Genomic DNA, 266,619 nt, shown 5'->3' with positions numbered 1-266,619 from the left:
CGAAGAGGCGCAGAGCCAGCCCGCACCGTCAGATCCCACCGTCGGCCCGCAGCTGCAGCGGTCGCTCATGTACACCCGCCTGTCGCTGCTCGACGCAGCCGTCACCTGGGAGCTCTCCGACTCGCTGTCCTGCCTGTACACCGTCCTGAACCGCCTCAAGCTCATCAAGGCGCCGCCCCGGCCGTACGGCACCGACGAGCTCCGGTACGAGATCCGGATGAGGCCGTTCGCGCCGGTGGGCCTCCCCGTGCTGCCCACCTTTGAAGAGTTCACGACTGGCACGCTGCAGCCGGACACGGACATGGAGGAGCTGTTTGAGTACGCGGAGAGGGCGGTCGAGGGCGCCAAGAGGGGCTTCGAGGCGCTGAGCAAGATGACGGCCGAGGAGTCCTTCTCGGTCGGCTCTCACCAGCGGTGGGCCGAGGCGGCCAAGAACGGGCTCAAGTCGTGCATTGCGACCAAGATTGCTATTGCGGCGGTGCAGAAGGCTGTGTCCAAGGCCGCGGATCCGGAGGATTTGAAGATCAAGGTCGAGGTTCCTGAGCCGCAGAAGGCGTACCATCCGTTCTGGCTTGTCCCAAAGATCGTGCCGCTGGCATGAGAGATGTAGTCGTACCTAATTATCAAGGAGAACTAATATGTGTTCAAGTATTCGCACGAGAGAGATGGAAAGCCAGGAAGAAAGTCGAATCAGATCCTAGATTCTTCATTCATGACGTACATACATACATTAACTTCAAGCTGCCCTTTGAAACTTCTTTCCAAGGCCCATTCTAAATCCTCAGGGATATCGTCCGCCTCTTGTAAAAGTTCACCTTGCCTGTGGTGATGGTACACTAATGGTACAGCATAGAGAGAGAGGAAAAGGAAAAGAAAGGTTAGTGCCCCTATCTACCGGTTCCTCGAACAGCGTTCGTAGTTCGATACGGTCTGTCGGAAGAGGGTGAAATTACAGTGTAGTGGTAAAACAAGCACCACTGGCGCGGTAGGAGAGTGACTGTACTCTACGCCTTGTTGCGGCCCATCCTGAGTCTCACAGTCTGCTCGTAGAGAACGTCCTTGAAGGCGAAGAGGAAGGCAGCCGTGAGGACGCTCTGGGTAACCTTGGGGCCAATGCCTGTTGTATTCTCGTCAGTTGCCCATTGCTCCTGAAGAAGCGACAGGTATGGGTTACAGATCCATCGACTCACCCTTGTATAGACCGGCATAGCCTTCGTCCCTAACCACACGCCTTAGGGCCTGGGACATGCCCTCCTTCTTCTCGTTATGGGCAGCGACGTGCATCTGGCTCTTGGCGGTGATGTAAGGATACGTCACGCTGGTCGCAAACAGCTTGCCCAGGGCCCCCAGGACAAACGCTATGGTGGGCGTCACCTTCCTCTTCTTCTCCACAGCATTCTTCATCTGCTCGAAGAGCGTATACTGGAGAATGGGGTTGATGACCAGCACCAGCGCCGGGATGACTCCCGCGAACAGGGCCCGCGGCCCCTCCTTCTTCAGCAAGGACATGAGCGTCCCCAGCGTGGTAGGGGCCTTGGCGCGTCTTCCGTCGGCGCCGCCGCCGCCGGCCTCGAGGTCGGGCTCCTGGCGGCGCGTGGTGACGCGCGTGTTGACGACCCAGATGGGGTTCGTGATGATGACGGTGGCCGAGCCGGCAATGGCGCCGGCGATCATGGCCTCGACGGTGGTGAGCTTCTTGCTGGCGCGGCCGGCGCGGGTGGCGGCCTTTTCGAAGAAGGCCCGCGTCCACTCGTACCAGTAGTAGTAGATGAAGTTGGTGACGCTGATGCCGAAGAGGGCCGAGTTGATGCCCGAGTACAGGCCCGAGAAGCCCTCGCGCGCGATGATCTTCTGCACGGCCTCGGTGAACTTGCTCTCGGCCTTTTTGGACTCGACCTGGGCTCTGGTGGAGAGGGTGATGAGAGGGTAGCTATTCCGGGGGGGTTAGCAACAAGACGGCGGGCTGCGGTGACGCGAACAAGGTATAGAGAAAGATCGTACGTCAGGATCATGGAGAGGATGCCGCCGCCAGCCCCGGCAAGGGCGTGGGCGACATTGTCGTTTTGCGGAAGAGGAGATTTGGCAGACATGGCGTTGGAAGTCGTCGGGAGATCGGGGTTGAGCGGGCTTGGTTACTTGTCGGTCAGTTGTTGTTGATAGTGCGAAGCCCTCCTGCGGATTGAGTGACGTCCGGCGATGAGGAACCAGGATGAAGGAAAAGCTCGGAGCTCAGTGATATATCGGCGAGAGAACCATGAAGCTTAATCGGAAGTTCAGTGGTTCATTTGATGCAAAAACCCCCTGGCAGGATGCAAGCCGAGGTATCGTCTGGATAAAAGTTGAAGCCGACGTTTTGGCTTACTGTCGCGGCACTCGATGGCGCTCTAGCGCGGCAGAAGTGCGCTGGAATGAAGTCATGCCTCCCCCGTGGGAACCCGCTAGTGCGCTGGAGTTTGGGGGGATTGCATGTGACTCTGGCGGGGTGTTTCGGGGCATTTGGGGGAAAGGCAAAGATGCTGGTGAGAACCTGAAGTCTAAGTGGCTGATGCCGAGGTTGGTGCTGGATTGGGGATGGCGGGAGTCACTCGGACGCAAGCGCTGGGTTTAAGATGAGCCGCGGGATGGTGGTGTTGTTAGTAAAAGCTGCCTTGATATTAGACCAGAGATAAATCTGGGGAAGTGAATGAAAGTCGGAGGCATGTCACTGAGCTGGTAGCCTTTATTGACTCCATTCTGAGGGCATGGATCACTTGCGCACCCACGATCTTGCATAGATACGGCTCCGGAGTAACGATACTGCGATTCAGACGCAGCTTGGAGGAATCGAGCTCAAGGCCCCAAAGAGAGCGAAGCTAAGCCGTTGTGGGCAGTGCCCGGAAGGCCAGGCTGGATGAATGTAGCTTTGCACGTCACGGTTGGTGACGAATACATGCCTCGAAAAGAAACCCTTCGCACGCACCTCACGCTGAGGCTAGTAGTAGCCCTGTGATGAGAGCAGTACATGCGACTGTACAGTGTTGAATCCGTAGATCGATCTGGAATGAGACAGTCGGCCGGCTCGCCTGCAGATGCCCCGGCGCAGAAAGCCCGGACTCCAGCCCGCGTCTGCCTCGTTCAACCTCCGCTGGCACAGCATCGCAGACCCCAACACGCCTAGTGTTGATATTATGAGCTCGCCCGACCCGCTGAACGAACCCACTATAATATCGTTTCCTACTACTACTACTGCCGCTGCTGCTAACAACAGCCTTGCGCCCGATCCCAAGACCCAGCCCGCGTCGCGTCGCGTGTCGCACAGCCAACCGAATCATCGCCTCCTCTCGCCAGCCTCGCCCCGGAAACAGACGCTCAACGTGCAAGCGGGTGAACCAGCATCGCCGCAGCGGTCACTGGCTTTGGTCCAGACGGAGGGCCACGGCGACGGCGGCCCGAGCGACACCATGGCCTCGACCCCGAACGGCGCGAGGAGGAAGCTGTTCAAGTCGCCGGTCTCGTCGCCTTCTACCGTGCGGCGCAGGGCCGGCGAAACAGTCACGACGACGGTCCCGCTGCGGGAGACTGGCGAGGACGAGCTCACAACCGCCACCACCCCCAGCAGGAGACGGGGCCGCCCTCGAATGTCTAATGGAACGCCCAACCCGGTAGCGGGCATCAAGAGGAGAGCGGGATCACCGATCAGCCGGAACCCACGCCGTATACGCACCGACAAGTTTGGAGGAGGAGGAAGCACTATACAGCTACATCCTGATGACGGCAAAGAAAATTTTCATGCCACGCCGGCAACCTCAAAGAAGCGAGGGCGTCCGCCCAAAACCCAGGCCTCTCAGCCGTCTAGTGAATTGGGGGCTGCGAAACGAGGTCGGAGACGACAGGCAATGGCGCCCGACGAGCTGGTTGGAATAGCAGAAGAAGCAACAGCAGAAAGAAGCCAAGTCCAGAGCGGTCGCCGGACAAGCGAAAGCGACGCCGTGGATTTAATACCGCCTCCATCATCGAGACAAGGTCCTGACAATGACGACAACGAGGCGACACCCAGGGCCGCAGGGCAATCTTCGACTCGTCAGCGGCCCTCCAAAAGCAACCATGACAGCCGTGCTCCCGAAGCAAGCGATCACTCCACCGTGGACGAGCACATCGATGACTTTAGTTCTCAGACCAACGATACGATCGCTCAGGGAGAGGACTTTAGCATGATCTTCATGAATGGAATCCCCTCGCTACAGGGCAGTCGCAACGGTAACAGTTCATTCCAGCCTGTTGGAGATGATGACGAGGTTGGCGAAGAAACGCAGCTTTTCATCAATAACACACTGGAATCACTAAGAAGGGAAGTTGCGCAAACCAGCGATCCAGTAGAGATTACAGAGCAGATCGAAATCCCTGAGGAGCCCGAGATCGAAGACCAGCCGGAGCCGGAACCCGTTTTTGTTCCTATCATCCGAGAATCCGCAAGAAACGCGCGTCTGAGCCTCAGTCCGTGGTGGTCCCGTAAACCTAAGAAGATGGGGACCTCGCCACTGAGGCATCAGACTCTGCGGTCAGCTGCAAAGAGGTCGGGGAGACTGTTCAGGTTTGATCAACATGAGAGGGAGGACGAGCCGACGCCCACTAGAGCTGGTAAACAGCCGTCATCCGCACAGTCCAGAAGGGAGCGCTCAAACTACCAAGATTCCTTTTCCGATATTCCTCGAAATTATCTCGATGCCGCGGCGCCTAAGCCCTTGAACTTTGCTGCCACTCAGAGTGACCGAAGAGTTGACTTGGGGGAGTACGGATTGCAACGAGAGGACGAACATGCCGAAGAAGAGCAAATTCAGGAGCATCATGCGGAAGAGCATCCTGAAGAAGAACATGCCGAGGAGGAACATGTCAAGGAGGAACATGTCGAGGAAGAACACATCGAGGAACACATTGAGGAGGAACACGTTGAGGAGGAACACGTTGAGGAGGAACACGTTGAGGAGGAACACGTTGAGGAGGAACACATCGAGGAGGAACCAGCCCAGTATACCGAAACGCATGCGGATGATGACATTGAAGAAGCTGCCGACAAGGCCCCGGAACAAGGTTTTTTTGCTACGCAAAGGTACAATAGAGCCTTCTTGGCACCGGGGAGGTTTGCAGTGCCTGACACGAGTTCTCCAGTACGGCATATCGAAGACGAAGAGAGTGATCATGAAGAGCATGGGCACGAAGAGCATGGGCACGAAGAGCATGGGCACGAAGAGCATGGGCACGAAGAGCATGGGCACGAAGAGCATGGGCACGAAGAGAGTGAGCACGAAGAGCATGGCCTCGAAGAGCATGGGCACGAAGTGTATACGCATGAAGAGCATGGGAAACATGGAGACTACGGTGGCCATGAAGATCATCCGGAATTTGATGATCACTATCAGGAGGGGCAAGAGGAGCACGAGGAGCACAGAGATTTTTTAGAGCATGAAGAGCCGGGGCAAGAAGAGGAGCTCGAGGAGGAGCAGGAACAGGAACAGGATATGGAGCTGGTGCACGATGAGGGAGAGAGAGAGGAAGACTCGGCACACCACGAGGGGCAAGAGGAAGAAATGGAAGAGTATGACGAGGAGGTAGAAGCGGAAGCCCACAAACAGCAAGAATGGGAGGAGGAAGAGGAAGAGGAAGAGCACGAAGAGCACGAGGAGCATGAAGAGGCTTTGGAAGGATATACCGAGCAGCAGGGGAGCGAAGAGCAACACGAATTCGAGGAACACGGGGTACACGAGGAATATGCGGAACACGAAGGCTTTGGGGAGCATGAAGAGCTCCAAGTACGTGGAGGAGGACTCAACCAACACGATGAGCATGACGAGTTCGAGGAACATGAGGAGATGGAAGACGATGAGGAACAAGAAGAGGCCGAGCATTATGAACATCATAATGAGGGACATGATGAAGAACAGGAAGAGGTCGAGCACCATGAACATCATGAGGAACATGAGCAAGAAGAGGTCGAGCAATATGCACATCATAATGAGGAACATGAGGAGATGCAAGACGATGAGGAGCAAGAAGAGGTTGAGCGATATGAGCATCATGAGGAACAAGGGGAGATGCAAGACGCTGAGCATGACGAGTTCGAGGAACATGAGGAGATGCAAGAAGATGAGGAGCAAGAGGTTGAGCACTATGAACATCATGAGGAACATGGCGAGCAGGAAGAGGTCGACCGACATGAGCATCACGAGGAACATGACGAGCTTGAGGGAAATGGACAGCACGAGCGCTACGAGCAGCGTGAGGAACGCAAGATCCATCCCTACGAAGCTTCAAGTCGTTGGAGAACAAATTTTCCTGCTCTCCGCCAGCCCGAGAACAAGGAGAACCATGTCGACAGAGAAATGCGCTCTGATTACCAACAACAACCTGAACAGTTGGAGCCTACACCTGAGCGTGAGGTGCAGCCAGTCGAGGCCACACCACCTCATCAGATGTCATCGCCACTTCAGGATCCTCAATCTGTCCCTCCTCAGGACCACGTGCAGTACCCGATCCTACGACCAGTCCTTTCCTCCATCATGCGAGCTGGCCGAGTTCTGCAAACCGTCACTTCTGACCCTCCCTCGCCAAGGGAACGAGAAAAGCAGCTGAGGAGTCCGTTCAGGAGCTCTGCAAGCAAAGAGCCGTCCCACAGCGCCACAGAAGGCAGCCAGCCGCCTCCGAGCAAAAGTCCACCGCAGGCGTTCCGCTTTGGCCGTGACCAGTCGACTGCTAACGGCGTGACTGCGGACCAGAGGAGAAATGCTAGATCCGGGCTTTTCGGTACGGGTTTCAGTAGCGCGCGTCCGATACTCGGTAGTGCACGTCCGACACTTGATGCGAGTGCAAGAGAGGCCCTGAACAGGAAACGGCCTCCATCGAGAGAGTCAGTAGCCAGCTCTCTGGGCAACACGCCACCGAGTGGCGGTACCACGAATCTGTTCGCAACGGAGCGTCCCATAAACTCTGGTTTTAGAGGCAATAACCCATTAACACAACCATCGCGCTTCTCGGGTATTGGGAGCAGTCACCAACCTCTTCCCCTCGTCCAGGTTGATGGTGCTGGAGAAGAGCCAGACAGGGCTGAGGAGGAGGATGATGATGACCGAGGTCAAGTTCAAGATGAAGAGCAAGCTCAAGGAGAGGAGGAGCATCAGGGGCATCAGGAGCAACGGAAGCAACAGCAGGGGAAGCAGCAGGAAGAACACAACGAAGAGGAGGAAGATGACGAAGATGACGACGATGACGATGACATTGATCTTTGGGAATACGAAGCACAGCGGGAAGTACCGCCTCGCCCAGTATTACAGCAGCCGCTGATGCCTTTGACACAAGATCGCAACACTGGCCCGAGCCTCACAAGCTCCTGGAGGGACGCACAAAAGGTACCTACGGCCGTTACTTCGAGTGCTCTGCCAAATACGTCACGCACCAAGCAGACGGTCGATGAGGGGCAGTCTGACATGGACGCTGAGGATGAGGAGCCTCCTCTGTTGTCTCAAGAGCAGGCCGAGCACGCGCCGGCGACTGCGTCCAAATCCAAGCGATTTGACCTGTCGTCTTTTTTCTCTTCGCCGGCTACGATTCCAGGATTGCTGGCCGGAAAGTTCAAATCCATCAAACCGAAGGCCTCTGCTGAGCGGATCAACCAGCAAGCAGCAGTCCAACAAGAGGAGCCTTCCACAATACCCACGACGTCATTGTTTCCCAGACTCACGGGAAAGCTTGATCGCACAGCTCCTCCATCTTCGTCTATCCCATCCGATCCACCGGAGGATGAGCAAGTAGATGAAGGTGCCTCATCTCCCGCTACCCCTGAGAGACGCGGTCTTCTCACAATTGCTCAGAAGCAGAACTTTGCCCCACGGCCGCGACAGGCTAACGACTCCTCTTTCTTTCAGACCTCGTCATCTCAGTTGAGTACGAGTCCGACGAGGATGCAGTTGACTCATGAAGACATTCAGAGATGGCAGCTCGAAACGTCCAATGTTGTTGATGACTCGCCCAGCTTGAAGCCTCTACTAAGGCCTCTGCCGCCAAGGCATGCCTCACCGAAGAAGTCAAATCTCCGCTCTCCCCTGAAGCCTCACACGCCAGGACGAGTGGTTGAGTTTACGGGCAGCGTGCTGTCACCCGAGGAGCAAGCTCGGCTCCGCGAACAGCGCCTCCGGGCAAATGGTGAGGTGTTCCGGGACAATATCAGCACCGCCGCTGCGGTGCCGAACCATGTCCAGCCGCGGGCAGGTAAGGGCAGCATACCCAAGCCGCAGCCGCAGCAACAGAAACAAAACCCCCTCCCGGCGCTCGCCCCAAGAATCATCAAGCCCGCAGGCGTGACGAAGAAACCACCGGTCAGGAAGCATCGCAGACGAGAACCCCCCTCCCAGACGGTCTGGACCCGTCAGCACTGGATCTTCCTCGACACGCTCCTGCAGATGCGGCGGCAGCGGCCCTTTAGCGAAAGGTACCCTCCCGTGTCGCAGAGGTACCTGGGCAAGGTCGTCACTAGCATGGGCGAGTCCCTGGTGCTGGAGAAGTGGCACCTCGAGTGCGTCGACGCGTTCAAGTCCCAGATCAAGGGCTGGGACGAAGGGGAGCTGGCCAAGAGGCTGTTTGCGCTGATTCTGGGAGAGGCCCAGCGGAGAAGGAGTTCGCTGGGGCAGTCTCCTGGCGTCATGTTTCATTGACTGACTGAGACTGCCGACCATTTCTAACGCCCACTTTTCTTGCTGTTTCTTGTTTTACGATTGTTTGGTTGTGATGGCAGGAGAAGGTTTTTTTCCTTGTACGAAGTGTACGAACTACTGCTTTTTGACATAGCATTTCATCGGTGTTTGGAGAAGTCAGGATTTCTTTCGAAACAACCACACACTGCCCTTATCTAACTATTGCATGAGTTGGCGTTGGACAAAAAAAAGGGGGAGGGAAGGGGCTTTTCGGTTTGCTTTTGTCTATTTACTGGTTTTATGGTTCGGTTGGCTTTGGTTTTGTGGCTCAGGGTATCTTCTTTTGCTTTGGTTGCTTGGCTTCTGCTCTGATTACCACACAACACACTGTAGGGGGGACCAAAAACAAAGATACCACTTGCGTAGGTTTGGAATTTGTTCGCTCTTGGTCCTGGTTCAGGGAAAAGGGGGGGTCTACTTGGATGTATTACCGGAGCCGGTTTTCTTGTATGTACCTACGGATTGGCATTTTCTGTAACCTCTCTCTACAAAGAGGATGAGTTCTTATGAGGGAATGAAGCAAGGATATATTCCAGGTCGCAAACATGAAAGGACCTTTTCTTGAAACCAAGCGTACGATGCGTTGCTTTAGTAGGACGACGATTTCTTTTTTCTGAATAATCGAGCGCCTCATCTAACGAGACTTAACATATTACAATAAGAAGCCATCATGCCCAACCCCCCGGTGCTCCCTCCGTTCGTGTATTTTTTTTTTTTTCTTACTCCAGCAAAGAGGCCTGGTTCGTGTACAGCACATCCACCACGTTACTCAGCTTCTCAATCGTCGCCAGAGCAGCGTCATACGACTCGTCCCGCTGTGTCTCGTCGTAGATGATCAAACAGCCAGCGCCCTGGTCCAAGACGCCGATAATGACCTTGTCGAGGATCATCTGCGACAGTTTCCTCTCGACCTGCTGCGTGTCAAGACCCACCATCTTGGCGATGTGGTCAATCTCCACCCGCGAGAAGGGCTCAATGACCTTGATGAGGTTCTGCTCCAGCAGGGCGTCGTAGAGCCGGCGCAGGTGGTTGCGGATAAAGGTGTCGCTGCCGAGCTCGTACCGGTAGGCCGACAGGGCCCTCTCGTACTCCTCCAGGGATCGGTTGGCGTGGGCGCGCGCAATGGCCTTCATGGCCTCGAGGTTCTTTCCGGCGTACTTGACGGCCTGCTTGGAGGCCATGAGCTGGTTGACGTCGTCGACCAGATTCAGCATGATCTTGCAGAGGAGCATATACTGCAGCGCAGCCTGGGCCTTGGCAGACTCTTCCTGGGTGTGGTATCCGTCCAACGCCTCGATAAAGTACGAGAATGCCGTGTTGAAGTCCTTATCTTCAGCATGCAGCATCCCGCTCTGCATGTCGAGGTTGGCCTGCAGCAGCGGCGGGGTGTAGACGCTGGCAGCGCTTGTCCTGGCGCTCGTCAGGGCGGCACGAGCCTTGGCAATGTTGCCCAGGGCGTGGTAGACTCGAGATTCGAGGAGCTGGACCTCGACGAGGCGGAGTTTGTCGTCGAGGCGCTTGAGCTCGCGGAGGAGGCCATTGATGAGCGTCAGGGCGTCGTAGTAGGTCTGTTTGGACATGTAGAGGGTGACGAGGCGGACCTGGAGGTCCTGGCGCTGGAAGGCACGGCGCTCTGAGGTGGCCCATTCTATGCAGTCCTTGGTAACGGCAACTTCGACGTCGGTGCTGTTGGGGATGTCTTTGAAGAGGTCCAGAAGCTGGCGGACTGGAGATTGCACAAAAGGCGTCAGTCAGCGATCAGCAATCGTTGGTTTTTTTAGTGAGAACATACCCAGCTTGGCGGATTTGGCCTTGGCAAAGGTTGAGAATACCGTCCGGCTCTCTTGCACCAAGGTGACGAGCTCTTGAGTCTTCCTGTTGCAGAGTGTGTTAGCTCAGCAGATGCAACGGACAGCCGTGGCCATGCATGGGCGAAAAGCTGACTTCTCATCGCGATAGAGTTCCCCCAAGCTTATCAGAGCAGCCTCGTACTCGCGCGTGGCCGCGTCTGAGGTGGCCGTGGGGGCCTTTGATATGATTTCCTTGAACGCAGCCTCTGCCTTTCTCGGGTCCGTCTTGACGAGTTCTTGGGCTTCTTTGACCCGGCTCGAGTCGCCGGCGGCCATGATGGAGGAGGAGGGGGTTCGAGAAGCTTCTTGGGCGAAGTTTGGAGGGGGTTGACGGTGACGGCGGTTGTTGCTTCTTGTCGCTTTGATGGTCGAATCAAAGATGCTCGCGTGCGGCGTCGAGGGTCGATATTGCTGGGTGGATGGTGTTGAAGCTGGAGAGGATCGAGTTGGACAACCGGAGCTTCACCTTGTCCCTCCAGGTAGCCACAGCGCGACGTAGCCCAGCAGTTCAAGGCCCACAAGTACCGATACTTTGTCAGCAGCCAGCATCTTGCCTGCGTCATGAGTAGCCTGTACTGGTGCTCATCCCAAGCTCCGGTGCCGCCACACGGACCGTCAATGATCCGCCCGGCTGTTGTTGGTGGGCTGAACCGGCGCAGGCCGGAGAAGTTGATGGACGGAATCAATTTTCATGGTCCCCTCTTACATACACAAGTCAAGCTCCAGCGACAGCATCACCCACGACCAGCCTTTTCTTTTCCCCCCTTTACCACACCCATAGCGTCGCCCAATTGGCTGCCATCCTCACATCTCGAACAGCCTCGTTCCTCTCATCATCCTACCCATCATGCTTCGACAAGCCCTCGCCACCTCCTCCAGGGCCCTGCGCTCAACGCCGACCATCGCTGCCAGCCGCGCTTTTCTGCGGCCTCAAATTCAGAATGCCGCCCCCGCCATCTCAATAAGATCCTTCCAGCCCATCGCCAGCCGGTGGTACAGCGAGAACAAGGAGGCTACAGAGACCAAGGAGGCCCCTGCGGCCGACCAGAAAACTGAAGAAAAGACTGAGTCGTCCTCAGAGGGAGACAAGAACGGCGAGCCCGATGCCGTTGCTCAGCTGAAGAAGGATCTCGAGGCCAAGGACAAGGAGGCCCGTGACTGGAAGGTTTGTTTTTTCTTAGCTCACACTCCATATCTGTAGAGATTGTTGCTAATTTCATCTTCGACAGGACAAATGCCTCCGCACCGTCGCCGACTTCCGCAACCTCCAGGAGCGCACCGCCCGCGAGGTCAAGGCCGCCCGCGACTTCGCCATTCAAAAGTTCGCAAAGGACCTCGTCGACAGCGTCGACAACCTCGACCGCGCCCTCTCCACCGTGCCCGCCGACAAGCTCAAGGCCGAGGAGAAGAGCGAGGACCTCAAGGAGCTGGCCAACCTCTACGAGGGCCTCAAGATGACCGAGGGCATCCTCATCCAGACGCTCGCCAAGCACGGCCTCGAGCGCCTCGAGCCCGAGGGCGCCAAGTTCGACCCCAACGAGCACGAGGCCACCTTCATGGCGCCGCAGCCCGGCAAGGAGGACAACACCGTCTTCTTCGTGCAGCAGAAGGGGTTCAAGCTCAATGGCCGTGTTTTGCGTGCCGCCAAGGTTGGCGTTGTGAAGAACTCCTAAGGGCTTTTCCCTTTCTTTCTATTTCTTCTCAACTCCATGCTCTTACAACAATCGAGAAAGAAAACCAAGATGATCTAAATGAAAAGATGAAGGGGAAAAAAAACACTACTATACCAAAAGATGAGTGGATACAATGGTCCGACATAATCATACAAACACACCTCTTTACATGTACTACTACGGGATTTGATGATGGCTTGGCGTTTGGTCACAAAAAGTGTATAATGCTCCCCTCATGACAACGGTTTTGAAAAGAAAAAATATGGTTTCATAGTGGTACGGGAGACCTTGAGGGAGCGGGGTGGAAGGGCAAGGCAACACGGAAAGTTGGACACACGAGTGTGAAAGATGAAGACCAAAGAGTTCTTCTTGTATGAGATATACACATACATGTACATACCACTTTACGTCCTCCGAGCGGCATGCATAGGACGCCGCTCTTTTGAAATCAACCGCCTCCAAGGGTGTCGATGTACATTCCATCATCCTCACAAGAATATGCACATAACTATTCTATGTGATTTTGTCTCGCGAGAATAATATCTACGGCGTTCACTCTCCAAAACAAGAATTCGCCCATTAGTCACCCGTGGTAAGGTTAGTAGTCGTGAGCCTCGATGTTGCAGTCATAAGCAAGCTGTATCGCGCCAGTTCCTGGCTTTTCCTTCTTCCTTTTTACATGTTTGACAGCCGCCTGTTAACACCAATAACACTCCAACCTTGAGGATCCTGCCACTATCCATGCCAGATCATAAGCTCGAGTGTGTTGCGCAACAGTTCATTCCAGCGGTGTTTTAGTTCTTTGCCTTTCCCTTCGCGCTTGGTGCCTTGGCCTTGGCTCGGCCTTTTGGTTTCGAGTCCGTAGTGTCGTCATCATCTGCGGTGCTGGTCTTTGACGTCTTCTTCGCTGCCTTCTTGACCTTTGGTTGTTTGATATACTTGTCCTTCTTTAGATCGATTTCGTCGTCCTCGTCAACATCCGGTGCGTCCAGCACCTCGGCGTCGTCTTCCTCCTCAATGGCTTCTTCCAAGTCGGGTATCTCTTTCGTTTGTTTCTTCGGCGCGAACACATTGCTGGCCTTCATGAAAGGCAGTGGGTGATTCATGGAATTGTATCTGTTCTCAGTTAGTACGGTCTGGTGGAAGGAAGAAAAGTCACGGGAAATGCAAAGTTACTCACGTTCGAGTGAATGCAGCCTTCGTTTTGGTCTCAATCTTGACACGCTCCTCATCCATGGGACCGAGTCCCAGCTCTTGAATGGCGTCAAAGTCTTCTCGGGTGAGGTAGTAGCTGTCCATCAAGTCGATGACTTCTTCCACAGCTTCATTCCCTTCTCTCTGCAGCCGATCCACCGTCTGCAACCATAGCAGAGGCAAGTACTCCTGTCGAATCTCGTTATGGTCTCCAGATGACTTGAGCCTCATATGGGAGTGGATTTCTCGAATGTATCGGCCCAATTTTCCAGCTTTGCTGTTATTTCCGAGCCAAGAAGTAAAGTTGGATCCCAGCAACTGGCCGGCAACGAAGCTGGCAGGCCTTACGGTACTGAAGACAGCATGTGTAGGCATCAGGCTCCAGTGCTGCTGCGGTCCGTGAATCATGCGGTCCACAAGGTCGCCGTCGCTAATGCTCTCTGCCGCCTGGTCAAAGAGCTCGAGAGCTTTCAAAGTAGCTTCCCGACCAGTATATCCCGAGCCACTGAGAGCCATGGGCCTCGTCTGGAGGTAGTTCTCCTGGATCATGAGGTAGCTGAATTCGTGATCATTGAAGTAAAGTTCAATCTTATCATTGAGCGTCGCTTTGCTTGCAGGCGCAAAGAGCCCGCCACCAAGCATCTTCTGGCAAATATCCCATGGTTTGAGCACAACATGCTTCTCCCACGCTTTTGACATGGCCTTGGTTTGGTCAAAGTTCATGGTTGCCTGATCAAGCTTCGCTGTCGAGATCATGTTAATGATTTGGCGGATATCCTTATTGCTGCCCTCAATGAGGGCATCAACAACTGGCGGAGGCATCTTCAAGCCCTCTCGATGGCAGATCGTCATGATGCGAGAGCGGACTTGGTCGACTGTTGGACGGTTGAATCTTATATCAAACGCAACGTGGTCGAATGGCTTCATCTTGGGTAGTCTTCGCTCGTTGCAAATCAGGATCAATGGCACCTCCGTCTTCCTGCAGAACTTGGCCAGGGCGCCAACTCCTCCGCGATCGCCAGCCGACATACCATCGACTTCGTCCATGATGAGCACAATCTTCTTCTTGGTGGAGTCCACAGACTTCCCGTCTCCTGAAAAGAATCCCAGCAGGGAGGTGTTGTTCATAACGTCGCTGAGACCGGCCTCAACCAACTTCTTGCTTCGTGTATCACTTGCATTACTTTCCAGGACATCGTAACCTTCGAGTTTGGCTGCCAAGTGCGCCGCTGTGGTTTTGCCAATGCCGGGGGGTCCAGATATGATGATGGCTCGCTCACCTCCCATGCCATCAGCGCCACGTTTCTGAAAGTTGTACTTTTTCGACTTTGGCCAGTTATGAAGCCATTTCTGAATCTTTTCCACCTGTGCCTTGTTTCCACATATGTGATTCAGCTGTGTTGGCGCATACTTGGAAGTGAGAAGCATCGTAGGTGCGGCTGTAGGCTGGATAGGTGCACTGCTGGATTGCCCTCGGGATGCAGCCAACCTCTTGGCTTCTTTCTCTGCCTCTCGCCTCTTTGCTTTCTCTTCCGCCTCCATCTCAGCAACCTGCTGCTTCACCTTCTCTTCCTCCGCCTTCTTCTTCTCTTGTGCCTTCTGAGCGCCCTTACCCGTCCCGCCAAATGCTGGGAGCTTGCGAATCAAGTCAAAGAGGCCATGCTCATCAATGGTCTTGATGCCGTTCGCCTTGATTTTGGCCAGCTTGGACGGTCCAGCATCGTCTCCGAGCACGACGAAACTTGTTTTACTACTCGGCTGACCCGTCACTTTGCCGCCATATCGCTTGACTAAGGCCTGGGCTTCATCGCGACCGATGGTTTGCAGCACGCCGGTGAAAACGAAGGTCAATCCGCTGAGACACTCTTCCTCGCCCTCTGGAAGTTCGCCAGTTGGCTGTGAGGGTTGCACCGAGGCGTTGCCACCACCCGCGGCAGATTTTCTCCAGTCAAAGCCTGCTTTGCCATCCTTGGGCGGAGGTGTGGGCGCTCGTACAGTAGCCACGCTATCGAGAATGTTCTGGATGGCTTCGTCCTCGGGTTGGTCTGCTTTCTTGGCTCTTGGCGCGCGTGGTTTGCTTGCTGCTGCAGGTTTCTTCCTAGGCAGCTCTTCCTCTTCTTCGTCGGATTCCTGCTCAGGCGACTTCCTCTTCTTGCCGGCCGGTGTGGTCTTCACTTTCTCTTCAGCTTTCTTTCCAGAAGCGGCGGGCCGTCCCCGCGAGGCAAGTCGTTTGGGTTGCGGAATGACCTTGTCTTCGGACTCTTCTTCCTCGTAGTCATCGTTTTTGCGCTTATTTCGGCCTTTGGCGTCAGCGGCGAAGATATCGTCCGCATCCTCATCACCGTCGTCCATATAAACGTCATCGTCGTCATCGTCGTCAACAGGGGCGGCCCCGTAGGATGTTCTAGCCCTCTTGGATCGAGGAGCTACATCCTCATCGTCATCCTCTGGTGCAGCCGGCTTTGCCGCGGTCTTCTTGGCCCGGGGGCTGGGCCTGACGGGGACTTCAGCCTCTATGATGGCTTTCTTGTCGCCTTTTTTGGGAGTTTGGGATGCTTTGGCAGCTTTAGAATCTTTTGAAGAGGCGAAATAGTCGTCGGCAGATATGGCCACGCCTTTTGGTTCCGTCTCCCTAACATAGGGGTTAAAACAATCCATGAGAGGGAGCCAATGCATATTGCGCAGTTTGTGAGTACCTTTTCTTTGCTGGTGGTTTCGGTGCGGGCTTCTTTACTCTGCAGCACGGGTTAGAGGCGGGACGTGAACCAAGCAGTAACAGGAAGCAGGGGTGTGGCAGGTCCTTACTCTACCACTTCGTCATCGTCGCTATCTTCGATGACCTTTCGCCCTTCTATACACTAGTAAGCATCAATTGAGTACGAGAAGTCCTAAAAACACTCACTGCCTCGCTTGGCTTTGGCCGGCGGTTCTGGCTTTGCAGCCGCAGGCTTTGGGGGTGCACCGCCCTTTGGCGTGAAGAATGATCGAATATCCGGCATTGTATCGCTGTCTTCGGCTAGATGAAGGTAGATGTTGAAAGGATATAAGATCAAAAGAAAAAGCAAATAGAAGAATCTGCTTAAATCTCTCTTCGAAGCCCCCTGTCGCCGCAATTCAGAGCTGCTGCCTGAGCAATCGCGGGTCTGGCGTGCAAAAACGAAGATGCAGCCTGGAAGCCGTTCAGTGACGTGCACCAAGATGATCCCACCTGCAGCAAGCACAACGCGAAGCTGACGCGAGGTGCGTGACCTGGGCTTAATTGCTGTCGAGCCGAGTGCTGAGGTAAGCAAGCGTCGCTCGGGGCCTGAGATCTCAGGCCCCACCTTGCGCCGACGCCATGCATGGTGGGATTCTTTTCAAGATATCGCAGCAGTCGTGCGACTTCGACAGACAGGCCTCGACAAGCCGCCAAACCGACGCCATGAGGCCCAATGGCACTTCCGCACTGCTGAGTGCCTTCCAGGGGCTGAGAATCTCCGCCTGCACCCCGTTGCGACAGCTGAGAGCCCCGGCTCAGCGCCCGTCCAAGGTCCTGGGCGCCGCTCAACTCCTCCAGAATGGCAGAGCCTTTTCCACGAGCCCGGCCATGATGGGCACATGGCTGGAGCCCAGTCTGAACCGGAAAAAGAAGATGGCCAAGGGACGGCCGCGAGTAGCGACGGGAGGATCGACCAAGGGCACAACGGTGATCTGGGGCGACTACGGACTGCGAATGAAGGACCACCACCGACGAATCAGCGCCAAGTCGCTCAAGATGGCCGAGGATACGATCAAAGTGCGACTTCGAGGAGAGAAATACCGACTGTACAAGAGGAAGAACTGCAACGTTGGCGTCTACGTCAGCGGTAACGAGGTGCGGAGTGCTACATAAGGTACTGGGCTGTTTGAGAAGGCAATGGCAAGCTAAATGTTAAGACAGATGCGAATGGGTAAAGGAAAGGGTTCTTTTGACCACTGGGCTACGAGAATGGCCGTCAGTCAGGTCCTGTTCGAGATCAAGGGCCGAATCCACGAGCAGATTGTTCGAGACGCTTTCCGGTTGGCTGGCAACAAGCTGCCTGGTACGGATTCCTGTCATCTTTCCTTTCTGTGCCCGCTGCTAACTGAGCTCTAGGTCAGTGGGAGTTTGTGAAGAAGGGGGACCCTCCCGTTGTTGGGATCACGAAGCTGGACGGTGTCACGTTGGAGGACCTCAAGAGGCCAAGAAGGCAGCTGGCCCCTCAAGAGCTTGTTGAGGCAGCGTCATCTACGACGGGGGCTGCAGCTGAAAGTGCATCTGCGCCGTCCGGATCTTCATGAGCTGCAAGGGGAACGCCATGTAACATAAGATTTCTGTATATAAAGTAAAAGCCACCTGATGAAAATTAAGAACCACTGCATTTAACGAAACTACAAGCATGTGCGATACTCTCCCCTAAGAGTTATCGGCACTGCGATTCGAAACCATGCATATGATATGCAAAAGACAACAATCTTCAGATGAAGAAACAAAGAAAACCACAAGAGAAAATTTTAATGCTCAGAAGTATGAGCATACATGCGCATTTTAGAAGCAGTAGACTGACAAGCCGTGATCCCGGATTTTCACGGCTGCAGGGAACAGCAACAGGCACCAAAATCTACCCCACTCTCGACCTGTTCATTGTACAGCACTTTACGCGACGACGCGTCTTCCAACGTCCAAAATCCTGGAGCTTTCAGTTCAACCACCACACCAATTCATCCGTCGTCGCAATGGCCCTTATCGTCGACAAGCATCGCCCGAGGTCCCTCGAGGCTCTGTCGTATCACTCTGAGCTGTCGGAAAGGCTCCAATCCCTCGTACGATGCGACTCTTGACCTCCAATCCGCACCATGCTGCAGCAGCTAACACCCTCCCGTCACAGGCCCAGAGCGGTGACTTCCCGCACCTCCTCGTCTTCGGTCCCTCAGGGGCCGGCAAGAAAACAAGAATAGTGGCAACGCTGAAGGAGCTGTACGGCCCCGGCGTGGAGAAGATCAAGATCGACGCCCGAGTCTTCCAGACGTCGAGCAACCGAAAGCTCGAGTTCAACATTGTCGCCTCCAACTATCACATGGAGATCACGCCGTCCGACGTAGGGCAGTACGATCGAGTCGTCGTGCAGGACCTGTTGAAAGAGGTGGCGCAGACACAGCAGGTGGACCAGTCGGCGAAGCAGCGATTCAAGGTAGTGGTCATCAACGAGGCCGACCACCTGACCAGAGATGCCCAGGCGGCCCTTCGCCGCACCATGGAAAAGTACTCACCGAACTTGCGTCTGATTCTCTTGGCGAATTCGACGGCCAATATCATTGCGCCGATTCGATCGAGAACACTGCTCGTCAGAGTGGCCGCTCCCACGCATGCCGAGATCTGCGACGTCCTCGCGCAGTCGGCAAAGAGGGAGAACTGGGAAGTTCCCCAGGGGCTTCACCAGCGGATAGCTGAGGAGAGCGGGAGGAATTTGCGCCGTGCCCTATTGATGCTCGAGGCTGTTCACGCGCAAAAGTAAGTGCCCATCGAGCCAGTCGATTGTTCCATCACCCCGTTGCTAACGAACCTTGTGCCCGCAGTGAGAAAGTAACAGACAGCACGCCGATCCCGCCCGCGGACTGGGAAGCACTGATTAGCCAGATCGCCAAGGAGATCGTGGAGGAGCACACGCCCGCGCGGATCCTGCAGGTGCGCGCCAAGCTGTACGATCTGTTGACGCATTGCATCCCGCCGACGACGATTATCAAGACGCTCACATTCAAGCTGCTAAATCACATTGACGACGGGCTCAAGGCAGAAGTCATAAAGTGGTCTGCCTTTTACGAGCACCGGATCAAGACGGGCACCAAGGTCATCTTTCACCTGGAAGCATTTGTGGCGAAGTTTATGCGCGTCTTGGAGATGTACCTGATGAGCATGGACATGTAATTCTAGCGACTGGTCACGGCGGCGTCTGGAGTATTGAAGAGAAAAATGTCAATGTCAATGTCAAGGGAAACTTCTATGCAGTTTGCTGGTTCATTGCTTTCGAGCTGCGCATGTGTGAAGTGAGCCGTGGTGAGCGGCGTGGCCGGCGCCGGGCACTAATCGCTACTCGGCTGGCCTTTGGTAGTAGGTGAAGCATGATATCTCAGTCTACTAATGGGCGAATATACAGACCTATGGCTCTTGGAATAACACCCAAGACGAATCGATTCCTAGGTAGGTAGGTCGCATACTCAAGGTGCCTTAATATATCGCGCGTACTACTAGTAGGGGTTGCATTGATACAGAGAACTCGCAGCGTCTTTCGGTGAAAGGGGCAATGTAACTTGACATGAGTTGGAACAGACCAACATGAGGTCGCAACGAGTGGTTTCCGTTACGAGAAACCATTCCGGCACGGCTGAAGTAATTGGTTGTACCAAAGAAATAATTCGTGTACGCATGCCGTGCTGCCCCAAATGGACGGAGTAACATGGAGGTAAGGCAGTGCGGGCTTGTGCTCACTTCTTTTCCGGTTCATTGATGAGATACACCAGATTCACCCATCCATGGCTTCAAACCACGGGGGCAAGGATATGAGATACCTAGTCTAATCTACTAGATAGAGTCTGTTGTCGATCTATCTATTGATATTCAACCGGTAGCCTCTGCCAGGCTGCAGGTGATATATACTAGTACGGGCAGTCGGGCATTATATCGCCGACCCTCTCTCCACATACTGCAAAGAGGGTAAACAGTCTCTCAAGAGTTTCAGACTCAATGTCTCGTAATCAAATTGAATGCTACCCCGTAGGCAAAATATCGATTTAATAACGCATAGCTTAGCTCGTACCAGTCGGTTGGTTGGGTTATTATGTACGAAAAGGCTACGTTGGGGGCATGGCGGCGGCCCTTTCTTACCACTCTAAGATTCTGTAGGGTAACGGTTCGCTGCAACCTTGAGAGAACTGGATGGACGGAAGTGGAGGGTTAGAAGAGGCCTGAGAGGCTAAAAGAGGGGCAGACCGCATGGCCGACGGCAAAGTTCCTGAAAGCAGAGTAGCATCAAGAAGTAAGTAAGGTAAGGTACCTTAGGCAGGATGTCTGGGCCAACAGCGCAACAGCAGCCCGTTCCCCTATTTGCCGACTTGCAATTGGGCCATGAGGGCTTCTGACGAGGTATACTTATAATAACGGCGTTGATAGGCAATTCGCATCTCTCTCTGTGTCATCCATATCCAGCTTCCCTCCTTTCCAGTGCTTCAACGAACGGATAACTCGGTACGTGGCAGCAAGGACAGGAGTCAACGGCCAAGCAACACGGCGAGGAGGTGGAGTGCTGTATCCATTTCCAGAGCCGGGATGCAGGGCCGCAAGTCTTTTGATTAAAATGACGAGAAAGATCAACCCCCGGCCAGCAGCACGGAATGGTTCGCACAAAGCACACACTCGTTATGAATCCATACCTAGCTTCAGATTGGTGTTAGATGGGGGGCATCGCTTACTACGAACTTGGCATGTACCCTTTGTATCCTGTCAGGGATTCATGCAGCTCCACGGTGCATGGGTTGCATCGAGCGCAGGCAACTTCACAGAGGCTCCACGCCCCGATAGAGGGTTTGCGTCTTGACGGAGCTGCAGATTCTCCTGCGCTGGAATCTCTTCTCTTTTTGTGTGTATAGTGGCGGCCATAATACCGAGGAAGATGCGGATGAAACTTGAGCCTAAAGCACGAGAACGACCGGAAAGACGAGCCAGAGTCCCGAGGATGTTGAGCGTCTTGATTGTCTCGGTGCATCGCGGGCCCTTCGGGCGACGGGCGCCATTGGATGTTTGCTTGCCTTGTCCAGCGGGGTGCGGGTGCGGCTCCGGCAACATGGGAAATTGGCAAGACACACGAGACAAAGAGGGAAAACACCAAAGAACCAAGCGTCCCAACGGTGAAGCTGGGTTCCATATGACTCGTGGGGCGTGAGATACGAGTACCGACGCTGCTTCAAGATTGGGATTTTCTGGCGCGTCTCGGGGCAACGGAGCACTTGCTACCCCACCCGGCCCATCGGGAGCAGCGCCGCTGGTAGGGCGAACCGCGAGGGAAAAGGTGCTTCCCTTGAGCTCTGGTGCTTGACCCGTTGCAGCAAGGAGAGGCGTGGCGCGGGCTTGTGATGGTTTTCCCCAAACGGCGCATACGGGGAGAGCAGGAGGGAGGGCAGGACAAGCCGCTAGGGAATTCTGGATTCTGGGGGGATCTGCTGAGAAGCCTGGGGAAAGTCGGGGAGTGAGGAGAAGCGGCGGTAGGCCGGTGGCGATGGTGAGGGTGACGGCTGATGATGATGAGGATGGCGTCAAGACGGTCCGGGGGAGCGAAGCTGAGAGACGAGGACAGAGACGCCTCCTTTCTGCCATGCAAACGGCCGGCCTCACGTCCCATCTCGAAGCTTGTTGAGCAAGCCGCCCCATCCCTACCATTTGATCCCTACTACCTTACTACCTGGCAGTACTACCTTACAGCAACCCGGCCATGTGTACTGGCCCTACGGAGTACCAGCTTGCGAGACGAGGCCCGGCACCAGCATTCCCGTCATCACGATCCACTCTTGCAAAGACGTGCTGGTGGTGGTGGTATCGCTACTGCTCCATAAGGGTAGCTTGACATCGCTTCTTTAGCAGCAGAGCTATCCCCGGAGGGCACTCAAGCCCATCTCGCTCCCCTTGTCTGGCAGAAGGGTCGCCTCCACCGTTTGATCTTATAAAGGCATCAGGGCCCCCCTCCGCTCGTCTGGCCGCCCTTCACCTCATCTCTTTCTTCTGCTTGCCGCTTCTTCCAATCTCGCTCTATTCAAGAAGCCAGACACTCGAGGATCAACGAGCGTCTGTCTGTCTGTCCTGCCTTGGCCTGGATCGACCACCAGCTGCACCTCCATTCTTCGAGACTCGAGCTCGACTGCCTTGAGCGACTGCTGCCGCTGCTATCCTGAGGCGCCGCATCGCATCGCGACAGCTTCGCCTGGTGTCTTTGTTGGGGGAAAAGCCTGTCCACCGCAACGTAGCACCTGCCCTCGATAGCTCTGCAAGCTCTGCTGCGAGACCTACCCCGCACTCCGCCGCTGTCTTGAGCGCATCCTTCGGCTCTGCCCCTCCAAACCGCTTCTACTCGCTTCTTTCGCACACAATCACAACCTCACCAACACGCGCAGCCATGGCCGACCAACCTGTGGTTTTGGAGGCCCACGAGGTCGAGACCTTCCGTAAGGACACCCAATTGCTCGATTCCGCGCAGCCGATGCTAACCCGTTCGCGTCCAACAGAGCCTCCTGAGAAGATGTTCGCAAGTACGTTGTGCCCGCCCGCTAGCAGGGCCTCCTCGAAATCTCCGAACGCAGAGAAACCCCCCCTACCCGTTTTAGCCGCTTCTTGGATAAGATCCAGCTGACATCTTTTTCTCTTCTTCGCCCATTCGACAGAGCACCCCAGCAGACCCCACATTGCCAGTAAGTCGAGCCGTCCAGTTTTCTTCAGCGCGCCCAAAGCAGCTGCGCCGTCTCAGCACCGGTCTCGGCGCACGTTTCGCGGGGGCACCCGGACGCCCGGAATGGCGTCAACCCAACGGCGCGTTATTTCCGCCTGTCCGGTCGGCGCTGCTGCAGCTTGTCGCGGTCACGCAATTTGGAATGTCGAAATGATGATTACTGACTGCGCGCTTAAACTGCAGACCTCGAGGAGTACCAGAAGCTCTACAAGGAGTCCATCACCGAGCCCAACAAGTTCTGGGGCCGCACAGCCCGCGAGCTGCTGACCTGGACCCGCGACTTTGAGACCGTCTCTGCCGGCAGCCTCGCTGACGGCGACGTCAAGTGGTTCGTCGAGGGCCAGCTCAACGCCTGCTACAACGCCGTCGACCGCCATGCTTACAAGGACCCCAACCGCGTCGCTATCATCTACGAGGCCGACGAGGTCAACGATGGCCGCAACGTCACCTACGGCGAGCTTCTCCGCGACGTGTCCAAGGTCGCTTGGGTCCTCAAGCAGGCCGGCATCAAGAAGGGTGACACCGTCGCCATCTACATGCCCATGATCCCCGAGGCCGTCGTCGCCATCCTGGCCTGCGTCCGTATCGGCGCCGTCCACTCCGTCGTCTTCGCCGGCTTCTCCGCCGATGCCCTCCGGGACCGTGTCCTCGATGCCAAGTCCAGGTTCGTCATCACCTCCGACGAGGGCAAGCGAGGCGGCAAGTTCATCGGCACCAAGAAGATTGTCGATGATGCCCTGAAGCAGTGCCCCGACGTCAGCCACGTTCTCGTCTACCGCCGCACCGGCGCCGACATCAACATGGTCCCGGGCCGTGATCTGTGGTGGCACGAAGAGGTCGAGAAGTGGCCCAGCTACATTGCCCCTGAGCCCATGAATTCTGAGGACCCCCTTTTCCTCCTCTACACTTCTGGCTCGACCGGAAAGCCAAAGGGTGTCATGCACACCACCGCCGGCTATCTGCTTGGCGCCGCCCTGACCGGCAAGTACGTCTTCGATATCCACGATGGCGACCGTTACTTCTGCGGTGGTGACGTCGGCTGGATCACTGGCCACACATACGTCGTCTACTCCCCCCTGCTTCTGGGTGTCTCCACAGTCGTTTTCGAGGGCACGCCCGCCTACCCCAACTTCTCCAGATACTGGGACATTATCGAGAAGCACAACATCACCCAGTTCTACGTCGCCCCCACTGCCCTGCGACTGCTGAAGCGAGCTGGTGATGAGCACGTCCGCGGCAACTTCAAGTACCTGCGAACACTCGGTTCGGTCGGTGAGCCTATTGCCGCCGAGGTCTGGAAGTGGTACTATGAGGTCGTCGGCAAGGAGAGCGCTCACGTTGTCGATGTACGTTTTACCTCCCACTCTCTTCGCATCTGAAATGAAACTGACATGGCGTTATAGACCTACTGGCAAACCGAGACCGGCTCCAACGTCATCACCCCTCTTGCGGGCATTACCCCCATGAAGCCTGGCAGTGCTTCATTGCCCTTCTTTGGCATTGAGCCCGCCATCATTGACCCCGTCTCGGGTGAGGAGCTTCACGGCAACAATGTCGAGGGCGTCCTTGCTTTCAAGCAGTCATGGCCAAGCATTGCCCGTACCGTCTACGGTAGCCACAAGCGATACCTGGACACCTACCTGCATGTGTACAAGGGCTACTACGTAAGAAACTTCCCCATCCTTGCAAAATCTGGTATGAATAAATGAAATGGCCGCTTACCTAACATGGACATGCAGTTCACCGGTGATGGTGCCGCCCGTGACCACGAGGGATTCTACTGGATCCGCGGCCGTGTTGACGATGTCGTCAACGTCAGCGGTCACCGTCTGTCAACGGCCGAGATTGAGGCTGCCCTGATCGAGCACCACTCCGTTGCCGAGGCTGCCGTCGTTGGTGTCTCGGACGAGCTGACCGGCCAGGCCGTCAACGCCTTCGTTGCCCTCAAGGATGGCAACGACGCCAGCGATGCGCTGCGCAAGGAGCTCGTCCTGCAGGTCCGCAAGAGCATCGGTCCCTTCGCCGCCCCCAAGGCTGTCTTTATCATCGGAGATCTCCCCAAGACGCGAAGTGGCAAGATTATGCGCCGCATTCTGAGAAAGGTGCTGGCTGGCGAGGAGGATCAGCTGGGTGATGTCTCAACGGTACGTTTCTCTGCCTTGTTGTCTTTTGTAAGGCTCCATGCATCTAACTGTTCTGTTTAGCTGTCGGATCCGTCGGTCGTCGACAAGATCATTGCCACCGTCCACGAGACCAGGGGAAAATAAGTTAAAGTCGTTCAGCAGGTTTGGGTTTTTTTGCATATAGCTTGTCAGTCAGTACAATTGGGTCAGGGTTGAGGATGGCGGCCATGAAAACAAATGTCCGTCGGAGGATTAAAACTACCGTAATTCTGAAGGGGAGGCTGATTCCTCTTTCTTTCTTGGATGAGATATGATGTGCCATGTAGCAATTGATATCGAAGACGACAAATTAGGCCCCTTTACTCCGTACGTGACACTTGAATCCAGATGCTCTTGTGATGTGTTATGAGTTGGCTGACAGGATGGTGATTCAGCTCAAGGGGTGCTGACTATGAGAGAGGCCAAGGCCGATGAGTTCCACACGCTGATGAATCCAAGAGGAGAGGACGCGCGTACGCGATACTCGCTGCTTGTAGTAAGGTGAGACGTCAAGCTTGCAAATAAGGTTCGGTACATGGTAGGAGTTGAGCTTCTTCAATGCGACGCCATGGCTTTTGCCGAGGTGGCTTACCGAGGCTGATTTGGGCACGTTTGAATGTTGCGTGAGTTGAACTCGCCGGTTTGGGTATGGAGGTGGAGGAGGTGGAGGTTGATGTTTGGAGAGAGAGAGAGCCAAGACTTGGCGATGCGAGCACAGCCTTGATCGGATTTGGATCCACGCGCCGATGATTCCGGAGGGGAGCCCATTCGATGCCTTTCTTGATCCCGTCGTAGGCAGAGAAGTTTTAGATGCGCATTTTGCATCGATATATCCGGGCCAAATCAGTGGTCCGGCTGAGTTGCTTGAGTGATTACCATGTAGAACTCTGCGCCAAGACCGGAAGTCGTCGTCATTGAGGCGCATGTTTCTGGGTTGTCATTGTTTGGTTGGATCGGGGGTTGGGAGAGAAGATGCATGTCCCCCATCTTACTATTTTGCCTGCTTGGGATAGATAGCATTTCCCGGATTGGATTTGAGATGGGATATTGGAACGTGATTCCGAGGGGCAGCTTCATGCAGGTGCCGGTTTACTGGGAGTTGCTTCGTGCAGTGCAGTGCAGTGCATGCAGTACAGTTGTGGAGTGACATGGAGGGTTACTCTGTACGGGGGGTGGTTTAAGCTTGCGTTCGGGTTGTTGGATGGATGTATATCTCAAGTACAGCTCGTGTTATTTTTCCTCACAAAACTCGAGATTTTCTTTTAATCCCCTGTTTGATTGGATTGGCGATGCGTTGATTCTTACTAGCGTTGCTGTCATGATTTTGTGGCGGTCAAAGAAGCTTCCTCTTATTCTTTCTTGGCCGAGAGTGGCTCAGCTGTCTTTTCTTTTTGAGAGTGGGAGATTGCTTGTGCACTGACGTTATCACCTGAGACGAGATGAGTTTATTTTACCACGTTTAACCTTGAATTCTTATTTGGTGGGCGATATGGGGCGGGGTTGAGTCGTCACTTGTGGTTCAAGTGTATGTAACTGTATCTATGTAGATCAACGCAAAACGCCTCTAGAGATCGGGGGCTCTGCACAGAGTAAATCGATTTTGACTGAGATGATAGAAGGCATCGATAAGAGTGCTATCGCATCTTGCCTGTGTGGGATTTGTGTCTCGGTCTGCTAGACAATTGATGTATGTATGTCTGATACGATACAACCCATACGATACGAAACAAGGCGCCAAGGGTATTACTAACATGCACTCTCTATTCTTGGGTCAGCAGGGGGGGTTGGTGAGATGGGGGATGATGGGGATTGGGACGGATTTTCCTGACGATGAGAAAAGCAAGTGACACGAGCCCGGCGGATGGCCTGCAGGGGGGTTTCAGGCAGGGTCACTTTTGGGTTGTTGTACGGACGTCAGTAGGTAGGCAATAAGGCATGCATAACAAGGGCTTGAGTAGTTAGTAGTGGAGGCTGAAAGATGGATGGGAGGCCTGTGATGCCCCAACTGGAGTCGGCGCCGGGATGACAGTCACACCAGACGCCGTGCATCTTTCACGGAAACGGAGAAAGAATTGGATGGGAGTCAAGCGTCCACACTCGCAGCAGACGCCCGTTGCATAGCCACCGCGAACAACAAGAACTCCCGAGCATCGTGCAAAGCCAAAAAAGATCTGGGCACCTCAGACCCAATCTGCGCGGGCCCTGCTGTCATCGTCCACTAAAGCGCCCCAATCTAGCGCTCTCCCAGAGCTAGTGGACCCCCTAAAAGAGCTCTGCCAAGCTGCCGAGTCCACCTAAACAGACGGAACTGAAACCCGTCACCAAATGAATCCGAGTGTCAACGGGCACCTCAGCTTGGTTCTCTTTTCCCCATCTTTCGGACTCTTCTCTTTCTTCTTCTTCTAAGCAACCTGCGTCGCCCTTTTTTGCTTGTCCTCGTGCTTTGTCACTTTTTTTTTTTGTCTCTCTCTGTCCCGATCTCTCCGCTTCTCCACTCCCCGGGATCGCCTCTTAGCCTGCTCGGCTTTTCTTCTTCTCATTCTTCCTTCGCTGCGTCTCTAAACTCCGATTCTTCTGCGCCACGCTGACGGACGCAAGCCCTCTCTTCGCTTCTTGGCCTTTTGACTCCCAAACGAGGGGTTCTTTGAATTTAAAGTTAATAAGAGAGGATTCAAGCCCGGTCTCGGTCCAGGTCCAGGTCCATCTCGCCCACGTTCCAGATGGCCGTATCTGTGAAATAATACAGCTGTTTCCCCCCTCCTCGTGCTTCTGGTCTGCGGAGTACGGAGTACCTTACCATATATTAACGCTGCCGCCTCTTTGATACTCGCCTGAGGTGGGCTGTTTGTTTACCTACATTCTCTGGCCCCCCGCAACGATGGTTGCGCTTCGGTCTCTTGTGGCCGCCTTTGCTAGCACTGCCTTGTTGGCCCAGTCCGCGATCGGTATTGTTTTGCCTCCCTTTGACTGTGCCTGTGACTGATTGTCTGTCTGTGTTCCCCTTTTTGCTGACGGTGCATTCCTTTGACGTCGGCTGTATTAGCCCATTCGTTGAAGAGAAGTCCCTTGAACTACGTCTCTGTCATTGACAATGTCAAGATCCACACGCCCTCAGGCCGAGTTCACTCGCATTCGGCCTTCGACCTCACATTCTCTCTTCATGAGGGACAGGACAGGATCCGACTATCGCTGCACCCGAACCACGACATCCTCCACGACGACTTGGAGGTGACGTATCTCGACTCAGAAGGAAAGGTCAAGTCGGTAGAGAAGGTCGAGCGCGGGTATCACAAGGTCTATCGAGGCGATGCCTACGTCGAGCGACCTGGCGAGGATGGCTGGTCCCTGGGTGGCTGGGCGAGGATTACGGTGCACCGTGACGGCAAGCATCCGGTGTTTGACGGCTCTTTTCGCATTGACGGCGACGACCACCACATCCACACCGGCTCCAAGTACATCACCACCAAGCACGAGGACGACCCCCTGCCTCCTGACTGGGCGGAGAAGGACCACGATGAAGTCATGGTTGTATGGCGCGATTCTGATGTCCGAGGCTCGCTAGACCGTGGAGAACTTAAGCGCACCGTCTCGAAGCCGTCGGAGTGCATGTCGGACTCACTAAACTTCAACAACCAGTTTGACCTGGAGCTCAAGCGATCAACTGGGCTCCGAGGAATCGACCCCAGAAGTCTCTTTGGTCGCCAGTCCATCGACGGAGGCTCAGGGGGTAGCGGCCAGGATCTCATTGCGAGCATTGGACAAACGGCCGGATGCCCTACGACGAAGAAGGTGGCCTTGGTTGGCATTGCTACCGACTGTACCTATTGGAATGGCTTCAACTCGTCCGAAGAACTTAGGAAGCAAGTCATCGGCATGGTGAACCAAGCCTCCCAAGTGTACGAGAGCGCCTTCAAGATTTCACTGGGCATCAGAAACCTGACCGTCCTCGACCGTGGGTGCCCGGGTGCCCCCTCCGCCGCCACTCCCTGGAACGTACCCTGCTCGGACAACACCACCATTAGCGATCGACTCAACCTCTTCTCCGCCTGGCGCGGCAGGTCTCTCGACAACAACGCCTACTGGAGTCTGCTGACTACGTGTCCCACAGACGCGGCCGTTGGGCTGGCATGGAGGAGCCAGGTCTGCCGTCAGGGGTCGGGAACGAGCTCGGACGGCCAAGGCAACAACGAGACCGTCGCCGGCGCCAACGTCGTTGTGCGGACATCGACAGATTGGCAGGTGTTTGCCCACGAGTCGGGACACACCTTCGGAGCCGTTCACGACTGCACAAGTTCTACTTGCCCCGTTGACCCCTCCTCACAGGCTTGCTGTCCGCTTTCCTCTAGCACTTGCGATGCGGGGGGCCGATTCATCATGAACCCTTCGACGGGCACCGGCATCACCCAGTTTTCCGCCTGCAGCGTCGGCAACATTTGTTCCAGCCTCAAGGCGGCAGCGCTGTCGAGCTGCTTGACCGACAACAAGAACGTGCCCACCATCACCGGTAGCCAGTGCGGCAACGGCATTGTCGAAGAAGGAGAGCAGTGCGACTGCGGCGGCACCCAGGGCTGCGGGAACAACACGTGCTGCGACGCCAAAACTTGCAAGTTCAAGAGCAATGCCGTGTGCGACCCGTCCAACGAAGACTGCTGCAACGACCAGTGCCAGTTCGCATCCTCTTCGACGGTATGCCGTCCCAGCACCGGCGAGTGCGACCTTCAGGAGACGTGCCCCGGCGATGCAGCCAGGTGTCCCGACGACCAGCACAAGGCCGACGGCGACGACTGCGGCAGCGGCGACGGCCTCAAGTGCGCTTCGGGTCAGTGCACGTCGCGCGACAGGCAGTGTCAGGTGGCCGTTGGCACCTCAGCCGATAACAGCTCGACGACGGCATGCCCGGACACCAAAGACAGCTGCACTGTTTCCTGCTCCAACGGGGCCTCGGCCTTTGGGCAGCGCCAATGCCTCTTGTTTGGCCAGAACTTCATCGACGGCACTCCCTGCGGCTCCGGCGGCCACTGCTCCAACGGAGAATGCGAGGGCACGTCCACGGCCGGGGAGATCCGGGACTGGATCACCAGCCACAAGGACATTGTCATCCCCATCGCCGTCGTCGTCGGCATCCTGCTCATCATCGTGGTGGTGAGCTTCATCATCAGCTGCTGCCGCCGGGCAAGACGGCGCGCGGCGCCCAAGTCGTCGCCCTCGATGGCGGCGGCGTGGACGCAGTGGGGAAGCAACAACAACAACCAGAACCGCTCGGCAGCGCCTCAATACGGCATGAACGATCTCCAGTACGATCCGCCGCCGCCGGCGTACGGGCAGCAGCAGCCTCCTGAATATGGACAGCCTCCTCCTCCTGCTCCTCCTCCTGATCAGCAGTGGAGGCCCAGGATGGAGCGGTACGCGTGAGAGCGTGAGAGAAGAGCGAATGGACCTCTTTTTTGCCATACTTGTTGTTTCTTTGGTTCTTCGTTTGTGCTTGGCAGTCGTGTGTCTGCCTGTGTGTTTCTCATTATCCGGTTCACTTTTGGATAACTCGGAGAGGGACTTGTGAAAAAGGGTTATATATGTTTGGACAGATCATCCCCCTTTTGGCGTTTTCGGTTGGGGCACCATTTAATGACTTATGAAGGAGGGGTTATCATCAATGTCTAGGATATATATAGCTGGACAGACATATCCATCTTTAGACTAGAATTTCAGTTGTGTCCATTTTGTCCACTCATTATATGTCCATATCGTACCCAGTATACCCAGTAACAAGAGATGAATCAGAGTAAGCAATCGCCGTGAAGGGCAGAAGTCATTCTGTGAAACCCAATTTGGCTGCTAGTCATCCATACTTCCGTCCCAGTCGTCACAAAAGGAATTAAGAAAAGCCAGACGTAGTTTCTATGCCATCAAGTTTCAGAAAAAAGGGGGAAAAAACGAACCCAAGAGGAGAAGGAATCATCATCGAAAGAAGAACAAAAGAAAGGGAAAGAGGAGAGAGAGAGAACAAGGAAAAAAATCAAAAATCTCTCGGGATGCTCGCGCCCCTGCGCACCTTGAGCTGCCTGTCCTTAGCCGCCGCAAGGGCAGCCTTGTAGTGCAGATTGTTGCGCCAGTCGGCCTCGTCGTCGAAGCCGCACATCATTCTCGTGAAGCGCACTCTCTGGCCTGCGACGCTCTGCTTTCGAGCAATCCAGTCCGATGTCAGCAAACGGTTGATTCTCTCCCAGATGATTGGTTTCCCTCTTCACCTCCCAAGAGACGAATGACGGGACCTCTCGCGCAAAGGAGGAGTGAAGGAGTGGAAATGGGGGAATGGTGGAGGGAAGAGGGGAAGGGAATGAAACGTACGTCGTTTGTGGTATTCGCATACATCATCAGCTGCTCCGGCCGATCCAGCACGGCGAGCGCATAGGCCCTCCGCTCGCGCGTCTCAAAGGGCTCCGATCTGTAGGTGAAGCTGGATGAATTAGTCTTATCGTCGTCGGATTCCTCTTCTTCCTCGTCTTCTTCTTCGTCATCATCATCATCATCACTTTCATCATCTTCATCAAGTTCATCATAGCTTTTAAACAAGCAACGTATGGCATAAAAACGTCAGAACATAACGCGCAAAACAAGAAGTCAAGCTGAAAATCGACAAGACACGAAATGAAAGTTGCTGGAAAGAATGCATGGAGACGGCAAGGTCAGGGCAGGGCAAAGAATGAACATACCCTTCGAGCTGCTCATCCTCCTCCTCCTCCTCCTCATCTTCTTCTTCATCTTCCTCATCATCATCTTCATCATCATCGTCCGTCACGTCATCCTCATGCTTCCTATGCGTATTCTTCCCCCTCGCCTGCCGATCGCGCATCCCCGCCGACACAATCGTCGGGAACGTCTTCTTCTTCAAGGGCAGCGCCTTCTTTTTGCGGCGCTGCTGAGGATTCTGGGCGTTGAGCTGCTGCTGCTGCTGCTGCTGAACCTGTTGAAGTTGTTGCTGCTCATGCTGCTGCTGGAGCTGTTGTTGGTATTGGAGGTTGATGTTTGCTTGTTGAGCAGACATGTTTGTGTTTTCCTTCCTTTCTTTTCCTTTTGTTATTTTGCTTGTTCCTCCCCTTAAAATTGACTTTGCCTTGTGTTCAATGCGCGCTTTCTTGTGACGTCATTCGAGTCGCGCTTCAATATGTCTGATGATCGGGTTTTTGAATCTCTCAAGAGCTGCGTGCTGAGGGTTCAAGTCGTCGTTTGAGCTGAGGATGAATGAGGGAGGATGAATGAGGCTTAGCAGCTTCACGTCTGCCGGGCCTTAGCGTCGATTTGCTTTTAGCTTCGAGTCAGCGGAGCCTCGACGGACCCCCGCCTTTTCTACTGTACCTGTACCTGCACCTGTACCCAACCTGGCAGCATCAAAATGCATCTCAGGCATATTTCAGTTGAACAGCAAGAGAAACATGTCGTAGGACTGGGACTTTGTCCCTTTACATGTTGATAGTACTCTGCAGATTTATTGTACACGAAGCAGCCGCACTACCCCCGACCTCTTCAAACACATGCAAGCAGACAAAGAGGATGGCCTTCGCTGGCTCCCTGCTCTTCGCTGCCTTGAACACAAAGGAGAGAATGGAGCTAAATGGAGCATAAGAAGAAAACAAAAATGATAAAGAAACAAGGGAAAAAATAAGAAAAAGAAAAATCCACTCGTACTCCGTACGTCCGTTTTATCCCTGCCCTTACATTCGAGTGTATCCGCATAGTCAAGATGATTAGCATAGTTCAGTCAGCTCCCCTCCTGCTGTCCAGATATATCGTGGTTCGTAACCAGAAAAAGAAAGCCCAACGAGGAATGCCGGTATACAAAAGGATCGAGGCCATGGGCACTTGGCCCAAGCCATGCGTTCGACCGCACCGCACCTCCTCCCATCCGTCTAACCATCTTATAGCTCAATGAAAGAATAAGAGAGAGGCTGGGGAGACAGCAAATAGAGAAAAATCAAATAGAATGTGTGGGCAGAAGCCACAGCCGGGATGAGCTGAGCCAAATCACGGCGCTCATGACGCTCGCCGATGCCGTTTCGTTTAGGAGTCTGTTTCTCCTCGCTTTCTCGTTGTGTCCTCGAGGCGGGAGCAAGACCCGCGAAGAGCCGCCCGGTCCATCCCACGTCAGCGAGCATTTGCCCATCGGACATGTTTGCGTCTTTTCATCCTCAGCGCCAGCGACCTCTATGCCCTGAAGCTGATAATGGCAAGCTGTCGAAAGTTGATTAGTACTTTGTCCACAAGTCGTTCCCTAGTTCAGAAACACTTACTCGACTGTTAGCGCCATAGGCCAGCTTCTGGCCAGTATTATCCCAGCACAAGCAGTGCTCGTCCTCCTCCTCAGAATCTTGATTGCCTCTAAAGTTCTCAAACTCATCCCTAGAAGGCCTCCATACGGCCCGCGGCAAAGAATGGCTGTCAACCTTCCATATCGTGACGCTTCTGGGAGTGGCTCCGGCAATAAAGGCTCCGTCGGGGGTAAAGGCGAGCCGCACAACTGGCAGATCCATTGTGAAGAAGCACTTTGGTTTGCTCTCCGGTCTTCTGGCGTTCCATATCAGAATGGCGCCGTCCTCTCCTCCGGTGGCGATCAACCGCTCGTCGTCGTCGGCCAACTCGCCCGAAGGCAATGGCTGCCAAGCCATCGTTGTGATTGAACCTTGATGGGCTGATATTGACCGGCGCTGCCCTGATTCGTCCCATAGCTGCACGCACATTAGCATTGATATCCCTTCACCCCTACGCTGATTAGGCAACTTACGTCCAAGACGCCCTTGTCGCTCGATGTAGCGACGAGCTGGGACCGTGGGTCGAACAAGACCTGGGCAAAGTGATCGTCCTCCTTCGTCTCGAACTTACGAGTCCTCTGGATCGCCGTCTCGCCCACGGTCAGGCATTCAAACGTGCCGCCGCCGCAAATCAAGAACTCCGCGTCGCCGGTCCATGTTGCATCCAGACCGGTATCGAGGCTGTGACCCGGGAGGCGGTAGCGAAGAGACTTGTTTGTGGCAATCGAGTGCACCGTCACCAGCGTGTCGGTCTTGTTCTCTGGTGAGATGGCGAGCAGCGCCGTGTTACTGGGATTCCACAACAGCCGCACAACGGGCGGCTCCGACACGTCTAGCGCCTGGACAATCTCACCGCCTGCAGACCATAGGTGAATGGCGGCGCGAGCTCCGCCGCAGTCGCTGGCCACGGCAATGGACGAGCCGTCCGACATCCAGGCCAGCGCCGTCACCGTCGTCGTCTTGGGCGCCTCGGGATCCAGCAAGGCGTGGGCGTGGGGAGACACGTGATGGTCGCCTTGGTCAGTTGCCGTGGCACGCGAAATGGTCCAAACGCGGGCTAGCGCATCGGTCCCAGCAGCCGCCAGTATTGATGGGTCTGTCGGGTTCCACTCGCACTGCAGCAGGATGGGAGCGTTCTCAGAGCCAGAGCCGGCTGAGGGCGAGGGCGCTGTTTCCGTGGCGCAGTCGTCCATGAGGCGGATGAAGGTGGTGCCGGCAAACAGCTGCTCGACCTTGTCGACCTGCGTGCCTTGCTCGGGGCCCTCCGTCCGCACAATCGCCGGCACCTGCTCGCCCTCGAGCGGCGACGGGTAGGCGTGGTTGTCGTTGAGGCTCTGGTCGTCGTCCTGATGGTGGTCGTCCGGCTGGTCCACATCCATTGGGGTGCTGACGGTGGCTGCATCGGATTTGCTCTCGCAGCGGTTATCGAGCCGTGGGCGCTTGGAGGGCGACCCGTTGGGCAGTGAATTGTGATTCCGTTTTCGCGACAGCTCCGCCTCGTCGTCCTCCTCTCCCGGCGCATCCTCATCGTTCTCGACATCCTCCTCCATCTTGGCCGGTGGTTGCACCTCCAGCGGTCCAAAGATGCCGTTGTGCAGCGACTCGTCTTGTGCAGCCGCATCCTCAGGCATCTGCTGCCGAATCGGATGGTTAGTCAAGGGGGGCAAAAAAAGGGAATTCGGGAGCAGCGATGCGCGATTGGCGCACACGCAGCCCGCAGCCCAATCGCGACATGAGAGGAAAAAATGAAAAAAAGAGGCTCGGCAAGCCTCAGTCAAAAGGCATAATGATTCAATGCGTACCTGACGGCGTGCATATTCACGCTCGAGAGCATAGTAGATGAGGCCGCTGTTGACAACGGACACTAGAGCACGGCCCTTGACATGGCGCGCAAACTCGAAGTCCCGTTGCGGCTCTTTGACGTGCCATTCCTTCTGGAACTTGGCGGCTGTTTCTCTGTAATCTGGAGATAAATGGAAAAATGATTCCACAGGTTAGACTCTAGACTGGCCTGGTCCTACGGGGATGAAAACAGAGGAAATGGAGAGGGAATAGAGATTGGGGGAGGGAGAAAAGCCGCGGTTCCACGTACTGCCTTCTAGCAAATACCTGCGCAAAAAGGGTCAGCAAAAAAGCGTCTTTGGGACCGGAAAAACCGCCAGGGCAAACGGGGGAGACTGGAGGCAAGGATTGGGCTGCAGCAGGCGTTCCTGAAGCGGTGCAGGGCACGGAAAACGGTTTAAAAACATGAGAAAAAGACGGAGTGAGAGGCGAGGGCGCAAGGCTGGCTGGCGGAGTAGCATTCGAGGGCGTGACGACGAACCTCCAGATGAGAAAGTTGACTCGGTCTGAGTCGAGAAATTCCTTGAGCACCATGGCTCCGGCGGTCCAAGATCGAGGGGGAGCGCGCCAGCAGGTGGCGGCAGTGTCACGGCTGGTCGTCGCAGGCGAGTCTGCAGCAGTCTGGCAGCGTGTGAGGCGTGATGGCGAGCCGCCAGGGCAGAGGCGGGATGACAGGCTGGTGGTGAGAGGGAATGCGTGAGTGAAGATTCAAGAGAAGATGGAATCGAATTCGGCAGAGACAACCTGGTTCAAGGTGCTAGTCCCAAGTACCAAGTACCTCCCGCCCAAGCGTGTCTCCAGGTCTGTCTCTCGGTACATCCAGGCTGGCCCTTGCCATGCCGCGCATGGGTGCGTACACGGTACTTGCAGCCACAACCCCCAGTACGTGGCTGCCCGCCACCGCCCGCGCCACCGCTAAGTATCCGTCGCGTACCGCATACATGCACCCGCCCTCCATTGCACCGGCCCTTCAGCCTGGACGGTCCAGAAAAGGCGAGGCGCCGAAAGAGAACCTTAGCTTGACCATCAGGCCCAGCCGATGGACTTGCGCTATAGCCGGCGCCAGACACTGACTGATCAAATCAGCTAAAGGGCTGGCGCCGATACTTTTCGTACCGTGCCACTGCCCGCAGGCGTCCTGTGCCCAATGACAGGCCGGCTGAGGTCGCACCCAAGGCGTTCCCAAAACCTGAGGTAATGCTGGACGGGGTCCTTTTTCGAGATCTTCCCCCCAAATCTGCCTCCCTAAGGTGCTTGTCCTGGTACTTCGTACGTACTTTGTGAGCTACATTAGGTAAGGTACCTTACACCTCCACGGCCGCCTTAGCCTTGCCATGGGGGCCCAAATGCACACAAACGAGCCTCTGCAGCATGACACTCTTGCGCGTCGGCAGCCCCCAATCGGGCCTGGCAGAGGGCGGGTGCTGCACAGCGCAGCAGAGCGGTCGATTCCACTGATCAAGGTGCCTCCTATGTACTAACCTGAAGGTAGTCGCAGAGGTTCACTGCAAGCCGCTGGGGCTGCCCTTCAGTGCAAAGAGGCGTTCGGCTTGTCACCGCGGCGCGTCCGGGCCCTTGAAGCCAGTTGTCCGATGGCCAAAGGCAAAGATTGTGACCGTAACCTAAAAGGCAAAGGGCTCCCCCATTTCAAGGTACGGAGCAGTACCGAGCTGACGCCACGGCTTCTGCCACATAACAGGTACTGCTGCGTACTCGGCACTACTGCACTATCGCTGCACTTGGTCGAACACGAAAGCGGACTGGCCTGGCGCTAGATTGAGCATTCAAATCGCTGTGGAACGAGATAGCATGGCGGTAGGGCAACGGGAGAAACGGGGGACTGGAGGAGAACCCTAGTACTGTAGTCGTTGAAGTTGAGGCCTTGGCCAAGGTTGCCGAGGGAATCGCGAGTTTGTACCTTAGTTACCGTGGTAATACCAGCAGGCGCTACCTCATAGGCAGTCGAAGCATTGATCCTTCACGGGGTCCTTGGGTTCCGACAGACGGGGAGACGGACGAGGAAACCAGCAATAAGAGACGGCAGATGAACTCGCACGTTTCGCCGCCGTGGAACGAACTGGCTTGCGGGGACGAGTGAGGTCGTTTCTGCGTGCCACGATCTGACGAGTGCGTGCATTAACAGCTTATCAGCGAGAATGATTTGTGTACAAAAACAAGGTAATCTACGGTGATGATGAACTAGGTTGGTACCACGTACGGCAGGCCTCACATTGGCACTGTCACGTAATCGGGCTCGACAGCGTGGCAGCGCCGCGTGCCAACCTCAAAGGGCGAATAAGGGCTCGAATCTGGAAGAGAGGCAGAAGGGAGGAGGTCATACTTGTAACAACCTTGAAAAGCACCGGTTCCTAGCGTCAGTGGCGCCAACCGCCGGTTCCCTCATCAATCACTCAATCTCACCTTGTCCCTGCTTCTGCAGTGGCTGCTCTGCTCGCAATTCTCGTGATGCCCACAGCATCATGGCCTTCCCTTGCCTACAGTACGAGGTACGAGCCGTGTCTCTCACCCCTGTCTCTGCGACAGAATGTTCTCCGAAGCCCAGAATCTGGGCACAACGCCTCAGCAAAACAAGAGCCGCGCGGAGTGGTTGATTTCCCGTCGAACCCGCTGCACCCAGATTCGGCCAAACCGCTGGGTCATATCGTTACGGACTCGGCTAAGAAAAAGCGATGCCGGAAGCCCATGCAAAGGGGGGAAATCGAAGGCTTGTGCACAACTGGAAGCTCAAGCTGGGCTTGTCAAGCCCAAGGTACGAAGTACGGAGTACATACGATACAGGTAAAGGGTGAATGTGAGAGTCCCCCCGGAATTACTAAGGCGCTACCGAGACAGGCACTGGCCCCAGGGTTGTGCCTCGTAGCGCAGCCCCAAAAGCCTCACTTCATGCGGTGGCGAACAGCCAAAGTCGGTCGGTCATTGTCTGCAGCAAGCTCCGGCTGGCTCCATCACCCCAATCGAGATTCCGATCGACCAAAGAAGCACGTTGCTTTGTTCGTTTCCCGGCTTCGATGCCTCGCTTCATCCCGTTCGTTTCCGCCTGCGTCTGTTCCTCTTCTTTCTCAGCAGCATCTCGGACGTCTGCTGCCGCCACGACGTTGGAAACGACAACCCCGGAGCGCCCCAGCAGGGCTGCACAAACAAGCTGCGTCGCTGCATGCTCAGGAATCTGAGACGGATTGCAGATCGGCTGGGCACTACTCCGGAAATGGAGACATGGCCTCGTTACTCTCCATGTAACCAAGTGGTAGTGCCTGGACATCCCGCGCCCCGCAGGCGTTGTCCTTGGTCGCCGCCCAGGTTCGTGCTCTGGCGCTCTCGAGACGGCCACGGGATCTTGTCAATTGAGCTCATGGGACGAGTTCGTCACGAAAAAGTTCGCTGTCGGGGTTTGTGCTGCTCTATCCAATGGCTTCGCTTACATACCTACCAACTCGTACCAGCGCCTTGTATGATCCACGATCCCTTTGTCCCCCGACGCCTCGATTGCCCAGCCTCTGAATACGGTGGCCCTGAATTTCAAGATTCAAAGGCTTACTCGTATGTGCAGCGCACTGACGTCCCCCCGTCCCTCCTCCCTTTGGATTTCTTTCAACCTCTCTCGAGCTGGCAGCACAGGAAAAGCTTGTCGTAGAGGCCAAGGATCTCGTCTCGTTTCCTCGCAGCAGCCTCCCGGGTCAAAGCAACGTCTTGGAGGGTGAGGTGACTTTACCTATCGTCAGACTACGTGGCACTGGTCACAGGCGATAAAGGGGGCGGGCGGCGACGTCGTGGGCGGTCCGTCTGGAGGGTGGCGCCGCCAGCTTGCCTTGTTCCCCTTCATGCCTGTGAAATGCATCCATCTGCACAGGGGTTGGGGTGACGGCTGCGATGTGCGTGCCGGGGACCAGGGGGTGCGATGAGATGGATGGCTGCCCAGGGCTTATTATAGCCCGGGAGACGGTGGATGAGACGAGGTGGAATGATGGAGCCAAGCCCGGCCAGTCAACCAGCGTGCATTCGGGGCATCTGGATGCAACTTTGAACACACCAGACGCAGGGATGGAGTACAGATGCTACTCCAGTGTCACCAACTTCAAGAGCCGCTGCTCCAGGGCGGGCAAAGGAGAAGGAAGCAGGCGCTGAATTTCGCTTCGCTGGACCTGAGAGGCGTTGTCACGGCAGAGCAGAGACTGCATCCGCATCCACATCCACACCCACGCATCATCCACGCATCCACACATCCACAGCCCCCCAAAAGAAAGAATCCATCCATTCAAGGGACTCCAAAGGCCAGGATCTTTGATGATGCGCCCCTCAAGCTCGCCCCACCAACACCCGCGCCAAAGGACCGGCTGGCAAGGGTCACAGACGAGGAACGTACCGACGATTACGCGACCAACCAACTGCAGCGAAGACCTGGAGCCGTGAGCTGCTGTTCTGTCTCTTTGTCCCCGAGCAAAGGGACAAGAATCGTGAGGCAGGCTAAAGTCGTGGTTTCGAAGGTGCATGTACGTCAAGTGCACCAGGCTCTCCATACGGATGGAGCACATGCACCTCGTAAGGTACTGTACACTGCACAGGAGCTTGCATTGGCCGACAAGCGCTCCGTACGACAGCCTCCCCTACATACCTCCGCAGTCCCTTGGGACCTTGGAGCCGTGAACGGGCCAAGCACGACCAATCCGTGCTGACTCTCTTGGTCAACATGTGCCCAGCTTGGAGAGGGTACTAGTATCCAAGCGTCTCCCTTTGTCTTCGGCGATCGACTTCCGAGTATCACCAAGGGCTTGTGCAAACAATCAGGACGATGCAAGATCGGCTATTCCGACGCTGTCTCCTCTCATCTTTCGCCAAGTTTTGGTTCGGGACGGGTTCTCCGCCTGTCTCTGGTGGCCCCCCGTGTTTCGTGACACAAGCACGAACGAAGGCAGTACGAAGTCCACACATGCAGCGTGTAACGTGCCTGTACCCGTAATACTGCATCACAGACAAGAGCTTCGATTCGCACAAGGTCTTCCATCCATCCCCATAAGTACGGGTTTTTGCACCTGCGGAACCCCACATGATGCTCTGTTCAGTTGCAGGCTGCCGGATGAAAGCTGATGGACCCGATAGGAGATGAGCCCGGTGGGTGCCGTTGCCGAGGTTTTGCCACCGTTTGGAGCCGGGCGGTTGTCTCAGAGACTTGCTGAGTCATCGGCGCGGAATGAGTGAGAGCATGAGCATCAGAGACAACCTGGTGAGGATGATGGAGGCACAAAGCACTTCTTACACGCACTGGAAACGTGGGCTGCATCTGCCGAATCAAGCTGCATCTTTTTCGCACTCTTTATGGGATTTTGCCTCGCCTCGCTGGGACATTTCATCGACCAAACTCACCCCAATCTTGCATTCATACAAGATCCACGGAGCTTCAGATGCCACTTTCGCGCCAGCCACACACGACAGGTAGGAGGTGCACCTACACTTCATGAGATGATCGTATAGAAGCGATGATCCGCCCTGGGAGCACAAGGAGTACTAAGGACTGTAATTATGCAACAAAAGAAGAATCGAAGATCTCATATTCACCTCAGCGTACGAGTGATTCCAGCTCAAACATTTTGCAACAGGAGAACCTGTGACCAAGTACTTCCATGTATCGTCGTCGGTTGATGCCTGAGGCCGAAGCTTCACTAGCCAGTCGGGAGCTCCCGATGGATTCGATCCCTTCACAGATGGCCAGCATCCCTAGCATGGAAGCTGTTGCTTTGGCCACGAGCTGCGACAAAGAGACGATCCGAGCACACGCCCAGCGCTGCAAAGAGGACAGCAAGCCCGAGCCTCCCTCTGCGCGTCCTTGCCGGCGTGCAAGCCTTCAGCTTCGCCTTGCCAAAAACCACCCCGCGCTTCAGATGACTCCCACCTGACAGAAAATCCCCACGTTAAACGACTGACGACGACATCATCCCGCATCCCGCAGCGAAGCCCGCAAATCCCGCCGCCATGCCCCCGCGAATAAACATCCCGCCAGTCACACGAGCCCTGCTCGGCACCCTGCTCTTCCAGTCTGTCCTGAGCGCCGCGATCAGGTATCGCCAGTGGTCTGAGGATACGGACATTGTGATTCCGTACCTGACGCTCATTCCTCAGCTGTCCATCACCTACCCGTGGACGTTTCTGACGGCTTCCCTGGTCGAGGGCAACATCTTTACGTTTGCCTTGGGCGCCGCGACTCTGTACCATGGCGGCAGGTATCTGGAGAGGGCTTGGTCGTCGGCGGACCTGGCCAAATACATTGCCATTGTCTCTTTGATCCCGAATGTCCTGACGTTCTTTACCATGGTCTTCTTCTTCACCTTGACGAGGAACCCTGACTGGAGGTGAGCATAGCACTTGGATGATGTTTATACACACGCTGCCAGGCGAGCACTGCCAGAGCACTACTAACCATTTGCATCTTCCACTCGCAGTCTTACGGTCATCGGCGGCACCATTCCCTTCCAGATCGCCTTCCTCGTCGCCTTCAGCCAGCTCATCCCGGCGCATACGGTCACGCTCTTCCGAGGCGTCGTCTCCCTCCGAGTCCCAAAGACCCCCCTCATCTACATTGGCATCGTCACCGTGCTGTCGTTTACACCACTGCTGTCGCGCGCTGCTTTCTGGCTGGCCAACTACGGCTTCCTTACGAGCTGGACATATCTGCGATTCTTCAAGGTCGTGTTTCCCGATCTTGATTCGGCTCAGCCCGCGTCGCTGCGAGGCGACGCTAGCGAAACGTTTGCCTTTGCCGAGTTCTTCCCGGGTCCCGTCAAGCCGTTTGTGGCCGCCGTGTCGGACCAGGTGTTCAGCATCCTCGTGGCGATTCGGCTCTGCAAGCCATCGGGGCAGCGAGGTATACCCGCCCGCCATGACAGCATCGCGCAGAGAGGCGCACCGGGAAGCGCCCGTGCCGAGGCAGAGAGGAGGAGGGCCATTGCGCTCAAGGCGCTCGATCAGAGATTGAATGCGGCAACCGCTGCTGCTCGACCATCCGCACCGCCTGCGCCGCCAGCTTCTGCCCAGTCAAGCGGTCCACCTGTACAGACTCAGCCCCAGGCAGGTGCCCAAACGGCTATGAAGTCTGAGCCCGGTCCTATGCTTGGCGAGACCAAATTTGAGCCCGAAGAAGACGATTCATAAAAGGCCGTTCCATGGGAGGTGGTACTTGCTCTCACGCAAAGCTACGAATAGATATGATGTGGTGGGGGATCTCGGTGTTATGGTGAAGGATATGGGGCTCTACGAATCGAACGATTGTAATGATACAAGCGGATTGGATTGATGGATAGTAAGTTGGCGCCTCGGTGTTGTCAGGGATCATGGTTAATTGTCTAGCCAGCACATTGGAGAATGAATGAATCATGCTTTGTCAGCTGTGTCGACGCGAGAACATGTCAGTTTGTGATGGAAGAACCATGAATCAATGGCCTTTGCCTTTGTATTGCGCTCCACCACGGGAAAAGAAGATAAGAAGTGGTGGAGGGAAGAGCCGAGCAGGCTGCTGGTGGCCGTACCTACATATGTGCTATAGGCGTGGTGGAATACCAGAGCCGCCTATAACATGACATGTTCGACTCGACTACGCTGGTGTACTCAAAGAAGGTGAAAATGCTGGATGGCAGCAGCTATATCACAGACATGCAGATGAGACGGGGGAGGGGTGGGCCAGTGGAAACGAGTTGCGTCGTACCCGCGTCGTAGGGGTGATGCAGAAAAACGATGGAAGGATATGACCAAAGGGCGAGGGATGGGATTGCTTTCTTTCTTTCTCATATGCCCTGTAGATGGATGCATAGGTAAGTTGATTGCGCTCAATCTTATACGGAAAATGCTATGAGAGCAGCATACGAGGCGGCCATTGCGGAGAACTCACAATTCAAAGATACAAACTCGAATCATGGGCCCCAAAAAGTTCAAGGGAGGCATCCCGAAATCATGAAAACCTCCGCGACGCCCAAATCTTCAGCTTTGATATCCGAGCCTATGCATACTCTTTCCAAAGTAAGAAAGTTAGTAGAGGAGCACTCCCGATGGATTAGGTACCTAACCTTAAGGTACCTAAGGGAGTGCAAGTTCCTGTATGAAGTGATGTGGCTTTCATTGCTATTTCAGCATCGGGGTTCAATGTGCGTGTGAGGTGGCATCCTTGATGCAAAAGGGTGTGTTGCGTGCGTCTGTGTGTGTGTGTGTGTGTGTGTGTGTGTGTGTTGTTGCAGCGCAGTTACGCTTGTTCAACGATACATTTCAACAGGGAAAGAGTTCCAAGCCAAAATTGAAGTCGTCTCGTCACAACTTCTTTGCTCGTGCGACCCGACGAGTCTTTTGGGTGCAGCGGCTCATGACAGCCGGAGAGAGTGAGTCCATCCATGCGTGCGCATCGGGGACACTTGTTTTTCCTCGTCTCTCTCGAGTTTCTTTTCGTGGTGTTGCTGCCTTCGTTGCCCTTGTCTAACGAACACCCACCCCCCTGGCGCAGCGATCTATGAGAGGTGGAGCTTGCGGCAGAGGCTGCAACCTACAGATGACGCTCTCTTTCTTCCAGGTTCCCTTTTATTTTTTCCCGAGGTTGGATTCTGTGAGGGTGAGGGCCTGCAAGGTTGTTCGGGGGAGGGAGGGAGCCAGGCTGCCTTCTTTTTCAGCTCGACTGAGAGCATCAGCTCAGCGGGAGTATGTAGTAGTAGTTGGAAACCAAGAACTGGAACAAGCCCCAGACACAGTCTCAGATGGACTGATTTGAAAGATGAAGAGCAAGGGAAAAGATGACGCATCGCCCCAATGTTCAGCCCTCCACCCTCCCTCTTCTCCTGGGGTAGCAGCGACAGGCAATCTAAAATTGAGCGCCCGCCAGGACTGTTCACCAGGCAGCTCTTTTCTCTGGGTTGGTGATACAATACTCTGCCCGCCTCGCCGTTCGTCGTCGCCTCGCCATCCAAATCCGCAAAGGGGGGCAAGGGGAGACAGAAGATGGGAGAAGTGAGAAGGGGCGTGCAGACTCGACTTTCGCCGTGACACAATCGTCAAGCCTTTGTGTCGTCCAATGGCGGAACCCAGGCACTTGGTCGCAGCCGGAATCGAGAGAAACAAGCCCAGGCAAAACAACGTTGCCCGTTGCGTGGATTCGCTTTACGTGTACAGCATGTAAGGAGTGCCACAAGTACGGCATGGACAGGATTGGATGACAGAGCACAGAGCAAAGACCTGAGGCTACAGGCAGGTTGCACCCAAGATGTGCTGCGTACTGTCGTACTCCCCGTATATCGCTCCCGTCATCTGCCTTGCCCTGCCTTTTCTCTGGCCAGCAGGAGAAACCTGGCAAGTCGGGAATCTGGCGGCTCGCCTCGGGCGCAGGTCGTCCAGCCAGCTAGCGCGGAACGAGTCTATGCGCATGCGGGCTGTTTCTCTCCTCGATGGATGGGCGGGTGCTGTGCCCGAAACGTGGTCGTTAGCATTGAAGGCTGTCATAATCAGGACGCGACAAAGACGATGCGCAGTCCTCGCATTCACCCACGAGACTTCATCGTCCCAATCTGGTACCCAGGCAGCCAGCGTAATCCGTACTTCGTGACGAAAGCAACCAGTAGTGCGCGAAACATGGAGCAGCTCCGGCCAAACCGCTAGAAGTGCAAGAAGCTTGGGCTGCCTAGACCTAGAATAAGCTGGGTGATGGCGCCGCTGCTTGTTTTCTGCTTGCCGCCCTCGGGACTTCTGGGCCTCTGGGGTTGGAGCCCACACGCATCGCGTCCGCTGCTGATGGGCGAGGCAAGGGGCCGAGCTAGGAGATGAGGAGCCTAAGGCGCAGGAGGCTAGCGGGCCAGAGCTGGGAAGAGCCCCAGATGGCCAGATCCGCCAGCGGCTGGCTGTGGCACGTCAGTGTGTGTGTGTGTGTGTGTGTTGAGCAGCTCAGGAGGTGCCCACTTGGGGCCGACGAGAGAGGAAGAGGAGAAGAGGCTACATTAGCAGAGGCACGAGAATCCACCGCACCAGGAATAGGCACTAAACTTACTAAGGCACCCACTGCGCTAAGTGGCTGTGGAGACTGCTGGCAGAACTTCTTTTTTTCCTTCCCAATGACATGTGCAGCGGGCTGCTGGAAAAGCGGAGCCGATCCAGACGCCGCACGGCAGGGGGTGTGCGCATGGTGGAAACGCAGCGACAAGGCTGGAACCGCTCAGCGTGAGAAAAAGGGAGTTGGCGCACAGAATCCCCCAACGACGTGCGCGTAGCAGCCCTCACGGCAGCATGACGCGCTCCAGGCGGTGCGAGTGCTCACAATGCGTGTGCCTGTCGCTAGTGTCTGTCTGGCATCGCACAGCCAGCACTGCGGCTGGTGTCCGAGCCAGCTTTGGCCATCGACGCACTTCATCGTCAGCAGGCATGCGTCCCCTACAGGGACATGGACATGTGCGTGTATGGAGCGTGTACTGCAGGGCACGCGGCCCACGCACCAACGGCTCATACCATGAATCAATCTGATAGGCGCAAAAGGTATTACGTACAGTATCTGGGAAGTGGTTGTGCCTTTTCGCTCGCTGCTGTGTTTGCTTCGCTAACTCTCTCATGTCGCTTTCTCCGGGACTACTCCACCAACTGAGGGCCAACGCACAGATGCTCCCGACTACCTTACCGATACGTATTCACCAGCCCGACCGAAGGACACATTACACGTAAAAGACGTTGTAGGACGCAGCCTAAAGCAGTGGTAGCAAGCCACTGGCATCAAGCCTCGTTCTGCACGAAGTATCCTGCAGTGAGGCGTCTGCTGCTGGCACGCATCTGCCTGAAGGTACTCGTACGCAGGGCCGCACAGGCAGATGCAGGCCAGCTTGCTTCAACCTGCCGGAGCCGCTCCCAAGAAACAATGGGTTTGCATCGGCCGCCGCGGCTCCAAACGGGGCGCTGATGAGCAGAGCAACAGCAGCAACCTGCGTTAATATCCAGAATTGCTCCGCATCTTCACGTTGGTCTGGCGACAGCCGTCCAGGGCGCCCGCTTATGTAACAAAGGTTGCCTCATGCTTGCAGGGAAAAGGCCGAATGCAAGATACGGACGGGCCTTTACTCCGTACCTTGATCCTGACTCGGAGGCTCTAAGAGAAAGATGACACCACACAGCTCCTCCCGCGCCATCCTTTCAATACCACCTTATTTCCCTTACTAAGGTACTTAGGCGCTGCAGCCCCAGTCACATGACCGGCCTTGCCTTTGCTTCGGTGGCTTTTCCCCTTGATCCTGCTACTGATGGTATCCCCGACATGGAGCCAGACGCCAAGAAATCCCCGGGTTGCCAGCCCTTCTTTTTTTTCCCTCGTCTTCCGTTGACACCCTTTTCTTTTTCTTTTACCGGTTTACTGCCTTGAAGGTACTAGCACCGTTTTTGAAATGCTCTCGTCCGGCACTCCGCAGCCGCCGTCATCTCCCTCCTCAGAGAGTCGTTTTCATCACCGGTTCTGTTCCGGCCATGGGAAATGAGGTGCCACCCGGTGAGAGCAGCTGTTCTGTATGGAGACTCCGTCTGAACATTACAGTATTACGAGTGTTCAACAAAGAGAAGATGCACTCAGGACCCATTTGACCTGATTTACTCCACAGAGGGTTGCGATTCGAATGAGACTGTCTGCCTTTATTGTATCTACTCCTTCGACAACCCTGCGATAAACACAGAGTTGTGGAGTGGCTTGCCAACCAAGTTCTCTCCTTCAGTCAACCGCCGTTGGCTTCCCGCCACCGTCTGTGGGCGTCGCCTCGATAAACTCGTGTGCCACCCTGTCGATTTGAATCGCGTTTTCTCGCATGCCGAATGGGGGATCGCCTCTGTTCCTGTGCAACGGCTGGGTGCGACCTCTTGTTAATACCGCCATCGAACTGCCAAATACCTGGTGCCACAGCACCAGAACTCGGGCCAAAGGTGCTGCTGACAACGCACGCCCGCCAGCCAACAAACGCTTGTCTCCCCCCCGGACACAGACCGGGGCTGAAGTGCCATGACCACTCGTATCGAGAGCTGCCGTCGCCAATGATAACTGAAGATCCCCCCCGAGAGCTAAAAAGGAGCTTTGCTGCCGGTTGGCTTACCCGCTGGATCACCGCGCCATGCTTGTTTTTTGCCTCGATGCGGCCATGGATCCTCAGCGATTGGGACGCGGACCCTTCCGTGGCCCTGCGCCCGCGATACAGCGATGCAGCAATTCTGCTGGAATAAGAGGGCAAGCACATGCACAGCAGCATGTGGTGCTGTAAAAGCAGGAAATATTGTAAATAGGAGCACCTGTACGAAGTAGTTGTCATCGATCGTTAGATGCCAAGGTACGACGTGCTCTGTTCCTGAGGATCCTGTGGTGGTGATCGCTTGCGACCGCTGTCACTCAATCGCTCCGAACGCCACTCAAGGCTTGCAGCCTTCCATTGCACTCCAATACCCGACACTGCTTGTATGTCGACGGCAAAAAACTCGACCGGGCACTTGGCTACTGCTACCCAGAACGAAATTGCGCAACGCTCAGCTCGTGGCCAGAGGCTGCGTCGCCAAGGCCTGACCAAGACGTCTTTGTGCGCCGCAAATCGAGAGTTCGCCGCTAGGAAAGTGAAATGACCCAAGGGCTTCTCTCTCTTCTCGACTGCTTCACCTAATGCATCTTCCAGGCAATATAGGTAGTCAATCGCCTTCTGAGTAAGGTAGAATTTGGGTAGGTAGCTTCGTAATCTCACCAGAGACTGCACAGCACATCATCTGGCAGAACATTCTAAGCCGCCGCCATGGTTCGCCTCGGCCGCCGTTGCCCAAGAAATCCTTCGCCTGGGCACCGGGTCGTTTGAAACACTGCTAGTGCTCTCCCCTCGCAGCGCGGCGACCCGTCATCGCATCTCGAGAGCGTGTGAGTGGGCTGCTCTGCTGGGGAACTCGGGCGCTACAGCGAGCGGTACGTACCCAGGGCACTGACGATGGATCCACTGCCCCCAGCCGCCGCGAGCAGCTCTGGCCAGGCAGGCACGGCGCACGACAGGCAAGGTACCTGCGGTACGTACCGCAATTCGTACCGGCACACCATCTCGCACAGGACCCTGTCCACCCCCCACTTTGTGCCCTCGGCAAGGAAGACACCAAAAGCCGCCAAGCATGCAGAGGCCCCACCGGACCAGGGTGGCCCCGCCCGCTTAACAGCCACCCCGTCCGTGGCTCTAGTGCGTCCTTTCCCTCCCATTTTCATCATTCTCATGGGTAAGGTAAGTTTGTCGGATTCAGCAGCGCAGGTCCTTCCTCCACAAGACCAGCCCTCTCCCCGTCACCCGTTCTCTTTTTTTCTCCCCTCCATCACAGCCTGCAGCCAAAGAAGCCAGCAGCGTCGGGGATCGTGGACCTTGACGTGCCTCAGTGCCATCTCGACACTCCAGCTATCCTTGTGCGTAGAATTACAGCCTCGCCGGCCTTTGCTCATCGCTTGGCGTACTTTTTTTGCCCTTGCGTAGTTTCTTTCTATTCTTCATTCTTCTGCCTGTCGGCCCGAGTGTTGCCGTCACCAGCAGCCCTCTTGTCGGCCTGCGTCTCTCCGCCGTGTTTGCACTCGAGCCATTGGATTGTCGCCGCAACCATCGCCTGTCAATCGACACGACCGTCGCCGGTTGACAGCACTTTCGCGCGATCGCGTCTAGATCGACGTTGTCACTGGCCCGCGCCGCTCAGACCCTTCACCGCCCGCCTTGTCGCGACAGCCCGCTGCCAACCGCATCGCGATGGCGAACCATCACCCATCACCCACAATGATGCAGATGCAGCATCAAGCACCTCCGCCTGTGGCGCCGCCTCAGAATGTCCAGCCAAACCACTTTAACCCATCGCACCAGATTGCGGCCATGAACGAGGCCGTCTGGTTGCAGATTGGTATGCACCCAAATCCCCCCCTTTGATCGCCAGCTCACCTTGGCTCGTCTCCGATACTGACGACGCAAATAGGAAGCTTCTCTGAGCTGCTGCGAGTGCCCGAAGAAGCAATGCACGCCTACGAGCGAGCCCTCCAGGCGAATCCTAACTCGACCGCCGCGATGAGCGCGATTGGAATGCTCCTCAAGGGGCGCGAGGCGTTTGACAAGGCTCTCGAGTTCTTCCGAGCCATCGTCCAGCTCGACCAAAACAACGGTGAAGCATGGGGCAATCTCGGTAAGCCGCGATCACAGCCATTCATTTTCCCGTGATATATGCTCATGCGATGCTCTGCAGGCCACTGTTACTTGATGACCGAAAATCTACAAAAGGCGTACGATGCCTACCAACAGGCTCTCGTCAACCTAAGAGATCCCAAGGTACGTAGGCGACGCGCTGGATAGTCTGCCTCTTCTTGGGTAATCGATTAACCTTGGTGCACGCAGGATCCTATGCTGTGGTACGGGATCGGAATCCTGTATGATAGATACGGGAGCTACGATTATGCCGAGGAAGCCTTCTCCCAAGTCATGACGATCCAACCCGACTTTGAGAAGGCCAATGAAATCTACTTCCGACTGGGCATCATATACAAGCAGCAGTCCAAGTTCCAGCAAAGCTTGGAGGTAAGGCAACACTTTCATCACCCAACACCCCCCACGGCGATTGTTACTGACAGCGTTTTCAGTGCTTCAAATACATCGTCAATTCCCCGCCGGGGCCCCTTACCCAGGAAGACATCTGGTTCCAGATTGGCCACGTGCACGAACAGCAGAAAGACGTAAGCTTTCGCTTGCCTGTCTTCTCTACGTGAATGTGTCGTTTGCTGACGTTGCTTCGCAGTTCGACGGCGCCAAGTCCGCCTACCAGCGGGTGTTGGACCAATCGCCGAATCACGCCAAAGTTCTGCAGCAGTTGGGCTGGCTGTACCACCAACAAAGCCCAGCATATGATTCCCAAGAACGCGGTATCCAGTATCTCGAGAAGTCTGTCGCGGCAGGTGAGTCAACCAACATTGGATCGGTAGCGTAGTGCCAAAGTCGACACAGCTGACACGATTCGCAGACAACCAAGATGCGCAAAGCTGGTATCTTTTGGGTCGTTGCTACATGTCCCAACAGAAATATCCCAAGGCATACGAGGCCTACCAACAGGCTGTGTACCGCGATGGGAAGAATCCTACCTTCTGGTGCTCGATCGGTGTGCTCTATTACCAGATCAACCAGTACCGAGACGCACTGGACGCGTACTCACGGGCTATTCGCCTCAACCCGTACATATCCGAGGTTTGGTATGACTTGGGTACTCTGGTATGTTCAGCTCCCTTTACTCTGTCTTTGCTTCGGAGCAGCGGATCGCTAATACCGTGCGCAGTACGAATCATGCAACAACCAGATTGCCGACGCCCTAGATGCCTACCAAAGGGCAGCAGAACTGGATCCAGGCAACCCGCACATCAAGGCTCGCCTTCAGCTTCTCCGATCTGGCGGCACTAATGGTGGTCCGCCGCCTGCAGCTCCTCAGCCCGCTGATATGCACCCCTCAACGTACCAGACCGGCCCTACAGGTCCTCCTCAATGGGGCGGATCTACGCAGCAGCAATCCGCTGGCCCCCCTGCTGCCACTCAGGCGGCTGGCGAGAGCTGGGCCGGCAGGCTGTCAAACGTGAACCCGCCGCCTCAGCCCCCTAACCCCTACGAGAGCAGGGGCGAGCCTTTCCGTGGTGGTCCAGCACCGCCTCTCCGACAGCCCAGCCCTCCTCCGCAGGAGCCGCCGTCACGCCAGCCATATCCCGAGATCAACAGACCAGGCCCATCCCGTCGTGGCCCTTCGCCGCCGCCGGCTCATCAGTATGCCCAGCCTCTCCCTCCGCCGCCTCCCCAGTCCCAACCTCCGGCCCCCGCGCCGGCTGAGCGACGAGTTCTCAACCCTAACTGGGGCGGTGCGACGCCTTCGGCATCGGCACCTCCCAACAACCCGAATGCTGGCAACCCGCCTCCGAACGGCATGACCCCGTTCCGACCCGCCAGTAGCCCGCGTACCGACGGCCGTCCTCCGATCCATGACAACCGCATGCCATCCCCCAAGTCGGCCTACCCGCAGCACCCGGCTCCCCCTCCCCCTCACTATGCTCACCACCAGGAGTTGCCCCCTCAGAGCGCTCCTGAAAACAACGCGCAACCGCCTCCTCCCCCTCCACCGCCTGCGCCGATTTCTGAGCCACCTGCCCAGCGCATGGAGGATCGACCTTCGTCTGTAGGACCAAAGAGGCATCGGGAATGGGAAGAGGAGCCCGTGGCCAAGAAGCCTGCCAACGAAGAGACGCGTGCCCGGCTTGGTGATATGCAACATCGCAGACCGTCCACCCCTCCACCTGCCCGTGATGCGTATCGCCGCAACTCGTCCGAGGCTCGCCGAACGGAAGAGCAGCGTCGCCCCGAAGAGCCCAGGAGGCCTGACGAGCCGCGCCACAAGGCAGAGAGCTATCACCCATCCGAGGCTGCTCACCACACACAGAACCATAGTGTGAGCTCCAACCACCTGCCACCTATGCAGCCAGGAGCAGGCCCCATGACTGGCGTCGTCCACGAAAAGCCCAACCCTCCTGTTGTCCCAAAGGAAGAGCCTCGGGCTGAGCAGGCTTCGACAGCTCGCCCAGCACCCCCGCCTGCCTCTGAACCCGAACGTGCTGCCAGGAAAATGGACGTGGACGAGGACTATGACGACAGCGGAGAGGACGAGAAAAAGGCAGTGCTCACCAACGGCTCTGGGCCCTCCGCAGCTTCAAGCGACCTGAAAGCCCCGAACTCCTCTGCCAACGTCAATGTGGCATCTGGCCCTGCGCCTAAGTCTGAGTAGGACATCTTTGTGACACAGCAGAGGACATGTTTGTTTTACGGGCGTCTTGGGAGACGGCGGCTTTTCGTCTTGGAGTGACTTGCCCCCACGTTTTTCCTTCTGGTTTTTGTTTTCCCTTTTGCTATATATCATACTTCCATTCCCGGCCTTATTACCTAGTACTTAGCTGCTTTTTTTGTTTTTTCCTATCTTGGGGGCTGACGTGACGGACGGCAAGGGGGAACCGGATCATGGGTTTTGGCTAAAACAAACTGTCGCCAGGGAGCGTTTTCCGTATGATACTTGTAGTCGTCTCGTTCCTTTATCAAAGACTATCCTGATTTTACTCTTGTCTGCCGTTTATTTCTATGTGACTCTTTGCAGATACATTAATCTTGGCCCCTAAACATGGTCCCCCTTCCAAGTTCTTATTGTTCCTGCCGAGGTCGAATAGACTGCTTGAATTTCAGGTCACGTGATCAAGTTGTGGTCAGGTTTGCGCTCAGGCGTTGGCTGCTTTTGATTGGCCGGAAGAGCCCCTTGTCCTAACTAGGCTAGCTTGTGGGCGCACGGGCCGCACAATCTGGGAACCTCAGGTCTCGCTTAAAATTTCGCACACAAACTATTTCCTGAAAGCCCTTTTCACTTTTCTGCTTCGTGCAGGCTTCGTCAATTTTTCATACCAACCTCATCACCACCACAACAGCCCAAAATGAGTGTATGTTGAACATTCCGAGCAAGACGACGACAGTCAATCCCCCGCTTCACGATGCTGACAATTAGAATAGCACCGCAAGTACGAGGCTCCCCGTCACGGCTCCCTGGCTTACCTGCCTCGGAAGCGCGCTGCCCGCCACCGCGGAAAGGTCAAGTCGTAAGTTGAAGAAAAAAATCTGGAGATGGATTCACCCTTGGAGGAGCATATGGGAAGAATGCAGTGCTAATCAATTGGTATCACGACAGCTTCCCCAAGGATGACCCCAAGAAGCCTGTCCACCTGACCGCCGCCATGGGCTACAAGGCTGGTATGACCACGATCGTTCGTGACCTCGACCGACCCGGCGCGAAGGCACACAAGAAGGAAGTTGTGGAGGCTGTTTCGATCATTGATACCCCCCCTGTACGAACAATGCAGCCCGCTTGGCTATGTGCCTATGGCTAACATCTAATTTAGATGATCGTTGTTGGTCTTGTGGGCTACATCGAGACTCCCCGCGGCCTGCGCTCCCTCACCACCGTCTGGGCCGAGCACTTGAGCGACGAGGTCAAGCGACGATTCTACAAGAACTGGTACAAGAGCAAGAAGAAGGCCTTTACCAAGTACGCCAAGAAGCACTCGGACAACAGCGGCGCCTCCATCAACCGCGAGCTCGAGCGCATCAAGAAGTACTGCACCGTCGTCCGCATCCTTGCCCACACCCAGATCCGCAAGACCCCTCTCAAGCAGAAGAAGGCCCACCTCATGGAGATCCAGGTCAACGGCGGCTCCGTCGCCGAGAAGGTCGACTTCGCCAAGGACCTCTTCGAGAAGCCCGTCTCCATCGACACCATCTTCGAGCAGGATGAGGTCATTGACGTTATCGCCGTCACCAAGGGTCACGGATTCAGCGGTGTCACCGCCCGCTGGGGTACCAAGAAGCTCCCCCGTAAGACTCACAAGGGTCTCCGAAAGGTCGCTTGTATCGGTGCCTGGCATCCTTCCCACGTCCAGTGGACTGTTGCCCGTGCCGGTCAGGAGGGTTACCACCACCGTACCTCTGTCAACCACAAGGTTTACAGAATCGGCAAGGGTGATGCTGAGGACAGCGCCTCCACTGACGTCGATGTCACCAAGAAGAAGATCACTCCGTATGTTTACGCCCGCCCCCTCTCACTCACTCATGGCACAGATTTGCTAATTTTTTCGCAGTCTCGGTGGCTTCGTCCGCTATGGTGAGGTGAACAACGACTTCGTCATGGTCAAGGGCTCCATCCCTGGTACCAAGAAGCGTGTCGTGACCCTCCGCAAGTCCATGTGGACTCACACCTCAAGAAAGGCCCTGGAGAAGATCAACCTCAAGTGGATCGACACCTCGTCCGAGTTCGGCCACGGTGCTTTCCAGACCCCTGCGGAGAAGAAGCAGTACCAGGGTACCCTCAAGAAGGATCTGGCCTCCGCCTAAGCGTGCGCGTCGCCTCTCTTTTCCTTTTTGCGCGTCAGGTCATTGCATTGGTGTCGGATATTGGTTTGCCTTGCTTATTTTGGGCTGGGTTTTGGGGCTCTCATAATGGGATGAGCATGAAGAAGAAAAAAAGAAGAACGAATTTCAGCTAGAAATCTGAAATACCACAAAATGAGATTTCCTGTTATGATGATGGGGAATCCCACGCATGTGCAAGCCCAAGTAGCGACGCCAATAGACAAGCTGACCAGTTATATGACTTATGACTTGCCGTGATTCTGCTGTGGGAGAGCTAGGTATGAGGCTATATAGAAACGATGATTACACAATGATCAGGCCACCTCTTCTTCGAACCCATCATTCAGGTTTAACCTAGGGAAAGTAGACAATGACAAAGATGACATAAAGAGAAACATCGCAAAACTACTGTCTCCAGTGTTGGAAGTTGGCCGCGCTGTAGCTCTTTCTTGGATTTCCTGATGCTGCAGGGTAATCGGGTAAGTCTTGCTCAACGGCAAAGTAATCACTGATCCGAGGTCTGCCTATCATCTCAGCTACCATTCGGACGTTCTTATGATTGGCAACATTCTGAGTCGTCCGTCAACACTCCCTTGATCTCGTACCAAATCACATCACGACCACATGTCTACGAACAGACCTCTACGATGGCTGGATCCTCAAGCGAGCAGACAAACCAAACTCACACTCTCAACCCGCTGACCAGTTTCCCACCGTCAACCGTCTAGACCTCACCGAGGTAGCGAGCTAATCCAATGGGTCGGCGAGAAGCAGTGGCTGTACGGGAAATCGTTCACCTCGCCACAAGCTCCGTCCAACAGCGGCAAGATCACTGATACAATGAACGGTCTTTTAACGACACAGGGATATGATGATCTTTCTGAAACGGCGATCTCTGGTGTATGAATGTCCCCAACTTCGGATGCCACTCTGAATGGGACTGTTGAGTCTGTATGATGATCATTGACGGATATTGAATCATTCATCAACGACAGCGGTGATATACAGAGCTCCAGCGCCGTTGACTTGTAACTCATGGGCGACCATTCTACGTCGAATCGTTTGTCACTCAATCTTCGCGTGACTTACCACAGCTCGTCTACATGAGACGTCTCTTGAGGCAATGATTCAACGGTTGGTTGATACACTCCTCGAGAGTTTGAATGGCGGATCAAGAATGATACCCTCCGCCCTGAGCTGGCTTATTTCTGTCGCCGAGAGAAACCCTGCGGCCATCCTTGTTGGGTGTGCAAGAACGGCAGGAGAATACCACGCTGATGACCTGCATTGTGTCTTTGTAAAGGAGTGACTCCAGCAGAAGCGAGGCCAGCGTCGTGGCTCACGGAGTTGTCCAGGACGGAGAAGCGCTGGCCTGTTGTGTCAATTCACCGCACCCGTTGGGGGAATCTCGGCTTGTATTATGCAGAAGTCTTCGTCTCCAAGAAGGATATCAAAGGTCAATAGACTCTTTCAGCGCTGAATCTTTTGAGCAAGAGTGGCGTGGCCAAGGATACAGAGGCGTTGGTGAAGATGAAGCCAAAATGGAAGCTGTTAAAAGAGAACGGAAGCCCCACAGCAGCTGCTGCTCCCCACGTAACTAGCGAAGCGAGGCTAGTAGCTGATGCAATGCTGAAGAATGCGGAGAAGAAGCAAGCCATTGGCCGAGATATGGATATTGGGGTTCCTTGACTGTATGTACGAGTACTTTGCCCAGATCGAGAACCGGGAATGGCGCAGGTTCAAAGAGACAGAATCCGTGCCAGTAGTAGCAGATGCCATCACATTGACAGCTCATTTTTCATCCGCAGTGTGAACCAACTTGGAAACCTTATCTACCTTATGTGTGCTAGGTAGGTACTTCGTGATAATGGGCGGAACACGCGGCACTGTCTTGTCTTGTCTTGTCTTGTCTTGTCGCAGGAGGGGCTGGTATAAAGTAGGGTCTGGCTCCGCGGCACCTCACATCCGTATCGGCGGCACCTCAAAAGGTACATTTTTATATAAGAGGTACAAGATAAGGCACACTTCCTACAGTATTTTAGGTATTCGCACTTACTGTATAAGCAGGTCTCTACCTGACTTTACCACTGCAAGATCGCTACTCTCTATAGTGGCTAGAACACCACACAGCTATAAGTTCGCAACTCTGCTATAGTACATATAGCTAACATACTACACCTACCTAGTAGCTGTAAGCCCCTGTTATTACAGCACTGACACAGCTGCTATAAGGGGTTGCAATCCTATAGCATGCATGCGGCATCCCAGCTACTATAGAAGAGCTGCTTTTTGCAGCAGTGTGGTGTTCTAGCCACTATAGTAGAGCTGCTCTTGCAGCAGTATGGTGTTCCAGCCACTACAGTAGAGTTGCGATCTTACAGCTATGCGATATCACTGCTGTGTAAAGGGAAGTCTTATAGGTGTAGTATGTGTAGGAGCTTTTACGCTGTAAAGAGTACTTCGCCGCACAGTCAATACAGTGTATTGAGGTGCTGCGGAACCGGATGTGAGGTGCCGCGGAGCCAAGCCCATAAAGTACATGTGCCTGGATTCAAGTTGGGACTTCGGCTAATTTTGAGTTTCTGCCCCTGTATCGTGCCGCTAATCAACAATCAACAACTGGATACGTACGTCTTGAGTGAGAGGGACTGCTGCAGTTGAGAAGACGAACCCATACATGAGGTTCATGGAAGCAGTATGCACAACTAAGAGAGAAGCAGGAAATGGAAAAGAGCACTTGGCAACCTACTGTAGTAGATAATGCTTGTGCCCGACCAATCATGGCGGATGATGATCATAGTGTCCCAGCTAGGGGGCTGCAAAAAGGATCAATTTCAGGATCCTTGAGGGGCATCAAACAAGGCACAGGCACAGGCACAGGCACAGGTACTGGTACTGGTACGGGCGATGCAGGTTACCTCCAATTAGTAGCGCAGCAACGCGTCGCCTCACAGCCCAGCCTGACGCTCGCCGTAGCACGACATGCCGCCTCATCCATATTATAGCGCCTTACCTCGCCCAAGCAGCGTCCAAGCCAGCACATCACCCAACCATCGCCTCACCTCACCTTCTTGTCCTACGGCCAGCCATGAGGGGTTTGCCCTGTGGCATCAGGTCGTCTTGTTAGCACCTTGTCCGCTTCACCTCTGTTCATCTCATTTCAGCCTTTCGGCCTCAGCTTCAGCTTCGGTCCAGCGATTCATCGTCACTTGAACGGCTCAGCGGCATCACAGCTACCAACCAACCACTACCTATCCGGCCTACCTTACTGTCTCCAACACTGCCGTCACCGCAGAAACAATGAGAGAGAGAGAGCCTGAGTCTGAGAGCGACTTCTCCTCGTCTGGCAGCGAGTCGCCGCCGCCGCCGCCTCCGCCCAAACCAGAGCCGCACGCTCGCGTCTCTACTTCAGCACCGCATCATGCGCCTCATGAGCATGCGCCGCCTCCCACCAGACGCCAAAGCATCGCAAACCGTCTGTTGGGATCCTTTAACCAGGTCCGCAAAGAGACTAGGGAGAGAGCCAAGAATGAGCCGCCGCCGCCTGCGCCTGCTCCCGCCAAGCGGCGCTCGTCCGTCGCCGAGAAGTCGTCGCCCATGGCGCGCATCCGCTCATGGCTCGACACGTGCAACGGCCAGCATAATCATCACTGCAGCGGCGATGATCCGGATGCCGACACTTGGCGGCCCGTCTATCTCGTCGACTCGGTTGAGCGGTGCTTGGTCAAGGCCAAGCCGACGGATCGCTATCTTGCCCTGAGCTATGTATGGGCGCCCCTGAGCCAGCGTCGCGGCGGTCCTACCGCGGTAGTGCAGCTCCTCAAGTCCAATATCGAGGCCTTCCAGTCGGACCTCCCAGAGGTGGATCTTCCCGAGACCATTCTCGACGCCATGTACCTGGCAAGGAAACTGGGATTCCGCTATCTGTGGGTTGATCAGCTCTGCATTGTGCAAGATGACGAGGTGGACAAGGAGAACCACGTCCGACACATGCCGTACATCTTTGCAAATGCCTATCTCACCATCGCCGCAGCATATGGCGACCTTTACACTGGCCTTCTCCCCATCAGTCCGCGGCGACATCAGCGCGACTCCAAGAACGGCAACGGCAGCGGCAGCACCAAGGACCACGGCGAACTGCTTCGGCAGTCCAAGTGGAACAGCCGTGGCTGGACCCTGCAGGAGCACCTCTACTCGCGCCGCACTGTCTTCTTCTTCCAGGATACCGTGACGTGGGAATGCCATTGCAACCTCTGGCAGAAGAGTTCGATGAACATCATGCCCAAGCTGCGCGCCAGCACTCGACACGACTGTGTCAACCGTCTTTCTTCTGCCATCCTCGGCTACCAGCACCCTCCATGGCCCGACCTGGACGAGTATGCCCGCATTGCGGCCGATTATAGCGCAAGGAGGGTGACCTATGTTGAGGACACCTTGAGAGCTTTCGCCGGTATTACGTCTATGCTCTCGCGTACATTTTCGGATGGCTTCATGTACGGCATGCCGCTCATGTTTCTCGACATTGCTCTTCTCTGGCGTCCTCAAGCGTCGATACGACGGAGGGCGCCACCGCGAGCCCCTTTCTTCCCATCATGGTCTTGGATGGGGTGGTGGTTTGATGGCGTGCCTGTCGACTTGGTCCTGTGGAAGGCCGCGGCGGATTTTGTGGAAGAGACGAGTCCGACGAAAGTAGGATCCAACTCCAAACGGTTTCAGAGCCTGCAAAGCTTCAGAATCAAGCCCACCGTCACTTGGAATCTTACGGACAGAGCTACCACAGTTCCCGTGGCCAACAATGGGCTGCGGTATCGAGATCTCCGGTCGCGCAAGAATGCCGGGACACCGCTGCCCCATGGCTGGTCGAGAAGCGGATCGTCATTTAAACACGACAGCGACCGGACGACCATCTTCAAGTATCCGGTGCCTGTCACGGACCCTCCCAAAGACGGACCACATGCGCCGACACCGGCCGAGCAAACGTTCCCGGGACCGCTCTTGTCCTTCAGAACGGCTTCTGGTTTCTTTGACGTCGATCTCGCCGATACCATGGCGCCCAAAGACGGTTCCAACCCTCAGATTGCGATTGGCAACATTTGGGGCAGGTCTGGGAAATGGATTGGTGAGTTCAGAGCTCACGATGCCTGGTTGGGCGTGCAGACGTCCAACTACGACGGAGGCGAAAAGCTCGAGTTCATCGCCATCAGCATGGGGATGGAGCGCAAGGGCTCCTTCATATTCCCGCCGGAGCGATTCGAAGAGAACAAGGATGCGGACGGCATATTGCACTTGGTCAATGTGCTGTGGATTGAGAGGATCGGCACGGTTTGCTACCGAAGGGGCATTGGGCATATCTTGCTCAAAGCTTGGAATGCACAAGTGAGGGATCAAGTGGACATTCTTCTCGGATAGGGGTTCCTCGAGAGGCATCCGGTATGTCTGGCGAGGTATGTGAGGTGTGGCGTTTTGGGAGTCTATTCTTGAGCCTGGTACGTCAGGCAGCAGTGGTAATTTGTCTTTTCAATTCTTGTTTCATATTTGTACATATCCTGGTACGATTCTGCTCGTTGTACTCACCTTTACGATACGCGCGGCTGGGAAACAGGACGAGGTTGGAGAGGCACATAGCTGGCCATGTACCTAGCGGTAGTTAGCAGGCATCTGTGTTGAATTCCTTCAATTGGTTATCATGGCTCCTGCATGCAGGCTGCATAAGGCACCAGTAAGTCAAGACTAGGTCGTGAGCTGGCGAACTGAGGTATAGTACTACTAAGTAGCCATCTTGCATACGACAGGACCGAGCTGCAAGACATTGAAGCTTGCGCGCACCAAGTGTCCATCACGTGGACATTTCCGCGATGATGCTCGAAGCTCTCTGGCGTTGTGAAAAGAGAAACAGACAAAGTTCATGATACCATGGTGATCTACATCTCACACTCTTCCTTGGTGGTATCGAGCTGCTCCTCCATCGTGTAACATCCGGCTTACGAATATTGACGCCCCCGAGTCGACTGCGGGTGTGACAGAGGGAGTCCCAAGCCCTGTCCCACAGGTGGCGTAAATGTGTCAGACAATGCGCTGTCAGTTCTCGATTCTAGGTGAACGGTATCTCTAAAACGAGCGGAGAATCAGAAGAGCTACTCACAGGCATCATCAAGTACTACAACGAACTTGGCCATCTCAAGGCAAGGGTATCAGAAGATGGGACGAAGCCCTCGCTTTTACTTATAGCAGAGCAGTACCTGCCAGTAACCTCACCGGCCACCAAACGCAGGCTGTGTCGGGGGTAAATCACCGGTATCCACTTCTCCTCAGGCCTCGGGGACACTAAACCGCCCTGTATCAAACGCTCGCGCCTGACCACATAAGGTAGGTACCTAGTAGTGACCAGATCCGTCCTGCAGCGGCCGCGCAGCTCACAAGTACCCCCGGGCTGTATCCAGACGTCACTCAACTGCCGCTGCCTCGAGATCCTCCTTTCGCCAACGTCACGAGTTCCAAATACATTCGGCTCACGCGACCGAACCCGCCAAATGCCCGGATAGATGGGCGTGAGGGATACACTCGAATCCCTTTTCCTCTAGGTACCTTAGAGAAGGCCTGACAGAAGGGAGGGAAACAGACAGACGCCAGACCTTGGACAACTCGCGATAACGACATCACCGGTGCTCAATCGACCCAAGCTTCTACTTATTCGGGTTCATCGGGACGCGAGACAAGCATGGCTTCGAGGCCGGAGTACCAGTCATTGGAGGACGTGGAGGATCACACAGGAGCTACACACGAGGACTCTGCTCTCCTCGGCGGCGAAGACGAAGACAGCGAACAAGTGCCCTTCTCATGGATTGAATATGGCATCTTCTGCTTCCTCGGCATGGCCATGCTCTGGGCCTGGTAAGAAGACACCCCCCCTTCTCAATCCCCTCGCCTTTGCGCGCATGAATACTACCTAGCAGAAACCAACATCGCTAACTGCGCATTCGCGATGGGGCAGGAACATGTTCCTCGCCGCAGCCCCCTACTTCGCCGCGCGCTTCGCCGGCGACTCGTGGATCGAGGCCAACTTCCAGTCCACCATCCTCACCGTCTCGACCCTCACGAACCTCGTCTCCGCGCTCATCCTCTCCCACATCCAGCACTCCGCCTCGTACCCCTTCCGCATCAACCTCGCCCTCGTCATCAACACCGTCATCTTCAGCCTGCTCACGGCGTCCACGGCCGTCCTCCTCGACGCCTCGCCGCGGCAGTACCTGGCCTTCGTGCTCGCCATGGTGGCGTGCACGTCCTGGGCCGCCGGGCTGATGCAGAACGGCGCCTTCGCCTTCGCCGCGGGCTTCGGCCGCGCCGAGTACATGCAGGCCCTCATGGTCGGCCAGGGCATCGCGGGCGTCCTGCCGTCCATCGCGCAGGTCGTCTCCGTGCTGCTCTTCCCGCCGGGCAAGGAGAAGGCAGCTGGCGGCGGCGGCCAGGGCGAGGAGGAGGAGGAGGCGGTGGGCGAATCCTCCGCCTTCTACTACTTCCTCGCCGCAGTCATCTCCCTCGTCACCCTCGTGGCCATCATCCCCCTCGTCCGGCGCCACAACCGCCTCGTGGCGAACCGCACCATCCCCGAGCACCTCGCCTCCTCCATGGCCAGCATCGAAGAGGCCGAGAGAACTACCACCCGCAAGGTCGTCCCCCTACTGCACCTCCTCAAGAAGCTCCGCTGGCTCGCGTTCGGCGTCGCCCTCGTCTTCGCCGTCACCATGTTCTTCCCCGTCTTCACCGTCAAGATCCTCTCCGTGCACCAGGACGGCGGCCTGCTCTTCCAGCCCGCCGTCTTCATCCCCCTCGGCTTCCTCTTCTGGAACATTGGCGATCTCGCCGGCCGCGTCGCCACCATGCTGCCCTTTTCGCTTACGCACAGGCCGCGCCTGCTCTTTGCGCTGGCGGTGGGCAGGATCGCGCTGCTTCCGCTCTATCTCCTCTGCAACATCAACGGTCGGGGCGCCATCGTCCCGAGCGACTTCTTCTACCTGTTCGTCGTCCAGTTGGTCTTTGGCGTGACGAACGGATGGGTGGGATCGAGCTTCATGATTGCTTCGGGGGAGTGGGTGGAAGAGCACGAGCGGGAGGCCACGGGCGGGTTCATGGGCTTGTGCCTGGTTGCCGGCCTTGCGTCGGGCAGCTTGTTGAGTTTTACGATATCTGGGATTTAGGGCTTGTCGGGATGTATGCATTGGGCATTTTGCAAGGCGTTTTATTCTCATCTGGAGCGTGTGTCATATTGCATATCTTCAAATTTCCAAGGCATTCATCAGAAGTAATCACCCATTCAGAAGTAATCAACCGTGAGCCATCTAATCTATCTCAATGATGGATCAAAGAAACAGCACTCTGCGAGAAAGAGGTATCAAATAAGAAGAAGATACAAAAGCAAGAAACGAATATTTATGTACTGATGAATGATGAATGATGAATGATAGCAACCTGTAAAAGCCCCCCCGATTCGATTCCCCCCAAAGTACCGCCGTTCTGTGATCCATGCGGCCAGACACCCGTCCTAGCGAATTTCCATAAGAGCCCATCCGATCCGATGCGTTTCCCATCTCACAATGCCATGCATCCCCGTCCCTTAGGTATCTAGCCTTTTGACGCCCCTCCTTTTATTGTGTGTGAACGCAAGTTGCAATGCCAGATTCTGTGCAGGTTTTGAAAAAAGAAACAAAAAAGGGACGAAATGGGTCAAAGGGGGTAAAAAAGGAGAAGAAGGAAAAAGAAGAGCCAGCCATTCGCCCACCGAATGAGGAAGAAACCAGCACGATGATGCCAAAAAAACGAGCATGTTCCGTCAGGGGCTGCACCTCAGAGGGTTGTTGTAGATGGAATTCGACAGTGCGCCCACCGTGTCTCTTTTGAAAGGCTCCAGGCCCTTATGTAGTGCCGCAAGATCCGTCGTATGCCTGTACACCGTTTTCCCCACCCCCGAAGATGAAGGAGAGTCGTTGCTGTTCGGACCGCTGGAGCGTCTGCTGTTGTGTTTCGAGGGAGCATCTTCCATCAACAGGACGACCGGGTCTCCCGTGCGAGGTTTCCCGGACCACTCCAGCGAACACATCGATGGAGGATGGTAATAGGTATCGCCGCAGACAACCCAGTCGGCGGTATAGAAGCCGCCCTCGATGAGGTCCTGCTCCGTGCCGCGCCAGTGGCTAAATTTCTTTTCGGGATCCTTGTAGTCGAAATCGCCAAAGCGAAGCTTGATGTCTTCGTCATCATTTGCAGGGACCAGTGCAAAGCACGTGCAGTCGCGCAGCGTCATGGCGACGACAAAGTCCAGGTTCGTAGGGGGTCGCAGGGGCCCTACATGATCGAGGCTCTTTTGGCAATCCCTTAGCTTTCGGAGTGCCTTGTGGTTGATGATTTTGTCGAGAATGGTTTGGATGCGCTTGTCGTCGTGCAGGCCGGCAAGCTGCGGCGCTATTCGAAACGGCGACGAGACTTGCCGAGGACAGTCGGGGTTTGCAATCGCAATCGGACATGGTCTTCTCTCAGGGCGCGGCGCCTTTGCGCTGGGGCATTTCAGATAGTTGCGAAGCTCTAGGGCACACTGCCTACAGCGGATGGCCGACTTCGGGGCGCTGGGTGACTGCAGCAGCCATTTGGGCTTGAACTCGATAAGGATGGAGCCGTCGTCGCCTTTGAGAGACTTGTTGTTAGCACGTAGTTGGCAGAGGGGTGAGATCAAGGCGGGCAGTAAAGGGGCAGCGTAAGCAGACAACCAGCTGCTACAAAGAATACACCACTCACCCTTTGGCCGCATGTCCTCCACCAGAAAGCCCCAAGAGGCGTGGCCAATGAAAGAAGCCTGGAACTTGGGCTTGCGCAGGTGGTTAATGTCCCGAAGCATGGCGTTGAGCTCATCCACAATGCCCGACTTGTGCAGCACGACCAGCTCCTGGCACACCGCATGGTCGCCGAGATGTGGCTGGATCTCGCGGATGAAGAACTCCTGTTGGCGGAAGTAGTAGTCGGAGGAGGTCGGAGTGCGGCCCAGAGACGGTGCCTTGGCCACCCTCAGGAGTTTGCCTATGAGTCAAATAAAAAGGGCACGAGTTAGCATTGAGCAGTTGCGCGCACCGGGCTTTGTGTAACCACAACCCAAGGGGACGAGCGAATGGGCGAGCGCTTTGAGGCTCTGGCAGGTTGCCAGGCTGTGGGGTGCATTCCGCCCGTTCCATCGCCATCGAGCGTCATTGGTCGTACGATGCCCGTCTTCGCTGAGAGGGGGAAAATGCACAAAGGACAATAGCCAACGTACCTTGGAACTGCGCGCCGACGCGGCTGCTGGGGGGCACCTTGATCTCGAAGACGGCGTTTGCGGCGCCCTCACCGACCAGCCTGACGGGCTTTGTGCCTCGCGGCAGGATGCTGACCAGCGGGTGGTAGGCGCCGTCGATGCTGGCGTCGATGCCGCTGCCGTCGGAGCTGGTTCTGCCGCTGTCGCTCTTCATGTCCAGCGCCGGGATCTGCATCGTTTGTAGATGTCGATGTCGATGTCGTCGAGGTCGAGTCCGAGCCCGGGTCCGAGCTTGGTCGTGGCGCGGTTGGCCGTCGCCGTCACCGTCGCTTTCGCCTTCGCAGGCCTTTTCACAGGCCCTGTCGCAGGGCTTGCCGTTGCCGCAGTTGTCGTCGTCGCAGTCGCAGGCACAGTCGCATCTGAGGTTGCGGGAGCGGTCGTAGCTCATGGCCCGCAGCCGGGCCATGTCGGCCGAACTGACTGCGCCGGGGACAGCCTCATCGTCAGAGTCCTCGGCCAGCGAGTCGGCGTTGGAGGGCGAGTCTCTGCCGGCATCAGACAGGAAGTCGTCGTCGAAGCAGTCGCCGCCGGCAACGGAGGACCCGTGATTGGAAGCCGAGTCGTCGACCAGCTGGGGGGGCAGCTGCAAGAAGGCCTGCGCCTCCATGATTGGGGACGGGCACAGGTCGCGCGGGCCCCAGTCCTGCAGGCCCTGCTGCAGACCTCCGCAAGGGGCTGCAAGGCACTGAGTCGGGGGGGTGTGATAGCGCTGGGAGCGGCAGAGTCTCAGGGAGCACAGAGGCCAGCCCGGCGGTCGAGAGGCATGGATCGAGCGTGGGTGCAGATGCAATACTGTGCTGTGCTGCCGTCGAAGGGACAAGAGACGCCGCGTGTGACAGGCAAAGGCGATGTCGCTGCAGGTTGCTCGATGCGCAGGTCGCCCGTCTAAGTAGGAATGTATCCCAAGGTTAGGTCTCTTCTGCCGTGTAACGTATTATGTGCTCCCATCAGTGCTTTTTCTTTTTCTTCCGTGTCCTTTCTTTTTGTCTGCTGATTTTGCCTCCCCCTCGTTCTTCTTCGCTTGTCCGCGGCTCGATGCCGAATGAAACGACCCAAGAGTGGAGAGTAGGAGCAGCGTGGCGTGGCGGCGATTATTATCCTTGCGTGGAAATTAGGATCCCGTATCTCACTGAGACGGAGGAGGGCGAGCGGCGGCGAGAGGTGCCTTGCAGGAAGATGTTGTCCGGGGCGAGGTTGAGAGAAAGGGGGAGAGGGAGGAAGTGTGGCTTGTCGATGGTCGATAGCTTTAAGCTCTAGGACGACGGATCGAGGACCGGAGGCAAGGCCGCCCGCTATGGCCAGCTTATGAGTATTATGGCTGCCATTGATTGACTGGCGGTTTAATTACACCGCTAATAATAATAAGGGACCTACGCACCTTTGGTACAGGCATAGGCACAGGCACAGGCACGGGTATGAGCACGAGCAACGCAGCGCTGGTGAGGGACGGCAAAGCAGATCGATGCGAGTAGATATACATGTGCCGGGCTCGGGCTGGTCGCACGCAGACCGCGGCCGTGAGGCATGGGAGGCCGGTATGTGAGTGGCCAGGCAGGCGGCATGCTGTCGAGTGGCTCAGCCCAGCCTGTGATCTGAGCTGCGAATCTGACAGCTGGAACCTGATCGGAAGCCTGTCGGAAGCCTGCTGGAAGCCACCACCGGTTCGCGTTCGTGCCTGGTGCTAGCTTCGGTGTCTATCAACCACAGCCGGGGCATCGTCATGATGTACGCAGTACGTTGCAGCAGAGCGCTTCAGGCCATACCCTTACTATTGATGCCCACCCCCTTTCGCGGTGGCGTTCAAAAGGCTCGCTTCAGGACCCCTCGCCGCAACGAGGGCGGCATCCAATATTGGGGGACTTTGTGCCGACTTGGCAGAGCAAACTGAAAAGTCGCATCTCGTTGACGTGCATGCCTCCCCCCCTTCCTCCCTTGACTCCGCAGCCCGCGCTGGGCTATTTCAGGGCAACGGCAGAACCGACAACACGGTGGTGGTTGTTGCTAAGACGGCCAAATCTCTGCTCGCTACCAATCACAGCGGCGAGACACGGCGGCTTACAGCCTCCAGCAGCTGGGGGGCAGGGCTGAACCATTGCTGACGGCGTTGCTGGGTTCTTTGGGGAGGTTGCACCGCTTGCGTGCTTGTATGTACGAGCCCGTCCGGAGCATTTCATAGGCGGGCGACAGGTGAGGCTGATCTGGCTCCTTGGGGCTGGCGAGAACGCCCATGCGCCCTCTCTCGCGCCCTGCTTAAGCTTCTGACTGTCGTGTTCCGCCTCCCCTTTGATTTTGGGATCGCAAATGTCACCACCACATTTGATGTCACGATGCCGGAGATGGGTGGGCCGATGCTACTCACGCATGGGCTCCTCAGGTACTGGCTACTAGGTAGCTGGTCTCCGTCGAGGTACATGACTTGCACCCCGTTCTGTGCTCGCAAAGTGCCAGTCGTCTAGCAGTTGCACCGAGATCAAGTGTGCGCCTGACCGTGTACATGTATGCATGTATGACCTGAATGCGACACATCACAGGGCACCAGCTATCGTCTCTTTTCTGCATCTATCAAGGTGGGGGTGCTTTCTTCCTCCTGTCACAGGAATCCAATAGATTCGAGCGTCTCTGGAGACCTGAGCAAACGCTACGAACTCGGCGGATGCTGCTCAGTGCGTGTACTGCCAAGGTACTGCCAGGATACCTTGATATGACTGCACTGCGGTTAGAGGAGGGCACCCCTTTGCCCCGGATTTGCAGACGGGACCCTGTGATGTCATTTGGAGAGCCAGCCGCATGCACTTGGATACATGTAACAGATTGACGTCGAGATGCAGGACGCGGTCTCCATAGCAAAGGGAGTCCGTCAGCAGCAAGCTTGGGCTGCTGTGCGACTTCGGACGGGGGCCGAGTGCTTTTGTCTTGTGCAAGTTACGAGTACGCTTGGCCGTTGTCGCGATGCAGCGGATTTGATATCACGAGCGGGACCGCAAATTGCTCAATGTTGATTTACGAGCAATTGCACCCGTGTCTGTCTGTGCCGCGAAGCAGCTAAAGGACATCTCGCCATCTGCTCCACCTTTATGTAAATACCTATAGTATCTGCTGGATCTACAACAACGACCTAACCTATAACCTACTCGATACACTCTTGATTGCTTCGCAGAATGTTCTTTCATATTCCCAGACAATTCCCACTCGATCGAGAGTTTATTTACGGCAGCCGTTTCATTCGTAGCTGGGTTCAAATTGTCCGCCAGTGGACCAACTGGTACATACCTAGTACATACAGTACACTGAACTGAAGCCTTGCATGTAATCGGCCAACATCTCATACCCGTTTCTATCAAGCCGGGGATGTCTGGTCCAAGACTATTCCTGTAGATCTGCTCTACCGACTCGTCCTCTCGGTGCTCCGTAATACACGAGTGACGAGCTGGACGAAGGAGCCCTCCTTTCGGTTGCGTCGACGAGATTCTTCCGCCACCGTTTCTTCTTCTTTCCCTCTTTGGTCCCCTTGCATCTGGGTGGTGATACGGGATCGCTGGCACAGTGCGATTCCCTCGGGCGTCGCGCATGATTTGCGTCCCGAAAAGTGCCTTGCAAAGGCTGCGCTACTCCGAGCTTTTCCTATCCCTCCCGGCTGGGCTCTCTTCTTATGCCGAGTTTGGTCAACGTAGCCGATATTAAGCAGCAATGCTAAGATTAGCTCGTTTCGTCTCCTTATGCAGCTTTGCAAAACATCGACAGCGCGTCTCCTTGCATGCAACAACAAGGCTGATTGGGTTTGACCAGAGGATTAGTAGGTGAGAGAGACATGCGGCCGTCTCCTCGCATAGCACTGATCACCGAGATACCGCCCGCAAGTACTACCTCGACTGACTCACCTGCCCTGCGACGATATCGCATCAACCTGCTCCATACCTCCACGGCGATACAGCAAGGACAGAGGTTGGTTGGCGGCGTCCGTTGCAGATGCAGATCTTGACGTCCAGCTCCCGTTCATCTCCTGTCCAGTCACTGTCGTAGTTGTATGCACTGGGCAGGTGTACCGAGAGGGGAAGGCTGGTGCCATAACCTCCGGACAGCCGATCGATAGGCTTGGCCGTCAGCTGATGATGCAGCAAAATGCAGCAACCGAGTGCTCACGATCAGGAGACATGCCGCCGTCCAATCCGGCTAACGCTGCCCGCTGGTTGATCCTAGGGGACTGCAGACACTTAAGTCAACCCTGCATATCACTGGGCTGCCCTTCAACGGCCCAGCCAGTTGCTCATTGCATTTGCCTCCCGCTGTGTCTGTAAACGAGCGCCTCCGCTGGCCAAGGTGGGCAGATGGGGAAGCTCGGGGTCATCGCAGTCCATCGTTGCCGGCACAGCTTCATCATCGGTCTGGTGCGGAGGCGCTGCACAGTCCAGCGCACGGTATTTCAGCTGGGAGGCAGTCGAGGGCGGTTTACAGTGGACGTCACAGCGGGTTGTTTCAGCGGGTTCCAGCGCCTAACACCGCGCCATCCGTGCGTCCGCGCCGTCGTAGGTGCCGAGCTCCAGGGCTCCAACGCGTGAAAAATTTCCATGTCGTGGTGCCCGCTTTTCGATGCCGCAGCGTGCTCCGAATGTCCAGCTCTTGCAGAACCTCTTAATAGCGTCATCTCCACGGCTTCTGCTCCTCCTACCTCGTACCTCCTCGTGACCTTACTCTGGACTCTCCCATCCGAATTCCTCTTGCTACTTACCTTTATTTTCTCTTCGCCAGAGCTTCAGATCAATTATTAGCTTTGCTTTCCTACCTCCTCGAACCGTCGCTCTTCCGCATCGCTACGACTCGCAGAGGAATCCCGAATCGAAGGGGAAAAAAATTGCAAACCCCTGCTTGCAAGCCCCAAGCGCTTTTTCCACGATCGATCCCCCACCCACAGAACGCAGGAAAAAAAAGAGAGCAGCCTCGCCGGCCCATGACGGCCTTCGCCCTGCGTCCCATGGTCCCGAGATCATAACGGCCATTTCAACATGGCGTTCAACTTCAACTGGTCGCCTCTGACGGCGGACGCCGAGTTCTACTCGCGCGCGCGAGACCTGCTCACAAAGGCGCTGAACAAGTCGCCCAAACCCCCAATCATCGTCGATGACATCCTCGTCAGCGAGTTCAATCTCGGCACCGTGCCGCCCGACCTGGAGATCCTGGAAATCGGCGACCTGGCAGAAGATAGATTCCGAGGCATATTCAAGATGACCTACGCCGGAGACGCCTACTTGACGCTCAAGACGCGGGTTCAGGTACGTTGCTGGCAGCTTTGTTTGGAAACACACGGCTTTGTGCTCCGTCCCCGTACCATCTTTTTTTTCCCAGCCTTCATGGAGCTTCCCTCGCGCCGCGCCAAAACCCGATAATGCCCGAAGCAATTATAGCTGGCGCCACCACGACAATGCACTCGAAGCCGGCATCGTCCTCGGGGATAAATGCTTGAGAAAGCAGTCAATCCTTTTTTGAAAAGCGGCATTGGGCTGGACGAGTGTCTGGCAAGCTCCGGGCAGTGAGCTTCGAAATATTGCTCTGCCGGGCTGCAATTTGCCATTGCCGGCATTGCCGCTATTCGCTAGCTCTGTGCAACACACCCCGAAAACAACAGCTGAAGAAGCAGTTCCCTCTGGAATCGGCTTACAATGCTGTGCATATATGTTATCGGGTTCCCCTTGCATGAATTGTCACATTTTCAGTTCTTATCATATCTTCCTTCCTATCATTTGTGTGGCAGAAAGGAGGCAGCCTTGTCCGCAGAGAGCAGTGGATGGCTAACGAATGATGATAGGCGAATCCCCTCAACACTTACCTCTTCTCCAAGCCGGAATTTACTTCGCCACAGCCGCTGGCCGCGGCATCGGGCCTCACGATTCCCCTCTCCATCACCCTGTCCGAAATCAAGCTATCGGCCTTCATCATCCTGGTCTTCTCGAAACAAAAAGGACTGACCCTGGTGTTTCGCAATGACCCACTCGAGTCGCTCAAGGTCTCCTCGACCTTTGATTCGATACAGTTCGTGCGGGACTATCTGCAGCGAACCATTGAGCAGCAGCTGCGGAATTTGATGATGGACGAGCTGCCAGCGATTATCCATCGGCTGTCCCTGCAACTGTGGTGTCCTGATCAGGCCAATAAGGGCGTCGAGACACCCAAAGAGGAGACGGACGAGGAGGGGGTCAACCCGCTATCAAGCCCACCTCTGGACCCTGTCGATGCCAATGGCAACGTGCTGGACCCAAGCGCCATCTCCGAAATCTCTCTCAACGGCGGAGGCGAAACCCAGTCGCTCTTCTCCCAAAAGAATCTGCTGCGCCTCGCCGCGCTCACGGATTCGCATCGGACCCTTTCTCTGTTTACACCCGGCATACGAGACGTTGTTTTCCGAGCCTGGTCGGGCTGCGCCGATCGGAACGACGTCGCCACTCCGTCTATTTCGTCCCCCAGCCGAGTCCGGACGAACTCATACACAGGCGGCACAGGCACCACATATACATTTTCCGATACAGGAAGCACACTCCATGGCTCGATATCGTCGCGGCCTACACTTACAAGCGTCAACTCCTCCATGGGCCTGAGCGTCGGTGGCAATACACGATCACGGCCGGGCCGCAAGAAGAAGAACCGCGTGGTCAATCTCAGGAAGACCAAGTCTGAAGCCGTGACTCCTGAGAATCAATCCGAAACTGGAACCAGCACACCCACTTCGGTCAACCCTCCCCTCTCGGAGCCCCTATTTGACAATTCAATACCAGAGGAGGATGAGCTGCAGGATGTTCCCTTCACCGGCGACCACCTTAAGCCACAAACGCTCGTCCCCAACGTTGGCGAGGATTCGCCCACTTTGGAGGAGCTCACATCGGCCCTGAAGGACTTGAAGATGTTTGCCGACGCCACGGCCAACAGCCGGAGACCGACTCCCGAAAAGGGCAGCCCACGGGAGGCGGCAGGCGCCGCGGCCCAAACATCGCCTGACGTTTTAGACCAAGACTGGGTCATGAAGATGGCGAGCGAGATCGCACGCCGCGTCTATGACGAGAAGCGGTCCCAGCAACGGGGCAAATGGGACGCCTCGGAGGACGCCCCGCCCCCTGCATACGAGGCATCGCCTCAGTCTCCATGCCATTGAACATTGACATCAGCCTGTTCACACTGTCTATTGTTTGACGAATATGCAGATTGGCCTAGACTTGTTTGTTTTTTTCTTTGTTTCATTTCCTTTGTCTGATGGCATACATAACATGCACGTACGTTCACCTCAATGGTATTTTCGTACCTCGGCGTTTCTGGAGAGAGGGGACATGGGGAATGCAGAGCACGCATCATCAAAATAACGTCCGCAACGGGACGAAGAGGGCAGGCCGGGATGGCCAAAATGCAGAAGCGAGCATGGAGAGCAGAGCAAAAAAGATTGGCCAGGATTCAAAACCCGGTGGGGGTTTAGGGGCGGTGTTTTTTTTGGTTGCATGATTTGATACCCGGATATGCATCTTGAACAAGACGATTGGGTCCAAAAGAAGTGTGTCACCTTTCCATGCTTCTCGAGTGGTCTGCCGCCCCCCTTTTTATGGAGCGTGTCTGCAAGCAAGTGGACGTGTACGATTTGATGGATGCGTGCCATTCTGTCTTGTTCTCTCTTCTTTTCCCTCACTTCGTTTTCCCTTCTCTTGGTGGACTAACTGCGCCTACCACCCCATTGCCATTGTCGTTGCCACCCCGGGCGTGTATGATATGGATACGTTTAGAAGTTGGGAGTCCTTGGACCGGAATATCTTGGTATTTCGGATAGCGGATTCCTTGCATGGCAGTTCATGGGCATTGCAACTCTCATGATTCGGCTGGCGTTTTGTTTCTTGTTTGAGCGTTGAGCGTCATCAAGGCATATCACTGTATTACTAGAGATTGCTTCTTTTTTTCTTCTCCATTTCCTTTTGTTGTCTCTCTTCCGCTGTCGAGCGGTACCGACAGGAGAGTTGTATAACATACGGTACCAAAACCTTGTGCGTACCAAATATCGTCTACTTTCATTGGATATCAGGAGCTGGATCTGGGGCGCATTGGGAGGCTGTATTGGGTGTGTGTGGGTTCGCGGGGGGATCAAAGATGTTTAAAAAAAAAGAGACACAACTCCAATCCGCAGAGAATTATTCACAGCGACGCAAAAAAACAGAAAGCTATCTCCTGGGTTTGTCCGCTCATCTAGTGCATGTCAGTTTCCGTTGATTGATAGCTGGGGCCTTTTTGTTGTTTTCTCGACAATCTCAACCGTAAGTACTACTATATGTACAACATGTGCGAATCTGCATGTAAGGGGAAACAAGAAAATCAAACCATAATCTGGTCCACATGATCACTTGCCATCATCCCTCCAGCGTCAAAAAGGAGGGAGGGCGTGTGTGTGTGTGTGTGCAAGGGGGCACAGCAGATTCAAGACCGTTTACGCCTGGTTTTGCTACGCTATCATGCCGAGGGCGAAGTCACTTATATCTCTCATGTTGACATAGTATGTACGAACTGCTACTAAAAGTAGGGCACAAACGCCTTTTCAAGCGGTGGGGGGTTTTGTGTGCGTTTGTTGTGCCCGCCGTCCGTCGTGGCCGCCCAACCCATCTGATGCCCATCTTCCATTCCCCCCCCTCTCCCTGTCTTTGCCTAATGGGTATCCGTAGTACCGTTGAGGCCAAGGGCTGTGGTGCCTCAGCAGTGGGTGTGCCTTGGTTGCTTGGTCCCCTCCACACAAACTCCTCTTTCTTGACTTGTCCTCTTCCCCAACTCCTCGGACTTGGCTAAGCAGACGAGGGGTTCAAGTCGTACAAGTGATACTAGTTGTGTGTGCTCTCCAGCACATCTCCCATAAGACCCTGTCCGTAGATTTGGGGCACGAATGCCAAACCCAAAGGTTTCCACCGAGAGCGGCGTTAAATGTTAAAACGGTAGGGCCACTCGCCGTGGGGGACAACATCGCGCTTGGCTCGGCTTTCCCCTCACCTTCATGCGGCCGTCTGCTGCGGCCTGCGGCAAATGCTGCTCGCCCCCCCTCTCAAAGATCATGTCCCTTTCGTGCTTGCTTCATAGACTCTCCAAGAAAGAAAAGGGCGAAGCAAAAAAAATGGCCCCCGATGCGCTGGCAGCTGCTGGGCAAGCTAAAGCAAACCGGAGGGGGGGCACGCTTTGTGATGTCGGCATCATGCTTGGGACAAACACCGGCAAGCTCCCATGCTTTCAACCCTGATGGAAGAGGGCGGGGAATCTGCGCCCGAAGATGCATACAGTGTTGATAAATGCCGGATGGTCCTCTCGCTCGTCCATGGATTCGACTCGTCCGGCTTCAGCGTGAGAGCTTGGGGGGGAGCGGCAAAAGTGTCGGTACCGAGTCACGAATCCTGGCGTCGCTTCTTCCGGTTCCGCACCGGCCGCGGCGATGCTGGCGCGACTCCTTTCTACGAAGTCTTCGCCGCCGCCGCGAGTGCCGCGTTCTCCGCCTTGAGCTTGGCCAGCTGCTCCTCCTTCTTCTTGAGCTCGGCCAGCAGCTGCCGCGTCATCTCCTCCGTCTTCTGCTGCGCGTCCGCCAGCTTCTTGATCTCCGCCGCCTCCGTCTCCCGGCTAAAGGGCTGGCCGGGGCGGTTCGTGTTCGGGATCATGGCCGTCCGCTCCCAGACCTCGCCGCTGTCGGGCGCGGGCAGCGGGGGCGGCGCGCGGTTCTTGCCCTTGCCCTTGCCCTTGCCGCCGCCTGCTGCTCCTCCTCCTCCGGCCGCCGGCTTCCATCCCTTGGGCACGGCGCCGCTGGTGAGGATCTGGTAAAAGGCCTCGTAGGGCTCGTTGAACAGCTGCTCCTCGTAGCTCCAGGCGCGGACCTCGCCGTTGGCCGCCAGCATCGACTGCTTCTCCTCCTCGGTCCTGCCGTAGGGGTGGAGGCGCAGGTAGTGGTACAGCGTCTGCGGCTTCTCGCCCGAGTCGTTGACGTAGTATAGCTTGATCGTGATGTCGAACTCTCCCCATCCCGTCTCGTTGACGACGAATGGCTTGCCCGGCTCTCCTTCGACCACTGATAGGGAAGTAAACAGTCAACGGTTAGCCCCGAAACCCATCTAGAAGGGGGAAAAGGACGTACTTCGGACGTAGTTTGGGATAGACTCGTGCAGCTTGAACTGGACGCGCCGCAGCCAGTAGGTGATGTCCGTGTCCTCCAGGCCGCGCACAAAGACCTGCCACGAGTGCGTGTGGTTATCAGGCGTCCCAGGCGGTCGCGGGTTCGTGTCCGAGAAGGGGAGCGCCGTGCTGCCGACGACAAACGGGCGCCGGACCTGCGTCAGCTTGACGCGCTTGCCGAATTGGTTCGACGGCGCCATTGTTGCGGTGGCGGATGGAAGAGACGCTGTTGCACGATGTCGAGAAGTCGCGTTAGATGGTTTGTGATAGTACAAACAGCAAGATAGTAAAGGCAGATCTGGAGAAACAAAGAAAAGCGCGGGTCGCTTTTTCAGCCTTGCAGAAATGTCATCGGGCCCACTGTTTGGCAGCCAATCAAAGCCCCGAAGTGCCCAAGCTTTGGGCAGCTCGAGGTTGTTCAGCCTCATGGTGGGCTGAGCTCTTGCTCTTACCTCACTGAGGCGTGATGCATGATTTCATCGACTTTTCACATGCTTCGATCCTCAGAACATAAGACTCACGTATTCCCTTTCGCTCACAGATATTCAAACAAACGGCTCTAACCTCATTGCCATCTCTCTTGAGTACCTTACAATCCACCGCTCTACGTACCAGATTCCACAACCGCCAGCAGCCATGTCAGCAGCGGCCAAGAAGCTCATAGTCTGTGGAGGCAACGGCTTCTTGGGCTCCCGGATCTGCAAATATGCCGTAGCCAGGGGCTGGGACGTGACATCAGTCAGGTAATTTCTTTCCAGGCATATCATCTTCATCACGAGTCAATCCATAAACATATCCAAAACAAAAGCCGCTTGCTATGAACATGAACCCCCATCGCTTACACAGAATTCGTCACGTTGAAACAGCCGCTCCGGTGAGCCACGATGGGACACAGTATCGTCATCCGCGACGCCCCCTCCGTGGGCTCACAAGGTCTCGTGGGAGCGCGCCGACATCCTCGAGCCTTCAACATATGCACCTTTGCTCAAAGGCTCCGACTACGTCGTCCACAGCATGGGCATCCTCCTCGAGGCAGACTACAAGGGCGTCATTTCGGGCAAGGAGTCTCCCATCTCAGGGCTGCAAAAGGCCTTTGCTTCGACTCAAGACCGAGGCGTCGACCCCATACACAGTCAGCCTGGAGCGGCCATCAAGCCTCCCAACAAAAAAGATCAGCTGTCGTACGAAGTCATGAACCGCGATAGCGCCATTTCACTCGCCAAGCACGCCGCTGCCGAGAACACCAGTGCCTTCTGCTTCATCTCCGCCGCGGCCGGGGCGCCCGTTCTGCCCCAGCGATACATTTCCACCAAGAGAGAGGCCGAGAACGCCATCGCCACCAACTTTCCCGAGATGCGCGGCATCTTCATGCGGCCCCCGTTCATGTATGATAGCTCACGCAAGATCACTATGGGCCTCGCTGCGGCAGCCGGCGCGGCGTCCTTCTTCAACAGCTTAACAGGAAACATCCTCAAGGGCTTCATGGGCGCGGCGGGGACCAAGCCTCTCCAGGTCGATACGGTTGCAGAAGCCGTCGTCGAGGCACTTGCGGATGAAACGATAAAGGGTCCCATCGAGCTTGAGCAGATTGAGGAGCTTGCAACAAAGGGCTGGAGGAAGACAATGTTGTAAAAAGAACCAGGTCCATGTGTCATTAAAAGGCAAAGTTGCTGTGCGTCTATTTGTGCAGTTGTAATCCTGAGAACCAATGAAAGAAACCCCTCCCTCCTCTCATATACTTCAATCATGAGATCCATACCCAAATCAGCGCCTCATATCATAGTGCCGCGCTCGAAGCTGTCTCTGATCTCGGCTGTGTATTTGTTGTAGAACCGAGACAGCTTCTGATTGAACTGCTTGTTCTTCTCGTTGATGTATGTGACATCGCCGTCTTCGCCGTTCTGCGCCATCCGCTCCTTTCGCTTCTTGAGCCGGACCTCCTCGGCGCGCTGCAGATCCTTGACCAAACGATCGACGGCTTCCTTGTCGGGTTTGTTTTGCGCAAACGATGTTGTGTCGGCCGTTGAATAAAAGGTGCCGTCCTTGTCCACGGCAATGAGCTCGCCGTCCTCCGTCTCCACAATATCCAGGCCACCGGATGCCGCAGCCTTTTCGATAGCGGCCATCTTCTGCTTCTCGTACTTTTCCAGATCGACATTGACGTTGCGCAACTGCCTCTTGTAAGTTTTATTGGCCTCCTGGTGGTAGTCCTGGAAGGCATTGTTGTCGCGGTGTGCCCCCTTCTTCCTCATGCGCTTATCCCACTTTTCGCTCTCGTCCACGGTCCAGTCCCAGGCTCGTTTCCGCTCGAAATCCTCGCCGGCCTCTTCAGTGTCCGCCTTGAGCAGCTTGTGAGACGCAATCGCGTGCCGCCGATGCAGAGCGGTAAGCTCGCTGGGGTTCGTTGAGAGGCGCTGCGATTCCAGGGTGGCCTCCTTGAAGTTGGTTTCTGATGATTTCTTGGCGCGGGCCTGAAGCGCCTTGAACCGAGCCATGCGGTCCTGGGCTTTTGCTGCAGCATCCTCCTCGGTTTTCTTGCTCTCTTCGGCAGTTTGTTCGGGAGCCGGTTGGACGGGCTGAGGCTCATCGGCGGCTTCGACCGGCTGAGATTCTTCAGCGGCCTTGACGGGCTGGGGTTCTTCAGCAGCTTCGGCGGGCTGTGGGCTTTCCTCCGTTTCCATGGGCTGTGGCTCTTCTGTTGCCTCCACGATTTGAGGCTCTTCAACATTGGACTCTTGCGCTGTGGACTCGGGAGCAGTTGACTCTTGTGCCTGCTCCTGTGCCTGCTCCTGTGCCTGCTCCTGTGCCTGCTCCTGTGCCTGCTCTTCTGCTGCAGCTGCAGCTTCAGCCTTTGCAGCGGCCCTAGTGCGTCTCTTCTTTGCCGGCGGCGCCATTTCGAATGAGCTTGTAAATGGGGTTGATGAAGTAGGAACGGGGGTCTTGATGGCGAAACAAGACACGATGGCTAGGGTATCGCTGAGATAGGCGCTGGATCCTCGGCTTGACGTCGATGAAAGCTAACAGGCTTTGAGAGAAAGATAGATTAGATCAATTGGAAAGCAGTCTCCGCAGCGATACGGAATGGCGAGGGCGATGATTCTTTCGAGATGGACGGAATGTAGAGGTTGACGTAGATTGTTGGTGCTGGAGAGTTTGCAGCCTTTTCAAGAACGCTTCACTGTTCAAGGTACTACTACTGGGCTTGAGTTGGGCCAAATGCCGGATTTACGTGACTGCGGCCTCCGACAAGCTCTGAACCCACTGCAATTCTGGAACTGGCTGCAGCGCCTCAGCGCTCTGTTTTAGTGGGAGATCCAGCGCGGATCCGCTGACGATTTAGCGGAATCTGGGGTAAGCGTTGGGTACCTCGGCGGCCGCTGTAAGTTGGCTCGCTTGCGCAGTACCTGCCGCTGAGCCCGTATCCCGTATACAGGTATTGAGCCGTGCCGTCTTCAACATGTGTCGACAAATTCCCAATGCTACCATACATTCTGCTCACAGTAACAAGTTGCTCAAGGACAGGAAAAGGCCGGAACCAGAGCCTTGAATGGAGCATCAATCTGCACCGAAGCGCCACCCAAGATGATACCCTCAAGATGCTGCACCTGGACGCTCCGACTTACAACCTCAGCTCATCGCTCTGTGGCGCGCAACCAGAAGCGGTTCAGGGCCTTTGTGCGGAGAATCGACAAGAACAACGAGGTGTACTACACGATCGCCAACAAGCGGCCCCCCAAGTCCCCGGATGCCATTCCCGTGAGAGACGACTTCTTCGAGATGCCGGATCTGCTGCTGGACCTCGATGCGGAGGAGAGTCCGTTCGTGCGCCAGGCAGACGAGTCCGATGAGCGGCGGCTGGAGAGGAGATGGGACGTCAACCCGAAGAGAGTCCATGCCCAGAAACAGCTCGAGGCACTGCGAGAGCAAATCGCCGAGTCGCGGCGGAGAGCAGACGATGTCTTGTCGAATCCAGCGAACATCTGGAGACTCAGCCCTCATGATGTTCTCTCAGCGGCTCTTCGCTGCCAATCAAGGACCATCGACGACGCCGACTTCCCTGCGACGAGTTCAAGACTCTCTGCGACCCCTGGGGAACTGGCAATTAGGCAGGACTCGGGACTTGTCGAGGTGCTTTGCCGAGAGAATGGGATTCCTCCCCATGCGTTGCAAGATGACCAGGTCCTGTTGGAGTGGATGGTGTTGCGGTACAAGAACCTCCAGCGCACCATCACAAATCGAAGCGAGCAGCCGTTGTCGCCGTCTGAGTTGACTGCTGCCTTAAAGGACCAGACATCCATCAACGGCATCCGTCGACTGGTGTTTCACTCCCTGAGCTCCGAAGGGGCGGCAAAGACATACTTCATCATCAAGCGAAAGGATGCCAGCGAGGATTCGACGAGCACAGAGGACTACGTCCCGCGCGCACTACGCAGCGCCTGTCTCCATGTTCTGAGTCAACATCCAGGAAACAAAGCGGCCGCCCATCTGGAAATCCTGAGCCTCATTGGGAATCTAGCCGCGAGACTCTCCTCCGACGGCGTAGCGCTCCCTTCTACTCTGACCGGACTGGCACTTCGGCTCTCCGCATCAGCGGGCATTATCCAAGCGGCATCTGAATGGCTGCACCGGGGGTTTCAGGATCGTTCATGGGAAAGGCGCGCTGCCTCGGCAAACGACATTGAAGATGCGCTGAGGGTGTTTACGCAGCATCTGAGCGGTCGAGGGGATGGTGTTGGTGGTGGTGGTGGTGGCTTATACACCGTTCACGATCGACAAATGCTTCTGCAGCTGCTGACCGGCATCGATGAGCATCATGCGATATCGAGCGAGTCCTTCCGCTCTCTCGCTCTCTTCCATCTCGGCGAACAGAGCCGGGTTTCTACAGCTCAAGCATACGGCATGTACGAATCGTACATGGCACTCCTGGGCCATCTCGGGGCTTTGCGAACAATTTGGAAAGAATGGCACGTCTCTCGGCCCCTCGTGTCCCGTTTCCTGAACCCAAACGACGGCCACGCTCAACGGCTTGCTCAGCTCTTTGAAGCGTCGTTGCAGATTGCGCTCAGGAGAGCCGTCCTGCAGCCGGAGGAGACGAGATGCCCGCCCGATATGGAGCTGGGCGAGTGCGTTGCGCTGGACTACCATTCGATTGGTTCGCAAGAGCCCGATTCGGGAACGGTCGACGACGTGAGAGGGATGGCTGAGGCGAAACTGTCTACAGGTGGTGACCTTTTGGGCTTGCCGTCTTTCGATTTGACCCTTGACGAATGGCTAGTGAAGCTTGAGGAGACCACTCGCCAAAGGCCTTCTTCATCTCAGTGATTACTATTCAGATGGACGAATGAGCATATTGCCCATTTGAGAAAAAATCAACGGAATCTACGACATGATGCTTTCTTTCAATTTCTTCTCAATGTCTGGGCGGATAGAACTCGTACTCTAGAGTAGACCGGGGGCAGTGTTCATGTTGATGCGGCAGTTTGGCATGATGACAGAGCATCTTCAAAAGGCATCATCTCATTGTAAGAAGACGAGCGTTCAGTTACATATCACATGAAACTTGGCCGACTTGGAATGCAAAATTCTGGGGACACAATGGTGCAATCACACCCGATCCCGCCTCTTCAAAAGGGGGAAACAAAACTCAAATCATGCACTGTAAAGAACAAAAGATGTGCTCGTTGGCGCCACCATCCAGCCATATGAGGTGCAAATTGACAGTGGGAATGGAATCTTACACGCAACTTGTCTCGTCGGGGGGGAACCTCGTCTGAACGCCTTTACCCACTCTCGAGAGTCTTACTGACTCGAGCTGAATGAACTGATGGAAGTATTTCCCCCCCTTTCTCCGGAGGTGAGGAAAGTCGACGAAGGAGAGGAATACCTCGAGGCATGTACTGCCCCCCTCGTGCGTATCGGTTGCTGTGTTACATGAGCACTTCCACCAGATACCGGTGGGCCAGGCCGGCTACAATGTAAAACCTGATGCTCTACTGTAATGTACGCTCTAGCCTTGATTCCAAACTCTAATTGCAAGTTGATATAGCCATGTAACGAAAGCACTGCGCGTCTGTAAGCGACGCCAAATTGTGAGAACCCTAAGAGTGAAGCCCTAATCTATCTCAAACGCAAAAAGCCAGATCGGAGGTCAGACACGGCACACAACGGCACAGAAACATTCCACCCCCCGTCCACTGGTCGTCGTTGGCCACGCTCGCAGGCCACGGACACCAGGGACAAGTTGTTCTTCGTGCTTGTAGCATGTATGCTAGTCAGGAGACGAGCATTCATGCAAAAGCCTTTTGCCTAGGGCCACCTTACTCGTGTCTGCTCCAGCAGCAGGACGGGGGGAACGTGATAGTATTAGCCCTCCGGACCGATCCCGCGCAGATCCATCCGGTGGGGATATCTGCCCGCTACTGAACCCCCGTTTCCGTCGAGATATTGTATGTCCATCCCATTTTCCTCCTGTTTCTGCAGAGCTCGTGCGCGAGTTGGCGAGCATCCCGGCGCAAAAGTGAGGCGCAACGGATGCCCTTGTGTTTTCGTACAAGGGCAAGTACAAGGACTTCGTATGCCGTCGAATGACCCGCTCCAATGTCGCCAGGGCCGCTCTTGTGTCATGTCGTGTTCGCTGGCATTCTGGAAACGAGGAAGCGAGGCCATCTGCTTCGTGTGGACACCCCACAAAGCAGAAAGCCGGCCAGGATAAAGTCAATCTTGTTCGGTTGCCTTAGCAGCTTGGCGAGGAAGCCTATCGACACGTATCATACATACAGGTAAGGACCCGGCAGACCTTTTGCCAGCGGATGGAATGGCCATGCGTGTCACACTCAGGGCGCAGCTCCGGTAAGACAATGTCGACATTCTGGATGAGACGTGCATATGTGCATACTACTAGCCAGCAGACCGGCAGGAGCACGGACGTGCTTCGGATGTCATCAACCTGCACTGCTTTTGCATCAGCTCTTGAAGCCCGAGATGAGATTGCGGGGTGGCATCTAGTCTAGCAGGCATCAAGTGCGACGACGGCCAGACGGGTATTACTCGCAATGCTGGCTTGTAATAGGCCAGGTGCCAACTATTGCCACCGCTTCTTCTTCCTTCTCTTTCTCTTCGGCTTCGTCTCGGTTTGCCGTCTCAGGAATAACAACCTATACCAGATGAAGTCAAATCAGTGCCTCCCAGCATGGAGTTGGGACGCAATGCAGAGTTCATTCGGTCTCAATTGCGTGGGATGACTTGATTGGCAGAAAGCCTCCCGGCATCCTTGTTAAGGCAGACAAGACAGCTTGTCCGAACTGGCGGTGTTGGTGTTGAGAGTGGCAATCTCGCGGGTCGGAGTCCTTGGGCAAGCTGGACAAGGGCTGAAGGGGCAGAGGGACGGTCATGTAAACGGAGCCGCGGCCCCCAAGCTGCAAGTCGGCCGTCTGGCGGTATGCCGGTAGAAACGGGACGCTTCCCTGTGCAGCTTCCCCATAATGATAGTCAAGATGGAGTCGAGCCTGGGCAATGGCACCTAATGTGTGCTTGTGGAATAATACGAGTACCACATGGTACGAACAATGCCAGCAAGATAGTTTGACTGTACTCGTAAGAAAGACAGTGAGCTCGTCAATGCCTTCTATCCGAACTGCCACCGTCTCTCGTAGGGGATGGCGCTTGAATTGGGACGCGATCATCCTGGCGATCTCTCAAACTTGGGGGAAGCAAAGCTTGGGGATGTTGGAGAAGTTCCCCACAGCCCAGAGAAGCCGGCTCTCAGTGGCAGACGAGCCGTCGTGTAATTTTGCCCGGCGTCTTACCTCCGTCTTCTCTCTCGAAGGGCTTTTTGTTCTGCCTTGACAAACATACCAAGCACAACTAAACTGGATTTTGCAATTCTTTCTTCGTTTTCTTGTGGGTGGGCCGACGAGGCGAGACCCGTCCTAGGCGAAGATGGCTCTTGGCTTGTATCCCACGAGCCTGGAGTCTGGAGAATGAGTCGCCATGTTTGGCGCCGAATATGGCCGCAACCGAACAAGCCGCATGCCGCAGGTGGATACACCACCGGGCAACTAAACAGGGGAACAAGGGGCGAACGGGCGACAGAAGCTTCGGACAACTGCTCATCAGCTCATGTTTCCTTACGATGCGTCGGTCCAAGCAGCATGCGTATTAGCAGTACGAGTACGCCGAAGAGCGTTTGAGAAGCAGAGCGTTTGAGAAGCGGAGCGTTCAGGCACAGGAGCAAGGCAAGACAGTTCTTGTCTGACAGCGGAAGCCGGAAGCCGTGGCCCGTCAGCCCTAAGACTGAGATTTTGCCATTGTTTGGGTTCAGTCTGACAGGCAGAACACTGCGTGTTGAAGCTAGCAGGATGCGATGCGCCCCGAGCATGGTGGCATAGTAGTAAGGTTCCGTGTCGTCAGGCACCAGGACCATGGCCGCAAAGGTTGATATTTAGATTCGACTGAAGCGAAAGCCGGGTCCATCGCACGAGCGTCTGGAGCTGGGGAGAGCTTGAGACGGTACTCCGTATGTGCCACTTGAGATGCGGTTGCAGCAACCCCACAGAAACGACGAGTCAAGATTTTGGCCGGAAGATTGTTGGTAGCGATACAAGCACCAACGCTGTGAGCACGTGTAGTTCTGTATGGGGGAGCCCTTGAGCGACTGTACCAGGACCAGAGCGGGACGGGATGAAGGCGATCAATCACATCGATGTGCCGTGCAGACTAGCAGACAATAGTATGTACTGTAGGGCCATGGCGAGACTGGACTGGACGGCGAGGCGAATCACGTTGGTGAAGCTGCATGTCTGAAAGCCTGCCGACTTGCATCGACGGAGGCTCGGCTACAGTTCGCACAGTTCAGCTGCTGGCCTGGAGCAGTACCGAGTTCCGTATGTAATCCAGACTATTGCAATTGCATGGGCCAACAGCGAAGAAGACGGAGCTTGATAGGTAGGCAGGCAGGCATTCATAGAGACCCGTGCTGGCGGTCGGACGGAGTCCCGGGATGGCGAGAGAATGCCGAGGGCAAGACTCGCACGGAGGACACGTGTAGGAGACCGTGATGGCGTGTATGTTGGGAGATGGCTGATGACAAAGAAGAGAGATGGAGAGGCAGTGAAGGTTATGGCGGAGGCTCGGAGGTCGGGAAGCAAAAGGGAAGATTGAGGTTGAATTGATAGGGTGGAAAGAATTACACGGGCGGTGCGTCATGAACGGAGGGACGGACATCAGGGTGAGCGGACAGGCGGGGCATTGGCAAGCACCGTGATGGCTCTTTCCTTGAACCCTGCAGAAGCTGTGATGTTGAGCTTGATCAATTGGACTGTATAGATATCTAACAACTACCAAGTCGAGCTTAGCAAAAGGGTCTACGAACCGACAGACGGAAACAAGGAAATATCTTACCAGAGCAGTGAAAATTCAAATTGAAGAAACCATCCACTCACATTCACACATCACACTTGCGTAATAACGAAACAGCACTACATAAGAAAAAGCGGCCATCGGCCCAGCGAAATCCTACGTATCGTACATTACAAGGAATACGGAGTAGGAAAAAGAAGCAACCCCCGTGGCCCCCGAAGGCCTCGGACGTCAGAGACCGCTGATTGGGTCACGGCGGGTGCACGGGAGGAAGAATATCTGGAGCCGCTGGGGAAACGTGCTCGCTGGACTGGACGAGTGCGGACGGATTGCTTTCGTCAGCCGTCTGTACCGTCTCAGAGGAGGACCCACGCATCGAGAGGATCAGAATGGATAGTATTGAAGAGATTTTCAGAGTTTTGTCATGCTGGAAAACAGCCCAGCAGATGTTCCTAACAGTATTCCGTAAGATATGGCATGACAGTGGATGAGGGACAGCCTGATCAGAATGAATCAATATGAAAAATTACTTTGCTCTGATACTCCACTGTCCTGCTTCAGCCGGTGTAATGCGCTGCGGCTGATACATACATGCTGTAAGGTAGCTGCAGAGCTTCGTGTCAATGCATGAATGAAAAGAAAAGTTTTCCATCCTGCCTTGTTCCCCTTTTTGCCGCGGCCCCCCAGACCACTCAATTTGCCTTTCTGCCTCTGCTATCTTTTGCTTGTCTGTGATAACGACGGCTTGTAACTTCAACATGCCCACAGGGGCTTACACCGTTGAGACGGATGCGATAAGGGGCGCCGCCATGGCTACCACCTGCTAGGAATGCTGTCACTCTGCAACTATTATTATACCGGCACACATAGAGAAATGCCACAATACCTGCAGCAAGCCACCGGGCCCTGACGCCGCCGAGGATTGCGACTGGACGGCCAATAGCAGCCGCCAACGGCAGAAGGAAGAGGCGCCGAAGGATCGTCGGCCGGTGTCTTGCGGGCAGCACAGACAGGCACAGCAGCTTTGACATTGCACAGGTGAGGTACCGCTACCTGGTGGTCGCACAGCTGGCTCGGTACTCCATACAACCTAGTAAGTACACACAAAAACACAAACCCGCTGAAGGGGGAAGCGGGTTTCGAAGCAGCTTGGAAGAAGGCCTTGGAACTTGAAGAGGAACCACCCGGAACCCTGGCCCGCAGAGACCTTGCCAGTGCAGTGGGCAGGATGGAGTACCGGTACTGCCGCTGCGTGCCAACTCAAGGCCGCTCCACCGGTGCATGGTACGAGCCCCGGGGTCTTTGGAACCCATGGCCGGATGCATGTTGGCGGAGCACAGGTACAGGGTACGAGCCGGCCAGCAGGGTGCACGGTATCGGGTACCTGGGGGGCCGTACCTTGCGAACAACTGGCAGCGAGGAGACGGGATGGTCGAGCGAGGCCGCAAAGGGGAGCATGTTGCGTGTGCTGCTAAACTGACAGAGGCAATTGAGCAGGTTTGCGTGTCGTGAGATGCAGTGTGAAAAGCTGTTCAATGCACGCGTCCGAGATTGAATCATTCTCGATTGCCATCCTCCGGACTCCGTACCGTGCATTAAACGCAACCGCTGCAGCTGTCCCCCTGGCCGCCCTTTTCCGGCCCCCCGTGCGTCGATCGCCCACTCGGAACAACGACCAGAGGCCCATTGTTGGCACGGCTAGCTCAAGTCGGGGCCGTGGACTCGAGCGGACGACTCGTCACTTTGCGTGGGAACGCGTGCTGCTGCCCATTGGCCTCCACTCGTGCCTGGCAGCGAAGCCACGATGCGAGGGCTTTGCGCTGTTGCGAGAGCGAAGAAGAGGAGACTCGGAGGTGGTGAGCGTACAGTATTACTATAGTGGTAGTAGTACCTGGAGCTGCCGCGGGCTTTGGCGGTGCTTTGGGATGGGGGGTTATACATGTACACTCGGGTTATTAATTCCTCAGCATCCCCGGGATACGTGGTGTCTTTTGTAAGCCTTTCTTCCATCTCTTTCTCGAGCAAAACTCCCCTGGCTTGGACTGTTCGTTTTCCCTGTATAGACCGGCAGCATCTCATCTTTTGTACACATCACCTCACGTCGACCCTTGCCCGAGCTCGACAAGCCCTCCGAGGAAACAATCGAAACCAACGCTGCACCCCATGCTGACTTGTGCTTGCTTCCACTGCACGAATCTTGGCCCATAAGCACGTCAGCAACTCAAGTACCTTTCCAGTGCAGGCCCGTCTTGCAGGTACTTGTATACTAGTACTACCTTACATCCAGCCGAACGAGCCCAGCCCTACCACCGAGGCTTCATCCGAGCGAATTCGCACTTTGCCCGAGCTCGACGGTGTTCCACAATTTATGTTTTATTTTGAAACATTGCAAAGCTTCTTTCTCTTTCCCATTGGAAAATAATCAAAAGCGGAATAAAGGAGAAAAAAAATCGAATAAAAAGAAGCTTAACGCAAAAAAAAAGGAGACGAGAGCCCACAAAAGCAAAGAGTCATCGCTGCCTGCGCCAAACAAAGTCCGAGCCCAAGACGAGTAAGGGACTTGTATCGCGACATTGTGGAGCCCGGCGTCGACAGTTGTGTCACCATCGGTACCTGCTGCTGCGCTGGTACCAGCCCTGAGCGCAAAGTTACTCCCGTCCGCGCCGATCGCACCGCTGGAAACTTTGTCACCCAGCAGCGACTGCGAGTCTCCGCTTTCGGCTGCCATCAGATTATACAGCCTGTACAAGTACGGAGAAGCAGAAGCACGACAACAAAAGCGTCTCACTCGCCAGCCCTTTCTCACCTACTCCTCTTCTTCTTCCTCCTCTTCCTCTTTCTCTCTTTCACTATAACTTCCCCGTCCTCTCGCTTCTCCTTCAATCAATCCCGCAATCCTGCAAATCCGCCTTGCAACACCCCAAGCAAACAGCCCATCGTGCAGCTCAGCCTCCGGTCGACCCAGCACTAGGACCTTCATCCCGTGCCACCACTTACACCAGACGCACTCCATCCATCCATCTCACCCTCCGTGGTGCTTATCATCTGACCGTCGTTACCACTGCTATATTTGGCCCTTTGATCTGCTCTGCCGTCGACGCTCTGCTCCTGTCAACTGAACACCAAAAGTGGATAGCAAATCTGCCCGACGAATCGATCTGCAGCATCCTTCCATCTACCGGGTCCTGTCGATCAGTCCTCAACCCTCTCTGCTCCGGTGTGACCTCCCGTCATTCTTCACTTCACGTCACGCCTGTCGAGCAAGCGGTGCCCTCTTATTCATCTTGCGCACTCTCCAATACGACGTGTCGCATCATACACCCGCCGGAGATAAAGCCAGCACAGCGTTCTGTCTGGCTTCCTTGATTTTGGTCCTCTCACGCCTTGGACGGTCCTGGTAGCCCTCCCCCCACGCTCTCCGAGCTGCCAGGATAACACCTCGCTTTTACCCACGCACTTTTTTCCCTCCATCCTCTTTCTTCTCCATTCCAAATGCCTCACCAGCGCCGAAAGTCTGGACCTTACACTGCGACCGCATCGACAACAGACGTCCGAAAGGCAGTCACCGCAACGCCGGCTCAGTATAAGCGACCAGCCATGACCCGACGACACACTCCGTCCTCCGCCCAGAAGCTGGGGCGAGGCGGCCGCGAGGTCAGCACCGAGATTTGGGACAACGACGAGCGCGAGAGCTTCCCCCAGTACTGGTATGGAAGCAACTACTGTTTATAACGCAGCCGAGGCCTTTGTACTGACTCTTGCTTCTTGCAGCACGATTTGCGAAACGCAATTTCACACCCACGACGAGCTAGTTCTGTACTGCTCCGAAGCGTATGTTTATAATGATGAGCCTCCGGAACTGCACTGATCATGGCCACTAACACGCTTGTGTAGATGCCGCCGAGTCGACCAGGACTCCTCCGCGCAGGCAAAGTCGGTTCGCAGCTATTACTCCTCCGTGTACACGCGCGAGCGTCGCATCCTTACCGAGACCTTGGCCGGGTCTGAGCCGCGAGACATTGTGCCACGGGCGTCGCCATCACGGCCCAGCTCGATGCACCTCACCAACTCTCCCCCGGCTTCCCCAGACACCACGCTCAACTACCACACCTCGGCCATGTCTGCCCTGCGATCCCTCAACGTGAGGCCACCCAGCCCTCCGTCGCCCGCTGGCAGCGGCATCTGGCCCTTCAGCCGCAGCTCAGCTACCAGCCCCAACAACTCGTACACGCGACCATCGGCGAGTCTTTTGTACAGCCACCCGAGCACCTTGGACTTGGCCTACGGGGGCACCTACTCGCACGAGACAGGGTCTGCAGGCATGGACCGGCCGCTGCCGTCGCGGGCCCCAGGCTCCAGCTCGCGGCCAAAGAGCGTCGAGCTGGTCATCCCCATGCTGACTCGGTGATTTCGGACGCAGCGAGGTGGGTGTGCTGGGGGGTCGTCTGAGGGCCTGAGATGGGAGGAAGCGGTTGGCTGCAGTCCCTCCGCCGCGAGCGTCTCTAGCGGCCCTCCCCCCTTGCGCACGGCATGCCGGCTAGCAAGCAGCTGGGCTCGCGGCGGCCTATCACCGGACTGGCCTGGGACCGTAGGCCACCGCTGTGGGGGTGCTCTGGCGTTGCTGTGGTGCGGCCAAGGCAATACATGCTACTAAGACGCAGACGAACGGGGACTGGCGCATGCAGATGGTGGTGATGGAACGTCGTCAACACACCGCGCCTCCGCATTTTGCCAGAATTCTGGCCAAACGGCGCATTGATTCAGACTGCGGGGTTACAGGGATGCTGATGCCCAGCGGCAAGGGTCTCGCCGTGGGCTGGCAGCACTGTCTGTCACCACCTTGAACGGACTTGTGGCATGGAATCGATTCGTCTGAGCATTCAGCCAGCAGACCGGCCACTCTGCTGATGCCTCCACCCCCCACACACTCTACACAACTGTTACTGTTTTATCCTTCTTTTCTTCAGGCGTTCTTCAGGGAGATACACCACACAAGCACAACAAAAGTTTTGATACCGTTTTCGCGGGTTGATCACTGTTATCAGTGGTCGCTTTGTTTTCGCGACGGAGGGAACTTTCGGGGCCTTTACCACTTTGGACGGCTTGATCTGCCCCCTCGCGGCGCTTTTCTCTTTTTTCAACATCCCAACTCGAGCTTCTCTTATCAGCCGCTCATGCTGTCACCTAGCACCACATAGTGTGACCGCAGTCCACCAATCCTGACCCCGGAGCGTCGCGTCGCTTCGCTTCGACATCCTTATCTACCTCGCCTTCATCGCTCGGGGATTTTTCTTTTTCAATTTTTCTCTTTCCTACTGTTTCCCTTACATGACAAAGAACATCACGGCCTCTTGGCACAAAGATGGTTACACGTCAACTGGTTAGATATAAAGCACGGCATGGATACTTATAGGTAATCTGGTATTTGGTGGGCAACTGCACTGTACATGGAGTCGACTGGGTATATACTTTTCAAAAGACGGAGAAGGATCTCTGGGGATAGGACAGAACCCATAGATGATGAACAATCGACAAGTCAATGAATAAACATAATGCTAATGACTTGAAAACGATGGAACGCTTGCTGAATGCAGCCAATTATTTGCACGAGTCGATGGATGTGATTGGTTTGGGGCACTCGACTTGAGCGTATCAGCGCAGCCGGCGTTTCTCTGCCGCAGGATTCATTCAAGGAACAGCGCAGGCTACCTGCCGGATTGATCGTTTCAATCATCCCGCCTTTTTCTGCATGTAAACGACCTATAGTATGATAATACTTTATGCCGAGCATTCATAGACAAAGGCGGAATATTCGAAGCGCGAGTAGATAAGACATCCAGATAAGCTTGCTTGAAGCCGCTTCCGTCCCTTGCCTTATCAAACCGTGGCGCTATTACAAAGTACGACTCCCTTGGATCATGTAAGGTAGGTGGGTAACTAGAATTGTAGATCGTACGGTGTGTGATTAGGTAAGGAGGAGTGATAACGCATGCAAGATGTTTCCGAGGTCGTCGTCTTTCCTACATACATACGTTGTCTGTTGATATGGACTCTTATCTCTCTCTTGTTTTCGCTTCAATGTATGTCTAGGGGGGCTATGTAAGGGGGGGAAACATGCATGTATGTGGTCCCTGCTTCGTAAATGTGGGAAAAGCTGCATTGCGCCTGGGAAGACATACATACATACATACATACATACATACATACATACAAAGTGCAGCAGTAGTAGTAAGGTAGTATCACTCTATGTGGTGTTACGGGGAGGATGCTGTAAGTGAGATGGAAGGGGGACCTGCATGGGGGTTTAATCGGTGGGATGGGGCTTGGGAATGAGAGAGAGAGATGCAGGATACCTTTTATCGTACGAGGTCAGACTCAGATAAGGAGTGTCATATCGCAAGTAAGAATCAGCTTATACTGACTTTGGGATGTATGTATGTGCTGGAAGACAAATTGCATGACGGCTGAAGTTGGTTTAACTACCAAGGCAGTTGGCCAACGAACATTGGAGGCTTTCAATCTTCTACCGTTGAAGGTTAACCCGATATAGACGTTCGGCAAAGTATAGATGTCGTTGCCAAGTATTACTTTATACCTTGTCATTTTATCAGTTGCTTTTATTTAAAACCTTCTTCTTGTTTCTCTCTCTCTTTCATGAAGCCGGTTTTGCTCCAGATGGAGTCTCATTAACCGCGGAAACGCGCCATCTATGAAAAAAACACATTTCGTATCACCTGAAAACTCGTTGAAAAACGGCATCAACTGCTGAGAGAAACTCCCCCGAACCTTGGGTGTGTGTGTGTGTGTGTGTACCTTTGCCTTTCGGGATGAACAGGGAAACAATGATATAGGTACGATGGCGCTTTTCAAAACACCAACTCTGGTTCGCCGTTGTGGGTTGCATGAGACCTGCATGATGCCGTGCCACGCATTTGTTCTTTCCCTTTCCCCCCCTTGCATACCCGTACCGTGCCCTTTTTCGGATTTGCTCTATGTGAAGGTTTTTTATCTTTCGGAAAAGGAAACGGGCTGTTTATCCCGTATGAAGCAACCATGTATGTACCGTACGCAACGCCAGTACTACCAGGGGTAATGCAGCATCGCGGCATATGGACCATTGTGTGTTGTAACCACCGCGTTTTACACTTGATCCGTACAATTTCTTTTTCTGTGCTCCTTGGGCCTTTTTTTTTTCTTGCTGTTTTATCCTTTGTAACGACGAATGCTACTTTCATGCAAGGTAAGGTAAGGTGAGTCATAGGGAAAAAGACTCCTGGATCTTGGTTGTGGAAGTTTCTTTGCGAAGAGAGTTGCCCATCTCCGGGCTAAGCCAAAGCACTTAGATATTGGAGATATGTGATAAGATGTGGGAAAGTTACATTCATTGGGGTGCTCGTGAGTTCCAAGGACGTTTCTTGTTGATACTTTTACTTATCCTCTCCTACGCATGCTAATGGTGACTTCTGCTACATCTTGCTTTTGGATCCTTCAAAAGGCATCTCCGGCCAAAACGGACTGAGTCTTATAAAACATGAAAGCGGCCAACACTGTCCAGTGAACATCAAATTTCCACAAGTAGTTGTACTCAGTCTACCTCGCCCTACACCATCATTTCTGTACACATCTTCACATCAAACAAGTAAAAAACGTCTCATACCATATATCATTCTCCGTCCAAGCCTCTACCTAGTCATCTCACATATCCCGCAGTGCCTTGCCCAGGTAATAAATGTCGAGAAATGAACAGCACACCCAACAAAGAACAACCTCGCGGACGGAGACATCATATATGGCGTAATAGCTAGTTTCGGGAAAAAAAGCGCAACATCATAGCCCTCGTCTGGCGCCCAAGATCATCATGGTGAAGACAAAAAAAAAGGACGCAACCTCCTTCATGCTGCTTGCCTCTCTTCTCCCCCCTCTCTTCCTCCTCCGCCCAAAGGATAACACCAAGTCTTTTTTTTTTCAATGACATGAGACGTGACGCAAAATTAAGAAATCATTACAGCCTACCCCTGAATTTGAAACAAAACTGCTTCTCTTCCCTCCCCTACTTTCATTTTCTTCTCATCTTTATATCCCTTCTATAGGTCTTGAGCTCGCCATTTCTCCATATCGGCCTCGGTGCTTGGTCGTGTCGTATGCCTGAAGCACGCGCGTCTGGCTCTCGTCGGCCTGCGAAAAGGCATAGCCACGCTGCTTACGCATACGCTGCACCTGCCGAACCTTGCGGATGGCTTTCTGGAACTGCTCCATCCTGTCATTCTGAAGTTAGCACATGGCTCTCGCATCCTGTCATGCATCATAAACCGCAGATGGAATACTGGTTGGGGTGGAGGGGGGGGGCTGTGCTGTGCTGTGCTGTGTACGTGCACATACCTAGGCCGGTAGTCCTGAATGTTGTACTTTTGAATCTCCTGAATGTGGTGGTACGTCTGCGGCCAGTACATTCGCTTGGCGTACTTCCAAGCGATATCTCGCGACAGACACAGCAAGGCAAGGACGAATGTCTGCAGCCAGAAGACGGGGCTGCTGTACAGCTTGGGGATGACGCCGAAATACTCGGGGGAGATGTTGACCTTGGGTGCGACGGTACCGTAGACGGCGATGAACACCCACCAGATGACCATGCTACCTGGGATGGCCATGACATGGTACTTGGTCCAGTTGTTGGTCACCAAGGCTGCCTTGCCTAGCACGGTGAGGAGGACGGCGCCGTACAGGGCGGTTCCCCACACCCAGTGGCCGTCGGTCTGCCCCTGGCCGTCAATCACGTCGCTGTACCAGATGAGCTCGGCAAAGATGTAGAGGACGAGGGAGTGGTAGATGGCGTTAGCAATCCACTGCGCAAAGACCTTGAGCTTGAAGGCCGAGTTCTGCTGGCCCATCATGTAGAGCTGGGGGTAGCGGTCGAGCAGGCGCGCTGAGATGAACTGATCCAGGATGCCAATGGCCAGCGGCGGGAGGACGGTGTAGAAGACGTTGTAGAAGGACAGCGTCCACGATTCGTAAATGACCTGGCCGGAGAAGACGTTCTGGAACGTGTACCAGAACTGCGTCAAGTACAGGGCAATGTTCTTGTAGAAGGAAAACAGGATCGTCTTGCTCACGCGCTGGTAGCTCCACGCGCCGTGGACAAGCAGCAGCTTCCGCAGGTATCTGAACTGGGCAATGGCCACGTCGGCACTCCGAGCAGCCTGCAGGCCTTCGACACCGCTGATGCCGACGCCAATGTGTGCTGCCTGGATCATGGAGACGTCGTTTGCTCCGTCGCCGATAGCGAGGAGAATCGACTGCTTCTGGTACTTCTTGACGAGCTTGACGACCAGGGCCTTCTGCAGGGGTGACACACGACAGCAGATGACGGCCTTGCACATGATGGCGAGATCGAGGAAGAGCTTCTCCATGTCCTTCTCCAGCGCATACGTCAGGGACTTGCCGTCAATGACAAGCGCCAACGACTCCATTTCAATGGTACCGTCGCCCTGCGTCCTGATGGCATCGAGCTTCTTCTGGATGTTATCGCGAGTCGCGGCAGACGACTCTTCGTTTACGATCAAAAGCATCATGTCCTCGCTCAGGAGCTTGCAACTCATGCCGATGTTGATGGCCGTTTCCTGTCGGTCTCCCGTCAGAACCCACACCTTGATGTTGGCTTGCTGCAGCGTGTGGATCGTCTCTGGCACGCCGTCTTGCAGGCGGTCCTCGATGGCAGTGGCGCCCAGGAGGTAAAAGTCGTGCTCGATGACCTCGGCAGCCTTGTCCAGCTCCTCCGCTCGATTGCCGCCCACAGTCGTCGCCGCCGTGTCAAAGATCTGGCGCCACTCACGGTACTCCTGCTCCGGCACTTCGCGCATGGCCAAGCAGAGCGTCCGCAGCCCCTCCGAGGCATATTCCTCCAGGTGTCGCAGGGTGATTTCGACGTGGGGGTTCTGGTCATTGAGTCGCTCGAGAATGACGGTGTCGGCACCTTTGCAGTAGACTCGAATCTTTCCGTCCGGGCAGCGGAAGATGGCAGACATTCGCTTGCGAGTCGAGTTGAACTCGCAGACGGCCAGCAGCTCGTACTCCATCTCTCGGCCGTTGGCTTCAATGATGACCGACTTTGGTTTCCGCGCAGTGAACTTGTATCCCATGGTGACGGCTCCGGCCACCAGGGCACCCTCGTCGGGAGAGGCAGCCTGGTACTTGATATGGCCCTTCTCGTCCATCTCGGGAATGACCGTGTGGCAAGTAGCGAGCAGCGAGAGGAAATGATCAATCATGCCCGCGGTCTGGTGGCCCTGGGTCAAGTTGGCCTGCAGCGCCTTGAAGTCGTAAATGGCCGTCTCTTCGTCGTCCGCGCCGCTCGCTCGCCGGTCCTCGGGAACCTCTTCGGCGTACATGACGCCGCCAATGGAGCACTGCTTGAACTCCATCATGTTGCACGTGAGCGTGCCGGTCTTGTCAGAGAAGACGTATTCGACCATTCCAAGCTCCTCCACCAAGCTCGACGTTCGGCAAGTGGCCGGTGTATCCGTCTTGTCGTAGTACATGTCGAGGTCGTCGTTGATGAGGATGCCGTGCCAATACTTGACCAGTTCCACCGTCACAAAGAGGGAGATGGGGACCAACGCGGAGAAGAGCACCCAGTACGTGACCATGTCCTTGAAGAATGTCGAAGCCGCCACTCCAGCGCTGTCGATCTTGTCCAGGTAGAGATACGAAAGCGAATCGCCAGTGGCGCCGCGCATCACCAAGTCTCCCACGGTACTGATGACGCTGAGCACCAGCAGCATGCCGACCAGCATGAGCACGAGCCAGTTGAGCTGCCTCTCGACCTTGGTTCGCTTGATCGGCGTCGCGGTGGCGTTTCGCATCAGCTTGGTCTCGTGGCCGGTGAAGACGACGATGCCGTGGATCCAAGGGGTGTTTCTCAGAGTGGCACCTCGAAGGAGCAGTTGCTCGGGGTTTAATGCCAGCTCCTTCTCCCCTCCTCCGGCTTGCATGATCAGGGTCGCTTCGTACGTGTACAGACTGCTGTTGGGCTGCTCCGACTTGATGCGCCCTCCCAGTCGGCTCACTTCGCTGGGCGACACCAATGTCGACGTCTCGGGAAGGGCCTGCTTGATCTTCAAGTTGGTCTCGCCGTCCAGGTTTGCCGTCTCGATATAACAGAGACCCTCGGGCTCGGAACTTGCCAGAAGCACCAGATCGGCCGGGAACGGCTCCTCAGACTCGACCCTGACCACGTCGCCCACCGCCACGGCATTCCATTTCGTTTCCGTAAAGGTCGAGCCACGCAGGACTCGCGCCGTAGAGGTGTTGAGCGCATTGTCGGCCACTCTCCTCCGGTAATCCTCCACCAATTCCTTACCGGCAGAAACCAAGAGCACGACGGCCAGGGGTCCGATTGTCGTGTACTTGTTCGTGGGCGACAGTCCGGGGATCTGCTGCAGCGCGGCCGTGAAGAGGAAGAAGATGTTGGCGACCTTGGAGAACTGCTCGAAGAGGAACTTGGGGAGGAACGTGGCGACGTTGTACTTGGCCGTCGAGATGTGGTTGCCAACGTACTTGTTGGCGGCATTGGCGGGCGGGTTGTTGAGGTGGATGATTCTCGGGCCCAGGGTCGCGGGATCTGGCTTGCCGCGGCCAAAGCCAAACTTGAAGTTGCCCGACTTCTTGCCCGGGGGCTGCTGGTCCGGCTGCTGCGAGGCCGCCATCGGGCCGCCTCGATCGTGGCCCGGCTCCGTCAACGGGAGATCCATCTCGGAGTAGCCCTGGCCCATGCCGAGCCGGTGCTTCAGCTTGCCAAAGAGGCCGCCTCCCAGCGACAGCACGCTGTTCCGGGCTCTCGCATTGTCCCTGCCAGCCGACGCCGGCCCCGCGCCCGACGCGCCGCCGTGCTGGTAGTACATTTCGTCGTCGTCGAAGTCGTCGGCGTAGCGCGGGAAGTTGTCGAGGTCCGAGGACTGGCTGAACTGGTTCGTGTGGTACGGGCCCGGCTGCCCCGACGGCTGCGCTGGCTGCGCCGCGCCCGGGCGCCCTGCTGGGGGATATGACGACGGCTCGGCGCCGACGAAGTCGTCGTACGACACCGACGGGCGGCTCTGCGGGTCGTGATCGTGCTCGTAGGCTCGCGCCAGGTCGTCGTCGTTCAAGGCCGACCGCTGGCCGGCGCTGTAGACGGGCTGCTCATTGTCCAGGTCGAGCAGCAGGTCGTCGGTGGTGTTCGAGGGCCCGCCATGGCCTCCTATGGGGTGTCGTCCAGCCATGCCGGAGGACGAGCAGTGGTTAGGCGGTCGCTGAGGCGGAGGGGCAACGCATGCGGGCTTCGATGACGGTGGGCCAGCCCGAGAAGGTTGTGTGTGGTGTTTGGATCGTTCGCGGCGGTTTCGCTGCGGCTGTGGGCGAGCTGGAATGTGAGACTGCAGCCGCTCGCGGGTGGACGTGGAAGCGAATGGGGATGTATGTATGTCTAGGAGTTGGATTCGCAAGCAGCTCGAGTCGAGATTGGATCGGGGTTGACACCTGGTCTGGTCCCGCGATATCGATAGGGCAAGCAAGGCCTTCTGTAGAGTCTGGATGCTGTTCCGCTAAAAAAGCACCAGCAAGCGTTCGAGTGTTCAAATGTTCCCTGCACAGCCTCGTTTCGGCGAGCTCCCGCTAATTCGCTCCCTGTACTCCGTACTCCGTAGCGGGACAAACTGTCGAGGCTCGGGCGCTGCTGGTACGTCAGCACGTCGGCGGTGATTGGCCTCGACGCCCGAAAGCAGAGGCGCAGTTGGACAATCAGTGCTGATTCAAGCTCAGTAGTAGCAGGTTCGCTGCGACCAAGGAGCTGATACCCCGAGAGAGCTCAGGGTATTCGTCAGTACTTGGTCCCCAGCAGGTAATAATAGAACCGAGAGCACGTTCCAACGCCTAACACCTGTAAGCTCAACTCCCGGCACTCACTCGCTGGGATTGGACTGGACTTCCAGGTCGCTCTGATATTACGACCCCGACTTGATCCTCTCTCTTGCGCCAAGTGGCCTGAAAGGGTCTGAAAGGGGGCCGTCTGGGTGTCGTTCAACGGCTCTGCAACTCATCGCTTGGGGGAGGCCACAGCGCTGATCCACTGCTGAGAGCCCTGTCCTTTTTCCGCGGGCCCACGTTCCAGCTCGGGTTCCCCCTGAGCGATGTCCCCTTTGCGACAAGTCACCTCCCCACCGCAGTTGTATAGGCGAGGTACCTTGCTGAATGCCAGAGCCAAAATGGGGATACTCTGCAGCCGTCGTTGGAATTCAGACAGTACGGCGGCGCGAAGCTGTACGGAGTACCGGGCTACCTATTGCCCGTTTGATGTCAGCCTTGCCACTGCGATTTCGACATCAAACATCAAACGTCAAGCATAACGGTCATCAAGTTGAAACACGACCAAACAGTGTCAACCCGATTCAAGTGATTACGCTTATCATTCTCATCGTTTCCTTACTTCGAATTCAACCAGATACAGACGACATCTGAGACGCCCGCCATGGTCTGCGGCAAGTGTCTGAAGCTCACCAAGAGCACAAAGCTCGCGACTCCGGAGGTCAAGAAGAAGAGCGAAATGTACTACGGCTCGCCGGCCAGCGCAAAGGCAGGCAGCAGCTCCAAGTCCGCCACTCTGGGCAACACCGGAGTGTCAAAGGTAAGATGAAGATGCTTCCATCCATTCCTCGAGACGCCTTTGCTAACGGGGCCCTCAAGAGTAAGCTGCTGTCGAAAGCAGCAAAGAACCCATACGCACAGTACTCAAGGTATGTTGCACCATCCTACAACGCACCCGCATCCTGATCCATTGCGCCTTGACTGATGGTGGGAAAAGTTCGTGTTCAAAATGCAAAACCAAAATCACACAAGGCCATTCGTATTGCCAAAAGTGTGCCTACCAGACTGACTGTAAGTCTATCTGCTGTTGTGCCTCTCACATGAGAACTCACGCTCACGTCGTCAAACAGCATGTCCCATGTGTGGAAAGCCAAACAAAAAGTCCACTTCCAAGGCCCCAACCGTCGATGCTTACAAAAATACCTTGAAGTAAAAGCTATTCGCAAGGGAGGAGTCATGACAGTCACCTGAACGCATCGAAGCAGAAGGGGCGCAGAGCGGTGAGCGGAATCTCACCAAAGCGGCTTGTGTGCGAGCGTGCGCGCGTGCGCGTCGTCACGAAGTGTTTGTCTAGCACCAGCACCGTCTAATGAACTATGGCACATGGACCCCCAACGCCTTGGGGGCAGTTGGAGGTGAAGTCACGGAGAGGGACATATTCAATACCTGTCAAACCTCAAGGCGGACATGGACGGCATAGCTAGATTCCACGGGAATCTCATTCACGAGAGTCAACACTAGGTATACGGCGATATATCAGAATTTACAAAAGGGGATCATACCACTTAGCTGCTACTGGGTATCTAGCAAATGCCAGAACCGAGCAAATCAATCAATTATAGCTCGTCAATGCCATCAAGTCTTACAACGCAGCCTTGATCGCCCCATTGAGCGCCTTGTTCAACCACTCCCCGATAAGCCGGTTCACCTCATCCCCAGCCTGCGTCAACGCCCAATGCGTAGCATCAACCTCGGCCCTCGTGAGATCCTTGAAGAAAGCGTCCATGCCCTTGGACATGGCCGGCGGCAAAGCGTTGTCCTTGCTCGCCGCGATAAACAGCGCCGGCATCTCGAACCTCAGCGGCGGCCCGTCCTTGGCCCGGGGAATCTCGTCCTTGGCATTGAGCTCCCTCGTGCGGTACCAGTTGAGCGGGCCGCGCAGCTCGGGCGCCTCCTGCAGCGCATACTGCTCGACGTAGTGCTCCAGCTCGTCCTCGTCGAGGAGCGGCGGCGCGCCGAGCTTGTCGAGGACGTCAAAGCGCAGGCCCTCGCCCGTGCTGAAGCCCGCCTCGCCGCCCGGCCCCCGGCCGCCAAACATGGCCCGGAAGAAGCGCCGCAGCATGTCCTTGCCCTGGACCCTGGCCTCGACGTCGGGCCCCTTGAGCTGCAGCTGGTACTTGAAGTTGAGCATGTGGCCCGCGGCGACAATGTCCTCGAGCGGCGTGTACTCGGCGCTCAGCGGGTGCAGGGGCGTGCAGACGGAGAAGACGGCCTTGACGAGCTCCGGGTGGTAGTAGGCCGCGCGCCAGACGACGGCGCCGCCCCAGTCGTGGCCGCCGAGCACGATCTGGCCGTCGTCGCCCACGAAGGCGCGGGCCAGCTCGGCGAGGTCGGCGGCGACGCTCTTGAGCGCGAACTGCGCCAGGTCGCGCGGCGCGTCGGTGCCCGCGTAGCCGAGCATGTTGGGCGCCACGACCTGGAAGCCCAGCGACATGAGGTAGGGGATCTGGTGGCGCCAGCCAAAGGCCATGTCGGGCCAGCCGTGGACCAGGACGACCGTCTCGACCTTGGGGCCCTGGGGCTCGCCGAGGATGTACGAGTATGTCTTGCCGCGGATCTGCTTGGTTTCGTACTTGACCCGGGGGTCGTTTGGCTTGAGTTTGCTGGTGTCCATCTTGTTGACGATGGTGTGGAACGGCTAGCTGTGCTGCTAGAGTATTGTTAATTAGAGATCTATTTGTATAACATGATTTCTACTCTGTGTAATTGCATTACATCCTGTATGCGGAGAGAGGGAGAGAAACTTACATTTTGGTCCAAGTAACAGTGAGGGGCTCCGTACAACAAAACGAAGCCTCTTGAAGTCCGGTTCAAGCCTTCTTCTTACAACTCAAACCAGATGAGAACCAGCACTGTGCGATACAACCAAAGACTCAATGCCGCAATTACACGACGACACAGACAACAGTTAATGCACACCGACAGTCGTGATATATATGGAGTTTCCAGTGACATCCAGAACTTCGCATCTGGCCAGAAGGCCGGGCAAACCCCCCACTCCGTGCCTCGGCCGGCGGGCTCACCGAACAAGTGCGAGCGGACCTTTCACCGTACGTGGTAGGTAAAGAAAGAGCAGGGGGGACAAGTGCCGAGGTTGCTCTTTTGTTACCAACCTGCGCCTTTCAGAATACTAAGGCACTCGTAGGTGGTTTATGTGCATACGAAATAGTCAGTATATTCCGACTGCAGACGCTGTAACATCTATTGGCTTCGTATAGACCTGGCCGTGAGCGGGCTTAGACGCTCATCGTAGCAAAATGCCGGCAATGCTTGGTGCCGTCGATTAACGAGATCTGCCGGAGCTAGGGGAGATAGAATGCGTCTCCGAATGCGCGGGATACTCGTACATGTAATAGCCCCAACTGCATTTGTTGCTCCGTTTGACGTATGCCTTCTGTTTTTGTGTCCACGCATCTCATCTGAACTCATGACTGCTAGTCATCGTTGACAAAGACTGCTTCAGCCATGGTCGTGATATGGCAATAATGCCGAGGCTCCCAACTATACTCGTAGCAGCGCCCATCTCTCAAGTTCTCTAAGTTTGTAGAACGTGTCTGCAGCCTCCAGATAGCAACCTGCAGCTACACTACGTGTAGCTGAAAAGAACCTGGACAAACCTGTAATTGATAATAATCACATCGAAAATGAAGATGAAGGAAAAGGTATCACAAGGGGCCTCCAGCAGCGCAAGGGAGACCGGGGGAATCATCGATCGGGTAAGTCAGTAAATCACCATATCCTCCTCTGCCTCCTCCAGGTCGTCACCAAACTCGTCATGGTGTCCCTTGTGCCCGTCTGAGGACGCTCTTCGCTCCTGTACCTGTGGCTTATCGGCGCTGCTGTGGCGAGGGCTTTGGGGGGGACTCTCGCCCTCGGGCGCTCTCGCGGCAGCCGGTTCATCAGGGGTCACGCTTCTTTGCCTCGTTGGGGGACCATACCGCTCAATATGCCGCTGCTTTCGGGCCTTGAACTGCTCCACCTCCTTGTCGTTGGCGATTCTCGCCTTTTCGATTTGGTCGTCGATGATGTCCTTCTGGGCGGAGGTTGTTCTCCACGGAAGATAGAACTGTACATGGCCAGCGTTAGCGTGCATCATTCAATTGAAAGATAGCCGGAGAGTCGGGGGGAATGCATACAATTGCAGGTTCCGCTTTGGTCCGCAAGAACCTTGCCATGGCCAGTCGCTTTTCGTGCTTCTTCTTCATCTAAGAACACCCCCCAAAATTAGCATCCTTGACCCTCGCCAGAGACAGAGAGCATGATCATCTCGCCATACCACTTCTTCTTCAAACACAATCTGATCCGCCATGCGCGCGGCGCGCAGCTTCTCCAGCCTCTCGCTTCTGCGCTGGTCGTCTTCAGCCATCTGCTTCTGCATGCGGTCCTGCTGCCGGCGCTCAATCTCCTGCCGGCGCTTCTGCTGCTGAGACGTGTTAGAAGTCTGGCTCAGGGTACTCATAAGGCCGCCAAACAGTCGCTTGCCCCGCCGCTTCTCCTCCTGCATAACCTGCTTGCGCCGGTCCTCTACCGCGACGGTTGACGATGCGCCCTCCTTGCCATTGTCGTCGTCGCGGCGGTCGTGGCTGGGCGATGATGGCTGTCGCTGCAAAGGCGCGGCATCATCGCCTCGCTCTGTATCGTCACCTGGCTGCTCTTTGCTGTCGCTCTCGTCGATGTGCTTCACGCGCTTGGGAGATTCTTCCTCGGGGGGTTCGTCTTCGGCTTTTCGCTTGAGAGATGATGTGTCTGGAGCTTTTTCCGGAGTCGGTTGTCTTTCTTCGATCGGCTTCGGCTCAGCCCTGGAAAAAAAAGAAAAGGGCAAGCCTCGCCTGTCAATCTCCCAGTCTGCGATCGATAGATGGCAAGCTAAGAACTTACGTCTCCGTCTCCGGCTCCGTCTCCCCCATCGTAGCCATCTGTCGTCGCCCAAAAGCAGGTTACCTCATCAAAATCGCGTTGTTACCGCCCAAGCACCATGAGCAGTTCTTGACCAAAAGCCGATGCGGAGCAAATGATAACGGCGGAAGCTCTGTGTTTTCTTGTTCAAATAGAATGTCCCAAGGCTGAGAGTGACGAAGGAAAAAAAGAAAGCTCGATGCATTCATTGCCTCAATTGGCGTTTCCCTCCCCCCACCATCGGACAGCTGCCTTGGCGCGTTTGATTGGCTAATCAGCTGCCGCCTTTTCTCTACTTTTCGCCTCCAGCTCTGCCTTTCTTTTCGCCCTTCTTAACGTCACTGCAAGGCTGATGAGAAATCCACACGCTTGCAGCTGGTAGTTCTTTGGAATCTGTAGCGCTATTCGCAGCTCTTCTTTCGCCTTCTTCCTCTCAACCTACCTATTCCGATATCAATCTACAACTTCCATCTTTTCCACCTCAACACCAACAACACCACCACCACCGGCAACAGCATCTCACCACAAACCTCTTCTTTTCCTCACCTGTTCCACCATGTCTCGTCATCATCCGTAAGTTCCCCCCCTTCTCACCAAATCGACCAAGAGACAAACCAAAAACTAACCTTCCACTTTCCCAGCGACCTCGTCATGTGCCGCAAGCAATCCGGCATCGCCATCGGCCGCCTCTGCGACAAGTGCGACGGCAAATGCCCCGTCTGCGACTCCTACGTCCGCCCCACGACGCTCGTGCGCATCTGCGACGAGTGCAGCTTCGGCAACTACCAGAACAAGTGCGTCGTCTGCGGCGGCGAGGGTATCTCCGACGCCTTTTACTGCTACGAGTGCACGCGCCTCGAGAAGGATCGCGACGGGTGTCCCAAGATTATCAATCTGGGCAGTTCAAGGACAGACGTACGTTTTTTTTTGTTTTTTTTTTCCCCTCTCCCCCTTTACTCCTCTCTTTTACGCGATGTCTTTCGCGTTAACTGGAGCAAGATTCAATTGTGTGTTTTGGATGCTAACTTGTCTATGATTTGCAGTTATTTTACCAAAAGAAAACGAATCGGCAAGCAAATTATTAACACAGCGGTGGCCCGGGACTGGGCGGCACGGAGGGCCGAGGCGGAGCACACAAGATCTGTTTCACTATATGTTTGGAGAATGTGGCGCGTGTGTATATCTGGGTTGGAGTTTCTGGCGTTACGAACACTAGGGGCATATTGGCAGCTTGTCTAGGGCATTTGAATTTGGCTCGGGAGACGACGTATCACATGTGTCGAACGAGGTTTTGTTAGACTATGCAGCAGCAGACATTCCGAAACGATTCTTAATTTTATTCAGCAGCAGACATTTCGAAACAATTCTTAATTTTATTGAGCTACTCAAAAAGAAAGGCGTGTTCATCATAATATTATATCGTGTCCGCGAGGACGTGGGACGCGCAGTACAGCCAAATACCAGCTTGGTAGTATCCAAGAATAAAACTCCGTCTCCATGCAGAAAGAGAAAGCAAAGTCGTACAAAGGAGATGATTATAAAAGTAATGGTGTACAATTCCCTTCCCGGCGCCCACGTCTAGATGTAACTGACCTTGGTGCCCATCCCTACCGTTGCTGCCACTTTTGCCCAGGCCTTTCCCACAATCTGCTCCAGCCGCTGTCTCGTGGCCTTGTGGCCCAGCATGATGAGCAAGCCCATGGTGAAGACCAGCAGCCTCGTAATCACCGCCGGGTTGCCCTTGACAGAGCTGGCGAGGCTCTCAAACAGGTGGCGGAACCGCGACAGGATCATGGTGGCCCGAGCCGTAATGGTCGTGGACCCAGAGGCAGTCGTGCCCTTGGCTCGCGATTTGCCCGTTGGGCGTGGAGGGCGCGCAACGCTGTTCTGGGGTGACCCGGGCGGCTGTGCTCTCCCTACTCCGCTAAAGCTGGGCGTCTGTTCGATGCCGTAGTCGCCCTCGCTGGTCTCCCGAAGCTGCCGCTCCTCGTCGAGTCGTTTCCGTTCCTTCTCTTCATTCTCGGCCTTGAGCCGCTTTGCCTCGGCAATGTCCTTTTGCAGCTGCTCCTCCTGTCGTTTGCGCTCTTCCCGCTCTTGTCTCTCGTGTTCCTCTTGCTCCTCCTGCAGGCTTTGCAGAGCTTGCAGGAACGCCTCTTTGCGCTCCTCATCGAGCACGGCGCTCACGCTGATGAACTCACGAGCATAGTCCCACTCGTTGTTTTGGGGGAGGACGTGAAGAGTGTATAGCTCCAGGAGCTTGACTCGCGAGTTGAGATCTCCCGGGGTATTCGCGCCATTGGCCCTTCTGGCGGGAGATTGGTAGCGACGCGACGGCGCCGTGAAGTCGTTCAGGTCAAGGTTGGGAATGTTTGACGAGGCGAGGAAGTTTTCCAGCATCTTCTGGTTCAGACTCTGGTCGCGGGCATGCGCAAGCAGCAGCGTCGCCCTATATCATCGCCATTGGGGTTAGTGACTATACTTTTAAAGTCGTGCATGCATTTAGCGCAACAAGAGCGGTATGAATTGAGACTCACAGATTGATCACCACATCGGCATCAACGTCTCCTTCGACGCCGTGGTAACCATTCTTGACCACCTCCTCCCAGATGGATCCATCCCGCACCTTGGTGCACAGCGCCCTCCACTCCTGATTGCCAAACGCCTCTTTACCCTCTTCAGGCTCCAGCTCGACAATTGCATTCAGAAGCGTCAAGTACAGGCTCCAGACCTTGATCCTGGTCCCGCGCGACGACTTGGCCACGGGGACCGGCTCGCCGTCGTCCGCCGAGCTGGGCGGCGTGATGATCGGACGCAGCGTGCTGAGCGCCTCGGGCAGGCGACGCGTCAGGAACAGGGTGGAGGCTTGTCGGTATGTCTTGGACACGGGCGAGATGCGCTTCGATCCGGACGACGACAGGGAGGAGATGGACGAGGCGAGGAGGCCGCTGCCGAAGGACTCGCTGCTCGACATTGCCGGGTTGAACGAGGCGGTATAAGAGCCGCCGTACGCCATGGCGAGGAGGGCACTTCCGAGTGAACGCGACGGACCGGGGGGGAAGAGAGGCGATGGCGTCAGTCGGAGGTTGGCTGGGTGCCCAGATGCGCCTGGTTGGTGAACAAGAGAGAGCAAAGCAGGCGCCAATCAAGGGCTACTCTATCCCTATGCCATGCGCGTCGCTGGAGATGCAAGACTTTGAGCCCGGATCAATGAAGAAAAGGGATGACGAGGGAAAGGAGACGAAGCAAGCAAAGGAGGAGGCGCGATGTCAGATATAACTTGCTACAAGTAAAAGGAAACAGGAGGCCTTTGAAAGGTCTAGTACAAGTAGGTAGTACTAAGGTAAAGTCAGGCGAAGTAGGTAAGTAGAGCGATGGTTCAGCTGCTCGGTTGTCAATGTTTTTGTCCAGAGTTGACGCAGCGCCGCGACCAGAAATACGACGAGCTGCAAGCACTTGTGGTTGACTGTGGCTGGCGGTGGGCAGACCAGCTTTTTCCCTCCAAATGCGGTGCCATTGCTGTGCTGTTTAGCCTCGGCACCTCCAGAGCGGCCTGCGCGGGTTCCACACAGCTGAGCAAGAGGTCAACCGAGGCCGGCTGGCGATGGCGGCTGCTACCCGCTACTTGGCCTCTCGTGTAAACCTCTACTGGCTGCCGGGTACCGCGCTAACCTCCGCTATCCGATCTACATGCGGTGCCAGCATCTGATGGCCTGCTGCCGGCAGGGATCAACCCTTGGGCGCCAAGTTCCGGAGATGAAGAGCCCTTTCGAGAAGCCCGCCATTGCGCTGCTGTGGCTGCCGCTCATTTCACGAGGAGGCCCTGCGCCTTCATTTCATGGGGCCGCTCTTCTCGGGTGAGTGCAGGCGTCGTGTGAACGTGACCGAGTGCGGCGTTGAATGCAATGCCACGGCTGCCATGGGCCAGAGCTGGTGACCCGGAAGCATGTGAATCATCCCACCGCGCAAATGTCTCTGGCGTCTCCTCCGTAACAGCAGTCGTGAATGTGCTCGTCCTGTCAACGCGGATTCGAATTCATTGCATCGTCGTTAGATTCGTAGTCTCATGAGCCATCTCCATACCCAGAAAAGACGCAAGAAAAGCCGCCAAACCACCTCTAATGTACATTTATATCAACGTCTCACGGTTCCTCCGACAAAGCAACTCTGGCATCTGCAAAAGGCCGGCTGTCTATGTCTCAAGATCCAGACCCACGCCGCCTTCGCGACCTTCGCGGCGAAGCCTCAACATCGGCCTGTGCAACAATGATGCTGTCCTCGCGGTGGTGGTCGATGATGGAAGCCGATGCCCCCAAAAGCTCTTCTTGTCCTATCCAACCAGCCTCCAACGCAAAACACGCCACATCGGCCGCGCATCCAAAAGAGGGCACATCTTTGGGAGCGTCTGGGTTCAGATACTTCCACAGCTCTGCCGTCTCCTTTGTAAACTTGGCAAGCTCTCTCTTGCCGCCTTGAAAGTTGTCGACCAAGTACTCGTAGGTGTACGCCAGCCAAAGCACATTCGTGTACGGCGCATACACGTCCCAAGAAAGCGGCCCGTCGATGCCCTTGGCATAGGGAACGTGGTGGGCTTCGGGGGGGAGCCAGTCCCGCTCCGCTCGAAGCAAGAAGGATCGCATCTGCCGGTATACCTTGCACTGAGGATTGTAAGTGCTGGTGAAGAGGCTGAGGTCTCTCTCTAGGTCGTATACAATGGGCGCGGCATCGTCGTTTGACAAGTCTTCGGCTCGCGAGAGGCCGTAGTCCAAGATTGTAATTTCCAAGCCAGAGTATCCAAAGAAGCCCTCTGCTGTAGGAGGCCTCTTCCTGGGAGGACGTGCTTGCTTGATACAAAGATTGCCCTCGTGCAGGTCCCGATGCTGTGATGGGTTAACTCATTGCCATTGACGGGAATTAGGTGATCAAAAGATAGAGAGAGGAAAACATAATACTCACCTCAAACATGGCAACTTCTTCAGCCCTTGCCAATGCTATCGCCTCCAATAGAAAAATGTCCCATAACTGGTCCGCGCTGTCCAACTCCCAGTTTTCCAGTGACTTTCCCGCATCTCCGAGTTCCACCACCAAAAACTTGGTATCGTCCAAATACCGGCTCGGCGACGGATAATATTGCGCCCTGCCGGGGTCTTCCCTCTTCATCTTCTTCTGCACTGCCTGATGCGTCTCGAGAAGCTCTCTCGTGGTCTTGCCCTGGACAATGTAGCGTTCTTTGTACACGGCGAACCCCGGAATATCAGACAGCCACTCGGAGATTTGCAGCTCGTTGTTGACGTCGCTCTCTGAATGTGGCTCCTCGTCAACAAGACCCGAGGCCACTTGCGTCTTGGTCAGGGCTTTGATGGGCGAAGGTAGTCGAATGGCCTTGATGATGCTCGTGCCTCGCTTGTTGGTGACGCGGTATACCTCTGCGGAGGAGGCCTCGGCAATCTTGACAATCTGGTCTCCTGGCGGACAGACGTCGTTCCACGTGAGGACGCGCAAAGAGGACGCATCCGCTGTTGGAGATGTGCGCTTTTCCGGGTTGAGGCTTGACCTGGTCGTTCTCGTTGTCGGTTTTGCTTTCTTTTGTTCGAGTTCATCTCTTCTTTGTATCTTTACTTTGTCTTTTAATATAGGAATCTGCTTTGCTGGGACCTCTTCTGGGATAGGCGTCGTCTTTCGGCTGAGGGGCGAATCCACCTTGAGCTCAGTGAAATCAAGGACCTCGGCCTCGTCCACCACAATGGATGCATCTTTCTTAGGAGCCCAATGGAGCTTGGACGTCTGCTTAGGGGACTCGTGAAGGTGTATCTCAGATATCCTTCTCGTCAAGGGAGTGACTGGATCTTCGACTGGCTTAACATCTGGCTTGGTTCGCGGCACCCGGACCGGAGTCTGAACCAGCTCCTCAAACATCCTTTCCGCCGTGGACTTCTTGGACTGCTTTCCATATTGCCGGGTAGCTGTTGTGCGTCGCATCTTTGACCAGGGCTCTTGTGCTGTTGGCGTCTATGCCTGGAGTTCTGCCGGGCGAATTTGAAGTGATTGTTGAATTTGATGCTCACGTTTGGGCACCTATTGAAGATGTCGATGCCATTGTTGGCCAGGCAACAGCGTCTGTTGGCGGTGTTAGTCAGCCGGAATGGTCCGCCGGAGTGCAACGTCATATGCGTCCGTTTACACGAGACAGCGCTGCAGCTCAGTTCAGATGGATGCTGCTATCAGAATGTGATTGACGTTTGAAAAATTGATGCGATTCAAGATGGTGATGGCTGGCATATACACGCAATCAAGCCTGTAGCTCAATTGGCGCTGCGAAGAGTTGGCGATGCCCGTAATCACACTGTACCACCTAGTGGTACAATCTGTAGTCTGCATGTGTTGGGGAAGCTAAGCTCTGGTAAGCTGCAGGGCTCGAAGAGACTTGTAATGAGATTCACAAAACGCAGAACGTCAATTTCTATGTAGGAAATGCAAATCAAGAGTAATTGATTGAAGTCACAGATCCCCCAGTAAGAAGTCTTTATTTATTCTCTCCTTCGTTGTAAAAAAGACCAATATCACACACACAAGTTCCCCAGACTAGCGGGAGGAAGCGCAGAGAAGCTGGACCCCCACTCCTCAGCCTTGGGGAACCTCCGCAAAAGATTCCACGTTGGCTCAATTGGCCTCTCTCTCTCTTCTTCTTCTTCTTCCTCGTCCTCTCCCCCTCCAACCTCAAGCCATTGATCCCGCCAACTCGCCATGGCCGACGTCCTCAAGAACATGTTTGGAGGCGCAAAGCCGGAGCAGCCTGCTGCAGCCAAGCCCGACTCTGGTCAGTTGTCCTCTTCTCCCTCTTGCTCACGCATTCTACTATAACACGCCCATCCGATGGCTCTGTCGCGGGTTGTGCTGCAACTCGCCCTTGATGATCGCGACGGCCTCGAAGAGAAAAGAAAGCTGACCTTGCTGCTTTCCCAGACTTTGCCGACTTTGCCGGCGCTCCTGATGCCGTCCCCGAGGCCGCTCCCCAGGCCGCGACGACGCTGGCCGGATCCGCCGCGCAGCCCACGGGCGACGTGGTCTGGACCAAGTGGTACAACATCCACGAGCGCCACTCGCTGTCCGAGTTCAAGCCCGAGGGGATCATCCTCGTCCTCGCCTCCATCATCTTCCTGCTGCACATCTACGGCACGCGCGCGAACCGCTCCAAGGCCAGGGCCTGGATCCAGGCTCACGCCCCCGTCATGAAGCGCGAGTTCGCGTCCGTCGGCTTCCGGGGCGTGCCCACGCTCGACGCCGACTTTGACCCCAAGTCCTTCATCAAGGAGAAGTCGCTCTTCGAGTTCGCCTCGTACGCCACCGGTCGCCAGAACGTTGCCTTTATGGACGTCAAGATCACCCTCGCCAAGCGGTTCAACCCTTTCCTGCACTACATCGAGCACGGCCTGTCTCTGGTCACCGACACCTTCCCCGCTCCGGAGGAGGCCGTCGAGGCAACCATCTACCCGTTTGACGGCAAGGAGGAGCTCACTCTCCCCCCTGCCCCCGGCGGCGTTGATGCGCGCCCCAAGGACAGCAAGAGCACGTACGACGGCTTTGTCTGGGCCATTGTCAACAAGTCCAGCATGCAGAAGCTGCGCGACGAACGCTACGACGTCTCCCTGACCGCTACCAAGGACAACTCCAAGCTGCCCCAGTGGCTGACCATTATGAGCGAGAGCGCCGAGATTACCGATACCTTCCTGACTCCCGAGCTGATTGAGGCCGTCACAAAGGCCGGCGAGCTGTTTGAGTACATCATCATCTCTGACCAGCCCGTTGACAAGCCCACTCGCCTGGAAGAGACGACTCCTCGCAAGCGCGTCTTCCTCAAGTACCGCCTCCCGTCCAACGACAACTACGACCAGTTCCTGCCCCTGTTTGAGCACTTCCTCCGCATCCCCGACGCCCTCGTCAGGGACGCCCACTTCCGGCCCGAGGTCCTCAAGAGAGTCCGCGCCACGCGCGAGGCCATGATTGCGCAGATCAAGAAGGCGATTGAGGAGGAGAAGAACGAGGAGCGCCAGCTCGAGAAGGAAAAGGCCAAAAAGGCCAAGCGAGATGCCGAGCTCAAGGGCCTGGACGCCAAGGCGCAGAAGAAGTATCTCGAGAAGGAGAGGGAGAAGGAGCTGCGCAAGTCGCAAAAGCGGATGACGATGCGAGGATAAGGCTGCGGCAAATGTTGTGTACGATGGGATGATGGCACGGCACGGAGCGGCGTTTACTTGGGTGGCAAGGGAGAGGGAAAAGTGAATGAAACGGGGTGTAATATGTACAAATAGTCTGTGTACAATTTGATGCTGGGGATCTTCTCATGACTTGTTTCTTTTCTCCATGGGTTGAGGTTCGGGCGTGGGAGGGTTGAGTTGTATGATTCAAATCTCGAGGGCAAGGGAAAAGTACATAGTAATCTAATGATGCCATCCACCATGATCATTCATTTATTCTACGCCTCTCCAAGAAGAAACCGCCCAATCATTCCCCTGAGACTAATGTATCCAGTAATCATTTGCCCTCTTTGCTCAGCAGGTCCTCCACCCTTTTGACCTTGTCCTCTGCCGTCTGCTTCTTATCCGTCCTATTTCAAGCAAAAACATGTCAGACAAAAGAAGATGGAACTCGTCAACTCACCCAGAGAAACTCAACCAGAGAGAAAGTTGCCAAGAGAAAAGAAAGAAAGAAAGAGTTATCGGAAGAAGAAGAAGGAAGGAGGGGAAACTCACCTCGTTCCAACCCTCATGGACGACTGAACCCTCACAACGCCCCTCTCGTGGACCGCCGCATGAGCTTTTCCAATCACCGTCATGACATCAATCCAGCTGCCCTCTGCAACACACACAGACACACACACCAAAATGTATCAGCTTCATATATCATCTCCTCTCACTCAGTGTATATATATATATATATATAAACAACTCTGAGGGGCAAAGCGTGGCAAAAGATGATCTCGGTGCGGGAGATTGTGCTTACCGACTGTCGTGCCGGCAGAGTGCATCGTGTACTTGAGGCCGCTCGCCTTGAGCACGCGTTGGACTTGGGCGACTTCCTCTGCCACGGAGACGCTTCCCGTGCCGACCTAATCGAAAAAAAAACCCCGAAATCAAAAGCATTAGCAAAAAAAGATTAAATTTACACACAAAAACATACGGAAGCAGGAAACCGGAATGGTAAGGGGGGGACAAAGGGGGAATTTGAAAAACAGTACTGGAATCAGACAGAAATCGGCATAGCAGGACGCCGGCGTCGGAATCGAGTCGTAGTCCATGTTGTTGGCCTTGTTCTTCTTCTTTGTCCCGGTGGTGGTGGTGAATGTTTGGCGGGATATGGCGCGAGAAGAAGCGTAGATGTGCTGCCTCGGGGGGGAGAGGATGAGGCGGAGCATTCAATTGGGCTTTTTTGTGTGCAAGAGTTTGATGTTGTTGGAGAGGGGGTTGAGATGGAGGTTTGAAGTTGAGAATGTGTTGTTGAGATGATGGAGGGGTTGGATCATGGCATGGTTTTTAGCGGCTTTGTAAGAAGTGTGTGCGTTGTGCTCTGGACTCAGACTCGATGTATAGCATATCAGCATACATTATATCTATCAGGAACATGACATCCAGATATAGAACGTCGTAGAGCCGACATGTCAAATTGAGAAGTCTTATGGCAAGGTATCAGCAGAGGCGCTTTCCATTCATCATCTCGAGTCAGCGCTCATAGAATACAGTGTACTAATCAATTGACTGGCTACTAATTGCAGCCAAATGCCCCAATGCTCAGGATTTGTTATGCCAAAGTTGCAAGCTGTGCTCTCAAGTATAAGTACTAGGTAGGAATCTATAGCCCCAAGAAGACAAAAAAATGATTTGTTCCCTTTTTTGTTCTATATCGACGAAATGAAGCCCAGATATTTGCAATCTAAGTGTTGCCTTTTGAAGAGAAAAAAAACCCCAAGAAAAGAAAAGAAAACGCCTCGCTTAAATGAATGCCAAATGAATGTTCCCTTAAAAAAGAAGGGGTCGATATTCTCGATATTCATTGCCACTGAGCTTGTCTCTCTCGTGTTCAAGCCCCCCCTAAATCATCAACAGCGTCGCCGCCAAAAAGGCAATCAGCGCCCCCGTCCCAAACTCGCGCGTCTGGTTCGTCCCGTCCGCCGAGGAGTCGCTGTCGCTGCTGTCCGTGACGTTGGTGCGCCCCGTCGCCTGGCTGATGCCGTTGCTGTCGTCGGCGGCCTTGACCGTCGAGCCCTTGTCCCAGAAGTCGACGAGGACGAAGCTCGGGCGGTGGCTCCACTCGCCGTTGCACTGCTGGATGTGCTGGCCCAGCTCGCCCGTCGCGGACGTGTCGGCGCTGTTGACGAGGGTGATGTTGCCCGTGTCGGGGATGTTGATGCCCGCCGTGATCTCCGAGTCCTTGAAGTGGTTGACGAGCCCCATGAAGCCCTGGGCGAAGGCGTGGGAGGCCGAGGGCCCCGCGTCCGAGGGCCGGTCGACGGTGCAGTTGAAGCCGTCGAGCGAGAGGACGGTGAAGGGCGTCTCGAAGACGTAGTCGAACTCGGGCAGCAGGTACGGGCTCGCGGTCGAGGCCTTGATGTTGGTGACAAAGGACACGACGCGGGTGTTGTTGGCAATCATGGCGCGCAGGCTGGGCCACTCGGCGATGGCGGCGTCGTCGTCGTCGCTCGTTGACGGCGGGACGTAGCCGAACTTGCTCAGGCCGGACTGCTGGTACATCGACGTTGTCCGAGTTGACGAGCAGGAGGGTGACGACGTCCGAGGGGTGGCCGACGACCCAGTCGTTGATGAGGGCGAGCCAGCTCTCCAGCGGCCCGGCGTCGAGGAGGCCGCACGAGGTGTGGCACAGGCGCAACGTGCCGTTCTCGTTGTGGACCTGCGCCTGCAGCAGCCGCAGGCCGGCGTCGAGGGCGTCGGTGGCGTTGAAGAACTGGTTGCCGGCGATGGAGTTGCCGGTGCTGTCGTCGCGGAGAAAGGCGCTGTCGTGGGCGCCCATGTAGGTGATGTCGTTGTAGTGGCGGTCGCACAGCACGGGCGAGTTGTTGCAGACCTGCGACGAGTTGGACGACGACGACGACGAGGTCTGGGATGGCGATGCCGGCGATGATGATGATGAGACGGAGGTTGCGGCCGGCGAGGCTTGCTGGGGGATGGCCGAGACGCCGGCGATGCTGCCGACCAGGGCGCCGGCCAAGACGCCGGAGAGTGAGAAGCGCATTTTTGTTTCCTTTGGGTTTTGCCTTGATCGTCCTTGGATGAGATCGGGTTTGATGAGGCGTTGCCCCCTAGATTGTCTGTTCCCCCCTGTCAGCTATCAGATGCTAATGTATAAGGGAAGTGAGGATGAAGTCGCTTAGATCGATCCATGTACGTACGCTTTTCGGAGAAAGAACTTGGCGATGTATGGGGGTAAGAGAATGAATAAAGGGGCTGGATGATGGGGAGTTATGAATGGTATATAAGTATCTCTTTCAGGTTATGAAAGTGAAGATGTACAAGAGGTCGATATCCAAGAGCGAGAGACACGAATGGGACGAGAAGACGAAAGGAGGAAATACAGATGGAAGAAGAGGTTAATCCATGAAACACTAGCAAAGCATTTATGAAGAAACGAAAGAAGAAGGGAAAAAATACAATCCCAATCCCCAGATACCTCAAGGACCAGAATAGTAAAAAAGAAGATCAGAAAGGAAAAAAAGAATAAGAGCCTGCAAGAGAGTGAGAGAAGATGGAAAAAGTTGCATGTATGAGAGAAAAAAAAACAAAACCCAGCGTCCGTCGTCTGATACCTACAATACTATGGAACCCTACCCACTACGTTAGGTACCTACCGAGGGAAACGAAAGGGCCCCCTATCGAGCCGACAAGCGAAAACAGCATTGACAATCTTTTGCTTTGCTCAGCGGATATATCCCTGCCCGTCTCTCTCTCTCTCTCTCGGGAGTTTTGGCAGCGTCGGGGGTTGGACATTGGGACTGCGCCTCGAGACGTCAGCAGTGGAGACGCGCTGAAACTGCAGATGAGATGGACCCCTAGGCTAAGAGGAAGCGGCATTTGCAGATCTGAGGCTCTGCTGTTGGGTGATACGATACAGTATCGATTCGCAAGTTGAACGATGCTGGGATTAATGGGGAGTATAAGTTCTGATAGAAGGCGAGCAGCGGTATCTTGGATACATCTGCAAGCCCCAAACACGTCGAAAACGTGCTCCAAAACACCACGCAATTGGCCCCTCCCAACACATCCATACACTGTACCCTGCAAACGACTCACTTGTTGCTGTACATGCTGTACAGAAATACGAAACATCAGTGTGACGAGACGAGGCTGTGTTAGTAGTTGAATCCAATCTTCCACCTAGACTACGGTAGTCTACATGTATTACTGCGCAGTAGCCGATTATCACATTGAAGGCAACAGCTGATAAGAGTACCTACATATGTATGTACTGTACAAACAGAGCCGTAGACGTGCTATTTATATCCCATCCATCCCACATGCAGGCAAACTGCGCCACTAGGTATGTAGTCTCCTCAAGGAACTTTCAACGACACTTCCACTTCCACCACTTCTAGGATCATCACCATGCTGCTTATATGCAGGTATGTTGATCAAAGATACATGTACTACATACAAACTGGGTATGAAATAAGCTTTTCGAGTTAGCATGTTCTATACGATGTCAAGCTCCTCCGCCAATCTCGTATTTGACAGAACGACACATACGTGATACCCCGATATGAAGATCCAAGCCTCTCTTCAAGATATGGGGAAAGCCATCTCACAGCTTATACGAATGACCAATCCTTTCTGTCTCAATTCCCCCATCGCACCTCTCAGCCACGTTCTGTATCCATATGTAACATATTAACATATCACCTCCGTACATTTTGTTCCTAACAAGGCAAGACATACGTAACCCTTCCTAAGCATCCATACGTCCATCTATGTATTACCCCCAACTATCCACGCACTTCATGCAAGCCACGTCAAGAAAGACAAACACCAGGCCATCATCACCAAGATAGACAAACTGCCTACAGGTACCTTACCCACACTCCCTTACCCAGTACCTTGGTACACAGTGCCTTCATCTCACCCGTTCGCCCCTCCAAAAAAAGGCCGCGCGGTCAGTGGAGTTTTTTTCGTTCGCCGTTGGCCGTGCCCTTATTCGCCCGCTCTTCTCAACCACCTGAACCATCCCATATCAAACCGCATAAGCCTCGAAACCCCCAGAATTCACCGGCACCGCAAGTGGGATGAGATTCATGGAGCCCCGTGACAATGTATCGCCACTTACAAGCAGCCGAAGGTGTCTCTGTGAAAAACGTCTGTATATAGGTACATTAAAGCGATGAAAGAGCTGGCTTTAGGATATTCCCCTCTGCCGAGCTCATATGTAGACCAATCTCCGTGTCAACGTGTAAAGTAAGGTATGTAGTCGTGGTATCTTCAAGCCATCCCGGCCTCTACATCGACAGCGACAAACCATCTTCTTCACTCGGCCATGTTAGGGATACCATCACCTGCACAACACAGCCACACACAATACCTTACGTGTTCAAAGGTGTTATCACAGGTTTCAGCTGTGCCTCTCACAAGAAGTAATCAATCGCGATCGAGGCTTTGCTGTTTCAATTTGATACGATGATTCCACAAGCTCCCCATCCTGCAGTTGGTATCATTACATCCCATCGCCATTCATTCCCGCCCCTTCCTTCGTTTTCTTCCAAGCACACAACAAGGCCATCCATCTGTCCAGCCCATCATCATTCAGGATCGCCAATCTCCTCCACCTCAGTCACCCTGGACTCTTCCCTCTCCGCAGCTGCCGCGGCCTCCATTTCCTTCAGCTGCTTCTGCCCCGCCTCCGTCGTCGCATCAATCAGCTCTTCTTCGAGACTGAGAATGTTGGCCTATGGTACAACGGACGTAAGCTTGGTATTCCCTCAAAGGAGGGCAGCTCTCGTCTGCAAAAGAGTTGCAAGTCATAAGGGGTGCTCGACTTACCTCGCCAAACTTGGCCACAAGCTCCTCCGCCTCCTCCACCTTCATCTTCCCCAGCACCTTGTTGACCTCGTCCAGACTTCCAGACTCAAGTGCATCCTTCATCTCGGGATCAAAGCTGTCGTAGATCTTCCGGGCTGCCATGACATCCGGGTCGTCGCTGTCGGCGGGGGGGATCGAGATTTGGATCGTGGTTCCGGGCTCCATGGCATGCAGTTGGATCTGCTCCACGCCCTCAGCCGGCTCCTTGGCCCGCTCGGCAATGATTTCGAGTGACCTGTTCTTGATCCTCATGTATGTGTCTTGCACATCCTTGTAAAAGACATCCTGTGCCTGGTGGCCCTTGGTGGTGATTCGCTTGAAGAAGAGCGCAACGCCATCCTTGCCCAAGGCGCGGCAGTACTGCAGCAGCAGCGCTTGGTGGACGCATTGGCGTGCCAAGTCATCCTTTCGCTCCAAGGCGGCATCAAACGCGAGCACGAGCAGCCCGTCCGTCTCTCGCTCCGTCAAGATCTCTGGGTTCTGGGCAAGGAACTTGAGACTGGCCGAGTAGTCGTTCATCGGAATCTTGGCAAACTCCTTGGCCTTTGGCGACGCCTCCACCTCGTCATCCTCGTCCACCGCCACCTTGTCTGATGATTTTGATGACGATGCTTCCGGTGCAGATGTGGAAAAGTTGGGGTTCAGCAGCTCCACCTTGGTCTCTTCCTCCTTCTTCTTCTTCTCCGATGGCCCGGACTTGTTAATGTACGAACTGTTGAATCCGTCGTGGATGCTGTCGCTCGTAATCTTCTTGCTGTCCTCCTTCTCAAGCTTCTCCAGCTCTTTTGCCTGCTCCTCCTGCAGCTCCTTGATCTTATCGATGTGCACCTGGAGCTCCTCCATCATCGCCTTATACCGATCATCGGGCTTCTTCTCGTCCAGCGTCTTGTTCACCTGGTCCAGCAGCTGCATCAGCATCTTCGAGTACGTGGGGAGCGGCTGGTCATCGTTGAAGACGCCCTCTGGTCGTGGCGGCGGCTGGTCATCTTGGGGGTTCCCGGCAGTAGAGATGACCGCCTTGAAGGCGATTTCGGCTTGGTTCCCAGTCTCGGCCTCGGAGGCGCCGGTCTTGAGCGAGTTCAAAAGGGCCTCTATGCGGCCCAGCAGGGTGCTGTTGATGATGCGCTCATACTTGAGTGCCGCGATGCGGTTCTTCCGCTGCTGGCGCTCGATATGGATCTGGTTCTGCTTGGCGCGGATGAAGGACCGCTTGTCGACGTTGGGGTGCACTTCGATGTCGGAGTCGTCGCTGACCTCGATCGCGTCCTAGTTGTTCCACCTCACGGTCAGTAAACCTGCATGCTTCAGATTCAGATTCAGGGGAGGGGGCACTGCATCGATCCATAGCTGGGATACGTACAAAGCGGCTGTAGTCGATCGGCATGGCGGGCAGCTTTAGGAGCTTCCGAGAGCTCAGCTATGGGTGGTCAGTAGAGCGGGTAGAACAAATGCGAATACGAAAGAGTTGTCGTCGGAGTGATTAGTAGTACTGCTATCGTCTTCTGTTGCAGATGGACAGAAATGCGAGCTTGGAGGCGAGAAGGAGAAGCTTCCAAGCTTGACATCACCAGGCCAATTGTACCACCACCGGTTCGAGGTGGGGCCACTCCTTGTCGATAGAAGTCCGCCGAAGCTTTGGCGGGGCTCAGCTCGACCTTCAGTTGAGAGATAAGCTTGATAAGGTGCTGTGCAACATATCGACATCAACGTCCAACTTGGAATCAGTCTTATACAATCAGCTGCATCTCGCACTTCTCTGTGCTTTATATCAGGGGCCTTCTTGACCTGAAGCCTCTTTATTTCCAGTTACTCATACAAGACACACGTCGCGCCGTCGCTCATTCCACTACCTGGTTCTACCTAGTAGGTGCTTACCTAAAAGGGCGTGACTGCTGCAGCCTTAGGATGTGGCTTCCGGTAGGATAAAGCCCTCCTTCCTGATTAGGTGGATAAATAGATAGTGATGTTATTACCCCTCTTCTAGGTAAGATGCATAGCTTTTTCTTACTTTTACATATACTCATATGCATAATACAATCACATTATGTTAATCTTTTTTCTCTGTTTTTACTGCTAATCCTTAACCTAAGCCTCTTTAATAACCAAGACAGAAGGCTCTATCGCTTTCTATGCTTATTAACGCTTTTAGCAAGAAGCTAGTCTCTAGCTTTTAAGAGAAACCTAGCGTAAAGGCTATTAAGCTAGTTAAAGCTAAGTGTCTTTTATAGCCCTATCTCCTTATAATATATAACTATATAGATTTAAGCCTTATATACTGCCTTAAAGAAGCTAGAAAGGCATAATCTTAAGGTTACTATTAGATATACTACTAAGACTATCCTTATCTTAAAAAGACATTTTAAATTAAGTGCTTAAACTAAAATTTAACTTAAACCTATTAGACTAACTTGCTTAAACCTTTTAAAAGAACCTAAAGCTTAGTAACCCTAACCCTCTAGCTTTAACTAACTTAAGCTTAAAATCTAAAAGTGACCTAGAATTAAAGTAAAAGCTAGACTTAGTAATTATAAATAACCTATTAGTTATTAAATTTATATATACTATAAATATAACTCCCTTTAATAATATATATCCTATTTTTAAATAGCTTAACTATTTAAAGATATCTCTAAAGGATAGCACTACTATATCCTTAAGCTATATAATTTGCTATATTAATATAAATCTAGTAAGTATAGCAGCTAAGTTTATAAACTCTACTAACTTCCTGCAGACTATAAGCGCTAAGGCCTTAAAAAGAACTGCTTTATTTAAAGATTTAAAAACCTTTTATAATATATTAAAGAAGAGGTTCTTTACCTTAATGCATATACTAGATTTTAATACTATACTAGATAGACTATTAGAGCAAAAGCTAAAAGAACCTTTAAAGGTATACCTTACTTATGCTTATATAGCCTTAAGGAAGGCTAAAGGCAAAGACTATTTATTATTAAAGACTTAATTAACTTAAGCTAAGGACTATTACTTAAGAGACTTTATTAAGTAAACTGTTATAAGACTAAGGGATAAGAGCCTGTAAAAGGAAGCTATTAACTAATCTGCTATATTTATTAATAGTATAAAAGCACTTACTATTACTATAAATATAGCCTAAGCTATAATTAAGGCTTATAAAGACCTAGAAAAGATAGCATTTAAAAAGGCAAGGATAAAAGCCTATAAATAAATTATTTAAAAAAGGTTTAGTAAAGACCTTAACTAAATACTAGTAAAAGAGTTTAAATTCTATTCTATAATATTAACTACTTTATAAAGACTAGGAATTATCCCTAGCTATATAAGCAGTCTTACCCTTAGCTTCTTAGCAGCCCTTAAATATAGGTTTTAATAAGCTCCTTACTAACCTTTATAAATATAAAGTGCCCCTCTATTTATAGCTTTAACTTAGGCTAGACTAAGCTAACTACTAGCTCTTTATATCCCTCTGCATTCTTATACCCTACTGCCTCCCTCCCCTAAGCCTTATAGTTAAGGCTAACTATTTTAAAAGCTATTTTAAAAGCCTTTAATAAGGTTTAATAACTAAGTTTAAAATCAGGGGAACTTAAGGAAAGGATACCTTAAGCCTGCTCTTTAATAAAATAACTAACAGCTACCTTTATAATTAGACTTAATAAATATATATATTAGCAGTTAAGTGGCTATGCTTAGTAAGGGAAAGCCAGTTTACTTTAACTATAGAGTTATTAAGCACTATACTAGCAGATATACAGTCCCTCTAAAAGAGCAACTATAGCTATAAGAGAAAGCCTACCTTAAATCTATAGCCTATACTATAACTAGAAGAGGTTTTATTATAAAAGTTAGTAAAGTAAATATATATATAGCTAATATATATTTTAATAAGTTTACTAAGCAGAAAGCTGCCTTAAAGAGCAGACCTCTTAAGGCAGATAGAGCTTAATAAGGAAGTAGCATAACTAGGCTAAGTATAGCTTTTTAGTTAATAACCCTTTATTATCCTTAAAACCTTTAAGAGTTTAAAGAAGTGCTAGTAAGGTCTAGATTAGCTAGAGTAAGCGCTAATATAAAAGCTATAATACTTTTAAAAGCACTAGCTTACTAACTAAAAGAAGTAATAAAGATTAATATTAAACTAAATATATTAAAAATCCTAGAAATTATTATATTAGCCGCTAGTATAAAACCTACTATAAAGAAGAGAAAGGCAGAAGGCAGACTAATTATAGTAAAAGAGGATATTAATAAAAGAGATATAAAATCTTAGACTTTTAAAAGATAGCCTGCATTTACCTATTTAAAAAAGCATCTTAAACTTATATAAATTATAGGCTAAGAAGGTAAAAAGGACTTTAACTTTAAAGAGCTAGTGTCTAAGTTCTAGGCTAACCTCTCCCTCTTAAAGTTATAATAACTAAGTTTAAAAAGGACTAGATAGTTTAAAAGACTTATTAAATAAAAGACCTTTAAGTTATTATATAAGGGAAAAGGTAAAGCAGTAGTAAGAGCTTAATTAGCATTTTTAAGGCTAGATATATATAATACTATGCTTTTAAGAAATAAGAATTTTTCCCCTAAATTATTCTAAATTAATATAATATTCTAAATATCTAAAGTCTTTAAAATAAAGTATACCTTACTTAAAGACACTACCTAAGCTAACTAAGGTTCTAAAGCTAGCTTTATCTTAAAGGACTTTATTATATATAATAAGATACCTACTTTAGAACTATCTTTAATTAGATTTACTAGGCTAATTATATTAAATGCAGATAGGCATTATACTAAGGTGTCTTAATTTATTATTCTAGACTTATAATATAAAAGAATACGCTAAGAGGTATAAGTAATAGTAAGGCCTACTTCTGCAGAAGAGCTTAAAGATATAACGCTGCTGCTTAAACTACTATAGCTATATAATATAAAAGCTATATTTAATATTAAAGAGGGAACCCTTTAAATTAAAGTAGCATTTAAGGGAGAGAAATAAAAGACTATTTAAGGCCTTATCTTAATGTTTATAAAAAGGCAGAAGATTATACTTATACTAAACTTGCCTAAAGCCGCTAAGTAATATATAGAATAAGACTTTAGAAGTAAGTTAAAGGGCTCTTTTAGTAAAGGTTTTAATTTTAATAATAAGAATAATAACTAAGGAAACTAGATTTACTACTTTAACCTTAGCAAGTTTATAAAAGGCCTATTATAAGAGAAAGGGATAAGATAAAGAAAGCCTACCCTCCTAATACCCCTTTTTCTTACTTTTAAACAGACCCTTTATTATTCTTTACAGGACATGCTCCTTAATTAATAATAAATGTAAATACTTATACAGACTTTAAAGACATGCAGATAGTCTATTCCTATTATATAGTATATAAGGCACCCTTAATATAAGATAGTTAGGTAAATAATAATAAAGATAAGCTAGGTTTTAATCCCTTTACTCTAGGCCTAAGTAATAACTCCCTTATTAACTTTAATAAATATAAGCTTTTATAACTTAATACTAATAATTAGCTAGGACCCTAGGCTCCTTTAAGCACTTATAAAGTTCTATTCCTTATAGATTAAAAGGTAATAAAAAGAGTGCAGGATAATAAGACTGATTTAAATATTATAAGTTCCTGGTTTTAGTAAACCTAGATTAAAATAAGCCCTTAGGTGTATAACTATATAAAAAAAAAGGTAGCTTAAACATTCTAGTTATATAAAGATTTATAAGGAGATTCTATAATAGACATACCCTTTATAAACCTCTTTACCTATAAACTAAGGTTAAAGAAGGGAATAAAGCTATAAAAAGGATTATTAAAAAAGAGGTAAAGTAAGTTAAAGTAATACTAGCTAAACAGGCTTATCTAAGAAAGACTAAAAGAAGGCTAGTTTAAACCTATATTTACTGCTAATAAAAAGCTATTTACTTAAAACACTAAATCTATATTAATTACTAAGGCCGGTTATAAAAACAACTTATAGGCAGAGAAGCGCCTAACTATTAACTATTCCTATATAGTAAAGGACCTCCCTACTACTTATATCCTATTATTAGCTAACCTGCATAATTAACTAGTAGATTTATAAATAAGATTATACTATAAATTTAATCTTAAATATATATACTAGTCTATCCTTATAAATAAGAGCTTAAGGCATATACTAGTATTTAGCGTATTAGGTTTCTTATAACTATAAGCTATAAGGATGCTATAAGGAACCTAATTAGCCTCCTTTTCTTAAATAAAGGGAATAAGAATAGGCCTAGGACCTATACTAAAACCCTTCTTAAAGCCCTTATTAACCTATTTTAATAACCTAGATAGCATAAGCCTAATTAAGCCTTATATAGATAATCTATTTAAAAAGTTTTATAACTTTAAGATAAAGGAATAGCCCTTTATTTAAGATCACTTACTCCTTAAACTCTTATAAGCCCTTTAAAAACTAAGCTTTAAGAAAATAGAGATTAAAATAATAGAAATTATAGCTATAGGATAAGTTTATAAGGTAAGAGGAAAGATAGCTATTTTACTTAAGAGAGCTAAGAAGCTAAAGAACTTTCCTATTCTAGTTAACTAGACAGGAGTAAGGAGTTTTATAAGCGCCTTAAGACCTTATTAATAATAAATACCTAACTGCTTTAAGATTATAAGGCTACTAAACTATTTAATAGAGGATATTTTATAAAAATAGAAATTTATAAAAGCAGCTGCCTTTATTATCCTAAAAGAGAAGGCTGCTATAGCTATAAAGTAAAATAGGTATTACTTTAACCTGCCTTCCTAGTTATATTCTAATGCTAGTAAATATAAGGCAGGATATATAATTATATAAATAAAAGATAAAGTAAAGTTTATAATCCTCTATAACTCCTTTTTATTTATAAAGATATAAAGAAACTATAGCACTTATAAAAAGGAACTATATATAATCCTAGAATTTAGCTATAAGTATAGCCATTTTTTTAAAGCTAAAGAACTATTTATTATCTTTACTAATTATAAACCTTTAATATAGTTTCTAACCTCTAGTAATTATAAAAGAGTCTATGCTTAATAAGTAAGTAAGATAAGGATACTAAATATAGTTATTAAATATATTAAAGGAAAGAGAAATAAAGCCGCTAACACTTTATCTTAAATAATATTTCTATTAAACTACTGTATTAAGATATCTGCCCTAAAGGACTTAAAGGAGATAAATAAAAAAGGAATCTAGACCTAAAAGGATAATAAGAATAAGTATAAGGAGTTATTAAAGAAATTCCCTGCCCTAGCTATACTAAAAGTTCCTACTACTATATTAAACAGCTATATAGCTTTATTAAAGGCTGCCTAGCAGTAAATAGATAATAAAGATGCTTAAGCTCTTTATATTACTTTAGAGATAGTTATAGTAAATGCATTTATCTCTTACCTAAAGATAGGAAATCTAGGCCTAGGCCTTTCTAGATTAATACCTTAAGACTAGGAAAATAAGGAATAGTATGCTAAAGTAGTAAAGTTCTTAAAATTTAGCCTAGATAATAAAATAAGCTAATATAATATAAGGTAAATTAGTAAGAAGTTTAAAAACTATTCCCTCTTTTATAAATAACTATAGTATAAGGGGAAAGCTAAATAGTTAAAATACCTATTTAAAGGTAAGGTCGCTACTGCTTTAAAGGAAGCTTATAATAAGGCCGGCTACTTTAAACTAAAGGCTATAAGGCAAATGCTAGCTAAAGATATATAATAGCCTATAATACTAAAAGATATAGTAGACTATATTACTAAATGCATAATATATATAAAATATATACCTAATAATCTTAAAGCACTTAACCTGCTTATATATATAAACTAACCTTTTTAGCTTATAAGGATTAACTATATAAGACCTTTTTTACTAAGCGCTATAAGATATATCTATCTACTAGTTATTATAAATTACTTTTTAAAATATATATAGATTATTCTTTATTAAACTATATATACTACTAAAGCTATTAATAAAGTTATAAAATAGCTAAGGGATATTACTATTTTACTAATAGTGTTTTATTTAGATCTAGGATTAATATTTATATTAATAGAGTTTAAGGATAGCATATCTTATTAATAAATCCTAGTAGTTAATATACCTTTTAAGTCTTATAAAAGCATAGGAAAGGTAGAAGTTATTAATAAGATCGCTTAGACTATAATAAAGAAGTCAGGAGCTTAATTAAAGAACTAGGATAAAGGCCTAAAAAAGGTAGCTAAAGCTATAAATAATAGACTTATTAAGACACTAAGGTATATACCTTATAAAATTCTTTATAATATAAAGTTATAAAGACCTTTAAGAAATACTAGGTCCTCTTAAAGCTTAATAATATTAAAAGCCGCTTTAAAAAAGGGAGAGGGGATCCTTAAAAAGCAGCAGTATATAGACGCAGTGTTAAGGCGCTTAGCCTATATAATAAAGATTTATAAAGATATATAAAGAGTAGACTAGGCAAAGGCTATTAAGGCAAGCTACTATTTAAAAGACTATAAGGACTATTAGATAGGCAACCTAGTAATATTAATGCAGAAAGGTAAGCTAGCTAAGCTTAAAAATCGCTAAAGAGGACTATTTAAGATTAAGAATAAAGTAGGAAGGGCTTTTTATACCTTATATAATATAAATTAGTTAAAGATAAAAGGAGTAAAGTCTTTAGAATTCTATAAAGACGCTTTAAAGATATTTAGGCTATAGACTAAGCACCTTTAGTTAAGCAGTAAGGTAGAATTCCTTATAAGGCAAACCCTTTAAAATCTAACTAAAAGGAGGAGGAGAGAATAATATTCTATATTAAAGATGTTTCTTAAAGTAAGTAATAGTTAAATATAATAGTAATACTAACCTTTAGTCTATAACCTTAAGATTATGCTTTAATTAAGTTTTAAGACTGTATATTTTTACCTTAACTATATTATTAACTGCCTTAGCGACTTTTTAACTATTATTACCTAAGCAGAGCTTACCTTTTAAAAACCCTTATACTATCCTTTTATATCTCTTTTCTTTCCTTTTTTACTTTAAAACTTAAACCTTTTTTTCTCTCTTTCTCTTTAAATCTTTACTGTTTCTTACCCTCCTTAACTCTACTGCCTTGCCTTATTATTAAAGCAACCTTTTTAATTCTATAAGCATAATTTAATAATAATAACCATTCTATAAGATTTAATAATAAAGGAGCTATTAAAGCATTAAATAGGCTTACTAGTGCTATAGCTTGCTAAAAAGGGCAAGAGATGCCTTACTATAAAAAGGGATAGTAAATAACTATTAAGGCTTAGTAAATTAGTTACTATACCTCTTAATTAAGATAAGGAAGACGCATATAAATATACTATAGCCTTTAAAAGATGCTTTATAGCTAATAGTAGTATTACTTTTACCTACCTGCCTGCTAGTATAATACTTTTATATTATATAAATAATAAATAGGCAAAATTAAAGTAAAAGGTTATGCTATAAGCTAACTTATAAAACAGCAAGCTTTATATAAAGGCTATGTATATAGGTTTTAGTTCTTTTATACTAAGACCTATATTTACTTACTAAAAATAGAATAAGAAACTAGGTTTAGAAGAATTCTCCTTTAAATAACTAGGCTTTAGAATATATTTACTATAATGCCTTTATAGGCAGAAAGTTATACCTTATATAAACCTTATATCTATCTTAAATATATAAGTCCTTTAAGGACTGCTAGCTAGAAGTGCTTTAAATAATCTATTACTAATATAGGCTAAAGTAAATAATGCTATAAATAATACCTAAAAGATATCTAATTATATTATAAAGGGTAAAGTACTAAAACCTATTATTATATAAATACTACTAAATATAAAAGGATCTTAAAAATCTAGACTTTAACTAATAAATATCTTAAAATAACTAGAATAATAGCAGGGAGTAATAAACTAAAAGGTACTAGATTTAGTGCTTAATATTTCCTTATTAATAAAAGGCTATAAAGAACTATCTAGATTTATTTATGCTGCTCTACTTATCTATTTATTCTTATATCCCTTAAAACTTAATAACCTCTTAAAGGATTTTATATAAAAAGCCTATTATAATCTACTACTACTTAATTACATATACCTAGCTATTTATTTATAAGCAGATATTAAAAACTCCCTTACCTAGCTAATTAAGCTATATATTTATTAATTTATAAAAGAATAAAGGTAAAAAAGGGTAAAGATAGAATTAGAGAAAGCTAATAAAAGAAAGGGGAAAAGCTAAAAGCTCTTTAATAAGACTAAGGATAAAGTTCTAGATATTAGCCTGGCTAAGTTCTTTATCTTATATAATTATTAAATTAAATAAATATACCTTATAGGACTAGTAAAATATATCTACTTATTATAATAAATGCATTAAGCTGCAGACCTAGATTTATTACTATTCTACGCTAAGGAAATCCCTTAAATTAATAAAAAGGCAGTAAAAATATTAATAAAGAGAATTATAGTATATAATAAGATTTATAAAAAAGCTCCTTAAATATCTACTCTATTTAGGATTATTATACTCCCCTTTAATATCCTTAAAGCAGAATTTCTAATATTATATAACCTAGTAAAATATAAAAAATCTAAAAAAGCAGAGATTATACTTATTAGTTTAAAAAACATCTTAACTATTAGCCTTCCTTTTTATAAATAACCTTCTATATTTACTCTAGGCGTTATAAAGGGTAATTACCTTTAAAAAAAGGTCTTATAGCCTATAAGAGTAATACTATAACTAGTTAATAAACCTACTATCTTATTAAAAACTATAAAAAGGGGTAGATTAAGCGCTTTATAAAAGACCTGCAAGGTTACTAGTAATAATATTATTCCTATCCTTATAAATTAATCTACTAAAAGGAATGCAGTTAAAGAGGATTTAGATAAGGAAGTAAAAAAAGCACTCTACATCTTTGCCTTTTATACTTTAGTTAACCTTAAAAAAATATAGCTACTAGCTACTTACTGCTAGTATATTTATTAACTATAGTAATATTATTACTAAATGTTTTTAATAAGAATTCTCTAGGTTATGCCTAGACACTAAGTAGTAATAAATAGTATAAGATAAATTACCTTTTTAAATATAAAATTGCCTTTTATTAAGCCCTCCTCCCTTATAGCTTAGTGCTAGGATAAAGGACTAGCCTTAGTCCTACCTTAATCTAATAACACTATTATAAAGGATGCTAAACTAAGAAAAAGCAGTAAGATTATAAAACTAGATAAGAAAGGTTTAGTAACCTATTAAGCATTAATTTAAGACTAGGAAAGGATAGACAGCCTTTATTATATAGCCTAGGATTATAGCCTTATTACTTTAAGGGAAATAAAGGTATACTAGCAGAATACTATTTATACCTTAATTTAATAGTATATAGCCTAAGAAAAGGAGGATAAAGAGCTAGTGTTTAAGATTATTAAAGACCTCCTAAACTTAAAGGAAATAAAAGCTAGAGATATAAAAGCCTAGCTATTTAAGGCTTTAGGTTAAATAATAAGGTTAGATATTATATATATACCTGCTAGCCTAAATATATAGACTAACTACTATATACTGCTTATAATAATAGTGCCTTAATAATATATAGCTATATAAGTAAACTTATTAATCTCCTAGGCTATAAAGGCTATTAGGTTTTAAGGCACTTACTGTATTATAGCTAATAAGGCAGTAAAATCTATAGCTAACTTAATATTAAAAGCTATAAAAAACCAGGCAGACTATACCTTAATAAGCTAGAAGATAATATTTAAATAAGAAAGCGATTTAGACTTAAGAGAGTTAAAGGACCTTATAAAGGAGGATAGAGATATACTATAAAAAAGGACTAATAGAAGCTAGGAGATAAAGACTTTACTAGTAGTAATATTTATAATAGCATTTTTTTATTTACTTCTTAAAATAACTAGAGGTTGCATTTTTCTCCTTACCCTAATTATAAAAGGGCATAACTACTGCAGCCTTAGGATATGGCTTTTAGTAAGATAAAGCCCTCCTTCCTAATTAGGTAGATAAACAGATAGTAATATTATTACCCCTCTTTTAAGTAGGATGTATAGCTTTTTCTTACTTTTACATATACTTATATGCATAATATAATCACATTATATTAATCTTTTTTCTCTGTTTTTGCTGCTGATCCTTAACCTAAGCCTCTTTTTACTATACATACATCCTAAAGGGGCAGCATGCAGGTTCGGTTTCAATGTTTAGGGAGAATCAAACCTAAGAAAAGATAAGCAAAATATAAAGCAATATCCGACCGCGCCCAGTAAGATTAACCATGTAGATTGTTTTCCTTTTCTGCTGCAGGTTTTCCGGGAATCCCCCCTTCCTAGACCGGAGGGTTCCCTTCCTCGAAAACCTCGAGAAACCAGACGCCATTCACCCTTCCCTTGTTCAAGCCATAGTCTTCATGAAATCCTCCAAGTCAAAGCTCTCTTCGTACTGCTTGTTATCCCACAACTCGCCCAAATCGTCCAGCCATGCCTTCTTACTCGGCTGCCGCAATACGTCCCCGGTCTCGAGATCAACCATGTCCTCCTCCCTCCCGTCGATGCCATTTTGCGGCTTGTCAGATATTAGGCTTGGTCCCGAGTCGCCCAAGTTGAACAAGTCGAGTATTTGGTCGGTATCCATTGTCGCCAAGCCGGCGTTCTGTTGGTTGACTACCGTAGACGCGACATCGATCTTGAACCGCTGAAGGCTGAGGATCTTCTCCTCCAACGTGCCGCGAGTGATGAGACGGTAAACGTTGACCACCTTCTTCTGGCCGATTCGGTGGGCGCGGTCCATGGCCTGCAGGTCCTTTTGCGGGTTCCAATCGTGCTCTACAAAGATGACAGTATCGGCACCCGTAAGATTGAGGCCAAGACCGCCGACGCTGGTGGTCAACAAAAGCACGTCGTACGAGGGGTCGCTGTTGAACTTGTTGACAATGTCCTGTCGCTTGTTCGCTTCAACCGATCCGTCCAGCCGCAGGTAGGAAACAGATGGCAGCATTTCCTTGAGCACCTTATTCTGAACCATGTCCAACATTTCTTTCATCTGGCAAAAGATGAGGGCACGGTGCGGCTTGATCGGCTGGTAGAGCGGGTCGTTGGAGTCGTCCTTGTCGTCACCGATGCCGCAATCAATCAGGAGGTCCTTGAGAGCAGTGAGCTTGGGGGCATGCACAGGATCCTCAATGCTTGTTCCCTGCTTCTGGAGAATCTTCTGCGTCTCGTTGTAGACGTCGCTTCCCTGCTTCATAACCATGGCGGGCGAGTTGCACAGCTTTCTCATGTATTGCAGAGCCTGGAAGATGTGCTGTTTGGCCTCCTTGTCGTCCCTGCCAGCTTCAGCCTGTATTTTCTTGCCTTGCTTCTTGGTGAAGTCCTCAAACAGCTTCTTCTGCAGGTCGCTGAGGTCGCAGTAGTAGTTTTGCAAAATCTTGGGCGGGAGGTCGTTGAGGACTTCTTCCTTGAGACGGCGGAGCAAGAATGGGAGGACCTGTTTGTGAAGCGCCTCGATGGCCAGGGCTCCGGCCTCCTGCTCTTTTGATGATGCCTTGCTGTATCGGCTGGCCGCGATGGGCTTCGCAAATCGGTCCAGGAACACCTTCTCGGCTCCGAGGAATCCAGGCATGAGGAAGTCGAATAAAGACCAGAGCTCCAACACATTGTTCTGGATCGGCGTACCCGTGAGGATAAGTCGGTGGTTGCTTGTCAGTCTCTTCACGGCCTGAGTAATCTTGGCCTTGGGATTCTTGATCAAGTGACCCTCGTCCAGCACAACGTAGTTCCAGCTGTGTTTCTCGAGCACATCCGAGTCGTTCCTCGTCACGTCATACGATGTAATAACGATGTCGGTATCGCCGAGTTTATCCTTCATGGCTTTACGCTCAGCTGGCGGCCCAACGTATGCAGTGACGCTGAGGAAAGGAGCATAAGTTTTGATCTCCTGCTGCCAGTGTCCCGACAGTGTCGGGGGGCATACAATTAGAGATGGCAGCCGTCTCACGTCGGGGGCCTGCGTTTTGGCGAACTCCTCTTGTCGTTGGTGATGATCACTAGCAACGATGCAGATGGTCTGCAGCGTCTTTCCGAGTCCCATGTCGTCGCAGAGAATGCCGTGGAGGTGGTACTTGTTGAGAAAATGCAGCCAGTTAACGCCTTCTTGCTGGTATGATCGAAGTTCCGCCTTGATTGCCACAGGGATCTGGAACGGCTCAACCTTCTTTGGATCGAGGAGCTGAGCAATAAACGTCCGTTCTCGATCCCGTCCCTTCAGCAGCTCTTCGGACAAGCCGGGGGGGTCGGGAATGCCGGCCTCCAGAGGGACCAGCTTGACAAGCGTGGCGAAAGACGTGGTAGCGATGAGACGAATCTCATTGTCAGAATCGCTCATTCGGCCAAGGACGGGCACAATCAGGAAGATGACGTATGGAAGAATCGCGTCTCCCATGACGGCAATGAGATGATAGATGGCCTCGATGACTCCCTGGCGGACCTTGAGGTCAAGCGGGTTGGAAATTGACGGTAGGACCTTTTCTACGAGCGCCGTCATTCCCTCCACCGTGATGACACTGCAGATGGTGGCCAGGCACTTGGCGGCCATGTAGCGGAAAACCGAGAGATCGGATTGCAGAGCCTTGATGACAAGAAGCATCATCTCCATGACAAACGGATGAAGGTCCTTGTGCAGGGTGGGCGTCATCGTCCGAATGAGCGACAAGGCGTCGACAATCTCCTGGCCAAACGTCTGCTCAGGGTCCCGAGCTTCCGCGGGCAGGTCCCCTGAAAAGGCCTTGACAAGGGCATCCCGCATGAAGCCCTGCAAGCTTGGCACGGCCTCGAACAAGGCTGCGCCGTAAGTCTTGGACAGTATCTCCAGAGCTTCCTTGGCTCCCCTGCGAGTGATTCGAGCGGCCTTGGCTTCCCTTGCCCACTTGGCGGCGTCTGGATGGTCGACACGATCCTCTTCCTTTTGCATGGAGAGGATGCAGTTGGTCTTGCTGGCGTGGACGGGGAACTCGGGAGTTTCTGCCACCTCGACGCAGGAGAACTTGACCAGGTTGGCAACCACTTTTTCTGCGGGATTACGCCTTCCCTTCTCCGTAAAGAGCTGCACAAGCTTTGCAATGGTTTCCGCCGAGCGGCTCTGAAGTAGATGGTTTTCTTCGGTCTTGATAGAATCCATAATGCTCTTGATGAGGGGGCTGGGCTTCTTCGGCAACAGCTTCATTGCGACCATGGCACAAGCAGCGCCTGCCTTGATCCGGACGTCGCGGGCCTCCTTGAATGCCTTGGCCTCCCGGATAGCCGATAATGTATCTTCCCGGGCCTCATCCAGCTGCTGGCCAGCGATCAACTTTTGACCGGGAGGCATAATCTTTCGCAACCTTTCGAAATCCTCGCCCACACACTTTTCAGCGGTGGCAATAGAAAAGGCACTGGGGCCGGCTTCGGCCTCACCCTGAACCACGACAGGAAGGGTAGGCAACTTGCTATGAGAGACCTTCCCATGGTCTCGGAACAGGTGAAGCAACTGTTGGCATTGACTCCTGGCTCTCTGGACAAATGTCACCAGGTCCCTGTAAGCCGAAGGCCGCTCTGACTCTACGATCCGCTGCAGGTGCTCCAGGTAGCGGGCGGGATCCTCGGCGTTTTGGCAGTTCCTCGCAAACTCGTCGATGACAAGACAGGCGGTCAGCTGCGTAGAGGAGAAAGCGGAGGTAAGGCCAGGAACAAGTAGGGCGTCGTAGTCATCGAGGTTCGCTGACGGCACCAAAGACATGATGAGGCCCATGGCTTTGGCAGCCGAGACTCTTGACCGAATCAGGATGTCTAGGCCAACCAGATCAACGTCGCCTTGCATCATGTGGCCGTCGACGTCGTGCGTCAAGTTGGCCGGGGTGACCTCCTCGACCTTGGTGGATTTCCGACGGCGCTTCACCGGCCTCTCAGCGCCCTCGGGCGAGGAAAGTCGCCTACCAGACGGTGCTGGGCCTGGGGCCGAGTAGGTGCCCCCCGATGGCTTCTGGAAAAGGCCGGCGTGCATGGGGATCGGATGCCGGGACACGCCAATCGGGTGCAGAGTCAGCTTCATCAAGGGGTCAATGTGAGGAGCGAATTCGTCGGCGAGGACGGCGGGATTCTTGGCCAATGAGCGGACCAAGGCAGCCCACAGCTCCAACGACATGTCAAGCGTTTCCTTATCCCGTTCAACAAGGACGTTCTGGAAGATGAGGCGGAGAATTCTGCCATTGAGCCAGCCCTGGGATGTCTCATCACCAAGGTTCGCGAAAGTCAAAAGAGCTTTCAGTACAGCAAGGCGGACAGAAGTGATGGTGTGTCGCAAAAACGGATAGAGGCGGGGAACCAGTAGAGTGAAGGATCGCTCTTCGTCTTCGGCAGCAGACGTCTTCATGGATTCGAGAACTTGGGGGAAGCTGCAGAGCGTAGCGAGAAGATCCATGATACGGCCTGTGCTGGCGCTCAAATCATCACCCAGGTTGGACAGGCTCTCCCACACGATGTTGGTGAGGCCATCGAGGGCTTGTGGCCGCATCGTGACGAATTCTTGTGCCATTGGTATCAAAGTGGCCGCACTGACAGAGCGAACGTCGTCGTCACGGTCCGCCAGGCCCTTCATTACCGCCTTGATGACTCCATCAATTATGTCTCCGTCCTGAAGCAAGAGGTCCTTTCTGACTGCAACGACGTATCTCAGCCCGATCATGCCGCCATGACAGACGGCCCAAATCGGTTGGTCAAGCTGAAAATCTTCATGCATGACCATTCGGTACAGGACTCTGTAGATGTCGTAGACGGAGCTAGGTGGCACATGCTTGAGGACGGCACCAAGAGTCTGGCCAATGGTCTCTCTGATTGGCGCAACGGACGTGTCAGAGCTGTAGTCGGTAAAGCGGTCCAGCATCAGGACGCAGCAGAGTCTGCAGGCAACATCGTTGAGCCATACGCGATTGAGCTCATTGTTTTCCTCGACTGACTTGCCCCGAACTCTGCCGGCGCCGCCGCCGTGGACTCGGAGGACCTCTCGCAGTCCCATGGCGGCTCCGTGTCGCGTTTCCCACGCAGAATCAAAGAGATCGACCTTGAGGAAGTCGCAGAGTCGCTCAAATGGCCACTCAGCGCCTTCTAGGGACTCCTCAGCTTCGAGCTCGGAGCCGATCGGCATGACCTGCCCTTTGAATTCACTGACGACTTTCGCGTCTTCGTCAATGTCGGCGGGACGATCGAGGTTGAAGTAGTCGTTCACTTTTCCGTTCTTCTTAGAGTCAGGCTCCATGGGAGAGTCGTCGCCGAATCCTTCGGATCCAGCAGTCGTCGTTCGTCGCAATGAGAGATCTCCGAAACCGCCTTTCCCCTGCGCTTTCATCGCCTCCTTCTTCCGTTTACGCTTCAAAACATTGAGCTGCCTCGAGCTCAGTTGAGACTCTTCCGTCGGTAGACCCTGGGACTGTGGGTTCTCGGATTTGATCATGCCGCCGCCATTAGGTGCATCAAGTGGTGTCTTTGGGACTCCATCTCCTACAATGATTTCTTCATCCTCAAATCTTCTCCCGAGTAAGCCCAACCGACCCAGAAGCGTTTTCTTCTGGTATGCTAGACGGGCTTGAGGGTCGAGGGAGGCAAGATTGTACTCGATGCCACCACCCCGTAGGAGCGGTCGTCCGAACTTGAGGATGTTGTCGACATCAAGCGTCTCGAACCTGAAGACGTCGTCATCGGAAAGAATGGAAGACGCCCTAGTATCCTCCTCTTTCTTGATTGTGCCGTTTTCGGGTGAGGTCTCTTCCTTTTTAGGCTCATTCGGCGCATCTCCCGCGTTGGGATCGTAGAGAGGGGCATTTTCTAGGATTTTACCAATCGCTTTGGCTGCCGTCTGTCTCGTCTCCCAGTCTTTGAAGCGGAGATACGGGATGACCCGTGAGAGGAGATTGAATAGCTCATCGGGGTGTTGCTTTTGCCAGTCGGCAAGCTGGTTGACAGCTGTGTCCCGAATGAGCCTTGTGCTCCCCGTCTCGAGGATGCTAAGGGAACTTGTTAGCTGCAAGAGGACGCGAAACTTGTGGTGTGTAACCTTGGGATTAATCCGAAGACTGGAGAACAAGAGGAGAGGGAGTACCTACGTAACTAATCGTTCAAGTCTGCCAACACCTACAGTTAGCTGCTGGCCATATTATCAAAGGGGATGAGTGAAGGCGGAACATACCTAGAGGCCATAGCGTCGTCGTGTATTGTCAAGGGAGTATGTAAAAGGTAGTTTGGGGCTCATGGCATAATCGGTTGAAGGCTCTGTTGAGTTGGTTAGCGCGCTCGCAGGACAATGTTTCGATCCTGAAGTGAGATGGGTGATGAGGCAAGAGTGAGATTCTGGCAGAGCGTGCAGGATCTGAGCTTAAATAGAGCTGTTGCTGCAGAGGGGGATAAAGAGTGCAGCTGGCTGCCAGTTCAGGCGGACCGCTTGACCGGATGTGCAGCGCGTCAGGCGCACGTGGAAGAGATGCTGTTGCCGGAGGTTTTGTGCATCAAGACTGGGGGAGGGAAGTGATGAAGAGAATGGAAGCAGCGTTCATCAGCTGCAGGACTGCGACAGGGCACCAAATTTCATAGGGATGCTGGTGAGGCGCATCCAGCGTGATGCAAGGCTCGGATTCGTCCATTTTCGGGGTGTTGGAAGGAAATATAGTCGTGCCATGGAAGATAGAATAATGACATGGAGTGCATCGAGGAAGAACAGCAGACGAATTGCAACAGAAGGCATGCTCTTCATGAAGTTGACGATGATGCTCGCATGAAGACGACGGATAAGATAAGGCGGGTGCTTGTACCAGGTACATTGTGATGTGCTAGGGCGACAGGGATGGGTGAAGTGAGATGGAAATGGCGTAATCAGACCAACAGGGTACCTGACCTCATCAAAACAACAGAGAGGACAGAAGAAAGGTAAAAGGTACTTGCCTGTGAGAGACAGCGCCGGTGTGCTCAGTGAGAGAGTCCAGGCGACGCAGTGAGATGCACCGAAAGGACAGCAGTGCAGCCAAACAGCTTGACAGCAGTGACTGGAAAAGCGACGTGATGCGACTGCGATGCGATCGTTAGCAAATGTTACGGCCTCAGCTGTGATGTACCAAAGCTGGCGTGGGTGCCTGTCAATTCAGGTACTGCAAAGAGCTCTCAGAGGTGGTGGTTCGTGCAGCTTCCAATGAGCGCATGCACTGCGCAACTGGATTTGGGGGGATCCGCTGGATATAACCAAACACGCCAATAACGGCGCGGGAAAGCACAGAGAGCGGGATGGGCGGTACCTGGAAAGACGCAGCCGGGGGTGCGAGGCACAAGGTACCTTAACTGCTGGCACCAGGTGCGTGAGGTACCAGACACTCAAGGTCAAATGCAGCAGTAGCCGTGCACTCAACTGACTGGGCTGTCAATCAATCAATGACCGAAGGACAGAGCACCAGTAAATGGACGGATCAGTCAGCGCGTGCAAGACAAGGCAAGGTCGGCTGGGATGCCTTGGTGACAAAACAGCAGGTATCAGCCGTGTTCAGCGGTGGCAGAGCCCGAGCAGCGCTGACACGTAGCAATGCAGCGCTGGCCAGTGAGTGGCGCCCGTCTGCCTGCGCTGCGGTTCGGGTTTGTGCTCTGGCGAGGGCGCGGGTTTGCTGGATGCGACTATGGTCGGGCAGGGCTGGACGGGGAGAATTGAGTGGAGGGCAGGCCGGGCTTTCTATATGTCTATGCCTGTATTTTTATACACGCTGCGCCGTCCCAGCGACCAACGGCGTCTCGCTTAATGTCCCTAAAGCCTCGCTAGCGCGCACCAAGCGGGGCCCTCGTCCCCCATTTTCCAAAGCTGGGAGCGCATCGATCACTGGCTGGATCCAGGCACGAGTCTCGTGTACTTGCGCTTGCCGTTACATCCATCATGATGCTATGGTAGAGTGTACCTTGTCCACGCCGTGGTAGTAGCTGTCACTCCCGACTCGTGAGCCTTTGCCTTCTTCCATGTTCTTGTACCTTGTAGCAAGAGCAGCAAGAACAAATGTCGCGTTGGCCTTCATTTTGTCTGTCTCTCCTGCGCGATTAGCCGCGGCTCGTACGGAGCAAACAAAGGTGTTGCTTGGCCAGGTCAGGTCGACAAGCAAGGTACTCGTACAGGCACCGTGGAATCTCGCTGCATGGAAGTGCATCTCAAGATGCGGCAGTATGCCGGCTGAAATGCTGCTGCTGCCCATTGGAGGTCAGAGAGCAACTGAGCCCAGCCCGGCAGCTTTCAGGCAGCACGCCACGCTTCTTACGGGTTCGAAAACAAACCATCTTGACAGGGCGCGTCAGAATCTCGATGCAACCACTGTGCTGCAACGTGCTGATTGTGACGCAGCCAGCTGCTATCGATGTATCAGCCGCCGCTATCAAGTGCCACTGCAGCTGCGCAGTTGGGATGGCGCTGGCGCACTTGGGACGATCAGGATGCAGATTTGTCGCCGATATATGCGAGCGATTCTTGAAGACACAACAAACAGTGATGACGGATATTACAGTGCTGATGTCCACGATGGCAACGGCCTGTGGACGAGGGCATGGAGAAGTCGGCGGCGCTATCGTGAGCGCAGCAAACAGAACAGGCCAGATGCTGACCCCGGCAAATGTCGGATCCTTCATACCTGCCTATCCATGTTCCAAGCTTCCTTTTGTTCCTTCTCCCTTCCATGCAAAGTACACAACTTGTACGTATCTAGTAACTATCGACTAGAGCTGCGTTGGCTGCGACGCGCTCGGCAGTCTGACGGGTACGATGAAGAGTCACCGGCTTCCGGCTTCAGGCAACGACCAAGAAGATGGGCTCCCAGATGATGTGGTCTGTTTGTTCCTCCAATGAAGGCAGCAGCAGGATGGGAAACCATTGTCCACTCTTCCTCGAGTGTCATTCTCCTCCCACGTAGCACAAGGCACCCTGTATAATCTTCTCAAACGCGCCGCCCCTGACATGGCATGTCGCAAAATTTTTCCTCCTTCAAGACAAGAAATGGCCCGGGTTGGTTGGGTGCAGGCCAGATCTGGCTTGTCCAGATCGACCCGTTTGGCCGTAATCTAAAATTGCCGTGAGACGCTATTGTCCCTGCTGCGCAGCAGTGGTTGGTCCGACACACGCCAGCGATCCCCAGCTTGTTTGACTCGCGGTCACTTGGTTTCTGCAATTCGACCCGCCCATGACGATCCGTTATGCACGATTGTCCGTCATGGCCTGGCGTCGCGTGCGATGGTGTTACTATCGTGAAGACGCAAGCGGAGATGAAGGAGGAATGAGAGTGAGCGGTTGAGCGAGTACAACCTAAATGGTACCTTTACTCGCAGTTTACTACAGTTTGTTGCCGTGTGTCGTGTCGTTAGTCGACGTCAGTATCCTCGGATCTGAATACTACGTCGGTGCCCTGTGCCAGCTGTGAACTTACAAGGGTAGCTCCCGCACTGCGATGTTGCTTCGCAATACCTCTGCAGTTTCCAGGCTGTTATATGGTGCAGCCAGCTTTCATTTTCAGTGATTACCCACGCTCTTTGAGCAGGGACTATGGAGGCATCGGACTGCCTTGATAGTATTCATGATCGAGCTTCGCTGCGACATTGATGCGGCTCATACGTAAGTAATGAGCATGAAGTTTACGTGTTGGGTGTCTCGTAATAAATCCTACATTTCTCCAAGGCCAATTCATCTCAAGTATAAGACGATTACGCCCCAGAGCCTCAAGAGAACCAAATAGAGTCAGAAGAGAGCTGCTGCTCATGATATTTCCCGTGATCAATCGCTGAGCTGTAGGGTAGACCCACGAGAACCTGCAGACGCCAACAGCGCCGAGGCACATGTACATGTACCTGCACAGTTCGACACCTGATATTTTAGGCGCTACTCTCAGATGGGCTGGTGCAACGCGACTCCAGCAAGTCTCTGCGTTAAGGTAATCGCGGGCCGGACAAAGACGCGTCGCATCGCATATCACAACTTCTGCCCTCTGCTGAATTTGCGCAACCCGCGGCAGAAAAGCCCAAGCCTGCAGCTCTCTGGCCTCTCGGATGTCGCGCATCGGCGCCCGCGCTGCCGACCATGTATATCAAGCAAATCATCATCCAAGGCTTCAAAAGGTGCCGCAGCGCAACCCCGCCATTGTTTATGAGAGAGAGAGAGAGAGACAGAGAGAGCCCGTGTGCTGACGGACCCTGAACAGCTACAAGGACCAGACGGTCATCGAGCCCTTCTCCCCCAAGACCAACGTCATCGTCGGCCGCAATGGATCCGGAAAGAGTAACTTCTTCGCGGCGATGCGCTTCGTCCTCAGCGACGCATACACGCAGATGAGCCGTGAAGAGCGCCAGGGTCTTCTCCACGAAGGCTCGGGCTCAGCCGTCATGTCGGCGTATGTCGAGATCATCTTTGACAACAGCGACGACCGATTCCCGACCGGAGGCAAGGAAGTCGTGCTGCGACGCACCATCGGCCTGAAGAAGGACGAATACTCCGTCGACCGCAAGGTCGTGACCAAGACAGATGTCACAAACCTGCTGGAGGCGGCAGGCTTCTCACGCTCTAACCCGTACTATATTGTCCCCCAGGGTCGCGTCACCGCTTTGACAAACATGAAGGAGTCTGAGCGGTTGAACTTGCTCAAGGAAGTTGCGGGTACGCAAGTCTACGAAGCCCGCCGCGCCGAGTCCCTCAAGATCATGACGGAGACGAACAACAAGCGAGAAAAGATTGACGAACTTCTCGAGTATATCAAAGAGAGATTGGCAGAGCTCGAAGAGGAAAAGGAAGAGCTGCGAAGCTTCCAGGAAAAGGACCGAGAGAGGAGATGTCTGGAATACGCCTACCACCACCGAGAGCAAACTACGGTCCAGCAGGCCCTCGAAGAAATCGACAATGCCAGACAAGACGGCCTGGAAAGCACAGATTCGAGCCGCGCGCAGTTCCTGGCAGGAGAAAAGGCAATCTCCAAGATCGACGCCGAAATCCACAAGCTGCAGAGAGAGCTGGAGCTTCTGCAGATTGACCGACGCCAGCAGGAAGAGGATAGACGTGACAATGCGAAGCTGCTGGCCAAGGTGGAGCTCAAGGTGAAGAACCTGAGGGAAGGACAGTCTGCGCTGGAACAAGCCCGAGCGCAGCATGCATCTGAACTTGCCTCTGTGCAGAAAGAAATCAAGACCAAGGAAAAAGACCTGGCCCAGCTCCTCCCCCAATACAACGAGGCAAAGAAGCAAGAAGATGAAGCCAGGAGGCAGCTGGATGCTCTCGAGGCGTCGCGATCACGCCTCTTTGCAAAGCAGAGCCGCGGCTCCAGGTTCAAGAACAGGGCTGAGCGCGATGCCTGGCTCAAGCAAGAAATCCAGGAACTCAACCTGACCATCAGCACCCAGAAAGCAAACAAGCTGGATGCTGACGAGGAGGTGACCAGAATCCAGAGCGCAATCGAGCAGGGCGAGAGAGAGGTTGCAGAACTGCGCTCGCGTTTGGCCAACTGGAGTGGCGACAGGGGCGAGGTCGTGGACCAAGCCGCCCGGGCCCGCGCGACGCTGGACAAGTTGAACGACGAACGAAAGCTGATCCGCCGAGAGGACGACAAACTGAACTCGGTCATCTCCAACGCCCGGCAAGAGAAGGAGCAGGCTGAGCGAGAATTGGCCCAGGCAGTGGATGGGGCTACCGCTCGCGGTTTGGCTACCATTCGCCGGCTGAAGCAGGAACAGGATATTCCCGGCGCCTACGGGACGCTGGCAGATCTGCTGGATGTCAGCGATGCATATCGACTGCCCGTCGAGCAGATTGCCGGCGCCAGCTTGTTCCACTATGTCGTGGACAACGCCGACACTGCTACCTATCTCGCGGACACCATGTACAAGCAGCACGGTGGCCGAGTCACGTTCATGCCGCTGGCCCAGCTCCGCCCTCGCAAAGTGAACTTTCCAAACTCCAATGACGCAGTCCCCCTTCTGAACAAGATCAAGTACGACGCCAAGTTTGAGAAGGCCTTCCAGCAGGTTTTCGGAAAGGTCGTTGTATGCCCCAACCTTGCTGTGGCTGCGCAGTATGCCAGGAGTCACGGAGTGGATGGTATCACCGCAGAAGGTGACACTACCAACAAGCGAGGTGCCATGACCGGAGGTTATATCGACCCCCGAAAGTCACGCCTGGAAGCCGTGCAGGCTGCTAACAAATGGAGGGAGGAGTACGAGCGGCTGACTGAACAGTCTCGCAACATTCGGAGACAGATCGAGCTCAAGGATCAGGAGATTACGGCTGCAATGTCTGAAGTTCAGAAGCTCGAGCAGAGGCTCCGACAGGCTGAAGACGGCTTCGAGCCGCTCAAGCACGAGCTTCGAAGCAGGTCAGCCCACATTGAAAACGAGAGGAACCGTCTCGAGGCGGCTATCAGGAGGCGAGATGCGGTCGAAAAGAACATGAATGGATTCTTGGAGGAAGTTGCAGCTCACGAGGCCGAATTGGGCACCGAATTCAAGAAGACGCTTACAGCCGCCGAGGAGCGCGAGCTCGAAGGATCAAGCCGCGCAGTCCAGGAGTTGCAGAAGCAGTGGAACGAGCTTAGCAACACGCGCAGAGGCCTGGAAAGACAGAAGCAGCTGCTGGAGATTGACCTGCGGCAAAATCTTCAAATGAAGCTGGACCAGCTCAACAGCCAGGCCTTTGAGAACTCAGCGGTTGGTGGTGCGTCCGGTGGCCTTAAGGAGGCCGAGAGAGAGTTGAAGAAGGCGCAGAAGGCTCTGAAGGCTGTCGAGGCCGACTTGAGCCAGACCGAGGCTCAGATTGACGAGCTCAACTCTCGCCTGGAACAGCTCGAGTCTGAAAAACTCCACCGTGAGCAGACCCAGCTGGAAATCTCCCAGAGAATCGAGAAACAACAGAAGAGGATGGAGAAGACGCTGCAGCGAAAAGCTCTGTTGACCGCTCAGGCTGCGGAATGCGCCAAGAACATTCGGGAGCTGGGAGTCTTGCCCGAGGAGGCCTTCGACAAGTACGAGAATATGCAGGCCAACACGGTAAGTCTTTGCATCGCCCTGTTTCTCTGTCTCTCCTGGTAAAGACGGAAGCCAACTAACTGTTCACTAGATTGCGTCAAAACTGAAAAGGGTCAACGAGGCACTGAAAAAGTACAAACACGTCAACAAAAAGGCCTTTGAACAGTACAACAATTTTACAACGCAGCAAGAGCAGTTGATGAAGCGCCGGAAAGAGCTGGATGATTCCCAAGGCTCCATCGAAGAGCTCGTGGAGCACCTCGACCGGCGGAAGGACGAGGCCATTGAGCGTACCTTCAAGCAGGTGTCCAAGGAGTTTACCACCATCTTCAGCAAGCTTGTGCCGGCCGGCCACGGCCGTCTGGTCATCCAGAGGAAGACAGATCGTCGTCAGGAACCCGAGGAATCAGACGAAGAGGCACGGGGCAGTGTCGAGAACTACATTGGTGTTGGTATCAGCGTCTCTTTCAACTCGAAGCATCTCGATGAGCAGCAAAAGATTCAGCAGCTCAGTGGTGGTCAAAAGAGTAAGTCCACAGTGCAGGCAGACCCCAAACTTATCTGTTGATTGCTAACCGCGTGCTCACTTTCTAGGTTTGTGCGCTCTCTGCCTCATCTTTGCGCTGCAGCAAACCGAAAGCAGCCCCATGGTCATCTTTGACGAGGTCGACGCCAATTTGGACGCGCAGTACCGAACCGCCGTTGCCTCGCTGCTCGAGTCCATCTCCAACGAGGCCGGCACGCAGTTCATTTGCACCACTTTCCGACCCGAGATTGTTCATATTGCAGACAAGTGCTACGGCGTCACGTTCCGTAACAAGACGAGTTCGATCAACTGCGTCAGCACGGAGGATGCCCTCAACTTTGTCGAGGGCCAGGCCAAGCCAAACTAAGCCCGGGTCATGAAACAAGTACGGTTAACGCTGGTTGAGGCTGAACATAGGACTACCGTAGCGGGTATATGACAACTGTGGAATATCGGAAAGCGGAAAGCGGACAGCGGAGTACAGGCGTTGGGAACAAGCGGTCACCCATGTGCTTTTTTTCTTCTTCTTTTCTTTCTGGAAGGCCGGTTAACGATTGCTGTCACTTTGTATGAACTTTGTATGAAGGGAACGATGCTGGCTAAATTGGGGCAAGATTTAAAAAAAAACGAGAATTGGGCGTGATATAGTAGCTCCGTTTGATACCAGACTCTCTGTATCAAGTTTGAGGTGGAGGAGGCTTGACGCGGGGGGAAATCATATCACCAATGTTTTGGCCGTCATTGCCCTTCTGATGCTCGGGATTGTTTCTCGTTGTTTGTGCACATGGTCCGAGATCAAGTGATACGAAGTAGGGGCCTATGATGACAACGGGAGAGATATGGAAGCCGGCTCAGAGAATTGTAGACTAAGATATCTCGGGGTCTCTTTTCGAGTTCATGTACTTTGAACGGCGGTCGACTTCACAATCCAAGAGATATTGAAACAAAGGCCTGTGAATATACACATCCATCAGCCGCCGCAAAGCATTGTATAATAAGGTACATTATACAAATCCCTAATGTTACAAGTCCCCCATCCATTCATCATCTTTTTATATGTATGTTATATCATCACACCCAAACCACCCCCTACCCTTTCTCTTTTTACCTGTCAGCCATCATATTCCTCACCCCCTTAAAGTACTCGGGCGCAAGCTCCTTCTCCAGCTCCTCCCGCGTCAGCCACTTAAAGTCCGTGTAGCCAAACGGGTTGCCCTTGAGGTCCGCCTGGCCGGCCATGATGCGGCCCTTGAGGAAGAAGGTCTTGCGGCCCCTCTTCTGGACGGTTCCGTCGGCGCCGAGGACGGGCTCCTGGACGAGGTGCGCGACGGGGACGCGGCCGACGAGCCATGTGTTCATGTTGACGCCCGCGGCTTGGTCGAGCACTCTCTTTGCGGCCTGTTATATTTCACACAAATTAGCCATGACCTCCTCACCCAAGTAAGCAGGCCAGAAAAAAATATTTACCTCGTGAAGATTCTCATCCTGCAAGACATCAGCCGGGAACCCCCACCCCTCCGATAAAGCGTCCTCTCCATCTGCCGATCCAGCCTCCTGACATCCCCCTTGCGGTCCGCCTCCGAGATCCTCTCCGCAGGCCTCTCGACGGGCACCACGTCCTCGGGCGCAATCACCTCGGCGTCGTCGCTCACCCTCGGCGCCGCGTCCCGCAGCAGGCTCTCGAGCACCGTCTCGCGCGCGCTCAGCGGGTCGCCGACGCGCAGCTCGTCGTCCCACGCGCGCGAGCTCTTGCCGTGGTACGTGCCCAGCTCCTTGGCGACGGTGCCGCCGCGCTCCTGCACCTTGATGCTCCAGTCGAGCTGGGCCGCCGTGTCGGGCTTGAAGTATATGCTCGTGATGAAGGGCGTGTTGAGGCGCTCCTCCAGGCGCTTCTGGTAGAAGAAGAAGGCGTTCTCGAACGGGTGCAGCGTCCGCGTCAGGAGCGGCGGCCGCGTGAGGATGAGGCCGGAGCGGATGTCGTACGGGTACGGCGTCGTCGTCGTCGTCGTCGTCGTCTTGGTGGAGGTCGTCGCCGTAGCCGGCGGAGGAGAAGGCGTGCTGGAAACGGCTGCTTCTGTCGTCGTGGTGGCGGCGGCTGCAGAGTAGAAGCGGGGAGATGCTGCTATTGCTGCTGCTGTCCCTGCGCTGTATGTGGTTGCGCATCGGGAGCACAGCGTGGATGCTGTTGTATATGCGGGCATCTTGGGTCAGTTTCTTCTGGTTCTTTCTCTCTCTCTCGTGTGAAATGCCATTGCCCGCCCCAATTGGCGGCCGCAGAGGTCGACTACTGCTGGGAATTGACTCACATGAGAAGATGCCGCGAACGGCTCTGCTGCCTCTACTTGAGGCTGCCATCATGGCGGTATTCTGCTGCTCGCAGACAACAAGAAATGCCGAGCCAAAAACCACCCGAAACTCTTTTGACCGCGATGTCTTGCACCTCGAACTTTTTTGGTGGCCTGGTTCTTCCGTCCAGCGGCGGTACGTACCTCAACCCCACCAAGCACCTGGGAAACCACTGCAACTGGAACTTCTTAAACTGCGTGAGTTACATAATCGAGCAACTTCAGTTGCTGAATGCAGCTCATCTTTTCTGTCCCCTCCCTTACCTTAGGTAAGCGCAAAAAGCTCTGCCACCAGGCTGGTCCAATTCTGCTGCCTCAGGCCACACAAATCTTCTGTCATAGTATTTCCCATAACACCCCTTCCCTCTTCTTTCTTCCTTTTTTTCCCTTTTCCTCTTCTCTTCAAGGCACCATTTCCTTATCGTCAAGACCTTGCTGTTCCACCTCCACAGCGTCCTGATCATTTTTCGTGTGCCGAGAGAGAGTATTGCAGTCTTTTTCGCTAGCGGCACCTTCTTCAAACTTTTCCCACTGGGTTCTGTTAGATAGATACTGCTTACATTCCTTCCCCCCAGTCTTCGCCTTGTTGTTGTTGTTGTTTTGCCGACTTTTGAATTGACATCCTCGTCACCCGTGGAAAAAAAAAAAGCCCCGCTCCCTTTCTGCGCCTTTTTGCCTCGTTACTCGTTCCTCCTGCGATTTTCCATAGTGTTTTTCCGACCTCGCCCTTTTGTGACCATGAAACATCCACTTTCATCCTTTTTTTCGTTTCTTACGTTCAATGCTTTCCATAACCCGTGATAGCGAATCGAATAGAAAAAAAATCCAATATTCATCGGTACTACTCTACCAAGACCGCAATCTTCTCCATCACCGGCCAAATGCAGACAAGATGGCGTCAAATCTCATCAGAGGTGTTACCGGCCAGGGGTTTTCGTGTGAAAATTGCCGGTAAAGCTCCTCTTGAGTCGTCAGACCTGTTGGCTAAGATCTCTTCATTCAGGTGCACAATCTCTGGCCACGAACGCTGCATTCGGACATCGAAACCATTCGAACTGTTCTTTCAGCTACCTAGCTCTAAAGCCCTAGTATCCGCCCACAGAAAGGCAAGAGACATGTATGACCAGTACGATACATATTCAAAGCACGACTCGCAATGCGCTGTAGCATGGGCGACAGGCGCCACCAGTATGACAAGAACTGCAAAACAAAATACCCGACTCCTATTACACCTCGGTGTCCCTAACTAAAATGCACGTTGCCGTCAATGAGGCTGGGGGTATCAAACCATGATGTGGACCGTCGACAAAAGCCTTGAAACGCCAGACCAAATGCTTATTGCTGTGCACCCGTGATCAGGCTTGCAGTTCGGAGATTGCTCGGGCCACCTCCTGGGTGACCCTCCTCTCCCAGGTTTGTCGTCGAGATTCGTCATCGAGTGAGGACGCGTCCTTCACTTCGTCGTAAAGCTTTCGTGAGATATCACGGTTGATTGTCGCATATTGTTCCACCGTCAACTTCTGGGCCCGCCAGTGCGGTCTCAGGGCGTTGCGGACAATGTCATTGACGCTCTTCTTCTCCTCCGTCGTCATTGTGTGTCTCGTCGAGTTATCATCGCCACCGCGCGTCGGACTCGACTCTGGAGACATCTCGTGGGCACGCCGAGGCCGAGGCTGGCGAAGTTCAAGGGGCCGACTCTCGAGACTGTTCTCGGGTCGGCCGCCGTTTCGAGGCTCCGGCTTGATGGGAGGCGCTTCCGAGTCGCTGTGGTCGCTGCTGCTAAATCGGGTGGGCGAGTAATTAGCAGGCGGGTATACCGGTTCGATGTGCGTGCTGAGAGACAGGGTTGGGGACGACGGACGTCCATTGAGATTGGGCAAGGGAGGTGGTGTTATTGAAAGAGCCCGGGGACTGCTGAACGCGGAGGGTGATGGGGAGAGAGCTGGCGATGATGCCTCGTGGAAAGGGCGCCAACCAGAGGTCACACCGGATGCCTCGTCTTCGGAGTGAATGTTTGGCTCCAGCTCTTTGAGCAGGGAAGACACGACCAGGGTCGGCTCACTCTCATCTCGGCCGGCGCTGCTGACATTGTTGCTTCTTGAGGAAGTTCCGTTTGGCAGTCTTGCCGAGGACGGACCGGCGGCTGTCGGGTGTGTAGTTGCTGCAGAGCCTTCGCCGTGCGTGGGGAGTCGTCGGGTTCGAGGACGCTTGAGCTTTCTCTCGGGTTCTTGGGCGGGTTGTTCGATGGGCGAGGCCGTCGCAGACCGGGCCTTTCTCTTGCGAGTGCTGGGACTGGAAGCCTCGACCTCCCGAGCTCGGTCCAATGCTCCCCAGGCGCGCCTCTCGTCCCGCGTCTCCTCGACAGGTGGTGGTGGGGGGTGAAGGCGTTCGCTAATCTGTGGCGGTATGTTGCTTGCGAAGGAGTCTTGCACGCCAAGCCGCTGTGCAATGCTGATTCGCTGTTGCCACCGCTGCAGCTCCCGTCGATCCAGCTGCTGGAACCTGCGGAAACGCTCGAGATCCTCGTCTTCGTCGTCATGGTTATCGAGGTCGAGCTCGCTCATCTCGTAGAAGCGACCAGAGAACTGCCCCCAAGCGCCCTGCCACTCAATGTTGCGCGCTTGGCGGCGTGCCCGCCTGAGACGAGCACGGGTGCGAACGTGGTAGCCTCGATGGGCTCGAGTCGTTGAACGCCGAGCGCCTGAAGGTGCACGGTCTGTCTCTGCGGCAGCTTCCGACTCTAGCTGCTCCTCACTTGGCTGGTTCAGATGGGCACATTCCATGCAGAACCAGTCACCCTCGGGGATGTGGTCGAGGCCGATGCAGTGCGTGTGGTAGGCTGCATCGCAGCCGTCGCAGAGGAGGAGGATATCCTCTCGCTCTGCCGAGTTGCAGATGGGGCATGGATTGGATTCTTCTTCCTCTTCTTCTGGGTTCTCCCCAAGCCACTGCTGCACATCGAACTCGGCAACCTGCTTTTTGTCCTCGACTTCGTAGGTGGAAATGGCGATGCCTGTAGATTTACCAGCCTGATTAGCAGCTGCATCGATGTCATTTGTGAAAAACCCCCCCCGCGTTGTGTCGACAGGGAGGGAAAACAGAGGGGTTGCGAGAGCTATAGGTACTTACCGTCTACGCCGTTGTAGACTTTGACAGAGTGAAATGGATTGCGGCAAATGGGGCAGGTGTTGGTCTTTTGGGCCCAGGACCGGATGCAGGTATCGTGGATGATGTGATCGCAGCCATCGAGGGCGGCTACGATGTCGAGGCAGCTGGACTCGCCCTCAACGGCCTCAGCAATGGGATCTGCGGCGGAGTCGACGGCGCCGTCAGTCGAGGCCGAGGGGCGCGGCAGCGGATCCAAACATATGATGCACTGGTCAGGCTCAGACATGATGCCGGTCGTGGTGATGGCCGCCAGGAAATGATGGAAACATGTAAAATGACAACAAAGTCAACGATGCCCGATGGAGCAGAAAAAATTCAAGGTGTCTTGGAAGACGTGGGAAAAGACGGGTGTTGTGGCGTTGTGCCGCGGCGAGAGAAACTGGGTTCTTGGTACGGAAGGCTAATATGACGGATGCTGTTAGTGGTTGAGGTGGGCGAGCTGGTTGCACGGGTAAGAAGGGTTGGAGAAGAGAGGAAGAAAGATGGCGGCGCGCACAGCCAGGAAGAAGGCGAGTGAGGCGAGGTACGTACAGTAAATCGTAGCCGGAGAATAGCCTGTGAGGGTCGATAGCAAACGGCCGTGAACCTTGCTGGCTGCCTTTTTTTTTCCCTCCTCTACTGCAAAGGCAATTTTTTTTTCTTGCAAAGGCGCTGTTGAGTGACGAGACAAGACAAGACACCAAGAGAGATTCGGATTGCAAGAGGGAGAGTTCAGCTAAGAGACAGCCCAGAAAAGGCGGGCTCTGGCAAACTGGAGGCTAGCGCTTGGCCTGGCCTGTTAGGGGTCTGGGGCGGGGCCAATCGGCGAGTCACAGCGCTCGCGGCGCCACGCCTGTCAATGGAACCGCTGTTGGACGCTGGGGAAAAGGTGGCGGAAGATTGATGGTGGACGATACAGAGAGAGACGGAGTCAGTAGAGGCGAGGGGAATCTTCTCGGCATGGGCGTGAGAGCGGGTGGGCGAGAGTTGAATAGGAAGTGAGTGTGAGTGAGTGAGTGAGCCGGGTCGGGGCAACTCCGTGCGCTATCGTCGGCTGTGCGTACTGGGAAGTACTGGAGTGTTGGAGAACTTGAAGTTGGAGAAGAGAAGCGGTAGGATCAACAAGGCGAAGTAGTGATGCGTGAGCGTTTGGGCTACCACTTGAAGAGCGCAGGGAGAAGTACCTTGGATCTTTGGGAGTGTCTTGGAGTGGCTTTGATCACGTCTTGCTCTTCCTTTTTTTTTTCTGCCGCGTCCTACCGCAGACTTGAAGATTCTGTGAGTTGAACCTTGAGAGGTACCAGCAGGTACTTGAGCACTAACGATTTCGGGTACCGCCACAGGTCATCTCTTTTAAGTGTGAATCTACGACGCCATGCAGAGGTAAGAAGCGAGGCCTCTCTCTGCCTCGTGGCGGACGTCACACCTCGTATCAGCCATCAATCGTTCGGCACCGAAGCGATCCAACGTGCTCAATATGCTACCTTAGGTAAGGTAGGCAACTACCTCGGGAGTTTGAGAGGCTTAAAAGTCCAATCAGGGAAGATGTTGGACCTTTCTGGGATGCAATGCTAGACTTTGGTGCCTGCAGAGGACAAGAGCTGGCACGAGGTTCTAAGATTTTGTTTGGCGGGCACGGTGTTGCAGATACACTTTCAGGCAAGACCGACCTCTACCTTGGTAGGTATCTACAGTAGTAGCATCCCGTAGCGGAAACGGAAAACCCAAGGGAAAATAAGGTAGTAAGGTAGTACAGGTACTAATAGTACCTTACTGACCCGTGGACCTTGCGAGGGGAGAGGAGAAAAGATTGCGCGCGATATGAGGTACTCTGCAGGTACTCTCGACGAGGAGACTTGGTACGAAGTCGACGTACGGCTGGTTCCAGGTACAGTGCTCCGAAATGTCCGCCATCGTCGTCAACCGGCACATTCCTGCGCTCCTTGCAGTTCTCCTTGGGCGGGACAGTAATATCTTACACACTGGCATATGAATCATACACAGTTGATACTAAGCGAGCGGAAACTCATACCCATTGCCTTGTATAAGGCCCGGTTCAGCTCGTTAACAAAGGTACCGTGTCGTTATACTCGAAATGGTGTTGAGGCGGAAGAAGACAGAATGAAGATGAGGTATCCCAAGACAGAGAGCGACGAACTTCGCAGAGGTACCTTTGAAGTACACACACACATCACGGGCGATGATGCCTGCGAAATGGGCTCCATCGCCAATCTCACGTGCCGCGGCCTGCAACCTCGTGGGTGACGGAACATGACGGCGCAGCAATTGGTCCTAGAGGGACGCGGCCACAAGGGGTGCTTTGCTGCTGGGCTGACCTGACCACAGTGCTGCTACTGCTGCTAGTCTGCCGGATGCCGTGAAGCTGCATGGCGGAATGCATCTCTGATGAATCGTGATGCTGAGGTGATGGTAGCTTCGTGCTACCTGGGTACCTTTCGAGCGCAAAGTGGTACAGGTAGGGCGGCGTGTGGAGAGGTGCCATATCACAAGGTGCTACACGGATGGAACATTACATATTTCGTTCGGAGTGCATATCGAGATGGACGGAAGAAAGAGAGGGAGGCAGAGGAAAAAAGAGGCTGGCTGATTTTGAAGGCATGGAATGCAATGTGGACAGACCAAAGGTGCTTCTGGTGAGCGAGAATCGGGTTCAGTCAGGGGGGCCGGGGGGAGGAAGCTGAAAGGGCCAAGCGGGGTGTTAGGAGGGGGATTCGACGGGGTGATGAATGCTGGGACGATTTGGGCCCTCCCGATGCCCTCTCTTTCGGTATTACGAGTACGTCGAGTTGAGGAACGAGCTAAGAAAGACCTTGGAATATCGCATTTTGTATGCGATGCCATGAGCTACTAGTACTGGCATGTGAAAGCCAAAGGACGGCATACATGAGAAGAAAATTATATATCTGCATCAGCAAATGGGAAGTTCGCCAAATTGTTATGGAAAATGGAAGAAGAGACAGATATTGTTCGCAGAGCAAGAGAAGGCACTTTACGCGTGCCCCCATCCGCACATGCAAGGAACCAGACCTGCATTTGTCACTTGACGGGCCTTGACTGACTGGACTGGCCCCTCATCTCCCTCGACGATTCTCTGCTGGAAGGGGCGTAATATCACAGCTACCTTGGATAACTTGCAGCACACGATGCTGTTTGTCTTTCGTAATATTACGATTACTGATGGTGCGTCCGTGGCATAGAATGACAAGGCGTTCAGCATGAACGCAAAGAAACAAGTTTCGAGCCGAGCAAAAGGAAGCATAGCTTGTGGACCTCCCGTAATCATTTGATGCAGACCCAGGTATGAGACACTTGCATTGGACCGAGAAGCGCTGTGCCGCTTTCTTGTCCCGAAACCCCACTCATCCTTTTTTCGCTGTCCGGGTCGTCATTGATCCCATGAGCTGTGATTTGCGAATGGATACGAGCGAGGCAGAGCACCGTGCCAGTAACTTTATGAAGTCTTCAGGTACCCGTGTCAACGATATTGTTGCCCTCAGTGACCGGTCTCGGGGCACAGCTGATTGAACCGCGGATCGTGAAAGAGGAGTATATTTCTCTGGGTTCCGGCACGATTACCTCGCCCGAGATCAAATTCTCACGCTTGGGGGTTCACGTGTTGTGACCAAGTGATCAAGTACATGCCGCTCGGTTACGGGTACCGTCATGCTGCAGACGGCACTGCCTTACCAACCAGTAACCCAAGGTTGCTTCCATGGCCGCAATGGAAAGCCAAATGCATACAGTGGAAAAGTGCCGCAGAGCGAATCCTCGTGACCCTAAGACAGCGCTGCCTGATGGATTGACTCACTGCTCCTCGATCTGCGACACATGGCCGTTCAAGTCCGACTCACGCAATTTCTGACCACCTCATTTTCCTTCACCAAGCGCTGGGATCGATGATGGTACCATGTTATTCTCGGTTCGGGTGTCCGGAGATAATGCAGTTCCCATTTTTTGGTTTCATTGCCTATCGACCGGTGTCTATGACCAAAGATCGAGCGTCGACGTCCATTTTTCGTCAACTCGTAGTGTATGCACGCAAACAATGTCCCCCATACACCAGACCGAAAAAGCAAAGCCGAATCCTTCACCGTTTTACCAAGAAAACACCTTAAACCTCAGCAATCTCCCTCAATCGTCGCAGAGTTGATCGCATGGCAGCGGCAGCGGGTGTGCTGTTGAGACGGAAAAAACAAGGTCAGTAACAGATCGCTTCGCGGGGGAGCTCGTGAGAAGCTTTCGAGAGAAAGCGCTGCGTGGGTTTGTGTGGGCGGACGTACGCAACAGTGTAGGCACCGCCAGCAATGGTTCGGTTGCAGGCACGGCAGTTCCAGATACCGACAGACTTTCTTCGGACGGTGGTCTTTCCGCAGAAGGTGCAGGTGTACTTGGCGTGCTGTGTGATTTCCATCTTCTTCACCTGCTTTCGCAGGGAGGCACCGTAACTAAAGCCATCGTATTAGTTGCCAGTCGATTCTGAGATTGCCAATCCGATTTTGATATTCGAGGTCCCGAGTTATGTCGCATCCAGATCTTGTGAGTTGCCATAAGACGCCGTCATGGACGCTGCCAGTGATCATAGCTGGCGTTTCTTTTTTCAAGTATCGAAGAAGCCGTGGAGATGCAATTGGAGACTCGTTCGTCGGACTCGGGATCGGTATATCGAGATGGGATTGGAGGCGGATGTGCTTTTCAAGACTCACCGGGTACCATATTTACCGCTGGAGAGAAAGTTAGCAATTGTCGACTTGGTTCATCTGTTCCTTCGTGAGAGTATACGTACGTCACGCCGACCTTCTTGGTGCGCTTGGTCATCTTGACGGATTTGTGGTAGGGATGGGGATGTTTGGATGCTTGACTTCGGTTGGAGGCTGCTCTCGCGAAAATGTGCTGGAAAGCTGGAGTTGTGATTTTCCTTAGGGCACGCACGTGAGCGATGGGCCAAGCGAAGCCCCACCACCGGTTTCTTCCACAATGTGGTTATCGATAAGTCTTTGGCCTGCCACGTGACTGATCATTGACATGTACTCTCGTACCTTTCCCACCACTGTCCGCAGCCACTCTTGTGTGTTCGGATGGGGAATACTAGCGGCAAGCGGGCATTGGCCATGAGCGAATGGTTTCATCAGTCAATCGTTTGCGACCACTTGCAAGCGGTTTTGCAGGCTGTAGGTATCATCGATCAATGTCATAGCATCACTGTGTTTACCGAGCAGAGTTAACCAACGTAATCCGAGTATAACTCTACTGCTAGGGGACTCTGCACAGCGTACGTAGTTGGTAGACAGAAGCCTCATGAACACGCTCGTTCCTCCATCTGCATCGATTCTTTGGCCCTGCCAGGAACCTCCCCCCTGATTGTGTGATTCAGCCCACTGGACGTGCCACCTAAGCGTTGCAAGGACACAGTCCTCAGGCCTGCAACAGAACGCTTGACCTCATAATGCCGTTTAAGAAGCACAACCGCCAGTATGACTTGGTCGTCTTCGGGGCCACCGGTATGTGATCTCGAATTTGGGGGGGGAATGTGATGCACGGCGATGCTCATGCGCATCGTAGGTTACACCGGCCGCTTGGCAGCTGAGTACATCACCGCCAACTTCCCGGTCAATGCGAAGTGGGCAATTGCAGGCCGTTCCGAGTCGAAGCTCCAGGCAGTCGCTGAAGACTGCAAGAAGCTGAATCCGGACAGGGACCCGCCAGGTTTGTCTACAGCCATTGCCTCTAGCCCGCTCGTTATAACATAGCATATTTTCCAAGGGCACTTTTGATAACTCGATGAACAGCAATTGAAATGGCGAGTGTGGACGATGATGAGCAAATGAGCGCGTTGGTGAAGAGGACATTCGTCTTGATAACGACCGTCGGCCCGTACAGCGCTCATGGAGAGCATGCTGTAAGAGCATGCGCTGAAGCCGGTACACACTACCTTGACATTACTGGCGAGAGTCCCTGGACGTATAAGATGATCAGCAAGTATGAAAAGTCTGCCAGAGAGAGCGGTGCCATTCTTATTCCCCAGATGGGCTTGGAGTCTGCTCCGGCAGATCTCTGCACGTGGGCTTTGGCCAACACGCTTCGAAAGCAGATGGATGTCAAGACGAGAGACGTCACAATCTCGATTCACAACTTGCGGTTCGTTGGATCTCCCTTCCTCTCCCTTTCGGGCGTGCATACTGAATGCTTTGACATAGAGCGGCCCCATCCGGAGGCACTATATCGACTGTCCTCACTCTATTTGACCACTTCACCGTGAGTGAGCTGGCAGAGGCTGGAAAGCCCTTTACACACTCGCCTGTGCCACACCCAAATGAGCCAAAAAGACCCAGCGTTTCCATCCAGCAAAAGATCCTTGGTGTTCACTACGTGCCTAATCTGGGAACCGTCACCACTGCTCTTACCAATACTCCCGACCAGGCAGTAGTAGAACGCTCATGGGGACTCCTGTCGGTCATCCCCTCCCGGAAGGACGAGTTCTATGGACCGAACTTTCACTGGGCAGAATGCCACAGGGCTCGCAATTGGTTCCACGGAGTAATAATTCATCTGGCAATCGTCATTGGCGTGTTGCTGGTTGCTACGGGGCGGCCTGTCAGGGCGGTTCTCCGAAGAATCGTTCCAGAAGCTGGCACAGGACCCTCTAGAGACGAGATGGAGAAAGAAGAGGTCGAGTGGCGTGGCATAGCAAATCCCGATACGGAGACGCCGACTGATAAGCAGGCCTTTTGTCGAGCTTGGTACAAGGGCAGCATGTATGCATGTAAGTGGAACATATCGATCCGTCTGCTGAGTCTTCAACCTCCTGACTTGTTTACAGTAACGGCCATGTTTTGCTGTGAGGGCGCTCGGACAATTCTGGAAGATGACCTTGGGTTAGACGGAGGCTTTTATACGCCCTGCTGCCTTGGGCAAGGCCTGGTTGACCGGGCCCATGATGGCGGTTTCAGGATGGAGACGCGAATACAGGACAAATGAGCGTCAGCTGCCATGTGTCTGTACTGGAATTGTCTGCGAGGAAGCAGCCAGCATGAATCCATGTATAGCCAATGCTTTTACAAATGTCACGAAAGCATCTGTGTGGTCTGAAAGTGAGTGCTTGGGAAACGCACTGAATTGGATCAGCTATTGGCAGTATTTAAGGTGCCTCTGCCCGAAGGTTGTGCTTTCATAAGATAAGCCGCGGTTCGAGTTGTTCGCACGCTCTGGCGCTGTAAATACATACCTTACTTGCAGCTGAGGCTGTAAGTTCGCTGTCGAAAGAAGATTTGCCGTATAAATGAGCACAGCACTCTGGAAGTCTACATGATGATTCTGCCTCTGACAAACCACTGCTTCATCTAGATACCTTAGATATGAGTGAATGGATGGTTTCTTGTGTGCATCTTCATGTGCAAGAGAAGAGGTACTTAAGCTTTCCATGTATTGTTGCAGTCCCGCCATGTACAGGTAGGTATTGCCCGTTTGCTCATGTTTCCGTCCCAGATCCTGCACGAAGCTCTAGTGGGGCGCTCAGTTTAGTTTCATAGCAGACGTGCTCCAGTCTCTGCCAATCAGCGTGGCTGAAATGCCTGCCAAAGCCTCCAAACCTTCTGGATTGCTTCTGATTACATAACACACGCAGTATGGCCTCATTCCCGAGTGGGCCTAGACCGTTTCTCCCCCGAACCGGCTTGGGAAAATTGGACTGAACTCCGTCATCGAACAGCAATTGCTGGGCAACTGCACTTCTCGCGGCTTTGCACAAACTTCATCACGGCTATCCCTTCCTCACCGACTCAATCGCTCTCCAATGCCGTCTGTCTTTCCAATGTCGAAGCGATAATACCCCCTTGAGTAGCAGTCTGTCACTTTTCTTGTGCCTGTCAAACACCCGTCTCGCCAATAGAACGCCATCTCCCGGCGTCATTGCTCAGAAGAGCGGCAGCCCTTGATTTGGCTCCAAGTCTCCCACTCCAGAGCCCCCAGTTCCTAGCTGCCGGCACTCGAGATGGATTCTTCCGATACTGCGAACCATGGCGCTGCAGAGACGACTCCCCTGCTACCTTCGTCCGACGCCTCTCGGCCGAAGCCCACACGAACCGTGACCTTTAGCGCGAACCCCGTCAGCCGAACCATCGAGCCCGAGCCTCAGCGGTTACCAAGGAGCCATGCCTCCCATAACGTAAACAATCAAGCCGGCGGTAGTGCTGTCGCCGGCCCGCCGATGCTGGCGGCCTTGAACAACAAGCTTCGCAGGCGGAATAGTCAGGGGTTTATGCCCGTTGCGTCGGCACAGGGGCTACCCAAGATTGGCCCACAAAGAAGCACCAAGAAGACGGAGAAGCTGAAGCTGCTGCCGAATCTAGATCTAGGAGAAGAGAATGAAGACGAAGAAAGCGGGAGGGATGTCTACGCCCAGTATACCCGGATCAAAGACCCGACGGCGCGAAGAGATGCTGCACGGCTTGGAAAGGCGGACCGAGATCGACTGCCGCGCGTGACCGCGTACTGTACCGCAAATCGCTACGAGATGGACGGGCTCATGAGGTTCCTCAAAGGACGAGGCAAGACTCGCGGCGCGAACCCCAAGCTCATCGACGAGTGTATCTACACGCCCTACATGTACGGCAAAAGTCATCGACACCATGAGGTGCCCGAGCGTAATCATGGCACTACAGAGCATACCCCTGAACGACGGCACTCCACAGGGAGCGAACTAATGGACGGCGAGGCTGAGAGAGATCATTTCAGATCTCTGCATAACGATAACCGAGAAGACTCTGGCTACGGCGAGGGCCTCATGATTGACCAAGGTCTTGGTCGAGAGGAGGCTGGCGAACTTCCTAGCGAAGAGCTGTTAGGTCCCTCTATGCCTGAGCATACATCCATGAAGGACTCCGTACCGGACTTTGATATCCAGATCCACACGCCAGAAGTCTTTTTGTTTGACTATGGCGTGGTGGTCATCTGGGGCATGACCGAGGCGCAAGAGGCCAAGTTCTTGAAAGATATTGCCAAGTTCGAGCTAGAGAAGCTGGCTCCTGATGATGTCGAGACGGAGCAGTTCAACTTTTATTACACCAGGGAATACCAGGCGCGGATTTATAACGACTTTATCACGCTGAGAGACAAGAACAATTACATGACCAAGCTCGCCATTTCCCATGCTTTGGCACAGAGCGTCAAGGTACGATGGACTTGATGTGACAATGAAATGGGCGGTGTAGTAAAGCGTGCGGTTGACTAATGGGATTCCTAGACTTCTCTTTTCGAAGAACTCATCGCTTCTACTATCGAGACCTGCAAGGACATTCCGACTCAGATCGCCCTGACGGGTAAAATCAATTTGAACCGGAAGCAGATCAACATGCAAATCGGAGAGCTCTTCATCCTGAGAATCAACATCCATCTCAACGGCTCCGTGCTGGATACTCCGGAGCTCTTCTGGGTCGAACCCCAGCTGGAGCCCCTTTATCAAGCCGCCAGGAGCTATCTAGAGATGGATCAACGAGTCGGCCTGGTCACGGAGCGGTTGGATGTCATTGCTGATTTGCTGGCGGTTTTGAAAGATCAGCTAACGCACGGCCACGGTGAAATGCTGGAATGGATTGGTATGTTTCACTCTACGCCTTTGCACACACTACTTTCCCTTGTTCTTTTTTTCTGGCGGCGCGGATTCAGTGGGTTGCTGACCAGCTTGTTTAGTTATCATTCTGATTGCCATGGAAATCCTGGTGGCCGCGATCAATATTGTAGTCGACTTGTACGCAGGGGAGATCTGAATGAAGTTAATGGTCCAGAGGATTCGCGCCGTCATTGTTGGGAACAAATGAAGTTCATGGGATTTGCGTAAAGGAGAATCGGAGTTTCCTTTCTTTTTTCCTCTTCTTTTTCTGTTCTTTTCCTTTCTTTTTACCATACCTTGGGTATTTGGTCTGATTTGTCGAGCGAATGGCATCACGGGAGGTGAGCGGCGTCAATGGCTGGGAAGAAATCCAAGTCTGATATAGTTACCTTTTTTTCTTTTCTACGATTGGAATGAAAGCGCAACAGGCTCATCATATTCTTGACATCTATTGATTTCTCCTCTTGATTCTCGAGAACTAGGCATATCGTGAGAAAAGGTGAAGATTATTGAAAGGTCTATTCGCCGTGATTTCAATTCAGGGGGGGAGACTTGGCCTGGCTACCTTGTATACATTGTCCACCCCGATTGTTTCCAGATTACAAATGTCTCGTACAGTTACTGTGGAAAAAATAGAAGGAAAAGAAGAAGCAAAGGAAGACTTGACTGCCAAAGCAAAAAAGACCCCGAAATCAAAAACCTCTCTGTGTCCTGTTGCCGAAAAAAAAAAAAAAAAAAAGGAAAGTAAACGCCTTCCGCACATGTCTGCCGTCTGCCGTCTCCCGTCCCGACACGCAGCCTCCGTTGCGTAGCCGGCTCCTCATTTTCTAATCTTTCTCATCATCGCCGTCCTTATCCTGCGTCTCCTGGTCCTCCGTGTCATAGTTGCTCATCTCAACATCTTCATCATGGGCTTCAGTCTTCTCAGCTTCTGGCTCAGGGTCTGCGTCACCCTCTGCCTCAGCCTCAGGGTCGGCCTCAGTGTCGGCCTCAGCCTTGGGGCTGTTCTTCTTGGGGCTGTCGTTGTTTTCAGCCTCAGCAGCGGCCTTGTCCTCTTCCTCCTGCTGTGCCTTGCTCAGCTGGTCGGCCTTGGCCTGCCACTCTTCCCTCTCGGCTTCTGGCAATTCCTCCCAGTCACGCTTGAGTTCCTCGTCGATGTTCACCTCGGCCTCGTCCTTGTCGTCCCTCTCCTTGGCCTCGAGCACAGGCCGAGCCTCCTCGCAGTACAGTTCAAAAGGGGTCTTGCTTGCTTGAGGAGACTTGGCCACGCCGTTGGGGCGCGAGCGCTTGGCCTGGCTGTTGGACTCGGAGGCAGGGGACGTGGGTTCCTTGGCGGAGCCAGCCTTGGCGTCGGCGTCGGCATCAGCGTCCGCGGGGGCGTTGGATTTCCGGTGGCCCTTCTTAATGCGTAGCGGCTTATCCTTGGGCTTTCGGGGGTTAGCATTCGACTCATTGGGGATATCGAAGGAGGTTGCCTATTGTCGTTGCACTCAAATATCAACACTGAAAAAAGGTTTGGGGGGGAGACGGGGGCGAAAGGGGAGCAGCAGCAACGCGCGAGAGAGTCAAAAAAGAAGCCAGAAGAATCACGTCTGGCCAGGCCGGATGGCGCAGCGTAAAGACCGAAAAAAAAAGAAGTAGAAAAGACTGAATGAAGTTTGCTAGGAGGCATACCGTAGGAGGCGGGCTGGGGCTGCCTTCAGAATCTTCGACGTTTGTGCTGGTGCGCTTAGCCAGCTGCTCAAGCAAGAAGGCCCGTTCTATCCTCAGCTTCTCGACCTGGCGCTTTATGCGGGCGAGGCGGAGGCGGGCAGCGTCGTTGGCATCTTCGACCTCGTTGGTGCGGTTCTTGAGCTGGACGCACTTCCGGCGATAGGCTTCCTCGACAGAGGGCGGCAGCGTCGACGGCACGCTGGCTGGCTCAGTGTTAGCCTCGGAGACCAGTTTTCTCTTGGAAGGCATCGTTGGCGCGGTTCGTCGAGGATGAAGGAGGAATTGGGAGCCGAGAGGCGCGGGTTCGAATCGCCGTGAAGGAGTGTTGTGGTGGGAGGGCGTAAAAAGCTGCGAGGCAATGGAGCGAGGCGTGGGCGGATGCGATGGCGATGGCGCCTCGTTTATTTTCCGAGCAGCGGATGACGATGACCTCGCAATCGCAAAAGTGACGCGGCGCGGCAAATGGCGGAGCGATGCGATGCGGACGAGACGGCCGAGAGGGAGGATTGGACGTTGTTGAAGGGAGGAAGGGGAAGAGGAAGCAGAAAAGAAGCTGGAAGGCTTAGGACTCACAAGGCTGGGGCGCCATGATCCGATGATAAAAGTCGAGGTACTTGCACGTTATCCGAGGGCGATGCGCTTCAGGCTGCAGTGGGCAGTTCCAATGGACGTCTCAGCAGCCACTGCAATGCGCAAATGTACAAGTACCTCTGGCTGGGTCAAGGCAAACAGCCACGGAATGTAGGCAGTACAATGAGGCACGAGCGAGCACAGCGCCAAACAAAGCGGACCTGCGCGAGAGGGAGCGAACGAGAGGAAAAAAACGCTCCACAAGGCGCGGGTTAACGCGTGCGATAGCGATACGGGAGGAGTTGGGACGCTTGGCTTGTAAGTGAAGGGGAGGGACGAGACAGAGCCTGAATCAACAATTGATGGTAAAAGAATGAAGAAAACAAAAAGCCATGAAATAGGAACGAGACGAGCAACGCAAGAACAGAGCCTCGGAGGCCGTGATGACTGCAGCAAAACTATATTTCCATCTAATAATCGGCCTTTCTATGGGGGGGTGAGATGCAAGAGGAGAAAGAAGAAAGAGGCGGAAGAGGATCAAATGAGACAGACATCGGGACATGGTTGGAGGTCCTCCGGGTTTGTTTGGGCTCAATGCCGCGAGGCTGCGGTTCAGCGGGCGCTTCAGCTGCGAGCCTCCACTAACGGCTGCTGGAGCTGGACAGGGACGGCGCTGTGCTGGGATTAAGCGGTTACTCAGCAGCCTGTACTGTCCAATGAAGTGCTGGACAGGTCAGCATCATGGGTTCGAAGACGGCTGTTAGTCTCTACCAATTCTGTTGTATGTGGAGGATCGATGAAGGTGTTGCTAGTAGCTGAGTCTGATGATGTGGTTTATTTCTGCCTTTAGCAGCAGTCTCTTGAATTTCATGGAACCCGTCACGATCAAGACTGAGGTGGTCGTCTGTGTCAAGGTACCGCTAGCAGCTACAAGTACTATACTTGCAGCTGAACTCTTTACCACTTCTCGCTAGGTACTAATTCAGCTATTAAGCCAATTGCCCTTCAAGACGGTTCAACCTGATGCAGTACAGCTCCTATGTAGATTGTCAATTTGAGAAGAAGTACAACATGTCCCATCTGTAGCAGCTCGAGGTGCAATAGAATACAAGCATCATAACCCCTATTTTCGGCCTCTTCCATGCACTGCTAGAACCGGGCCATGGAGGGGCAGCTTCCGCTGGCGGGCGGATTAACACCCTTTCCTCGCCAGACGCCGCCTTGATTGGCCAAGCACCACAAAAAGTTGCCCCAGGCTGCCAGCAACTCACGACCCCCCAAGATTTTCCCAAGGAGCTCCAAAAGGGTTGGAAAACGAACCCATCGTCAACATTGCGTGTCTGGGCGAGGATACGGATTTGATCTTGATCTACTGTCCCGGTTTCAGTCTCTACCCGCCATGTCTCTCAACATCCCCAACGCGCCCAACGCGGGCCTCTTCAAGAAGGGCTACAACAGGTGAGTTGCTTGCTTCAACCCCGCCATCCATCCAAATGCCACACAGAGATATACCAGATGCACAAGAAGAACAAACACACAGGGCATTGTCCGCCACATCTGCCACCTGCAAGCCTCAAGATAGAGCACACGCTGACCCAACGCCTCGTCCACCAGCTACGACGCAGAAGATGGCGCCGTGCTGCGGAATATCGACGCCTGCCGAGCCATCACCTCCACCGTCCAGACGTCGCTGGGCCCCTACGGCCGCAACAAGGTCGTCATCAACCACCTGCAGAAGATGATCCTCACCTCCGACGCCGCCACCATCCTCCGCGAGCTCGACGTCGTCCATCCCGCCGCCAAGCTGCTCGTCATGGCCTCCCAGCAGCAGGAGGCTGAGATGGGCGACGCCACAAACCTCGTCATCGTCCTGGCCGGAGAGCTGCTGCGCAAGGCCGAGGACCTGCTGCGGATGGGCCTCAAGACGTCCGACATCGTCATCGGCTACGAAAAGGCGCAGAAGATTGCCCTGGAGACGCTCGAGGAGCTCGCCGTCGACAAGGTGGGCGAGATCCAGAACCAGGCCGAGCTGAGCAAGGCCCTGCGGACCGTCATCGCCAGCAAGCAGAACGGAAACGAGGACTTCCTGTCAAAGCTCGTGGCCGAGGCCGTGCTGGCCGTGCTGCCCAAGAACCCCGCCAACTTCAACGTCGACAACATCCGAGTGGTCAAGATCATGGGCGGCAGCCTGGACCAGAGCAGGGTCGTCAAGGGCATGGTCTTTCCCAAGGAGCCGGATGGGTCGATCAAGAAGGCCAGCCGCGCCAAGGTCGGCGTCTTCACCTGCCCCATCGACACGAGCCAGACAGAGACCAAGGGCACCGTGCTGCTGCACAACGCAAAGGAGATGATGGACTTCACCAAGGGCGAGGAGGCACAGCTGGAGAAGGCAATCAAGGAGCTCTACGACTCGGGCCTGCGCGTCGTCGTCTGCGGCGACCGCATCGGCGACCTGGCCTCGCACTACCTCAACCGCTTCGGCATCCTCTACATCCGCATCCTCAGCAAGTTTGAGCTGCGAAGAATCTGCCGCGTCGTCGGCGCCACGCCCCTGGCTCGGCTGGGTGCCCCCATGCCCGACGAGATGGGCAGCATCGACGTTGTTGAGACGCTTGAGATTGGCGGCGACCGAGTCACCGTCTTCAGGCAAGAGGACGAAGTCACGCGCACCGCTACGCTGGTCCTTCGTGGTGCCACGCAGAACCACCTCGACGACATTGAGCGAGCGGTCGACGACGGCGTCAACGTTGTCAAGGCCATCACCAAGGACCCCAGGCTGGTGCCCGGCGCCGGTGCCGCGGAGATTTCACTGAGCGCCAAGATCCAGGCGCAGGGTGAGAAGACGCCTGGCCTGAGCCAGTACGCCATCAAGAAGTACGGCGAGGCCTTTGAGGTCATTCCCCGCACCCTGGCCGAGAGCTGCGGTCTGGATGCCACCGAGGTTCTCAGCACGCTGTACGCTGCTCACCACAAGAGCGAGAGCGGCGATGCCGGTGTCGACGTGGAGAACGAGGAGGGCAACGGAGTGTTGAACGCCACCAAGGAGGGCATTCTCGACCTGCTGGCGTCCAAGAGCTGGGCCATCAACCTCGCCACAGAGGCTGCCCGCACGGTCCTGTCAGTCGACCAGATTATCGTGGCGAGACAGGCTGGAGGGCCGAAGCCTCCTGGTCCCAACCCTGTAAGTTGAAGCTGATTCTGGGCCCCCTTTGATGATGATGTCCTTTGCTAACTATCATTTACAGAACTGGGATGAGGACTGAAGGAACAGAAGTTGAAGTGGGTTGAGAGGAGGCATAAAAGCATAGATATCCCGGACCATGTTGAGGCAGGCTATGTAATATGATGACTAGGAAAAAATATAGAATATTAATCACATGTCTGTGCGTCTGCATTATGGAAGGACAACAGTAGCAACCAATTCATGAGCTCTCTGTTCTTGGAAAGTTATCCAAGGGTAGGGAAGGGCATGTTGCAGTGATACGTGTACTCGTATATGTAATTCCGCGCTCCCATGATGCGGACTTTCAACCATCGTTCAACCTGCTCAACCAACCTTCAGTCCAATAAGACTATAACAATACGCACTCCGATGACACGAATCGCAAATTCCGCCCTATTGACCGCGATACGGGTACCAGGCGTTGAGGCTATTCCGTAAGACCGACTTATACGCGGATATACAACGGCCCCAGCGAGGCGTCGGAATTACAAGCCTCAAACCACCGCATACAAGCACATAGCCTATCAACCTTTGACAAGGCCACACAACAACTCGGTTAAACGGTCAACTGTCCAATCAGGTATCACAGCGCCGGAGGCAACACTGTACCTCATGTTCCTTTTCCTCTTTGATCCCTTTGTTTGGTATGATTTGAATTTAATGGGGCATCCCGCGCGGTTGGAGACCCGGTCTGTACTTGAGGCCGAGAGGGTTCGGGCGAATCAGGGGGCTCAACGCCGGGATCCAATTGCCTGTTTTGATACCTCGAACTTGGGAGGATTTGCCGTTTCGTGTAAGTTGGAGTACCCCGTATAGAGGACTAAAGATGCCCATACTCTTTTTCTTTCTCATGTTGCCTTTTCTTGTTTCTATTCTTGGCTGAGCCTAGTAATGCTTTGTCCGCTGCAGAAAGGGGGACTTGTCTTCCCTTGTACGGAGTTGCTCCTGGAACTTTGCATCTCGTCGGAAATAGGGGAGCTCTTTTAGGTAGTTGCCCGACTCTGGGGTATTGGGAGAAGATGGGCTTGATATGAGCAGTTGTATAGACTCATATAGTCTCTCTACTTCTATACGAACGATGCATACCTCCTATATATCTATATACATACATACATATATATATATCAGTTCCTCCTCTCTCCCCCCCGCTCTCTCTCAACTCTACCGCTCTACCTCATCCATCCTCAAACGACAACCAACGCAAAATCTCACAAAACCACTCACAACAGCCCAAAAACACCATCAAAAATGGCCCCCTCCATCGCCCTCATCATAACCAGCACCCGCACCCCCCGCGTCGGCCCCTCCATCGCATCCCTCATCACCGCCATCCTCGCAAAGCACATCCCCTCCTCCTCGAACCCCTCAGCAGCCCTCAAGACCGTCGACCTCGCCCCCTTCCGCCTCCCCGTCTTCGACGAGCCCGTCGTCCCCGCCAACGTCCCCGCCCGGGCCTCCTTCGTCCACGACCACTCCAGGCGCTGGTCCGCCGAGGTCGCCTCCCACGACGCCTACCTCCTGCTCGTCCCCGAGTACAACTACGGCATGGCCGGCAGCACCAAGAACGCAATCGACTACCTCAAGAACGAGTGGGACGGGAAGCCCGCCGCCGTCGTCAGCTACGGCATCTCGGGCGGCAAGATCGCCTCCGAGCAGGTCGCCACGTCGCTCCAGGGCGTCGGCCTCAGGGTCTCCAAGACGAGGCCGCAGCTTGCGTTTGCGGGCGGCGTCGGGCCCGAGGCGTTTTTGGCTGTCGGGGAGGGCAAGCTGGGGGAGACTTCGAGGAGGGAGTGGGAGGAGAAGCATGCGGGGGAGATTGTGCAGGCTTTTGAGGAGATTCTCGAGGCGTTGGCGAATCCTGTTGAGAAGAAGGACTGAAAGACATGGTCTCTGTTGGGCCCGTGAAAGCTGATATCTTCTTTGGAATGAGCTGGTTACATGTGGCTTTCATCGTCGACATCTTTGAAGAGAGAGGGAAAGAATCGTTGCAGAATGGGAAATAGGATTCTCACATCTTTGGCTATCGTATCTCGTCCCCCTTTCTCAGTCGCTCGGCTACAAGCTGAGCGACCACCAGTAAACCCTATAGACACGTAGTTGCAGTACATCACTCAATTGGAACGGCAACAGAGTTGAGCGCCCAGCGAAACAGGCTCATCAGCCTTATATTCAGCAGTAAAGCCCAAGGAGTAATGGAAAGCTCGGGACTGAACTATGGCCTCCATCCATTCCACTGTGTTCTCGTGATACCATAGCATGCAAGTAGAAAAGATAAGTATGTTACACGTAAAGCATCTTTGCTCAGTCCATGCACGCAAGCAAACTCGCTCTCCGCCAAGTATTCCTCGAGACAGTAACCATCTTCCGAGAATCCGAACCAACCCGTTCAGTACAAACACAAAACAAGGGGGATAAAGGAAATATACACAGGCTCCAGAGATGAGTCGCACTAAAGAAAAAAAAAAGTGTAACAACAAGCAATGCGCAGCATATGTTTCTTCTTCGAGAGTATCAGGGAGATTGAAAAGGTGCTAACAAGGACTATCATCCTGCACCGCGAATTTCAGATGGGTCAAGACTCTGAAGAAGAAAAGAAACGACTCGAAAAGGAAAAGGAAAGATTTCAGGAAACAAGCAGGGGGCGACAACTCTGGCTATCCGCAAGAGATAGAGGGAGTCCGTGTGCGTGTGCGTCTTGAGGGGTATACTGTTGCGAGAGAGACAGGAGATTGCAGCGTCATAGATTTCTATGCTTGATGTATCACCATCAAGTCGGTAAATAAGATATCTTTTGCAAGAAAAAGAGTCGTGAATACGTCCAGACGTTCCAAGAGATTCCGAAGAGCGTTCCAAAATGAAAAGGAAAAGGAAAGAAAAGATCCATGAGGCCGTCGTAGAGCTTGCTAACAAAACAAGCAAAAAAGGCAAAAAGCCAGCCAGCCTCCCCAAACGCCATGACCATGCTATAAACGAAGTAGACAAGACCGTCCTTCGTCCCCGACTAGAAATAGTCAACTCAAGCCTCTTCTGTGATACCACCTTCGCCGCCGCCCTCTTCTCGCCACTCTCGGCTGCGCTCTGCAAGGCGCTTGATGCCACTGATGCGGTTCGCCCACAAGCTCTCGACAGGGCTTCGAGACGTGAAGGCTCGCTGTGAGCTGATGACGCCAATGGCTTGAAGCACCGCCTTGCGGCTGTCGCGACCGAACACGGCGGGATGGTTGATCCATTCTAGGCTGCTCTCCAGCTCGGCGTCGAGAGCAGACACCGTCGTGGCATCGATGCCAGCGCCGAGCGCCAGTCCGTCTGCAGAACGCGTTCGGCCCAGGGGAGGAGGAGGTCCGAGTGCAGAGCCAGGCATGTTGTTCCCGGAGGAGGATGCCGCCGAGTTGGGAGACGGGCTGCGCCTCCGATCTGGCGTTCCGGATGCCGAGGACCCGTCGTTGCCCGGGTGCGGTGTCGAGGGCAACGACTTGCTCGGAGGCACAGGAGGCAAGCCGCCCTTTCCAAGTCCCTTGAGGATAGAGCGGGTTTCGTTCAGCAGCGTATGAGCGCGGTCGTGCTGACCGCGGCTCACCAGAGTCAGTGCACGCGTCAGCATGTCGGACGTGAGCAGCTCCATGCGTCTCTGGACGACGCTTGGGTGCGGCGGGATGGGCGGCGTGTTCTGCCACCGGTTCTTCTGGCCCATGTTTGCTGGAAGCATCGTAATGGCCAGCAGAGACGGCCGGGGCATCTGCGCAGTGGTGCCGTCCCGCAAGATGTCGCCCCAGGTGAGGTCAGCTTGGATGAGGGGCACTTCTTCGACCGAAAGAGTCCTCTCGGTATCCGTATCCGCCGAGCCGCCAAGAGCCTCAAGACCTGAGACAATGTTGTCCCACGGATCCGGAGCAAGCGTCTCCTGAGAAGAGGTGTCGGGGAGGATGACGAGCTGCACCAGCACATCACGCTTGTCTCCGAAGCGCAGGTCGCCGAGCGACGCTTCCGCGTCCCGTCCCGTGGCTCGCTTGGTGATTTGCAGAGCGCCGCTGATCTTGTGGAACTTGGCAGGCGACCCTTCGGGAAGCTTGAGCTTAAGCTTGACGTTCTGGTGAGACAGAGTCTGCATGCTGCCCAAGCAGCCGGCCAGGCACTCCCGCAGCATCATCCAGTCCTTAACATATGTGTAAGATGCCTTGGTCCTTGTTGAGAGCTCAATCATTGTGTCAGGCTTGTGCGTCATTCCCAATCCGAAAGAATGAATCGTGATCCTACGGCAGTCTTGTTAGCACATTACACCTCAAGATTATTGACGTTGCCCAACTTACTTTGCGGCTTCTGCCCTAGAGACGACAAAGTCCACGGAATCAGCATCAGACGTCGACGCATCGCTAATGAGCAAAATGGTGGCAATGGGGTTGTTGTGCTTTCGCTGCATCAGCAGGTCCATGGCGACATTGGCCCCTTCAACCACGTCCGCGCGGTGGCTCTTCTGTCCAACAGGCTTGATCGAGCCCAGGACGTTGGACCAACCGGGCCAGGCCTTTGTAGTCATGCCAACAATAGGCACACCGCCGCCTCCAGAGCCGAACGTGACAAGGCCCATGCGGTCCCTCTCGCCGAGAGTGCTGACCATGAACTTCAGCGCGTCGCGGACCAGGTTGATCTTGACGCCCTGCATGGAAGAGGAAATAGGAACAACTACGACAACGTCGATTGGAACGTGAACGGGGGTCGGAAGGCGGGCCGTCTTGCTGGGCACGTTGGTGTACTCGGTCATCGCAGTCGCGGTGGACTTGTGACCCCATGACGAGGCGACGGAGGATACACGCTGCCGGCCAACGCGGCCCCAATCGGGATCCTCGTCGTTTTCAGACATTTCGCCGCGGTCCAGGTCGGGGCTTCGAACAGAGGGCGCAAAGTCGACCGCGTTCAAGTCCAACAGAGCTTGGTTCCACAGCTTGAGCTGGTTTCGGTTGTCGAATCTGAGATGAAACTGGGGCAGCTCGGCCACGGAGAGGTTGAGCGTGAGGATATTCTCATCAATAGCACCCGTCTCCGTCACGTCGTTAAGGTGCTTCTTGATCAGGATGGAACCCTTGAGCGTGCAGCGGGTGGCCGGTTTTCGCTGGCCATCGTCCCACTGAGCCGGAAGCTTCTTCTCCTTGACACAGATGAGCATCTCAGAAAAGAGGTAGCACTCGAGCTCCTGCCAAGACACTTTATCCTTGCCCACCCGCAGCGTGCCGCACAGCCTCAGCTGCCCGAATCGGCTAAACTCCAACCCATGCCAGTTGTCGACGCGGTTGCGTAGATTCTCCGTCATCTCCTCAAGAACTTCGGCGGACTCGTAAGGGTGGAAGCGTGGAGCACTTGTCGTCGGCGTCGGAGCAGGCGATATGGCGCGAGGGGCCGCCTCAGTAATGCCCGGGTTAATGGCCAACTGAGACTGCACGGGCGAGCCGATGTCCTCGGGATCTGGCCGCCAATTGTTGTCGGGAACCTCAACGGTAACAAGGCAGGTGAGAGTCTGCTGCTGGCGAGATCGGCTGATGGTGGGAAACTCGGAGCGAATGGTGACAATCGGGGGTGGGATAGGGTTTCTTGTAGCGGGACGGGGGCTGCTGGGCGTCGCCTCCATTGTCTGCACATCATAGTCGTGGCGCCATTGAGAGCCGCTCTGGGCGGTTTCGGGATAGCCATTCGAAGAGGCCATGCCAGTGCTGTCGTTGCGAGTATGTCTCGTTGAAGCGTAGCGCTCCGAGGTAGAGTCCCTGATATCGCGATGGCTCGACCTGCCAACGCTCGACCGGCCAACGCTTGGGGTGTGCGACAGCGGCTGCCGCCTCGGGGTGCTGTTCTCTACGTTGGGCGATCCCTGGCCTTCCCAGGTGGGCGCCGGCGTGACGGTGCCAGCCCTTGACTCAGTGCCGGCAGTGCGCACCATGTTGCTGATTTTGTCTACATCTTCATTAGCGGCATGCTTCTGCGTTTCCGTGCGCCTAGATGACGAACTGATGTCCAGGACATTGCCGCCGCGGCTAGAGTCGAGATGCAACGGGGCATCGCAGGTTGGGCAGTACTGTGCCTCCATTTCGCGGATGAACTCGTAGAAGCAGGCTTCGTGGGAGACATGGGAGCAGGAGAACTGCAGGATGCGCTCGCCGCGCAGCGTGTGCTCCAATGGCTCCTCGCAGACGGCGCACTCGCTGCCGACGAACGTCCTGTCCCGCCGCATGCGGCCTCGATCCGCACTGCTCGACATGACGTTGTTGTCGATGCCCCCTACCCTTCTAGACGTGGAGGTGCTTGCAGAGCTTCCAGACCGCGCTCGCTGCTGGAGAGAGACGGTGCTGCGAGAGGCTGCCGACTTGAATGAGGATTGGCCTGAAGGGAGTCAAGGTTAGTGAAATTGTCAAGGAGAAGAGAAGCGTAAAAAATTGTCATCATCGCGGGGAGGGGAGAGTTGGTGGCGAAGGGGAGGCAGGGGGTGTTTATGGGAACGAGTCGCGGCGCATAGTAGTATAGCATCTAGTCTAAGGGGGGGGGTGTATGGGCGTATATAGAGGGCGCGGGAGATGAGATATGCCTACCCTCAAGATGGAACGGAGCATCCGTTGCACTACTTTCAGGCCTGAATCGAGGGCCAGCCGACCTTCCTGACCGTGGACTGGCGATGAGGCCCAGATCACCAAGAGTGCTTTGAAAGTCTCCCTTCTTCCGGCGGCTGTCGACGTGCTGGCTCTTGTGTCGTCGACTGAACATTGGAGCACCACGGGCGGTGGGTCACCAACTAAGATCGATAGTAACGGGTAGTGATGAATGAGAGAGTGGGTGAGTAAGTGAGTGGTCGAAGACTTGGAGCTGAGCGTGGCTCTTGTTGCGTGTTTCAGCGAGGGCCTCTTAATTTCAATGGCGATGTCGCAAGTTGCTGGACAAGTGACTAGCGGATTTCGGATCGGGCGTAAGGTTGAGAGTAGTTGTTTCAAGGCGCCCGCGGCGAGAGGGAAGAAAGTCTGAGGGAGCGACAAGCAAACAAACAGAGAGAAAGGGAGAGGGAGAGATGAGAGAGAGAAGAGCCGACAGAGCTGGCGGGGAGGCAGAAGGACTGGACTTGGCGGAGGCGCGGATGTGTTGGATGCAGGTGCAACAGTCGGGAGAGCAGAGCGGGCTGCAAACACAGCACAGCACAGCACAGCACGCAAGACGAGGTAACGAAGAGGACGAAGAGAAGGGAACCGGGCTGCGTCTTGTAAAAGTACTAGGCCGGGCTGTCGTGCATGCAGGATCGGAGGAGAAAAAGTGCTGGTTCGACAATGGCTGCAGGTTGGTGCTAGTGCAGAGTGGGAGTGAGGGCAGGCGGGGGCCTTGTGTGCATGATTTGAGGCGCCAGAAGAGATCGATGGCCGTTCCAGCCCAGTGCTATCTGGTGCTATCAAGTGCTACCAAAGTGCTACCAAGAGCTACCCAGGGGAGCTACTCCAGGCACTAGAACCGATCAGGTACCGCCTGCGAAGCTTGGATGCAATGCCGCTCAACGGGCTAAAAAGGACGCAAGTGGACGAGCGGGCGGGAAAGGAAGAAAAGAGAGCGAAAAAGAAAGAAAACGAAAGGAACAAGAGAATAAGAAGAGGTAGACACGAAGAGGTGTGCGAGGGGGAAGAGAAAAGAAAGAAGGGAAAAAAGGGAAAAAAAGAGAAAAGAGAGCGAGGGACGGAGAGGAAAACCGACGAACTGAGGCACAAGTAAGGCCATGCTGAGAGCAGGCGAGATTGACACGATTGGAGATGAGGCCTGCCAGTACTTGCAGGCTGTACCTGGAGGTACCGAGGAAAAGGGGGGCCTGACAATTTCCAAGCTGTCGTTTTCCCTCTTTTAGCTCAGAACCCAAGTCATGCTGCGTTTTCGCCCGTCTTCATGCCAGCTACAACCCCGGACCGCTGGGCTGGTGAGGCCGGTTCCTGTTCCTGGCGTTGCAGACGAGCTGGGTCAGACCCGAACCAAGGTAATCAACCACGATGGCCTCCAATTACTGGGTACGAGGTAGTACAAGTACTTACCTACCTGACAGAGTACTTGTATGAAGTAGTTGTAGCTACATAACAACGTTCCAGCATGACAGGCAATGCCGCGGGATATTACGGTAGCTTGGATGATTGTGCTGGATTCCATCTTTACCTGAGGTAACTTGCAGTTGACTTCAACTTGAAGTTGCTGTAAGTTGGTCCTCTCAAGTATTGCGTTGGTCAAGTTACCAAGTTCCTGTTGATGCAGCTCCAACTCGACTTCAAGTTGCATCGTCAACCAACTCCCCGTTACGACGGCAGTACCATTACTGACACCTCACCCGGCCTCTCAGTGTAGCATCCCAGCCCAGTGGTTCTTCCGCAGGGGATCAGTGGTGGGAACAACAACTACCAAGTACTTGTACATCAAGTACATGTGCCTTGTTTAGCGCTGCTGCAGGTTGCGGCTCCAACGTGAACATGCAGACAGGTACCTGCATGTACGAGCTGCAGAACCATGCGGCTTGCCTGTCTGTTCTGTCTGTCGGCATCGGATTGGCTGGTGCGTCCAATGGATGGGGACGATAGCTCATTACAGGCAACATGCTCATAATACCTCGCCGTACCTGTACCTGTACCTCGCCTTGCCTGTGCCTGTCCTTCAAGGTTTAAGACGCTGCTAGCAGGCTTCACCAACGACAGCCGAGGACAACATCATCTTTTGCATCGGACATTAGCGCAGGCACAGGGTCTCTCTCTCCGTTTCGTTTCCTTTTCTTTTTTCTTCTCGAGCCCGCATCCTCAATTACTCGTCTCCTCCCGGCAGAAATTGGAGAGCATCGGGTCCTGCAGATCCCGGGCCAAACACGGTCCGAGCGAGATTAACAGACATGCACCTCCGCACGACAGCTCACGGAGGGGGCAATATCACCGTAAGGTACATACAGAGTCCTTGTATTGCCAGATGCGGCCAGCCAAGTCGAGAGCAACAGCCATGATGAGGTGGTTGATGTGCACAGACTTGCCAGGAAAGGCACAGACACACTCGCAGAGAGACCCCGAATCGAATAGCAGACTGCCGATTGGGGTCGCTGCGCTTGGACACGATGCTACTGCCGCCGGTCGTGGCGGTAGGCTGGTAGCCCAACGCTGCCAATGTCCACGGAGGAAAGGGTGGATGGCCTGATGGCCTGCTTTGCATGAACGGAGGCTGCAGAGAAGGGAAAGGAACGACATCCCAGGCCCAGAGACTGCAGATGGCCCTGCCGCTCGCCTTGGCCGGGTTCTGCTCCGCTGCTGGGACCCTTGCTAGAGCAGTCAATGCAAGCCCCTGTCGTCGTGTCCCGAACAGGCCAAGGGGCCTGCGTGGTGGTGGAGAGCGTCGAGAGCGCCGTTTGTCCCAATCCTCATGGGCGCAAATGCTGTGGGCATCTCATCAGGGCCTGCCCGACTTGGCGTCAGTCCTTAGCTCATGCGAAGATTGGGCTTGCTTGCTGTGGCTTTCTCCTCCCCCTTGCATGATGAAGAAGTGGCGTGTGTTTGCCGCCAACCAGCATCTTGGCTCTCAGCCACGGAGACACTTTTTGCTTCTAGACGCGAGACGAGAAGGCTAGCGCTGGGAAACGAGGAGGACCCCAAGCCAGTTCACAGGCACTAATACTGCAACCGTACTCCTGCGTCCTATAGTCCGATGCATATAGCACCTTATTGCTTTTCAGGTGGCACCTCGGAGTCCTGCTGATAGTAATAGTTCACGGTAACGTCACTCGAGACAACTTCCATATCGGTTTGAACAGGACGTGCATCGAAGTATGAGGTATGCACTCTTCTGGGTTCGAGTTGTATCCTTGTGGAGGCTTGATGATGTCCATATCCCACGAAACCACCGAATCACAGGGAATGATATCAAAGCAGTAGTGATAGCCATCAACGTCCATAGAAGGGAGGCACGAGGCAGTACCCCATACCTCTCGTGGCATCATACCTCTCGTAATGTCCCATTATGGAGGCTCTCTCCCAGTTGAAGTAGCAGCGCAGATACGACGCTGCTACTGTAGTACAACGCTGACGCATGTCGATGGACGTTGATAGCATCTGATGATACCCCTCTTCCAAGTACAGATACCCATAGAGTCTTTTCTTGTCTTTTTTTCCCCGTTAGCTGTCCTTCTTTGTGCTCACGTTACTGGCATAAGCATCACCGTTGTTGCTGAATCCCTGTCCGCTAAAAGTTTGTTTGGAGCTGTTCTATGGCATTCACCGTGTCACGGGACTTTGGGCTGCCTCATGCTTCGCGCCTGCCCGACCTCTGCAGCTATCCGTCGACGTGACATCGCCACTTTCTTACTCCTCTCGTCCTTTCTCCGCTTCCCTTTTGGCTCTCTATCCTCCGTTTGCCGCGCTCACGAATCCTTGATGCCGATGCGGCCGTTGCAGAGGAAACTGATCGCAGGCATCACCTGGGACACGACTCCACGATGAGCCCTCCCGAAGCCTTACGGAAGGCCTTCCGGCATAGCTTCAAACTTGCGTCTCAAACCAATCGACTAGTACTAGTACTATTAGCCTCGCGTGGCGGCCGGTGGATATGGCCTGCTTCGGTGGCCTATGGGAGGACGGGGAGACGGGGGGCTCGACAGGCAATTTGCTGCTACATTCGCTTTCATGGGGTCACCAGGTTGCCAGGCCAGTAATACTTCGTACCTGCATGGCAGAGCAGAATAGATGCATTACAGGCCACTGACGCGACCCGCGTTTGCAAAGCGGCCAACAGTCTCGGGGCCGACGGCCTGGCCATGACAGGGGTGGCGATACCCAGAGAAACTTGTCATGACGACGATGATCCTCTTCACCTCGGCTCCTTGGGAAGCAACTGCCATTCTCTGCCCCGGACTGGTCACGACGGCTTGCTGTCACTACGACCTCAGCAGCAATACTGTACCGACGCCAGGTAAGCACTCGCCATTTTCTGCATTTCTCGACGCATGTACCAGCATGTTGTCATGGGCGGCACAGGTAAGCAGCAGACAGCATCACACTCATCTGCTGGAGCCGACAGGGGTCTCTCTTTCAGCCAGCAGGCAAAAGATGCTCTACTTGGTTAAACCTCCTTCCTGACCCAATTCTCGGGCAACGTCCTGAGATCGAACCCATGGGCCCAGTTGTTCGGGGCTGCATCTCTCACATGCCCGATCGCTAACATGCACCTTCTTTTCCCAGGCAGCGAGATGCAAAGGGTCGTTTCTTGTTCCCAATCGAGTATCTCGTAGTCGCCAAGCATCAAGTACGCAGCAGCCAGCCGATTCGCTAGCTTTGGCTCGCCTTCATCTGGTCGGTCGAGTGGTATCGAGCATGGCGAGTCATGGATGATAAGGACATTGTCATGCAGTTGGCATTCGCGATTGCTGATATCTGGGTCTCTTTCATTCGCGGATGCCATCAGGATACAGTTCCTAGATGAGGCCCTGAGAGAATCGAGGCACAGCTCGTACCCCGAGAATTACGGGAACTGCCACGACAAGCCACCAGCTATTTCCGGTGCCTCATCGGAGCTCAGGCTGCCAGTACGAACAACCTTCCGTCATCGAAGCTGTGCATTCAGCTTACATGCGCGCGGCGGGGAGTGGTCGCACATGTGCTGCTGATGCCATCATCCCTCCTGGTCAACTGGTATACAGGTAGGTGTGATCGCTGGGGTTCATCCCAAGTTACGAGTCCCATGATGATGGGAAGCCAGGGTTTGGCAATATCCGCTCCGTCTGTCCTCCACAATGGCCATGGAATCGAACTGCACGAGGAGACGAAAGGAGCATAGGCAATCTGCGACTCAATTTGATTCATCCCACCGCTCTGGGTCTACCAATTTCAAAGGATTGCGGTGACGACAAAGCTGGGCAGCGCACAAAGCCGGGATTTGTGTCTCACTCATCCACTTCGTCCCCGGCCCAAGACAGCAGCCATTGATACCAGTAGTGCTGAGATTCTACATACATACATACATGTGCGGCCGTGGCCGAAAAGTCTAGAAAAATATTGGAGTCGAGAGGCATCTGAGCGAAGCTGAACACGGCATAGCATCACAGGCCGCGCTTCGTGGCGTCCTGAAGCCGTTGAGCTACAGCGTGGTCACAAGTGCGTGAGCGCTACACCACATGGATGTCCCCGCCTCGTGAATTCGACCAGTGGCATGATATCGGGGTTTGGGGGCCGCGAATTCTTCGCATGTCTGCCATGATCAAGAGCAGAAACATTGGCAACATTGCAGGCGGAAGACGGATCATTTCACGAGAACAGCGCGAAGCGGCATAGGATGCTGCTGCGGCGCGCCCCAGCCGGCAAGAGGCGCGCGTCCTTTGCTCAACTGTCAGCCTTGGTGCAACCCTCGTTCAGCCTCCACGGGGTGTCGGCAGTAGAGAAAAAAGAAAGAAAGTATGCCGTCAGTCTGGTGTGACTTCAAAACAGGATTTCGACCACGGTCGCTACGCTCCTTCGACTTGCTGGTTATGGGCGAAGAAGAAGGACAGCTCCAGCACTGCATATGTGTATGATCTACCCACAAGGCATCATATTGGAAAGTCACGGCTGCGGTGGGGAGGCTGTCATGATTCTACGGATGGATCTGAATCACGGTGGCTGGCGTCATTCTCAAACGAGTTGATCAATTGGTCCACGGCACTTTGCCACATGGCTTTTTGTTTTGTGTATTTTCTCCCCCTTCCCTTTGCTACTGTGCCCCTGTCCTGTTTTCCTTTTTTTGAATCACCATGCGGCCGGCGGAACATGGGAGGAAACAAGCCGAAGTCAACGGTTCAACCGTCCCCGGCCTGTTTGGTGACACGCGATTCGCCAACGAGGTGAACGAGGTCGCATTGGCCGTGGGACCAGGGGAGCTGGGCATGGGGTCGCTTGTCGAGCTATGTTTCTGCAAGGCACCTGTCTGCACTTTACGACGTGCAGAGATTGACATTCCGACATGCCTACCTTGGACGCTTGGTGCCTTGGAACATAGCCCCCGTGCATGCTTGGCTCGAAATACCACGTCTATGCCGACCCGGCCAGCAGGAAGCAAACCCGATAAGTTGGGCGAGAATAGCCATTCGTTTCAATGTCGTTGGCCGACTTCCACGGCACTTGAGCGACTGCCAGAATGCAACAGTGAGTTTCGCTTCCATGGATGTCACGGTCCGGAGTTGCAAAGCCGTGATATTCCCCTGGCGGCATTGCACTCACAAGCGTGCGAATTGATTCTTCTGAGAGGCCAAGAATTGCCATCCTCCATGGACTTGAATTGCCGGAGCTGTGTTTCACTTACAAGCAAAGCCGAGCAGGTCAGTTGCGTACAGCGTCATGCTTCGCGCATGCGATATGCCCGTGCAATTAGAAGCAGCTCTTCCTTCTTCTGCCTGCTGGGGCCCCCCTTCCTTATCCAGGGTAGTCACCATCACAAGCCACATTGTTTCGAACCATTTTGGCTGCGAGAACCTGGCTTTTGACGAGACGCACATGCCAAACGAAGCGCTACGAGTCTTGAGAAACCCGCGCGGCAATGGTCCGGGAAGTGAGCGGCATCGATTACTTGCTACAGAGGCTGCTCCGAGAGAAACGCGGGATAGCATTCTGTCCGATGACACATATCCGACTCGTCCCGAGAGGCGATGCTACATGAAAAGGGCACTTCAAACCACCGACGTGTACCATTGACTGCCACTGCTACTGTGGCATCGGCTTCAACGCCTCCAACGGCCGACGGCATATGGCCTGGTGGATTTCGCAACTGCCGCACGGGGCAATACTATTCTGCATCGCGGCTCTAGGTGTTGGCCTGCCCTGTCTATCAAGCCTTCCATCCCCCACTTGATCTCATGGCAGCGGATTGATGTGTCACCTGGGTGCGCACATGACTCGTCACGACAGGAGTCAATTCAGCTGCTGCCGGCGAAAGACAAATAACAGCCAGCGGGACAAGGAGAAGACGACTCGGACTGGTCCGTTTGGCTGAACCCTTTCTCCAACAACAAGGTCCTGCAACAAGCCCCAAGCCACGCCACACCCGCGTATCCCGTCCGGGCTCCAGCTATTTCGGGCCACTAGAAGTAGTCTGTTTTACTTGCTCCAGCACCCCGGCTGGAGTGAAGCAGACCAAGAGAGGAGGCCCAGCCATGAGCATGAGGTCGAGCCGCCTGAAGAACCGAATCCATCAATCGGGAGCTCTTCACTGCTCGGACTCTGTAGGAAGTGCGAAGCGCATCATTCTGCTGAGCTAGAGCCAGATGCGCCAAATGCGCCATCCGCGGCTAGCTGGCTAGCCACTCTACCGCAAAGGAGCCTCGCGCATATGCCGTATTGTCGTCAAAGTTGACCACAGGTGACTCTTGATAGGTACGACCACTTGCGGGAAATCTTTACGTGTCATTTGGTGTATATCTGAAAGCAGATACATGTAGCCCTCACGGTGACACATGTCGATGCTTCGGGCAGTCGATTGTCTCGCTGTGTAGCTTACATACATGCGACAACCCCGTTGGTTTGAGTATGCATTTGCTACCGCTTGACGCCGAGGCTGAACACGACTCGTATACGCCACAATCCTGCTGACGTATATTTTCGAGTGATGACTTGCTCGTTTCTGGAAAGACTTCCGACTGCCGATTCAATATCATATATGACCAAATAGCAAAGTGCCACGGCCATCAGTGGCAACATAACGGCAGAAGCATGCCGGCCGATTGCCGCCCAAGCGATGACTCGGTTTCCCTTCCCTTTTCTTCTTTTCTTCTTCTTTTTCTTTCCCTTTTTTCTTCTTGGTGCAACTCAAGTAATTGGGCTGACCGGTCACAAGCTGGGTTGTCCTTCTTACGTGCACTGCCACCCGGATGCTCCTCCACGACCCGGATTGTTGGTTCTCAACCTTGTCTGGTAGCCTCTTCGTCTGTCGCTTGGCATTACCATACACTGGAAATGCTGGATCCCGCCTGAACAGTACCAATGATTCAGAATGTGCAAGCATAAACCTTGCAAGCAAAGCTACCAAGCGTGATGGCCGCAGCTGGGATGACCTATTGGAGACGAGAAAGGATTGCGCTTCTCTTATGTGATATATTCTCTCCACAAGCGCCCTGCGAAAACTCGACGAGAAGCTTCATTCTCGAACGGTCTGTAAATGGCCGTTGGCTGTGTCCTGCATATAAGCGATTTCCAAGTGTATTGGTGCGATCATTTGAATTCCGTAGTCGGTATACTGTCCTGTCTAGCGTGACGGGGAGGATATTCCGCCTCCTGATGCAGTCTGGCGCAGAATCCTGCCATGGGATGCCGCTCTTGTCTGTATCAAACGAACTAGAACAAAGGAAAGCACTGGAGTGATGTGAGTGATTGCGGCAGCGTGATGACCAGAAATGAAGTCATCACGTTTCATCCGCAGGAACCGTTTGCTTTCCTCACGTTTCGCCATTCTGCCCCTATTCGAAGTGACCCAACGGTTGTGCAGGAGACAGGAGACAGAAGGAAACCCCCCTTTGCCTGCGGGAAGAGGAAGAAATTCCAAGTAGCACCAAGGCAGCCAGTTAAGGTATACGAGCGACACACCCGATAGAAGAGAATGAACGGCCCAGATGTCGGGATGCAGAGTGCACATACAGAGTGTGTCACATCTTGCTGCCCCTTTCCTGAGAGGGCTCGCTTGCCGGCAGTCAATCTTGCTCATCAGGGTCGCATTGGCGGAGGCGCTTAGCTCAAACGTGATGCGGGCTCTATCACAAGCGCCTCTTGTGGTGGTGCAACCCCTTTTCTGTGTGACTGTGACTCTTGTTCTCGAGAACATTGGGGGAGAAGATTGAGAGAAGAAGAGAAAAGGAATTCAGAGAGAGGGAAAAGGGAGAGGAGTTATGGGCTGACAATGAGGGGGTTGTGATATGGTGGCGGCGGACATGGGAGAATGAGCGAGGCGATTGTTGCAGTTTCATTGAAGGAGTTGTTCGATGTGATGGCTGTGAAGGGGGTTGATTGGGGGAGAGTTACTGTAGGGGGTTGGAAAGGAAGCATGGCTGAGCTTGTCTTTTCTTTTCTTTCTTTCTTTTTGTGTTTTTTTTTTCCTTTGTTGGGTATCTTCATAAGGGGGTTCTGAGGGCTTGGGGACGAATAGAAGGAGACGGGTAGGTGTTTCGCTATAAAGCTCTCAAGGGTTAGGAGCAGACACTTCTCTGGGAGAATGGAATGAGATGTTCGTGGGCGTGAACATGCTCGGATCCACGTATTTGCCTGCGGTAGGCTCTACTTGACAAGGAGCATTGGAAACGAACGGTGTGCTTGAGAAACATGAAGCAACTGCATGGAAGTAGTTGCTCAACGAGGGGTGTAGCTGAAGAACGATACGGAAACAAAGGACGTTGTAGCATTAACTCCCGTCCTTGCGAAACTATATACACAGAATATATCCCACGCCATCTATAGCACTCTGAAGGACTGTCGCTTGTTTGTTTGCTGAGCAATCCGCCCCCTTCGCGTTTGACTGTTTGCCTATGTTTTGAGTTCCACCATCGACGCTCTGGATAGCTCTGCGTTGATTCCCCCCATATCTTCTGTTTACCATCGCCCCAATCATTCACAAAGACTCCCATGGTATTCGGCGCTTTAGCATACTGCCCCAGCGTACGACCCCCCCATATTGAACCCAAAGCCGAGGAAAAGGATGAGTGAAAATAGTCGATATGACGGTTTTGGGTATCATCATATATGCAATCGACGTATGCGTAGCGCCCACCGCTGTCAGAAGCTTTCATTTCCTCTTGAAGAATCCTCCAGCTCCCGACGTCACAGCAGGCCTATTCCGCTTCAAGAGCAACTCCTTGGTCGCCTTGGAATGCTTCTTCACCTTGGGCGCGAGCCTCTGATCCATCTTCTTCTCGACGCGGTACACCGTCGACTTGACCACCTCGTCCTTGGGCCCCGCGTCCAGACGCGTCAGCCTCTTCTCGACCCCAGCCACCTTGCGCCTCTTGGGCTGCCCTGCTACAGTTGAGTCATCGGCCTCGTCCTCGTCCTCATCCTCGCTTGAAGAGTCTGTGAGGAATTCTGCAGGCAGGACGGCAGGGATGTTGGACTTCCTGTCTGCTCGGTTTCTTCCTCTGGCGGCTGGCTTGGCTGAGGGCTGCTGTTCGTCCTGCGGTGCTGCTGCTGTGGATTCATCTGCTTTCTTGCGCTCCTCGGCTTGTTTCTTGAGGAGCTCGGCGAGCTGCTGGCGCTTGCGCTTTTGTGCAGCGACTTGTCTGATGAAACAATTTAGTATATGAGCATGAAAAAAAAAAAAAAGCATTGAGACAACGGGAAAGGGGGGAAGATGAAACGTACTCTTGGACTGCCTTCTGAGCGGCCTGCGTAGACTTCTTGATATCCTCGGCGGCCTTGGCGGTCGATACTGCTTCGGGAGCCTCGTCATCGCTGCTGTCCTCCTCCTCCTCCTCTTCCACCTCGACCTTCTTCCCAGCCGCTGAAGCAGGGGCTTTGACGGGTGTATTCAATTCCTCGTCGTCGTCGTCATCTCCGAAGACCTTGAGGGTGCCCTTGGCCGGCTCGGCTTTTGATGCTTCTTCTGCGTCCTCTTTGGGGGCATCATTTGCCTTGGTTGCCTTCTTCTGTTTCTTTGAGGGGCTCTGTTGTGTGGCCGGCTGCTGCTCTGTAGTCAAGTCCTGTGTGGTGGCTTCGGCTTTGCTGTCTTCTGGGGCGGTTTCCTGCAGGGCCTTTCTTCGCCTGGTTTGGACGACCATTTTTGCCAAGGTGAGAGATTGTTGGGCTGTTTGTGAAAATTCAGACTGGAATCTGTTGTCTGCTTTGACACGCCGAAGAGGCGGATATTTGTCTAAAATGAAGCCTCAATTCGTCCTGTATTTGGACAAGAATCTCTTTGAAATGAGAACCGGCTTACTTTTTTTTTTCTCTTCTATCAAAGACGCCGTTGAAGATGAATCATTTGTTTTGCTCGAAAGTTGTCGATTTCACCGCGATTGGCGCAGAGGTTTTGGATGGAGGCTCAGAAAAATTTCAATGGGTCTTGCGGTAGGGCGCGTCTGATTGGCTGTTTGCACTTGAGCGAATACGCCCGTTCAGAGCGACTTCAGACTTTGGTCGGGCTTTCATGCCAGTTTGCATTATCATTGATTCTTCGTCTCATCCAACTTTTCAATAAGAATTGCTTGGGATTTTCTGGCAATTGCAGCGTCAATTACTTTCTTGAGCCTCTTCTAACCATATTAAACCTTATTGAAATCTCATTGAGTCTTGTTTCCCAGCAAATGCAAGGAAGCAGTCCTGAGCCAACTCATTCTCCCCAACTCAATATCACGAACTCACTCGGTGCGCGCTGAATGAGAGACACAATCTGGTCGCTTCAAGTCCTCTCTGACAGATAGCATGTCAACTTGCCGCTGCTGCAAGGCCATTTGGCCTCTCATCTCATCAGCACGCTCATTGAGACCCGCCTCTACAGCGAACCTGATCCCACGGCATGTCGCGAAACCTGGCAGCAGCCAGGGGCAACTCCGACATTATGCGATACCAAGGATGAAAAGAGCAGGGCCATCGCCCCTCGAGGTGTACAAGCTATCAGAGATCCCGCTGTCATCCTTCGAAGCCGCCGTCAGCAGAAACGGCAACGCCTTTCGGCGGCAGACGCCTGCCGAGTATTACCGATGCGCCGAAAAGTTCCACGAGGCCATCAGTCGGGGCTCAGATCCATGGTCCGTCTCCTTGACAGGCAGTACGCAACAACAACCCTCTCTCATCTTTCCTCTCTCATCCTTCACCCTCCGCTCTGTAACTGATTCATGCCCGCCATAGAGGACGGCTTCCCCGTCGAGGTCATCCACGAGACGGCCTGCATCATGCGGCAGATCCGTGGCCCCCGGAGCGCAAACGCATTCGCAACCGCCCTCTGGGCATCCGCCTCAGAAGCCGGCTATCGGCCCTCCACGCTGTCCCTCGCAAGGCACCTCGCCCGGTCAGGGGCCTACGGACGGGTGCCCCCGCTGCGGAAAGTCGAGGCCCGCTTCAAGCAGCTCGTCTCGACAGCCAGAGACGCCGACGCTCTCACCGTGGAGGGCGAGCTGCAGTACGAGCAGGGGAACTACGAGGCTGCCATCAGAGCGCTGCAGCGGGCGCTCCAGGTGGGGGGAGGAGAAGAAGAAGCCTTCGAGTGGAAGCCCTACTGCGAGCTGTGCATGGGCAAGGCGCTCGTCAAGCTGGGCAGGCGTGATGAGGCAAGGGCAATCCTCGAGGCCCTGTCCGCGGCGGGTGGGCTTGTCGAGGCGGACGTTGAGCTCGGCAATTTGCTGCGCGTAAGCGACAGGGATGCCGCGGAAAGGCACCTCATCGCTGCGGCCTCGAACGGCAGGGCTGACATGTTTAGTGTGCTGTCGGAGATTGCCCTTGAGAAGGCTGCGGAATCTGGCGACGACAAGGCGGCGAGGGAAGAGTCCCTGCGATGGGCCAAGGAGTGGTCAAAGTTGGGCGACCCGCGTACGGAATACTAGATGGGGCGACTTCCTAGCAGCATCTGCCGTCTAGGATGAACGGACGATGTATGCCGTTGCTATCTGCCACGCTGGGTTTTGCTTGAGGAAGCTCAGATTACACGTATCCCGCTTTTCGAGCAAAAGATGGTCGGCTCGAAGCGGGATCCGGCGTGCTGGTAATACAACCATGGCCCGAAGCGACGGGAAGATTTGAAACGATCTAGGGTGCCTGCATGGACGGCTTTGTTTTCTTGGGCAATAACAGCGATATCCGATTAGGCGCTCCTTGATTGAAGGTGAGAACGGAGAGTCGCGGGCTGCGGTCGTGATGTGTTTGGGCTCTGAAGATGTTGGAGGGACGCTCAAGACTTGTAAGAATCGAAGGATAACTTGGGGGCACAGCTCGCGCACAGCGCCGCATACGAACATGTGCAATGCACAGACGGATGTTCGTGATCCGTGCAGAAGCTGCAGGAGAGCGTGTGTGTGTGTGTGGTCGTCTGGATGGGCGATGGCGAGTGCCTCGGCTGGCCCATCAGGGTTCATCTTCACTGGCCAAGGGGTGTGCATAATGAGCGCAAACACTCGTCGGGTCGACCTCATTGAAGAGCACGCCGATCTCTATGCTTGGAATTCATTTAGACTGGTCAAGTTGCCCGTGCTCAGTTTCAAAGGATTGCTTCAATTCAGAAAGGACAGGCCTCAGGTAGTCAACGGGTGTAAACGACCAACTGTTATCTTCCAAAATGGTGTAGATCACAAGGACTCCCAATAAGAGGCGCGAAATGCCAAGGAGATGGCTTCGTCAAAGGAGAGAAGGTAACAAGCTGTCAAACTGCCCATGAAGATTGAAGGGTTCCAGCGCATCGTGTTCCATTCTTGAAGCTTTTGCCTCGGGAGCACGGACTTTGTCGCTGGTATGCAGGCTGGAACAAGAACAGCTGGGCTGAGAACCTGGGGCGATTGGAACTCAGCTGTTGGGTTTTGAACAAAGAGAAGACGACGGACCACGCGTCAAGAGAGCATTCCGGAGGTGGTTTCACGTTGGCTCAACACGGTCCTCGTGGCAGTTGAGCTACTGCTACTACTACTACTACTACGACTGGGTTTTGATCGAGTTCAGCTCGTTTCTCCTTACTCTACATGCCAGTTGCAACACGCCCATCTCAAAAGCTGCTCGGCTCCGCGTCATTTACCGCCGCAACCAACATCACAACACCAGGCCATCTAGATGGGTTAGAAACAACTTTTAAAGTTCCTACTCCATACATCCATACATGATGCCACAATCCAGGCACCCAGACGGTCGAGCAAAAAGTCCGATTTCTAACAAGCTTTCAATGGCCTCGCCAACCCCTGCCAACCTTGTGCATGCCAGCTCGACTGAGCCCAATTCGTCTGCCCATGGGCCGCCTTATTGGTGCTGGGGGGAACGCTGATCAGAGGAACAATCGCGAGAAGCTCTGTCTGCATACATACCTCCTTGTGCTGACGTCACGCGCTGAGCAGATTGGCAATACATACATACGATGAGTTAGTTGCTGGTTTAAAAATAGACAGCTGATCATTTTTTTGAGTTCCACGATCCGCGTCGTGCGAAATCGCGGAGGTGCAGAAGCGTGACGAAGACGCGGGTTGTACAACCACCTTACTTACTGTAAGTACCTGTAAGTTTATGCGCAAATACGACGCCCGTGCCTCGTGACACAGCGCGCGTCATACAGCATGAATGCAGAACGTAGGGATCATATTGGCCATGTCGGAATTCCCCTTCTCTTTAGGTAGCTTGTGACTCCAACAAATACTGCTTTGTGCTTCAAGTTGTTTTGTGTGTCTTTTTTTCTCTGGTGGGGTTTTCTTCAGGTACGGAGTAAGCTGAGCTGCAACAGGGGGAGGCTTCCTCAGGCTTCAGCCATCTGGGATGCGGCTCCACTTGGGATGCAAGAGATTGACAAGCATGCAAAACAAATACAGTCACTACAGTAAAAGGCTTTCCTGAAAGCGGCAGTATTTTGGAATTGCCGGGTCGAGGTCGGTGGCCTGGTGGGAGTTGGGATTCCGCTGCGGGCCGCGGCTGGGCTGGACGCTGGAGAGTCATGCATCCGGTGCTCGTGGTAGGTACCTTACTAACGTACTTGTAGAAGATACGAGGTAGGAGAACAGGAGCGTGTACTCGCGTTACAATCGATGGAGAGGGCATTGGGAAGCTGTCCACGACATGATGTGAACGCAGATCCGATAGATAAGATTTGCACACGAGAACAGCAGGTTGTAAGGTAAGGTGGTGGTGATACTATACATACTCGCAGGTGAGTAGTAGGTTGATGGACCGAGCAAATGACATCTCAAGGCTCTCCTCACATGCAAACGCCAGCACCGGCGCATTGATATGTCAGGTACTACTACAAGCAAGTTCCTATCTGGGAACAGCGGCCAAGCAGAAACAAACAAACGGGGTCCGAAGGATTGCCTGCAGATGCGTCAATGCAGGTAGTAGTACTACTACATACAAGTACGTATTACTTGTGTAATACAGGATGTTTAGGTGCCAATGGGGGGCCTCTGTCCTCCTCTTCTCTCTCTCCCTTTTTCTTCAACGCCATCTGTTAGTGCTACGTACGTCCAACTGCTCCGTACCTACTTCCAATGTCGCAGACGCTCTCCCACGTGGCCGAGGCATTCCAGACGAGATTTGCCCCGGAGACGAACGGTGGATGCTGGGGGCGTAGTGTTAGTAGTATCTGGTGAGACTTGGTTTGCTTGCCCGTACAAGGCACACTGGTGAATCCTGTGCTTCACAAAAAACATGTGCGAGATTTGAGTCAAAAGGGGGGGACGCAAGCGAGCGAGACTCTCCACATGGAAGAGGCGATGCAAAGGATTCTGGGCTGCAAGTACAAGTAGTGGTCATTGAATGAAGAATACTGTGTCACGAAGGAGGAAAATAGAATGAGGAGGGAAAAAAAAAGTGGTGAAGCTACTATGTAGTACGAGTACTGCAGCAGACCCAGCACCTCCCAGGGCGCAGCATGTATTACAAGTTCTAGGGGCCATTATTCATGTTTACTTGATGCTTGGAGCGCGCCTTACTACTCCGCCGTGCGCCTTGTATTACCTTGACTGAACCAGGGGAGAAACATTGAAGATGTTGAAACGGCAAAACGGCTCCGTTTGTGTCTTTGACTAATCAATCTTTGTTCTCACGCCCCCTTCCAACAACGTGGTTCCTCGTTGGAAAGGGGCAGATGGCAGCCGGGCAACGGTCTCTGGTACCTGGCGAGTCGTAGACACGGGATCGGAATCTGAGATGAGATGAAGAAGAGATGATCCGGTGCTTATACAATTGAGCCTGAAGTAAGGTACTTGGCATACCCTGTAATACATGCAAGGTACTGCTGCACCTTACCTAGGATACGTGTACACTTCGTAAGAACCCAGCACGGAGCATGGGTACGACAGAGGCACATGATTCATTCATTTACGGAACCCAGGCGGAGAAAACAAACGTAAAATGTGTCCCTCGGTCGGTGTCAAATGTCTGTGCATTTCGACGGGCGAGTGCGCGAGTGAAGTAAGTATTGCCCTGGAGGGGTAGCATTGAGCGGGTGGGTTGCCCGAAAGAGGGTTATATTGAGGTTAGCACCATGACCAGCTGGGCAATAGGGTAAGATGCGTAAGATATGGAGGACGAGAAGAGGTGCGAAGAAGGTTTCCGTGCTACTGCTTATTGCCTTTTTGGTATGGCATCACGAATCAGATGATGATATAGTTTGAACCAAAGATACTCGTACCTTGCCTTGACAGAGAAGTGATGCTTTTGCTTTGTACCGGGCTTGATGACCAACGAAGCCCTAATGATAGGGCGGACTCATCAAGAAGCAGCCGGACAAGGGCCAGAAGTCCACGAACAAAGTGGATATGGAGACTGTATGTACAACCGAGACCTCGGCAGTAATGCGTGAAACTTTGTACCAGGGAGGAGAAAACAAACAGTGTGCGCAATTATGGAGATTCTTCCTCTCTCTCTCTCTCTCTCTCTCTCTCTCTCATTCTTCTTCGCCTCCATTCATTCATCCTCTCGTCATCTCTTTTGCCCGGTGCCTGTCAATCCGTCCTGCTTACCCGACTTGTACAAGCATTCATCCTACTGCCGTTAGTTCTGCCCGATTTCGATGGATCCGCGACCCATTGCCCAGGGGAGTTTCCACGACGCCGGGATCAGAATTTCACGTTTATTATGGATACTTTACACGAGTTTCCGCTGCTAAAATGTAACGCCGGGCCGTGGGCCCTTTTTACCCCTGGTTCCTGACAAAACTGACTTGTACGTCCTACTCGTACAATTGCGCGGCCTTCTCCCGAGAAGGACTGGACGTCCGCCCATGACTGGCTCATCATGTCGGGGGTTTCGTGCCCTGGTCCGTCTGTACGAGGTAGAATGGCTTCGATTCTGCTTCTTCCTTCTTCTTCTCCTCACTGTATACTTGTAGCATAACCTTGTGTATGTTTCATCCCTTCAGGATCTGTATGACAGGGTGATAGTACATGTAAGTTGGGTGACGGAAATGGCCTTGGCTGCCCAGGGCTGGTATCAAGAGTCAGACAGATTCAGCTTCACAGAGCTCCAAACCTTCAACGCATATACCTCCAGGCAGACTCCCCTTTGGGAATGCTCGTCCGGATTGGAGCTTTTGTCCCATATGAAGCAGCCATCTTGGCGAGTGCGGAAAAAGCATGTTTGCATCTATCGGCATCATTCATCTAATAGACTTTGGGTCCAGACACACACAAACTACAGGTCATCTGTCGGTAGATATGTAGACCTCACAAGCAAGAGAGAGACGGAGCTGACAAGAGCGAATGCTCTCTCTCTCCCTCCCTGTCACTCTTCTTCTTATCCCGGCTGCTCCGCTCGGGTCGTGCCTGTGCTTGTTTATGCTTGTACAGTATGACTTCTTGGAGAAAATAAACAAACAAGCATTGGGCTGAAGGGCCAAAAAAAGCCAAGCTTTTGCCAAACCCCTGTCACGATGCAAGGTTTGCCCTTCCCAAGATGCGCCGTCCCCTGTTCCCTGCATCCACCTGGCCGAAGAAGAAAAAACTCTCACTTTTTTCTTTGCTTCCTTTTTGCCCTGCCGGTGGGCTCCGTAGGTACTCTTCATCAGCCTGCTTTTGTACCAAAACCATGACAAAGTACCTCCTCCGAGCGCACGCCCGGAAGCCCTTCCGCGCATGATCCAGCAGAAAAAACGAAGTTCTTGTCCCAGGGATCCCCTCTCTCTTACATGTACACACACCTCTCACACACCCCCCCCCCGACGAGAGCACGCTCGATATTCCCCGACAAGCATGACACTCACTGTCTTTCCCAGACTCTTTTTAGTGTAGCTGTTTCCCACCCCATCTCTTCAGCCCAGGCGCTGCCTTTTTGCCTTCTTCTCTCTTTTCCTTCCCTCCTCTTTTCTTTTCTTTCTCTCGTCAGGTCATCAACCCTCCTGTTGTGCAGTCTCTCCTTTCCACCGGGAACCCCCCCCTCTTATGCGGGATGCCTATCTTCAAGCCACTGTAGCACACACACTCTCTTCTTCGAATCAATGAAATCGTCACCTGGCTTCCTGCCGTCTTTCGTTTGCCCTGGCTGCTGTCACCCTTCTCGTTCACTACTGCTGTCACATATCGGAAAAGATCGCGAGCCCCGGATTCCCACCATCCAAGTACCGGGCCTAGCAAGAAACCCGTACTAGAGCCCCCCCAACTACCACTACTACAAGCAGCATCAACTCGCTTTACACGAAAAAACGCATTGATCGCGATTCTTCTGTTGGCTGCCGTCGAAAAGAAAATTCTTTTTTTTTTTTATACCATAGCGCCCTTTTGAATTCCTCATCGAGGTCGTCGGTTGGACCGTGTCACTCTTTGGCGGCGGGCTAATCGATCTTGTGTGGTTGGCTCGCGGCTCTCTTGTGTTTCAGTATCCCTCCTCGATCGAACAACTGGAATTCTTCCACGAGGAATCGGCAATCTTTCTCTTCTTCTCTCGAATTCCCTCGTTTGGAACCTGACGCAACTCTCGTCCTGGTGGAAAACAATGCCTCGGATATTCTCTCTGGCGCTGGGAGCGCTTGCTCTGCTCACGACCACGGCGACGCTCTGCACGCAAAGCGCAGTCAGCGTTCGCATCTCCCACTCCTCCCCCGGCAGGACAGCCTCAACTGTCGCTGCTGTGTTTGAAGCTGCAGTTCTCATCCTCCTTGGGTGGCTCATCGCGGCCGATGCTGTCCCCTCATTCCCCGGACAGTCGAAGCTGTGGCGGAGGATCGTCTCTGGTCTCGAAGCCACGGCTTGTGTCATTGCGACTGGGACCTCGCTCGCTGCTCTGGTGTACTTGGCAAGGGCGGATGGGGGCGAGAACAAGCACCTCCTCGTTGCGTCTTCTGTGACACTTGGACTGGCCGTTTCCACTCAGCTGGTATACACGATATACCAGATCCTACCGACCTCTTCTGATGTTAGTGGCGCTTCCTGGCCAGGCCGCAAGGACGAGGAGTCCGGACGATCACGCAAGATCAACCTCAAGGCCATCAGGTACAGCCAGACGATGCCCATTGTCGACGAGCCCAGTCCCATGGCAAAGATTCACACTCGAAGCCGTCCTACTTCCGTCGACAACAAGTCAATCGCCGAGACTGTTGCCTCATCCGTCACTTACGTCGCCCAATCCATCCGATCTGTCTCGAGCAGGCCCAAGACGCGCTCCTCCAAGGAGAAGGAGAGGAGCCGCTCCATGTCCATCGAATCGACTGCCAACCGAAGCACCGTGGCTGACGATGCCTTCGACTCCTGGGATACCTCCACGGTCGACGCTCACTGCCGGGAGGCTGTGCTGGAAGTTTCGACGCCCACGCAAAGCAAGCCCCGCGGGCTCGAAACGATTCCTGCCAGCCCCGTGCCCAGCCGCAGTCCCTCGCCAGCGTCCTTTGCCGAACTCGAGCCGCCCCGTATCCAAACCCGGCGTCGGAGCCGAAGCTACAGCCCGGTATCCATCCGACGCGAGCTCCGCGATCTGCCAACCCCGGGCAGCTCAGGCAGCGAGGCTCACATTCACCCTCTGTTTCGATCCGACTCTCCTGACCCGCACCCCTTTGCGACGCCAGGCACCATCGTCATGGCGGCTCCGGAGACGGCGCGGGTCCTCGTCCACCGATCGAGCAACCTGTCGCTCAACCGCCTGAGAAGCGACAGCATGCCCAATTCGCCCAACGGCTTCAGCAGGCATGACTTTGACTCCAGGTCCCTCAGAGGAAACCGTTCCGAGTTGGATCTGAGCGAGCAGGCGTTTGCCGACAGGGGAATGGCCCCTCCTGCGCCTGAATGGCTGCGGAGGGAGCTGTGATGGAGGGGCTGGCTTTGGGAGGATATTTAACGACTTGACGTATTCGATTCTTCTTCTTCTTTGTCTTTTTGTGTTGTGTCTTCAGCTTGTAACGAACTGCACACTTTATATCCAATTCTCGGAGGAGGCGCCAGAAAAAGCGGAACAAATGGGAAATACCTACAAGTTAGAAGGGACATGGGACGGGACATGGCGATGATACCATTTGTTGTTGGATTTGGGGCCGGAGATTTTAGATGAGCGTTGGCGTTGGATGATTTAGTCTTCTTCTCTGGACATATATATATGTACCTATATACACATACATACCTCGGGGTTTTGTTACCATACATCCACTGGGTTCACGATATGAAATAAATGGCAGAATCACACAACTACTAGTATGTTAGTACTCTTGATGACCAGAGGTGAATACAGCGCTCGGATGACAAATGAGGCTCAAATGGCGCTAGAAGGCGGATATACCTGTATCCATCCTGCTGATCCAAGGCTGCAGTTTGTCCAGTCACCGACTTCTCCAATCGCAGCAAATGCCGGTGCTTGACGTATGAATGGCCCTCTGATTGCGCTTATCGTGATATCACCAGGCAGCAGGCAAGTCGCGGCGCATGTCGTCAGCGAGGCTGGGCTGCTTTTGCTGGGGAACTGCGATATTGGGGTAGAGGTACAAGTACATAGAGCGAGGACAGGGAGAACTGAGGGTGATTTGGATAACTTGGATAACAGATAACCTGAGGTGACTACCGTATTAAGCAGTCTTTCTTTCGCCTTGCCTTGAATCACTCAGCGGCCGTCGAGGTACTTGCTCATCAAGTCGCTGCGCCAGCTTCACGGTCGCGCAATTGCCAACCATGGACCGCAAACCTAAGCTGCACGCAATGGCGGCGGTACCGGCTGCACCACCCAGCACCAAGTACCGCGCCAAATCACATCACAGGCTTCAGGGCATCTGATCCCTGGCCTTTCATTCGCCGCGGGCCCTCTTGCAGTGGCCTTTGCCGCGCTGCCACTGGCCCAAACCCCACCTCCAGTACTTGCTCTGCAAAGCCGCAGCCTGAATCAACTTCCACCAGCCCGCGCCACTTGCTCCAATTTGAACCTTTGCCTCGCCTCGCCTCGCCATAGCTTTCTTCTATCCTTGGCCTCATCACCAACTTTCACCCCCGACAGAGCATCGCGTCTGCTGCAGTTTCCGCTATTCGCCTCAGCTGTACTGCGGCGCATTTTCCACCAGAACTCCCGCTGCTCGACTCTTTGCGCATCGACCTCCCGCTTCTCAGACGCCCCGCCTGGCAACGACCACAGCTAGGCATCCCGCTCGAAACCTCTACATCCCGGCCGCAACGAGCACCAGCTGCCCATCATGAAGGTCACGTTTCGAGTATGTGCATGTCCGCTGGCTCCGGAGAGATATGCGCAAGGCTTTGTGCTAGCTTTTGCCGTCCATCGGAGTCTTGTTTTCTCCTCATCACCGTGTGCTTCTGATGGCTGACGTATGCCTCTTACCATCAGGACCTCAAGCAACAAAAATTCGTCCTCGACGTTGAGCCTACGGACAAGGTACGCGCCCCCCCGTACACCTGTTACCTCCAAGGTGGCTGTTCTATTATACTCTTGTCAGCTGCTAACAACTGCGTGCTCGATCAGATCTCCGCCGTCAAGGAGAAAATCTCTGCCGAGAAGGGCTGGGATCCCAAGAGCCAGAAGCTGATCTACTCAGGTTTGACAAAGCTCGCCTTGGCTCCGTCGCACCGGACACCTTGTTCTGACTTGGCATAGGCAAAATCTTGAAAGATGACGATACCGTTCAGTCCTACAACATCGAGGAGAAGGGATTCGTCGTGTGCATGGTAAACAAGGTACGCCCGGATACCAAGAGCACCTCGGTTGCGATGCTTCATTCTCTCTGATTTCTGACTCGAATCTTTTGCCACACAGCCTAAGCCTGCTCCTGCTGCTGCCGCACCACCGCCAGCTACTCCTGCGCCACCAGCGGCTGCCAGCACACCCGCCGCTCCCCCTGCGCCCGCCCAGCCTGCTACTCAAGCTCAAGCCGCTCCTCCCGCGACCCCGACTCCTAACCGGTCTACGGGGACGCCTTCTGGCCTGGCTATGGGCTCTGAGCGGGCCGAGGCTATCGCAAACATGGAAGCCATGGGCTTTGAGAGGACCCAGATCGAGGCGGCTATGCGCGCTGCCTTCAACAACCCGGACCGAGCCGTCGAGTACCTTCTTACTGTAGGTCGCAGTGCCAAATACTTTCCGAGATGGAATCATCGCCACTGACCAAGAATTTCAAGGGTATCCCGGAGAGTATCCAGCAGGAGCAGCAGCAACAGCGGGCTAACCCACCGCAGGCCGCCCCTGCAGCTGCTGCCCCTACTGCTGATGACGATGGTAGTGTTAACCTCTTTGACCTCGCTGCTCAGCGAAGAGGCGGGGGCGCCTCGGGTGGCTCGCCGGCCGCGGCCGCTGCTGGTGCCGCCCAAGGTGATTTGGGTAACCTAGACTTCCTGCGCCACAATGCCCAGTTCCAGCAGCTTCGCCAGGTGGTTCAGCAGCAACCCCAGATGCTCGAGCCCATCCTGCAGCAGCTTGGTGCTGGCAACCCTCAGCTCGCTCAGCTGATTGCGTCAAATCCGGACCAGTTCCTCCAGCTGCTTGGCGAGGATGCCGAGGACGACGTCCCGCTGCCTCCCGGTGCCCAGGCTATCTCCGTCACAGAAGAGGAGCGCGATGCGATTGAGCGGGTGGGTGTTTTCTTTTCTCAGACTTCTTATCGAGTCTTTCATGATGTGCCTGGCTAACTGTTTCCCCCCCCTAGTTATGTCGACTCGGATTTGATCGCGACCAAGCTATTCAAGCCTACTTTGCATGCGACAAGAATGAAGAGCTCGCAGCCAACTTCCTCTTCGATCAGCCGGAGGACGACGAGCCACCGACGAACTAGGGTTGGAACCGAGAAATGACGATAATGAATAGGGAAATACGTGGAAGAGCAATTATCCAAAGACTATCATGACGACTTGACACAATGGGGCGTAGGATGACTCCGTGGCAAACCGCCGCACTCATGTTACTTATTGCAAAACACAGTATCATCTACAGGTTGGCCCGGCCGGACGAAGGAGGTACCGGCTTAATTGGCCTGGAGAAGACTGGTAGGGACTGGGTAGGACGAGACGCTTTGAACAGGATCTGATGGAAGCTGTTGAGATGGGACACCGGCAAACAACGAAAGAAAATGTCGTCGAAGCAAAAAAGACTCTTGTGTGTCTTGAACCTCTTATTCGGTGGTCCTTTCAGTAAATAGCAAGACTGGTATAGCTTGGACCGGAACGCAGTAACAGGAAAACGAAGCACTTGTTTGCCTTGAGATCCTGTCGTTTGTCGAGAAGATGCATGTAATTTGTGGTTGGTTCTGGCTTTGACGTGCCCTGAGTGATACCTAAGATACCTATAAAGCAATCGCAAAGTCCGCCTGTCCTGAAAAGCTGAGTCCTTCCGACCCTGATAGTTTGCCCGAGCGATTCCTCAAGAGTCTCTAAACGCCGATTCTATGCTGACAGCCCAAAAGGATGGGGAAAAAAAAGGGAAAAAAAAAAGCAAACAAGAAACTAGCCACATCGATATGTGGGCAACCTGCAGAATTAATCGACGCGAACGGGAAAGGGAAGACAAAAGGGTGGTGGAGAAAGAGAGAGAGAGAGTTTCCCTTCAAGCAAGAATCGGCTCGCCATTCAACCCATACTGCACAGCCTGCTTCCCCTTCTTCTTCCCCTTCTTCCCCTTCTTGCCGCTCCCAGCAGCGGCGGCGTCCTCGTCGGCAAAGAGCTCCTCGCGCTTCTTGCGCATGACCTCGGCCTGCTCGTCGGCGATGCGCTTCTGCTCGGCCTCAAAGTCCTCCTGGATCTTGCGCTGCTCGGCCTCGATGCTCTCGACGGACTCGAACTCGATGCCGGTGAAGGCCTTGTACTCGTCAATGTCGATGCGCACCGTCTTCTCGCCGATGAGGGCGGCGTTGATGAGGTGCGGGCAGTGGCGCTCCTCGCGGTTGTACTTTAGCTTGACGTGCCGGCGCTGCTTGTTGGGGAACATCTTGGAGATCATCTCGAACTCGGTGCCGAACATGCGCAGGCCGCGGTAGAAGAGCTCCGTCTCCTCCTCGGTCCAGATGTTGGGGCCCTTGAGCTTGGACGTGTTCATGAAGGAGCTGCTGGTGATGAGCCGCGTGAAGTCGTTCTCCTCGACCGTCTCCATGTCGCCCCGCGTCGCGGCCGCGCGCGCGTGCCTGTCCATGACGAGCGAGCTCTGGTCGATGATGATCTGGCCGTCGACGATGCGGAACTGCGGGCCCGAGGCGGGTGCGGGTGCCGCTGCTGCCGCTGCCGCTGCCGGCGTGGACGACGACAGGGCTGTTGCTGTTGGCGTGGCGCTCTTGCTCTTGATGACCGACGGGTCGGCGGCGCCGTCTGGCGGTGTCGTTGTTTCGGGGGATTCCGACTCGTCACGGCTGCCGTCGCCGCCGCCGCCGCCCATGAGCTTCTTCAGCTTGGACTTTATCCTGGATTGTCGTTCCCGCTCGCGCAGCTCGTCGTGGCGGCTGAACTTTTTGCCAATGTGCAAGTCCTTTGTCAGGTCGGTCATTTTCAGGTTCTGCAGATCGACGACCTGGCTTTCTGCGTCGTCTGGCGTCACTGAGCGAGCCCTTCTCGCGCGTGTCCGCGGCGTGGCTGTCCCATCCCGGGAGGATGATTTGCGCTTCTGCTGCCTGGGCTTCGGGGCCGTCGTTGTCGAACCATCCTCATTCGCTGCTGGGGTTTTGCGCTGCCGCTTCTTCGGCCGCGCTTCAGCATCCACTTGGTCATCGACACCATCCGGCGCTGCTGCTGACTCGGGCGCTTTCCTCCTGCTTCTTGTTTTCGGGCCCGGGGGCGCTGCTGGAGGTGTGGCTTCATTTGAGTCTGTAGTCTCGGGCACATGATCTTGAGCTTCCTGGGGAGCGCGTGGGGGATCTCGCAGTTCTGGCGCAATGTTGTCATCTGCAATAACGGGAAGTGGTTCTCGCGGTCTCGGGGCGCTTGGCTGCTGCTCCAAGGGTGGTGGGCTTGCCGTCGCGGCTTCTGCCCCTTCGTTTGAGTGTGTAGTTGAGGGTTCTGTAGCGCTTGATTGCGTAGCTGAGGGTTCTGGAGCGCTTGGGTGCTGTTCAGCAGCCGGGGTTGGTTGTTCTTGAGGTTTCAGGCCAGAGACATGCTGCTGGGCGGGTGGTTCAGATGCGACAATCGAGTCATCTTTTGCAATGTTGGACGGCTCCGGAGAGGCGGCATTCTCAGACTCGCTGGTGCTGGCGACGATGCTTGAGGCCTCCCTCGCATCAACACTCGGGCTTTCTACCGCTGTAATCGATGCTGCCTCTGTCTCGACGACATCCTTCTCGACCTGAACGTGAACATCGGTAGCGGGGATCGCGGGGCGAGGCCGAGCAGACGGGATCTTTGGCTTGAAGGCGAGGCCGCCCTTCTTCTTGAACATGGAACTCATTGCTGGAAAGGCTCTTGGATCTGCGGCGACAAAATCACGAGGCGCTCCGTGAGGGCGGTTCGGCGCTCAATCCATTTGACGGCGCAGACGGTTGTCGGGGAGCTGCGGCGCACAAGGACGGAAAGTGATTTATCGTCGAGATGCTCCAAGTCCGGCCATTTTTTTTTCTGCACGATGCGCCAAAGGGCCCTCGGATAAGCCCAGAAAAGGCACTGCAGAAGTGGGGTGCAGCAGCGCCGCCGACGTTTTGCCGGGACATGCAGCCGATAAGCAGAAAACTCGGCCGGGCTAAGAAGGGCGCTAGTCTCCATACAGTTGCGTGGACGTGCCTCTTTTGATTTGCGGCAACTTCGAAAATTCAACCTCCTGGCGGCCTTTTTGATTCCTGCATCGCCCTTCGCCCTCCAGCCCTCGCCTGCGCGCCTCTTCTGCACGAGCATCTGCGCGGTCTGTCCACAAGAGGATGTCGCTTCGCCCAGCATCTCGCTGCTTATGAACCCACCAGCCTCACCATCGCCCTCACATTTGCTGGCGTGACGCGTTCTCATGCCTGTTGCAACGACCCCCTCTGCCTCGCCTCGTCCATCCACGCTCGTGAAGATGGAGGACAGGAAACGACCCGCCGTCAGCGGCGGTGAAGACCTGGCGCCTCCTCCCTCCAAGAGAGTTGCCATCAATGGCTCCAAAGCCAAAGACGAGAACGCAGAGATGAAGGAAGACTACTGGGTCGAGGTAGGTCGCATGTTCCCCTCCCCTCTCTCTCGCCCACCCCCCCGTTCCCCGTCCAACCCGCGAGACAGCTTGACGCGGATTGCATCCCGTCACCGTCCCGGGCGTCATGGCATCCTGCACACACAACCTGCCTCGCCCTCGCCCTGTCAGCTGCCGCTCTCGTTGGGGGGTGTTGTTGCTGGATGATCGTGCTCACCAAGCCAGTGATGTTGCTCGTTACCCAGCGAGAGCAGTCAGTCGGCTTCTTTGCTTTTTGAGGGAAAAAAAAATCCAGAAGATGAAGGGTATTCCGAAACATCCGCTTCTGCCTGACCATCACCCTCCCGCGCGCTGCGTCCGCCGTGACTCCACAACCCCGTCATCACTACACACCGACTATCGCAATAACGTGGCGCTGACTAGCTGAAATCAGGCATTCACGAAAGGAGCCATATATCGGCAAATGCAAGAGTACAGTCGCAAGGCTGCGACGGCCGAAGCGCGACTAGAAGAAATACACAAACGATCCGTCCATCACGACGACCACATCCGGATCGTAGACGCTTGGTGGCGACAGGTATGCACTTTCGCGACAATGTTGTTTGGTGCCCCCTTTCTTGTCACGTCAAACACGCAGCATCTAACCAATTGCCAATTCAGATGTTGGAAGAACTCGAATTACTCGTTGAATCGGCCATACCGTCAACGGAGTCTCGCGGTATGTCTTCCTCGCATGGCAATGCGACGGCTTCGATTGCAGATTCTAACGTACCAAATCAAGACTTTCAATATTCATACGTTTCGGGCATCGCCTTCAAGGATTTACAGCACTTCCAGAGTCACCTGCAGGAAATGGGAAAGTCAATCAAAACGAAGGCCGAATCCCTCATCAACCGACTTGCTGCACAGAGAGAAAACATTTCGCCCAAGACATCGGAGCTTGAAAGCCAAATCGCCAATCTCCTCGCAAAGCAGAAGGAGTATCATCTGAACCTCGACAGGCTGAGCGCGGAGAAGGAACAGTTGTCGGAGCAGCTCAACGCCGCGACACTTAGGTATTTCAAAGCCGAGAAGAAGCTAGACCGTGCCAAGAGCGCGCAAGTCCAAAGGCTAGAGCAGCAGGCATTCGCCAATGCCACGCGCCCTGTCACGACGCCCACCGAGGGAGGATCAGAACCCAGCGAAGCCAACGGCAATGCGCTCGAGATTACGATGAAGTATGAAGAGGCGGCGGCGACTGTGTCGAAACAAAAGGAGCAGCTGGATTCGCTCTATGCAGAGTTGAAAACCTTGCAGGAGGAGAACACCACGCTCAAGTCTCGGCGCGAAACGCTTTCCGACGAAGATTACATCCGGACTGATGTCTTCAAGCAATTCAAGAGCCAGAACGAAGAGCTCATCAAGCGAGTCAACACGCTAGAAGCCTCCAGCAAGCAGCTGCGCGAAGAGGCCGAGAAGTTCCAAGCCGAGCGAACAGCATTCCGGGCTCAGCTCGAGGCCGATATGAACCAGGTGGCGCAGGATTACGAGGCGGATATTGCAGCACGAGACCAGGACCTGGCTCGCGTGCGGTCCGCTCGAGACGAGATCCTCGCAGAAAATGTGCAACGACGAGCAAATGCGGAGCAAGAGCGCATCGCCATGGAGCATATCAAGGAGCTTGTAGCGGCAAAGGAGGACAGGATATCTGCACTGGAATCAGAAGTTGCTCGTTTGAAGCCCGCCTCACCAACAGGAGACGGAGAAGCGAGTGGTGGCGGAGACGCCGAGGCTCTTTCAGAAGAGGAGCTTCGGCAGAGATACAAGAAACTGAAGCAAGATTTCGAGTCGATCAATCAGGAGCTGCCAGCGATGGAAAAGGCTTACAAGAAGATGAAGGATCTTGCTCAGAAGAAAGTTCTCGACTTTGTCGCTCTGGAGGAGAAGGTGGCTGTCCTTATTGCTGAAAAGAGTAAAGCGGACCAGAAGTACTTTGCCGCTCGGAAGGATGCCGATACCCGGAACAGCGAGATCAGGACTCTGCGGCACCAAAGCGTCAAATCCGCCGAGCTTATCGCCCAGTTGAAGGACTTCGAGTCCCAGACCCGGACTTTGCTGTCCAACTTGGAGAAGCAGTTGGCGGACCTGAAGCAGGCCAACGCGGTTCTGGTCGCCGAGAACAAGAAGATGGAAGCGAACAGCTTGGAGGCCTCGAGGAGGGCAGAATCCGTTGCGAAGCAAGTGGCAGACCTTACCAACCTGGTCAAGTCCAAGGACTCGTCCACAGCCATCATCCGAGAGCGAAACGCCATGCAGGAAGTCGAGGTGGAGAAGCTCAGGGTTCGAATCGAGCATGTGCAGAAGGATCGGGATAGCTGGAAGAACAAAGCGTTGAGTAATTCTTCAGAGGAGGAAGATATGCTTCGGGTACGTTTGTCCTTCTATGGGTTCCCCCCCTTATAGCCACCTCGTTGGCCCTTTCGGAAGTACTAACAAAATTTCACGATTCAGACCATGGCCTTGTGCCCCGTTTGCCATGCCAACTTCAAGAACACAGCACTCAAGACGTGCGGCCATCTCTTCTGTAACAAATGCGTGGATGACCGCATCAGCAATCGCATGCGGAAGTGTCCGAGCTGTTCCAGGGCATTCGACAAGATGGATGTCATGCAGGTTCACTTCTAGGGCTCAGTCACACCAAGGCGTGGTGCCATCCACTAATTTGGTTCATCTGTCAAGTATGAATCTTTCGCATTTTGTTTTTTACGGAGAAATAATTAGAGGGTCTTCGACGTCATCACGAGGTCTATTCACTGTGTCGGTGGCGCATACGGTTGCTGTTTGGTAAAGCGGTCGGATCTACGGTCAGGGTTGTGTCTTTTTTTTTCGTCTCACGATATTCGCTATTTCTTTTTTACTCGACTTCATTGTCCGCCGGGCTGGGGCTTTTTCTTTTCCACCTTTCATTATGTTCCGCCCCTTCGGAAGGGTATAGGGGTCGGCGTGTTTGGACAATGTAGTATCAATTGTAGCACCAGTGTACGATATATGAGTATAAAAGGTTACCGGTTAGGTAATTGCTTGCTTCCTGAAGTATATATAATATGAAGCAATTGGTTACTTCCAAGTCGAGTGCAAAGCCATGATCCGAAATACATGCCGGCGCAGCCAAACTTGGCAGATTACCACCCTTGATAGGCCGTCTCATGCGCCCAGACTACAGCTGCGATAAGATGGACAACGCCATGACGAGCAGCTAACAATTTCCATCTTCCCAATAGCGATGAAGAACAACTGAAATGGCAGAATGTCGCATAGGTATTTAGCTACATACATAAAATCCTTCTGATATAATGGAGAAAACCACACGCCCCTTCCCTCTCCCTCCCTCTCAGGACTCAACGCCCAACGCCTTGACGCCAACAATCCTCCCGCCCTCGTCGTCCCGTGAAATGACCCAATACTCGGCCCTCGTCAGATCCCGCGCGACCCTGTACACCCTCACGTCGTTTCCCTTGGTGGCCTCCCTCACGGCGTCGATGATGTTGGCGTACTGGCCGTCGGAATCCCAGTCCACGGGATCCATGATGTCGATTTGCGCGTTTTCGGCATCCCAGTGGTGAATCAACTTTGCGAAATCAACTGAAGCACATCCAGTTCCGTTAGCAACAAGCCAACGCAACGAAAGAAAAAAATAAAAATAGAAAATAAAGGAGAAACCTATAGGATTTGCCTTTCCTCGGGGGAAATAGCTAGAGAAAAGAAAGAAAAACTGTTACTACCTTCGTCGGGAAGCCCCCCTTCGCCCTTCCACCGCAGTGAGACGCCGGTAAACGGCTCGTCGGCCTCGCTGACGTAGAATGCGTCCCGGAGGGCGTCGGCAATGGGCTTGGGGATCTGGGCGCCGTCGTCTGTGGCTTTGAATGTCCGCTGCGCTGCTCCTCCTTGGGGTCTTTGCGCTGCTGAGGCTCTGCCTTGGTCGGCGTCTTGGTTCGCCTTGTTGAGGAAGGCCATGTAGTCTTCGTCGCTGGCCATTTTGCGGGAGGAGGGCGTGCTCGATAGGGATCGGCGTGGGCTTGGCGCGGAGACGATGCGAGGGACGATGGTGATGATGGTTCTTCGTGGGAGAGGTTTGTGGAGGGTGGTTGTTGTTGTTGGGAGAGCGAGGCGTGCGATTTGTTTGGTAAGGCGATGATGAGGTGCTCGTTTTGCAGCAAGAGAGAGCGCGCCGAGGAAGGGTTGGTGAAGAGTTGGCATGGGGGGAAAGGGAGAGTGTTTGGTGTATGTATTAGTTGGTTTGAAAGGCAAGTTTTGTATGACGATGCCCTGCTGCGGTTGGGAACCGTGAGAAAGGTCGGGTCAGCTCGAGGTGGGGTGACGTCAACGCAAGACAGCTCTGTTGGGCGCTATCAAGTGTTTGTACGTAGTTGAAGCTGTAATAAACCGCCAATACTTGCACTACGGTCTACTACCTAAGGTAGAGAATGGAAAGAATGAATGGCCTGGCTATTATTCTCAAGCTCCTATATCAGCTGCGCTTGCTCACTTCTTTTAGTCCTTTGATACAAGGCGAAACGAACGAAGCTACAGAGCAAAAAAACTTGTCCGGTGCTTTTTCTTGCTAGCTATACTATTTGAGAGCAAAGTTCGTGAAGTGAGAGAAAGACATGAGAAAGCTAAGGGACAAAAAAAGGCATAAAAAATGCGTCATCCGGAACTCGAATCCGGGCCTCAACTTTTCAATTGGAAATGGAAGAGTTGAATCCTAACCCCTAGACCAATGACGCCCTTGCAGACTTGGGATATTCCGCCGGAAACGGAGACCCACTGACGGAACTGGAGGCTGAAGTTTTGCTCTTATAAGCCCTCCACTTCTCGACCCGCTGCAGGGACCGGCAAAACATCGGCCTCGTCTCAAGTCCAGTACCTTAGGTATTAGTGTTCCTAGCGGCTGCCAGGGGCCAAGCCTTACGTGGCTGAAATGCGCGGTGCTTGTCGCAGCTGACTGCGCCCCACGCCAGATGATCCTGTTCGCCGCGATCAATCGACTCTTTTTGCTGGCCATTTGAGCCTCCGTTCCTTTTTCCTCTTCACTGCTGCTCAACCATCTTGCCGCCTGGCCTGTTCTCCTCCCCTCCGGCGATTCACGATCCCTCCGCCTCTTCTCTAGAATTCATTTCCAGCGTGGCCGAGAGCATAAACACCCCCCGGTTCAATCAACCTCGAGGCGACGACCAATTGACAGCCCTCCACCATGGATGCGCCAGAGCCTGAACGGACCCCTTTCGAGGCGGTTACAGCCCACACCACCAGGCTGCAGAGAGTGCGTTTGCGCGGCTGTGGTTGACTTGCGTTTGATCCATCGTGCTAACTGTGGCCAGCAATACCAAGCGATTCTGGACCAGTCAACTCCGTATGTTATGTACCGATGGATTGGCACCGGCGTGGCCTTGGTTCTCTTCTTCTTGCGCATCTTCTTCGCGCAAGGATGGTACATTGGTAAGTTGCGGCGTGCTTCGGTAGACGACCGAAAGAAAAAGAGGTTGACACGGCGACGAATGGGAATGAAACGCGAATTACTGAAGCTGAAGCTGACCTTTTGCTCCTTTCTGCGCAGTTGCATACGCCCTGGGCATCTACCTCTTGAACCTCTTCCTGGCTTTCCTCCAGCCCAAGTTCGACCCTTCAAACGATGCGCTCGATAACGAGATGGAGGACGGCGCCGTTGGCACTCTTCCCACCAAGCAGGACGAGGAGTTCAAGCCCTTCATCAGGCGTCTTCCCGAGTTCAAGTTCTGGTACTGGGCCACGAGGGCCATTGGCATCTCCTTCGTCTGCACCTGGTTCTCCATCTTCGACGTTCCCGTCTTCTGGCCCGTCTTGGTTATGTACTGGCTGATTCTCTTTGTCCTCACGAGTAAGAACAAGCTTAGATGCCCTCAGCCCGCCGTCAATCTGCTAACAAAACTCCTGCAGTGCGCCGACAGATCCAGCACATGATCAAGTACCGCTACGTGCCCTTTACCATCGGCAAGAAGTCCTACATCAAGGACCGATCGTAGACGGACCGGACAACGACCAGCGTGGAGACAAGAAGGTCTCTGCTCGATGGGGCTCGAATTGAAGGAGGGGGGAAAATTGTTTCGCTGGGCTGGCGTAAGCCCTGAACCACAAGGCAACTGCCTACGCGTGTCACGATGGCTTGTACGGGCTGGATGTAGAAGAGACGTGTGCGGCACACGATGGCGCCTTTGGAGGGGATCTCACTCTTGCATGGGACAACTAAAGAAAAGCACCGGGCCTGTTACTGAATCCTTGAAAGGCGTCGACGGATGGGTTAGACTCGGGATGACTGATACGAAACGCATGGGAACCAGGTCTTGGAGACGGAGCTCTCACAGGGAGCGAGTAGTTACCTATACTTAATTTAATGAGATAGCTTTTTTGTACGCTTACAAGACAGCAAGTTATTATTATTTTCCCTCCACTTGTCCTCTTCGTTTTCCCTTTGTCAAGCCATTTTGTTTTTGTTCTCGTCAATTGCTGTTGGTGATAGTTGGCCTATCCGCTGCAGCCAGTCGCGTTGGTGGGGAGCCGCTTGAGGCTGCCGCAGATTTACAGCCTCGCCTGTCTGAGCTGCGCGCGACTCTTTTTTCCCTACTCCATCATCACCCGACACTCCGCCACGTCCTTCCAAATCGCACTCTAACCCGCCCAATTCAGGGCATCGGCGCCGATTCCTTCCGAGCGACTTCTCCTGCCTCAGCAGTTTCATTTTGCAGCTGATGCTCACAGCTTCGTCTTGACGAGATCAGCCCAGCAAACGAGAAGTCGGGGGGAAAACAAGAAAAAAAGGGCCCCAAGATGTCGTCCTCAGCAGCTCGCTCGGGCGAGCGCATGATTCACCAGGACTTCATTGCGCGCATCCGCTTCTCCAACGCCCTGCCTCCTCCGCCGAACCCCCCCAAGCTGCTCGACATCCCCAACACCGGCCTCGCGAGCGGGCAGTACACGACGCCTGGCTTTGCTTCACGCCTGGCGCGGGAGCAGCCGCTGAACATTGAGGCCGATGCAGAGCTGGGCATGCCGCTGGATCTGGTGGGCATGCCGGGCGTGTTTGACGGAGACGAGCGATGTGAGTTGTTGCTTCTTCCCCTTTGTTGAAGAAACTCGTAATAGCAACACCCAGAACTCTGACCTGGGCCTTTTGCCTCGTAGCAATCCAAGCATCATCACAGCCACCGCCCGTCCACCCGCACGACCGAGCCCTCCTCAGACCCATCGCAGCCCTCGGCAAGCCCAAGGTCGCCGAGGCAAACGTTTCCTTCCTCCGCCGAACGGAATACATCTCGTCCCTGATGCCGAAGCGCCTCGAGGCGAACCACCCCAGAGCGCTGCTGGCCAATAACCGGCGGCCGGCTAAGCGCCCAGAAGCCGCCGCCGACTCGCCGCAGGTCATCAAGCGAAAGATCGACAAAAGCTTCGAGATTGCCGAGCAGGACCTCAAGGACCCCAAGCGCGTCAAGCACCCGTCCAAGAAGCACCTCAAGGTCGTCGATGCCAAGCCCCTGCTGCCGGACCTGGACGCGTTCCCCGACTCGGGAGCCTACGTCACCATCAAGTTCCTCACGAACCCCGTCTCCAGCTCCAACGAGTACGACACGCGTCTGCGCAGCGGCCTGTTCAGGCCGATAGACCGCACGGCGGCCGAAGAGGCCGCGCTCGAGGCCGCCATGGAAGCCTACACCCAGGACCCCGTCAACAACCCCAAGCCGGCCAACCTGATGAACTACGACTTCTACCTCGGCCAGACCCGCGCCGATGCCGATCGCTTCCGCCGCAAGTTCGACGTCGACGACCCCAGCCACGACGACGAGGACCTGTACACGCACAAGGCGGACACGGGCGGCTACTTCCAGTTCAACCGCATCAGGGCGTACGAGACCGCTCAGGAGACGGAGCTCGACCACCCGACCAAGTACGAGGACGAGATCATCCTGGCCGTCAACGACGACGACACCTACCCCAAGCAAAAGGCCGTGTACTACTACCCCATCATGCAAAAGTCCACCATCCGGCCCCAGCGCACCAAGAACATTGCGCGCACAAACTACGGCCTGGCCGAGGACGACGAGACGCAGGTCGTCGACCAGCTGGACCTCACCGTCGAGGACCCCACCGAGGAGATGCGGGGCGCCATGAAGATGTACGCCGAGCACCCCCTCGGCTGGGACCAGGAGGAGGGCGCCGAGGAGCACGAGCAGGAGCATATTGAGCAGTCCATCGAGGAGGCTGATGTCGACGCCGACGGGGAAGAGGCCGCCGAGCGTAATGGCGCTTCGAGCCCGGGAGGACAGCAGGAGCGGTCTCCTTCTGCGGATCGCGATGCTGAGGGTGATGAGGATGAGGATGAGGACTAAAAAAAGATATTGCTGGCGCGTTGGGGGGGAAAAGGGGTTGAAGTCGAGACGTTTGACTTGTGTGTTTTACTGAATATATGAGTTGGCATCTCTTCCCCCTTTTTAGTTTCGTCATTATGCGAAATCTTTTGAGGAATGGATGATTTTCAAAAGGCGAATGATTTTCCACTCAAATTTTCGACTGAGAGGGCAAAAAGGGGGGGGGGGGGGGGCAAGCAGAATTGGTGGGCTGTAGGGAGTCGGGTCTGCTTCACAAGGGTTTCTTTCTCTTTGGGTATATAGATGGAACAGTAATGGAAAATGAGTGGCCTTTTTTACAGTAGTGATATTTGCGAATCAAGGAAAGAGAATCTTGGAGGAGAAGAGAAGAAATGAAGTTGGAGTGATTTATTATGTTGTGTGAGCGTTTTGTATATATATATATATATATATGTATATATACCTACAAATGCGGCGCCAACAAGTTTCAGATTCCCTCTTCTCAAATCATGTACATCCCAATATGATCTGGTGATTCGTAGAGAGTCAATACCGGTTTGCAAACAATGGTATCATTTTTCATATATACAACGCCCAAATGATGCTTGATACTGTCTTCTTTTCTCTCCCCACAATGCCCATTCGCAGCTCTCATATCTCGAATCCAAGATTTTCTCTATTATCATCAATAACCCGTGCGTATCTGCCAACTTCTGTCAGCAAAGAAAAAACAAGATTGTGTTTACGAAAAAATCAAGATAAACACATGAGAAAGAGAAGGGAAAACTCACTCCAACAGTAACCTGAAAAACCACACCTCCATATCCACCTTCCGAACCGCCTGGTTCGCCCACTCACGGCTCTCCTCCGCAATCCTCCGCCCCTCCGCAGACCCCTCGCCATCCTGGTCGATGAAGCGCACCGCCTCGAGCCAGTCGTCCCCCTGCAGGCTCAGCGGCACGTAGTGCACCCACGGCCGGAGCCGCTCGCTGTGCCACTCCCGGAACAGCGCGAGCTTGAACGTCAGGCTGCGGCTCTGCAGGAAGGCGTAGAAGCGGCCGGAGAAGGCGTTGCCGTCCATGTCGACCAGGTACTTGTACCCCCAGGCGTCCTGCTGGTCGACGAGATCGACGACGTCGAAGAACTCCCTTTGCGCCTCGCAGTCGCCCGGGTCGCACTGCCCGACGTGGGAAAAATGCACGTCGATGAGCTTCTGATAATCACCGCGCGGCACCTCCTTGGGCTCCCATTTGGAGGGGCTCTCGGGGGCGTTGGTGATGCCGCCGCTCTTGGCCATGATCTTGGCCTGCTCCTTGGAGTTGATCTTTTGGACAAAGCGCTGGCGGTGGTGCCTCCTCCATCCGCCGTTACGGCTGTACCCCCCGGTCGTGGAGCCTCTCCAGTAGAGCTTGCTTTCCTTGTCGTCCCAGGGCATGTCGTTGCTCTCGTTGTAGGCGACTTTCTTGTACCAGTACCAAGGAGATGGGTAGACAATGTCCCCGTAGGACGAGATCTTGGACTGCGAAAAGATGGGCAGCAGGTCGTGGGTGACCTTGAACACGTTTGGGCGGTCGAAGAAGCCATACGTCGAACTGAGGGACGGCGTGAGGCAGATGTCGGACATGGCAGTGGTGTTGTACACGAAAGCGAGGTCACTGACGCCGTACCGGCTCAGATCGTCGGCGCGCTCCTCGTCTTCGAGGATCCTCGCCTGGCTGTCTGGCGGACAGGACATGCGGGAGTCTGCCCAGGTGGACTGGTACCGAATCGTGCTGAAGCGAGTGAGCTTCGTCTCCTTGAACGTCTTGCCGTCGTTGACATCAGATGGCCTTGCTGAGAAGCCGTTGACGAGCTTCGTCTTGCCACTCAAGGCGGCCATGTTCACGTCCTTGGCTTTGCGGACGAGCCGAGACAGATCGTCGTGGGGAACCACGACTCGAGGCTCATCGTGAATGTTAAAGGCCAGGTCCATGTCCGGCAGATACTGCAGGAACTTGTCCATCATGCCCTTGGTGGCGTTCCTCTGCCACTCGAACCCGTACTCCATGTGCATAATCTCATGATCTCGAATAGCGACCCCAAGCAGCCCGTTGTCATAGCCCAGCGCCTCCGCCACCCTTGCCCGAAGCGTCTGCGGCTGCAGTCCCCAGTAGGGAGTCATCATGTCGTGGACGGTGTCGAATTCGTCAACCAGCTGCACCTTGTTGCTCACGGCGAACTCGTACCACTTGTCAAAGTGCGGAGGGGGCGGCATGCCGTATCGCCTGCGATACTCTTTGACGGCCTCGCTCAGAGACCTGGACTGTCGCTTCTTGATGTCGGCGAACTCGCGCTGGGCGTCTTTCATGAGGTGGATGATCGGATGCGTTGCTTCATCGGGAGCCTTCTTCGGCCTTGGTCCGCCTGTTACTGCGGGTGAGTCCGCCCATGTGACTGGGCCCGGAGAGCCGGAGCTTTCCGCTGATTTTGTGGGTGAAGATGGTGATGGTGTTGAGGCGTGCTCTGACAAGGGTTGCTGATGCTCTGTCTGATGATGCTGAGGCTGCGTGGGAGAAGCTGGTATACTGAGGCCGACGTCGAATATACCGATGAGGGAATATAAGCAGAAGCACAAGAGCAAAGCAGCCACAGCAACGAAATATGGACGCCGCCGCATCTTGACATCGAGCATGGAATCCCACACGCTCAAGCTCAGTTATAAAAAAAGGTGTGACAGTCGCATCGCCAGAAACAGGGCGGAAAGTAAAGAGCTGCAGAATTAACAATCCTGGATCAACGAATGAGCATAACAGCAGCAATTGAGCGGCTCAAGTTCGTCAATATTAACCAAACCATGACAGATCCTGAGAAAAGGCGTCTTTCGTTGAGCAAACCAATTGTTTTGTTTACTTTGCGCAGGCGATGACGATGGCAACCCATTTCCAGGCACTTGTCCACCTTATTGGTGGGGACTTGCTAGCCTGCCCATAGATTACATAAGGATTCGAGATCTCATCTGCACGGCTGAAATACACTCAACCATCACAAAGCATTGGGAAACGTAGTTTTGGGCTTTCTCATCTGTGGTATATTGCCAGTGTACGCTAAGCTAAAAGGTGGAAAACCCCAGTATAAATCAGGAGATGCTGATCACTGTCACCGCGATCACCATTGGAACGCCGAGAATGCCCAAACCCTTCTTTTTTTTTATCATTCCCTCTCTACCGCCAATTTTGTTGTTTGTCTAGTAGAAGAAGCCAATGATCTTGCCGGCAACGTGCTTTCGTCGGGCCTCCTCGTGGTCCATGATACCAGCAGAGGTGGTCAGGATGATGTAGCCGAACTGACGGGCAGGCAGCAGCTTGACGACCCACTTCTCGAGATCGGCCAGGCGGACGTTGTAGCGGGGAGAGATGACACCAGTCTTGTTGAGACTATTCGCAAGAGTTAGACAGGAATTGCTGAATGAGGCCACTCTCATGTAGACTTACCGGCCGTTCAGCTGAACGACAATCTTGCCAGATCGGTGGTCGTCGACCTCCTCGAACTCGCCAATGTAGCCTGCAAAGAGTATATTGTCAGCAATGTTGCGGAAGACCTCAGGCGATTAATAACGTGATAGAGAGTGTAGAAATCTGCTGGAAATCCACCGCAGGATAATATATCGGCAACTTATAGGGGCTGGACCGTGGTGCGGTATCGATCGTAGCCCTAGTTATCATGCCGAAGGGAGGGCAGGAAAAAGAAGAGCGAGAGAAGGTATCGCAAATGATCCGTCCAAAACGTACCGTGGCGCTGCATGACCTGCAAGAACTTGACAATGACCTTGGAGCTAGGTCGGATCAGGACCTGACGCTTGCCGGCCTTCTCGGCATTGTTGATGGAGTTGAGGGCGTCGTGGAGAACGGAAGTGCGGACCATTTTGGCGGTATTGAAGGTCGAGAGGAGATTCTCAAGTCGGGTTTGGAAATGAGGTATCTGCCACACAGCGAAAAACACACACGTTAGACTCGGAGTGGCCCATGAGCATGGAGAGTGCCCTCAGCGATCCGTCGACGAGGGTTCAGCCCGCTCATTGCCGAAGGGGGAAAACAGCGTATCGCCAAAACGCCGGCCGTCGAACCAGGGACGTGTTCGCAGGAAACAGAGCGTGATGCAGCATCACGGCGCGTTCCATCGAAGCTGTTCGCTCATCCGGGCCGGCGTCGACGATTGCTGTCCCCGGCCACGATAAAAGGCATCATCCTGCCAGGTCCGAATCGCCGTCAGCGGTGACCAAAGGCCATACGTACCTCGTTGTTCCAGAGTTTGGCTGAGGAGTGGGAAAAAAGATCGAAGGAGGCGCTGAGATCGGTAAATTGAAAAATTGAACCCCCCAGGCGGCGGCTGCTGCCAGTATGGGTCCAGCCTCGTTGGTGCGTTGTGTGCCCTGGTGGTCCGTGCGCGCAAAAATGCCCTAACGCTTGCACACTCGGCTGCCTTGATTTCGGCAAATCCCCGTTATCCTCAATCTCTACTACCACCTGTTCCGCGCACGACGCAAAAACCCCCGTCACTAATTCTTCACACATCAATTCAATCTTCGAGGATCGCCCGACAAGAACAACAATCAAGATGGTGAGTTGCTCGCCCAGACTCCCGGAATCGCCAATGCCGGCATGATGCTCTTGTCTTCTTTTCCGCGCCTTGCGAATGCGAATGCACGAAAGAATGAGCTCCTCGCCGAATACCTTTGTCGATTTTGCGAAAATTCCTCCCCCTCCATGAAGAGCAGGAATCTAGGGAGCGCAGTGCTAACCAGGCAACTTGTTTTGCGAAACTGCAGTCGGACGTAGAAGAGAACAACGCCCCCGAGGTCGCCGAGGAGGTTGAAGTTTCCGGAGATGCCCCCAAGGGCCAGATGTCCGTCCTGGACGCCCTCAAGGGTGTTCTCAAGCTCGCCCTCATGCACGACGGTCTCGCTCGCGGTCTCCGAGAGGCTTCCAAGGCTCTCGACCGTCGTCAGGCCCACATGTGCGTTCTGAACGAGAACTGCGAGGAGGAGGCCTACAAGAAGCTGGTCATCGCCCTTTGCAATGAGCACAAGATCCCTCTCATCAAGGTTCCCGATGGCAAGCAGCTCGGCGAGTGGGCCGGTCTCTGTATGTGATACCCCTGATTTGGATCTGAAGAGCCAAGGAAAAGCGGATGGGAAGACCAATTACTTACACTTTTTGTCAGGCGTTCTGGACCGTGAGGGTAACGCCCGCAAGGTCGTCAACTGCTCCTGCGTCGTGGTTAAGGACTGGGGTGAGGAGTCTCAGGAGCGCTCCATCATCCTGAACTACTTCCAGACTTCCCAGTAAGGGCATGGACGGCGTTGATTAAAAAGGGTATAGAGGTTGCGGTCTTGGTTTCTTTTCAGGACGCGTGGAAAAACGACTTTCTTTAGGGTTGTACTCTAGGCCTTGCATCATGGCCATCTTGCATGACGGGGAAAATAAAAAAAGGAATTAAGAATCATCTGAACTGCTGGCCCTTGTTCGTGCACTAATCCCTGGCAGAGGAAGTCTTGTCCATCCATTGATTGTTCATTTTCGCCCTTCGACCTAAAGGTTGCCTTGTCAGGATGATTGATCCGGATGACTTGCCCTCAAACTCACCATTATGATGTGATAGCCAAACGACGTCTTGGCCTCTCCAATCTTGGGACTGCTCGTAGTGCTCGGCTCCAAAGAAAAGGCGACTTCTTCAAACGTAGGATCCAGGCTCCCCTTTGTCTTCCAGCCAAGAGAACCCCCTGCCACGGACATAAGAATTGCAGTCAGCAAATGATGGTTTTGGATGAACAGCAAAAGAGATCCACAGCGGTTCAAGATGGGTACCTTGTCGTGCCTTGTCCTCAGAATAGGTGCGTGCCACCTCGTCGAACTTGACACCCTCGCTTAGCTTCGCCAGAGCTTCTTCCTTCTTTGAATGCTTTTCACACTGTTCTCGTGGTCAGTATCTGATCCTTGTGTTTGCAAGTGATTCTGTGAAGGAATATATCGCCGCAGAACATGATTAAGGGGGGGTTTGACAGAACGTTGCTCCATCGCCTCCTCTTCTCTCATGACGTACCAGAATGTGCCGGACGTTGATGGACATGGCTCCCTTCGCCTTACCCCCGCCTTCTTTGCCCTCAGCGCCCTTTCCCTTGCCGCCGCCCTTGTCGCCCGATTTCTTGTCGTTTTTACCCATCCTGCAGGTTTTGTTCTGTAAGTCGGCCAATGGTTGGTTGTACGGGCGAAGTTTTGTCGACTTGGTGAGCCCCGCCTCGAGAAAGCCCCTCCAAAATCCTCAGTGAGACAGGGCCCCAGCTTAGTACATGATGTGCATCTTCATGAACACTTCATCCTATCAAGACGGTAATATGATGTTGCACCAGCAATGCCTGGAATATCTTCTCCAGGTTGAAAAAGCACCACTCCCTATGTATTTGGGATGTGGGATACTAGGTATCATCTTGCTTAAGCCCCAAGTCGCGCATTCCGTAGCTGTATCTCGCGTTCCGGGCTGTGGTCAAGGCAGCTCCAACTTCGAGAGCACGTCTCCATTGCCGCCGGTCCATCCTTTCCTGCGCCTTCATCAACTTCCAGTCCAAGAAGCTTTGCTCACCGCGGTGCTGCCGGATCATCTCGCCTTCATACCTCTTAAAGAGCAACCAGTCATCCATCTGTGAGGGAAGGGGGATTTTGGCGAGCTCCGTCATGCTGGGCTGTTCTGAGATTCTCTCTAATGTGACAACGATGCGATGCAGTCGAGTCTGCGGATTTTGCTTATGACTGTATTGCCTGATGATGTACCTACAAGCGTGTCAGCAGCTCTCTGCCTTACACATTTCGCCTGAGGAAGAAGAAAGAGATGAACATACAATCCATCATATCGTATGCCCGCCTGTGGCGAGAGCGGGCTTCTGAGCCGGTGGCCTCGAAGGATGCGGATATGGGAACCGACGTAGGATATCAAGGAGATGTGTGTCTCTGAGAGCTTTGCTTCTCGCATGTAGCGGACGGTATCCCTAGGCATCACTTCTTCGCGACCCGTCAGCAGTGGAAGTGCTGCAGCCCCGTATCTGCCTTTTGTGGGAGTTTCTTTGATGCTTCCCACAATGCCATCCCGGTACGCACACGCCAGGTTCAACCACTAGCTGTAATAGTTGTCAGTCTAGAATAGTGAAGAAGTTCGTCTCATTCAACTTACTATCCTGGCTTGAACTGCAGATTCCACTCAAGCCCCGATACTGTCTTACACTTCGCGGCCTTCCAGAGCTCCTAGCCATTTGTAGCCTTTTCGTTGAAAACCACGTCTTTTAGCCTACTAGACTTTGACAAGTCTTCCTGACGAGTCTGATCAATGTTGAAGAAGTCTTCGCGAAATCTGGCCACCCATGATCTCTGCAGTCTTTCGGCCATCGCTATGTTGAGGCGAGGTCGGAGGGAAGCCGACGCTTGCTGATGTCCCAGTGTCAAAATGTCAGAAAGCAACTTGTCTAGTCGTGCATTCTGAATTGTCGCAAGGCTCACGACTGGTATGGCGGCACCTTCGTCCCTCACCAATTCGCGGAGGACTCTCTTGACCATTTCGGCTCTGGGGCCAAGCGAAGCGTCTTCAAGAAGATGAGACCGGATTTCATCAGAGAGGTCCAGCAACTTGGGCTCGTTCAACCCTTTGCCCCCAAAGTCAAGCAGTCCAAGTGGCGTCAGCGAGGCATGGTGATCTGGAAGTAGTCAGCAAAATACGGCATACAGAAGTTCCCATAGAGACACACCTGGCTGCTCAAATCTCTCCCCCAGATCTGATCCAGAACCCGAATCTTGGTTCGACGCTCCAGAGTCGATTGCAAAACGTACAGTTGGCATGATCCACCTCAGCCGATGAGGCATGCTATTCGGCTTTGTGTCTTTGTTTTACTGGACTGTCCTCGAGGTTGCGCCTTTAGTTCTTCACGCAAGGCGCCCGTCTTTACAGGAAAGGAACAACAATAGGAGGCCGACAAAAGAGCGGGTGCCCAGGGTATGGTCGTAAACTGAGCTGTAACCACATTCGCCAGAAGGCAGATATAAGGGAACAATAATACTAGATCGGGTCTTTTGATTATGCAGAAGTATGTATGCAATATGAAAGGGGGAGGATACAGCAAGGGATGCAAGGATAGGCAGGAAGAAGGTGAGGTTAGATAGGGGAGTGCAGTGTTTTGCAGCCAGAGGATCTTGATTCGTTTTAAGCCTCGTTTATAAGAGAGACAGATTGTTCGTCACGTGTGTATGTATCATTTGGAAAGAATAACTGCTATTTGAAGCACTGCTCTGATGAGTATGGATGTTATATCGTGATCTGGCAATCAGGACAGAAGGTGCGGTGGAAAGTATGACATTACTTGTACAGTCTCAAATAAACAGCACATGGTATCTTCAAGATCAAGCCCATTATGATTACTGCAGGATGGCATTCAAGTTCACAACAACGTTCAATGCACTTGAGAAGCATTTGAATATGCCCAATTCGCAGCGCTCAAGAGCAGTGTAAGCCTCTACCGCCTACCTCTTTGGCTAACCGTCACGAAACATAGGCGCTATGCGCTCCACCGCCTACTGTATACAAACCAAGCCTGCGAAACTGCCGGCAGAATGCGCCCCACAAGACGCAAAGAGCCATGTCTGCTGAGAATTTCCCAACAGTACCTATGAAGTTCAGATCAAATCGCTTCACGCCTCTTTGCTGCCTCCACGTTATCATGAGCGAGCAGGCGCATTACAATGTGCGCCAGAGTGCGTCTCACGCCAAGTCGATAGGAATCACCCAGCGCGCCACGCCTCTGCGATTCCCCTGGGTCGGCGACCTGCGCGTGAGGTACGCGCTTCCTGATTTATTCCCCCGAAGCTGAGAATGGAATTGGAGAGATGGCTAATACTTCTATAGGTTCTCAGACTTCCAGGTCAATGAAATTGGGAAGGACGGAGCCGTCGTGCATCTGCGCAAAATTGGACTGAATGGCCAAGAAAAGCAGGTAATTGATCACTTGAAGCTGATCCCAGATGCAGATGGGTCTGACCAAATACATAGACGACAGACGCTGCACCAGCGCAAGAGGTCGATACGTCCAAGCAACAACAAGATTCAGCCGGAAAGGCCGATGCCAACGATGCCAATGGCGCCAAGGATGCACCCCAGGAGAAGGAGATTATAGAGATTCCAGCAGAAGATGTCACGGCTCTCAGCAATCTGGCTGGCGAAAAGTTCGCACAAGAGCTCGTAGACTTATTCCGAGAAGGCCAGGTGGACGCTTCGGAAAAGAAGAAGCCTGTCGTCTCTGAGCCCGTTGACGACAAGTTCAAGCGCGGCGAGATCCATCAGGAGATCCGACGGATCTTCAACTCCAGAATAGAGACCAGCACAGACGATGCTGGCGCCATCGTTGCGAGCTATGCGGCGCCCACGCGGCGAGGCAAAAGAGGCAGAGGCGGACGCAATCGCAACCGAAACAAGCAAGACGACCAGCCCATTGGCGAGTATCTTCACTTCACTCTCTTCAAGGACAACCGCGACACCATGGATGCCGTCAACCAGATTGCCCGTATCCTCAAGGTGAAGCCTCAGGTGATCAACTACGCGGGTACCAAGGACCGACGCGCTTCTACGGTCCAGCGTTGCTCCGTCCGATACACGCGGGACCGAAGCCTCGCAGGCATCAACGGGAAGCTCTGGGGCATAACGACGGGCGACTATGAGTACAAGGCGGAGCCTATTCATCTGGGGGAGTTGCTGGGCAACGAGTTTGTCATAACGATTAAGAACTGCCAGATCGTTGGCGAGGCCTGCACGAAACCCATATCTGAACAGGTCGAATTGATGCGTGCAAACGTCCAGTCTGCATTGGACCACATGACGGAGCATGGATGGATCAACTACTTTGGCCATCAGAGATTCGGCACCCATCAGATTGGAACACATGAGATTGGAAAGCTGATCTTGGGCGAGAACTACGAGGCTGCAATCAACGCCATTCTCGCCTACGACGAAGAAATTGCCCGAAAAGCAGAGACGGAGGGCATCCCCGACGAGCCGGCCAAGAGGGACGAATACAATCGCCACCTCGCTTGCATGCTGTTCAAGACGGAAAAGGACGTCGACAAGGCCATTGAGATCATGCCCCGGCGGTTCTCGGCCGAAGTATGCGTCCTCCGACACCTCAACAGGCAGGGCAAGCAGTCCCGAAGAGACTTTGTCGGCGCCCTCATCCACATCACCCGGGGACTGCGTTCCATGTACCTCCACGCGTGCCAATCCCACGTGTGGAACCACGCGGCGAGCAGGCGATGGGAGCTCCACGGCGAAAAGGTCGTCAAAGGCGACCTCGTCATCGCCGAGACCGAAGCGACGCCCCAGATCAGCGGCCAGGACCAAGACGGCGACGACATCGTCAACCCCGTCGAGGACGACGACGACGTGCCCCTGCGCGCCAGGCCGCTCACCGAGGAAGAGGCGGCAAGCGGGCGATACACGATCCACGACGTCGTGCTCCCCACGCCGGGCTACGACGTCATCTACCCGGACAACGAGATTGGGGACTTTTACGTCGAGTTCATGGGCCGCGAGGAGAACGGCGGGCTGGACCCGCACAAGATGCGCCGCATGCGCCGCGAGTTCAGCCTGCCCGGGCGGTACCGCAAGCTGATGAACAAGTTCCTCGGCACGCCCGCCGTCGAGTTCAAGACGTATGTCAGCGACGAGGAGCAGATGCACCCGACCGACCTGGACCTCATCAGGGCTGCTCGCAAGGCGAGCGGCAACGACAACAGCACCAACAGCAACAACAACAACAAGCGCTCCCGCGAGGAGGGAGATGACGCGAGACCGAGCAAAGTAGCCAAGGTCGAACAGGAGGACCAACAAGAGTCCGACGCGGGCACACAAACCAAGGAAACAAACAACGATGCCGCCGACAATGAAAACAAAGCGGATGAGCCCGCCACGGAGGCTACTACAGGCGCAAACGCAGAAGCCATGGAGGTGGACCAGCAGCAGCCCCTCAAGATCGCAGCAGTCATCAAGTTCCAGCTCGGCAGAAGCGCCTATGCTACCGTTACGCTGCGAGAACTCATGGGCGACCCCCCTGAGAGCAGCAACACTGCCTAATAAGGGGAAGAAGAATGCATCACGGCCATTTCTATTGCAACGGGGTATCTGGAACATGATTGTCTTGTCTGTAGTACAGCGATATCTTGCGTCTATCGGACGGAATACATTGGCATGTTTTCAAGTCTTTTGAGCTAATTGCTCGATATATGTTGGATAGACTAGAAAATCGATCCCATGTATATAACGCCGCGTTGATGAGAGTGAATAAGTACAACGATAAAAGGGGGAACAAGAAAATGATCGCTATGGACAAGCGCTTAATATCCAAGGAACATATGTCGACGGGGCCACGTTGACAACTTCAAGATGTAGCATGAATAATAGCTCCCATCATGAACCGTGCTCATCCACCTTCAGTCGCTTATCTTCAGTTCAGTTCGTTCGGCCTCCTCTTTCTGCTGCATATATGTTTCTAATGCAAATTCACCGTGGCTGAACCACCCCTATTCTCCTCCAAAAGAGAGCGCCGCATCAACTGGTGACTCCATGAATCACATGCCGCGTAATCCTGATTTTTACATGACATGTACTTCCCAGCTCATGCAAATCTCGCACTGCACGACGAGGCCAGCCTGCTGGTCCAAGTCGAAACGAACAGCAATGCAATGCAGTGTCATCGTCTCCAGACGCTGTCAAGGGTCGGGTTATTCTTTCAACGGGAGCTGTTGACTTGCTTCTCGTCCCAGCCCCATACAAAGGAGAGGTACTTGACCATGTTGACTCTCTTGGATCGCATCTCGACCATCCACGGGTGTTCAAGCATTTTCCAGGGACTCGCTCTGCGGTTAGGCTGCTTCTCCAGACTGCAGGACACGAAAGGGGTTAGCTCAAAGATTTCATTGTGGAAACAGTTGGAGCGGAACATACCAGCACTCGATGAAGTATTTGAAGTTGTCGCTCCAGTATACGTCCTTGTCAGGCTCGTCCTTGAGCTTCGGCACTGGTTGTCTCACAATGTACGTGAGCAGGTCGATCAAACCCGCACGGGGTTGCATCTCCGTGCCGTCTGCAGGGAAGGGGAACCGGTGCTGCGCGACTTCGAGCAACGTGACTCCCGTGGACCAAACGTCCGAGTTGATGGTGTAGGACTGGCCGGTGATACGCTCCGGAGCCATGTAATAGCTGGTGCCAATGAAGGTGTTGGCTTCACCCTTGGTTCCGAAATCTCCCGAAACACCGAAATCGCAAAGCTTGACTGAGCCGTCGCGGCACAGCAGGATGTTGGAGGGTTTGATATCTCGGTGGATGATCCTTCGCGTGTGAAGGTAGGTAAGGCCGCCAAGAACGCCTTCAGCAATCTTTCCCAGCACCTTTTCACCGGTGCGACCTCCTAGCCTCTTGACTTCCTTGTAGATGCTGTCCAGAGAACCTCCTTCGCAGAATTCCATGGCAATGGAGATGGTGGCAGTGGAAGGGTCAACAAAAGCTCCGTAGTAACGGCAAATGTGGTCCGAGGCGCATTCCTTGTTGAAACCCAGCTCTCGAACGATTTGCTTCTTGACATCAGGATCAGGGTTGGTAGTGATGACCTAGAGTGGCATTAGCGAGCCATCGGCATGTGGCACTTAGAATGGACTCGGTTCGACAGAGCATACCTTGAGGGCAAAGATGGTCTTGCCGCCCTTGAGCATGGCCTTGGTGACAGCTCCTCCTGCACCCTCGCCCAGGTTGCCCAGCTCAACGATTCGCTTCTCCAGGCTGGCAATTCTCCAGCCCTCGTCGTCCAAATCTTCGACATCGGCAGTCCTTGCTTTCTCAATGCTGAGTCGGTCAAAGCCCTCGAGGCCCTGCAGACTTCCATCTCGCTCCATAGAGACGCCACCTTCGCTTCTCATGGAGCCGACGGCAGACACAGGATCCGGGGTTCCCTGGGCTCGTGCGACAGGGATACCAAACTGGGAGGCAAATGAAAGGGCCGAAAACTGAGAGCCCGCAGACGTGGGGTTGCTCGCTCGCCCGTCAAGAGGGCCAAAACTGCCAGACCTTGAATGCGCCGCACTGCTCTCGCTGCCACCGCCTGCAGAGTGTCCGGGCTGTATCCCCTGTGGCCTTGCGGGCTGTTCAAGTGGTGTGACCTGGCTCCCCATGGGAGTGGCCAGGTGTAGAGTGGGCAGAGGGGGCCTGGCGGGCGGCTGGATCGTCAGATTGCCCACCGGCTTGGCGTTTGGTGAGGGCGGGATGGCCAGGCCCAATCTGGGCGCAGCGCGGCCGCGGCTCCCTGGAATGGCGGGACGCATGAGCGGTGCCGGCGAGTTCATGATCGGTACGGACATGGGAGTAGGTGAAGGAGTCGGGAGAGCGGCGGAAGAGGAGGACGAGGAGGACGAGGAGACGGGATGCTGCAGCACCAGAAGTCAGTCAGTCGCGCTGCTCACGTCTATGTATCCAGAGAAGGGGGGCAAAAGAGTGCATGCGACTCACAAGCTGAGCGGCAGGGTCGCTGCCCTGAGATTGTGAAGGAGCTGCGTCAGCCATGGTGGTGAGCAGTGCCGGTCAAGGCGGATTGTCGCAACGGTCTTCGAGCGAGCGAATTTGGCGGTGGTGAGAGTTGAGAGACCGGCGGTTGAGGAACTTTTGCAAGGCTGGAGGTCGGAGCGGCACACACAAAGACACGCGCAGGTCCAAGCAGGTACGGAGCAATGCAAACAGCCGCTGCAAAAAGAGAGCGCGAGTGAAAAATATGGCAGAGCAATCCGAACGATGGTCAGACAGAAGCAGCGCAAGAAGGACAGTGAGAGGGCGAGCAAAAGCTGAAATAGAGCGACGCCGATGCCAACATGAAACAGGAAAAAAGAACAACGATCCAATATCAGCGGGCGATTTGCGATGCGTTGGCAAAGTCGATATCTCAAATCGCAAGAGGCGAATGCACAGTCGATTGGTGCCAGCGTGGGTCGAAGGCGAGGGACGAGTGAGGGGACGCCGCTCAAGAGGGGATAGTCGGCTGAAGCGTGAGGTATCGACACTTGGAACGTCCGCTGGAAGGCAAAAAGGGCAGAACGTGATTCAAAATGGCAGCAGTTCAAACGAGGGATAAGCAGACGATGGCTCGGACAAGTTGAGGTCGGTCGGTGCTGGTGCTGAGGTGAAGCTTATGGCCAGCTCGGGGTCTCAGCAGTACAAGTAGTAATCCGGGCTTTCAATGGATGGATGTTTAAATCGTCGTGCTGCGTAGGGGGAGAGCTGGTGAGTGTGTGGGTTCCAGTTACAGCGGCTGCTGGGGGTTAGAAGGCACATCGCAAGTACCCACATGTATTGTCTGGAGCGGCAGATGCGCGCCAGCGGAGCCGTGTGGCATTGCGCAGGGCCTGGCAGCGCTCTGCAGGGCATGCGAGTGGCGGGCTGATGGGGGACTGCTCCCCTGCGGCGCAGCCAGCGGCAGAGGCGCTGCACCCGCCTGTACCCGCCTGTACTTGGAGGGCTCGGTCGGTACGAGTACCCAAGTTGTACACGCGCTGTCGCACCCGTCGAGGCGCTGCAGAGGAGCACCACGGGGCCCCTGTGGGGAGGAGTTGAGAGCTTCCAGGGCGCTGTAGGGCCTGTAGGGCTCTGTGGCTGCAGGTCAAGTGCCCCAACCAGACGTGAAGAGTCCCGGCTGCATGAGCTCTCGTGCTCGCGCTAATGTGGCCGTGGAGATGAGGGAGGGTGGAGACGGGCAGAGGATTCGATGGACTGGGCTGCAGCCGGTTTCCGCGGCTGGTGCTGATGCTGGTGAAACGGCGTTGGGACGTGGAGATGAGCCGGGAGCGCTGGCACGGGCAAATCAGACCGCAGAGGCGAGCAAACAAGCAGAGGGGCACGAGGTGACCGAGACCGAGGTGCTCTGTGTGATACATGCAGTACTCGTTGAGAAGACGTAAGCAGCTTCTCCGGTACGGGAAGACGGCACGGCCGAGGCCTATCAGCAATCAACTGGAAGCCGTCCACAGCCAGGGGCTCGGCATAAGGGTTGAACGGCAGCCTCTTCGTCCATCGCCTCAAGAACCAGATCGGCTCACACAAGCAAAACAAGCAAGGAACACTCTTACCGGGCAGAACAAACCGGCTGTGGTACCCAGAGTCCCGTGGCTGGGCGCAGGCGCAGTATCAAGCTCGCCCCAAGCAGCACATCCGGCTGCTGCAATGCTCCCCCCGGCTTACCCTACAAAACCACCTCGTGCGACTGGCAACGCCCAACTGCGCGGTTCTTGGAGCCCCTGATCCGTCCATGCACCTGTAGCATCAGTCGGAGCGCATTACGGCTCCGTTCAGCCGATGATAGAGGTGAGATTTGATGGTAAATGCGTCTGATAAAAGGGCTGCTCATCTCGAGGTGCGCTGAGAAACAGGTGCTGTCTTGTGCTTGCTGCTGACAGTCTCTCCTCACCTGAGCTGCAATGCTACCAAAATCACGCTCAACATAGTATCAGCCTTGAGCTGGGAGAAAAGTCCCGAACTGGCTCGACACGTGGAATGTAAGACCAGTGGCCACACCCTGCAGCAGCTGGAAGGAGTGGGCTGGCATCCATCCCATCCCATCCCATCCCACTCGAACATCTCTTGGGTATGGCCCCAGAAAATCCCATCAATGCCAGGCGTTGCTTGTCTGACACACTGCAGCAGCGCCGGCCCAATCGCAATGCATGGGCTCGGCGCCAGAAAACCACATCCCAGGGCCGAGACTTCGTTTGGGCGGGCAAACAATCGTCCAGCTGCAGCCACTCTTGGACGTATTCGGGCCTCTGCCTGGAGATTCGAGGGACGGTGGAAGAGACTCGGCTCAAGCCTCGAACATGGTCGCCCATATTGCTTGCTGCTCGACTCGACTGATGCTTGTTTCAAGGGCGGCGCAGCATGCAGACGGCCGTCATCGAGCCAATGAGCGGCGTGCGCTTGCAGCCTTCAAGGTTGCGTTTCTCCAAGCGCGCGTCTACAGCCTCAGCCGATGGTTGGTTCGCCATCTTTTTGCGTGTATGTACTCCATACATGTACGTGTAACGCGGCAGAGGTGACAGGCACAGCAGGGGAAGAAGCGAATGGTTCGGTGGCCGTGGAGGTGGGACTTGTTCTGCAAATTCTATGCTGTTAAAAATAGATTCACGGTGCTTCCATCCCGAGAAGATGCCGTTTCTGAGGTACGGTGCAGTCAAGCTCGTCACTGTCGTTGACATTAGACGCGGCTTTGATGCTGCGCAAGTGACCTCTTGATGCGCTTCCACCAAAAAAGCAGGCGGTGGGAGGCCGACCCCACCAAAGAGCCATGGCCCCACTTCCAATGGCCGACTTTCAACTTTTTTTTTCTTCTGAGGTACCGCCTCAGTTGGTAGTCATTCTTTTGGCTTGGAGATTAGCTGCGAGAGCGTCTACAAACTGCACAACTCCAGCCTTTCCAGGATGCCTTCTGCAGGTGTTGCATACGAGGAGCGGTCTTCGGACCCGGAGCTCTCGTCAAATGCGTCGGAGTCCGCCGACGAGTCCGATTACCTCGACAGCGCTGCTTCCAGGAAACGGCGTCGCACTTCTCCCGAACTCCAAGTCGGGGGAGACGAGAGCGATGAAGACGAAGACAACGACGACGAGACCCCGAAGCTGGTAGTGCCTTCTATAGCCGTGCCCTCTCGCATCAAGCGAAACGTTGGGAAGAGAGAGGACGGACCTGTCAGCAAACCCCCAGCTACTTCACAATCGGAACCACAACCACAGTCGCAAAATCCCATACTGGCGCCGACCGATCCCAATACTACATTCTCTGCCCTCAATGTGCGGCCGTGGCTTGTCCAGTCGCTTGGAAACATGGCCATCAGACGGCCAACCGGCATTCAAAAGGGCTGCATACCGGAGATCTTGAAGGGAAGGGACTGCATCGGAGGCAGCAGAACAGGTTCGGGAAAGACTGTGGCCTTTGCCGTCCCTGTGCTCCAGAAGTGGGCTGAGGATCCTACCGCCATCTTCGCCGTTGTCCTCACGCCGACCCGAGAGCTTGCACTTCAGATCTACGAGCAGTTCAAGGCGATTTCGTCTCCGCAGAGCCTCAAGATCATCCTTGTGACCGGCGGCGCTGACATGCGAGCTCAAGCCATTGCGCTTGCTCAGCGGCCGCATGTCATCATTGCGACTCCTGGACGTCTGGCGGACCACATCAGGACATCGGGAGAGGACACCATCTGCGGGCTTCGAAGAGTACGCTTCGTGGTTCTCGATGAGGCAGACCGGCTCCTGCATGCGGGCGGCAAAGGCAGTATGCTGCCAGACGTCGAGGAGTGCTTGTCAGTGTTGCCGCCTGCCACCGAAAGACAGACGCTTCTCTTCACGGCAACCATCACGCCGGAGGTGCGAGCGCTCAAGGAGCTGCCGCAACGGCCCGGAAAGCCGCCCGTCTTCGTCTGCGAGGTGGACACGCAGATGCTGGCCATTCCAGCAACCCTGAGCCAGAAGCATGTGCAGATCCCCGTCACCCACAAGGAGCACTATCTCCACGTCTTCCTGCTCACCGAGGCCAACGTCAACAAGACGGTCATCATATTCTGCAACCGTACGACGACAGCCGAGTACCTTCACCATCTGCTGCGATTGCTGGACCACCGAGTCACCTCTTTGCATTCCAAGCTCCCCCAGAGGCAGCGGACGGACAACCTTGCCCGCTTCCGAGCGTCGGCGGCGCGGATCTTGGTAGCGACGGACGTGGCAGCCCGAGGTCTCGATATCCAGGAAGTCAGCCTGGTCATCAACTACGATGTCCCCCGGGACCCTGATGACTACATTCACCGCGTGGGACGTACCGCCCGTGCGGGTCGCAAGGGTGAGGCCGTGACGCTGGTGGGCCAGCGAGACGTGGAGCTGGTCCTGGCCATTGAAGAGCGCGTGGGCCGCAAGATGGAGGCTTGGGAAGAGGAGGGCGTCAACCTGGAGACGAGAGTGATCCGAGACGCCCTCAAGGTGGTTAGCGAGAAGAAGCGGGAGGCGCTGCTGGAGATGGAAGAAGGGAGGGAGGTCGGCGGCAAGAGGAAGAAGACGAAGCAGAAGCTTCAGGCATAGTATCACCATTGTGTGAATTACAGAGCATCGTTAATCTCAAGCGACCATCTTCATCTTTCCCAAACAATTTTTGTTCCTTTTCATGGGCTCGGACTCTATCTGCCATGATGACTGCCGTGACGATTCCTGTCACCGTCCTTACCTGGATGGGGTGGTGCGCGGAAAGCATCGCCCGCAACGCTCGGTTACCTCCCGATACCCAAACCAGTCTGTTGGGCTTCCAGCACCATGGGTCTGGACAATTGTAGATCAGGGGAAAACACGTCAGCACGGGGTCCCTGAAGCCGACCGCAGCGCCCTACGACCGCCGGGCTCATACGAGTTCTGTATATTGCACAAGAGCCATGAGCATGGGATCTCTCACCTGTCGACAGCCCGCAAAGAAGGACCCTTCACCTTCACAACGTTTACCCGCGCAGCACTTACAAAGTATGGTGTAAGCAAATCGTTGCGCCCACGTTTTTTCTCACAAGGGTATTACGAGGAGACACGGCAAGAGAGCTACTAGCGAAAACGGGCCATTGAGTGTCCCGGTTCCATGCCGTCGGGTAAGCTGCCTTTCCCCAAAGCGGCAAATATCGCAAGGAACGCGGGATGATGTTCAGGGGGGGCGCGGGAGAAGAGGGATGTCAGACGGTATTTGACAGGTGTGTGAAGTATTACTGCTACGACTGGTAAAATGGGTGAGCGGTCGGGCGGGCGGTCCATTGCGCTGGGAACGGGAACCAGAAATAAGAAGCCGGGGGAAGAGAAAGATCTTTTGTTAGGTGAATTTTCGGGATGTTTGATGAGGGCCACGGAGGGGGGACATGGTATCTTGATGCCTTTGTTGATTTGTGTTTATCCTTTGTGTCATTTCGCTCTGCTTACGAAGCACGGCACAGCACGAGAGCTGGGATTGTGCAACTAAGGTAGGGGTGAGAGATGGGAGATTTCTGCCTTGTGAGCAGGGAAAGGGGGGGATGAGAGGGCATGGTTTGAGTGATTGATGGGTGGGTTCAATGGCGGACGAGCTGACTGACTCTGGCTGCTGGGATGGTTTCCCAAGGCTGTGGCACGACCCCATCGTCAACGGGCGATGCCACTCAAGGGCAGTATGGAGCCAACAGATTGCTTCGTGTTCTCGGACGAACAGGGCTGTCGGAGATGCTTATGAGCAATCTAGCACCATGCTTACACGTATTCTCAAAAGGGAAGGAAAGGGAAAGGATATGGATACGGCGAAGGTGGTGTTTGCCGAGCTATTCTATCTTGCCTTTGTCCTAGATCAGCTCTGAGTAGTAATATAGCAGTCTGGGGATGGGGAGGAACCTCGGCGATCTGGTTACCGACACTATGGTACGGGCGATCCCTGGCTGAGAGGAAGGGGGGGCAGTTGAATGTTCGCCTTTGGGTTTGCCTTTTTTTTTTTTTTTTTTTCTTTGTCTGTTCTTCAAAAACTGGGAGGAGGGATGTAGAGTTGCCATGGAGTTTGGTCTCATGCTTTGGTTCGGACGTGGGCATTGGCGATGCTTGCTTTGAGTTTATCCCAAGAGAAGCGTCAAGTCATGAGATCTGGAGGATCGATATTCGAGTGAATTACAAAGACTTGTTCAAGAGCATGCCCCCCTTACCCAGTGACTCGCTCGACTGACAAACAAACGGCACACGGCCATCGGCCTGCGTCGAACATACACCCCCCAGATGATCGAGTCATCAAGCCTGGAGAAAACAGCAGGGCTGAGATCATCCCCCATGGTCCCCTAACATCGGCTCCCGCGGAAACAACACAATCAAGAAGCAATCCTGAAATGTATACACCCAACAGGGGGGCTGGCTGGCTGGCTGGCTGGCTGGCTGGCACGTTTTGCCTCCAAAAGGGGGAGTGTACGATAAGAAACGGAGAGAAACGGGAAGCCGAGGGCAACATGACGATGTTATGGAGCCCGTTTTACATCACATGAGCAAACGTTTTGCCATCGAAAATGCATCACGCACTCCCCGTCTGTTACGGGAAGCAAGTGGCAATCGGCCGGTGAGGTAGGAGAGACCGGAAGATTCCGTTACGGTCGAGGATTGATACTCTTCCGTTTGAAAGTTCCATGGAGATATGATAATGTGATCTGCGATCGTTCTAGACGTTGCGATGTATTATCGGTTTTGTGCGAAGTGGCGAGGTTGCGGTTCGTTCGGATTATATGTCTCATACACTTTTTCGTTGGATGGCAGTTTGTAGCAATCGACCAGGCCCACCGAGTTACATGCGAGCATGGAGTAATTTCTATGAGCTTACACGTACACTCTGGAGCCGTGATTGCGATCCACGCGGGCCTTTCCCCAGGATTTTGTGAGTGGACCGTTGACTGCTCATGGCATCGCGTATTCTGGCCGGCCTATGAAACTTGCTTGCCATAACATGTAGGGAGTACCCGTTGTGAAGAAAACGAATTGATTCACCTCTATGAGAAGACATGGATGTCTAAGCGGTGCTTTCAGCTCGTCCAATGCCGTCTAACCAAAATTGCCTCGATATACCTCACGGCTTGTTCCTCATGTGAGAAACCTGGGGCAGAATAGTCTAGTGACCGTTTCCCATGGCACCGGATACATGACAAACGCTCAACGCCCGCAGGACAGCAACAAACCTCTTACTAACACAGGGGCAAGGGGGTAAACGGGACCGGAAGCAATAACTGCCTATTGGCGAAGCCCCTGTCTTCCCACCACAGGACCCCTAAGTATGACAGAGGGCACGAGAAAGACCGGAGTGAGGGAGTTACTGTACAGCATGCAAGGTACTACTAGAACAACATCGGAACGGACCCCCCATGTCCGCGGCGACGGAGTCTACCGAACCGCCGGAGAGCGAAGAAGTCACGAGGCCCTTTTTTCTTGGTGAATGGGGTGTGCAAAAGGGAAGAGACACAATTGGTGAGGCAAAGGCGGAATGGTCGGGAAGAACATGCATGGAAGGTTGCGAAGAAGGAGGGAGACAAGGAACCGAAGGGCATAGCCGAGGGCAAAAAAGCTTCCATGCATTCGACGCCAGAAGCAAACGGAGAAGCCATCGAAGCGAGGATCCCTACCCACGGATGATGCAGTCGGCTGCAAGAAGAAATTTTCTGCGGTTGCTGCAGGTTTGCAAAAGGGCGTTAGGCGATATCGTCGTCGTCGTTGCGGAGATGCAGGCTTCGCCCGGGCGAGCAGCAGCAGGTTTGCAAGGAGGGTGTGTGCGTTTCGAACAAAACAAAGTGATTGGCTGCAGCGGAAAGATGTCGGCAATCGGGCGACAAACGTTGAGGAGCTTTGAAGCGAACCGACGTCCTCCATTCTCTGCATCTTCCTTGAACCCTTCCATTTGCTATCAAAGCCCTGACAAAAGTCAGGGCTGGGCTCTAGACCCAATGCAGAAAAGCGTCACAGCAGCAGCAGCAGAGAACTGGAGGAAAGGGAGGATGACGGCACTTGAAGTCGGTGACGAGGGGTGATGGTTGTGCGGTAATGTCCGTTCCTTTGCGAGCTCGGCATCTCGGCGGACATAGAGCGGCATCTACCGCTTGTCGCTGGGCCGGGCGGGCGGCAGGACCCTGACGTTTCTGTGGGTTTGATTGCCGCAGTTTGTGCCGCAGATGTATGATGACGTGAGGAGGGATACCCATGGGACGATGAGTCTCGATTGGTTCTTGTCCCACTGAATTGACAATTGAGATTTCGCGTAAAAGGGAACCAAGAGGATGACGATGAACCCCGTTGCGATTGATAGCGAATATGCAAGGGGAGGAGGACCCTCGGGTTTGTTGCTCCGTATACGGAGTATGCAGGAAATAGTACCAGCACGAAGTCTGCAGTCGGTCGAGTTACCTGCTGCTCATGTTGTGCTGAGTAAACAACGCAGCATGAAGCAACAGGTCCGTAACAAAATGCAAATTCGTGGTGTACAACTACCTTGGGCAAGGCTCACCACATCCGTTCCCGTGACTTGCTGCCGAATACTCTCAACGCGAAATGCAAATACTAGATAGAAGCCACTTCCGCGTAGCAGCACGTGGGGAGACTATCTTGAATCCGCCACATCCCCTACGACAAGGACAAAGGACTTGCCCATGGAGGAGGTAAACGAGACAGCCGAAGCCACACAGCAAAAGCTACCGACAGAGAGAGCATCCATCCATGACGGCACCCATTTTTCTCGGTGGATAATCCCGCTGCCATGTGCCGCCAGCCATGTTCCACAAAAGCCCTTATCTAAGCAAAGCGAATCCGAGCGGACGGATGGGGGGGCCTCGTCACTTAAAGTTGGGCGCCATGCCGGAAGCGGCCGATTTGGAATGGAGAGGGAAAAATTGGGCCCATCCCTCAACTTCGCTGCTGACACACCCTCCCCTCATCGCCCATTAATCATCTTAATCATCCATCCATCCCCATCTCGCAAGCCCCGAAGCCCCGGCCCTGCTGGGGGGCTTCGCGTTTGACAAAGGACGAGCGCCTCGTTCCTTTGCCCGCTGGTTCGTGGCTGGTGTGCTGCGCTGTACCTGGGGCTGAAACGTGGATGATGATGGCGGTTCACGACAAATTGCAGGGCTACTATCAATCTCACTGTGGATGTATGTATGTACGAAGTAATACACGTGCGCGCGCTCCATGCAAGGTCTCCATGCCGATTGGGGTTCCTTTCGACGAGATGAACGGGCAGGTCTGTGCTTTGCTGAACCGTGCCATCTTTGCAGCGACGGCCAATATTACCTAAGAATGCAAAAACATGGTGAAGCTGCAGGGCTGAGAGAGGAGAGAGAGAGAGAGGAAGTGTCTCGGCGACTATCTGAGTCTAAAGCAAGGGCAGTCTTGAGATTTGATCTGGGCTAAAAATACTCCGTACAAACTACAAAAACGACATGGACAACTTTGCTAAGAAGCCACTATTCGCTGCAAGGGGGGGCGCTGAACGAGAACGAGCGGGCAATTAGTCGTCCCGTCCTGATGCATCTGCGGGATTCCGTCTGTTGAGTTGAGATTTGGGCACCTGGAGTAGATGATGACTGCTATTATCGACCTTTGTGCCTGGCCATCGATGATCCCTGTGGAGTTGGAGTGCGCTTCTTCCCTTCCCTTTCTCCATGTGCTACGAAGTGATACGGTGGAAAACGAAGAAGTAAAACCCACAAGCCCGAAACCCACATCCCAGACCCCGACTCGGCATTCGGGCGCGAGATTTGCGCGTATTCAGCCCTTCCAACCCCGTCTTCCCGCTTCGGACTTTGTCAGCAAATCTCAGCAACCCAACCACAACACACACAGCCAGGGAAACACAAATCCCCCCTTTGCCGCAGTCCGGTTCCGTGAGGCTTCATTGGCTCCCAAGGGCTGCCCTCCTCCTCCCCCCAAACCAACCTTAATTGGCCAGCCCAGATTGGTCCCCTCGTACGCAAAGTACTTGTTCACAAAGGTGCAAAAAAGCCAGCGCATTCCTTCCTCCCTGCGCCACGTCGCAAGCCGGTACAATAGTAGCAGCCCCCTTTCCCCCTTAGCTCCTGCTGCTCTGCCAAGGCACCGCTGTGTTGTGCCGCGTCGTCGGCCTGAGATCTCGGGATTGGAGCCCTATCACCAATTGTCATCGTTCAGCCCTGAGAGGATGGGGGATCGAGACTTTTGTGGCTGGCGTGTGATACGTACTCGCACTGCTTCTGATTGACGTGGTCTGTGCCCCGATTAAGGATTGACGGGATCAAGAGCTGCGGGAGGAGATAACGAAGGACAAGGTACGTACCCACCATTGCCGAGGGCCGTCATCGACCGCCTCCCCCACCGGAGGAGTCACCAAAAAATGGAGCCCTCTCATCGACTCAGCCCTACTGGCCGCGCCTCAGGCAAATGAACAGACAAGCTACTCCAGGCATCGCACAGACAGACAGCACAGCGCAGCACAGCCAAACCCCGGCCTAATCTCAGTTGCAGCTCGCCATGGCAGCGCCTGATTGGCTTGAGGTGGTGAAATTGGATGAATTCACGGTGATGACAAGGGACGCAAGGCCTTCTGCAGATTAATTAGGTACTCGTACATACATACATACACATCCGCCACACGAATGAGTTTGAAAGGAGTGAAGAGAGATGGAGCCAGCCAGCAATGGGCTTTCGTAAGGCAAAAAATGATGCCAAGTGCATGCATGCGGACATAGGACATAACGCAGGGCAGCTCTGCACAAGCAACAAGTATTTACGACCGATGAGACAAAACCCGTCTCGGAGCTCCGTCGCACTTCCCGTCTCCACGTCCCGATTCCGACGCAGCGATCCGCGATTCACGATCAACGGGGGGGCTTGAAATAGTAGTAGCCCAATCTGACAGGACTTTTCTTTTTTCTCTATTTTGTTGAGGGCGGCACGGGAAGGGGGATATCGGTGCGGGCACTCGGTATGACGAGCAATTTCAGTTGACGGGGGACGGCAGGCAGGCATCCATGGCAGATTGACACGGCGAGAAGCACCGCTGTTTGGTTTTTAGGTACCTACCCAGCGAACGCAGGGAGACGCAAGCGCAACACGACGCCTTGGAGCGGGGGGGTGGGCAGGAATTCGGCGATGCGACGAATACGCTGAATGTGTGCAGAGTGAACATAAGAAACTTGTACGGGGAGTAGAAGAGAGACAGACAGTGAATTGGGGTTAGTTAAGCAGTCAGTCCGAATTGCCGTTTCGGGCTGTGCTGGACGCTGTCGCGGCCTTTTGCTTGGCAGATCAGATGCGTACGCGGAACTGCGAGTACGACGCTGCGGACGTACGACGTACGACGTACGATATACGATGTGATGTATGTACTCCGTACGATGCACTAAAAACTCGCAGCACCACGAGCACCACTACCCCAGCTCACTATTACTGCAGAAACACCAAGAAGAATGAAGGAAGAAAGGTACACGATGTTACCAGAAAAGAGAAGCCGCGGAGACCGCTTTGGGGCTGAATGCGCGCAAAAGGATTTGAAACCTGGGGTTTCGAACACGTTCACGCGGCTGACTTGGCCAAGCCCCCTTCTCTCCGCCCCCCCCTCTCCCCCCGGGCTGCCATAGCAAAATCGCGAGAGGCCAGATCGAGGGCGTGCAGAGAGGCTGAGATGTTCGAATCGATTGCCCTCTTTTTTAAATTGCTGGTTATGGATCGCGAATGCGCGTCCCCTCTTGTGCAAGGCTTCGCTCGCCGCACTGATGCGCAAATGTGAAACGAATTGTTTTCGCCGCCTCATTACGTATCCTTACCAAACATTGAACTTGCGCAAGTTGAAATGCAGCGATAGCAACAAACAGAAACAGGTGGCAGTGTTTTTTTTCTTGCTTGAATGGCAAGTGTCACACTCACGATCTGCTCTCGAATTGCATTGCCCGAAACGGTAAAATCCGTCGCTCGAGAATTTGTTGCGACTGACAAATTGGGGCGTGCGATGCGAGTTTGGCGATTCGAACGACGCAGACGCCAGCGCCATTGCTCATGAACTGGGCGCGCACGCAATCAATTACTAAGGAAGGAACCAGATGCTAGATAGAAGACAACACCAAACAAGACAGAGAACGAAGGGGGGAGTGTGTGCAGAAAAACCCCAGGCTGCGATTGATAACCATCCCCAAGAAACACAACGATCGCAACAAAGGGTACGTCTTTCCAGCTAGCGTAAAGTCTGATCTCGCTGATGACTGTGCTGGGTGAAATGGGTGCTCAAACTTGGATTACTACGCTATGAAATTGCTGAGAAATAGCAACATGGGCGGGCTCGGATGACGGTCGTGATGTCGGACATTGCTAGCTTGGCTTGTTAATAAGCCATGCAAGGGAGAAGGGAAGAGGGACGGATAGACTGAGAGAGAGCCGGAGAGAAGCGCGGGTGGGGAACGCGGTTCTGATTCATAATCCACTCTGGTTTCGGCTCGTGCTCACGGCCGAATCAGCACGTCTTTGGGGTGCAACGGCTGGCTGGGCCAATCGCGATCAGTAATTGCGCGGGTACATGCCTCTTGGCCCGAGGGAAGCTTCCAGCTGATACCTTTACCTACAGCATGACAAGCGCTGAGCGAGAGCGAAGGAGAGCGTACCTAGTGAGAGAGAGCGAGCAGAAAAATCTGCTGGGCTCAACCAAGCTGTGACTAATCGGCCATATGCGAGTGCGAATTCCCTGATGGGGGATAGCAGTAGGCTAACAAGCAGCAAAGTCATCCATCATTAAGCAGCAGCCGAGAGGAGTCACCCAGAATGCCGAAGCCGTCCGCTGGCGCGCGCCCGAAAAGGGTACGTACCTGCTGTATTTGTGATTCTGTCGCTCGCACGAAGCCATGAATTGCCGTGGTATCTCGAAGCCGCGAGGTACCTGGGCGGCAGGCGGCGTGGCAGCCCGGGGTTCGGGTACCTCTCGCGGACGAGCGACTCGCTGTACGTCCGTGGCCGGAGACGCTGTTGCTTGCGCTTTTCGTGCTGGGCTTCCTCGGATTTAGTCAGCGCCAACGTCCTAGCGCGGCCACACGCCCCCCCCTGGTAGTTCTAGTCTGCTGGGATTTCTCACCCCGTTGTTGCTGCTGAATGATCAGCCAATGTCTCACCCCCCTCCCTCGCACTCATCGTGCCTTTTCCCTTCGGGCCCGCGCACGCAAAGTCCGCTTAGCCCGGGCTCCCAAGGGCGTGCCGGTAAGGGTACGTACCTCAACGCCGATGACTTTTTTTTTTTTCTTTGCCGTACCCCCATGGATGGGCTGCCAGACCCGGCTGAGCTTCCGAGTTAAAAGAATGCCGACTCCCCCGACCTTGAGGCTCGATATCATCCATCACGAACAAGCATCACAGCGAGCATCATTACAAGAGAGACAATAACAACTTCTCTTCTTCAACTCGACTACAACATTCAGACAACAACAACTCATAACAACAACGACAACTTGCTCGCACCGATACTTGATACAACACACCGCGGCACACTAGGCATCCAGGCAACTCGACCTATCCCTGCATTCGACTTCTGCCTTGAGTCACACAACTTGCACTATATAATACATCTGCCTCTCTCCACACCTCACAAAAATTCAAAATGTCTGCCTCATCATCACTCCTCCGACAAGCCACCAAGAAGAGCATGTCCATCACTCAGACCTACTACCTGGCCCACAAGGCCCGAGCAAAGCTCTCTCGTGAGGCTGCTCAACCCGATCATGACCTCCGCCTGCTGGTCGGACACGCCAACCTGCTCGACTCTCTGATGCTCGAGCTCGCCGAGGCCGAGCGGGAGCAGGAGCGCTGGTTCAACCAGTCCGTCCGCAACACCAAGAGCACCGCCGCCGCCAACAACAGCCGGCACATTCAGTGGGCCGACCGGATCGAGGAGGAGGCCGTCGACGAAGAGTACGACTCCGACTCCTCCTCCGACTCGGACGACGAGTCCGACTACGACAATGAGGACCTCGACATGCTCAACACCCGCACCACTGTCGTCTCTGCCGCCCCCGCAGTCAAGGTCCAAGAGGACGAGATCATGGGCGACGACGATCTCGAGGAGGACTATGCTCAGCTCGAGCTCGTCCGCACGCCTTCTCACTCCAACTCCCCTCCGGAGCTGATCGACCACGACTCCGAGTCTTCAGACGACGAGGCCATGCCTCCCTCCCCTGCCGATGCCGAGCTGCCTCTGCCCGCCAAGACCGAAGAGAGCGAAGAATCATATTACACAGAAGAGGACTTTTACCTGGGCCAGCGAACACCCGCCGGCCTGGTATCAGCCATCTCAGTCTACTGAGCGACAACAACAACAACAACCACACTCTTCTTGTACGACATTGTAAATGATTCTTCACTTCAGCTCTTTTCAGCATCTAGCGAATGGCATGGCTCTGGGTATTGGGCGCGGCGTTTCTGATATGGTTTTACATGATACCCCGAGAAGGGAAAATATAAAAAGGCACACGGCGTTTCTTTTGCATTTTTCATTTGTTCTATATACACCTACTAGAGAGATTCACAACTTCACGTCTTCATTTTTCTTTCTCACAATGTCATGGCAATGCGATGGATGGAATGGGTACATGGGTACACATCGGTGGGGCCGCTCCCTGGAACTGGTCTTCCCTTTGGTCGAGTGGACCACGAGTTTAGCAGCATGGGAACAAACGAAAAAGTCGAATAGCGATTTTTTTCTGTTTTCCCACAATGACACGAAATTACAATAACAAGAACTTGTTACAAACTCATCTACTACTACTTTCCCAATTGTGTGCATGCAAATGATCTTTTCTCACTCTTTCGGCTGCGGACTGTGACCTGTGATGACCGAATGACCAACAAAAAGCCTGGATTGGTACAATTTCCTGTTTCGGGACCTGGGACGGTTGACAAAGTCCGAGAGCCCGCGGCAATGGCGGATGGGCCGAGCGGCACACACCAGACACTCAACAGGTACCTTTATTACTCAAACAGCCACGGGTCATCAGAATGGCGGGAAGCTAAGCTACCAAGTTTATCGCTCGGACGAAGCGGCATCGGTGGGAAGTTGACACCCCGATAAGCCCTGCACCGGCAACTTTGTCAGGTACGTACCTTGCATTTCAAATCCTCGAGGTCAGATGAGTACCATCTAGACGAGATGCATTGCCGAGGAGTTTGCGGCTCCGGGGCAAGAGGTCGGGTACGTATAGTAGTATTACTTCTGGACGATTATTTACTTGTGGCGAGAGTTGCCGCGAGACAAAGACAGAATCACTGGCACCTTTCGATTGATTGATTATTTGATTGATGGGTTAATGGATTGACATGGTTCTGGTAGACGTTATGCTATGTTATGAAATTGCTAGAGGGAGCTAGAAGAAGAAAAAAATCTACATATACGGAGTCGTACAGGGCTCCGCAATATCCGCCTACCTAACCCAGCAAGAGACAAAACGGAGGCCGTCAAAAAAAAAAAAAAAAAAAAAAAAAATAAGCGTGAAAAATTAGAGGAGAAAATGGGTTGACAGGCCATATGGATTTTGATGTCCAAAGTGGGCGGTCTCGATCTACCCAAGTGGGCATTCTTTCTTTCTTCACCTTAATTGCTCGGGCGCTCGGGTCCCTCCTGGAAACGAGCCTGGACGAGGGTCCCGTGGACAACTCACGACTCAGCATCTCCGATGCTACGAATGATGTTACTACGATACTACAGTACTACCACGGACGATGCAAAGATTAGAGCAGAAAAGAGAAAAATTTTGCTGCAGCGGCGATTATAGCCTGTTTCCTTGCTTGTTTGCTTGATTTTGTGTAATACCAGGCAAGGGAAAAGGGGAAGAGAAGGCAAAAAAAAGCTACGAGGATATACCTAGGTGAGATCCGCTCAAGGTCGGAAAAGAATGGGAACACTTGAGGGGCGGCGTAGTACCATCAACTTTTCACGATGCGTTGGCGTTTTCTTCGATTCGGCTACCTAGGAGGGGGCAGGGGCATGCAAGATGGGAGAGAAAATTGCCGTGATCTGTGTGTACGTGTGCGTGTGTCTGCATCGCCGACGAGATCCTATCCAGATCCTTTTATCATTCGTTACACCTTGATGATGCGTTGCTCCTTTTCTCCCCCTCCTTTTTTTTTTTTTTTGCGGCGAAACGCCACCCCCCTTGCTTAACACTCGCACAGCAAGAAAAACAGGGAAGAGGGAGGCGGAGGCTGGAATTAAAGAGAGGCGGCGACGTCGATTTGCCCAACGAAAACATGCTGCAAGTTATTCACATAACATAACGGCAGGGAAAGAGTCACGATGTTGTTCTGGCGGAGGCTGATTCGTCAGCCGGCCGGGGGGGGGGGCCCCCTGGGGGTGTAAGTACTCGTAAGGCATAACGGCCCAATGATCAAGCTGCGCATGAATCACGAAGTCGGGGGGAATATCTGACCCAACCCTGATGATAACCAAGGATGTGAAAAAGACAAGAAAACAAAAAACAAAAAGCCGGTGTAGGTGTGTCCTGATGCAAGTGTCCGATGCTTGCTTGTTAGTAATGAGATCTGGGCATCCACACAAGGAAGATGCCGAATGGGTTCCTGTTGAAGCCCGTGCCACACACAGGGCCCCATTGCTTTATGGTGTATCTACGGAGTAGATGGATTGGAAATCCTCTGGCTTGCCCTGACCGAAAATCTTGGCACACCTTGGTAGCTTTTGGCCATAGGTCGAACGGACCGGCTTTGCAACTATAAAACACAAATCAAATCAGATCGTCAATCCCGCGCCGGAGCACGAAGGACGTAGTAGTAATCCGTGGGAAGGATCTGCGCGTTTGCTGTTTTGTAAGCCGCAGCCGCAACTTTCTAATTACAAGGTGAAAAAAATGCGGAGTTTGTATGATACCCTGCGCAATTCAAACACACGCCCCTTTGACCTGCTGGTGCTTTCCGGTGCCTTCTGGGGCGTTCCCCTGTCTTCTTCTTCTGCTATCTCCTTGTCCAAGTGACCAGCGCATCGGACATGGGCACATGTTGCCGCGGCGATTGTTAAGCGAGAAAGCGTTATGGGGAGAAGGAGAGCAAAAAACCATAACGAGGAGAGAGAGAGTGGGAATGGTACGCTTCCCCACATTGCATACAAGATCCCGCTCCTTGAACGGAAAAGAGGGGGAGGAGAAGTGTAAACTCCATGGACAAAGATGGCATCACGGAGCGCCGAAATGAAGGCACATCATGAGGGCATTCGGATATTATCAACGAACCATCATCTCATCAGACCATGTGTTATGTGGGCGCGATCGATAGCATGGCTATAATATCGAGAAAAACACACACGCCCCCCCCGGACCCTCTCTCATTCATTCTCCTCATGTTCTGAGGTGCTACGATAATTCTCAAAAATGTCCGTGAACTGTCCCCTCTTGGCGGTTAGTAACTGAATAACCCCTGTCGGCTCTTCACGTTAGCTGCCTCTGCATCGTGCAATGCCTTGTGCCAGTGGTGCTGCCATGATCTTTCTCCAGTGGCCCATTTCGCAGAATGGTACGATTTGCTCCGCAATCTCCATCTGCACCTGGCCTTATCGCGTTGAAGAAACCCGCAAAATGGGTAAAAGGCATGTGCTTAAGCAATTACTACCACTGCCCTAGGAAGTATTGGCTTCCCACATTATCTAATCGCGGCTTCGTCTGAGTGACAACTTCCCGCTGGAACGGCTCTCGATATGACACGCCCCGTTCATCATCAATTGCATATCCTCCAATCCCGTCAGGTGAGGTAGGGCTGACGGGTGCGTGTATCTTGGCCGAGGCAGACGGACAGACCCTACATACAGTGTGTTAGGAGTTGCTGTTCTTTCTTACACTTGGCCTCGATTTGGAAATAATGCCTAGGTATCTGGAGGCAGACAAACTCTCAAAGTTTATTCTTTAGAGCTTCGGTAAGCGCCAACCCCGAGGTCATCATGAACCGTCCCTCGCGGACGACCTCCGTCTCGCGCTTACTTGGCCAATTGGCGGGTTCCCGCCTCGTGCTTGTGGTGTTTTTTTTCGTCCGTTGGGTATCCTCTTATTGGCTGCTGCGAGCCGTGCTGATGAGGAGAAGAGCTTCTTGTTGGGAAGGGAAAGGGAAAACGCCAGAGTAATATCTTAGCGGGCCTTTTTGGCGATCTCTTGAGTTGCCGTTCCGCCGTCTTGCCGTCCTGCTACTTATCCTTAATGCTGCGGTTGTGGTGGTTTTTGTTTGGCTGTTCGTTAGTGCAACTTCTATCCTTGGGATAGGGGAGGCCACCAAGAGCCCTACGAGGCTTGAAGCTTGGGCGGACATAAGCTGGCTTTTTTGGGGGGAGCTCTCTATTTTCCGCACACCCCATTAGAATGCTGATTCATATGGAGAGGTGTCAAAACGAAGAGGGTTCGTTTCAGAGGCGCTACCTAGTATTCTGTGTTTGAAGCGGAGTTTGACAGCGGATGTTGTCCGCATTGTCGGGGTTGCGGCGAGTGTTGCGGCAGCTACTTATTGATAGGTAAGACATCTTGGCCGCGGCGGGTTGGCAGGGTTCTGCTGGATGCGCCACATGCCAGTGCTGCTTTTAGCACGTCAAGCCACAGGCTGCGGATGGAGAGCCGACCAGCGCCGTCCTTTGCATACCTAAGTCGAGTTATGCAACTGCAGGCGAAAGTGGCAACAACCTGGATAGAATTGGGTTTTGATATCTGATGAGTCGAGGATATGGAATCGAGTTTCGAATGAGTAGGCGACGAGTCGACCATGTGAGCCATCATGGTACTCTGCAAGAAACTTTTACCCAAATAGACTCTTCAATTCATCTACTTTTCTTCTTTCTCATCTATTAGTCTATGTATCTATCTTGCTTTGACTCAGGTCATGCTTTGTAATATCTGTTCCAGATAATCGTAAGTAGTGATAATCGTGGAGAGCCTCGTCGTATCATTGCTTTTCGGAGAATACCTTTGCTTCAATCCTCTTTTTGAATCTTAACGGCGCCAAGAATAGCGCTGCCCCAATGAACATGCAGCCGGAAAATATCTGAACGTCCAGGTAGACGGGAGCCTGCCTCCGTCGAAGTCCCAGAGCCATGGCCTCGGCAACTAGAAACAATCAGCCATCGCATTCAATGAGTGTATAGCACAGCAGACCTACAAGCCGATGGGACAGCGGAGATTTTCCACACTATGGACAGCGCCGAGGGGAGAAGCTTCATGCCAAAAGCATCTGCTAACATGGGTCCGACCATCTGTTAGGCCGTGTCAGTTCTGGTTTCAACTCAAGTATAGAAGCAGGAGATACTCACAGCCCAGCATGTACCAATTGTTGTCCCTCCAAGGATAGAGAACGCAAGCAAGGCCGCGTACGACGTGCCCGATGTCCAGAGGCACAAGCACCATATGCCAGCCAGCAGAGTTGCCGATATCACCATATTCAGTCTTCCAACACGGTCACTGAAGTAGCCCACAGTAGGCCTGCCGATGGCCATTCCAAGATTAGCCAAGGCTCCCAGGATAGCCCCTTGATGAGCAGTGAGGCCGATCCGAACTGCATTATCCGGAAGCGAGAACAAGACGCATGTGTACCCAATGATGCTGAGAAACATCCATGCCGAAATAAGGAGAAGCCGTGGTTTTCTGACGAGGCCAAGATCAAACGCGCTCTGAGTCGGCTTGATGTGCTTGTTCCGGTCCTTGATCAGGATGATGCAAACGGCGTTGACTGCAGCGGTGCAGATGGCCGTGATGCGAAAGGCCCAGGCAACGCTAATGTTGTATATCATGGCCTCCGTCGACAAGCTGTATATCAAGCCCCCAATGCCGCTCCCCGCCGCAGCAATCCCATTCGCGATGCCCTTCCTCCGGGCGAACCACTGGGGGATGATGCCAATTGTGCCAATGTACAAGAACGAGCAGCCCCAGCCAAAGAGGAGGCCCTGCGAGAGAAAGAGCTGCCACGACTGCTTCGCGAAGCTGGCCCCGATCAGGGCGCCGGCTTCCATGACCGCGCCGATGACGAGAGGGGGCTTTGTGCCGAAGACGCGGGTGGCGTGCGTGACGAGGGGGGCGATGAGCAGGATCTGGGACTGGGAGAGGCCGCCGATGAAGGAGTAGGCGATTTCTGAGGTGCCGGGGAAGGCGTTTGTTGAGATGTAGTGACTGAGATATACGCCGAAAGCCTGTGAATCAGAGAAGACGAGTTAGATGCTGCATGCTTGGAGGGAAAATCCTATATGATTGTTGCTGCTGCTGCTGCTGCTGTTCAGGAGATGCTTGGACTCACACCGTTGACACCCCATGTGCTCGCTGTGATCATCAGCTGGCATACCACGCACACCCAGCCGTATCCGCCATCATGTTTATCTGCTTGTAATTGTTGTTCTTGTGCACAATCCTGATCGAGAGTCTCTTCCGAAGCTGGAGTCTCGAGGTATTCTGTAGCCTCATCATCGCTGGTATGATTCTGTAGGACCGTCATTCTCGTTAAGCAAAGATCTAAAGAAACAATGGCGAAATAAAGTTATACTTTGGCGGCCATGTAAAAGAGTCAAGGCATTTATAAGGAGTGTCAAATTCGCAATATCTCATCCATGATGACACTATTCTCTCCTTTTGCATACACGCATCAATACTACCTGTATTATATACATGAGCAAATATGAGCTCATGACAAAGCTCTTGGAAATATCAATTCCGAATACCATTTTAATACCGGGCCCTGTCGGCCAATTCAAAAGTAACAATCAAAAACTTTTATGGTATTATTCGCTTTCGTATCTCGTTCAACTCGTCTCTCGTGAGGCTCGGCGATGCCATTGCATCTGCCGTGAGCTCGCTGAGGCCTGCCTAATACGGGTTAGCGCCCGCCATGTCGCGACTGGACGTCATCCTGTGAAGCTCTTCAGAGCATTCCTCGGAGAAAGCAATTCTGCCAAAGGGGAGAAAGTCCATGCATAATAATTTTGTCAGTGGCGGTACAGCCTTTTGAAAGACTATGTTACAGCTTGGTGTGCCCCTGGAATATTGACCTTCCTGGGCGATTTCAACAAGAGGGAATTGATAGGTTCCAATTTCCTTCGCCACGTGTTTTTTGGCACATATTCGGAGCATGATGTAGAAAGCATTGGAGACTTTGGTTTTTCAAATGTGAGATATAAATTTTGCTATACTAATGTGAGGTATTTGATTTTTCTGTAAAGTTATTGAACCCTCCGACGGGGATTCTTGCCGTATGAGCTCCGAATTATGTACATATCAACCTTATTGAAGCCAGGTCTGCACAACCTTGGCTCGCCGTCAGACCTGAGACACAGTCCTAGAGACAACTTCACTTTTGTGAATGACTCCCATTCTCCTTATTCCCATTCTCCTTGCTCCTATTCTCTCTACTCCCATTCTCACTCAAGCTGTCATTAGCTCCCCTCTCCGTGACTCGGACTTCGTCGCCAACTCGAAGCAGGGCCCCATTTGGGCCTGCAAAGGACCACTGCCCAAACACTGGCTTGACTGGACGAAATATGTCAGTATCAATATCTTGGGAAAGGATATGATAATTCCCTTACGAGGATATGCCTTGTTTACACGCCTGTCTTTCGCTATCAAGCCGTAGACTTGTGTGCGTCGTGGGGATCCAGTCCCTGTCTCAATATCGGCGTTGACACTTAGGCAGCGAGGGGTCTTGAAGACACATCGAATGATTGCTTTAGGAGTAGTTCCATCTTCCGCGAATACTGTGAGCTCTCTCCAGTGATCCTCGTCCCACGGCGCAACGGATCCTACGTCGACGTGAATATTAGTGCGGAAGCGGAGCAAGACATCTTCTTGCTGATTTTCTGGCGGTAACCGGGACCGAACGTCCACCTCGGATGCCGTCGATGTAACAAGAAAGGGTGCAGCATCTGCGAAGCGGATTCGCTGGGGCTGAAAATGATCACCCGCAGCTCGAATTGTCAAGGGAAGTCGATGTTTAGGAATATATGCGGCTCCTGGGATCTCACGGCTGCCCGAGCCGGAGATATATAGCAGTCTGGTCGGTATGTCGAGGTGTTTGGTGAAGAACTCCGCTGGGCCGTCTCCCATATCAACTCCCGTGGCCTCCGTGCCGAATATGCTCACTTGATACGACGGCGCTTCCAGACATGACAGCGGCGACGGCGTAAGTGGAATGGTAATTGAAGATTCCGGCTGGGCCGTCCTGTGCTTGATGGTCAGCTCGGACCAGTCGTCGTTGATTGACGGCTGGAAGAGCACCAGCTTATAAACCAGCTTGACGGTGAGGTGCTCGGCCAGATGAGGTCGTATCGTCGGATGGGTCCGAGGGTCTCTGACGAGGATATACTGTCTGTCAAAGCGAAACCCTTCACTTGTAATCTCGGCAATGGACACTTCAATTGGCAGGAGTGACTTGACCGGATAGATGAACAGCTAATGGAAGCTGTTAGCATGTGGCCTGTATGACTGCGGGCCAACCTGAGAGAGAGAACCCCCAACTCGACATGAGACGGTGAAGGAGCGAGCTGGTAATACCCTTTGGATTTTCATTTTGGCTGTCTAATGGCTGTCGGCCAGAGTTGCCGCATCTACACGTGTATGTAGGGTTGCGCTCAGCATCGCTCGGCGCTCGGCCTCATCACCACTATTCCGGATAGCGCAGGCGGCCGTCACCATTCGCTGCTGGTTGATGCTGATGTTGATGCTGATCTTGGGCAGTCTCCGCCCGGTGACGCCGTCGATGGCCCTTCTGCTGTGTCGCAGAGGGCTACACTGCCTACGACCAGATGGTATGGCAAGAAGATTGAGACAGTGAGCAAGGAAAGTAGAGGCCGAGAATCCTTGACGGTTTAAAGTGGTTCACAGCAGCCAGACGTGCCCGAATCGATGAGAGAATGTCGACGATGGATGACAAAGGTCGTGCTCGTTGTACCCTTGTCTCTCTATCTGACTTGCCCAGTTCGGGATGGCCTCGTCTCCGGCCGCTATTCCCAACATGGGCATTGTCGGCGATTCGCTCGCTCACCTTCGCCTTGAACAAGGCCGACCTGCTCTCGAACAACCCCCAGAGCTCATTCAACCTCTCATCAACCACGTCAAGCCACTCACGCGGGCCGCTCGGTGACTCGGCCCAGGGCTTCATTTTCATCGACGCACTCGTTCTGCATTAGGATCGCGGGAGCGAGCATCGAGAGTCGGTTGTGCTTTGATTGACCCGACACGATGGAGGTTTCCACCGTGCCCTGCACCCTCTGCAGGAAGCGCCGTGTCAAGGTATGTACCGCGTCCACGGCGAATAGCTTTCCTACCTGCTATTCGATTGTGCGGCTGTCTCACACCTCCTCAGTGCGACAAGCGCCTGCCCGGCTGTGAGCGATGTGAAAAGTCGTCTCGCTCATGTCCTGGCTACAACCATCTTCGCAGGTTCCTCGATGAGAGCCAGAACCTCCGCAAGAAGTTCTCGTCGGCCAGTGCCAGCCCGCAGGGAAGCAGCCTTGCCAAACCCGTAAATTCACACCCTGTGACTCAGCCGTCTTCTGCTTCATCGCCGTTCCTTGGCTCCTTGGATACGGCATCACTGCCCACGGCAACAACAACACCAGGTGAACCTGAGCTTGGCCGGACACAGGCCGAAGCTTCAACCCCAACTGACGCTCGAGCTCAAGTACAACATGAGGCTCTACAAGACTCTGGTCTGGAGGGGCCACCGCCGGGCATCCCTCCTACCCATCAAGGGATACCTGACCCTTCGTTTCTCACCACTGGGAATATCTCTGACACAGACTTTGAAGCCAGCTTCTTCGATATTGATCCTCAAATATACTTTGCCGACGGGAACAACTGCTGTGGATTCATACCTTCCCTTTCTTTGATAAATGATGCCAATGGCCCGCAAGGACCGTCGCTCTCCTGGCTTGGCGACGTTAATCTGGAAGGATTCGCACAATCTGGATTCGACATGGACGCAGATCGATCAGAGAGATCAGAGAGGTTAGAGACGGAACAGTCATCTCCGATGCCTGACTCTTCGAATGAGACCGACCAGGAAACTGCATATCTCATACGATATTTTGCAGAACGAATCAGCCCGTGTCTGGATGTCTTTGATATAGAGCGATTTTTCGGACACATTGTGCCCATCAAGGCAATAAGGAGCCCTCTTTTACAAAACGCTTTGGCCGCCATCGCGGCTAAGCAATTCGGGAAGACGAAGCGAGATACCTACACGTCAAACCATCAGACCCCTGGCCGGTCGATGCTGGAGCAGTACTCTGACACGGCTCACATTGACTGGTTCTACAAGGCGGCGAGCTTTTACGACAAAGCCATCGGCCACATGATGAGACTGCTGCAAACGCTCCGTGACGGCAGCCCTTCGCCATCACCAGCAGCCACACCATCGTCCGTGGACATGCCGTCGAGCTTGCATTCGGCCGTGTCACCCTCGTTCAAGAGGCGCCGAGTTGGAAGTGACCAGGGCTCTCATAACGTTGTGGACGATCTTCTGGCGGCAATATCTGTATTCCTTCTCTACGAGTCTCTTGACAATCGCCTTGCAGAAGTCTCCAGGTACACTTCTTGATGCCCCTCTTTCTACTGCCACCTCATTAGCTAACGATGATCCTCATTAGACACATGTCTGGTGCTCAGTATCTCCTGACTTTCAACCTGAGACAGATCTTCGAAAATACAGAGTTCAACATACGCGGCGGAACATATGGACTACACACTCGAAGAGCATGGCAAGCGTCATTTTGGAACATCGTCTGCATTGACTGGGTCACATCTTACGTCGAACAGACCACACCGCGCATTGACATAGAAAACCTTGAGCTCTGGAAAGCTGCCGGGCTGCCGCTATGTGCCGTTGATGGAATTCACATGCCTGTTTCTCTCTGCAACGACGAGAACTCGGGCCACCATATGCAAATGACGGAGACGGTGGCCTGCAGGACCTTGATATGGGTCATGCTGAAGACTTTGGCATTCGTGGCCACGGAAAAGGGTGGCGACAAATTAGCAGAAAACAGCCCGCCGGGAGTTGGCAAGGCGAATCGGAGTCGCTGGGATACCATCTCTCAGCATCTCGACAACTGGTGTGCCGCGCTACCAGATACCTTTGAGCCCTGCGCAAGAATAGCCCAGAGATACAACAACATCCCCACGCCTTCGGACAACATGGCGCCCAGGTCGGAATTTCAAAGTGTGTTTCAGGAGCTCTTTTACGCCAACGCCATGTGCGCAACAGCTGCAGTCCTGTATCATTTCGTGCAGCTCCTTCTGTTGCTTCACAAACCGCTCAACCAGAAGCTATCAGAGACACATCCAGAATTTGTGGCCAAGCGCCTCAATGCGTATCGCCAACTGTCATCCCAGATTGAGGGACATGCTACCGAGATATGCGCAATATCCCTGGGGCGACCAGACGATCCTGTTCGGCTTCATATGGTGCAACCGCTGTATATAGCTGGGCTTTGCTTCGAGACTCATGAGCAGAGAACGGCTTTGGCTCAGCTGCTTACCAGTATTCAAAGAGAAACCGGGTACTCAACGGCGGAGAGAGTTGCAAATTTGCAACAGCATTGGGGATGGGATAACACGCCGCCAGCGCTTGACGTGATATGAATCCACGGCCCAGATGCTTGGGGATGGGAGAACGAACAATATACGAACGCCTGAGCGACGAAGAGTTGCAGTACGGTAACTCGTAGCTCAAGGTTTATACATAAACTGACGACTATATAATGAATTTGAGATGGCGTTGGCTTCATACGTATTTCTTGTTAAGAGGCTTCGCCTCTTTTGTGAGTGAACCTGAATCCTAGATAACTTGAACTCGAGGAAATATCACGCCCAGAATAAGATCATCATTCAGACGTAGGAGGTAGACTCAAGTGGTGTAGAATGACGAGGACCGGCGCTTTTCCATATAGGGCAATTTCCAGCGAGCCATGTCTGGTCAATCGTTCAATCTTGGCGCTGTGTTAAAAGTATTGTGCTTGTTTTCTCAGTAATAGGCTCATGGTTCATTTCAATCATTGAAATAACAATAAGCTCTCAAGAGGGATGTATGTCAAAACTCTCAGCAACCTGTTGATGAGCCACGAAGAGGTTACGCTTACTTGTATGTCGTGCATAACTTGCATAAAGCGCCACAGTTGGTACGAGAAAGCGTTCGTGAAATCGGCAACAGCACTTAGCCTCATTGAGATAGGTACCTCTAGGCGTGGAGCGCTGAGCTGCTTAGGTAAGGACGGATGCCGACTTGCGGCTCGTCTGCTCCTTCCCGCTGGCTAGTAATTACTAAGGCAAGATGAAACGAAAGGCCTGGAGATCTTATACATGGCCAGACCAGTTCTTTCACTTGATCATTGTCCTTTCACCATGGCCTCAACCACGGGGAACAATTCTACGAATGGCAAATTTGATATTGAAAGATTTATCAGATTTGGACGGCCATTGACTTGGTCCGATACCACCACAGCTTGCCTTCCTATCCCAAGGCGAGAAACAAGCTCACCGGCAGCGAGAGTTCTCAGATACACCAAGCTTCCATCTTCTGCTACACGCTCCAGGGCCATTCGGAAAGATTCCCTACGCCGGGAAGATTTTAGCCGCCATCTGCATCTCGCTCGCGTGACTCCGAACATCGCTCGTCCCCGTGCGTCCTGTCCTCTGATCGCCGTGCACCGAGTGCCTTTGGACCGTGGTGTTTTCGTTGACTCCGATCCGCCGAGGAGATAAGTGCTTCCCTTTCGGCCTCCGATCGCGGTGCCTGCATGACCAAGTCAGGCGTGCCGGCCTTTACAAGAGCCGTTGCAACACTCCCCCTCCTTGCCGTCCACTGTCACCGCTCTCAGGAACCAGAAAGACAGGGGGAGGGGGGTTCCAAGGGCGTGGATGATCGCCTTGGTCGGTTGATCGCGCAATTCCGGTGTCCGGGACCCATCGCTGTCCATCACACGACCGAGGCTGCCCCACCTTTGCCGGCATCGAGCTTCCCCATAGCACGGGCAGCACCGGAGGGTTGACAAGCTTGACACGCATGTTAGCTTGGAGCTCCTATTGGGCTTGGGCTCGGACGAAACCGTTCAAACGCCTGTGCCTGAGGGGTGGCCAGTCCAGTGGCAAACGAATGGGCAAAGTCCATGGAGGCTCGGATTTCTCGCTTTGCTCTGTCAGCCGGCTTTTATGGCTCTCCCCCGCATAACGCTTTTTGCTGGAGCACGCGGACTTTGGCGGGCCTAGGCAACGATCATAGTTGGCAGGGCCTGTCGGTGGCTGAAGGATCAAGCTGGTATTATGTACCGAGCGTCGCCAGCAACGCCTCCATTCAACGGCCCAAAGCCCAGAAGCATGAGCACGAGGGAAACAACGCCCCGGACCATCGAGCTGCGAGCTTTCTCCTTGGCAGCTGTCCGAGGAGTCAACTCTTCCAAATTAGCAGAGGATTTAGTGCCAATCCGTCCGACCTTGATAGCTGTCTACTTCCAGCCATCCCGACTATCGCCCAAGCTCACATGGCTCCAACAACCAATCACCGAAGAGCTTCGGCTCACTCCCTTCTGATCGCTCTGAGTCTATCGGCGATCCATGATGAGGTGGAGGGGGTGTGAACCGACGCACGAGCATTTGTCAGGCTTCGACTCACGATTAGCGCCGGTACTTATCAATCACCGCGACCGCCCCTTAGGTCTGAGTGGCTTCCCTCTGGATGCTTACGTTAATCGCGGAGGAGGGGGACGGAAGTTCATGTGGCAGCCACGCATTTGCCCTCATTGTTCGCCTCAACTCGTGACTTAACACTCCTATGGCGCCGGCTGTTGCGGAGCTGTGGGTTTCCAACCTCCGGCAGGTTGGGACCGGAAATAGCAAGACACTGCTCGCTTATCAGCCTTGGCGGGAGTGAGGAGGGTGAGACTTCGGCTGTCATCTGGGGTAAAGGCGTTAGTTGGAGTGGTTCTCATTGATCAGTTCACCGAAGAGGCGTGCCGGGCAAGCTTACAATGGCCGCGCTTAAGACATACATTTGGAATGGAGTAGCCTATCTAAGGTGTTCACCCTCTCCCACTCTTGTCCGAGCAGAACCAAACCAATCACCGTCTTGGGTTGACCTTCCGCCCTCGGAAAGGCTCTCGGAAAGTCGAGTTGCCGCTTACTCTGACCGAGTGTGTTCAATGGCCGGTCTTACAGAGCAATGGCACTTACACGCGGGGAACAGAGTCCAAACGATCTTTACAATTAAGCGACCGCGGCTATTCGGACTGACAAAGCTGGTGTTTGAGCAACTTAACCGCCAGCTTGGTAAGGCTAACCGACAAGACGGCACGATGGACGATCAGGTATCCAGACACCTTGCTAAGATCCCGTCTTGGGGATTTAGCTTTGGGTACAAAGCTTAAAGCAATGTTACGATAGCTTTGCGGAGGCCTCTGCAAGTGGGAAGCTGTGCTCTTCACGCCGCCGAGCTCTGCATTTGGGCGAAGGGTCTGTCCAGATGCAAGACGAGAGCCGTCGAGCATGCTTTGGGGTACCTGTTCCAGCCTGTCTCGGATGGTTGCGTCTGAGCGGCAAACAGATGGAAGAGATCCGAGCTCTTCTCAATCCGGTTCCCCCCAAGTGCTGACTTTGACCTTGAGCATTGCAAACAAGTTGGGCGACGACAACGATGGCTGGAAATCGCGTCAAGTGTTGGGCTTGCTCGTCTGCAGAAGAGCTTTCTTCACAGGAATATTCCCTGAAGGGTGTTCCACGGCTGCGATGCGAAAGTCGACTTGTCTGGCTTGGAAAAGGCAATCTCTGGGCATCGTTCTGGTCAAATATCAAATATCATCACTCAAAGTTTACAGTGCTGGTGTCACAAATGCCGGAAGGATTGTGCTTACACAGTTCAGGCAGCTATTCGCCGCTTATGAGTCGAGCTTCAGACGTCTTTCGCCCATCACCCAGCCAAATTAGGGATTTGATGATAACGCCGAAGTCTTTGGAATAAGCCAAGCTGCAAACTGCGCCGGATTCGAAACTATTGAATTCTACTGCATATCTCGGCTAAATAGGTGCAACAGTCGCCAATAGTCGAGTACCTTTTGTTTCCGAAGCGCATGCCCTTGGGAGCGCAGAAAGCGACCTGTTACTTGCCTGCATGCCACGTCATGTTCTGAAAACGCACGCATATGTGAGTCCGGACATGTAAATGTGCATTCGGATATGCGGAGTCCTAGTTCGTTTTGGGCGCGATGAAGAACTCTGCCTCGCACTCCTCGGAGCTTCAGCCGCACGAGGCCGGCCATGTCGAGGCTGAACGGCCTCCCAGGTAAATATCGCAATTTGCCCGCAGTCCGCTGCTGCTGATGAAACATCGTGACAAAGGCTGCTTTATCGCGTACGGTTTGCCGTCAATGCTTGAGCCATGGCTGCGAGATCATCAGTTCGATACAACGTTTTTGACGATGCCACGGAGGAATTGAGCGATCTGGAGTTTCATCAGAGAGAACAAAGATCAATCCCGCACTCTTCAAGCGAGACCGAGGAAGATGGCCCGCGACCACCTGATCCTGTGCGAGGGACCGGATGTCCGCTCGAGGTGATGCCAGAATGCCCCAAAGGCCGGGCAGTCAGCTACTCGCTGAAGTGGTACTATCTCCCAGACATATTCGACGACGCGGCGGACTACTTGATATGCGCCAGATGCCATGCCGACTACATCCAAGGAACCGCTCTCGAAATTCAGTTCAAGCAGATAGAGTGGCCCGACGGTGAAATTGCTGCCTGCGGGTTTCGATTCCCTCGAGTGAAGCAAGTCCTTTGGCCAGAGGCCCTTCGAACAAACAATGTGAATCCCCTGCGTGAATTCATGACTAGGCGTCTGCAGATCAAGCGCTGTCCTGAACAAGTCTTGACCGAGGACACTGAGGGCAGACGCCTCTATGGCATGGTGGGGGGCGAAGTTGATGGATTTGTTGCGTGCGAGGCCTGCTTCGAAGACCACATAGCTGGAACCAGCTTCGAGCCCTATTTCGGTACTTATCCTGAGGGGGTCATCACAAAATGGAGCTGCGATTTGAGCATTCCGTACATTTCGAGTGCTGCTGCTTCCATGTCCAAACACAGTAACTGGAACGGCTTCGTGGCCGCCGCTCGTCGTCGACTTCAACTTCCAGCGTGCACAGGCGAGCAGATACGGTCCGATGCCATGCCATGGTACATATCGAAATACTACGGAATCGACAAGTTTCAAGTCTGCGAGACGTGCTATCTAGACAAACTGGCGTTGACCCCTTTCAGGCGTGAGTTTGAACGCCTGTCCGACCACACGGATCTGGAGATGTGGCCCTGCCGATTAACAGACAAGAATCTGTCCACTGCGATGGCGCTGGAGGCAGCGCTGAGAAGACGCGACTTTGAGGTCTTTGCAAAGGCGGAGCAGATCATCTGCAGCCTCGTTCCGTGCACAGCAGACGGGATCCTCTACGGCAACTGGTGGACGCTTGCGGGGTGCGAGAAGTTCAACATCTGCGAGGCGTGCTACGCCGGGTTTGTCCAGACGAGAGACCTAGACCGATTCTTCCGACTGTCGGATCGAGACACCTACACTGCCTACCTGTGCGACTTTTGCCCCGCGAGCCCGCGCTTCTCGCAATACATGTGCAAGTTTGCCGAGATGCTGGACCGGGGCGTCTTCTCGTACCTGTCAGATTTTGTTGGGACGTTTGCCGGCGTGCCTGCTTGTCCTCGGATCAAGGGGAGCGGCAAGGCAAAGTGGTGGGGATATCCCGAGGCCCTGTTCTGCCATGAGTGCTACGTCGACTTTGTGTCTCATACGCCGCTTGGGGAATCGCTGCCGATTAATGGCGAGTACATGGAGCAGGCGACAATCTGCCAGATCTGGTCGCCACGGATGCGCGATCTGTGGCTCGAAGTCTGCAGAGCGGGCGACCCCGGATCCGAAGCCTCGGAGGCCGCACTGGCGCAGTTCAAGACGTGCTGCGTGCAGAGGTTTCAGGTGTACGAGGCCACCATCTCGCAGATCGAGGTGATCCGGACGATGCAGGACATTAAGCGGCAGAGGGCCTTTACCGACGGGATGCTGAGTATCCAGTACAGCGGCATGGACGGCATGGCGTCGATGTTTGGCAACGGGGATGGGTACAGACATGGGAGCAGCAGCCTTGGATGGTTCAACACGAGCTATGGGGCGCAGTCGAAGCAGTACTGGAATAGCTTCAGTCAGGGGCTTACGGATGCGAATCGGCCGGAGGACTGGGTGCGCATTGCGCAGCTGGAGAATCTTTGGAAGCAGGTTGAGTAGGCACCGTCTCTGTCTCTGTCTGTACCTTGGCAGCTGGCATACAGACATGTGTACCCGGCCGCGACACAATACTTTCACATGATTATCAAAGCCAATGGTTCGGATAGCCTGGAAACGTGGCAGTCCTGGATAAGAGGGTGGGGAAGAGTTCTGGAAGAGGGAACGCCGGTCGGTCAGTTGACATTCTTTGAAACTATCAGGAGCGTTCTTTCAGTATAGGAGAAGTGTGATGAACGCACTTCTGTTCGTTTGCTCTCAGGAGCTTAACTTCCTTATTCTCCACGCATCCGTTCACCCATATGAGAAGTAGTTCGCAAGACTTTCATATGCCCCCCTTCTTCTCTTTTTCATACCTTATCTCTTGACATCAGATCAACTGCTTTGTCTTCCTCGGTCTCTTGTATGTCTTGCTGACCAAACCTCGTTCTTTGATACGTCTCTGGACGACCACCCTTGTACATCTACCTATCGATATCTACTTGTACTACGTTCCTTGATTTCATCTACAACATCCGTCTATACCCGTCTACAACATCTACGTCCATTTGATTCAGGCACGACCTCGCCACCAAGCACCAGAACCATGCTTACCATGAAAGCCAACTGCAGACGAGGCCATGCTCATCATGCTTCTCCAGGATCCCAGATGGCCAAGAAGCCACCGGGCATTTTTCACAGCGGCAAAAGTCGTTCCGTTTCATGCCATATCCAGGCTGTCTCGCCTCTCTTCATCCTCCCTCGGATCCCCTTGGTCGCCATCCCCGTCTACCTAGGTATCCATCTGGCAAGAAAAGGTCCGACCTAGACTAAGGCGGCCCTTCCAATACGACATCATCCTCATGCTGCCTGCGAAACGAAAAGCAAATCACCGCCTTGATGACTGCGATGCCTTATCTCACCGGCTTTGATGTGGCACCCCACTCATGTACCATCAAGTCTGGGAGAAACAACTGGAGCGATACTACAACTTCCTGATCCCTGACTACATACAGCCTGCTCCGGGACACACCCTCGCTGTGAACGATGACGGACTACTGACAGCTGTGGGAGTTTCTCTGCCTTTGGTGGTTGACACGAACGAGCCCGGTACCTACATCGTGGGCGGGACCCCCGAGGGAACCCACGCCGGCGGTTGTGTCCTGCTATCAATCGACTTCTGAGCGACTGGGAACGATTGGACTCGAACCGACACCTGACTTGGAGTCCTCACTCAATCGCAACAAGCCCAAGCAAACACCGCTTGCAAGCGAAGTCTGTGGATATCAAATCGCAGGCAGCTCCTCAAAGTGCCGAGGAGTCGGAGCTTTATAGATTGGGGCTTTCAACCCGTCCAAAACTCGTCGCTCGCACGTCCGGGTGAGAATCCGAAAGACAGCCGTTCCGCTTTCCGGTCTCTGCGGAATCTCCTCCCCTGGCGGCAATGGGATGTGTTTTGTCCCCTCTTTATAGAGACACATGGCTGATACGACTCTGAAACCAAGCAAGCCTTCTGTTTGTCGCTCGATTTGGCCTTTACTTTCTGACGCCTTCACAGCGAAGCTACTCCATGGCAAACGACCAGCCATCGTACCTGGTTTCCCAACATTGTTGGACAATGTGTGTCTCGACCCACCTCGACAAAGGAAAAAAAGCCCGAACATGACTGTCCCAAGCGGATCTGCCTTTGGAATCCCTCCGCAGCCATTCCGGCTCCTTGGTGGGCGTTGGTTGCGGACCAGCTGTCCGAGATGACTGGACTCTATGGCCCATTCCTCGCTGCAGACCTCCGTCTCTCCTTGCGTAATCTCGAAATGCCGGACTAGCGATTTGAAGGTATTTCGGAGGCCCAGGGTAAAACCCTTTGTGACCTATACTCATAGCGAAACCCCCTAGCTGGAGTCGTATCTACGAATGCCGGCACTGGGAAGTAAGAAGAAGGCCGCTTCCATCGATCAGTATGGGAATTTAATGACCATGGATGCCTCTGCTTTCAAGCAATCAGCTGTTTTATGATTTAGGTCCGTCTTGCAATGGGTATGCTTTTGTTGGAAGCAACGGCTTGATACAGTATAAAGGGACGGGGAACAGTCAATCACAGTAGCAGACGGCGTCGCCTGGCGGAATCTGGTACCGTAATTGCGTTGCGAGAGGAGCTGGCCTCGTCGCACCGTGGCTTTCTCGTCCAACTCCTGCAACCAGTAGGGCATCTGGGTGTGCAAACCCGACACAATGCAGTTATAGACTTGGGACATGAGAGCCTCATCGGACGTGAGGTGGCACATTCGGTTGACGGAAGAATTGGCTGATACATATACATATGTATATATATATAATATAGGGTCGGTGATTCCGTGACCCAGGTGATCGAAACAATGTCGTCGTTCGTCAGAATGGCCGCATGGGGGTGTCTAGAGTGCAGGAATAAGGCTATTTGCTGCGTGATGCGGCGTAGTTGGTCTGATACCATAGGGAAAACGACTGTCGACAGTCGTTAACGCACAGAAAAGAATTGGAAGACAAAATAAAGGAAAGACAAAGTCTTGGATTGAGAGACACAAACAAGGGATCTCAGCGTGTTTTCAAACAGAAGTCGGTTGCTGGAAAATGAACAAAACAAATGGCAATCAGGTCGCAGACCGTCTGGTGCAATTGCTACTAGTTGATTTGTGTCTGGCTAATCGTATGTATGCCTTGATAGACGCCCAGGGCTACGCCCATCATACCGCTACAACTATATATATATATATATATACACATGTATATGTATATACAAATATCACTCCGGTCACATTAGCTAGGATAGAACCTAGACCTTCAATCGATACACTTTTCCTTGTGACCCCTCCCCTCAGTGCATCTTCTTGACAAGTTTTGTATCCACACAGGGCCGACTAGACTTCTGGTATAAGGAGGACGGGGTTCCTCAAGTGGCTGATGCCCCTTTTTAATTTGCTTCAGAAGACCTTTGCCAGACAGTGAGTTGCTATAAGCGAGTCTTTCGAAGGTGAAAGTCCTCGAAATACCCAGAATTAGACGTACGAACAAGGCTAGATTGATCTCGTCGTATCAATAGCCCTATCGATATACGGACCAATGGCTCGACTGAAGTAGGACAAATCATGTGGCGGATATGACTGCTGGTTTATCACTTGGCTGGAAGGCTGATTGTGTCCTGACAATGATGGAAGTAGATTTAATACAAGAGACCCAATAGCCAGCACATCTCTGAGTGCAAGAGCGATTTGCAGCTCACCAGGTTCGAGTGGCTCTCTTACAGCCCCCCTTTCTTGAAATCCCCTTTCACCCCTATTCGTTATCCATTGATTATAGCATCACAATCTCCAAATACACGGACGCAGCATGTTCACAGTGCCTTATAATAAATCTAGTTTCATGATGAAGTAAGGCAACTTCAGCACCGTTATACAGACTGGCACGCCTATGCAAACCTGCCGTGACACCCCTCCCCTATTCACCATGAGAAGAATCACGAATTCCCAAAAGCAGCGTTTACAACTTCTCAGTCCCAATGTTTCTTCCCCTCGTCAAGCAGTAGACTTGGGAATCCCCCCAAACGACCAATCACAATCTCCACGAAGCGCCCTCTTCTGGTAAAGTTGGAGATGGAAACGCCACCGCCGATATCAGATTGGCTTTGGGCAGCCCAGTTCTGGGATGTCTACGAGCTGAAAGAAACCGGGTTGCATGTTCTGCCTGCTGTTAGAGCGCCACAGGCGTCGGATTGATGAAAACTTTGTGAAAGGGGAAGCCGGCTTCATGGGAGGCCATGGATTAGTGAACATGGAACATGCATATGGCTGGTGATGAGAAGCCGTGGCGACTGACTCTATTCAGTCGTTGATATAAGGCTGGATGGGAGCTCATAGAGGTTGGAGAGCTCATCAATACTCGGATTTCAACGAGAATCAACTCACGACCCTTCATCAGACTGCCTCAATCGAGTCGATCGAAGTTACTCACTACTTCCGTGAAGCAACCATGCCAGGCAAAGTTGAGTCAAATCACAACAGTTCAACACAAACATCTACTCACCATCAACAAAAACGACAACAACAACACAGGTCGTCACTCGCGAAGAATGGCTCACCGCCCGACGAGCCCTCCTCGCCAAAGAAAAAGAACTCACCCACGCGGGCGACGCCCTCGCCGCCGAACGCCGCGCCCTCCCCATGGTCAAGGTGGACAAGCCCTACCTCTTCCAGGGGCCCGGCAACACGGCGCCGCTCTCCCTCGACGACCTCTTTGGCGGCCAGGAGCAGCTCATCGTGTACCACTTCATGTTCGACCCGGCCGACGACGCGGGCTGCCCGGGTTGCACGCACATGGGCGAGTCCCTCCCCGACGTGCGCCACCTGCGCTTCAAAAACACCAACCTCGTCGCCGTCTCGCGCGCGCCCATCGCCAAGATCGAGGCGTACAGGAAGCGCGCGGGCTGGACAACGTTTCCATGGTACTCCTCTGGCGAGTCCGACTTCAACTACGACTTCCACGCCACGCTCGACGAAGAGAGGGTCGCCCCCAAAGAATACAACTTTGCAGAGCTCAGCGAGGACGACGCGCGATTCAGGCCGGACTTCAAGGGCGACGTGCCCGGCTTCAGCGTCTTCTTGAAGCAAGGAGGCGACATCTATCACACGTACTCGACGTTCATGAGGGGAGGCGAAAAGGTGCAGCCTACGTTGACGCTGTTGGACATGACGCCCTTGGGGAGGAGGCTTGTTTCGCCGGGCGATTTTAAGCTGCGGAACGAGTATTGAGGCCTTGCAGATTGTTCTTCTTTTGTGGTGTTAGCTGGAGGAGCAAAAGTTCTGACATGGAAATGAGTTGTCAATTCTCCCCCCTTTGCCTCTGTTCTGCCGCTGACGACATGTGATCCGGTGGCTTGACAAAGTTGTAAGTTCCGCTTGGGGAGCTCCAAGAGCAGCCAGAGTCAAGCAGTAGCAGTATTCTAGTACTACCAAGGTCCCCTCGAGATGGAAAGCTCACAGAAAGCTTTGTCATTCCATACGTAAGTAAGCTCAAAACATGATTTGCTTCGTTGTCCAGAAAGTCAGCCCCCTTAGCGGCTGATGCCCGAAAACAAGTGCTTATCCAGCTTTTGGGCCTCGTAATACTCCATCCTGCATGGGCGAATATGTACAACATCATTGGATTTCCACTTATATATTTCCTTGTCAAGCCCAGATTCCAAATGCTAGCCCACCCACGATGCCCTTATTAAACACCCATCGCCGCCTCATCCCACGACCTCGACTCTATCAACCCTCTCCACCCACTCTAATACAATCCCTCCCCGAATCAAAAATAAAAACATGACAACCTCAACCTTCAAAGACACAAACCTCCTCACCTTCCCCCACACAATCCCCGACCCCCAGGAATCCGCTCCAGCCCTCCTCTCCCGCTGGTCAGACACCCTCGTCGACTCCCCCCCGGCCCTCATCGCCGTCCCAAACACAGAGCAGGACGTCGTCTCGGCCATCGCCTTCGCCCGCAGCAACAACCTCGTCGTCCTCGCCACCGGAGGCCGCCATGGATCCGGCATCCCCATCACCCCCAGGACGCTCTACCTGGACCTGAGAAACCTCAACGCGATCCAGCTCGACGTCCTCAAAGAGCAAGTCACCATAGGAGGCGGCGTCCTCACGGGTGATTTGATACGGCACCTCGCCGAGGAAGGCTACTTCACCGCCGTCGTCAACTCAAACGCAGTCGGCGTCGTCGGCAGCTTCCTCGGCGGCGGCAACACCTCCGTCAACGGCCTCGTGGGCTGGATGGCCGACAGCGTCGTCTCCCTCCGCATCGTCACCGCCGCGGGAGACGTCCTCGAGGTCGGCTCCTCCTCCTCCACCGGCGAAGAAGAGCGCGCCCTCTTCAACGCCCTCTGCGGCGCCGGCCACGGGCTCTGCGTCGTCGTCAGCGCCACCATGCGCGTCTATCCCCTCAGCTCCCTCGGGCTCTCCCCGACCAGCAGCGAGGACCCCACGCCCAGCATCTGGAACCGGACAGTCATCCTGCCCCCTGACGCCATCGACTCCGTCGTCAACACCTTCCTCGCCTTCGTGCCCCCTCCAGAACCCATGAACATGATCCTCGCCTTCTCCCGCGGGCCCCCGGGCTCCCCCCTGGCGGGGAAGCCCATCCTCGTCCTCACAAGCACATACTACGGCCCGGCCAAGGACGCCGAGGACTCCCCCGCAGGCGCATCCCTCCGCCGCCCGTCCCTCGCCTCCAAGGCTCTCAAGACAGACACCACCCAGGTCCCCTTCCCCCGCGTCAACGCCGGCGTCGAGGCCCTCAACGCCCACGGCGGCCTGAAAACCATGTTCTCCGCCCGAATCGGCCGCCTCTCTTCGCAGGCCCTCAAGGACGCCTACGCCCGTTATGTTGCCGAGACGGATCGCTACCCCGACGCCCCTCGCACCGCCATCATGTTCCATAGCTTCAACCCCCGCAAGTCTGCTGAGCTCAATGCGACGCCGGAGGGCGCGGGCAAGTTCCTCGAAGGCCGCGACAGAGGCATCTGCATCGTCGGGGTGTCGTGGTGTCAGGAGCCTGCCACCCAGGAAGCACTCGCTGTATTCTTCGACGAGACTCTGGCGAGTTTGCAAAAGGCCGATGAAGAAGACGGTCGTGGCCCTTGGACCTTTCCGGGAACGTTTAAATTCCTCCCTGAAAGACGGAACCTGCTTTCCAGGGACAAGCTGGCTGAGCTTGATCGGCTACATGCCAAGTGGAATGGCGATGGACTATTTTGGAATCCGTATAAGGCGTAATGTCGGCCATGTCAGGAAAATGTAAAGCAAATGGACCCTTGTTCATGCTTCCAGAAAGCATGGTAGTCACCTGTATTTGATTTTAATCATGAAATGTATTATATTTCTTTTGCATTTCTCTCCTCGTGCTGAGTGCCAGCTGGACCCCTGATCTTGCCTTTGTCAAAATCCTCATGAATCGGCTGTCTTCCTCTGGCCCTAGTAGGCAATGGTTTTTGCAGTCCCATGGCCATAAGTTGACCGATAACCTTCTATGCGTTTTTTGGTCCCGTAACTGAGCCATGGCCGGCTCAGGCATGCATATACTAACATATACCCCGTATCTCGATTTCCCTTGTGGATGCCTGTAAACTGCTCGCCTTCATACTTGCTGAAAGAGAAATGTCATTACACCAACGCCACGTACACTTCATAACCACCATTCGCGTGTCATGAAGCTATCAATCAATGATATTGCGCATGCCCTGGGGCACAGATTTGGGAGATATCGTTTCCCTTGGCCTCTTGAGGCTGTATTGCTGCGTGGGCGCAGCCGAATTGAAAGGAGGTAGAGCGTTTGACGCGCTCAGTGGAGTGGCAGAAGAGTAGCTCTGAGGCTCAGCCTTGATAGCCTTTCGATTCGGAGCCGATGGTAATGGCGTGCGGGAAGGTTTTCCGTCCTTGCTCCCCTGAGAGAAGCTTTTACCAGTTTTAAACAGGTCTGTAACCACATTCTTGGGAGGTGCCTTGGGTTTGGCGGGCTGCTTCGTCTTCCTGGAGCGGGGCTTCGCTGCCTTGGTCTGCTTGTCATTCTGCGGAGGCTCTCTTCCGAGAGGGAGTTTGACTTGTTTCTTGGCCGCGAGCTTGGGGCTGGGTCGTGGCGTGGGAATGGCCTCTGGGCCGAGGTCATGGTGGAGATCTGGCGAGCTGGAGGGGAGCGCAACCTCAAGCTTGGTGTTCTTGAGCCGCTCTTGGTTTTGGCTATCCTGTTCCGCAGACACCAGGAAGTCGTTGCCAATGTCGCAGTCCCATTCGGGCAGCGCTGCGAGTTGAGCCACTTTGTCGCACGGAGAGCGGACGACGAGATCCCAGCAGTCCTTGAACAGCGCATCCTTGGGTTCTGCGTCGGTATTGATCCAGATTGTGAGGCCATCCCTTCGGCCCCTTGCCACCTGGCACATTTCCCTGACCAGTCTCCTCGTGCCCGGGACCTTGAGAGTAGTTCCGACGACAATGACACAGTCCGGTCGGGCCTTCAGGTCGGCACTCGAAACGTTGCCAATGGCTTCTTCGTCGGGATTATACTCGTTGTAAAGCACGAACCGCGGTCTTAGACGTCCAATTCCGTGACTTCGTTTGCCTGCATGCCTTGTTCGGACTTGGTCGTCGACTGTGCATGCCTCGCACAATGGAGCCTCGGGGCCGTCGAACAGCTCCCTGTTGAATGGTGCCAGGTGGCCACATTTGCTGCAAACCATCTTCTGCAACCCACCATGGAGCTGAATGGTAGCCGGCCAGGGAGCCTTGAGAGGCAATGGTACCTCGGTCGCCAGCGGCTCCATGTTTGCGTCGAGGCCGTCGATGTTCTGAGAGTACAGCCGCAGCAGTCGTCCTTCCTGGGCCAATGACGCGAGCAGACGATGGAAATCCGTGGGAGTCGCCTTCTTGGACAATTCGTCCATTTCCCGCACCATGGTGTGGAAATGCTGCGTCGAGGAATCATGTCTGTAGACAGACGCGTCAAACAGGTGCTTGCCTGAGCCTTTGAGCTTGTGTTGGTTCTTGGCACGCGCAAAAAGACCAGAAGACGACCGAAAGTCAGGAATGCCCGCCGACACGGAAATACCCGCGCCGGCAATGACGACAATCTTCTTCTTTTTCCTCAACGCCGCAACCAGCCTCTTTTCCTGAGCCCTCTCCGCTTCTGTCATATCCTTGTCCTCCTTATTCAGGTAGTTCAAATATTCGGTTGTGCGTTCTTTGGGTTGATAAACCTTGCGTCGTTTTGCCGGAGGTTGGTCGTCATCCGCGCTCTTGGAGGACTCATTGTCGTACACGGGCTGTCCAAGGCTAATGGTAGCACTTATTCTCATGGGAGACTGAGCTCCTGAGGCAGTCGTAGACATGGGCGAAGGGTAGCGCCCTGAAGGGTCGAGCGCAGAGGCGGCGGTATCTGGTAAGGAGGGCGTGGTCGAGAGAGTCGAGAGGGGCGACGACGGGGTAGAGTCGCGCAAAGAGCCGGGAGGCGAAGATAGAGGACTTGAAGGACCATCCATGGCGTCGCTGGATCGAAAGTCGGTCACTCTGGTGGGAAGAAAGCAAAGATGCAGGGGGGAAGGGAATAAAAGGGTAGCAGCCGCCGACGCGCGAGGTCGTCAAAAGTGAGGAAAATCAGGTGCAGCGCGACCTCAGACTAGACCATCTCGCAGTGTGGAAAGTTCCCTTCCTTTGTGTAAGGTGCTTTTTATAACTGGGCCTTCTCTTGAGCTTTGAACACTGCTTCCTTTCAGCCGCCTCGAGTCGTGAGCAAACGCGGTGGTGAAAGGTCCAAGAGCGAATTTGAGGCGGCTTTGCGTCCCAAAGGTTTTGCAGGTCCAGATGCGGAGATCCGGGAGGTGGGCAGAAGAGACAAGACCCGGACCAGTAAACAGAGAGAAGGGTCGCCGCCAAATACCCCAACCTGCAGCCAAATCTCCAGCTGGCTGTGCTAAAACCCGGCACGCGAACGTGCAGCGACAATCTTAGCGCTGCGTGGGGCGTTGCAGACCGGTAGGGGGCAGGCCCTTTTTTGAGTTCCAATTCACTTTTGGCGTGGGAGAGACTCACCAGAAGCGGGCTGAGGCTTACAAGTCTGCCAGGTCGCGGACAGTGTTCGCCTTGGACAGCCTCGTCTCCGGTAGACTAAGGTAAGGTTTCGCAAGGGCCTGTGGGGAACTAGGTACAGCACTCAAATTCAAGAATATGATTTCTGGGTGACGCTTTGTCGCAGGTCGTGGCTGTATCCTGTAACGGAGATGGTCGAATCGGTGGCGTCAAGCGCGTTCGTTCGTGTATCGCAGCAGAGCCTGGGCGACTTGGGAGGTTGCAAAAGCAGGTTGAAGCGGAAAAGCGAGGCGCTGCAGCAACGATTTCTGAGTCGGTGTCTAATGAAGCGGCCAATTGGGCAGCCCTGCCGAGATGTGTGATGTGGCCGGCGGTAGCAACGAAGAGAGCAACCCTTTGACAAGGAGATGAAACAACAGCAAGGCCACAAGGAAGCAAAAGGTGGAAGCGCAACACTCGGAGCACGCGATGTGTACTCTCTCGATGCCTGCACACAATCTAGTATTACATCTTGCAGAAGAAGAAGGAAGGAAGAACAGACAAGCAGAGGATATCGTCATTGTCCTTCTTTCCCGTTCTTCTTCGCATCGATATGCACCTTCCCACACCCGAAAAAGCGAGCCCAGCGCCTGCCAGCTCATCACAGCACCTTCTTCAGTGGGGCCCGTTGGGTTCGTTCCTGCCAAGGTGGTCTGTTATGACGCTGTCGTTGCCCGGAAACTGCAGCTGCGCTAAGGAAGTAGCGAGCCAGGGTCGCATTTTCGATGGTGGGGCTGTTTCCCTTTCTGCAGCCTTGGACTGCCGGTGTCACCAGCGATGACGAAGGGCTGCAGCAGGGCAGAGTGGCCGATACAGGTACCGAGTACGTACCGCACATCATCACCTGCAAGGCGTCCTCGCCTATCATGCAGATGACCATCGTCAACTTCATTTGCAGTTGTATCGAAAAGGCACACAAACTGCTACTGCTTTGATTTGTTGACAGATCTCATCTTACAGAACGAAGAACCAGCTGGCGATGTATGTAAGTGAAGATTGGACGGGACATCTCTAATCGTCTGACGCAGGCGAAATATCCTCCAGTGCTTTTAACTGGCCTCTGATATTCCCAAACCCCTCACGCCATGCCATGCAAAGAAAACATAAGTAAGTGGTGTTGCTACATGAATACAGTTTTTACACCTTCAGAGCATCTATTTCCTCTCATCGGCTACTGCCCCGCGTTCCTCCGCCTCCCCAGACAGAATGTCAATCACCGCCTTGTCTTCTCCCGGCGGCGTCTTCCTCCTTTCCGTCCTATTCAGAAGCTCAATCCCCAGAATACCGGCAATCATGCCGGCAATGTGAGAAGCAATGTCCACCTTGAGCTTCACCGTCTTTCCCAGACCCGCCAGCTGCACCGCCGTGATGAGCGCCAGAAACACGATGCCGTGGACACCATCCTGCGGCAGCCCAAAGATCTTGAAGCCGTCGGTGCGATGCTCCCAAAAGTACGCCGAGCACAGCCCCAGCGTCGCGCCCGAGGCGCCGAGAGACGTGACCGTCAGCCAGCCCCTGAGCGTGTACGTGATCAAGCTGCCGAGGAAGCCCACGGAGCCGCAGCCGAGATAGAGCGCGAGGAAGTCCGCGCGTCCAATCTCGTCGTGCAGGCACGTTCCGACAAACCAAAGGGGCAGCATGTTGACCAGCAAGTGGCTGAGCTTGGTGTGCGAAAAGGCGGCGGTGAACAACGTGACGGGCCGCACAGTGGCCACGACAAATATCATATACCGGTTGAAAAGGGACCACAGCGGCGGTACCCTCCAGCCCAGATATACCAGGGCATTGATGGCAATCAGGGCTCCCACGGTGGCATGCGATGTCGACACCTCTCGGAACAGCCTGTACCGCGGCGCCGGCTCCTCGTAGACCATGGCCACGGCGGCGATGAAGCCCAGCACCAGGGCCACCACGGTGGCAGACGGCAGGATCCGCTCCCAAGGCTTCAGCTCCGGCGGCGCCTCCAGGTCGGACTGCGCAGCCTTGTAGTATTCCGCCACGCGAGGGTTGGTAATCTCTCTGACTTGGTTATCCGGCTTCGCCAACGGACCTGAGACGCCCTCGACCGCCTCCTTTGCCTTGCGCTCCTCTTCGAGCGCCTTTTCTCTGGCCTTTTCTCTGGCCCTGTTGCGGGCTCGCATCTCGTCAATTTTGCTGCGGCCGTAGATGGGATCGGGCTTGTACACGTCGGCTGAATCCTCCTCTTCCTCTTCCTTGCCGTCTTTCTTGCTCGCTTTGGCCTTCTTCTCAGCCGCCTGTTGCATCTCCAGCTCCATCTGTTCGAGCTCGTCTTCGGCTCGAAGGCCCGCGTTCCGGATCTCCTCCACCGGCACCGTCTTCCGCAGGTATGCCAACGCCCTAGCTTTCTCTTCGTCCGAGAACTGCGCCGTATGTATCGCAAACGCAGGATCCTCCAGCGTCCCGGCCACCCTTCTGCCGTGTAAGATCCGCAGCAGGTGATTCGCCCTCTTGGCACCGATGCCGGGGCCAAATATCCTATCCACCTCTGCCTCGGACAGGTCTCTGGGGCCAAATGCAAGCCCGGTCTGGTCGCGGTAGTCCTTTGGTAGCTCTTCGTAGTCGCGGATCGTCTTGGGCGCAAAGAATGTCCGGCGGCCGCCGTCAAGCCGCCGACAGGCCTTGAGGCCTGACCATTCGGTCTGCCTCAGCGCTCCTTTCCCCGAAGCCCGAAAGGAGCAACATGAGATCCATCTCGAGGCGGCGGCATTCGCTGCGCTGGTCGCAACCGAGCACGTCGCAGCCTGTCTCGAGATGCCCCTCGCGGCCCTCAGCAGCGACCGCGAGGCATTCGAGCAGCCGAGCCCGTTCATGCCGCAAACCAATGCTTTCGATCCTTCCTTCTGTCTCTCGTGAAGTGGAATCTCTTTTTTTTTAACTGAAGCGCCAACTGCGCGTCGAGGGTGCCTCAAAGGCCTGCCCCCAATTCGAAGAGAGAGAGATATTGGACTAGTTTTGCCCAAGAAATTCCTTGTGCCGAATCCGCATCGGACGAGGAAAAGCTGCGGCCTTGGTCTTCCTTCCGCCTTGCGCCACTCGTGGGACTTGTAGGCTGGCAGGGGTACGCCATCCATTGCCCTTTGGAGGGCAACCCCACTACTAACGCCTTTGCTTGCCGCCTGAGAGCTGCCCCTCCATGATAACCTCAACCTTTGAACAGCTTCTCAGCTTGTGCGACATTCAAACCAGATACTACTATACCTTAGAAATCTGCTTACCTCTTTCTCCATACGCGCACCTCATCCTTTATCAGGGAGAGAGACAGATACAGACAGCCAGCCCAACATGTCCGCCGACACAACCCCCATATCCCCCGCGCGCTTCGCCTCCGCAATCAAGGACCTCTCCCTCAGCATGCTGCACCTCAAAGTCCTCGAGATCCGCAACTCCATCGCCCACCTCCAATACTCAAACGACCAGCTCGCGCCCTTTGCGCAAGGCACATCTGTCGCTCTAGGCAGCAGCAGCACCACCACCACCACCGAATCCTCCTCCTCCTCCGCCTCCAACAACAATTCCGTTGATGCAACAGCTACTACTACTGCGCCGCCGGACCAAGACTGCATCGACGCCATCAAGGAAAACGAAGCCGTCATCGACCGCATGGCGGAGCGCATCGCCATCATCCGCGCCGAGGTCGAGGAGCGCGGGTGCAGCTGGACCGAGTTCCAGAGCCAGGACGAAGTCGAGGCCAATAATAATGACAACACCAACCACCAAACCACCACAACTACTACTACTACTACAACGGCGGCGGCGGCGGCGGCCACGACGAATGGGGAAGGACTGCCCAATGGGCAAGGAGGACAAGCTGGTGCAGAGGAGCTGCCGCCGCCGCGGCATTCCGCTTGGACGGACGGCACATTCCAGACAGGCACGATATCCAACGGCCAAGTCCGCTTCGACAGCCAACCGGGTGCGCAAACGAATCACGATGGGGCGCAGTCATCGTCGACGACGACAAGGGGACAGGGACAGGAGGAGAGTGGTGATGGTGCTGCGGACGATGGCGGCTTACATCTATAAGTTTGTACATACGACTTGGTGGAAGAGCAATGAGACGGCGATGGGGGGGACGGGCCTGCATGGTTGGCGTTTTCTTGGGATCCTTATTGGGTTGGATGGACACCCGTCTCGAATGATATATACCCCCCTTTTAGGCAAAATATTCAGTTTCACAGCATTTCGTCACGACAGTAGTAGGATACACGAGCTGATCTCACATCATAGGCACAAGATGCAAAGAGAGTCGTCACGTTCGCCAAGCAGAAAAGGCAAAGAATGTGTGGGTGGAAGAATCAATCCCAATGTTGTCATCCCAGTGCAAAGTTAGCACTGCAACCCCCGTCTAGGCTATACATACAAGGACTCGCCCTATTTTGCCTTTGCTAGAGTACACCAGTAAACACAGTAAAAGAAACAGAAAGACAATGAGAGAACCAAGACGCCATGCCTTTTTAAAACACGCACCGAGAAAAAGACACAAAAAAGGCAGATACCAACCCAAAAGGCTACCCAAGTATACCTCCCCTTCCCCAGCGCCCGTGTGTGCGTGTGTGCGTGTGTGTGTGTGTGTGTGCTATGCGTGAACAGAAGCGAAACAAACAACCAAGTGCAAACAGAAACATGAAAGACAGAAAATGTGCAAGTGAAAGACATAAAAGCAGCAAAGCAAAGACGATAGAAGAGACAAAGGCATTTCAGAAGCGCTTCATGCGGCGCATTGTTCAATCAGAGTCGTCTCCCACGGGCGAGCCGGCTCCGGGCAGCGTCTTCTTGGACCTGGTCGATTTCCGCCGCCTTGATGATCTCTTAGATCGCGAACGGCCGTTGCTTTCGCTGCTGTTGATGGTTTCCAGCTTGGGCCGCTGTGATGCGTGCCCGTTCTGGCTGGTGCGGCTGGTGGTCTTGGTGACTTTGTGTGAGAAGATATCCTCGAATTCATCCTCGGAATCTTCATATCCAGGGGGCGTGGCCAAGGCTTTCAGGCGGGTGCTCCGCTTGCGTCTCTCGAACGAGGGGTTGCTCCCGTCCAAGGCTTCGCTGGAGCCGTCAAAAGACAGGCTGCGTGTGCGCGTCATGTCGGATCGGACGCTCCTGGTTCGAGTCACGAACAGTGAGTCAATGAGCTCGGATTCGGTAGGCATCTCCTTCATAATCTTCTCCCTAACGAGCTTCTCCTGGAGTTGGCGAGCCAGCTTCTCCTCACCCCCGGCAACGGTTCGTCCGCTTGTCCTACTGCTGGAGCTCATGGCTCTGCTGACGGGCACCTTGCCTTCCATGACCTTGGCGGACGGCGGCGGTTGCAGCATCCACTTGTGAGCCTCTTTGTGGGGAAGCTTGCTGCTGACGACGGGCGGATGTAAGTCGTTGACGGGTGGGTTTCTCGGGGCCGCATAAAAGGCGTGGCGGTCTTCTTCTGTGATTTCCTTGTCCATGCCCAGCGTCGACTCAATCAGTCGTCCGGCGGAATCCCTCGCCTTGGAGAAGGCGTCCTTGATCTTGTGGCCAGACCAGTCCGCCCCCCACAGCTCCTCATCCTCGCGCTGATAGCCGTGTCGCGAATTCCAGTCGTCGGACAGGATGCCGTCTTGCGATACCACCAGAGTGCTGTCTTCGTAGTTGGTGTGATGGCTATCGCCTGTATTCGTACGCCCCGACAGGCTAAGGGCACTGATTTCTCCTCCCGCGCTCATCAAGCCCCGTTGGCTGGAGTTTTTGCTCGTCGACTTCTTCGGTAGGCTGGGTCCCATGTTGATCTCCTCCTGCCAGTAGGGGTTGGTGTTGAACGGTGACGGGTGTCGATATAGGCCGGGCTGCGACGTCTCCAGCTTTGCCTTTTCCACCCTCTCCTTCTTGGCCTGGTCCTTGGCCTTGTGCCGATGCCGCACTTCGGCGCATGGTGTGCAGGCGAGCAGGTAGAAGATGGCCGACTGTAGCGCGACGGGGAAAGACATGTTGGACGGCTAGAGGGCACGTCCCCGTATCACGAGTGCCTTTCAATTGACGTATGGTCTGTCCAGCATGGAAGTAGAAATGGCGTGTCTAGGCTAGGAGGCGAATTCGAAAGCAGGACACCGTTGAGAAAAGCCGTGAGAGATTGACTGCGAGAAAAGTCCACCCGGAAATCCAACGAGCAAAAGAAACAAGAAATGTCAGAAAGAAGCCAAGTGGCTGGCTGGTCGCTAGAAAATGCCGTTCGTCGAGTGCACTGGAATGAAGGAATTCGATAGCTTGCCGTTCGATTGGAGCGTGGGGAAGCAAGTACTAGTATGTATCGTCAAGAGAAGTGATAAGGGGCGTTTTCTGCGACAGTTTCACGTCTCGAGACGCCCCAGAGGTGAAATTGCGTAGAAGTGGAAGAAAGGAGCCGTGACAAAAGAGAAGAGCGCAGTGAAAGAGGAAAAAGACGGACAAGAAGTGAGAGGTCGTCACAAAAATAGAAAGGCTAGAAAGGGAAGGAAAAGAAAGAAAGAAGAAGGCGAGGCAGGCAGACCGGCGTTGCGTGATGAAGGAAGAGAAGCGACGAGGAGGACAGAGGCCGAGGTGTGGAAAGGAGAGCGGGCGATCAAATGGAGAGACGGCGAGGCGAAGGAGGTGCGTATTTGCCCAGGAGAAGGTGCTTAGGCGATGGGATTCGTTTCAGCGGCCAGAAGCGCGGCAGACGCACCGCCAAAAATAACACCTTGCTGGGCTGGGCTGGGCTGGGCTCTAAGCAGCGGCCAGGAGAGCGAGCGGGCGGGCGACTGGGGAAGCGCCTGATGGCTGTGGTGCTGTGCTGTGCTGTGCTGTGCTGTAACGTGCTGAAGACGTGGCGCTACAGAATTGACGGATTGAAGGGTTCAGGCTCAGACGGAGATGCTGCAGATTGGCATGGAGATGAGATGGGTGGGAGTGCAGATTGTGCAGATTGCAGGTGCCAGAGCAGCGGCAGCAGCAGCAGCAGCGGCGGAGCGAGGACGATCACCACGCACGAGACGGGAGGATCCAAATAGAGGGCGCAGGGGGTCCTTATGATGCCGGTGCCTGGGCTGTGACGACTTGACGTCTTCCGTGCTGTGCCATGATTCAAATGGGCCGAACAGCACTGGACCTCCATCAGTTAATGATTACGAGGGCCTCAACTACTCCAGTGCTGCTACTAGCAACGCCCAACCCCGCCCCGGACTCCATCTGATGGTTCAATCGCCACAAAGGCCTCAAACAGCGCTATATGTACAGATGCTGCAAGTACGACTCGGGCAAGTGGTCCGGCTCGGCGCATCTGGGATGGGGATTCGCTTTTGCATGCGGTTTGCCCGTGACGGCGGCGGAACAAAAGGCGCCGCTCCAGAGGCCATTCGCAAGCCATTGAAGCCCATTTCTTGGACAAACTTTACGCCATTTGCCAAGATACCTTACCAGTCACGCAGACTACATGTACCTTCAATGGCAGACGACAGCCTCAGTTCGATCAATCCAGCAATCACTCAGTCAGTCAGTCAGTCAATGTTTCAACCAAGCAATCAATCAATACAATCAGATTGCAGGCGGCCTCAGACACGCGCCTGTGTCCGTACTAGGTATTACATATTATTAAAACTCCCCCAAAGAACAGAACAGCAGATACGATACGGAGACGTGGGATATTATTCTCTCATTTCCCTCCCACGCACGGGTACCTGCCCCCCCAATGCCTCTAGCCTCTAGCCTCTCGCCTTAGTGCTCGGGCCCTCGTCACCGCTCCAGGATCCATTGGATTGGATGCAACATCAAACCACTCCGTCCCAAGCCTTTCCCCGTATTTTTGTCTCCAGGCCGTCCAGCCCTCTTTCGCGCGCGCGACCTGCGGGTTTGGGGAGGCGCTGAGAGCCCAAGCCTCGCCGATGAAACAAACAACGACCTGCGATGCTGTTTCAACTCTTGGGCCGGGCCGGACAGGGGAAGATTGGGGTAGGGGTCTGTTTCGATCCTTTTGCGCATCGTCATCTTTCATCCTCATCATGGCCATTATGTCACAACGGGGATGCCACCCACAGAACTGACAGACCGAACATTGACCTTCACCAGTTCAGTCACCCGTAGGGATCTGGGCGGCACAACATTGGGATCCACAGCCGCGACATGGATCCGGCAAGCGAGAGGGCGGAACGGGGACATGCCTGTCGTCGTTTCATTAGCAGTCTGTCCTCCGTGGCACCAGGCACTTGCAATGGTACCAAGTGGCCAGCCAAATTGAGCCCGTCACCCCTGGTTCCAAAGGTTCCTTTTGGTCGACAGGGGCCGGGATGCAAAATTGGATCTCGAGGTTTGGCATGTTGCACCGACCACTGGATGGCCGTGGCCGTGCTGCCCGTACAAAGTACAACGACAAGCACGAGATTGCACTTTGGACGACTTGGAGCAGCGCTGCAGTAATACCTGGACTGACCAGGTTCGTGGGAGCGAAAAGGCTTCAATCTTCAACAAGTCGTTCGTTCTCAGTCTTGGGCCTTGTAGTACTGCCTACCTAGA

The 266,619-nt window shown here is 53.7% G+C and overlaps 74 protein-coding genes and 1 non-coding gene across 75 annotated transcripts in view; 39 read left to right on the top strand and 36 right to left on the bottom strand.

Moving 5' to 3' along the window:
- BBK36DRAFT_1133147 (Mak10-domain-containing protein) overlaps positions 1–601 on the top strand; it is a gene marked incomplete at both ends in the record, with an annotated part of 2,718 nt that extends 2,117 nt beyond the window's left edge. Inside the window, one exon of the mRNA XM_024892069.1 lies at positions 1–601. This exon is cut by the window's left edge and continues 641 nt beyond it. Coding sequence (XP_024750677.1) covers positions 1–601 — 601 coding nt within the window.
- A 403-nt stretch (positions 602–1,004) lies between these two features.
- On the bottom strand, positions 1,005–2,090 carry BBK36DRAFT_158389 (mitochondrial carrier; the record flags this gene model as incomplete). Its single annotated transcript, XM_024897679.1, has 3 exons — positions 1,005–1,117; positions 1,191–1,930; positions 2,002–2,090. 3 exons carry the CDS (start codon positions 2,088–2,090, stop codon positions 1,005–1,007), a joined length of 942 nt encoding a protein of 313 aa, XP_024750676.1.
- A 978-nt stretch (positions 2,091–3,068) lies between these two features.
- On the top strand, positions 3,069–8,681 carry BBK36DRAFT_158387 (hypothetical protein; the record flags this gene model as incomplete). The annotated part of the gene is made up of 1 exon (XM_024897678.1): positions 3,069–8,681. The coding sequence occupies one exon, from the start codon at positions 3,069–3,071 to the stop codon at positions 8,679–8,681; it is 5,613 nt and encodes a 1,870-aa protein (XP_024750675.1).
- A 758-nt stretch (positions 8,682–9,439) lies between these two features.
- On the bottom strand, positions 9,440–10,846 carry BBK36DRAFT_1116344 (PCI-domain-containing protein; the record flags this gene model as incomplete). The annotated part of the gene is made up of 3 exons (XM_024890221.1): positions 9,440–10,446; positions 10,513–10,595; positions 10,665–10,846. 3 exons carry the CDS (start codon positions 10,844–10,846, stop codon positions 9,440–9,442), a joined length of 1,272 nt encoding a protein of 423 aa, XP_024750674.1.
- A 565-nt stretch (positions 10,847–11,411) lies between these two features.
- On the top strand, positions 11,412–12,243 carry BBK36DRAFT_1196316 (GrpE-domain-containing protein; the record flags this gene model as incomplete). Its single annotated transcript, XM_024896938.1, has 2 exons — positions 11,412–11,735; positions 11,800–12,243. The coding sequence occupies exons 1-2, from the start codon at positions 11,418–11,420 to the stop codon at positions 12,241–12,243; spliced, it is 762 nt and encodes a 253-aa protein (XP_024750673.1). The 5' UTR covers positions 11,412–11,417.
- An 840-nt stretch (positions 12,244–13,083) lies between these two features.
- Positions 13,084–16,430, bottom strand: BBK36DRAFT_1196312 (DNA replication factor C, large subunit; the record flags this gene model as incomplete). Its single annotated transcript, XM_024896937.1, has 4 exons — positions 16,340–16,430; positions 16,243–16,288; positions 13,424–16,143; positions 13,084–13,359 (listed from the first exon to the last, which is right to left on the bottom strand). Coding segments are annotated over exons 3-4 (2,966 nt in total), but the record flags the coding sequence as incomplete, so codon positions are not given.
- Positions 16,431–16,858: 428 nt separating this feature from the next.
- BBK36DRAFT_1196308 (ribosomal protein L16) lies at positions 16,859–17,736 on the top strand (the record flags this gene model as incomplete). The annotated part of the gene is made up of 3 exons (XM_024896936.1): positions 16,859–17,290; positions 17,357–17,498; positions 17,552–17,736. The coding sequence occupies 3 exons, from the start codon at positions 16,859–16,861 to the stop codon at positions 17,734–17,736; spliced, it is 759 nt and encodes a 252-aa protein (XP_024750671.1).
- Positions 17,737–18,171: 435 nt separating this feature from the next.
- BBK36DRAFT_1116770 (replication factor C, subunit 5-like protein) lies at positions 18,172–19,360 on the top strand (the record flags this gene model as incomplete). Its single annotated transcript, XM_024890274.1, has 3 exons — positions 18,172–18,258; positions 18,324–18,946; positions 19,012–19,360. 3 exons carry the CDS (start codon positions 18,172–18,174, stop codon positions 19,358–19,360), a joined length of 1,059 nt encoding a protein of 352 aa, XP_024750670.1.
- A 3,019-nt stretch (positions 19,361–22,379) lies between these two features.
- On the top strand, positions 22,380–25,192 carry BBK36DRAFT_1134982 (acetyl-CoA synthase; the record flags this gene model as incomplete). The annotated part of the gene is made up of 6 exons (XM_024892493.1): positions 22,380–22,644; positions 22,705–22,728; positions 23,109–24,271; positions 24,329–24,589; positions 24,665–25,069; positions 25,130–25,192. The coding sequence occupies exons 1-6, from the start codon at positions 22,596–22,598 to the stop codon at positions 25,190–25,192; spliced, it is 1,965 nt and encodes a 654-aa protein (XP_024750669.1). The 5' UTR covers positions 22,380–22,595.
- Positions 25,193–27,965: 2,773 nt separating this feature from the next.
- On the top strand, positions 27,966–30,499 carry BBK36DRAFT_1167755 (fungal ADAM-like protein; the record flags this gene model as incomplete). Its single annotated transcript, XM_024895084.1, has 2 exons — positions 27,966–28,032; positions 28,131–30,499. 2 exons carry the CDS (start codon positions 27,966–27,968, stop codon positions 30,497–30,499), a joined length of 2,436 nt encoding a protein of 811 aa, XP_024750668.1.
- Positions 30,500–31,100: 601 nt separating this feature from the next.
- BBK36DRAFT_1196299 (hypothetical protein) lies at positions 31,101–32,129 on the bottom strand (the record flags this gene model as incomplete). The annotated part of the gene is made up of 3 exons (XM_024896935.1): positions 31,101–31,259; positions 31,433–31,616; positions 31,798–32,129. 3 exons carry the CDS (start codon positions 32,127–32,129, stop codon positions 31,101–31,103), a joined length of 675 nt encoding a protein of 224 aa, XP_024750667.1.
- A 1,157-nt stretch (positions 32,130–33,286) lies between these two features.
- Positions 33,287–35,766, bottom strand: BBK36DRAFT_1116293 (WD repeat-containing protein; the record flags this gene model as incomplete). The annotated part of the gene is made up of 6 exons (XM_024890215.1): positions 33,287–33,313; positions 33,373–33,807; positions 33,864–35,024; positions 35,193–35,353; positions 35,483–35,499; positions 35,714–35,766. 6 exons carry the CDS (start codon positions 35,764–35,766, stop codon positions 33,287–33,289), a joined length of 1,854 nt encoding a protein of 617 aa, XP_024750666.1.
- A 5,451-nt stretch (positions 35,767–41,217) lies between these two features.
- Positions 41,218–42,393, top strand: BBK36DRAFT_1116443 (DUF1751-domain-containing protein; the record flags this gene model as incomplete). The annotated part of the gene is made up of 2 exons (XM_024890235.1): positions 41,218–41,594; positions 41,685–42,393. 2 exons carry the CDS (start codon positions 41,218–41,220, stop codon positions 42,391–42,393), a joined length of 1,086 nt encoding a protein of 361 aa, XP_024750665.1.
- Positions 42,394–48,543: 6,150 nt separating this feature from the next.
- On the top strand, positions 48,544–52,322 carry BBK36DRAFT_1134981 (TPR-like protein). The gene is given in 9 exon segments (XM_024892492.1): positions 48,544–49,128; positions 49,201–49,404; positions 49,465–49,547; positions 49,614–49,793; positions 49,856–49,948; positions 50,011–50,167; positions 50,233–50,477; positions 50,542–52,208; positions 52,221–52,322. The coding sequence occupies 8 exon segments, from the start codon at positions 48,981–48,983 to the stop codon at positions 52,024–52,026; spliced, it is 2,595 nt and encodes an 864-aa protein (XP_024750664.1). The 5' UTR covers positions 48,544–48,980; the 3' UTR covers positions 52,027–52,208; positions 52,221–52,322.
- A 395-nt stretch (positions 52,323–52,717) lies between these two features.
- On the top strand, positions 52,718–54,167 carry BBK36DRAFT_1139996 (hypothetical protein; the record flags this gene model as incomplete). The annotated part of the gene is made up of 5 exons (XM_024893344.1): positions 52,718–52,723; positions 52,794–52,879; positions 52,969–53,125; positions 53,180–53,853; positions 53,915–54,167. The coding sequence occupies 5 exons, from the start codon at positions 52,718–52,720 to the stop codon at positions 54,165–54,167; spliced, it is 1,176 nt and encodes a 391-aa protein (XP_024750663.1).
- A 3,031-nt stretch (positions 54,168–57,198) lies between these two features.
- BBK36DRAFT_1134979 (HET-domain-containing protein) lies at positions 57,199–59,864 on the top strand. The gene is given in 4 exon segments (XM_024892491.1): positions 57,199–57,455; positions 57,468–57,491; positions 57,504–59,691; positions 59,834–59,864. 2 exon segments carry the CDS (start codon positions 57,486–57,488, stop codon positions 59,592–59,594), a joined length of 2,097 nt encoding a protein of 698 aa, XP_024750662.1. The 5' UTR covers positions 57,199–57,455; positions 57,468–57,485; the 3' UTR covers positions 59,595–59,691; positions 59,834–59,864.
- Positions 59,865–60,903: 1,039 nt separating this feature from the next.
- BBK36DRAFT_1167744 (hypothetical protein) lies at positions 60,904–62,380 on the top strand (the record flags this gene model as incomplete). The annotated part of the gene is made up of 2 exons (XM_024895083.1): positions 60,904–61,076; positions 61,177–62,380. 2 exons carry the CDS (start codon positions 60,904–60,906, stop codon positions 62,378–62,380), a joined length of 1,377 nt encoding a protein of 458 aa, XP_024750661.1.
- Positions 62,381–63,012: 632 nt separating this feature from the next.
- On the bottom strand, positions 63,013–65,128 carry BBK36DRAFT_1196275 (hypothetical protein; the record flags this gene model as incomplete). The annotated part of the gene is made up of 4 exons (XM_024896934.1): positions 63,013–63,860; positions 63,972–64,250; positions 64,483–64,797; positions 64,873–65,128. The coding sequence occupies 4 exons, from the start codon at positions 65,126–65,128 to the stop codon at positions 63,013–63,015; spliced, it is 1,698 nt and encodes a 565-aa protein (XP_024750660.1).
- Positions 65,129–69,476: 4,348 nt separating this feature from the next.
- BBK36DRAFT_1196273 (hypothetical protein) lies at positions 69,477–71,659 on the top strand (the record flags this gene model as incomplete). The annotated part of the gene is made up of 2 exons (XM_024896933.1): positions 69,477–69,788; positions 70,322–71,659. The coding sequence occupies exons 1-2, from the start codon at positions 69,522–69,524 to the stop codon at positions 71,657–71,659; spliced, it is 1,605 nt and encodes a 534-aa protein (XP_024750659.1). The 5' UTR covers positions 69,477–69,521.
- Positions 71,660–73,970: 2,311 nt separating this feature from the next.
- On the bottom strand, positions 73,971–74,879 carry BBK36DRAFT_1158176 (yeats-domain-containing protein; the record flags this gene model as incomplete). The annotated part of the gene is made up of 2 exons (XM_024894083.1): positions 73,971–74,575; positions 74,642–74,879. 2 exons carry the CDS (start codon positions 74,877–74,879, stop codon positions 73,971–73,973), a joined length of 843 nt encoding a protein of 280 aa, XP_024750658.1.
- A 436-nt stretch (positions 74,880–75,315) lies between these two features.
- On the top strand, positions 75,316–76,311 carry BBK36DRAFT_1116871 (NAD(P)-binding protein; the record flags this gene model as incomplete). The annotated part of the gene is made up of 2 exons (XM_024890286.1): positions 75,316–75,422; positions 75,546–76,311. 2 exons carry the CDS (start codon positions 75,316–75,318, stop codon positions 76,309–76,311), a joined length of 873 nt encoding a protein of 290 aa, XP_024750657.1.
- A 140-nt stretch (positions 76,312–76,451) lies between these two features.
- BBK36DRAFT_51005 (SYF2-domain-containing protein) lies at positions 76,452–77,360 on the bottom strand (the record flags this gene model as incomplete). Its single annotated transcript, XM_024898183.1, has 1 exon — positions 76,452–77,360. The coding sequence occupies one exon, from the start codon at positions 77,358–77,360 to the stop codon at positions 76,452–76,454; it is 909 nt and encodes a 302-aa protein (XP_024750656.1).
- Positions 77,361–78,261: 901 nt separating this feature from the next.
- On the top strand, positions 78,262–80,001 carry BBK36DRAFT_1116381 (hypothetical protein; the record flags this gene model as incomplete). The annotated part of the gene is made up of 1 exon (XM_024890228.1): positions 78,262–80,001. One exon carries the CDS (start codon positions 78,262–78,264, stop codon positions 79,999–80,001), a length of 1,740 nt encoding a protein of 579 aa, XP_024750655.1.
- Positions 80,002–84,425: 4,424 nt separating this feature from the next.
- Positions 84,426–85,516, top strand: BBK36DRAFT_1196261 (hypothetical protein; the record flags this gene model as incomplete). The annotated part of the gene is made up of 4 exons (XM_024896932.1): positions 84,426–84,501; positions 84,907–85,027; positions 85,105–85,129; positions 85,163–85,516. The coding sequence occupies 4 exons, from the start codon at positions 84,426–84,428 to the stop codon at positions 85,514–85,516; spliced, it is 576 nt and encodes a 191-aa protein (XP_024750654.1).
- A 2,012-nt stretch (positions 85,517–87,528) lies between these two features.
- BBK36DRAFT_1116452 (hypothetical protein) lies at positions 87,529–88,444 on the top strand (the record flags this gene model as incomplete). The annotated part of the gene is made up of 3 exons (XM_024890236.1): positions 87,529–87,743; positions 87,808–87,867; positions 87,931–88,444. The coding sequence occupies 3 exons, from the start codon at positions 87,529–87,531 to the stop codon at positions 88,442–88,444; spliced, it is 789 nt and encodes a 262-aa protein (XP_024750653.1).
- A 3,665-nt stretch (positions 88,445–92,109) lies between these two features.
- On the bottom strand, positions 92,110–96,290 carry BBK36DRAFT_1139985 (phospholipid-translocating P-type ATPase; the record flags this gene model as incomplete). The annotated part of the gene is made up of 2 exons (XM_024893343.1): positions 92,110–92,293; positions 92,416–96,290. 2 exons carry the CDS (start codon positions 96,288–96,290, stop codon positions 92,110–92,112), a joined length of 4,059 nt encoding a protein of 1,352 aa, XP_024750652.1.
- Positions 96,291–97,534: 1,244 nt separating this feature from the next.
- BBK36DRAFT_1116336 (hypothetical protein) lies at positions 97,535–98,083 on the top strand (the record flags this gene model as incomplete). Its single annotated transcript, XM_024890219.1, has 4 exons — positions 97,535–97,690; positions 97,750–97,799; positions 97,868–97,941; positions 98,001–98,083. 4 exons carry the CDS (start codon positions 97,535–97,537, stop codon positions 98,081–98,083), a joined length of 363 nt encoding a protein of 120 aa, XP_024750651.1.
- A 429-nt stretch (positions 98,084–98,512) lies between these two features.
- Positions 98,513–99,544, bottom strand: BBK36DRAFT_1115982 (alpha/beta-hydrolase; the record flags this gene model as incomplete). The annotated part of the gene is made up of 1 exon (XM_024890182.1): positions 98,513–99,544. The coding sequence occupies one exon, from the start codon at positions 99,542–99,544 to the stop codon at positions 98,513–98,515; it is 1,032 nt and encodes a 343-aa protein (XP_024750650.1).
- Positions 99,545–100,651: 1,107 nt separating this feature from the next.
- On the bottom strand, positions 100,652–101,846 carry BBK36DRAFT_1158168 (hypothetical protein; the record flags this gene model as incomplete). Its single annotated transcript, XM_024894082.1, has 4 exons — positions 100,652–100,996; positions 101,067–101,135; positions 101,207–101,729; positions 101,809–101,846. 4 exons carry the CDS (start codon positions 101,844–101,846, stop codon positions 100,652–100,654), a joined length of 975 nt encoding a protein of 324 aa, XP_024750649.1.
- Positions 101,847–102,382: 536 nt separating this feature from the next.
- On the top strand, positions 102,383–102,911 carry BBK36DRAFT_65104 (PHF5-like protein; the record flags this gene model as incomplete). Its single annotated transcript, XM_024898434.1, has 3 exons — positions 102,383–102,399; positions 102,468–102,741; positions 102,870–102,911. 3 exons carry the CDS (start codon positions 102,383–102,385, stop codon positions 102,909–102,911), a joined length of 333 nt encoding a protein of 110 aa, XP_024750648.1.
- A 493-nt stretch (positions 102,912–103,404) lies between these two features.
- BBK36DRAFT_1116614 (hypothetical protein) lies at positions 103,405–104,839 on the bottom strand (the record flags this gene model as incomplete). The annotated part of the gene is made up of 2 exons (XM_024890252.1): positions 103,405–104,272; positions 104,361–104,839. 2 exons carry the CDS (start codon positions 104,837–104,839, stop codon positions 103,405–103,407), a joined length of 1,347 nt encoding a protein of 448 aa, XP_024750647.1.
- A 1,183-nt stretch (positions 104,840–106,022) lies between these two features.
- BBK36DRAFT_1115721 (hypothetical protein) lies at positions 106,023–107,739 on the bottom strand (the record flags this gene model as incomplete). Its single annotated transcript, XM_024890161.1, has 2 exons — positions 106,023–106,703; positions 106,780–107,739. 2 exons carry the CDS (start codon positions 107,737–107,739, stop codon positions 106,023–106,025), a joined length of 1,641 nt encoding a protein of 546 aa, XP_024750646.1.
- A 788-nt stretch (positions 107,740–108,527) lies between these two features.
- Positions 108,528–110,266, top strand: BBK36DRAFT_1134976 (DUF1682-domain-containing protein). Its single transcript, XM_024892490.1, has 2 exons — positions 108,528–108,640; positions 108,787–110,266. Exons 1-2 carry the CDS (start codon positions 108,568–108,570, stop codon positions 110,013–110,015), a joined length of 1,302 nt encoding a protein of 433 aa, XP_024750645.1. The 5' UTR covers positions 108,528–108,567; the 3' UTR covers positions 110,016–110,266.
- Positions 110,267–110,352: 86 nt separating this feature from the next.
- Positions 110,353–111,115, bottom strand: BBK36DRAFT_1116071 (hypothetical protein; the record flags this gene model as incomplete). Its single annotated transcript, XM_024890196.1, has 4 exons — positions 110,353–110,425; positions 110,571–110,673; positions 110,821–110,926; positions 111,056–111,115. The coding sequence occupies 4 exons, from the start codon at positions 111,113–111,115 to the stop codon at positions 110,353–110,355; spliced, it is 342 nt and encodes a 113-aa protein (XP_024750644.1).
- A 790-nt stretch (positions 111,116–111,905) lies between these two features.
- BBK36DRAFT_1167728 (hypothetical protein) lies at positions 111,906–113,064 on the bottom strand (the record flags this gene model as incomplete). Its single annotated transcript, XM_024895082.1, has 2 exons — positions 111,906–112,484; positions 112,564–113,064. The coding sequence occupies 2 exons, from the start codon at positions 113,062–113,064 to the stop codon at positions 111,906–111,908; spliced, it is 1,080 nt and encodes a 359-aa protein (XP_024750643.1).
- A 2,548-nt stretch (positions 113,065–115,612) lies between these two features.
- Positions 115,613–117,419, bottom strand: BBK36DRAFT_1134975 (hypothetical protein; the record flags this gene model as incomplete). Its single annotated transcript, XM_024892489.1, has 4 exons — positions 117,397–117,419; positions 117,256–117,355; positions 115,857–117,161; positions 115,613–115,762 (listed from the first exon to the last, which is right to left on the bottom strand). The coding sequence occupies exons 2-4, from the start codon at positions 117,277–117,279 to the stop codon at positions 115,616–115,618; spliced, it is 1,476 nt and encodes a 491-aa protein (XP_024750642.1). The 5' UTR covers positions 117,280–117,355; positions 117,397–117,419.
- Positions 117,420–126,937: 9,518 nt separating this feature from the next.
- BBK36DRAFT_1158161 (hypothetical protein) lies at positions 126,938–134,146 on the bottom strand (the record flags this gene model as incomplete). The annotated part of the gene is made up of 3 exons (XM_024894081.1): positions 126,938–126,948; positions 128,414–133,953; positions 134,136–134,146. The coding sequence occupies 3 exons, from the start codon at positions 134,144–134,146 to the stop codon at positions 126,938–126,940; spliced, it is 5,562 nt and encodes a 1,853-aa protein (XP_024750641.1).
- An 8,297-nt stretch (positions 134,147–142,443) lies between these two features.
- On the bottom strand, positions 142,444–143,845 carry BBK36DRAFT_1134972 (hypothetical protein). Its single transcript, XM_024892488.1, is given in 5 exon segments — positions 142,444–142,560; positions 142,576–142,880; positions 142,950–142,997; positions 143,042–143,664; positions 143,789–143,845. The coding sequence occupies 4 exon segments, from the start codon at positions 143,835–143,837 to the stop codon at positions 142,587–142,589; spliced, it is 1,014 nt and encodes a 337-aa protein (XP_024750640.1). The 5' UTR covers positions 143,838–143,845; the 3' UTR covers positions 142,444–142,560; positions 142,576–142,586.
- A 929-nt stretch (positions 143,846–144,774) lies between these two features.
- On the bottom strand, positions 144,775–147,277 carry BBK36DRAFT_1134971 (hypothetical protein). The gene is made up of 2 exons (XM_024892487.1): positions 146,958–147,277; positions 144,775–146,841 (listed from the first exon to the last, which is right to left on the bottom strand). The coding sequence occupies exons 1-2, from the start codon at positions 147,219–147,221 to the stop codon at positions 145,183–145,185; spliced, it is 1,923 nt and encodes a 640-aa protein (XP_024750639.1). The 5' UTR covers positions 147,222–147,277; the 3' UTR covers positions 144,775–145,182.
- Positions 147,278–150,980: 3,703 nt separating this feature from the next.
- Positions 150,981–151,823, bottom strand: BBK36DRAFT_1134970 (ribosomal protein L37ae). The gene is made up of 4 exons (XM_024892486.1): positions 151,779–151,823; positions 151,699–151,716; positions 151,276–151,440; positions 150,981–151,170 (listed from the first exon to the last, which is right to left on the bottom strand). Exons 1-4 carry the CDS (start codon positions 151,808–151,810, stop codon positions 151,107–151,109), a joined length of 279 nt encoding a protein of 92 aa, XP_024750638.1. The 5' UTR covers positions 151,811–151,823; the 3' UTR covers positions 150,981–151,106.
- A 615-nt stretch (positions 151,824–152,438) lies between these two features.
- On the top strand, positions 152,439–153,970 carry BBK36DRAFT_1115702 (hypothetical protein; the record flags this gene model as incomplete). The annotated part of the gene is made up of 5 exons (XM_024890158.1): positions 152,439–152,493; positions 152,555–152,698; positions 152,782–153,130; positions 153,190–153,755; positions 153,813–153,970. The coding sequence occupies 5 exons, from the start codon at positions 152,439–152,441 to the stop codon at positions 153,968–153,970; spliced, it is 1,272 nt and encodes a 423-aa protein (XP_024750637.1).
- A 1,012-nt stretch (positions 153,971–154,982) lies between these two features.
- BBK36DRAFT_1139970 (DUF155-domain-containing protein) lies at positions 154,983–156,756 on the top strand (the record flags this gene model as incomplete). Its single annotated transcript, XM_024893342.1, has 3 exons — positions 154,983–156,161; positions 156,234–156,585; positions 156,680–156,756. 3 exons carry the CDS (start codon positions 154,983–154,985, stop codon positions 156,754–156,756), a joined length of 1,608 nt encoding a protein of 535 aa, XP_024750636.1.
- Positions 156,757–157,426: 670 nt separating this feature from the next.
- Positions 157,427–158,574, bottom strand: BBK36DRAFT_1196201 (hypothetical protein; the record flags this gene model as incomplete). The annotated part of the gene is made up of 2 exons (XM_024896931.1): positions 158,274–158,574; positions 157,427–158,074 (listed from the first exon to the last, which is right to left on the bottom strand). Exons 1-2 carry the CDS (start codon positions 158,559–158,561, stop codon positions 157,427–157,429), a joined length of 936 nt encoding a protein of 311 aa, XP_024750635.1. The 5' UTR covers positions 158,562–158,574.
- A 1,707-nt stretch (positions 158,575–160,281) lies between these two features.
- On the top strand, positions 160,282–162,072 carry BBK36DRAFT_51656 (T-complex protein 1; the record flags this gene model as incomplete). The annotated part of the gene is made up of 2 exons (XM_024898195.1): positions 160,282–160,340; positions 160,497–162,072. 2 exons carry the CDS (start codon positions 160,282–160,284, stop codon positions 162,070–162,072), a joined length of 1,635 nt encoding a protein of 544 aa, XP_024750634.1.
- Positions 162,073–163,350: 1,278 nt separating this feature from the next.
- Positions 163,351–163,983, top strand: BBK36DRAFT_1196194 (flavo protein; the record flags this gene model as incomplete). The annotated part of the gene is made up of 1 exon (XM_024896930.1): positions 163,351–163,983. The coding sequence occupies one exon, from the start codon at positions 163,354–163,356 to the stop codon at positions 163,981–163,983; it is 630 nt and encodes a 209-aa protein (XP_024750633.1).
- A 1,138-nt stretch (positions 163,984–165,121) lies between these two features.
- BBK36DRAFT_1196191 (hypothetical protein) lies at positions 165,122–168,849 on the bottom strand (the record flags this gene model as incomplete). Its single annotated transcript, XM_024896929.1, has 4 exons — positions 165,122–166,355; positions 166,413–168,045; positions 168,100–168,401; positions 168,749–168,849. 4 exons carry the CDS (start codon positions 168,847–168,849, stop codon positions 165,122–165,124), a joined length of 3,270 nt encoding a protein of 1,089 aa, XP_024750632.1.
- Positions 168,850–178,863: 10,014 nt separating this feature from the next.
- On the bottom strand, positions 178,864–179,851 carry BBK36DRAFT_1167715 (hypothetical protein; the record flags this gene model as incomplete). The annotated part of the gene is made up of 2 exons (XM_024895081.1): positions 178,864–179,353; positions 179,436–179,851. 2 exons carry the CDS (start codon positions 179,849–179,851, stop codon positions 178,864–178,866), a joined length of 906 nt encoding a protein of 301 aa, XP_024750631.1.
- A 793-nt stretch (positions 179,852–180,644) lies between these two features.
- Positions 180,645–181,612, top strand: BBK36DRAFT_1116125 (hypothetical protein; the record flags this gene model as incomplete). The annotated part of the gene is made up of 2 exons (XM_024890199.1): positions 180,645–180,840; positions 180,921–181,612. The coding sequence occupies 2 exons, from the start codon at positions 180,645–180,647 to the stop codon at positions 181,610–181,612; spliced, it is 888 nt and encodes a 295-aa protein (XP_024750630.1).
- Positions 181,613–187,257: 5,645 nt separating this feature from the next.
- Positions 187,258–189,274, top strand: BBK36DRAFT_1134964 (hypothetical protein). The gene is made up of 3 exons (XM_024892485.1): positions 187,258–187,353; positions 187,391–189,112; positions 189,146–189,274. The coding sequence occupies exon 2, from the start codon at positions 187,683–187,685 to the stop codon at positions 188,985–188,987; it is 1,305 nt and encodes a 434-aa protein (XP_024750629.1). The 5' UTR covers positions 187,258–187,353; positions 187,391–187,682; the 3' UTR covers positions 188,988–189,112; positions 189,146–189,274.
- A 744-nt stretch (positions 189,275–190,018) lies between these two features.
- BBK36DRAFT_1134963 (UV excision repair protein Rad23) lies at positions 190,019–192,314 on the top strand. The gene is made up of 10 exons (XM_024892484.1): positions 190,019–190,090; positions 190,147–190,368; positions 190,500–190,547; positions 190,635–190,707; positions 190,767–190,846; positions 190,926–191,225; positions 191,288–191,737; positions 191,812–191,953; positions 192,000–192,227; positions 192,271–192,314. The coding sequence occupies exons 2-8, from the start codon at positions 190,351–190,353 to the stop codon at positions 191,935–191,937; spliced, it is 1,095 nt and encodes a 364-aa protein (XP_024750628.1). The 5' UTR covers positions 190,019–190,090; positions 190,147–190,350; the 3' UTR covers positions 191,938–191,953; positions 192,000–192,227; positions 192,271–192,314.
- A 130-nt stretch (positions 192,315–192,444) lies between these two features.
- BBK36DRAFT_1134962 (hypothetical protein) lies at positions 192,445–194,578 on the bottom strand. The gene is made up of 6 exons (XM_024892483.1): positions 193,848–194,578; positions 193,656–193,814; positions 193,499–193,616; positions 192,705–193,459; positions 192,534–192,615; positions 192,445–192,481 (listed from the first exon to the last, which is right to left on the bottom strand). Exons 1-4 carry the CDS (start codon positions 194,526–194,528, stop codon positions 192,705–192,707), a joined length of 1,713 nt encoding a protein of 570 aa, XP_024750627.1. The 5' UTR covers positions 194,529–194,578; the 3' UTR covers positions 192,445–192,481; positions 192,534–192,615.
- Positions 194,579–195,128: 550 nt separating this feature from the next.
- Positions 195,129–197,903, top strand: BBK36DRAFT_1167710 (BRE1-domain-containing protein; the record flags this gene model as incomplete). Its single annotated transcript, XM_024895080.1, has 4 exons — positions 195,129–195,260; positions 195,673–195,844; positions 196,021–197,645; positions 197,730–197,903. 4 exons carry the CDS (start codon positions 195,129–195,131, stop codon positions 197,901–197,903), a joined length of 2,103 nt encoding a protein of 700 aa, XP_024750626.1.
- Positions 197,904–198,609: 706 nt separating this feature from the next.
- Positions 198,610–199,253, bottom strand: BBK36DRAFT_1158143 (hypothetical protein; the record flags this gene model as incomplete). Its single annotated transcript, XM_024894080.1, has 2 exons — positions 198,610–198,860; positions 199,001–199,253. 2 exons carry the CDS (start codon positions 199,251–199,253, stop codon positions 198,610–198,612), a joined length of 504 nt encoding a protein of 167 aa, XP_024750625.1.
- Positions 199,254–199,921: 668 nt separating this feature from the next.
- BBK36DRAFT_t73 lies at positions 199,922–200,005 on the bottom strand. The gene has a single exon. It is a non-coding gene; the product is annotated as a tRNA-Gly (tRNA).
- A 245-nt stretch (positions 200,006–200,250) lies between these two features.
- On the top strand, positions 200,251–201,606 carry BBK36DRAFT_1134960 (golgi membrane protein rer1). The gene is made up of 5 exons (XM_024892482.1): positions 200,251–200,339; positions 200,423–200,541; positions 200,600–200,717; positions 200,836–201,135; positions 201,195–201,606. The coding sequence occupies exons 2-5, from the start codon at positions 200,473–200,475 to the stop codon at positions 201,278–201,280; spliced, it is 573 nt and encodes a 190-aa protein (XP_024750624.1). The 5' UTR covers positions 200,251–200,339; positions 200,423–200,472; the 3' UTR covers positions 201,281–201,606.
- Positions 201,607–202,082: 476 nt separating this feature from the next.
- BBK36DRAFT_3305 (RNA polymerase II-associated protein) lies at positions 202,083–203,638 on the top strand (the record flags this gene model as incomplete). Its single annotated transcript, XM_024898027.1, has 2 exons — positions 202,083–202,353; positions 202,437–203,638. 2 exons carry the CDS (start codon positions 202,083–202,085, stop codon positions 203,636–203,638), a joined length of 1,473 nt encoding a protein of 490 aa, XP_024750623.1.
- Positions 203,639–204,268: 630 nt separating this feature from the next.
- BBK36DRAFT_1116775 (glycosyltransferase family 90 protein) lies at positions 204,269–205,964 on the bottom strand (the record flags this gene model as incomplete). Its single annotated transcript, XM_024890276.1, has 2 exons — positions 204,269–204,320; positions 204,409–205,964. 2 exons carry the CDS (start codon positions 205,962–205,964, stop codon positions 204,269–204,271), a joined length of 1,608 nt encoding a protein of 535 aa, XP_024750622.1.
- An 876-nt stretch (positions 205,965–206,840) lies between these two features.
- Positions 206,841–207,517, bottom strand: BBK36DRAFT_1116328 (ribosomal protein S8; the record flags this gene model as incomplete). Its single annotated transcript, XM_024890218.1, has 3 exons — positions 206,841–207,030; positions 207,088–207,157; positions 207,385–207,517. 3 exons carry the CDS (start codon positions 207,515–207,517, stop codon positions 206,841–206,843), a joined length of 393 nt encoding a protein of 130 aa, XP_024750621.1.
- A 937-nt stretch (positions 207,518–208,454) lies between these two features.
- Positions 208,455–208,941, top strand: BBK36DRAFT_1116423 (hypothetical protein; the record flags this gene model as incomplete). The annotated part of the gene is made up of 2 exons (XM_024890233.1): positions 208,455–208,737; positions 208,817–208,941. Coding segments are annotated over 2 exons (408 nt in total), but the record flags the coding sequence as incomplete, so codon positions are not given.
- Positions 208,942–209,226: 285 nt separating this feature from the next.
- On the bottom strand, positions 209,227–209,743 carry BBK36DRAFT_1080853 (FKBP-like protein; the record flags this gene model as incomplete). Its single annotated transcript, XM_024888913.1, has 3 exons — positions 209,227–209,375; positions 209,461–209,563; positions 209,696–209,743. Coding segments are annotated over 3 exons (300 nt in total), but the record flags the coding sequence as incomplete, so codon positions are not given.
- Positions 209,744–210,068: 325 nt separating this feature from the next.
- Positions 210,069–211,476, bottom strand: BBK36DRAFT_1167704 (hypothetical protein; the record flags this gene model as incomplete). The annotated part of the gene is made up of 4 exons (XM_024895079.1): positions 210,069–210,399; positions 210,818–210,888; positions 210,919–211,334; positions 211,386–211,476. The coding sequence occupies 4 exons, from the start codon at positions 211,474–211,476 to the stop codon at positions 210,069–210,071; spliced, it is 909 nt and encodes a 302-aa protein (XP_024750618.1).
- Positions 211,477–212,351: 875 nt separating this feature from the next.
- Positions 212,352–214,753, top strand: BBK36DRAFT_1115816 (tRNA pseudouridine synthase D; the record flags this gene model as incomplete). Its single annotated transcript, XM_024890165.1, has 3 exons — positions 212,352–212,467; positions 212,537–212,624; positions 212,681–214,753. 3 exons carry the CDS (start codon positions 212,352–212,354, stop codon positions 214,751–214,753), a joined length of 2,277 nt encoding a protein of 758 aa, XP_024750617.1.
- Positions 214,754–215,408: 655 nt separating this feature from the next.
- On the bottom strand, positions 215,409–217,014 carry BBK36DRAFT_1115643 (map kinase; the record flags this gene model as incomplete). The annotated part of the gene is made up of 3 exons (XM_024890148.1): positions 215,409–215,559; positions 215,624–216,285; positions 216,352–217,014. 3 exons carry the CDS (start codon positions 217,012–217,014, stop codon positions 215,409–215,411), a joined length of 1,476 nt encoding a protein of 491 aa, XP_024750616.1.
- Positions 217,015–220,129: 3,115 nt separating this feature from the next.
- On the top strand, positions 220,130–221,778 carry BBK36DRAFT_1134955 (DEAD-domain-containing protein; the record flags this gene model as incomplete). Its single annotated transcript, XM_024892481.1, has 1 exon — positions 220,130–221,778. The coding sequence occupies one exon, from the start codon at positions 220,130–220,132 to the stop codon at positions 221,768–221,770; it is 1,641 nt and encodes a 546-aa protein (XP_024750615.1). The 3' UTR covers positions 221,771–221,778.
- Positions 221,779–230,379: 8,601 nt separating this feature from the next.
- BBK36DRAFT_168518 (hypothetical protein) lies at positions 230,380–231,894 on the top strand. Its single transcript, XM_024897803.1, is given in 5 exon segments — positions 230,380–230,422; positions 230,489–230,648; positions 230,662–230,777; positions 230,813–231,751; positions 231,768–231,894. 1 exon segment carries the CDS (start codon positions 230,814–230,816, stop codon positions 231,513–231,515), a length of 702 nt encoding a protein of 233 aa, XP_024750614.1. The 5' UTR covers positions 230,380–230,422; positions 230,489–230,648; positions 230,662–230,777; position 230,813; the 3' UTR covers positions 231,516–231,751; positions 231,768–231,894.
- A 4,240-nt stretch (positions 231,895–236,134) lies between these two features.
- Positions 236,135–237,670, bottom strand: BBK36DRAFT_1116136 (MFS general substrate transporter; the record flags this gene model as incomplete). Its single annotated transcript, XM_024890201.1, has 4 exons — positions 236,135–236,295; positions 236,348–236,441; positions 236,499–237,371; positions 237,476–237,670. 4 exons carry the CDS (start codon positions 237,668–237,670, stop codon positions 236,135–236,137), a joined length of 1,323 nt encoding a protein of 440 aa, XP_024750613.1.
- A 519-nt stretch (positions 237,671–238,189) lies between these two features.
- BBK36DRAFT_1196111 (hypothetical protein) lies at positions 238,190–239,733 on the bottom strand (the record flags this gene model as incomplete). The annotated part of the gene is made up of 4 exons (XM_024896928.1): positions 238,190–238,224; positions 238,594–238,698; positions 238,755–239,616; positions 239,719–239,733. The coding sequence occupies 4 exons, from the start codon at positions 239,731–239,733 to the stop codon at positions 238,190–238,192; spliced, it is 1,017 nt and encodes a 338-aa protein (XP_024750612.1).
- A 672-nt stretch (positions 239,734–240,405) lies between these two features.
- On the top strand, positions 240,406–242,808 carry BBK36DRAFT_3294 (hypothetical protein; the record flags this gene model as incomplete). The annotated part of the gene is made up of 3 exons (XM_024898026.1): positions 240,406–240,456; positions 240,530–241,752; positions 241,815–242,808. 3 exons carry the CDS (start codon positions 240,406–240,408, stop codon positions 242,806–242,808), a joined length of 2,268 nt encoding a protein of 755 aa, XP_024750611.1.
- Positions 242,809–246,592: 3,784 nt separating this feature from the next.
- On the top strand, positions 246,593–248,491 carry BBK36DRAFT_1158129 (hypothetical protein; the record flags this gene model as incomplete). The annotated part of the gene is made up of 1 exon (XM_024894079.1): positions 246,593–248,491. The coding sequence occupies one exon, from the start codon at positions 246,593–246,595 to the stop codon at positions 248,489–248,491; it is 1,899 nt and encodes a 632-aa protein (XP_024750610.1).
- Positions 248,492–252,469: 3,978 nt separating this feature from the next.
- BBK36DRAFT_1167695 (DUF899-domain-containing protein) lies at positions 252,470–253,248 on the top strand (the record flags this gene model as incomplete). The annotated part of the gene is made up of 2 exons (XM_024895078.1): positions 252,470–252,481; positions 252,553–253,248. 2 exons carry the CDS (start codon positions 252,470–252,472, stop codon positions 253,246–253,248), a joined length of 708 nt encoding a protein of 235 aa, XP_024750609.1.
- Positions 253,249–253,803: 555 nt separating this feature from the next.
- On the top strand, positions 253,804–255,267 carry BBK36DRAFT_1167694 (FAD-binding domain-containing protein; the record flags this gene model as incomplete). The annotated part of the gene is made up of 1 exon (XM_024895077.1): positions 253,804–255,267. The coding sequence occupies one exon, from the start codon at positions 253,804–253,806 to the stop codon at positions 255,265–255,267; it is 1,464 nt and encodes a 487-aa protein (XP_024750608.1).
- Positions 255,268–255,707: 440 nt separating this feature from the next.
- BBK36DRAFT_51221 (deacetylase) lies at positions 255,708–257,339 on the bottom strand (the record flags this gene model as incomplete). Its single annotated transcript, XM_024898186.1, has 1 exon — positions 255,708–257,339. The coding sequence occupies one exon, from the start codon at positions 257,337–257,339 to the stop codon at positions 255,708–255,710; it is 1,632 nt and encodes a 543-aa protein (XP_024750607.1).
- A 1,878-nt stretch (positions 257,340–259,217) lies between these two features.
- Positions 259,218–261,050, bottom strand: BBK36DRAFT_1134954 (hypothetical protein). Its single transcript, XM_024892480.1, has 2 exons — positions 261,008–261,050; positions 259,218–260,939 (listed from the first exon to the last, which is right to left on the bottom strand). The coding sequence occupies exon 2, from the start codon at positions 260,937–260,939 to the stop codon at positions 259,263–259,265; it is 1,677 nt and encodes a 558-aa protein (XP_024750606.1). The 5' UTR covers positions 261,008–261,050; the 3' UTR covers positions 259,218–259,262.
- A 361-nt stretch (positions 261,051–261,411) lies between these two features.
- BBK36DRAFT_1116368 (hypothetical protein) lies at positions 261,412–262,152 on the top strand (the record flags this gene model as incomplete). Its single annotated transcript, XM_024890227.1, has 1 exon — positions 261,412–262,152. One exon carries the CDS (start codon positions 261,412–261,414, stop codon positions 262,150–262,152), a length of 741 nt encoding a protein of 246 aa, XP_024750605.1.
- A 701-nt stretch (positions 262,153–262,853) lies between these two features.
- Positions 262,854–264,083, bottom strand: BBK36DRAFT_1116026 (hypothetical protein; the record flags this gene model as incomplete). Its single annotated transcript, XM_024890188.1, has 1 exon — positions 262,854–264,083. The coding sequence occupies one exon, from the start codon at positions 264,081–264,083 to the stop codon at positions 262,854–262,856; it is 1,230 nt and encodes a 409-aa protein (XP_024750604.1).
- Positions 264,084–266,619: the final 2,536 nt, after the last annotated feature.

Source organism: Trichoderma citrinoviride (assembly GCF_003025115.1).
Source record: "Trichoderma citrinoviride strain TUCIM 6016 unplaced genomic scaffold BBK36scaffold_5, whole genome shotgun sequence".
Classification (NCBI taxonomy): Eukaryota; Fungi; Ascomycota; class Sordariomycetes; order Hypocreales; family Hypocreaceae; genus Trichoderma; species Trichoderma citrinoviride.
This window is presented reverse-complemented; position numbering and strand designations above follow the sequence as displayed.

Excerpts from the sequence above, each read along its gene's own strand:
- BBK36DRAFT_1134971 (XM_024892487.1), bottom strand. The coding sequence starts at position 147,221 with ATGTCTGAGCCTGACCAGTGCATCATATGTTTGGATCCGCTGCCGCGC. Across the intron at positions 146,842-146,957 it reads AAGTCTACAACGGCGTAGAC|GGCATCGCCATTTCCACCTA; the intron begins GGTAAGTACCTA and ends GGTAAATCTACA.
- BBK36DRAFT_1134981 (XM_024892492.1), top strand. The coding sequence starts at position 48,981 with ATGGCGAACCATCACCCATCACCCACAATGATGCAGATGCAGCATCAA. Across the intron at positions 49,405-49,464 it reads TGAAGCATGGGGCAATCTCG|GCCACTGTTACTTGATGACC; the intron begins GTAAGCCGCGAT and ends GATGCTCTGCAG. Across the intron at positions 50,168-50,232 it reads CGAGAAGTCTGTCGCGGCAG|ACAACCAAGATGCGCAAAGC; the intron begins GTGAGTCAACCA and ends CACGATTCGCAG.
- BBK36DRAFT_1134964 (XM_024892485.1), top strand. The coding sequence starts at position 187,683 with ATGCCTCGGATATTCTCTCTGGCGCTGGGAGCGCTTGCTCTGCTCACG.
- BBK36DRAFT_1134960 (XM_024892482.1), top strand. The coding sequence starts at position 200,473 with ATGGATGCGCCAGAGCCTGAACGGACCCCTTTCGAGGCGGTTACAGCC. Across the intron at positions 200,718-200,835 it reads CGCGCAAGGATGGTACATTG|TTGCATACGCCCTGGGCATC; the intron begins GTAAGTTGCGGC and ends CTTTCTGCGCAG. Across the intron at positions 201,136-201,194 it reads GATTCTCTTTGTCCTCACGA|TGCGCCGACAGATCCAGCAC; the intron begins GTAAGAACAAGC and ends AAACTCCTGCAG.
- BBK36DRAFT_1134963 (XM_024892484.1), top strand. Across the intron at positions 190,708-190,766 it reads CCAGAAGCTGATCTACTCAG|GCAAAATCTTGAAAGATGAC; the intron begins GTTTGACAAAGC and ends GACTTGGCATAG. Across the intron at positions 190,847-190,925 it reads TCGTGTGCATGGTAAACAAG|CCTAAGCCTGCTCCTGCTGC; the intron begins GTACGCCCGGAT and ends TTTGCCACACAG.
- BBK36DRAFT_168518 (XM_024897803.1), top strand. The coding sequence starts at position 230,814 with ATGTCTGCCTCATCATCACTCCTCCGACAAGCCACCAAGAAGAGCATG.
- BBK36DRAFT_1134954 (XM_024892480.1), bottom strand. The coding sequence starts at position 260,939 with ATGAACGGGCTCGGCTGCTCGAATGCCTCGCGGTCGCTGCTGAGGGCC.
- BBK36DRAFT_1134962 (XM_024892483.1), bottom strand. The coding sequence starts at position 194,528 with ATGAGTTCCATGTTCAAGAAGAAGGGCGGCCTCGCCTTCAAGCCAAAG. Across the intron at positions 193,617-193,655 it reads ACGACGCAGAAAGCCAGGTC|GACTTGCACATTGGCAAAAA; the intron begins GTCGATCTGCAG and ends GACCTGACAAAG. Across the intron at positions 193,460-193,498 it reads CGGCGGCGGCGACGGCAGCC|ACGGCGCCGCCGACCCGTCG; the intron begins GTGACGAGTCGG and ends CGACACCGCCAG.
- BBK36DRAFT_1134970 (XM_024892486.1), bottom strand. The coding sequence starts at position 151,810 with ATGACCAAGCGCACCAAGAAGGTCGGCGTGAC. Across the intron at positions 151,171-151,275 it reads GGCGGTGCCTACACTGTTGC|CACACCCGCTGCCGCTGCCA; the intron begins GTACGTCCGCCC and ends CCGTCTCAACAG.
- BBK36DRAFT_1134972 (XM_024892488.1), bottom strand. The coding sequence starts at position 143,837 with ATGGCAGCCTCAAGTAGAGGCAGCAGAGCCGTTCGCGGCATCTTCTCA. Across the intron at positions 143,665-143,788 it reads CGTTCGCGGCATCTTCTCAT|CATCCACGCTGTGCTCCCGA; the intron begins GTGAGTCAATTC and ends CATATACAACAG. Across the intron at positions 142,998-143,041 it reads AGGCGGACCGCAAGGGGGAT|GGGTGGGGGTTCCCGGCTGA; the intron begins GTCAGGAGGCTG and ends GCTTTATCGGAG.
- BBK36DRAFT_1134976 (XM_024892490.1), top strand. The coding sequence starts at position 108,568 with ATGGCCGACGTCCTCAAGAACATGTTTGGAGGCGCAAAGCCGGAGCAG. Across the intron at positions 108,641-108,786 it reads TGCAGCCAAGCCCGACTCTG|ACTTTGCCGACTTTGCCGGC; the intron begins GTCAGTTGTCCT and ends CTGCTTTCCCAG.